This window comes from Camarhynchus parvulus, chromosome 13, assembly GCF_901933205.1.
Source record: "Camarhynchus parvulus chromosome 13, STF_HiC, whole genome shotgun sequence".
In the NCBI taxonomy this organism is placed as follows: Eukaryota; Metazoa; Chordata; class Aves; order Passeriformes; family Thraupidae; genus Camarhynchus; species Camarhynchus parvulus.
The window spans coordinates 17100696-17379970 of NC_044583.1; the positions used below are offsets into that span (position 1 = coordinate 17100696).

The following is a 279275-nucleotide window of genomic DNA, read 5'->3' on the forward strand; positions in this document are numbered from 1 at the left end:
CAGATGGAAAAATCTCTTCAAAAACATGGGAAAGGAGTGAAAAATGAGGGCCATTTGGGTGAGCAGTAGGGTGTTGAGACGGGGGAGGAGGAATCTGAGGGCTGACCCAGAATTCCAAAGAATGACTTTGCAATGAGCTGTCTCTGATGGGCCTTTACCTCCCTGATCCTAATCACAGCTTCCTTCCTGCCACGGAACAGCAAGAGAAAGTTTGGCAGATTCTCCAGGTTCCAATGGAAAGTGTGGGTTACAGAAAATGTTAAAGAACTTGGAAATACTTCAAAGAAATTGATGAAAATCTGTTCTGCTGAAAAATTCTCTAAATCACTTCTACATTATTTGCCTGCAAGAGGAACAGTTTACATTTCAGGCATTTGGAAATTTCTTATGGTACAATCCAGCAAGAAACAGTGGAAAAAAATCTCAGTTAGAGCCTCTTTGGGAGCTCCCTTCATTCCTGGAAGGAGCATTTTGCATTGCCCATGCAAGGCAGCCCTGCAGCTGGAGATGCATCCCCCCCTGGGCAGCACTGAGTCACAATTGACATTGCAATTATGAACACTTTGTGTCCCTGAATGTATTTCATATATAAAATACAAATTTCACATATGGACATATTTCATTTATGAATATATTTAATTTATTAATATATTTCATTGATGGCAACACCACACCCTGAGGGAGCAGCACTGAGGGCAGACACAAGGATGAGATGCAGACCATGGTAATTATTCTGAATGTTCTCCAGATCTGCAGTTGCTTCTATTCTAGACATCCTCTAGAGGCAACCATGAAATGAAACCTTTACTCCAACATGTATTCCAAAAAGTCTTCGTGGCTCCACAGAGATAAAACTGTCTGAGCTCTTTTGGAGATTTACTGCCGTGATGTGCTCACTTAATTTGTGATGGAAAGAGCCTGTTGGTGTTACCATTACTCATTACTTCAGCGTCTCCTACACTTTCATTTGTCCTCCTGCAACTCTGTAGAGTTTGCTCAGGCTATAAATAAAGGTCTCTGGGGATGCTGGATATTGCACTCTGAACAAAAATCTCAGTGACTCATTCTCATACATATTTTCTGCCATTATCTTCATCACAGGCAAATGTTCCCCTCACTCCAGAGGGCTGGGAGGAGGGAGCTGGGACGGGATTCTTGGCAGATGTAGGTCAGGAAGCTCTTGCCTCAGATGCCCTTGAAGGTGAGGTCTTTTTTACCCAACTGCTGGAGCAGTTTCTGTTTGCAACCAAACATCCTTAAAGCTCAGAGCTGTTGGGCGGTTCCTGCCCAAAAAGGGCAAGTTTCTAGCCAGGAGAGTGGTGCCAGAGTGACTGACAAGTGCAGTGACTTCATCTGGCATCACTGACTTGGGAGCAGGCACTGCCTGCCAGGGTTGCTGCTCCTGAAGGAAATGTGTGGGGCTGGAGTCACCAGTGTGACTCCTAATTACAGCAAATACCAATTAATGGCCTTGGCATGGATGAGTCTGTGCAAGCACTGCCTGGTGGGGACACAAATTACCCAAAGAACCCCTCCCATCTCAGCTCTTCCACAGATTATTCCTAAAGGACAGCCTCCTGCTTGTTTGAAAAGATGCATTTTATAGAATTAAAAAACACAGGGATCAGAGATCATCGGCAATATGTAAAACCAGGAGGGTGCTGCTGATGCCTCAGCTCTTACACACTGCAGAGCACATCCATGGGTGCTTTCATCTTTCCCAGAGCCTTTACAGACTGCAGTGCACATCCATGGGTGCCTCCAGCTTTCCCAGAGCCTTTACAGACTGCAGAGCACATCCATGGGTGCCTCCGGCTTTACCAGAGGCTCCCAGGGATTGTCCCTGAGTGCTCCTGGCAGATCCATGCACAGCTGCTCCTCTCAGCTATTTCTCTGTCATTTTCCTGCACACAGTTACTCATCATTAACTCCTTGCACCCCAGATGAGGAAGATGATGGGATTTCCTCCAGGACTGGTGTCCTTGGCTGGGCTTGGATCATGCACTGCCCAGTGCAGGTGGGGAGCAGCTCCTGGAATGATTCTGCAAATCATTCTCCCTGGAAAGGAATCCATTAATCCTGATGGATCAGAGCTGCTGCCTTCAGCTCACTTCTATTTCTGACTCATGGCGACTTCTGACACTTTCAGGAATATCTTTAAAGTGTCAAAAAAAGGTGAATTCCAACAAAATGCTCCTCAGTTCTCTCAGTTAGGCAAAGGCCTGGAGCAGCTGCAGCACTGCTGGGCTTTGTTCTTGGAAAACACTTCCAGAGAGGACAGGAAACCTTTTCAGGAGTGGCCCTGCCCTGGTGTGCCTGGATCCAGCCCCGTGGTGAAGGTGGGAAATGCCAAATGCAGGGCAGTGTTTGGGAGCCCTGCGAGCTGCTCCTGCCCCAGGCAGCCCCTGCAGCTCAGGGGCTCCTCAGCCCAGCCCGGGAGCTGCTCCCAGCCTCCCGAATTCCAGAGCCCAAATGAGCTCCCAGAGCAGGCAAATCATCCCAGCCAGACCTGCAAAGGTGCTCTGCGTTTTCTAACCCCAGGATTTCCCTGGATGAGCCCCTGTGGTCCCAGACCCTCTCCTGCTCCCACCTGGAGCAGCAGCAGCCTCATCAGCTCAGGAATTTGGGGAGCAGCTGGATCTGTTCAGTTCCACCAAATAAACATTCCCATTGTTCCCCTGCTGCCCTCCACCATCACACAATGCACAATGCACTTTGCTTCCATACCTACTGCACATTTAATCGGAATTAAATAGAATTAGGTCTTTCCCAGTTGCTTAAAGTGTTGATATAATTATTCCAAATCTTGACAGGAAAAAGAGAGAAACAGATGTTTTCTCTCACCTAATTTTCCTCTGGAGAAATAAAGACTGCTTATAGATTTTTATGGCTTCTCACAAGAACAAAATATGGGAAAATAACAGATTCATGAATATTTAACATTAATTCAAAGAAGAGTGCAGTGTTCATTTAACAGAAAATACAAGCCAAACTCTAATTCTTTTCTTCAAAGCTCTCACAGTTCCACCTGTAGTTTGTGTTCTGGCTACTGAGAGTTCAATTGATGCACTGGTAACACTGAAAAATACATTTAAACTTTGAATTTAAAAGGAAAGATTCCTTGATTTGTCTCTTGCACTCATCTCTAAAAGATGGAGTAGCACACACTTCTTTAATTTGCTCTGAGGAGTGTGAAACCACTAATGCATAATTTAAAGTGTGATGAGGTGTTTGTGCATTCCAACTCTGCTGTGAAAGAGGAGAAGCAGCAGCACTTCAACCCCTGGCTCACAGGCTGAGTGTTAATAATGAGAAAAGGGAATATTTTGGTTCACTCCTTAACAGGAGGGTCCAGATTCCCTTAGAAGAAAAGGCACTAAAGAGACATTTTCTCTCAGCAAGTTCCAGTCTTTGGGATTGTGCAAAATTCCCTCTCCAGTTGGATGTACAGCTTTAAGGACTGGCACATTTGAAGATCTGACAGAAGTCACTGTCCTGGTTCTTTTTGCTTTATTTTCCCAAAAGTTCTTCCTTTCATTCCCTTCCTGTAGAGCAAAGAGCTCCTCTTTGTCCTTTGCTTCCTTATTATCCTGATGTTTTCAACCCTGCACCAAAAGCAGTTTTCTGACCATTTACAATCCTTCTCCAAGGAATTCTGCCCTTTAGCATTATTATTTTTGCTGCAATGAGTTCAGCAAAGGAATGACTGGGTAATTATTGAGCTAGGGAGGAGGAATACAAATTTCCAGCTCCTCAGGGAAGCAGCAAGACAGGGAGCTTAGACTTCCTTCTGCTCAGAGATTCCCATATCTTAACAAAACTAGATGTCAAAAGTGCTTCAAGGTTAGAAAAGCTGCTTAATTCCAATAAAGATAGCCTGAAATAGATCTAAATACAGATTTATTAAAAGGAACAGATAAATTAGATGATAGATTGGCATCAACTTCACTGAACTAAGATCTTGGTCCATATTTTAAGGCCTGTATTATTGCAAATATAAAAGTCATTCCCTGCCTCTCCTAGGCATTTTCATCAAGGCAAAGCATCAGAATGGGGTTGTACATCAGCCTGGAAGATGAATTTCAGTGTTAGCAGCAGTGATGCCCAGCCACTCACTGGCTATAAGACATTTATGCTGCACTTGCAAGTTCTAAATATCATAAAGCTGAAATTAAATAGTGTGCACACCATGATCAGAGCTCAGTGACGTGGAGAGAGGTGGAAAATAAGTTTATGTTGGTTTTTTTTTTTAAGGAAATATTGATCTTTCACACAAATGTCCAACGTGGAAAATGAAAGTTGAAATTTAAAAGTCCCAGGACTTTGGGCACCAAATTGCTGTGACCTCTTACAGGCAGAATAAACCATCAGGGTATTTAAAAACAAAGGGAGGGCTGTCATTGGTACAGAAATAATCCTGGTGCACAGATCAGGAGGAGTTTCCAGAAGTTTCTGAAGTCCCGTGGTGCTTAAAGATGAAGGTGAAAACTCTCAGGACAGCAAAATTCCCACTCAGCCCAGATATCTTTGAAAAATCCCTTTCCCAGCCACATTTCTGTTATGTTACAAATATTCCTCTGGGCTGGGTACCTCATTCTCAGAGTGAAGATATTACTGAGAAGGAGGCACAGAAATGAGATTAATTACTTGTGACAGCATGAGGAGCTTTATCCAGCCTGAATTCACCTCCAAGTTTATTTCCTGAGGTGGGGAGATTTATAGCACTGTGGTCACCTCAGCCACTTTATCAGGGCTTGTTTGATGAGCCACAAACACCTCTGAGCTGCTCCTAATCCTGCTCAGCCCTTGGCACCACGTTGGTTTATGCCAGTGAGTAGCAGGAGCTTTGTGCTGTGTTTAAAATGGTTTTCTTTTGCCAGCATTTAATTCCTGCCCTTTTAATCTCAGGTTAAGTATTTTCAAGGAAGTTTAACTTATTTAATGTAAATAAATATACCCAGCCTTTTTACAAAAAGATTGGGCAATCTGTATTAATTAGAATTTCTCAGATCTGGAAACCTCAAGTTTATTCCATTATAATTCTATCCCAAAAGAGGCAAGTTCTGAAACAGCTGAAATGTGGAACAAAGGAAAGGATCCTTCCAGGAGAGCCTGGTGTCCTCTTCAGCCTCTCCACCAGAATTCAGTTGTTTCCCCTCTCCTGGTTCCTTTAAATTCCCTGAAATTTGGGTTAAAACTCTGACAGATTGCAGAGTCAGAGAGTTCCCTGGTTTGGATCCTCTCCAGGTGGGATCAGGCAGGAATTCTCTTTCCTCAGAGCCGTTGGGCAGAGCTTTGGGAGGGATTTGCACTTCCTTTGGCCATTGGCACAGCCAGGAGAGCACAGGACAGGCAGGACCTGCCCTGCTCCCGCTCCTCCCTCTCTCCTCCAGGCAGGGACTCACTCTTCCCAAACTGATTTTCCCACCCGCCCAAATGCACAGTCCCTTGCTGGCACCACCCTCACAAAGCCTCTGAGATAAGGCCTCCATCCATAACTGGGAAATTACTGATAAATGTGGAGTCTCCAGCACAGTTCTGACAGAAATGCACAGTGAGAAAAAACATGGTTCAGTGTGGGCAATGGGCCTGCAAAACCTAGGTCTGTGAGGGGATTTAAGAGCCACTGACAGCGTGAAAATAATTGTATTTTAGTTAATTCTACCCAAAAAATGCTCTCAAAGTCCTATTTACATTAAAATGACAAGCACTGAGTAACTACAGAAAAAAAGATTATTCCAAATTGCAAGTGTGTGCAATCCTGTTTTGGCAAGTTCCAGCTAATAACCTTGGCTGTAAATACAAACCTCAGAGATATTTCCCTTACTCTGAAAATAAACCCAGAAGGCTCTAAATATCACCATTGGACAACTGCAAATTAGCATTTTAAATGCATTTTTTTCTCTTCTCATCATGGAAATTCCCTTTCCTGGGTTTCAGGGTTTGTGTGTGACAAGGAAATGTGTTCCTTGTTAATCACAAAAGGTGAGGAAACCATAATCCAGTGTATTTCCAATGTCTGGGGGAAGTTTTTATAATTCTGGCTGAGACAAAGACGTTTTCCATGAAGGACAAAGTTCTGCCCCTCAGAAAGAATGGAAATGAGGGAAATATATTCTGTGGATGACACTGTGTGATTTTTTGTGATTTCCAGAAGACTTGAGGAAGGAACTTGTACCAACTCTGCAAAGGTACAGCACCAACCTTATCCGCTGTAATTAATAAAGCAGGCAATAATTAAGTGCAGCTCTGTAGCTAACACTGACATTTCTATCAAAAGCAGACAAATTTCATCTTTTTAGCAATCTAGTTTTAAGGACCTCCCTACAGAGAAGCTCTGTTTTGAACACAGTCTAGAGCCGAACATTCACACGTTCTCAGAGCTGCAGACACAATTCCTCATCACAGGAATCCAAACACCCAGCCACAATCACACCAAAAACCTTCCCCAAGCCCAGCTCCTCGCTGCACTCCTTGGGGATGCTCTGGTGTCAGAGAAAGGGGCAGAGGGATGGGAAGGCTCCAGAGGGATTGTGTAACACTGCATGCAGATATTCCCATTTAACTCCTGGGCCAGCTCACCCCCCGTGCCCAGGAGCAGTGCTGCCAAAGGGCTCTGGGGGTGGCTCTGCTGTGCCTCAGAGTCAGATCCAAATGCCAGCACGTGTTTTAACATTTGCAAATGAGGGAAAGGAGCACAGCCCCTCACAAAGCTGAGCCACACTAAAGGGCTCCTCTTTCAATGGAGGAGTCATTGAAAAACGACTCTGGGAGCTTTATTGAAGTATAATTGACTAGGATCTTTGGGTTATTAAATTCACTTTTTCATTGAACACTGTGATTCATCTGGATGAAAAGAGCTCTGCCATGGATCCTGTCTGCACTTCTCTGAGCAGGTGTCTTTGACTGGCTCCAAGTGCCACTTCAAAGCTGTGGCAGGAAAATTCCCCTTTTCTCACAGTGCCTATTCCGTCCCTCACCCCCAGGCAGGTAAAGAGTTAATGCTGGTGTCTGAGTTTCAATACATTTGATTCTCTTACAGCACCTGCTGCTGAAGATCTCGGAGCAATCGGTGAGCATTCACCAGCTCAGGCTCATCATCATCCAGGGTTTGTTTTTGCATGCCTGGTGAGCAGGGCTGTGAGAACACACCTGGCTACTCTGGGGGCTGTGGGAGATGAGCCACAGCTTTGTCTTTCTCTGCCCCTGGAATGGGATTTTTCCTTCTATTCTTTCCTCCAGAGGGCACAGAAAGCAGCACCAGGAAGGGAAGTAGGGTGGTCCCAGTGCTGAGCAAATGTTTTAGTCCAGCCATGAGCAGCCAGGAGCGTTCCCTTCCCTCTGCCCTCTCCTCTGCTGGGGGCACTGTGTCCTGGAACCAGCTGATCTTGGAATGGCTGCTGAAAGGCTGCTGAAAGATCTGGTTCCTTGGGACTACAAAGTCTGGTTGGAGTGTGCCCAAAGCCAGGCCGCAGTTTCAGGGCACTCTGTCCCCCTTGGCAGGCTGGGCATGTCCCACACTCACAGCTGAGAACCAGAGCAGGGCAGTTCAACCCTCACAGAGCTTTTCTTATCCAGCCTCTCACATTCTGCACTGATCACATCTTCTCACGTGCCAAAGGCTGTAACAGGGTTATGTCTGACCTACAGATCTAATCAAACCATTTTACATGGGTGCAGCTCAGCCCCAGCAGAGGGAGGCTGCAGTGGCTCCGTGCCCTCTGTGCCACCAGGACTGCACTGGCTGGTACCAGGGCAGAGCTGTGGCCCCAGGACAGAGCCCCAGCCTGAGGAATTCACAGACAAGGCACAGAAGCACGGTCAGAAATCCCAGACAGAGCTGAGTGGAGCCCAGAGGAGCTGGAAGTGTGAAGGATGGATGCCCCAAGTCCAGCTGCTGCCTGCCTCTTCAGCACTGAGAGCTCTGCTTGGATCGGGCAGGGCAGAAATCTGAGGTGAAGCTCATAAATCCAGTGTTTGCTCCTCTCCCCTCCAGTGACTCCATGGCCTTATCCTGTCATTCTTGTGAGCGTTTCAAGGGGAAGTTTCTGAACAGCAAAGGTTTGCCACAGCCCTGCTGCTGGGAAGGGCCACACCAACATCTGCCATGCACTCCCTGACCAAAATTCCACTTCTGTTTACAAGGTTTGTCCTCAAAACCAGCAGTCAGCTGCAACTCTCAGCCATAGCTGCCTTATTAAATATGAAGTTTTTATTTTAAACACAGTACACTTTGTAACAGGAAAATCAATATAGAGTAACCCAGAGTACAGCAGACAACAGCTGGGGGACGTAATCTGATGGCAGAAAGTTGAGAACAGGATTTTGGCAGTTTTATATTCAGCAAATCTCTCACTTGTTGTTTTTCATGGCACTGAGTTCTAAAGATCTGAGATTTCTCCCCGAAGCGTCACAAGATGAAGAAACCAAGAAACCACTTTCGACATTAAAGGCTATTATCTACAGAATAAATCATTACTTATATTTTGCTTTATAGGCTACTGTAAGAGGATGACTCTTCCCAGAGCTACGATGAGTTAACAACATCACTGACCTCAGAGCCCTGAGCAGAGACTCAGGGAGATACTTCAGCATCAGAGGACTAAAGGTAAATTATTTCCTAAAGCAAATCCTTGTCTCTGCCTTCCCCTGGGCTGTGGGTGGGGTGCTCAGCTCTGCTCAGGGCTGGGGTTCACAATAAACTCTGCCTGGAAATGTTACAGAGGTGCAAAAGAGGAGATGAAGCCACAGAGGTGCCCTGTACAGGAGTACAGAACAGCATCAAGATTTTACTGATCTGTTACAATTTATTTTAGTCAGATTCTTAATTAGAAACAAACTTTATGCTGTCATTGAATATTGAATAGCAATACAGAATAATGAATAGTACAAATAAACCAGGGATTTTTGGAACCAAGCTACTTGTCCTTAGGAGATGATTAGCTCTCTAAAATGATATGTGACTCACAAAATAAACTCCAATGTATTTCCTTAATGGGCAAAAGGGTAACAGATCGTTTTGTCCTGAAACTGCTTTTTTCACCACGTCCCACCGAGGAAATCCTTTCTCAGATAATGCAGCTGGTTCTTTACAGGTTTGCACCGCAGGGTCCTGTGGCCAACGAGTTAAAAGATCGTGATGCTCCCCCGGTGCTGCCCGGCCAGCATTGCCGTCTAGTGCTGTCCCCTCCCTGCTGTCCCCACTGCTGTCCCCTCACTCACTGCTGTCCCCGCTGCTGTATTGCCACTGCTGTCCCCTCAGTGTCCCCGCACGGCCGCCGCAGGCTCCCCGCACTGACAGGGCACTGTCACAGACAGTCCCTGCACTGCCACCGCACAGTCACCAACAGCCACTGGCAGTCACCGCACTGTCCCCGCACTGTCACAGCCCAGCCACCGACAGTCACCGCACCGCCACCGCAGGGTCACTGCACTGGCCCCGGGGCACGGCGCGCTGCGCACGGCCTGCACCTCTGGGGCCATCATCTGTCCTCCCTGTCTCTCTGTCCCTCTGTCCCCCTGTCCTTCTGTCTCTCTGTCCCCCGGTCCCTCCGTCTCTCTGTCCCTCTGTCCCTCTGTCCCTCTGTCCCTCCGCCTCCGGCGCGGCCGCTCCGGGGCCAGCGCAGAGCCCGCCCCGTGTCAGGCACGGCAGTAGCGCAGCTCCCGCGGCTCCGGGCAAGATTGCTGCTCTGCTGCCTCTCTGCTGCTGCTCTGCTGCTGCTGCTGCTCTCCTGCTGCTCTGCTGCTGCTCTGCTGCTGCCCTGCTGCTCTACCGCTGGCAGCGGCCCCGCCGGGCAGCGCCGGAGCGCGGAGCAGCCCGTGCGGAGGCTCCGCTGCCCCGCTGCCGGAAGCCGAGCGGTGCCTGCGCTGCCCGGAGAGCCCCGAGCGGTGACTGCGCTGCCCCGGGTGCCCGGAGAGCCCCGAGCGGTGCCTGCGCTGCCCGGAGAGCCCCGAGCGGTGCCTGCGCTGCCCGGAGCAGCCCCGAGCGGTGACTGCGCTGCCCCGGGTGCCCGGGGAGGGCTGCAGCTCCCCAGGACCATGAATTGCCCTGCTCGCACTGCCCGCGGCTCTGCAGCCACTTCGCGGGTCCAGAGATGACTTTGAGCTGACTCGCCGGGGACGCGACCCCAGCTTGCTATGGAGGATGAATTTTAAGATGAATACCTATCTTGGCGATACATCCAATTCATCAATACCGGGATATTTCAAAGGCTCTGCACTAAATTATGGCAATTTTTCTGCAAACAACTCCAACGAGACAGGAACCGACCTGGATTCACCTGCCCTGGCCACCAGCAGGGCGATCATTGTGGGGCTGATCCTCGGTGCCTTTATTCTCTTTGCTATCATAGGTAATATCCTGGTAATTCTCTCCGTGGCTTGCAACAGACATTTAAGAATCCCTACGAACTATTTCATCATTAACCTGGCCATAGCAGACCTGCTGTTGAGTTTCACTGTCCTGCCGTTCTCTGCCACGCTGGAAGTGCTTGGCTACTGGGTTTTGGGGAGGATATTCTGTGACATCTGGGCGGCAGTGGATGTGCTGTGCTGCACAGCCTCTATTCTGAGCCTGTGTGCCATTTCCATCGACAGATACATCGGGGTCCGGTACTCCCTGCAGTACCCCACGCTGGTCACCAGGAGAAGGGCGATTTTAGCTCTCCTGGCTGTCTGGGTCCTGTCCATGGTGATTTCCATCGGGCCCCTGCTGGGCTGGAAGGAGCCGGCCCCGCAGGACGACAGGGAGTGCCGGATCACCGAGGAGCCCTTCTATGCCCTCTTCTCCTCCCTGGGCTCCTTTTACATCCCTCTAATCGTCATCCTCGTCATGTACTGCCGGGTCTACATCGTGGCCAAGAGGACTACGAGGAACCTGGAAGCTGGTGTGATGAAGGAGATGTCCAACTCCAAGGAGCTGACCTTACGGATTCACTACAAGCACGTTCATGAGGACGCCTTGAACAACACCAAGTCCAAGAGTCACAACCCCAGGAACTCCTTAGCTTTCAAACTTTTAAAGTTCTCCAGAGAAAAGAAGGCAGCCAAGACGTTGGGAATTGTGGTTGGCATGTTTATCCTGTGCTGGCTCCCCTTCTTCATTGTCCTGCCACTGGGTGAGCTGGGGATGCGAGGGCAGGGGTTGGGGTGGGTTGGCTGGATCCCACAGAAATATCTTGGAAAGGAATCAGATGGATGAGAAAGAGATTCTGTTGGGAGAGCTGCAGTGAGCAGATGAAAGGAAGGGAATGAAAGGAAGGGAACTCCCGATGTGCAAAGAGTCAGGCTGGAACTTTGGGAAATGTGCACAAAGCTGCTCACCCGCAGTCCTCAGGGCCCGTGTCACCCCAGGGGACAATCTCTCAAGGGTTCATATCTTAAATCCCCCTTTGTTGAATTGATTTAGGTGTCAGAAACATCACCAGAATGCTTTACTCCAAATCCTAGATGAGACCAAAGAGCTGCAGCCCTGCAATGTTGGGGGTTCAGGTCAGGTTTGCCCCAGGCTTGGGATATAACACAGTTGGATTTTGGCATTTTAAGGTGCCCCCACTGGAAATGAACTCAGTTAATTTTGAGCGGCAAAACTCCCCTGAGTTTTGGGAAGCCAAAAGTTCTAGTTATGAGTTCAAACATTACTGATCAAATCCCAAAAGCAAAGGAGAGCCCACAGATCCCAAGGAAGGTGCTCGTTGGTGTCACCAGTTCTCATTTTGGACACTGCCATGGGAGCTTTTGGCAGCCACTTTGTTCACTTTCAGCTTTAAAATACTCTTCAAGCATTGGCATAGCCTTAACACATTGCTCAGCGTGCCCAAAGCTGTGAAATGTTCTTGTATTGTTTTTAATATTAGCACAACGTCTGAAGGGGAGTATCTCAAAATATTCAATTACTGAGCTCTCAGAAATATCTGTCCAAAATTCATTTCTCTGAGACAATCTGGCAGCCTAATTATGGAAAGAGGTGGATAGAGAAAGGGGAGAAAAAGCCTTTATTAATGTTCTGCATTTGTGTTTACTTAGTTACCCAACCAAAACATTTCTGATTGAGTAGTAAGCGAATATTTATAGAGATTGTTGTAGAAAACTAAACAGAGTTCAGCAGCCTGGTCCTGGTGGAGTATTATAAAACTATAATCTCTGTGTATCATTAAGAATCTTTACTGCTTCAACTACTGCAGGGCAACCTTGTCATTTCTAGCTTATTATACTGAATTTTAAAATCTTTATGACTCAAAACTTGCATAAAGGTCATGTTAAGGATGTGAAAAATTTCCAGAAGGAAAACCGCGAGTGAAGTTCTCTTTGGCTACTGAAGTTTAAGTCCTTGTGCTGGCTCTTAGAGGAAGTTTATAACATTAAACAAGCAAAAATACCCAGCTGTGGATAGAAATGTATTTCACCATATGTAGCAGTATGAGATTAGTAGCAGTAGGTCATGATCTCCTGATAAAGCAGATGCCCTCCTTGATTTTGAATTACTGAAGGAAAAAAAGCAGCTGAGGACACAGCAGCTCGTGTGGGTGGGTGGCAGGAGCCAGGACTGACACCTTCACCCAGCCCAGCAAAAACACAGACACAGGGCAGGAGCAAAGGGAGCCATCAAGCAGCTCCCAGCTATTGACACTCAATAACTCAACTGTCAGCTTTCCCTTTGAGGAGTTACTTCAAATCTCCTGGGCTCCATGGGAGGTTTAGTGAGAGGCTGTTAAACCACCTGAGGGAGAATTGATTGCTTGCCAGGACACGATTTTATCTCCTGTGTAAACTGTGCCAAGGCAGCAGTGGGGGACAGGCTGGAGCCTCCAGCACAGCACCAGGGCTGGCACAGGGGCTGGGGGACAAAGTCAGAGCTGGGGGACAAAGCCAGAGCTGGGGAACAAACCCAGTGCTGGGGGACAAACCCAAAATTGGGGACAAAGCCAGAGCTGGGGGAGAAACCCAAAATTGGTGCAAACCAGTGCTGGGGAGCCCAGCCCAGCCCAGGGCTGTGACCCCAACACCCCCAGTGAAGGGCCATTGGCACCCCAGAGCCAAGGGCAGGAAGAGCTGCAGGAGTGAACCCTTGGCAGTGCCGTAAAACTGCTGGAATCCCATTTCTGTCAGGAACCCTCTGTCAGGGAAAGGGGAGCAGAGGGGGTGCACAGCACCCCACACAGGATCCAAATGCATTTCCACACACCAAGGGTGTTTTTCCCTTGGTTTTGCTGCCTAGGAATAGACTGGGTTTATCTCTTGTCCCTGGTTTTTCTTTTTAAATTTATGATGCAGCAGTGTCCAACCCCTGTATTTTTATCTCTATGTATCAGTGCAGAGCCAGTTGAGGATGTCAGGCATGATTCAAGCATTGCTCACTAGGACAGGTGGGAAAAGTCAGTTTCCTGATATGCACAGTGCAGCTGCTCTCAACTGCAGCAGAGGGGAAGGAATTCCTGAGTGAGCTGCACTCTTCATAGCAGGAATCTCTTGCTTTGTGTCCTGAAGGCACAAAATTCAGTGAAATGCTATTAAAAACCCTTTAGAGAGCACCCAGTGGTATGGAATCAATTCCTGGGACAGGCCAACTGTGGAATCCAAAAGGTACTGATGTTTTCCAAGCTCCCCACTGGTCCCTGGGCTGTCCAGCTGAGACAGTTCCCCTTCCTGCCAGGACAGGCTTCTCCCTCAGCTTCTCCTTCTCACAGCTCCTGTTTGCCCCAGTGACCCAAATCACAGCCTCACATCTGCATCCTTGCTGTTTCTGTTTCTGTTTCTCTGCTCCCTGTTCCCCCCAGTAACTCCATAACTCTGCAGGAGGATGTTGGCAAAGCAGCTCTGGATTTCTGTGGATCCAAGCACAAAACATCTGCCAAGCTGGTAAATGTTATTTCTGCAGCACTACAGCCCCAGGTCTGAACAAATCTACTTAGATCTAGCAGAGTTTCCTTGGTATTGTTAGCAATTTCTTGAGTTTCCCAGGCAAAATTATTCTTCTTCCAGTCTGGCATTTCAATTTATTCCACAGCTCCCCATTTGATATTCCAGCCCAGAGTTACTCCATCAGGTGGCAGCTGTGCCTGGGAGCAGCTGTGGTGCTGAAAGCAGGCAGATTGCTTGGGAAAATGAAAAGAAATTATATCAATGCTTCCAAAGCATTTTTCAAGCAAAAATCCCAAGGAAATCTCTGAATCCAGTGTGGATTGGAATTGCAGCCTTGACAGCACAGGCACTGGGCAGCATTAAATTCTCAGCACTGAGTTACCCCCAGTCAGGTCTGGGGCACTGAGCTGTGCTGCCTTCAGCACCTGGGGATGCAGAACTGGGGTCAGAGAGAGCTGTGTGAGAAATTTGGGTTATTCCTGTATTGGATATTCTTTGCAGACACCAGTGGAGCTGCAGAACATCCTGGCTGCACATTTATAAAAGCCCCCTGCCTGTGCAGTCACCCTGCCACTCAAAATTGTTTGTGATTCACCATAAAAAATAAACTAAAGACATTTGTGTCTTTGAGACAACTTCTTGGGCCATAAATTCAGTGACTCAGCTTCGAGGAGTAAATATCTTGTTTTTTTAAAATAAATGTTTCTTTTCATCCCTTTCATACAAATTCTTCCTCAGGCAGCAGGACTACATTAAATATTCATTGCTGATAAATGATGAGTAAAAGAGATTCTTTTTATTTAAAGGCTAGAGCCCTGCAGAACTAAGGTAACACTCATTAAAACTCCCTCCTTTAAACAATGGAGGGACCAATTTTATGTCAATGCCTTTGTTTAAAACATGAATCCAAAATGATGGATTGCATAAGGAGAGGTTTAGTGTCACTCCTGTAAATTGAGATATCAGAGCAGACTTCCCAGTCTTCTCCCAGACATTCCCAGAGGGAAAACTCACCAGGCCCTTAACCAGGGCACTTCCCCAGCCTGCTGCATCATCCCAGTGGAGATCAGAGCAGGATCCACTGCCCAGTTGAGAGCCTGCTCCCGCAGATCCTGCAAAGAAAAATAAAACTCTTGGAACTGAACTGACACAGGAGAGGTCCCAAGAGCCCCAGGATGAAGATACACCTGGTGGGACTGTCACTGTGGATCAGGCTCTTGGAATCTCTCTGTAAGTAATAAAAAAGAACATAAAATGTTCTGCACATTGAAGGTCAGCCAACACGAAATTATTCCTGAAATAAAATGCTGTTTAAGTACAGAATGTAGATTTATGTTATGTCAGGCCAACCTCTGAAATAGCAAATTAGGCTCCTTGGTTTCCATGGGAAACCCTTCCAGGCTTTAGGCCTGGTGCTGGCAGTGCCACTGGGCTCTGTCTCTGCAGGGCTTTAGGCCTGGCTTATCCTCACCCCATTTGCCTCCTCTGACCCTCCCTGAGCAGTCCAGCTCTCCTCCAATCGATGACCTCGAGTTAATAGTTAGAGAATTCAGATAAATTCATGAGATGTGGCAATCTGGCAGGTCAGTCCTGGTGCAAAGTTCAGGAATTGGACAATCAAACATCTGAGGGCATTCACTGAGCAGCACAGAGTGTTTTGGCACGTGGGGAGCAGCAGATTACTTTGGGATGATTTCTTTTCCTACCGAAACAGCCTCCCTTAAGCCTTGGTTTAAGCCTTGGCTTTGTGAAGGGGATCAGTTACCAGTCACTCACAGACGTCTGGGGTTTAGGACAAAGTTGTTATCAAAGGGGGGGAAACTGCACAAATTCCTGGGTAATTCCTCTGTAGGCTTTGGGTTTGTTTGTCAGAGGAACAAAGGGAAATCCTACAGTGGTCAGTGTCACAGAAACAAATATGCAGAGCAATGCAGAAAAAACCACAGAGAAATCACCCAGGGCTGACTTCAGCCCCAGGGATGGCAGCAGCTCCTGGGCCAGGAGGGCAGAGAGATCCAAGGAAAAAAATGTCAGGATGGATGCAGTGAGAGGAAATCAAGGCAGGAGGGAAGGGAGTCTCAGAGGAAATGTTGCTTTTAGCAAGGCAGTTGGATGTGAAGGGTTTGCAAACTCTTGAGGAGCTGCTCAGGCTGGAGAAGCAGCACTGAGGAAAGGGACACAAATCCAGGTGGTCCTGAAGCACCTGAGGCCAGAGCTCAGGGTCCCAGGTGCTTCAGGTGGGATACTGCCAGGACCAAAGAGCCAGGAGGTTTTCCACATCTTTACTAAAACAATCCTGCATGACTCACTGCAAGGTTTGGAGCTGTTTTGTTGGGCTTCCAGGTGAGCCCCAGGAACTGGAAAGCAAGAACCACCCATCTCTGAGGGACCAGAGACAAAACCTGTGCTGGAGATTCATCCAGCACCTCTGTAACAGTGCTCAGCTCCTTGCTGGAGCTACTTCCTGCCAGCCATGGCCAGGACAGATTGGCTCAGCTGTCAGGCAGAACCAAGGGGGAGAGAGAACACCAGAGCATGTTCAGTCATTGCAGATATTTAAGTGCAATACATGAAATGTCAGCAGACTCAGATTAGCTTTTTGAGACTCCCTCAATCAGCTAATCCCTTGCAAAACAAGGATAATCTTGGCTCCTGAGCTGTCCAGCCAGGAGCTGCTGGAGTCTGTAACTCTTCTGGACTCACTAATAACAACAATAATGCTGTGTTTGTGTCCCTGTGCACTGCCAGCTTTAGAGACTGAACAAGATTCTGACCAAAACTGATCTTGGTTTTTCCTATTTGTCTGAGGGCAGCACAGTTTAAACACAGGTGAGTTCTCTCAGTGGTGTAAGCCACAAAGCTGGGCTGGGCTGAGAAGGGGTGCCCAGGGCAGTAATTCTGTGTTTAAATCCAAGGCACTGTCCCTTCAGAAATCAAATGTAGCCGCTGTGCCTTGCAACTGCTTGTAATGCAGGGAGGTGGAGCAGCTCTGGGGTTCAGGAAAACATCTCATGCCTATCTGTACTCCTTGAAGCCCTGGTTTTATTTTGGCCACTCCAGATAAGTTTCTATTTTCAGAGCCTTTCAAAAGCTCTCAAATTTGAGTCATTGTGAATGAAGTTCATGCTGTCCTCACTGCAGTGATTTGCTATGAGGCATCTGCCACAGGTTGTCAGTCCTAGGACATAAATTCCTCACAACCCGGACACTTTGGAGCTCTCAGCAACCTGGGATGGTGGAAGGTGTCCCCCTTTAAGGGGGACCTTTAAGGTCCCTTTAAACCAAATCATTCCATGATTCTAGGATATTCATGAGGCATCACTACTCTGAGAATGACAGCTGCCAGACTTTGAGCCCCATCAGATTTGTATGCTACCCATTGTTACTTATAATTCATCCAGTTTCCCTTTCATTTTCCTTATTGAATTTGATTCTGCTTATTTTGGATAAGCAGATAAGCTCTCTGTGTTTCCCAAGATAATTTTTCACTGTTTTCCAGCTGTTTTCCCTGTTATCCTAGTCCTCTTCTCCGGCAGCCACCCAGCTTGACCAATCCTTAGTTTTATTACCATCCTCTCCACTTCATCATCTACTGTTTGTAAACATCTACTGTTTGGGTTTTTTTTTTCCTATATTAAATAAGTCCAGGGGAATGTAAACAAACACTGGATGCTGGAAGAGAAGAAATCAGGAGCTTTAGAAATCCAATTAGCTCTAAAACCTTGGCACGCTGGCTTGGCTGAGCCCGTGGTGTGAAGGGCTGCAGGAAGCTTAAACAAAAGGCAGCCACATCCTTTCAGCACATTCTAAACTCACAACAGCTCTCTCAGGGCAGATTATTGCTCCTGCAGGGAGGACTGTGCTGCCTGTGCACACAGGGGAGGTAACTCAGCCATCAGCAGCTTCCAGGAGCTGTGGCCCCTGCAGGAACCACGGGGGAACACGGAGGTTCCCAGCCTGGAAAGTCTCGTGCTGGTCACAGCTCAGATCTGATCAATCACTTTTCCCAGGGAAAGCTCCACCATAAAGCAGATTCCGTGCACAGCAAGGCTCATTGCTGCACAAGCTGACTCCTGGGGGACAGATGGAGATGGGGGTTGATGTTGAGGAAGTTTCCTGTGTTCGCTGTCTCAGGACTCAGCTGTCACCATTTGGTGTTTTGCAATGCTTTCCCTCACCAAAGCAGTTTTTAAAACCTTGGAAATTTCTCTTGAAAAGCTCAGATTTAACTCCAGTCAGAATGGCTCCAATCTGCACAAAAATGGAATCTCTGAAAGAAGATTGGCCCTTGGATTCCCTTCCAAGGGTACCTTTACCCAATCCCTAATCACCAATTCTCCCTTTCTACTTTATGGTGTGCAAACAAGGAGGTTTGGAAACACTTCATTTTCAACCTGTTATCAGTAGAGAGAAGGAGTTTCATGTCTTGTGGCTCTTTGATCTTCAGACAATGACAAAGGCATGCAGGATCTCCAGTTTCCCAGCTGGCGTATCCAGTGGCACACAGCAAAGCCCTTACATGACTCTGTTGCACCATTGCATTGCAATAAATCCAGATGTTGTATTTGTTCCAGGAAACTGGAAAGGAGCTCTACACACACTCCCCCCTAGGTGTGTTTTCATCTCAGCAAAACTGGATTTAGAAGATTTTGAAATGCAATTCCTTTGTAAGGCACAGGAAACAGGACCTGACAGCCCCAAATTCATCCCTAGTGACTTGTCCTTAAATCCAGGGAATCCACAGTACTCCTCCCCAGTTATTATCTAATCTAAGTAGCAAATTCTGAGCAGAACTGATCATTCTATGAGTAATTTATTATACTTAATTAATATCAAACCCACAATGCATTAAAAATGAATGTTTAATTAAAACCTCCTTCAGTGAAGAGTTTTCCTTAATTAAGGGTGCAACAATTAAGCCATTCCAGAAAATTTTGCTGCTGCCCACCCTGATATTTTAAGGACTTTTCCTAGGTCCCCTAAAGTCTTATGAGCCTTTTCAGAGGGTTTCAAGGACTTCCCTGACTCCAGTGGACTCTGAATTTCAACGTCTCAGCGGTGCTCTGCCTCCATATTCTGCAGAAATGTGAGCAGAATTAATATGGCAAATTGTTTCCCACAGCGTTCCCTAATTTCATTGAGGAGACTTGACTGACTTTCTCTGTAATAAAACATTCATTATAAAGAGCCAGTCAGAGCCTAAATGAAATTAGTTCTTTCTAAATAAAATACTTCTTAATTCCTTTTTATGATACTGGCTCAGTGTATCTCCAAGCTCAACAGCTCCATCAAGCCTGGGGACTGTGGGCAAAAAACTGATCCCTCCAAACAGATCCAGCTGATTTTCTGAAATGTTTCCTGTTCTCCACTCGTGCTTTGCAAAATCTTGTTGGTGTCAGTGGTGCAGTGGGAGGGAGATTGTGGTGCTGTGATTAATGAATCACAAGGTTAGTGCCAAGAAATAAAAGTGAGCAGAAAATGCACATTCCTTGGAGTGAGGCTGTTAAACACCAGGAGAGCAATCACTTGGAGCAGGGAAATCCCTCTGGCCACCCCACAGGGAATAAATCACTGAGGAGACAACCACGTGCAAATTTTCCAGGCATTTTAAAGAGCAATTTACATCAGCACAGGGCAATATTTAATCTCCTTATCAGGCTGCAGTGGGGAAGTGATTGGAGATTAGAGCAGGAAATATCAGTCTGGTGTTCAGGTGTGTCCAGCAGGCTTTGCTTTAGCATTTTATCAAGGCGTCAAAACAGCCCACACTTGTTTGCTCCTGACAGGTTAATGCAGCTAAATAAAAGGTATTGTAGTTAATTAAAATAAATAAACAAAATTTACAACCAGCATTTAGCTACAGTAATAGAAAGGTTTTGAAACTGAGAAATTCAGGAATAAGTGTTTGTGTGATATAGATGAAAGAGGCACGGCTCATTTATCTGCATTGGTTCCCAGTTTTCATCTCTAGACTTTCCCTCATTTCATCTGGCCTGTAAAATTCCTTATTCAGTTATTTGTTTATTTATTTATTTATTTTATTTATAGCATTTTCTCTGTCAACGTTTAATCTGACTAAAAATATTCAAATTTGGTAGAAGAATGTCTTACAGATTTTCAGCTGTTACAGTATCAGAGAAAGGCAGACCTTTCAATCCACCTCTGTGGATTCCAATTTACACCCGAGAAAAAACAGAGACTTGTGGCCACTTCATAAGGTTTGCTGGACTTTAAGAGCTAAAAATAATTTCTATTTTAAAGGAATTCCAGAAAACAATTTAAGAAATTTATCAGTGTGAGCTCCAAAAAGTTCCTTGTACATTATTGTATTTTGTAGTTGTTTTGGAAAGCCACAGAGCTTCTCTTTTTCCTAAACTGAGGGGAAATATCAGCAATTATCACTTACAAAATAAACCCTGCAAAGGTTTTGCAGCTGAGCATGGGGAAGATTCAGCAGCATCCTCCTCATCTTGGCTGCAGTTATAAACTTGTATCAGCTTTTCGTAACGCTTTAGAAGAATGTAATAACTCATTCCATGGAATCCCAGGAATTGTCACTGGATCCTTCACCTGAGACACCCAGGAGACAGTTTTGGGAGCTGCAGTGATTTGGTGCATGCTGGAAAGTTTTCAAATGCATTTCATGGTTTCTCTGCTGTTTGACACGCTGTGCTCTGTAATTCCTGCAGCATCCATCAGGATGGAGGCAGCACCTGCAGGACCTGCAGGATCTGCAGCAGCTGCACAGAAAAGGTTCTGGCCAAATCCTACAGAACACTGCCAGCAGCTCGGCCCTGAGGGACAGGGGCTCACCCTGCAGGAGTCCTGTAAAACCCTGAAGTGCAGAGTCCTGAGGAAATCCCTTTAAACTCTCCATTTAACCCTGAGTTCCTCAGCTCCAGGGCAGAGCCAGCCCTGGCACCATTCCCAAACTCTGCCAGGATAAAATCTGGGATTCTGGCTGCACAGGACCCTCTGTGCAGGGTGTGCAGCCCAGCCCTGGCCCCACACACGCTGTGCTGGCTGTGCTGGCACCCCAGAGCTGTTACCCAGGAGCAGAGGAAGTGCTCTTGCATAGTTTTGAGGCCCCAGGCACGACCTCTGCATTGCTGTGAGATGGGAACAGTGCCCAGAATCACATCCCTCCCCTCCTGACAGCCACCACTGACTCAGCTGCTTTCACAGCCCAGCTAATCCGAAACCACTCCAGAGGGAAAGGTTCCTTCCCAGCCAGGCTGGGCTGTCAGCTTCCATTTGAAAGGCTCTGCAAACCCAACTCCAGCTCCTGACAGAGGAATTCTCTCCTGGATCCCCACTCCTTGGTCACTTGGGGCAGACACAGAGCTTTTTTCCCAGAGGGATAACAGATCCAGCTCTGTTTGCCATGAAAACCTCATCCATTCTTTTCTCCAGCCCCATTTGCTAAATTTAGCTGATCAATCACCACTGAAAGTACAGGAAGTGGATTCCCCAGTGTGAGCTTTTCATTTGGGCAGCCTCGACAGGGAAATTGTTTGGTTGTGAAGGGAAGGGGAAGTGTTCACAGAATGACCTCTTGGTTTGGGTTACACCATTTTTATGAATGTCTGAGATGTGGGAAGTTCCCCAATTAACTTCAGGTTTCGGGAGGTTTGTACTCTCACAGTTATCTGGATAAATGGAGGGGCATTCAGGAGCTGCCAGAGGATGTATTAGAAGTTTTAAGGGTGTCTGGAAATGCTCTTTTCGAGGGGCCTGGGAACACTTTTCTTTAAAAATGACCTTTGAAAGCTCTTTGAAGAAGGCACTGACTTATTGCTTGCATGCCTCGTGCAGCAGCCTGGGTGAGGGAGGTTTGATCTGTCCCTGGGATCAGATGTTCCTGCAGCAGGTGTGGGCCTATAAACACAAGGACCGCCTCTTATTTTTTACCCTTTATCAGTGATGTGCTCCTTTAGCTTTCAGATGGGAAACATTTCCTTATCAGCTTTAAAAATAACATTTTAGTACCAGAAGACCAACACTGAAAGCAACATGCATAAAAGAGTTTTAAAGCACAGATTGTAACAATGATCTGATGAACACATTCCCTTCCTAAAGGCAGACCAACCCCTTATCTCAGATATTCTCTGCTTGTTTCCCCTGGACAGGATCCCTGTTTTCGGCTCTGAAGCCCCCTGAAACGATCTTCAAGGTGATTTTTTGGCTTGGCTACTTCAACAGCTGCTTGAATCCCATCATCTACCCCTGCTCCAGCAAGGAGTTCAAGAGGGCTTTCATCCAGATCCTGAGGTGCCGGTGCCACCGGCGCAAGCAGCTGGGCTGGTGGCCCTACAGCTACCGAACGTGGAACCGCTGCTCCCTGGAGCACGGAGCCCGCAGGGACTCCCTGGAGGACAGCGGCAGCTTCCTGAGCGGCAGCCAGAGGACTTTATCCTCGGCATCGCCCAGCCCCGGCTACGTGAGCAGGATCAGCCAGCCGCAGCTGGAGCTGTGCACGCTGCCCCAGTGCAGGAACTGCAGCGCCCTGCTCAGCCCGGCCCGGGAGAGCGGCGGGCAGCAGGGCCACTGCCAGTTCTTCACCTTCCAGCTGCTGCCCGAGCGCAACGGGCACGGCCCTGGCTCCGGGCACGAGCCCCCGGGCACGCCCTGAGCGGGCACTGCCCGCGGGGAACCGGCGGCTCCGGGCGCTCCAGACACTGCCCTGCCCCACGCCTGGACCCTGCTGGTTCTCAGGGGAGGGACAAGGGGACAGGGGGGACAGGAGGGACAGGAGGCTTCGTGCCACAGCAGTGCCCAGCAGCAGGGACTGCCCAGATCCCCGGCAATTCCCAGAGAAACTACTGAGGGCAGGGAGGGTGCCATGCCCAGAGAGGGGCACAAGGGACTCCTCAGGTGGCCTGGAAGAGCTGAACAGGCAAAGACAGCTGTGTGGAGAGAGGGTGAAATGGGGTGGGCCAGGGTGGGATGGATGATGGATGGATGGATGGATGGATGGATGGATGGATGGATGGATGGATGGATGGATGGATGGATGGATGGATGGATGGATGGATGGATGGATGGATGGATGGATGGATGGATGGATGGATGGATGGATGGATGGATGGATGGATGGATGGATGGATGGATGGATGATGGATGGATGGATGATGGATGGATGGATGGATGGATGGATGGATGGATGGATGGATGGATGGATGGATGGATGATGGATGATGGATGATGGATGGATGGATGGATGGATGGATGGATGGATGGATGGATGGATGGATGATGGATGGATGGATGGATGGATGGATGGATGGATGGATGGATGGATGGATGGATGATGGATGATGGATGGATGGATGGATGGATGATGGATGGATGGATGGATGGATGGATGGATGGATGGATGGATGGATGGATGGATGGATGGATGGATGGATGGATGGATGGATGGATGGATGGATGGATGGATGGATGATGGATGGATGGATGATGGATGGATGATGGATGGATGGATGGATGGATGGATGGATGGATGGATGATGGATGGATGGATGGATGGATGGATGGATGGATGGATGGATGGATGGATGGATGGATGATGGATGATGGATGGATGGATGATGGATGGATGGATGGATGGATGGATGGATGGATGGATGGATGGATGGATGGATGGATGGATGGAGCAATGAGGAATGCACTGAGATAATTCCTCTCCATGTTGTCCCTGGCTCTGTCCATAATTCCCAATTGTCCCATACATTGCTGTACACTTGCACTTTACAGATGGAAAACAATGATTAAAGTAATTTCTCAACAATTGAAACACTTGCTCCTGTTACTGTAGGGCTGGAATTCAGCCACAATCGCTCATCAGGATTCTCACTACAAAATAAAACACTCATGGCCACTAAATTTGCCACTGTGGCTTCCCTCATCACCAACACACGTAACTCTTCCATCAGGAATTAATTACAGGAGTTCCTTCATCAGGATCTCTTTGACAGTTTGAAAATTGGGAAAAAACTCCACATGGATCTGAAGGAGGGACTACAAAGATTTCAGAGGACAAAGTCTGATACGCCATCTTAAAACATGAAACTTCAGCAAGGCCACCTGACTTGTCCAGATGAAATCTATTCTGAATATCTTCATTTTTCCCACTGGAAATCTTTTACAACCTCCACCAGGAGAAGCCAGCCCAAACGATGTTGTACAAATCACCCTCTTCCTTATGTTAGTCCTTCTTTTGATGCAATGTTTTCTTTTAAAGGAAAAACTATTTGGGCCAGGGCACAATCATAAGGCCTTGTGGGACAAGCCCATTTTTTATTACAGCCAAACTGAGTTTGCCAAGCAGAACATGCAGTGGCAGTGGCACATGGTGGTATCATTTTTATGCTCGTTCACAGACTGTCTGATGAACCCACTCTGTGGGCAAACAGATTGCCTCTCTAAATTAATTGCTGCCATTTAGCACCCAAGGTGTTCATAAAACACTGAATTTCCCCAGGTTAAGCTGCTGAGGAGGGGCTGCTCCAGAGCCACTCAGTGGAGAGGCACAGCTGGAATGGCTCAGGAGCTTTGTCACAGCCCAGCTGTACAGAAATTAAACCCATTAGGCTTCGGTGCACTCAGCTCTCAATGTGCTGCTCATTTGTGAGAAGAGTTATGCTAAAATCAATCCAGCTGAATGAGGCTGGAGCTGGAGAGCATCCTGCATGCTTTGCTCTTTGGAAATGCAGCTTCCCATTATCTTTACAAATGTGATGGGGAGAGGAGGGAGAGGACATTGGTATTACAAAGTACAGTTCCAGTCTGGAAAATGTCAAAATAGCAACTTTCAATTCAGCAGCTGAGCTCTGTGCTCTCAGTCTGTGTGCTTGACTTTCACCTCAGACAAATGAGCAGAAAATTGCCCAGCACAGGAGATAATCACAGCAGTTATGGGATGGAATTGCGGGTGTGCTCACATGCAGCGTTCCTCATCCCACACACTGAGCAGCTCATCCCCAGGGAACACAGGGATTCTGGCTGCATTCATTCCACAGGGGCTGCTCACCTTCTCCCAGCTCCTCCCTGGCTCCCACATTCCAGAGGGCAGGACATGGAGCCCGGGGCTGGTGCACCCCACAAACAGCACCTGCACCTGGGGAGGCAGAGAGAAACGCCTCAGAATGGGGACACACGTCACCCTGGGTTTATGAAATGTTTGCACCCACTGTGATTTTATGGGGGCTGCAAGGCTGCAGTTCCACCAGCAGATTTAAGGATCCCAGGACAAGAGGTTTGTCTGCTTGGGTGTGAATTAAACTGAGAGATAAACCAGGTTTGTCTGCTTGGGTTGGAACTAAACTGAGGGGAGAAACCCAGTGTCCCTGGGGAGAAAACAGGGCTGTGATGCCATTTTATGTCACTGTGACAGGGACAGCTCCCCCTGCACCCCTCTGCTCTCCTGCCTGGGTTAAAGCAGAAAATTACATCACATTTTTACTCAGGTCTAATCTATGACCTGGCTTTTTCCCAGAATAGCCAAAATTCCAGTGCCACATAAGTGGAAAGAGACAGGGAAAGAAAATCTGGGGCTGTTACTGGGAATTTCTTACAACAAAACACATTGGCTTGAGCTGTGAGGAACATGCTCCCTGCCTAGCAATTCCCATAGTCTTTATAGCACTCCAGCCAAGACACAGAGAAAAAGAGAATGGATATTCCAAATTAATAAGAATCCATCACTGTTTCTCTTATAAGTCAGCCTAAAAAGCGGATGTAGTAAAACTTTAATTTATAGCTATGATTAAAAGCCTTTAATTGCCTATTTCACAATTTCCTTTCAAAATGTTCTTTGGGAAGCACAACCATTTGATTCCACTGAGACTTGTGTGCAAATGTTTAATTCTGGTGAAGAACCTGAACTTTCTGTGACCTCCAGAAAATGGAAATTATTTTTCCTTTCCTTGATTTGTCCAGCTTTGGTTTCTTCACTGTCAAGATCAAAAAAAAAGCTGTCCAGAGGAGTAAATTCAACATGTGGCCGGGAGCCTGGGGTAGCTGTGCAATATTTGTCCCTCTCCGGAGGGGCTCCGAGTCCAGCCCAGCCCTGCTGGACCCGGGGGAGCTCCTGGCACCGAGCGGGCCGGTCTGACCCGGGCGGAGCGGGGACCCGGCTTGGACAATCCAACATCGCCACCTGCGGGATGCTGTGCTGGGAGAGGCACAAATCCCCGATCCCTGCAGTCCCGGGGTTTTACACGGCTTTAATCCAGCCTTTCCAACGGGACGGCTTCCCCTTGGGGCACGGGGGCAGCTGGGTATCCCGCGTTCAGTAATTATAAATAATTATAATTATAATAAATAATGAAAAGGTATTTTCCAAATTCTGGGTTTTATCAACTCGAATTGTCACCTGGCTCGTGTGGAATCTTCTGCTGTAGGCAGTGGTATGTAGGAATTTCTATAATATATAATTCCCATAACATATAATATGAGAAGGTATAATATTATAATATATATTTATAAATATATTATTATAATTATATAATTAAATAATTAATATATCATTATAATTATATATTATAATATATAAAATTAGAAGGTGTTTCCTGATTGCTGGGGTTTATCAATTCGAATTGTCACCTGGCTCGTGTGGAATCTTCTGCTGTGGGCAGCAGTATGTAGGAATTTCTATAATATATATTTTCTATAATATATAATAATGAAAAGGTATTTTCCAGATTGCTGGGGTTTATCAACTCGAATTATCACCTGGCTCGTGTTGAATCTTCTGCTATGGGCAGCAGAATTTAGGAATTTCTAAAGAGCCACTCAAATGCAAAACCTCCTGAATATGTGGCTAGTTTTACCCAAGGGTGTTGTTCCATCCCCTGGCACAGTTCAAGCCTCCTTTTGGGCTCGCATTTGGAATACCTTTAACACTTTAATGTTGTATGAAACCAGAATGGGGTGTGAGGCTGAGCAAGAGGAGCATCATCCCAAAGTTCCTGGGGAAAACCCCAATGTTCCTGAGCTGTACAAACATGAAATATTCATGGGGAAGAGCAGGCCCTGGGGATCTGGTGGGGTTGGACACGGCCAAGAGCTGGGGCTGCACCTGGATCAGGGCAGTTCCTGGGATCAGTCCAGGCTGGGGATGCCAGGTGGACAGTGAGGTGGGGGGGGAGAGCTGGACATGGAAAATGAACCCCTGGGCTGATCCCCGGTGGGCAGCAGGAAGGGCTGGGATTGTGTCCCTCTGCCTCAGGTGAGACCCCACCTGCAGAGCTGCCCCAGCACAGCGAGGAGCTGCTGGAGCCGGGCCGGCATGAGCAGGGCAGGAGCAGCTCTGCTGGGGGGAAAGGCTGGGACACCTGGGATCGGTCACCTGGACAGGAGAAACCCTGGGGTGAGGTCACTGCGGCCTCCCAGGGCCTGAGGGAGCCAACAAGAAACACGGAGAGAGACGATTCACCCCAGGGCGGTCCTGGGGAGAAAGAGGCCACGGGCAGGATGAGGCACCTGCCCTCACGTGCCCACACCTGCACTCACTTGCCCTCACTTGCCCTCATCTAGTGTCACCTGCCTTCCTCTGCCCGCCCTCACCTGCCCTCACCTGCCCTCATCTAGTGTCACCTGCCTTCCTCTGCCCGCCCTCACCTGCCCTCACCTAATCTCATCTAGTCTCACCTGCCCGCACCTGCCCTCACCTGCCCGCACCTAGTCTCACCTGCCTTCCTCTTCCCTCACCTGCCTTCCTCTTCCCTCATCTGCCTTCCTCTGCCCTCCCTCACCTGCCCTCACCTGTTCTCACCTGCGCTCCCTGATGTCACAGCAGAGAACTACAGTCCCCGGCATGCCCCGCGCGCGCCCCTCGCCCATTGGCTGTCGCTGCCGGAAGCGGTTCCCTCGTGCCGGGGGCGTGGCGGAAGCCGGAAGCCGGAAGTGCGGCTGGCGCAGGTGAGTGCGGGCCCGGGGCTCGGGGTCCGGTCCGGGGGGACCCGGCGGGGCCGGGGGCGATGGCCCCGCTCTGCACCGTCCCCTCCGCTCCGGGAGCGCGGGGCGGGCGCTGCGAGCCGGGCACGGTGCCCAGGGGGTCGTGGTGGGGCTGGAGGGGCCGCGCTGGACCAGCCATGCCGAGGCCGGGGTGCGGGGCCGGGCCCGCGGGGCTGTGCCGGGCTGGCCCCGGGATCCGAGCTCGGCAGTTCCCGCAGTGCCCCGGCCCCGTGTCCCTTCACGGGACATGGAATCCGGAGAAGTTGCCCTCGCCCCGAGAGATCTGAGTTTCCCTTAGGGATGTCAAGAGCACTTTAAAGATTTGCAAATGTGGATAAGATAAATTAAATTTTTAACTTCATGTAGATGTGTATAAATATGCAAGGGGAGGGGGCAGAGCAGGGCCAGGCTGTGCTCCAGGCCCAGCAGTGCCCAGCAGAGCCACGGGCAGGGGCTGAGCCCAGCAATTCCCTGCCCAGGAGGCAGAACCGACCTGGGCAGTGCCAGCCCTGAGCAGAGCCCAGAGAGGGGCTGGAGGGTGTTCCAGAGCCACACGGACACCCCCCTGTGCCCTGTGTTTGGGAATGCAGGGGGTGGCCCCAGTGACCCCCTGTGGTCCCCTCCAGCCTCACCCCCCTGGGTGCTGGGGTTTGTTTGCTAATGAGCCTGTTAATGATGATTATTGAGTGTCACTCCTTTCTCATTGCCACAACCCCTCCCAGGAGCCCAGCATGGAAGAATTTAAAGCTGCAAGCCCACTTGAGGAGTCACTGAATCACCTGAAGCTGTCGGATCAGAAGGCTCCAGAGACTGCCCCCAGAGATGGCCAGCACCCCCAGAGCCTGGGCAGGGGCTGTGCCCCCTCCCCAGGCCAGGATCCCACAGAGGAGTGTTTCCATGACTGTCACGACTCCTTTGGGGCCAAGGGAGCTGTGCTGGATGATGAAGGGAACATTCAGGATGACGGGAGTAGCTCCAGGAAGCAGACAGAGCTAGAGGAAGAATACTTGTTAGAACTAGAGAAAGATATGCCAGAGGAGGAGAAACAGGTAATGCAGAGCACAGTGCTGGTGTGAAATATCTGTGTGCAGGTATGAAATATCTGTGTGCAGTGATCTGTGTGCAGGTGTGAAATGATCTGTATGCAGTGATGTGCGTGCAGTGATCTCTGTACAGGTGTGCAATGATCTGTGTGCAATGACCTGTGTGCAGTCAGTGTTTGGAGTGTTCTGACACAGAGGCACCTTCAAAGCCCTCTAGTGTCTGCTTTGACTGTTCTAAATTCCCTCTTTTAGGTAACAAATGTTTGTGCCTTTCCTGGCTGCTCTCACTCCTCCCGCTCCAGGGCAGGTTTTGTGTGCCTGAGCAGTGGCTGGGGTGGCTGTGACTCAGAAATCAGTAATTTCAGCAACAAAACTCTTCCTGTTGCTGCTGTCACTGTCTGTGCATCCCTGGTTTCCCCTGAGTGCCTGCAAGGTGCCTCTCCAAAACTCAGCAGATTTCAGGATGGTTTTCCTGAAAGGTTGGTTATGGGAATCCAGAGAGCAGGGGTTCCATTGGAGTAGTTCCCTGGGGGTTATTGGGGCTTTAATCAAACAAATCCACATTCAATCTGTGAGTTTGCTTTCACTGCTGTCACATTGGACAACCTCATCCTGCAGCAGGGAACAGACAAATGCAGTTTCTCATCTGTAAAACCAATCTTTGTGTAAATATCGAAGTTCCTTGAGGGGGAAAAGCAATACTGGGGAAGGACAACACGGGGTAGAGTCTCCTTGGAGTAGGATTGAGACTGAAAGTGCTTCTGGTCTGTGCTGGAGCTGGTGGGAATCCCTTTGGATCTCAGTTTGGGCTCTGAATGGGCAGAGTGATGCTGCCAGTTGTAATTCAGCAGTGAAGAATGGGGGGTGGCAGTGTCAGGAGGTGTTCTGGGGCATCCTTGGAGGATTTTAGTGCAAGTCCTTGCCCAGAGCCAGGGACATCTCTGGCACAGCCCCTCGGGTCCCTGTGCTGCTCTTTAACTATCCTGGAAACTTTTGTCCTGTGTTTAATTAGAATTTCCTTTATTGCAGAGCCCTCAGCATCCTGGAGTCCCTGTGGGAAGTCAGGGTCTTGTTGTTGCTGCTGTGGGAAGGAGTTTGTTTGATTTGTTTGATTTGGTTTTTACCCAAATCAGGGCAATCTCCAAATGCATTTCTCAGGTGCTGAGCAGAGGGCAAAAATCCTTCCTTGACCTCCTCAGACACAAAAATCATTTCATTGCCCTTGGGTTTTTTCCAGTGTGAGTGAGCAGTCCCTTTTTTCTCCTTGTGTTTATTCCTGTCCACTGAGGAGCGCTGTCATCATGAGTCACACTGGGGCTGCAGCACCTGCCTGGCACTTGAGAGCTTCACAGAAAAACTGCTGAAAACTGGGGGGAAATTGTTCTGGAACTGAACTCTGAAAAGAGCAGCAAGCGTGGCAATTGGCTGTGTTAATTTTCCTGCTGTTCCTGGTTTGGGTGTATTTTTAGATAATCATCTCATTTTGCACATGGATCTTTGCCTGCTGTCAAATGACCAAAATAATTGGGAATGTTGAATCTTGGCACTCAGCTTTGTGCAACTCCACTGAAAGGGGCTAAGGGAGTGCAAAACAACAACTGCTTCAAACTGGGAAGGTTTCCTCAGAGAAAGGCTGGAGGCAGCTGCAGCTCTCATCTTTCTGCAGGTTTATTTCCAGTGGTGTTGAGCAACTCTGCCTTTCAGGGTGGTTTGTGATTTCAGCTACCCAAACTGAGGGATTCTGTCTCTCACCAGCACCACAAGTACTGCATCAGCAGCTTTTTATGTTCCTCTGAGAGATTTCTGCATCTTGCAGGTTTTCAGATGTAGGTTTTTTTTCTCTAGCAAAGTATTGCTGGTACCTGGTACAAGCAGAGCTGCAGAACTGTGAATGCAGAGCAGAATCAGGAGCTCAGACAGTTGTGACAGCCACTGGAGTGGCCCCTTCCACGATCTCCCCCTGGACAGGTCACGCCTCAATTGCTGCTCCAACTCTGCTCCTTGTACTTGTTACTGATGGCCATGAATTTATTTTCCAAAGTGAAACATTCTGTATATTCTGATTATAAAAGATTCTGTTAAATCCTGCAGCTTTTAAGGAAAAGTCCTGCAGCCCCAGTCTGAAAACAGTGCTGTACATTCATTTACTCAGAACTTTTTTAAACCTTTAAAGCCTCCTTCCAATGACTCAAAAGGTTGGGTTTTTTTGAGAAGGGCAATGTGATTTTTTATTTATTTTTTATTGCAGCTGCAGCAAATGAGACAGAAATAGTCAGAAGTGGTTTTTGGCCGCTGAGGTGGGGAGCAGCCTCTCAGCAGTGCTGGGTCATTGTGAGCACTCAGGGGGAGAGCAGCTCTGAGGGCAGTGCCTCACAGGGAAGTCAAACTGGATTTTTAAATGCAGGGCAGTTCTGGTTGAAGCAGACATCAAACAGCAGCCTGGTGCTGGCACCTGGGGAGATGGATTTGATTTGGCTGCTTGTCTAAAGCACAAAACTTCCCAGGAGCTGGTGCTGCAGCACCAGCCATAAACTGTGGGCTCAGGACACAAGGAGAGCTGCGTGTGAGCCCTGCTCCAGCCAAGTTTGTGGAGTTGCACCTCCTCAGGTTGGGGTTTTTGTTCCAAACCCCACTGCTGTGTTCAGCAGCTGGAATAAACAGGCTCTGTGGAGTGGTGTCCAGTAAAGGGCTGTAGGAAAAACCTCTGATTTATTCTGGAGATGTAAAGGCAGATCCAGGGCCTGGCTCTGGGTGTTTCAGATTTCAGCAGCTCGGAGGAAAACACTCACCTATGCAGAGGCTGCTGCAGAGCTCAGAGGGAAGGAGCAGGGAGGGATTGTGTGTTTTCTCTAATTACATTTCAAGAGCCCCACACACAGGGAGATTTCTGATGTTAAGCAGCAGGATTCCTTCCAGGGAGACAGCAGGGATACCCTGAGAAATTTTCTGTGGACAGAGAAGCAAAATAAGAACTTGCAGGGATATTAAGACACAAACCTGTAAGAAGTTCTCAAAACCAGAGCCTGGTTCCTTGCCTGGGCTTGCACCTCTGAGCTTTTTAAGGATTGAAATTCACCTTTGCAGGTTTGGTTGTTGTTTCACAAGGCTGCTGCTGCTGCCTCAGCAGGGGCACTGAGCAGCAAATTGCTTTTGATGCATTCCAAGCAGATTTTTCTGGCTGCTTGTCAGTGACAGTGATGGCTTTGACGTGGGGCTGCTCTGCAGAATGAGTCTGAGGACGCCCAGCAGCTGTTGCAGGGTCAGTGTTAGCCCTGCTCTGAGGGCCACCCTTCCATGAGGAGTTCATCCAGTGCAGGCCTCCCAGTCCCTCAGCTCCTCCATCGTGGCAGATGCTCTCCTGTCCTGTGGCAAGGACTTCAGCACCTGGCCTCTAATTTTGGATTTGGAAGCCTGTGTTCTGTGAGACACTCAGTAAATACCCCATATGCCTCCTGAGCAGTTCCTTCTCTGGCCTCTCCATGTGCCCAGGACCTGCAGCTGGCTGGATCACAATTCCTGTTCTGGCAGCAGAAATGGGTCAGCAACACAAGAGGAGATTCTTGAGGAGTGTCTTGTGAGCAGCTCTGTAAGAATGTGGTAGAACTGAATTTAAGAAATAGGATTTTTGAGTGATGCCTGAGATTCTTGCTGGTTTAAACAGTAAAATTTCCTTTTTTTAACCCCCCTGTTTCCTGCAGGCTCTAGGATATGTTAGAGAACATTGGCTTAGTGAAGACATTTCCTTTAAGCTGCCCCCTCCTCACCCTTCCTTTCCTCCCTGGGCCTTTAGGTTGATCCCATTGTTTCCATAAGGGGAAGCTTCTGTATAGAATAAAACATCCTGTCACATGTTCTGAGTTAAAGCCTGGAGAAGAACATTTGAGCAGTAAATCAGTATCTGCTGGAGTCATTAATTGCAAGAGCTGCTGACAAGAATTTGAATAAAAGCTGGAATTAGAATATCCCTGTGTGATTTATAATTCTTTGAGTTTTAAACAAACAAAATTCTTCTGCTGAGTGGCAATTTAATAGGAAGAGGGAAAATTCTCCCTTCATGTCCCTTTGAGTGCTGCTGTCTGATCTGAGTCCTGTGTTCAGTTGTGCATTTCTGTGGCAGGGAGTGCTGCTGTCACATCCAGGCCTTTCCCCTGGTGCTGATGGGTTTGTGCCTGTCCCTGCCCGAGGCTGTTCCTCTGCACACCAGGGATCAGTGGCACTCTTGTCACCCAGCAAGGGCCACACTTAGGCTGGGCTTAACTGGGGCTGGCAGGGAGAGCTGTGACCTCCTTCCCTGGTCTGGCACTGCTGCTTCCAATTCCATGGAATTTGGTGATTTGGTAGAAGAAGGGGTAAAGTTCTTTTCCATGGAGTCCCAGGGAGCAGGGCCAGGCCAGGTCCATCCCTGCCAGTGCCCTGGCAGCTCCCAAGTGCAGCTTTGGGGCTTTGGGGGTGACTCCAACCTGAAACTGAGATCCAAGGCCTGGGATGCAGGATAGAGCAGTAGCTTCCCAAAACTGCAGGGGGAAGCAGACAGCTGCTAATGAGTGACTGAGCAGTGGGACTGGCAGCTGAAAAATGCTTTCCTGATCTGTTTAAAATTCCAGTTCCTGTGCCCCCTCTGAACTGCAGGAATTTGGATGTCCCTGGTTTGGGTGACCTTCCCAAGGGACTGAGGGGCAGGCTCACTGGAAGTAGAACCTCTCTAGAACTGGAGCCAGGAACAGTTCCCAGCAAAGGGAAATCAAGGGATCAGTCCCAGCAGAGGAACAGCCAGAGGAAATGTTATGGGCAGTGTCACAAACTGAGGCTCCCACTGGCTGCTTGGGGATTTCACTTCCAGCACTTTCTGTTGCATTGCTCATTTCCCAAGGAAACAGGGAATTTGTAGGTTGCTGTCTTCTCTAATAATGCTGTTATTATTATAAAAATTACATTTAATATCCAAATAAAATTTATTTATAATTATACAGTTATAAATAAATTCTATAAAATTCTATTTTATATCATGTTTTTCTTGTTAACCCTGAGTGTTTTGGCAGAGCAGCTGAGGTGCAGGGGCTGTGTGGGATTTAGGTTTGTACTTTATTGTCACAAGGCCAGGCTGTCCCTTGTCATGACTTGAGATCATCTCCACCAGCCCTGGCTTTGCCAGGCAGGTTTGGGTTAAATACTGTTTTTTTCTGAGTAGGGGATTGGAATTCAGTACCCAAATTTAAGCATTTCTAATCAGATCCTGTAAGAATCATCACCAGTTGCATTCAGTTATTTCTTCTGAACTTCAAAAAATATTTAAACCACATCACAGTCAGTGCCTGCCATGCAATTTGTCATCTTTGCATTACTAAAATTCACAAAAACCCCAAACCTTCAGGTTTTGCTGCCACTGAAGAGCAAATGCTTCACTGGGGAGCTGTGACTGCCTGCAGGGCTGTGTGTGAGCAGCCCTGGGGCAGGAGCAGGCCAGGATGGCTTTTCCTGGGATTCTGGGATTCAGGCTGACCTCATTCCCTGCCAGGGAGGGAGGGAGGCAGCTCCGGGGTGCTTGGGGGGACACTGTGGGGACACTGTGCACATCCCTCAGGACTGATCCATCCCAGAGCTGCTGGCAATCCCCAGGGCAGGGCTGGAGTGCTTTGGGGTTTTCCCTGGATCCCAACAGCTTCTCCTCGCTGTAGCTGAAATGGAAATCCTGAGAGTTGTTCAGTGCTAGGAATTTCTGTTCCAGGAGTGTCTGGATGAGGAATAAATAATGCATTTATTTCACACCCAGCCTGCTTTGTAGGGCAGTGCCTTTAGCACTGAGGGGCTCATCCATTTTTCATGCTCTCACATTTTGTGGAAAAGCCAGAGGAATTGGCTTTGAGATGTTGCTTCTTGGTCAGTGATACCTGAAATGCAAATCCATCGATGTGCAGGAGGTTCCCTACAGACTTCTCCTTTTTAAAAATACTTTGGCCACTCAATTTGGAAGTGAAACCCATAAACCAGGGATTTGTTGAAAATGTTGGTCAGGCTCTCACAGAAATGCAGGTTTTGAACCATTGCTGCTTTGCAGGGAGCTGAATAAATTACAAAATCATACACAGAGCTCTTAAAAGTGCTGCTTTGTTGCTTTGTTGTTTTTCCTTTTACTCCTTTTTTAGTATAAAGCTTATTCTGAAGCTTTCTTGCTGCAAATCACTTTTTATATTAGCATTTAATGTATAATTAGGGTAAAATTTAAAATTATTTGGATAAAATGAAACAAAATATTGATAATACAGGTGAAACTTTTCATCCAGCATCCCTTGATTCCAGGGATTCTGCCTCAGGACTGCTGTGAGCAGGCTGTAGTTGTGTTGATAATAAAAATCCTTTCATTCTTGTGGAGCTGTAACTGAACCCTGTGCAGCAGAGAGTGCTCGTGGCACTGAAAGGCCACTTCTAAATAGGTCATGAGCAATGAAGTCAGTGGGGTTTGTGTTTCAGGCAGCCCTTCCCCTCACCGAGGGCATCTGTGGAGATCTTTCCAGCAGGATCCTCATCTCAGGCCTGCCCTGTGCTCACATGGGGCTGCTTTGTTCAGCGCCATGAGAGCTTGGGATCATTGTCACCCTTTGTGCCCTGCAGAATATTTAAAATGCCTTTTTGTGGGGTCCAGGCAGGAATTTCTGTCTGCTGCCTGGAAAACTGAGGTGTAGCAGTTCCACATTGCCTGTGCTGAGCAGCAGAGTTCTGCATTACACAGAGATCTGGGATTTTCATGCAGCCTGAAATGTGGAATTTGTATGTTCATGTTTAGAAAGCACCAAGTGTGTCCCTTGGGGTGTTGTGGAAGGGTTTGGGAGTTTGTCAGCCCTCCCTGAGCAAAGGCATTTCCTGAACAACTGGGCATGGTTTGTGTGCCCTGTGTTTTTGGGGTTTCTTTCAGATGTGAGCAGTGATTGCTATTGGAGAAGCTATTTAATGGGCAGTAGGAACAAATGTGATGCTCTGAGCATGTATCAAAGGGGTCAGGTGAGATTCTGCTGGGCCATGGCTCATGTCCTTCCACTGAGGCTGATCTGTTCTCAAGGTGTGCCAATGGTCAGGGGAATCAATCCCCAAAGCCACAAAAGCAGGAGGGAGAACCTGGGATTTTGAGCTGTTTGTCAGCTCCTTGGCATAGCTGGGAGCTGCTGCAGTGCTCCACACTCTGTACTATATTTAGCTGTTTCCAAGGAGATGTTCTGTGTGATATTGATAATTGCATTAATCCTTGATTCACACAATCTGCAGGAAAGGAAACTGCTCCTTTTCCTACTGTTGGCTTTTTAATTGCTCAGTGATCTGTCATTTACAGACACCTCCATTGAAGTCCTTTGTGTGCTGGGAGAAAATCCAGTGCTCCAAGGATGGGGTTTGTAGCAGTCCTGAGCTCTGTGGGGTTCCCTGCCCTTGCCTGCTTTGTTTCAGGGCTGTCTGCAGTGGCAGGGATGGCTCGGGGACATCCTGGGGTTTCTGTGTCACAGCCTGGGAGCCTGAGCCTGGCCTCCCCTTGTGCCAGGATGTTCATGGTTGAGAACACAGCTCTGCTCACACGTGCAGTTCCCACTGCACAAAGAACCTGCTTCTGGGGGTTCTCTTACTCCCCATAAGAAATCTTTCAGGGCAGAAATCTTTCTCAGCCTGGACCTTTTCCTTGTGCACCTCTGAAAATAACCAGAATTGCTGAGGTGGAATTATTTCAAGCAAAACTTGTGAGACTTTACATTTAAAATATATTCTGCACAGTTGACCTGCAGTGAGTGAATTAAATGGAGTTGGAAAGGAGAAGCAAACAGCCAGTAAAAGCTGATGTGTTGGTTTAGAGCATGGAATTCTCCATGGATGCTCTCCCTGCATCCTGGTGGCTGTGGAGTGGAGCTTTTTAATTGCCTTGCTGTTACACTCCAGTGTTCCATGAATACAGAAAGTATTTCATGTCACAGGGTCTACAAGCAGATCTTGGCAGAGTTAAAACTCTTCAAGTTCTGTTTTATTCTGTTCCCTTCCATACTTTATTTGGAACTACAGCTGACCTAGTTGCTCATTTCAGTGAAATACTCTGAGACATTGTCTTTCCTTTTGTAGAAAAGAAGAAAGGAGAGCACGGGGCTGAAGGAGAAAGGAAATGAGCACTTCAAGAAAGGAGGTGGGTTGGTCATCTCTGAACACACTGTGGGTGTTAGATATCCCACGTTAGTACTGAGCCATCGTGGGGGTGCTGCAGGAAGCCCTGAGGAGGACCTCACACTGTCCTTGCTGAATTTTATCACCTCTTGCATTTTTCATCCAGCTCTAGAGAAGAGACAGAGCTATCAGAGCTCCTTTGGAGTTGTTTAAATCCAAAGGTTTGGATACTAAAGCAGGATTCCCACAAAAACCATGGATTTTGGACTGCTTTCCAAGAGCCAGGGTTTCTTTCACTCATCAAAAAAGGCTTCTCTGGGGCTCTGAGTTGGGCTGATGGTTGTGCTTAGAACTGATGCAAGATCTGGGGCTCTGTAGCTGTCTTGTACCTTTATACATTGATTTTAGTGAACAAACAGAAGGGGGGAAATGGTTTTGACACCTGCTTTTGATTGAACCTGCTGTGGGTGGAGGATTCCCAGAGAAAGCAGGAATTGCAGGCTCCTGCCTCCCTCAGCCAGCAGGACACAGGCAGGGAATCTGTGTGCCCTGGGGAGCAGGCAGAGGCTGGAGATGCCTCATGGAGTCCTAAGGGAACACAGCTCTGGAATGACTGAACACAGCTCAGGATGATTCCCAGCTCTGGAGGGCATCAGAGAGGGCAGGAGGGAAGTGCTCAGCCCAGGAGAGCCACAGGCCTGGAGTGTTGCTGGGTTCTCACCCCTGGCCTCTCCTTGATCTTTCAGTCAGGTGAAGATGATGTGGCCATACAAGCTCCCTGCAGCTGCTCTGAGCAGTGCAGTGGCAGCTTTCAGCACTTCAGCCAAAGGGATTCCACCTCTGCTCAAAGAGGAAACAATGTCAGGGATGAGAATTACATCCACTCCTGCTGCACTTGTTGCATTCAGCTCAGTATATTCCTGCTTTTATTAGCAAAATTAAGTAAATCCTAAAATAATCAATTGTATTTATGTACTTAGTAATGCTTTTGAGAGCAGCTACTGATTCTGGTGTCACATCAGCAGATACTGAGAACTGTTTCCAAAGGAGCCTCAGCCATGGGTTCAGTGGTTTGAAATGAATGGTTTGGTTTGGGTTTTGTTGCTCTGCAGACTATGGAGAGGCAGAAGACTCCTACACCAAGGCCCTGCAGATCTGCCCAGCCTGCTTCCAGAAGGACAGGGCTGTTCTGTTCTCAAACAGAGCTGCTGCAAAAATGAAACAGGTCAGTGCTGGTTTCATTCTGTGTCACACTGGACTGAGTGTGGCACAAATGCAATTGTGACGTGACCAGGGCCCTCCAGGACCATCCCCACCTTGTCCCCAGCCCAGAGCACTGAGTGCCACCTCCAGGGCTGGGGACATGAAGAAATGTGACTTCAATCTAACAAAACTGTTTTGTGTTCTAGGACAAGACAGAGGCTGCCCTGAGTGACTGCACCAAAGGTACTTTTTCCTCTCTGTGCTGTCCTTGTGCCAGATTTTTGTACATACATTGTGTCATTTAGTGCCTTTACTGCAGAGCTGTAATTTTGGGCATAAGGGTCTTTAAAGAACTGAACAGAAAGCACCTGATTTGTATTACTTATTTTGTAAAATGTCTGTCAAACCTTTCCTAATCTGCAGTAATTTACTTTCTATTCTCTTGTACCATAAGGCTCCAGTTTGTACTTGTTTTTAAGAGGACAGTCTTTTATGTGGAAACTGTTTCCCACACCTGTGATTTCAAACCCACTTCCACCTGCTATACCCCCCAAATCCTGGTTTAATCCCAGGTTCCAAAGAACTCTGAGGCTTTACAGAGTTAACAGCATTATCAAATCCGTTTCCTGCACAGCTTTTGCTTTGTCACCAGGGCTTATGTTCCCCTGTTCCTGCCCTGCACAGTTCTGTCTCTGCACCTTCTGGTGGAATCAGTTCAGCTGTGCTTTGCTTTGTATTGCTTCCACCCACTCACCCACCCTCGAGTGTTTGTTAAACTCCCTGTGACAGCTGGGGAAAAAATCCAAATTACCAATCAGAGAACTAATCCAGTGGCTGTGTGCCAGCCCTGCCTGCACAGAAATGGGAGCTGTGCTTGCTGAAAGGGCTCCTGGAGGTACCAAATCCTCCCTGGCCTCTCTCACTGGGGCTTTGCCTGGTTTTGGAGCTGCTGCTTTCTGAAAAACACCTTGAATTTTGCAGTGGCTCAGAGGAAATCAATGTGCTTTGAGCAGGGAGACTTCAGCTGCCAGGGCCTGACACTCCCCAGGGACTGGAGCACAGCAGAGAAATTCAGTCACCTGCAGCTTGCTGACTGTGCCATTGCCTTTGTCCTTGCCAGAAGATAAACTGGAATATTTACCTGGATAATTTGAGATTTAATTGTCCTCAGAACCATTTTAATGAGCTGGGAATTATAAAATGGACAGAGCTCTTTCTGTGATGAAAAATCTTTCACATTCCCTGTTTCTCTGGTGAAATCTTTCACATTCCCTGTTTCTGTGGTGGAAAATGGATGAAGGAATTCTTGAGGAATTACCATGTGGAGGTGACTGCTGAATTTAGCATTCAGTCTGAACTGTACTGCAGAGAGCCCTGGCTGCCAAGGGAGTGAGGGGAGGGAGAGCTGAGATTCAGTCAGGATGCTCCTCTGCCAGCTCTCAGGGCTGAAATCACTGTTTGTGCATTCCCAACACAACCTGAACTGTTTGATAATAAATTCAGAAGAGCTCCAGAAATTCTCCTGGAGTTTGTCTCCACTTGAACTGAGATAAGCGTGGCAGGGCTGATTTTCCCTGCTGTGTGTGTCTGGAGGGATGTTTAACTTTAGCTGCAATCTAATAATAGCCACTTGCTAAACACACAAAAACCGAAATATCTTGCAGGTCCTTAAAGTTTCTGTAGCATCACTTAGAATCCCTGCATGGATAGGATTGCACATTTAAAGCTTTGTGATCATAAATCACTTCCATCTGTGAGGGGTTGTGGACATTAAATGAAATATGATCATGAGACTGTCCCAGGCAGCTGCTTCTGAATTCCAGCTTAGCTTTAGGCTGTGCCTCTGCTTGATCCTGAGTTACATTCTAAGGACAACTTACAAATCTAATACACACTTGAGAATTCACTTGAGGGCTGGAGAAATGTTTCAAGTACAATCCTGGGCTTTGCTTTTGTTTTGCAGCTGTGGAATTAGACCCTCACTATGTCAGAGCTTTGCTGAGGAGAGCAGAACTCTATGAAAAAACAGAAAAATTAGATGAAGCTCTGGAAGATTATAAGGCAGTCCTAGAAAAAGACCCCTCAGTTCATCAAGCCAGAGAAGCTTGCATGGTAAGCTTAAGCCTTTCAGTGAACTTTGGCCTAACTTTATTTATCGTTATTTTGGTTCAGCTTCACGCCAGTGAACCTGCAATGGATTCTGCTTCAGAAGGAAAAAGAAACTCACATGCATCACCTGCAGATTTGTCTCTAAACCCACGCTGAATATGTTGTTACAAAAATCTTCTTGAAAGGCTTACTTGTTTTAAGTCTCCATTTGGGAAAATAAATCATTAGCAGTGATTGTGCCCCCCTTTTCCCCACACTGTGGTGTTGTAAGTGACAGATTAGGAACAGCTTTTATGGCATATTAGGCAAGAAACCTTGCCTGGAATGATTTCCTGGGGGACTGGATCAGTTGCACTGATGGCAGAAAATATTCTGCTTAACTGTGTGAGTGCTGTTGGTGGTGAGGGGTGACCCCATAAAACAGCTGAGCTCCCATAATAAAGGACCTGGAGCTGGGCTGGGGCTTCCCCTGGGCCAGGAGCAGCTCCCCAGGGAATGGGCACAGCCCAGAGCTCCAGCAGGGTTTGGACACTGCTCCAGGGATGCTCAGGCTGGGGTTGTTGGGTCTGTGCAGGGCCAGGAGCTGGGCTGGATGATCCTGGCAGTCTCTCCCCACTGAGGATAACCCAGGATTCTGAGTCAGAGCCTCAAGGCTGGCAGGTTCTGTTCCTTGGAGCCCTGCAGAGCCAGGATTTCCTCCCAGTGGCTGTGCCCTGATGCTCCCACAGCAGAGCCCTCATCCAGCCCCAGAAGGGAATCCCCAGCAGTGCTGCTGCTGCTTCAGACCCAGTTCAGAATTTATTTAGTGTTTATTCCTGATTTCTGTGCCTGGACAGTGCAGAGGGAGGGGTTCACCCCCTCCTGCTCCCTGAGCTCCCTTGGCCAGGCAGAGCCTTTGGCTGCAGAGCCCTTTGGACAAAATGCCCTAATTCCCCTGCCCTGGCATTTGGTCTGTTCTGCCTTCAGCTGGTCCTTGTTAGATTTGAGGGAAGAAGCAAACTATTGAGAGTGAAGTTTAAAACTCCCTTCTTTAAAACCTGTTAATGAAATCCTGACAGCTATAATTTTACACTTTTCAAATATTCATTATAAATCTCTAAATCTCATAATGAAACCCCCCCCAAGTTTCAGCTGTTGACTCCACATACCTGGTTACATCTCTAACCTGGAGGAGGCTGAGAAGCTTTGCTCTGTTGTCAGGTAAAAGTGTCTCTGCTTTGCAGGAATATCACAGGATCTTTTCCCCCTCACTGGCAATGAAAATGATGCCTCAAGAAAATCTGCAAATGGGCTTCATTCACAGTTAGAGCAAATCTTCCTCCTCCCTGCCCACAGGAATGATCTCACACGGCTCTAGGGAATGTCATGACCCTGTTAAATGACAGATTAAAATATGAAATGCACAATAGTTCTTTGATTCCGGATTTGGTACCTGCTCCAATACTCGAGCACTGTTTGTATTTCAGGAGTGTAGAGCTGGGGTTCTGATTTCAATCCTCAGTTATTTTTGACTTTTTCAATGCCAGACTAAGCAGTCTGGAATTACCATGTTTGTGCTCAAATCACCCCTATTGCTGCTTTCCCAGAAAGTTTCATTATATGGAAGCAGTGGTTAGGTTTGGGTTTTCACAGGTGTGTAACTGATGGGAGAATTTCAGCCTCCACACAGTTCTTGAGGGATTTTAGGGCAGATGAAGAGATTTCCCAGAAGCAGCTGTAGTTTGGGATAAGTATCACAGACACCAGATAAAAATGGGTGTCCATAAGGGCATTCCTGGAGTGGGAGGTGCTGAGGCTCTGCATTAGCAGTGTTCTGGAACTGCACACCAGGATTTGTGTCTGTCACTGCTGATGTCCAAAATGGGAGCATTAGTGAAAGCAGGGATCTGATTCCAGTTTTTCTCTCTCTTCACAGAGATTACCACAGCAAATTGAGGAGAGGAATGAAAAATTAAAGAAAGAAATGTTGGGTGAGTAGTATGTACTTCCATAAAAACCTTCATAATCTACTAGGAAAAAATGCATGAATAGAATCTCTTGTATAAAATTTAAAGGAGGTAAATCGGAAAGGAAATATCTGTTCAATGTTAAACAAAACTCCTGATTTCTTTGTAGTTCTCAATTGCTTGGTTTCACCTTCAATAAATTGGAGACAAGGAATTCTCCCATGCAGAAAAGGCCATTAGTTCCATTTAAAGAAAGAAAACTTACAACCTTCTAAAACAATTTCATATTGGTGTATGTAAGAGCTGGGGAAGGTGGTTTGACACAGCCCAACTGCTCAGCCCTTTCTCCCTGCAAATAAACCCTCAAAGCAAACATTCCCATGAAAGGGATAAACCAGGGCTTTCACTAAACCTGTGCCTAAAGGAACTCCCCCAGCTGGAATAACTGGGCATGTTTGATCTGGGGGCTGAAGAAATAAATGTGATTCTTTCTGCAGCACTTCCAGCCCAGAGACCTCCAAGTGTTCATGTTTGCCTTGATTTATTCAGCATTTCATTGCTGTTTGGTTGGAGGCTGAATTGGACCTAGCCAGGGTTAGCACCAGGAGTGGAATTACCATTCCTATGGCAGTGTTTGGCTGCTCTGCAGAAAATCAGGTTAAACAAACTCAGCCTGTCTTTCACACTGATTCTTGGTATATTTGGGAAGAAGAGACTGTTTCAGCTTATGCTGATGTTTTTCTGTAATTTCTTTTCTGCAGCCTCTGATTTGCTCTGGCTTTGTTCTGCTGTGACCCAGCAGAGTGTCAGTGAGGCTTTGCAGAGCTTTACAGGATCAGAGCCTGCTTCCCCCATTGTGCTGAGAACAAGCCCCAAATAAAGCAGGTTAAGGGTGGTGGGGCTATAAATAAATGACAAATGCAGAAAATCTCCGGAAGGATCAGGCCCATGGGTAGGACATGGGGTGGGTTTCAGCACAAAGTAATATGAAAATAATTCCTGATCTTTGCTGAACTCTAAAGGGCCTCACTAATCACAAGGGATTTGACTGGAACAGTAAATCCAGCCCCTGCACTGCTGCTTTTTCCCTGGGTGTCAGACTAGGTGGGATCTCTGTTAACAGTGTTAATATTTTAAAAGTGGCAGTTGAGATTTCAAAACAGGGCTGGGCTTTTGAGAACCACTTCAGAGTGTTTCTCTTGGGATTCTGGAGAGAGAAATCCCTTCTCAGTGATGTCACACAAGTAGTTCAAGGAGCTGGAGAGCCAGGCTGAGAGCAGGGTAGGACAACACAGAACCTGTGTTCATCCCCAGCCTCCTGTGTGGCAGGGTTGTCACACTGTTAAGTGACAATGATGGTGGCAGTGGTGGCTGTGGCTGTCACACAAACTGAGGGGTTTCTACAAAACATTCTCCTGAAATGATGTCAGGAATGTGGGCAGCTCCTTCTCCTGAGTGTTCCAAGGTTCCCTGTGTGCTGTTGTTAGGGGAGGCAATGGGGATGCCATGGAGCAAGGAAACACTTCCAAGGTTTGCAAAGTGCTGCAGCTCTGTCTGAAGTCAGGAAAGCCTGGAGTGGGGTTGGATGGGAGTTCTGGAAGGTGTGGGAGAAGAGAAACTGGATGGAATGTGGTGGTTCCGAGATTCCTTTGGATTGTTTTGTTGCCCAGTGAATTTGTTTGAAGCTGTTCCCACTTTCCCACCCTTTCTGGTGGCATTTCCCACTGCCAGGATGGAGCTGGCTTGTGGCACTGTGGCTGGAGCTGGGTCACTGGGCTTGGGCAGTGCCAGGGGGACATTCCTGCCTTCCCAGGGGGCAGCTCAGGTGCCTGGGTTGAATTCCAGACTTTTGGGCTCCAGCACAGCAAGTCTGAGGCATCCTGATAGTTCCAGGCCAGGCCTGCTGCAGGAGCACTGACTCCAAACTGAAATTAGGAAGAGTGTCCGAGTTTGTGCTTTGGCTCCTTTGGATCTTGAGCTGATCCTCAGGCAGTGAATTGGCCTCTCCTGGTTTTGCTGAGCTTTTATTCTTTCAACTCAAGCAAGGCCTGGGTTGCCCAACCATCTCCCACTGTCATGGAACTGGATCTGTGTACAAACAAAGCCAGATAAATGGAGTGCATCCTCCTCCTTCCCAAGTGTGTTTCCTGTTTCCCAGGGCTGCAGCTCATTTCTATCAGAGGCTGAACCCCCTGTGCAGTGCTTGTGTGTAAATAACCCAGAGCACACATTCCTGGCTGGATTTTCCTTCTGGCCCACGTGACTGCTGAGGTTGATGTCACCAGAAGAATCCTGGTTTGTGGCCAGGCCAAGCCCACTGGTGCTGTGTGTCCCAGGGATCTCCCTTCTGCAAGGCTGGCATTTGTATTTCAGTTCTTGCCATGTTTGATCAGTTCCTTGCCACTGAAGTTTGCTCAGGATGAAGGGAGCCCTGAGCTCACATCAGAGAGCTGGACTTGGGGCAGGAGATGTGAAATCCAAGAGGCTTTTCCTTCTTCTGAGCATCCTCTGCCCCAGTGACTGAGGGTGTGAACAGTGACCATTCTCTGGGGTGTTTAGTGTTTCTCTCCTTAAAGCCAACGATTTGCAGTCTTGTTTAGAGACTTTTATAATTATTGTGGTATCTGGGACCACTCCTTTGGGGGGAGAGGGTGTGAGGAAAAGGGAGCTTTGGAATGGATTTAGCAGTCTGGGGGCCAGAGCTCCTCACCTGGGCCTTCCTGCCCAAAAGAGATTTTTCCAGCTATCTGAGATCAGCAAAGACATTTATCAGACTTTGTGCCTAAAGAGTTATGGGGTTTGTTTGGGGTTTTTTTCTATTGACAGTTATGTTGTGTTTGCAGCTGAGCTGCTAAAGCCCAACCCTGCACAAGGTGATTTTAAGTAGTTAAATCAGAGCCAAATTACAGTTACAGTTCAGTCCTCATTTACCATTTAGGGAAGGAAGAAGGATTTGCCCTTGCTCTTTTAATTGCTTAAAAATGTTGGTAATAGAAGGAGTTACACAGAGAAGAGACCTCATCAGGAAATTTGTCTTTTCTCCAAAAGAATTCTTTACACAAGCAAGATGGAGCTTTTCAACTTCCAAACCTCACATTAACACCAGCAACTAAGCCAGAATTATTGCCAGAAAGACTGAATAGCAATTAATTTTGGCTGTTACATCTTAATGTAAATTGTGAGTAATCTTTTCCTGCATCTGCCTCTTTCAATAGGGTGTTGAATTGCAGTTTAGGTGAGTAATGAATCACAGACTTCTGAGCCCTAAATTGATTTTTACAGTTCTGTTTTCTTGTTAACCTCTGAATATTTGCTTTGGTGAAAAACCTGAATGTGCTGGAGTTGCAGGTGGAAAATAAACAGGGTGTGTTGGAAAGAAAAAGAGCAAAATGTGTGAGAATAAGGGCAGAGGGAGGAGAGGGTGACCCTGCTTGGGGACAGGGAGTGGTGGAGGCTGGGCAGCCTCTGCAGCTGAGTCCCAGCTCCACGTGGTGCCTTTTCCTTCCTCCCAGCACAGGCTGTGAGGGAGCTTTTCTTTAGCAGGGGGTTGCAGTTCACTACAGCCCTTAATTTAGGGCTGAAAGGAGCTGTGGGAGGAGGAGACAGAGTTCCCCTACAATGCTGGCTCTGTGTGTGCCAGGACAGCAGCAGCAGCTCCGGGCTGGAGTGCCCGGAAAAGCCAAGGCTTTCTTCTGCCTCATTAACAATTAATTCAGTGTGGCTGCCCCAGAGCCTGCCTGGGGAGGGACAGAGCAGGAAGGTGAGCTGGGATGTGCTGCTGGAATTATCACAAATCCCAAATCCTTGCTGTGCTGGGGAGCTGCTCCAGCTACAGGGTGGGTCCTGAGGCAGTCAGGGGGTGTTTATGGGTTTGGAAAAGAGCATCCAGCTCCCTGCAATTGGAAAAAACCTCTCCAGTGTCCTGCCAGGCATGCACTGCTCTCCTGCCCAGCTGCAGGGCTGGGGGGCTCCAGCCATGCCAGATTCTGCAGGATTCTCCACTGAGACTGCTCACCCCAGACCTGAAGCTCAGCCTTGGGCAAATGTTTGTCCAGAAGTACAAAAAAACCTCTTCATGTCGCTCAGACAGATGCTACCAAAATGCTTTTCTAGCTGAAATGCTTTCAGGGTGCTGTGTAAAGGGATGAATGTCATAGTTAATTTATCTTTAAAAAAAATGATCTTAAAAAAAAATAATAATAAGACGTACAAAGAAGTTAATCCTACCTTAGCTGCTGCTGGACTGACTTTGGCCACATCCCTGAACCACCTCATCTGTGAATTTCCATTAAAAAATCAAGTTGAAGGAAACTTGTGTCTCCCCACCCATTTGCTTTGGTGGGCTCAGGGGTAAGGTTGTCTTTTTCCAGATACTGGGAAGAAATCCTTCCCTGTGAGGGTGTAAGGCCCTGGCACAGGTGTCCACAGCAGCTGGGGCTGCCCATGGATCCCTGGCAGTGCCCAAGGCCAGGTTGGACACTGGGGCTGGGAGCACCTGGGACAGTGGAAGGTGTCCCTGCCATGGCAGGGGTGGAATAGATGATTTTTAAGGTCCCTTCCAGTCCAAATTCCAGGATTTCACTTGCCCCAGAGGCCCAGGTGAGGTGAGCACAGTGCCAGGGGGTTCTCAGGACTCCAAGCCCCTCCAGGCAGGAATAGCTGTGGCATTCCCAGGTGTTGTTCCAGGCCCTTGGCTGCTGCAGCTGCTCAGTGGATTTTCCATGGCAGCAATTTCTGTTGTCACACTCAGCTCCCAGCAAAACAAAACCCATTCCCTGAGGATCAGTGCAGGTGGGAGCTTTTGGAAAACGGAGTTTGCCTGGGGAGGCAAACCTTGAGAAGGCTTCAACTTGTCCAAACTTCCGCTTTTCCTTTGGGAAATCTACAGTTCTACATTGAAACCAGGAGGAAAAGAATGTTTTTCTTTGAAAACTGGCAATCTTCTTCCCTTGTGTTGTCATGCCAGGGGTTTGTGTTCAGCCAGCAGTGAAGTTGTTACCTCTGCTTCCTGTTTCACTTTATCTATTCTGTAATTTCTATATAGGACTTTTTTAAAAGATGTCCTTTTGTTGTCCTTCCCCTCTTACAGCTGTACCAAGATCCATTTTTCAGAGTCAGGAATCATGTGTGATCCTTATACTGACAGGACTTTATTAACTCTCATACTCTGTGAATATTTAACAGTGATTTTTAATTCCTGCTAAGAGCCTAAATATTAAGAAAATGCAGAGATTTCCTCAACATTTACCTGTGCTGGATAAATCAGCAGGGCTGGGCTGTAGCTGGGTGTAATTCCACGGGATTTTCCTCTGCTCAGCTCTCACTGTGTTCTCTTGGAATGTCACTGCAGGCAAACTGAAGGATCTGGGCAATTTGGTGCTGCGTCCCTTTGGCCTGTCAACAGAGAACTTCCAGATCAAACAGGATTCATCAACTGGCTCCTACTCCATCAACTTTGTTCAAAACCCCAACAACAACAGATAACATGGATTCAGTGTGGCTCTGCACATCCCGTGCCAGGATCCAGCAAACCAACACCCTCCACCCCCAGGGCAAGAGGAGACTCAGCAAACTCATTTCCCAGCTTGTGAAATTATTTGCAATGTGGATGTAAAGCAACTCATTCAACTTCTCATAGTGATAACTGTGTCCAGTGTGTGATTTATTCTTTTTTTAATTTATTTTTTCCCCTTCCCTTGCGGTGTTTGGCTTTTCCAAGAGGCAGTTCCTTGGTTTGGCCCACTCAGTGCTGGCAGCAGCAGCTCAGGGGAATCCAAAGGCTGGGACAGAGGCTGGTGGTGTCCTGGGGATGGGGAGATCCAGCAGCAGCACTGCCCCACCCTCAGCTGGGTGGGACTGGCCCCTGGACACAGCTCTGCCCTGGAATCATGGATCTTCCAATAAAGGCTTGGTGCTTCTGCTCTTGGGCTTGTGAGGTTCTTGCCTGGGCTGAGCCCTCCCCAAGGAGGGTTTGGTGTTGAAGGTCCCACAAGTAACACCTGGCAGGACACTCACAGGAAGCACTGGGGTTTTTGGCCCTGCTCGCAGCAGTGTTGTCATTTAACTTCATGCCACCCTTCCAGCAGTTTGTTTACTGAGTATTCATTTTTCTGAAGGCAGCAATGACATTTTGTGCCTCCCTCTCCATCTGCACACCTTGTAAAGGTACCTCCAAATGAAATGGGCTTGTCTGAGGTCCATTCATGTTGCAGGGATGCACAGGAGTTGATTGCAGAAGGTCTCCACAGTAACTGGACCTTGAGGACTTGGAATTGTTTCTAGAATGAGATGACCTCTGAGGTCCCTTCCAGCCCAAACCAGGCCATGATATAAATATAAACAGTACAAATATAAATATATGTATATATATTTATATGTTCTGTTGTGGTGGTTCATTCAGGTTTTGGAGAAGGTGCCTTTTGTAATTGCTGCTTTCCTGGGGTTTTACAGTGCTGAGGTGCTTACATTGGAGGCAGATTCTGCAGTTGTCTCCATGCAGATTTCAGTGCATGATTTAATTAAATAATTAGCAATGGCTGCCTTGGCTATTGGGTGTCATCTCCAATTCATTTCTGGAAGTCTCTGTGTGTCTGAAACTCAGGAGCTGCAGCCTTTCACTGAAAAGGAAAAGCCTTTCCAGGCACAGCAGGTTTGGTGCTTTAATGTCATTTTTGTCTCTGCAGCTGTGCAGAGTTGTTTTGATTGTTAAACTCTGTCTTGCTGCATTTTTGGTTTAGTTTTAGTTTAGAGCTGGGCCTGGGGTTGGATCAGCTGTGAAATCTCTCCTGCCTGAGCTGAGCTCTGCGGGGAAGGCTCAGTGGCTTGGGATTAGTAGAAATGTTAATAATCTTCCCTAAAACCTGGAGCAGTGCAGAGCAAAGGTGCCCAGGCTGCTGCAGGGAGCCCTGGGCAGGGCTGGGCTGGGTTCAGGGGCAGGCCCCAGCACCAGCTGAGCATCCCATTGCACCCCTGGCATGGACAAAACTGGAGCCACTTTGGAACTACCTTGGATGCTTTAAATTTTAAATTTATTTATAATTCTTTAACATTTCCTTGCTCAGACCAGTGGGTTTCTGTCCCTGCCCACACTGTGTGCGGTGTCACTCACCCGTGGCTGGCTCTTGTGCCCAGTTACCAGTGGCCTTTTCCAACGTGCTGCTTCAGGGACAGGATTTCTGTTCCTTCCACTCTGTTCCTCCTTCACCCCTTTGAAAGCCTGGGGAGCTGCAAATATTCATTCTCAGCTGGAGACTGGGGAATTTCTGGGAAATAGAAGCACAACAAAGCTTTTGAATTTCCTACCTGCTGTGCAAACACATCATCAAATCATTGTGCAACTCCCCTGCAGGATGCCTGATGTGCACCTGGAGTTTCCAATGCAGGGAAGGGCAAAGGAAGCAGGGCTGCAGCTGATTAGTGTTTGTAATTTAATTGGATTGTGTGAAAGTCACTGCGAGTTGGGCATGCTGGTACTGAGAACTCAAACCTCCAGGTCATCCCTGCCTCCTCAGGGCCACTCTCCAGCTGGACCAGAAACCTCTGGCAGGTGTTATCTGCCAGCACAGCAAGTTCTCCTCCAGGCAAAATTCCAATTAATTGTCTGAAAAGTCCTTTTGCATTGTCCAAATCCTGAACAAGTGCATCTGTCTTGCTTTTGATTTTAAGTGGTTTTTTTTATGTCTAAACTAGTCCTCACAGCTGCCACCAGTAAAATAACTGGTGCCTCCTCCTGGTGCCACTGGCCACAACTCAGGGAGTGCCAGGGAGTTTTGAGTCACACTTGTTGGATTTACAACCTCTACTAGGAAAAAACTGTTTTATGAAACACAATCTTTTAAATATAAGTGCTCCTAAACCAATCAGTTCCTTGCTGAAGTGTTCCACCAGTTACTCACCCTCCTGGTAACCAGCATGTGCCTCCTTTCCAGCTGGAGTTGTCCATCCTCAGCTCCTGCCTTTGTTCTTCCTTCCTTTGCCTGCCAAACACAAAACCTTTCAGTAGCTGGCCTTTCTCCTGAGGTGTTTGCACAGAAATAAAGGCAGTGTTGGTCTTGTCCATGAGCTGGGTTAGTCTCTCCCTACAAAGAACTTTATCCAGGATTTCCATAACATTTGTGGCTCAGACCTTCCAATATTTGACACCAGAACTGACAGTGGGATTTGTCTCTGCTTTATACAGAGGTTCTCACTCACTTCTCTGTTTATCCCCTCAGAGACTTTAATCCTTTTGGCTGCAGATGGGCTGAGGTTTAGAATCACAGATTGCCAGGATGGTTTGGGCTGGAAGGGACATTGAAGCTCATCCAGTCCCACTCCCTGCCATGGGCAGAGACACCTCCTAGAGACCAGGGACACCTTCCACAGGCCAGGGACACCTTCCAGAGACCAGGGACACCTTCCAGAAGCCAGGGACACCTTCCAGAGACCAGTTTGTTCCAAGCCCCATCGAACCTGGCCTCATTCCAGATCCTGCTCATGCGTCCCAAGTTCTGACCCTCAGAGGAGCTGAGCACCTGCAGTTCCCTCCGTCCCACCAAAGATTTGGAGCATTTAACATCTCTTAAAAGATAAAAAAAGCACGTCCCCAGTTCACATCTTCAGCTCTGTCTCCCAGCCCCAAGGGGGGCAGCCACACTCCAGGGCAGGGTCCAGGCACAGCCAATCCCTCCTGCCCAGCAGGATCCAAAATCTCCCCCAGCTCATCCCTTGGGACATTCAGGGTTTGACAAAGCACTGAGCTTTGAAGCCCAGTCCTTCCCTCCTTGATTAGCACAAAACTTCCTGGGATCTACCTGCCCCTGATTAGCACAGTCCCAGCCTGGGAGAGAGGAGAAGCTACTGGTCACCAGCTCCTAGGCTTTAATTAGCTGTGTTATTCCCAAGGGATTACTGCTGCAGCCAAGAACCAATTACACCCCAGCACCTCCCTCCAACAGGGCAAAGATGCACTGGGGCACATTTAATGTGCAGCATTCATACGTTGCTCATTCACAAGCTTTCCCTGTTTGGATGAATCCCAACATTTTCTTGCTCAGCAACTTTTTCCCACCCCGGGCAGGGCTGTGACCGCTGGGGGGGCTCTGGGCAGCGCCTGGCACAGGAATTGTGGCACTAAGCCAGAGGCATCACTGCCTACCCTGACAAAGATTAAAACCTCTAAATCAACTGAAAATTAAACCCCTTTTTTCCTGATTCTGCATGTTCAGTGGGAATCTCCCAACTGGAAACCATCTGCAGCTGCAGCCTGGAGTCCCCAGAACTGCATATTTCTCCCCCATTGTTTCTCAAGGAGACAATTCACAAATCCTGCATTCCCTAAATGGATGCAGCAGGATTAGGTTTGCTTTTCCCGGCCTGGCTGGGCCCAGTGCCCTGCTCCTGCTTCCCAGGACTCCCTGCCTGCTGTCCATGGGCTCTGGGCAGTGTCTGGGCGGGCGTGGGGCTCCAGGAGGAGCCATGCCTGATCTGGGATAAGCACACACTGGCCAGGGGAGCTTTGTTCCTGTCTCTGGGCAGTGAAGGGCAGCACCCCCTCCCTGCAGACACTCCAGGGAACAGGGATGGCAGGAAGAGGGGGAAATGCTGGTATCTCATCTGGGCGGTGGCTGCTGGCAGAGCTCAGCAGTGTATTCCTGAGTGGTGCTGGCGAGTGCCCAGCAGGTCCCTGGGGAGGCAGCAGGGCCAGGCCTTTTCTAATTGCATTCCTCCTATTTCCATGAGCTCCTTTGGCTGTGACCCTCCATCCTGGGGAGCTTCTCTGTCTGAGGGAGAATTGCAGTATTTGGAATTTAGGGAAAGGAGGAAGCTGGGAGCTCACAGATTCCCTGCCCATGGCTCCAGCCCTGAGCTGCCCTTGAAGCATCAGCTCTCACTGTGTCCCAACACATTTGTGTCCCTGCTCCCAGCTGGAATGCAGCTGAGGCCTTGGAGCCTGGAGCCAGCAGCAGGTTTTCCAAGGCAAGATGCAGCTGATGGCTCCTGACAGGATCCTGCAGTGTTAATGCAGAGAGTGTGAAGTCCAACCCCCCCAGTTCTGCTCTCACAGCTCATGCCCAATGCTGCCTTTTTCAAAGCAACCACAGCCAAATGAGTGAATCACAGATGCCTCATCCCCATCCATCTGAGCAGTGTCAGTATTCCTGGGGTCTTATCCTTAGCATGGCCCAGTATCCATCCCTGAACACTCTGCAGCCCCCAGCCCCTTCCCATGACAGCTCAGAGCCTTCAGTGTTTGGATGAACCCTCCAGCAGGAGCAGCCTCACTTAATATTTAATGACCGAGACAACCACAGGCAGAAATTCCAGTCCCCAAGCTCTTAAGATGTGGAGCTCAGCTGAAAATCTGGATTTCAAAATCAGAACTACCCCTCCTGGGCTTGGAATATTTACCCCAAATCCAGAACGTGCCAAAAACCTCTGCAGGGGTGCCCAGTCTGCACGGAGCACCCACGGCTTGTGCTGCAAACCCAGCAAGGAAGGCAAAACAAAGAGCACAGAGACACTCAAGGGAAAAGCAGGAGCAGAACCATAAAAGCCGGATATGGAATGTGAATAAACCCTGCAGTACGACCCAGCAAACAACAGCAGCCTTTTCCTGGCTCCCTGCTCTGCCTGCAGAACACAACAGAGAGAACAAATCCCAAAACAACTGGAGCAGGGACAGGGGAGGAGGACACAAAGCCACAGCGGTGAGGGGGAGTTGGTGCCAGGCCTGGGTTCTGCCCGAGGGGCTCGGCGCTGGTGCTGCTTCCCCTGGAGCAGAAGGATGAGCCCTGACCCAAGGGCCCAGGCTCAGCACCCAGCACACCTCCCTGCTGGAATCCTCCCCGCCTGGGCCATTCCCAGCTTCCCACAAAGCCCTCGAGCACAGGAGGGCCTCTCCATGCAAACCTGACACTCTCCGTGAGGCAGATGAGGCAGGGACCCTGAGGGAATCGGGAGCCCTGAGGGAATCAGGAGCCCTGAGGGAACCAGGAGCCCCTCAAGCCCAGCCGGGCCTCACCGAAAGGCTCCCAAATACAGAGTGTGACAGTGTGAGTTCCCAGTGCCACTGTCACCGAGCCACCACTCCCTTCAGCAGTGGCCCTGTTGGTCTCACCCTGCAAGATCTAAACTCTGACCCCTCACACTTTGGACGGGAATCTCTCCAAAGCCCTTGTGCCAGAGCTGCATTTTCACCCGCATTAAGCGTCGCCCTTTTGATGCCCGAGGGCAGCAGCAAACGCCATTAGAGGGGCCTTGTGTGGGCTTTGTGTGGGCCGCGGGTCACCTTTATCCCTTTGCCAGCCACTGGAGTGAGGATTAATCCACAGAGTAATTGCAGAGCTCTGAAATCTGCCCGGCCAACCTCTCTCGTGGCTCCGTCCCCACAGCGCTGCTGCCAACTCGGTGTCACAAAGGAGAAGCCATTAGCGAGCAATTGCACTTCAGCAGGATTTCCCCGCCTAATGAGGATCGCCGGCTCGGGAGGAACTGCTGCAAGGCTGAGGGAATAATGAGAGAAAGGGGATGGGAGTTCCTGTAATCCCGACAGAATGAGGAACAACCATTAAGGAAAAGAAGACCATCTGCTGGAGCTGTGCTCGGCCACAGCCAGATGTGGGTGTTTTCACAGAGCTCCCAAAGCACCCCAGGCTGAGCCAACAGCAGCACTTCACAATAGAATCGATTTTGGGAAAAAATCCTCATTATCCACAGCAGGTCATTGCAACAACCCCTTCCCAGCAGGGTTAGTACCTCTGGGTACCCACCAGCTCCTGGCATCCTCTGTGCCATAAAAACACCCTATGCCATAAAACCACCAATGTTCCTGGAAATCAGAACTTCCTAGAAATCAAGGTAACTCAAGCAGTTTATTTTTTGTTTAGCCCAGGAGCTCAACTCAACTTAGGGAATCTTTCTTTACAGTACCAAAATGCAAGTGAAAAAACCTGTGTAAATGCTGCCTTCTATTTGATTGGCTAGTGCAGTTCCAGAGTCTGCCACTCCATAGAATCATGGAACCATGAAGGTTGAAAAAGAACCTTTCAGATCATTGAGTCCAAGCACCAAGCCAACACCACCGGGTATTTTGGAAAAATACTTGGTGGCATGGCTCTCCTTTGAGCAGTGGGATGGAGCCCTGGAACAGAAATTACCTCTCCAGGACCACCCGATCCCTGCTCCAGGGCAAGGAAAAACAGCTGAGGACAAGGCAACTCCTCCCTGGATGGAGAAATCCCCCTGTACACTTACCTGTGAGGGCAAGCCTTGTCTGAAACTCTGAGAACTCCATAAAAACCAGCCCAAGGACTGCATGTGCCAGGGCAGGAGCCCCTTCCCACAGCATCGCCTCCTCCTCCTGGGACTGCGGCAGAGCCACCAGGGTTGCCTTGGATCTGTCTCTACCACACCATCTTTTCTTACTAGTTACAATTTTTCCTACTGCTTTGGAAAGCATCCACCTGGCTGAGCACGGCTTGGGATCTTCCAGCCACTGTGGTGAAAGGTGAGGTTAGGTAGAGACTTGTCCACGTGATGGAATTCCAGCAGTGGACCAGCAAGCTGAGTTTAATCTTTGTTTAATCCAGAAAAAACACTTCTGACATAAATCAAAGGCTTTGGGGTCAAGGACTAATAAAGCAAGAAAGTTAAAGACATCAAAACATAATTTCCCTTTAAAAGAGCACTGAAAAAAATCAAGGCTTTATTTGAATAAATGTTACACAACATTCTTTATCATTTTTACTTCTCAGCAAACCTTAAAGGGTGAATCAGATTTTCCTCATTCAAGTCTACAAAATGAAAGAGGCATAGTGACCATTCAATATACAGACAAGAAGGTAGCACGGAGCAAAGCTTAAATATTAAGCAACTAAAGCAAAAAAGTGAAAAGCAATACATTACTGTCACTCTCTGTCATTAGAATATCCCTGACAATTTCATTTCCAAATGAAAATGTGGTTTCCAACGCAATGCTGGGAAAAGCAAGGCAGACATGAGCTCCCTTGGATGCTATTTGCTCTATACCCATATTCTCCAGTGCACACCTGCATCCCTTGGGTTAACCCCTCCTGGTTCAGCTGCTGTGCTCAGGGAGGGAGGGGAGGAGAGCCCTGGGGATCCGGGGGCACAGCCAGGCACTACCGGCTTCCAAAACAACAGCAGGCACTCCTCAATGCCATGTGCAACAACCCTGCCACCACAGTCCCGGGCCTTTTTCCTGAGCAGAAACTGGTTTGTGCCATGTGGTTTGGTGGCTTTTCTGTTTGGTTTTCGGGGGGGTGGGGGACAATGTACCTGGTTAGGCCAAGCCCCCATCCATTGTCAATCCAAGCGGAGGTGAAAGGCTGGCACAGAGCCGGCACCAAGGCACCCCTTTCCTCATTCACATGTCTCAAGCTTTCAGTTCTAGTCACATCCCAGACCCTAAGCAGGACCAGACTGCTGGGCCTCTTCCACTGGTGAAAAGGAAAAGCACTGTAGAACAAATATTCATCCAAATTTAAAAAAAAAATTGTACTTCATGGTGAAATAGTTATGGCAAATGGTGCAATTTGAACGCACTGCACGGCATTGTACAGCCTGTTTTTAAAAAGTAGGTAGTGAATATTCAATTTCTGTATTTATAAATAAAGAATTTAGCTCTGAAAAGCAGACACTGAAGCAGCACAAAGCACGAGCTGCCACACACTCAGTGTGTGAATCCCTGATGGGCCTGGCTGGGCTTTGGGGGCCTGTCCCAGCCTGTCACTTCCCCCTCTCCGATTGTTTAACAAGTATAAACCTGTTGCCAATGACAGAGTTGTCCTAACTTCAAATTTTATGTGGTTCATTCAGGCTCCAGACACGAAGAAATTGTCTTTGTGCTGACCCAGAGGCCCCTTGGAAAAGAGTCTCTGGTTTTAAACAATCCAGACAAAGACATTCTATTTTCTCCAATTGAATCAGGATATCAGTAAGGAGGAAAAGAGTTTCCTACAAGTCCTGTCATCTCTATAGAAACAGAAATTTGACTTTTAGTAGATTATGTGCACATTTTCATATCTTCAAAACAAATATTTATTTTCCCAGGTTACACAACAAATTCCCTGCTAAGAACTTTAAAGAAATGGTTCTGCCGAGACAGTGTGCACACAATGGAAATAATTAGTGACAAATAAATTAATATTTAATAACTCAAGATTTCAGCAGCGTGTCCAGCATTCCCAAGCTCCACTGAAGTCAGTCTTACCCAAGACCTTTCTGGGAGGGGAATAAAATGGATAAAACCCAGTGGGTTTCTTTTTTTTGATTTACAGCTTTTCAAAGAAGTCAACCCAACTCAGATCAACAACCATCAGAAACTCTAATAAAACCTTTGCTCTCTACTAGTTATCTATCTGAAAAATATTCATGTCAAAAGGAAAAAATAAGCCATGATTTGAAATAGAAATGCCATCCTATTGAATCACTCTCCATCCATGATTCCCATCCTGTTATAGGATTATAATAAAAATGCTGCTCTCTGCCTTGTAGCCCCTCTCAAGGTTATTTCACAACCCTCAATTCCCTAAGTGTTAAAATAGCATAAATAAAATGCAACCATATTCACACAGAAGGAGCTTTCCCATAAAACAGAGATCCATGGAGTTTGTGGTCACTGTCCTTTCCATCACCTCTATGGGAAATGTTGGTCTCAATAGCAGGACTGTTCATATTTCACAATACAACTGGGTTTGGACATGCTTTGATCACAGATCACAGCTCTGCTAACACCTGCACTAAATACTAACTAAGCCTCAGAGAATGGAAAATTGCAATGCTAAAGTCAAGAATTAAAAGAAAAGTTCAAAAGTTACAGTCAACTTCCCAGGCAAATTGGCTCCGTCACTGGCACCTCTCTAAACATACAAACGTGACTGTCACATTACAAAAACCCCAGTTTATCTGCAGTGAGTCTTCATCCTAATATTTCAAGTGGTTCCTTGCATGTAAGTGTCATAGAGTCTTTCGTCATTTCATGCGTCATTTATTGCAAAAAAGTTTTATAAAATATTTCCTAACATCTTTTGAAATTTTAAGGAAAATGTACATTAGGTACAGATGCCCTAACGGAGCAAGGGGGAGCTTTAACATCTTTTACCCCTTTCCCCTTCAAAAAAATGTTTACTACTTGGTGAAGATTTCAGAGGAAAAATAGGACAAGTCAGTCTCAGATTTCTCTCAGTCCTGATGAGCTGGTGCTCTTCGTGGCAGTGTAGTGAGGTTCCATAAAAACAGCGGGTCATTAGTGTCTCTGAGCTGAAAAGGGGAGAGAAAGGGAACATGGTTAAATGTCTTCCAGTACATATTGCAAAGTAGGTAAAGCAAAAGCTGAGGTGGCCAGGAAAGTTACTGGCTCACCTGCTTTGTGCATCGTGTGCAGAAGACAAAAAATAGATTGACATTATCACAAGACAGACACAAGTGAGCAAACTCCTCCAGGGCTGGCGTTTGAGGAGGAGCCACAGAACTAATCAGTTACATCTCACCCCATTTCAGCATCCAGAGAGAATTCCAATTGTAAAGACATTTAAAGACAGCTCAGGAAGCAGGGAGATTAATTCACAAAATCTATACATTGATGGCAGTTCCCAACACAAAGCTCAATCTGACCCTGCAGAGCCCTTCCACACAGGAGCCGAGTGCCTGAGGGAGCAGGAACTGTAAACCTGCTAATGGTGTTTCCTTCCCATGGCTGCCTGTGCTTGACCATTTACTCCAGAGAACAGGAGTAAATAATGATAAAGCAGACAGGAACAGCCCAAGTACTGAGCCCTGGATGAACCAACACCAGTCAGCCACCAGCTCTTACTGGGAGGAGGGAGAGACCCTGGCACAGAGTGTCCAGAGCAGCTGTGGCTGCCCCAAGGCCAGGCTGGACAGAGCTTGGGGCAGCCTGGGACAGTGGGAGGTGTCCCTGCCATGGCAGGGGTGCCACTGGATGAGCTTTAAGGTCCCTCCCAACCCAAACCAGTCTGGGATTCGGGGATTCTATGGAGATTGTGCTCCTCAGATACAGTGGCTGAAAACCTGATCACTTGGGTCAGCTCAGTGTCTGTGCCACTGAATTCCCTGAGTGCAGCCCATTGTCTGTTTATCACCCATTCCATGGGTCACTCACTCCAGGTGGGATCTGTGGTTTGTGGGACAGTGACAGCTCAGCCTGGCTGAGGGCACGGCTCCCCCAGGATGTCCAGTGAGCTCACAGGCTGGACTCTGCTTTGGAGCAGCTCCATTCAAGTGCTGGAGGCACAATCACACAGAATCCCAGGATCACAGAGATCCCACATTGGAAAAGCCCTCCCAGCCATGGAGTCCCAGCTGTGCCTGATCCCCACCTTGTCCCCAGCCCAAAGCACCGAGTGCCACCTCCAGCCCTTCCTTGGGCATTCCAGGGATGGGGATCCAACCCTCCCGGGGCAGTTCCAGTGCCTGAGCCCCCTTTCCATGGGGAAATTCCTGCTGTGCCCACCCTGAGCCTGCCCTGGCCCAGCCTGAGGCCGTTCCCTCTGCTCCTGTCCCTGTTCCCTGGGAGCACAGCCCGACCCCCCCGGCTGTGCCCTCCTGGCAGGAGCTGTGCAGAGCCACAAGGGCCCCCTGAGCCTCCTTTGCTCCAGGCTGAGCCCCTTCCCAGCTCCCTCAGCCTCTCCTGGGGCTCCAGCCCCTTCCCTATGGAGCCATCCTAAGGCCTGCCCCAGAACAAGGTACAGATGTGTGTCAGGACAGGCTCAGGCCCTTCCTGCCTGTCCCACTGAACCCAGCTCACACAGCCCTTTCCTGGCAGCCAGCACTGCCGTGGGGATTCTGATTCTTCAATGTGAACATTTTCTCAACCCCTTTGTTCACTGCTGTCCAAAGAGAAGCACTGCCTTTGAAACTCCTGGCTTTTATCTCCAAAGGAAAAGAGAAGGACACCAGGCAGCCATGGAGGTGGAAAAAAGGCACCCCAGAAGGACAAGGGAAGCAAAAATAGCAGCACATCCCATCAGGGATTAAACCTCAAGGCCAGGAGCCCAAATTTAAATAGTTACAGTAACATTTATGCACCTTCCTGGGGAATAATGCTGTGTCTGTGTAAAACTATGGAACAGAAAGCACAAAACTCCTATTTTCCTGCTACAGATTCCATTTGTAGCCAGTGGAGAAGAGGGAAACCAGGCTGCTCTTCCAGATGATGAACTACCAAAAGCAAGAACTGTTTCCTTCCTTTAGAGCCTCCAGCAGCAGGACCTCAGCCACCAGGAAAACAAAGAGCAGCAACACATTCTTCCCTTTGTGTGCCTAATTCCCTGAAATACATGACACAGTATCAAGAATTCCTAAAACATGGTCCAACCCATTTTTTTCCATATAAATGTACCAGAAGAGATTATTCCTAAATCCTTCAACACTTGAAATACCTCAAGACTTTTTTTTTTAATAAACTAAACTTCTAACTAAACTGACTACAATACTTATTAAAATAATTTTTGTGGCTTTAGTTTCTTTTCACCAGGACTACTAACTACCCAAACTGGCACCACATACTTTAAAATCCTGAAGTACTGCAGAGGTGCAATTAAACCCCAGCATCTTCTAAAGCCAAACAAAGATCCTACACATTACTAAATAAAAAATGATGCTAAATTAGCATTTAAGCAAATATTTGCTTGTAATTGTATCTGCTTATTTTACTGACAAAGCAAAATCCCTTCTCCCCCTTTGTGCACCTGTTAAAGGATGGCAAGGACAATTCTGCCACCTGAATTTGCTGTGGCTCTGTTACAGAATCTCAGTGCTGGGAACAAGCACTTGCCTCCCAAAGCACAGATTCCCAGCACATGCCTGGCACATAGGAGAATATTCCTTATTCATATTGCATCTTTGACATCCAAAACATCTGTAAACAAACATGAAAACTGACCTAAATTTGTTTTCTTCCAAAAGAACAACCTGATTTCAAGTTGCTGTTCCATAAATGGCATCAGCCAAGCAGGAGGCTGCACCCCAAGGCCCCGGCAGAAGGGCAGTGCAGCTTTCCTCAGCTCAAACCTGGGTTACTCCAAGTGTGATTCCTGCAGGATGTGACCAGGACACAGAGGACAGTCCTCTGTTACAGACATGCTTTTACAAATATTCTGATTTTCCAAAATCAGCCTTGCTAATGCCAAAGTGACAGGACAGATCTATCACCTGCCCTCTCCCACTCCAGGCTGCACTGAGCCCACCTCAGCCTGATCCATTGGTTTCAGTCACTGCCATTACCCACACAGCACCCAGGGTTTCACTGTCACAAATGCAATCAATACTCCAGTGCTTGATTCCAACTCAGTTTAAGTGTTATTTCCTGTCCCAGCTGCAACTCAGCAGAGCCCAGCTGCCCCTGTGCCTCTGTCCCATCCCACAGGGATTCACACACCTGGAACAGCCTCGGTTCCCACAGCCCTCCCTTCCTCCTCTGCACTGAGGAACGGAATCACTGGCACAGAAATGCAATTACAGCTGCTCAGAATGTGCCTGGTCCTGGTTTGGGAAATAACTTGTCAAACACAGCCCAAAGAAACCCCACAGATCCATTTCTTCACACTGAAGGAACAAAGCTTGGATTCAAACTTGCTCCAGGGGACCCCGATTTGTTCCCTGAGCCAGTTCCTACCTGCAGGCTGCTGCTAAGTTCTGCCCTCAGGCCATGGGCAGGCAGGAAGAGGAGATCAGACACCACATCCCACTGCACAAGCACATGAGTCACCTTTCCCAGATTATTCCACCTTTTTTTTTCCTTTTGCTCCCATGTGTGTCCCTCTTGGATGTGCAAGGTGGCTCAGGTTTTCTGAAGCCCTGATCTGTCAGCACCACCCGCTTCCCAGCTCCTGCTGTTCCCAGCTCCTGCCAGCAGCACCAACTGTATTTTCCTGAGGAAAACAGAGCCAAGTTCTCCTCAGTGGCTGGTGCCTGGCACTAAGGTGCTGCTTCAGGGAATGATCCCAAACTGCCTCATCTGGGAGCAACAGCAAAGCTGTGCAGGGAAAAAGCAGGATGGCAAACCAGTCACCAACTGCCTGGCACCACAGCCCTGCCTGGCAACTGCTGCTCTGCCTTGTGTTCACACAAGGGCACTCGTGTCATTGTTAAATTTAAGAGAAAAAAAAAATCATTAATTAATTTAAGCGACAGTCTGGATTGTATCCACACCCCAGGTAACACAGAAGAGTGAAATGTATGAGTAAATCATAGGGAATCATAAGCTGCTATTAGAATCCAACACTCAAACCCCAATAATCAGAGGTATTTCTGACCTGGGAGGAATTGCTGCTGCTTGGTACAACCCATCCAAATGACCACAAACAGTTCTTAGCACAGAGGCCAGAGGTAGCTGGGGTCAGACAAACCAGACTGAAAATGCCAGGAGGGTGAGCAGGGAAGGGAAGGGAAGGGAAGGGAAGGGAAGGGAAGGGAAGGGAAGGGAAGGGAAGGGAAGGGAAGGGAAGGGAAGGGAAGGGAAGGGAAGGGAAGGGAAGGGAAGGGAAGGGAAGGGAAGGGAAGGGAAGGGAAGGGAAGGGAAGGGAAGGGAAGGGAAGGGAAGGGAAGGGAAGGGAAAAGCCACAGTGCAGGGGGATGTTATTCACCTGAACAACCCCACTGAACACTCTGCCAGGGTGACCCGTGGGAGGGAACTGTTAAACCAAAACCCAGAGTGTCCCAGAGAGCAGCTGGGGGTTAAATGTTGGCTGGGAACTGCCATGGTCACTGCAAGGCCAGGATCACACACAGGCTCCTTCCAGCAGGGATCAAGGAGAATTTGACACTGGATATCTCAAATCTGACCTGATGGATCTTCAGGCAGCTACACAAGTTTTCAGTGTTAAATGTGGGTGATTCCTGATCACTCCACGGTCAGAAGCTTTGTCAGTTATGGAGAAATTCCCTTTTTAAACAGCCCTAGTCATTATACCTAATGGATTATGTCACCACACACTGCCAGCCATCCCTTTAGGCTCGAGCTCCCTGCACTCCCCTCCCAGCTCATCTTCAGCTCCAGATCAGTGAGGGACCCCCTGCTCTGTCTGAATTTGCTGTTCCTGCAGGCATTAATTGGAACACAATTATAAAGCCAAGGGTGGACTGAAATAGCCTTTCCCTGATTATCAGTCTGCTCCTTTCACAGCTCCTCAGCCCAGAAAGCTGCTCTGTTTTCTCACTGGAGTCCACAGAATAGGCAGGACAGATGATGATGCTGAGAATGGGCTACTGACATTTATTTTTTAAAATTCACGTTCCTGTTCTACTCTTGACAGTTTTAGCAGACGTGAAAGAAAATATCAGGACTTGAGAAGTAAATCAAACCAGACCTAAGGGCTAGCAATGCACAAAGCAACTCTTACCCTTCCCCACTTGTGCTACTCTTAATCCTAGTCACAGTTAGAAACTATGTTTAAAAAACCCAAAGGTATTTTACTCCATCAGCCTTGCACAGACCTTAACCACCCCAGGAGCCCCACCCCAGGGTGGTTCTGTAGGCTCCAAACTGAACACAGCAGCGTCTGAAAGAGAAACCAAATCATCAGAGATGATTATCTCACTGAAGTGTTGACACAAAGTTCCAACTCTAATTAGAACAGCAACAAATATCTGTTCAATTTCCTGCATGACTCCACTTCAGACACACACAAGCATTTCCTGTTGCTTCCAGCTCTGCTCCTGAAGCCTCACACCTTCAAATACCTCTGGGGAAAGAGCTCTGAGCTGTGCAGTAACTGCTCTCTCTCCCAAGGCATTTTACCTGAAGATTTTCAGAGGAACAGAACACCTGAAACTCATCATGTGCCATTCCCCCCTAACCTGCCAGGCCATAAATACCCAACAGCCACACAGAGGCACTTCATTAACTAAAATCATTTGCCATTTATCCCACTAAACTGATGGGGAAATAGCAGTCACGCTCCGTGCTGCTGCTGGCTTTCTGATGGATTTAGGTTGGAAAAGACCTCCAAGTTCACCAAGTCCATTCTGTGCCAGATCCCCACCCTGTCCCCAGCCCAGAGCACTGAGTGCCACCTCCAGGAATTCCCTGGGCACCTCCAGGGATGGGCACTCCAAACCTCCCTGGCCAGTTCCAATCCCAACCGCCCTTCAGGAAGAAACTGTTCCTGCCCCCCCTGAGCCTCCCTGGGCCAGCCTGAGCCCGTTTGTACCCCCGGGGTGTTCCAGGTGGGAGCAATGGATAAACCATGGACAGGCCATGGAAAGTGCCAGCCCTGGGGCTGTGCTGGGAGCACAGGCACACAAAGTGGGGTTACAGCTCAGCTAAACCAGCCCTAAGCCTCGGCCCAGCCTCCAAGGCTCCTCTCACCCTGTGCCTGCCTGAACCAGGCTCTGCCCCTGGAAGCTGCTGCATCCACAGGAGCAGCTCCTTTGGGGTTAAACGAGAAGCAGGGATGAGTATGAAGAGGAGATTTTCAACTTACTGCAACGTGATGGTGTAAAAAATTCATTTAACAAAACAAATTACCTTTTTGAGCCCTGTTCAGTCTGCAGCCATACAGAACATTCACTACGAAACTGAGGATAGACTTAAAACTCATCTGCTACAAATCAAAACTGACTTAAATGCATTCTATAAACAGTTCTTTTGAACATAAAACCGCCTAAAGAAAGCCCTCCCACAACTGCTGCTCCCCAGTGAACACCTGAGCAAACTCTGCCTATGCAAGCCACAGTGCTATTCTAATTTTATATAAATTAAGAGAACAAAGCTTCCAGGTCTTCTAAAGCAAAAATAACAATGTCAATATTGATTTTGCCACTACTTGGCTTACAACAACTAACTTAAAGCCAGTTCACTTGAGCTTCTAAACCTCAAGGAAGTGGTGTAGACATCTGACCCACCTCACATGGGTTCCTGACTCCAAAAAGCAGTTTGCTTTAATAACAAAATACAGCTTATTTACTTAAAGAAACTGTTTCTGTTTGCAGGAGAGAATACAGAGAAGTGAAACAGATTTTTTTTCCCAATTTTTTTTCTTTTACAAAATCTATTGTGTGTTTGTCACATTCAAAAAGCATTGACCACTGGGGCTTTTTGGGAACTGTTAGAATGCCAAGGTAAAGCTGGTATATTTGGAAGCTTAATTAGCAATTAATGACTGTCATCTTGAGGAAAATTTAAACAGCCATGGGTTTGACACCTTAGACTTCCAATAGTTCTGTGGGCATGACAGAATAATTAAAAAGGTAAAAAGAAACTGAATGCTTTGGCAAGACCAGACAGTATCATGAACATATGAAATTAAATCTTAAAATAAAAATATTTTCAGGGTTCAATGATTAAATCCTTGCCCCTTTTTCATGTCTGTTTAATTTCAGTCTGAGCTTAAATTTTTACATCTGCCACGATTGCCTGCGTGGGCAATCCTGGAAAAACCAGGATGAAAACTGCTTTGGGATGAGCACCAGGCGACTCTTCACAAGGCACTGCAAGGCTGAAGCAGGAATGGGTTGGAGGACACAGGAATTCACATGGTCAGGTAAGGACCAAAACTCACAGAAAAAAAAAAAAAGTCAAGTGCATTGCATGAGAATGCCCCAATAGTGAGCAAAAACCATGCAAGAAAAGCTGGAACAGCAGTGGAGAGCAGCTATGACTGCTCTGAGATGGAAACTGAAACATTCCCCACTGTACAAGTGACATTTTCCACAGGCTCTACTCAAATATATGGCCCAAAAGCTAATTTAGGGAGAAATTAAATCAACTTTCCAGAAAGCCCTCTACAGAGCTGGTTCTGAAACAAAAGGGACAGATAATTAATCACCTCCAAATTAAGATTGAAGTATACCAATATTATTTACATCAAGCACTTCATCTTTAAGAATGCATGAAAAAGGACAATTTACTTTTTAAGGGTGTCCTCTAAATCCGGCATACAGATAAAATACTCTGACATCCTGGATTTGTTTCAAAGCTTTTTGAGAAACACACACAAATAATTCAGATTTAGTCAATTTTATTTACAGTTTGTTTTTTTACATTTCAGAGCATTACACAATTACATATCTCATTTTTCTGACCTGCAAACAGATACCTTAAACGGAAATAGTTTAAAAAAAAAAAAGAAAAAAAAAAGAAAAAAAAAGTTAGATACATCCAAAATGCAACAATTACACATCTGACAATTCACAAAGTGTAATTTACTAGGACGTATCCTAAGAATTTAGGAACAACCAGTCAGGAGAAAATCTGACCAATTTCAGCAATTGATTATTTACACATTCAAAACAAAGCCTCTCTTAAGCTAAACCTCCAGGCAAATGGCCTGAAAGATTTCTTCGGGAAGAAAGACCAGAATGATTCACACCTATGCAGCATTAACAGCCCTTGATCCCAAACACTGAGGCCTCCTCAGCTTTGTCTTAGAGCTACAGGCATCCCTCGACTTCTCCGACCCTGAAGTGATTTAGTTGTGCCCCCATGTGCATAGAAAGGTTGAGTGTTTAAGTGGTCACTACGATAAAACCCCATTTAATCTGGTCTTTAAGTCACTAAAATTCTTCTTCCTTCCAACCTGGAGCACATCTCCAATGCCATTAAAAACCGGCCCGGAGAGGGGAGCTTGAGCCCACCGGGCCTGGCCAGACTAAATTCATTAGAGACTGGTTAAAAATAATCTTTAAAGACCATTTAGACAAGGCTTACATTTCTACACTTCCCTGATGGGCCACCTAATAAAACAAAAAAGTCACAGCTACTACTTTCATCCCTCGTGTCAACCCTTGGCCACACAGAACTAGTTATATACTGGGTAGAAACTACTAAAAAATTCCCTGCAAATCAGCTGCCTTCCAGCTGAGGCTATGGCTCCTATGCATTGGGTGGTTTGGTTTGTTTTTTGTTTTTTTCTTTCTCTTTAAAAAAAAATCTCACTTGAAAAATACCTCAGTCCTCACGTGCAGGCTAATTTTGATTGCATGTTCAATTGGTTTGAACCGTCAGGAACCGCTCCGCACGGCACGAGCCTCGTGTGAAAGGAGCAGTCAGTCAACCGAGTGCAACTTCTGCCTCTGCCACCTCCTTTGGGGGCAGTTCTCTCTAACCTGGCTAGGGTTTGGTGGAGCCTCCAGGTTTCTTGCCTACCTTACTCTCCACGTTCACGTCTCAAACTGCGTCAGCAGGGCCCGCACCTCGGGCGTGAGCTGCTTGGCAGCCTTGGCTGCCTCAGTGACGGCCTTGCGGTACAGACCCTTTCTCTTCTTATTAAAGCGCACCTGGAAGCTTTCTAAAAAGGGGGAGAGCTGTGCAAGAGCCAGGAAGGACGTGGTGGTGGAGCCGAACCACGAGATGCGAGCCTCCTGGCGCACCAGCAGCCCGCTATCCTTGCGGCTCACCGTTATGGTAAGGATACGGGCCGGCCACCAGGGGAAGCCATAAATCTTGGCCCAAACAATGTCCCCTACACATACGGTCCTGCCATCTGGTGTGACACATTTAGAGACGTTTTTGGAAAAGACTTCTGTTTTCAAGGAATTACTGAGCTTTTTCTCTTCCTTCGAAGAGGAGGAGGAGGAGGAAGAGGAGGAGGAGGAGGAAGGTGCATGCATGCTGCCTGGAGGAAAATCAAAGCTTTCAGTAGAGCTACACTCAGAGTTGGTGGATTTCAAATCATCTGTGCTATCACTACTACAAACTGATGCACTGGAAGAGTCAGATTTCTTTTGATTAAGGGTCATGTAAACCGTTATATTGCTTTTGCTGCCTCTCTTGCCCAGTGTCTGCTGTTCATCCTGATCAACAGTTACATGCACTTCACTCGTGTCCTGAACCTCACTGCTGGCCTCTTCGGGGCCTTCTGAGGGGCTCTGGGTTTCTGAAGGGGCCTCACCTGCTGAGCGGGTGGAGGAGCAGCGAGACTGGGGCTTAGTTGCCATCTTGCCGCTCCGAATTTTCTCAAGTCCTGTCTTGAGGGAAGAGTCATTCTCTTCGTTGCGGTACCGCTGGGGCTTTAGGCGCAACCGGGGCGGGAGGGACCCTGAGCTGGTGTTCTGAAGACGCCGCGTGAAGTGGACCTTTGAATGTGCATTTTTGGAAGAGGAGGTTGCACTCTGCTTCTTTTGTGCCTTTTCTTTGGCCATTTTCAAGACTTCCCGAGCTTTTGCATGATCCATGTTTTTGCTCTGGAGAACTTTTTTTGTGTTTAACTGCGCTTTTGAAGTATTTGCTTGTGCGGAAACTTTAACTACTCTGCTTCTGCTGTGGGCAATATTTGAAACCTTGACCACAGCGTTCCTTTTCTGGCTTTCGTTTTGGCTTTTTCCATCCACCTTATGGTCAGTCTTAAGTTTTTTATTCACAGTAGTCACGCTCTCGTTTCTTCGCTTTTTACTGTCCTCGTATTTGGAAGAGTCACTTGCATTGCCACCTTTCTTGATCTCCTTTTTCTCTGCCACCACGCTGTTTTTGCACTTGTCACACAGCACCTGCCGGGGCCGTAGCTTGATGGCGTTCATGATGGAAGTGGGTTCCTCCCTGTACATTTTCCGCTTGGGCCGCTTGATTTTCCGGGGTGGAGGCTGAGGTATTGACTGGTTGTAGGTGTCCCTGATAAACAAAGGAGGAGGGTATGGAGCTCCCTCGTGAAAGAGGGGAGGTGGTTTAGAAGTCCAAAGGCTTTTAGCTATGCTGGGCTCTGAGGGCTGCGTGAGGGAGGAGTCATCAGGGACCGCGGCGTCGGCCTCGCACTTCACCTGCGCCTCCTCTTGGAATGGTTTGCTTTGGAGCTGCATGGCTTCAGGTTTGTCCTTGTACTCCCTTTTAGGAAATATGGTCACAGGGATTCCATGGGGGCCAAACCTTCAAGAGAGAGGGAAAAAAATTTCAGTGTTTGGAGGGAATTTTTACGGCATTTATCACAAAGCATTTGAAAACTTGTCTGCATTAGGTAGCCAGCATTTGAAAACCATGAACCCCAGAGAAATTAAAGCTTCACATCCAGCCTTATGGGAAGCTTTGAAAATGCAAGACACCGAAACGAAGTTAGTGGAGAACCAGAAATACACAACTTCACTTATTATCAGTTTTTCTTGTATCAACAAGACGTCCAGAAAATGTAACAAAAATATCCCCAAGACAGCAGCAAGAGAATTAACTTTATACTTCTGGAAAATGCTTATAAACATCCAAACTCCCAATCTACCCAAGCTCATTTTCCATACTAAGTCAGCTTTATCAAAAGGCATCTTCAGGAACTTTTCTTCCATTTTGAGCACAGCAGAAAAGGAAGAACAGTCCAGATTGAACAGAGACAAATCTGGGCGGCAGTGAACAGGGAGTGCCTCCATCCACAAAAGCTCAGCACCTGATGCTTTACAGCCCAAAACTCCCCAGCCCAGCCTGAATTTCTCCCAGCAAAACTCCCCTTATTTCAACTCAGTACAAACTGATCCTCACTGTTCCATGAGCAAACAAGATTTTAATCCTTTCACTCCTTTTCTCCAGACTGGAATTGCTCTAGGTGAGGACAAGGAAGCAACTCCCCAACATCTGTCCTCAGGTCTGTGTTGCACTGTGGCTGCTCAACAGCAGCATCCCCTCAGCTGATTAAACTGAACTTTATTTACTTTTATTTGTATAAGTGCCTACATGTTGCCTTTATTTCCTCAAAGTTGGATTTGAAAATATGTTAGAAGGTTCTTTACAGTGTCCCCAACAAAAGCCACCCCTTGTTTGTCCTTTTGCTTATCACAAGCTTCTTTCTACATCTAAAGTTGTAATTGAAGCAAACGACCCACCCAAGATTAAATTATCCACCCAGTCTGCATTTCAGCAGCTCATACAGACATTTTTCCAGCCTATGGTCTGGCATTAAACCACAAGGGACTTGCTCACAACGAAGTTTTACATTCCCTAAAGTCCCACAAGTCCATCAAGGGTAAAGAAGTTGCTTTTCCACAAATACTTTTCCCTCCACAAAGGATTGTAAGCAAGTCACTCAATTCCAAGTAGGGCTTTAAAAGAAACTATCAGCTGACAGTAATTAAATTAGCAATATTTTCAGTGTTACTGGCATCAAGACCTTCAGCTTCTAAAAGAAAATAAGATCCAGATCCTATCATTCACCACCTGATAAAGATTAAGAGGATTTGGTAAAAAGTTAATCTATGCTAAGAGCTGAAAACAAGACAGGGCAAGATCTCTGCTGTGCAAATTCCATTCCCAAAGAGCACAGCAGCAGAACTAGACAGGGGTGGGACATCAAACCCCACACAGACAAACATCCCTTACCCTGCTCTCAGTGCCTCAGGAACTGCATTTCCAGCCCTGCCAGGCCATTCCCTGAGCCAAGCCCTTCTCCCAGAGGGCATTTATGGGACTCTGTCAGGAAATCAGCATAATCAGCTGTCACTAGGAAGAGCTGGATGAAGAGGACTGCAAGGGTTTCCAGAAGGATCCCATTCAAGTATTTCATCTCTCTTTTCCCAGGTTTTCATTTCATTGCCTCCCCAGCAAAGTGTGCACAGTCTGCACTCCAAAGGCACAAAGGAGCTGATGGAAAGCTCAGCACATGCCTGACACCAGGAAATCAAAGATTCATTCTGCACCTTCCACTCTCCCCCCCTTCAAGCAGAAAACACAGGCCAGGACTAAGACCAGGAAGCCACAAAGGGTAATTTTTATCCAAGATGCCAACCTGCTTTAGAAGGACACAAAACCAATCCAGAGCGAAGCCCTGAAGACAGACAATCCCTCACCAAAGGTGCTGCTTAAAAAATGAACCAGACTCTCCCACCCCTGTCCACCTACCAATGAAAGAACATTCATGGATATTGTGCCAGTTCTGTACAGCACTACTCCTGTAAATGAGGTGTTAATACAGAAGATACAATTAGTCAGGACCACCTGCAGGACAAAATATATTTGGTAAGCCAAGGGAATGATAATTATTTCCAACAGCTCAGTGTATTGTGTCTTCTCTTGGCCTCACCCAACTGCAGACTGTATCTATAAACAGCTTTTGATTATCTCTGTTTTCTCCCTGGCTAACCAAGTCCTCCAGCAACTCGGAAGAATGATACGAAAACAAAGAAGAGAAAACAATGGCAGAAGAACTTGCAAATGAAACAGTAAAGGTTACAGGAAAGAATAAAGACAAAGAACAAGGTAAGAAAAGAGGGATTTATTTTTCCTAAGAGAAGCAGCAGAATGAAAATGTGAGCTTAAACCTCTTCAGGACAAGGCATGACACAGCATCTAATTAGTTCTGCAGCAAGCACAAGTGTTTATTGCGTGTACCAGAACTTCCAGGCCTATCTTCACACATCTGGCTGATGGACCTTGAAGAGAAATACTTCTCATACACCCACAGTAGTTTTTGTCACACCAGCTGCAAGGCTGAACTAGTTAGTTGTGTTAGTAGTTAGACAGAAAAGCTGCAAAAGCATTTGGTTCATCTGCCACAGAGATGAAGGAGGACCAAAAGGCATCTATAGAAAACAAAATTTAAAAACTCCAAGGCACACAGCTCAGTTGTATCATGACATTTACTGATCCCAGTCAGTCATGGCTGGCACTAGATCAGCCCTGAGCAGAATTTCTGTTCCCCACAGTGAAACTCCCAACAGGCTCCTTTGGTCACATGTTCCATGTTTAAGTTCTATAAGGAATTGCCTTGTCTTTATTCCAACAACAAAATAATTTTTTCAATATATTGATCCTAAATATCACCTTACCCCACAAGATTTCAGGAACAGGCTTTTCTGGATGAAAGTAGAGATATACTGCAATGGCTGTTTGCTTAAAATAAAAATTCCCTGGTGCCCAAGTTGCAGCTGCTCCCTGCCCAGCCCACTCCTGACTCTGTAACACTCCTACCTCAGACATCACAGCCCAAGGAATGGCACCATTCACTGACAGGGATCTAAAGGGAAGTGTTAGAAAACCAACCTCAGGAATAGGTATTGCACCCTCAATCCCAGGCAGTGCTGGGAAGCTGAGCCCTGCTGCTCCCTCCCATGGAAATCAGAGCCAGCTCTCCATGGTGCCAGCTCCTCCTGCAAAGGTGTCCCAGCTCTGACTTGCCTTGAGAATGCACCTCTAAGACAGGATGGGTGTGATGTTGTACAAAACTCATTTCTCAGAGGTTTTTCAAGTAACCAGGGCAATCAGCAGGATCTGATGGCACCTCTGCTGTAGATGCACTGCAAAATGTACATTTTCACTGGAGACAGAAATAGCAACAGGACCTGTACTGAACTGAGAGCCTGATCAATTCTGGCACTGCAATGATATTTACACTGAGAGAAGCTTTCAATTGACCAGGGTGTGCAGAGACAGAAACAGGGTAAAAACAGGGAGGCTTCATTTCCAGTTTGCCAGCTGCAAGTTAATTAATAGGCAGCCATGGCATCCAAAAGCCAGTTTGGGTACGAAACCCAAAACTCTGTCATTTAAAGCCAGAGAGTTTTATATTACAGACATATAAACTTAAGTACTTAAGTAAAAAAAGTAAACGCACTTTTTTCAAACCTAAATCCTGCAGCAGAATTACCACAATGAATGCATATTACTGTTCAATTTACATGCAAAACAGAACAGTTGAAGATCATTTTTTCAGAAATAACCATGAGAGATACAGAACAAATCCCATTTTAACTCATTACTGTTTGTACATAAACAACACTCCCTGGGGGAAAGTGTTTTACTTTAGTACCTAAAGTTTGAAGTTCTCATCTTTAGCCTCCAATGTCTGACTTCTCTACTAAAAGGGAGAGAAATTAAAAGTCCCTTGCTCTGCCAAAGAAGTGAAGCCACTGAGCAGGCTCAGAACTATTTCCCATTTGCCTCTGGACACACTGAACTGACATCAGCAAAGCACAGAAACTTGTGTTCAAGTGTTCAGTCTGTGGTAAAGGACTGATCAAAACCCATCTTCACCACCAGGGCACTGCAGAAATCTCCTGTTACATTTTCTGCTCTTGTACCCAAGATCAACCTTGGTGTTCTGCAAAAGCCAGGACAAGCAACAGCTGAAGGCATTTCTATTGCATGGATGGAAGTTCCAGCAGTATAATAATATGCTGAAAGAACTATGGATATGTATTTCATGCATCTAAACTGAGGCTTTAAATTATAACATTCCATGTAATACACAGTTAGATCATAGCTATTTGAACACAAAGTTTTGCAGAACTCCTCAAAATAACCGGCATTGAAAACGCAGATTATGCAACAACCTATTTTTAATGAAGGATTTACTTGGTGTGATAAAGCACAAGATGGAATATATTGCTTTAAGTGCAGGCACCTTCCTGTAAAAAGCATTGCCAGAAGCCAAACAACCAGCTCCATGGTTTATTCACCTCCTGAGCAATGTACACCAGGCTAAATAACCTAGAAAATGCACATTTCACTGAGAGCTCTGAACCCATGGCAAGGGACTGCAGTGTGAGTGACTCTCTGGAACAGCACAGCATGAAGAAAAGACAGGATGCTCTGAGTTTAGGCTTTCCATTAATAATTACCATTACCATCATTTTACTGGCATCTATAAAGGTGAAGCCCTGTTTAAACTGCAATATCTTTTAATTTTTACATCTGTTACCATTATTAGCTGTCAGTTGCATTTGAAGCAGACACTTTGCTGATACACTTGCTGTGATCTATTTTGAAGGATTATACCTTGAATATACTCTTCAGGAACATCCATATGCCAGACCAGGACATATGGAAGAGAATGATACCATTAAATAATGGATGAACTGAAGTGTCGAGATGGCCAAGATCCATCAGTCCCATAACAGAAAATAAAATGAATGCAGACTGAAAATTTCATCCCTGCCCTGCCTCAACACCTTGAACCAAGCCAAGCAACCCTGAGAAAGGCAGGACAGGCCATGCTACTGGAACACAGAGAATTCCACAAGGAAGGACAGGTCAGCCATCATCCAACACAGAACAGCTGGAGACACAGATTCCCTCAGGAAAGGAGAGCTTGAGGCCCAATCTAGATCCCAGTTCTAACCCTACCCTCTAAATGAGGCTGCACTTGACACCTTCAATAAAACCTCTCCCAGGCACAAGCTAAAGACACCTGAATTACCCTCTGAACAGCACTCTCATCACACCTGAGCTTCCCACGTTCTTGGGACAATAAATACAAATGTCAAAGAAGTGCTGGGGCTGCTCCTTAAATGCCAGAATTTCACCAAGCTCCTCTGGGCCCCTGAGAAATCAAGGAGGGCAGGGGACAAGGTGTGGGGACCTTGGGAACTGAGTGCAAGTTTTAAAATAAAATAAACCAAAACACACAACCCTGAGGCACAGACATTTCTTTACTGATAACAATGTGCATCACAGAGCAACAGGCATCCTACAGACCCCAGTCCTTCCTAGACAAGGATGAGCACCTGCAGTCCCTGGTTACTAAATCAAAGAGCAGGGAGAAATGTACCACTTTCTTCAAGTGAGGCTTCTGCTGCTTCCTTCTCACATCATTCCCTTGCAGTAGAAGCTGAATGAACAAACTGGGAAAAGCACAGGATTCGAGAGTCAGTGCTGTACCTGAAAACTGCTTCTGGGATTGCAAGAATTGCAAATTGCCTATAAAAGTTTATTTTCATCATACAGCTCATGCACACCTTGGTACAGGAAGTTCTTCTTTATCTTCCATAACCAAAGCCCAATAAAGAGATAATTTCAAACATATGTCTACAAGGAACACACTCACATCTTCTGGATATCTAACCAAGGCTCTTAGGCCACAAAACAACTTTTTGCTCTCTCTCTCTCTCTGTTGTTCAAGAACTATTATGAACACACACAAGTCAGAAGGGAACTGGTGTAGAGAAGAAGACAAGACACATGTCCTTCACATCTGCAGCATTAGAAGGACAATTTCAGTTAAATGATAAAGCAATAAAAAGGCCAAGTCTTGACAGTTGGCAAGACAACAGAACATAAATTTAATCTCCCCTCCTACCCTAATCTTTAGAGAGGTAAAAAAAATACACACAGAAATAATTATCCTTCCTCCAGAAGATCAGACTAAAACCACAACTTCTTAATCCTGTATTTTAAGATTTACAAATGCTACACATTTCAGGTATTTCCCTCCCACCAACTTCCTCCAGGTGCAGAGCAGGATTTACCCTGAGCCAGCAGGTGGGATGGACATCTCCTGTCCCCTGAGCAAACAGGGAGTGAGCAATGCCAGGTACAGCAGCTCACAGAGACTTTAAACCCCACAGAACCAGGATGGGCTGGGAGGGACCTTAAATCCCACCCAGTGCCACCCCTGCCATGGCAGGGACACGTCCCACTGTCCCAGGCTGCTCCAGCCTGGCCTTGGGCACTGCCAGGGATCCAGGGGCAGCCCCAGCTGCTCTGGGCACCTGTGCCAGGGCCTGCCCACCCTGCCAGGGAACAATTCCTCATTCCCAATTCCCATCCAGCCCTGCCCGCTGGCACTGGGAACCATTCCCCTTGTGCTGCCACTCCAGTTCCTGATGCAGTTCCCTCTCCAGCCTCCCTGCAGCCCCTCCAGACTCTGGAACGTGCTGTGAGGTCTCCACAGAACCTTCTCCTCTCCAGAATGAGCATTCCCAGCTCTGCCAGCCCATCTCCATGGGGAGGATGCTCCTTGCAGCCCCTTCAGCAGCTTGGAGCCTCCTCTGGGTCTCTCCAGCAGCTCCAGCTCCTTGCAGTGCTGGGCCCAGGGCTGGGCAGCTCTGCAGGTGGGGTCTCACCTGAGCAGGGGAGGATCCCCCCTTTCCTGCTGCCCAGGTTATGGGATCAGCCCTGGACATGTTGAGTTTTTCCCCAACCATTTCTGCTCCATTCCCCGTCTCTCTCCATCAGACACATCCACCCAGGAACCCCCAGCAGAGCCTCGTCCTGGCAGCAGGAAAGCACTTAAAAGGTAATGGCAGCAGCACTAATGAAGTTTAACAGTAGGAACACATCCCTGATTTGTGCAATGAGCCTGCAGAGTAAGCAAAGTGGGGACATGCTCCTCTCCAGATGAGGATTTACTGCACAACAAACAGACCTGGCACTCAGGACATGTGGGTTCCTGCTCTCTGCTGGTTTGCAGAACTCTCTGGGCAGCAGGAATAGGAGATGGCCATGGGGGTAGGCAGGGAAATGCCCCCTTACCCCCAATAAATGCAGGAATAAAGACCACTCAACACCCAGGGGCTTGTGTACAAACTCCTAAAGGGACATCCCATTTACAGGGGGTGGGAGAAGGAACCAGCCCCCCTCACACAAATATCACTGACTGCACATCAAAGTCAAGGCATCATCTCAACAATGGAAAAATAAATAAACAGCCAAAAACCCCTTTAAAATCACAATAAATGGAGATATTTTTGCTTTTCTTTCATTGTGGAGTTCAAGTAATTCAGAACATGACTTGAAAAGACAAAAAAGAACACAGTGAACAGGTTTTTACAACAGTCACTTAAACATACTCTTCTTAGTACTGTATGGAAGTAGCACCTTCACTGCTCTGGAGGGTGCAGAGGGGAAAGAGAAATTAAGATCTAAACAGGAATAGGAATTTTTTCCCTCTGATCATGCAGTGAACACAGCATAAGCATGTGCACTGAACACAGCCACTTTTGGAAGCTACTGAATGAGTAAATTCTAATACAAATTGTCACTTTTACTTAGTAAGAACTGTCAGTCTTAAAATATTGATCCCTTTGGCATTAGGAAAATTGAGATTACTCCCATGCATTTGAATGAGACAGATTTCAGCAACCACTCATCTCCCATGCTGGAAATCCCAGTGTTGTCATGTAAATGCATGGAATTTAGGTGGTTCTCATTTAACCCTGCCCTTCTTTTTTCTTTTTGGTCCAGTGGAAAAACTTAGGACAAGAATTCCAGGGCCTGCCACAGACACAAAAGGAAGTTCATGAAAAATATTCGTGTACTGCAAGTCCAGGTGCTGCTACACCAAACAAAAATAAACAGATATAAAGAAAAGCTGACACCTAGACAATACCACCTGTTAGTCACCACAGAAGTAATAAAATGGAATTGTTGGACATACAGGCAACACTTTTTTTAATAATGCTTCGACTTCTTAGAGGTAGGAATTTCTTGGACTATTTCTAGAGCTTGTTTCCCACTGCATTTCCTCTCTGAGACATCTGATAAGAGACTCCTGTTATCTACCAACGTTTTGCTGTCACCAGCCCAATATTACAGTATATACAATATACAATATTATGTCTCAAAACTCAGTTCTTCTTGTCCAGGCCCTCTGCAGAGCTTGGCCTTGAGAATTTAAACCTCCCCTCCTGGACTGCCATGTAAAAGCACCTCTGGAGGAAAAAAAGGCTCCACTGGCAAGAGAAGCTGGGAGGGCCAGCCCCAGCCTCCCTGCACGGCTTCTGCACAGCTCCCAGGGCAAAGCTTTGCCCCGGGAGCTGCCCCTGCACCCAGGCAGGCTGGAGATGCTCCCACCGAGGCACAGCAGCAGCAGCAGCCAGCCTGCAAAGCGACTTGTGCTGCAAAGGGCTGCAGATCTGCTGCCTGCCAGAGGCTCCCCAGTGCACCAGAGCCTGGCAAACGGGGATGTTTGTGGGCAGGGTGTGTTCAGGAGGACAGGATCCCTTTCAGGAGAAAAGGAGAAGCTGGTATTTTCCTGCACTCTTTGCCACCCTCCTGCCCAGGGCAACCACGGCATTCTGCTGGGACAACTTCAAACCTACAAAAGAGTTCGTGTCAGCCAGGATTACACCTCATTTGTGTCACCTCCTGCCCGGATCTGAGATGCTGTTTCAGCCCACAAGTGGCTGGAGTTTTGCTCAGCACTTCACACCTCATCAAGTGACAGACTGAAATCGTCACTCCATGACATTATCCAAAACTTGGGGGTCAGACAAGGCCTTTTGAGTCAAACCCCAACCACGCACTGAGGCCCAAGCCAAGAGTGCCACAACCTCCCTTTTAGGGAGCACTAACAATATTAATATTCCAGAAAGTTGCTGAACAGCTACTAACAACATAAAAGGAGTGATAAAAGACATATGTCCACACACAGCTTAAATCTGGGGAGGAAAAGTGCTGCATATTTTACATACCGATTATTTTAAATAATAACCTTGTTACATTTCACTTTTCTCTCATGAACTTGCAGAGTCCTTACATGTCTAGAAAAAAACCCACTAAGACGAAGAAGAATTTTCACCTGCTGATAGAGGCTAAATTGTTTGTAAGATACCATGATTTCTGGTCTCCCGAGAGCATCTCACTACTGAAAGGCAGTGAAAAACAGCAAACCCCAAACCCTGCTGTCTGATAAGTTATTCAGAGACACAAAAAAATCCTCCAGTCCACAAGGATATTTAAGAACCATGAAACTTCACCCCGTCCACTGGGTACAAGGAGCAATCAGTACTAATTAACAACTGCAGCAGCCTAGCTGGAAAACCATTATTCTGGAAAATAGTATGTACTGAAAAAGAAGGTTACCTAGGCAATGTAAGCCCGAACGAGCAGGGCAATCAGAGCTCTGGTTCTGTACAAAGAGGGCAACAAACGCCAGGCTCAGTGCTCGGGTGCTGCTCCCGGCACGCAGGGATGCTCCGGAGCCCCGGCCAAGCCCCAAGGCTGTGCCCATGTGCTCGCCCCTCGCCTGGCGCTCCCGTTTGCCCATTCCCCGGGCGGGATGGGCCCTGCCCACCCCCGGGTGAGGGGTCGAGGAGGAGGAAGAGGTGGAAGAGGAGGAAGAGGATGCCCGGGAGCTGCGGCCCCGCTCCCCGGGGAGGACGCGGGGGCAGGAGCTGCTCGGCCCAGGGCAGAGGAGGCTGAGGAGGGCTGGGATGAGATGGGGAGCGATGGGATTGGGATGGGGAGCTATGGCATTGGGATGGAAGGGAAGGTGCAGATCCCACGAGGCTCCCGGCGGGGCCGCCCCCATCCCGCCCCCGGCGGCTCCAGGAGCGCTCCCGGGCTCGGCGCTGGGTGGGGGCTCGGGCTCGGCTCCCCCCGAGCTCTCACCTTTTCGAGAGGTCCATGAGGACCCCGGAAAAAAGCTTCTCTCCCAGCCGGAACGAGACCACCAGGGCGTCCTCGATGATGTGGTCCAGGGTGACCCGCACCTCGGAGCCGGGCAGCAGCGCCGGCACCTCCGCCTCCCCTCCGCCCGGGGCCGCGGGCACCGCCGGCTCGGGCTCCACCGCGGCGGCGGCGGCAGCATCCGGCTCCTCCTCCTCCGGCCGGGGCGGCTCCTCCCCGGGCCCCGCGGAGCCCCCGGCAGCCGGCGGGCAGGGCTGCGGCGGCTCCCGGGCCGGCTCGGGCGGCGGGCAGGGCTGCGGCGGCTCCGAGCAGCCCGGGCTGGGCGCTGCGCGGGGGCTCGGCCCGCGGCGATTCCACTCCCGGGCTGCGCGGCGGCGGCGGCTCCTCCGTCCTTCCCGCGTCCGGCTCGCGAGTCCCGCCGGGGCTCCGGGCGCGCTGCACCGGCGGCGGCTCCTCGGCCTTGCCGCCGTCGGCCTCCTCGCCATCCGGCACCGCCGACTCCACGGCCTCGCTGACGGCCGGTAGAGGGTCCGCGCCGGCCTCGCTGCCCGGGATCGGCTCCATCTCGGGCTCGGCCTCGCCGGCCCCGCCGTCCCCCGGCACCGCAGCAGTCGCCGCCGCCTCCGCAGCCATGGCCGCCATTTTCTCCGCCGCCTCCCTCCAGCAGCGGGAGCGACGGCCACGGCCCGCGGGGAGGGAGAGCCCGCCCCCCGCGCCCGCAGGTGGCGTCCTATTGGCGGATGAGCCGCAATGCTGCGCTTCTATTGGATGGGGCACATGTCCATCCAGCCCCGCGGGAACTTCTCGTTGGCCAGCGGGGGCTTCATTCAGTGCAGAGCCGGGAAGGGGAAGAGGGGGCGTGGTTTAACGCTTTATAGGCCACCGGGGAGGGGAGGGGTGGGGCTGCTGGGGCTGCTCCCCTCTCTGATTGGTGGAGGGAGGCGTCGCTCCCCAGGGAGGCCGGTGATTGGCGGCGCCAAGTGTCTGTCGCGGGGCCGGGAGCGCGTGGGGGAAGATGGCGAGGGCGGAGGGCGGAGGGCGCCCATGGGGGACGGGTTCCCCCTTGGAGGGGTCGCGTCGCTCCTCAGCGTGGTCAGGTCACCTCCCGGGGGATCGCCCTGGAGCGGCTCCCCCGCGGGGCACAGCCCGGTGCTCCTGCGTTGTGCAGTGCAGGCAGGGGAGCAGCTGGTCCCGTGCTGGGGAGCACTGAGGGGGTGACCCTGGGGAGATGGGAGGTCACAGAACATGCTGGGCTGGAAGGGACTCACAGGATGATCCAGTGCAGCACCTGTCCCTGCGCAGACACCCCAACAACTCCACCCTGGGATCCCTGGAGCGCTGTCCAAGCCCTCCTGGAGCTCTGGCAGCCTCGGGGCTGTACCCATTCCCTGGGGAGCCTGGGCAATGCCAGCACCCTTGGGGGAATCAGAACCTTGCCCAAAATCCGGCCTGAACTCCCCTGGCACAGCTCCGGGCCTTCCCTGGCTCCGGTCCCTGGTCACCACAGATCAATGTGTGACCCTCCTGCTGCCCTCACCTGATGCGGGCCAGGCAGAGGGACTGGTGCCTTTTGTGAGGTAAATGGGCATTTTAAAGCGTTAAGCACCATGAATTAGGCACATCAGCTGGAAATGTCTCGGAAGGGGAGAAAAGGAGTGAATGATTTCCTCCCAGTGCAGCGGCTGCCCCGAGCCCGGCCAGCCCCAAACCCCGGGCAGCGCTCCGGTTCTGCCCTCAGGGCATTCGCACACACCCGGGATTCTGCCCTCAGGACATTGACACACACCCGGGATTCTGCCCTCAGGACATTCAGACACACAGACACAGTTTGCTAAAGCCGGACTCCAGACACCTTCAGGCACCGAGGGAGCCCAGCAGGGTCCCGGCCTTGGCCACAGAGCAGAGGGGTTTATTTTGTGATGGTGTTTCCATTCTGTGTGCTCAGGACGCTCAGTCCCTGTTCCCTTCCCTGTGGTTGCTGAGCAGAGAACGGGCCCGTAAATCCTAAGCCTACAAGAAATTCCCAGCGAACACAGAAAGAGACTAAAACTACTCAGCCCTGGAGCTGATGGGATGCTCCGATCCAACAGCTCAGCCCAGCAGGCTCTTTGTTATGTTAAACTCGGGTTAATGTAAAGAATGGGCATAAAATGGATGATTTCTTCTTGCAAGTCTTCTGCTGGAGCGCACCTTTTCAGCAGGTGTTGCTTGTGGAAGACATTCAAATGCAAATTGTTGTGTTTTCGATCCCCTGGAGTGCCCAGCAATTCCTGTGCTCCATAGGGAACAGAGTGGGTGTATGGCTTGTTCTCTGCTTCACTGCAGTAACAGCAGATTATGTGCTTGACCCTACTGAGGGACCAAATAAAACATAAACGGCTCCTTTGAATGTTGAAAGGTGCTGTGTGTGCTTTTAAAAAGAGGTAAATAAGGACATTTATAGCCCAGAATAATGCTCCGCAGAAATACCGTACCATAGGTAACTCTAAAATTCAACCTCACCAACATGGGCACGTGGATGCAGGATGGAACTTGTGAATTTAACAAAAAAAAAAACCCTCACTATATACTTTTCCATCCCAAATATCTTTGATCACCATTTAATTTCTATTTATTTCAAATCTAACCTGTAATACCCTTAAGACAGGATTTGCCTTACAGAGACTGGTCTGCAGAGTTGTTGCATAGTTGGAGTCTTTTTCTCTATCCTAGAACCTTTAGAAACTGCCAAAATAAAACTAATTAAGTTAATGAAACAGATTGCACTACCACACTCTCTGTAAATTAAAACAAGTCTCTATGTGTTCAGCAAGTGGCAGGAAGGACAGAAATGGAGAGAAGAAACTATAAATTACAGAGGGGAACGGAGACAATCGGACTGAATAAAACAATTGAAATGAAGGCAGGAAGAATGGCGAGCTCCATAAAGATGTGTTGGGCAGCTGAGGAAGATGAGTTTAGGTGGGGAGAGTGAGGGGATGTGGAGAAGAAGCAGATCCAGCTGGAGTTTGTGCACAGCACCCACAGAAATTGAATTGTTTGTGTGGGACACGAGGAACCTCTAAACTCAGCGTTAGCGAAATTGATTTGTTGTGTCATGAAACTCCACTCTGGAGGTGTGAGCAGTCCCAGCAGGTTTGAGTACTTCAGGTAATAACTAATGGGGTGTGGAATTTTTAGGTGCTGGACAGTGGGAGCATCACTCTGGGCACCCAGTTCCCTGGAAGCGCAGTGCCATGAAGGAGCTTTAAGGAGCAATCCTCACCAATGGACAGGGTTCCAGTGCAGCCAAAGCCCTGAGTGCAGCTCCTCTGAGCTCCCTTGGAGCCAGGCTGTGTCAGCAGGCTCCACAGGGAGCCTCTTCCAGTGGCTGGAATTCGTGGTGCTGCTGGAATCCCAGGGGCTGGAGAAGTCCAGGCTGCCTGTGCTGTCCCTGCTGCAGCTGATCCCTCTCAGAGTGGCACACAGGGCTCTGGAGGAGCGCGTGCATTTACAGGCACAGTTTGTCTTGGTGGGACAGCAGATCCCTGTCCCGGTACCTGCACTGGGGTGGAGGAACTTTAGAGAGGAGGTTCTCAGTCTGCAGTTCCAGCAGTCCCACTGAGGCTTTGGGACTCCCCACGTTCCAGGATGAGGTTTTTAGCCTCACTGCAACCTTTGCAGGCTCTGCTGCAGGAGCACAGAGCTCTGCTGCCCTGCTCAATCCCAGCTGCAGTCACGGTGGCTTCCTGAGCCTGCCACAGTGACAGCAGCTTCCTGTGACCCTGGGCAGGGCCACCAAGCCTCCCCAAGTCAGGTTTAGTGTTCACAGCTTGGCACAGCGCTAATAAATCCGCCAGTCAGCATTTTCAAGGCATGATTGCTGGTGGGGAATGTTCAAGGCTTTCTAAGCTAAAAAGTGTAACCAGTGAAAACCACTGTATGAGAGCAATGCAGAGGGATAGAGGCAAATAAACTGAACATAAATCTGGGCCTTGGTTGTGTGCTGCAAACTCACTGCTCCTCTAACAGATTGGGAAAGTAATGCTCTTACAACAATTGTTAATTATATTTAAGCTGGATTGAGATTTGTTAGTGAATTATTACAGAAAGTTAGTTTGGGGTGAGAAAATCATCAGTCCCTCCTGTAACGTTGGTAACTGATTTCTGGCCCTATGAACACAGAGCTCATTTTGTTGGGTTTAGGGATGAGCATTAAAGGATTTGGGAAACCTCACTGTGCCCCAGAATTCTGCCTTGCAATCTGAAAAGTCAATTATGTGCTGCATTTCTTGTGAACAAGAGATGAAGTCAATGAGTGGGGCTTAATCTAATGTCCATATGGAGAATTGATTGAAAGAGATTTCCAGAGTTGGGATTGCTTTAAAAAGATGGTAATTGTGAGCCCTTGGGGTGAAGGACTGGCACTGTCTCACTGCTGAGATCTCACTTGGTAGTTGTAAGGAAATGGAGTCTGAAGGTACTTCCTGTCGTATCTCTGCTCTGACTGGCTCCTGCCTTCCTCTGCAGCCTGTGCAGCTGCAGGTGCTGCTGGCAGCCACACTGTATCTCCATGGATTTCTCCATTCAGAGAAAATGGACATCATCACTGGAGCCAGGACAGATGGGGAGGCCAAACTCAGCTGTGGGCAAGGCAGCTTGGTAATTAATAGGGAATTTCTCAGTAAAGAGAAATTACAGAAGTCTCTTTAGCCATAAATATGTCAGAGCAACTTTTTTGTTCCTTGTGGTGTTTGTGAGGTTATTCTACATCTGCAGCCAAGCCCTGTTCACATCAAGAGTGCCCAACTGGTGAGGTGGGAGCTTCCCTCACCTGTGGTCCCTGGAGATGAATCCTGTTTCAAATAGGAAGAGCAGGAAGGGTAAAACACCTTAATTAGAGGAGTGGGAATCCTACACAGGCTGTTCTCATCAGGGTTGGTTGCTGACAGAGCTCAAGGGGACAGGACAATTGAGGAAATGGAATTGACTGGGAATCATTTAGATCCTTTGTACATCCGAGCTGGAGGAGCAGCTGCCAACTGCCTGTGTCACTGTGTCCTTCTCTTTGGCACCTACATGGAGCCTCAGCTCTGCTGGCTGTGAAAAATGACAATAACATTTCATCCACACGAGAGTGATGTGGTTTAATTATAGTGAAGGTTTAAAAACAACTTGAGGATGAAGTGCTGTGTAAGTGCTGAATGTTAGCCTTGACAATGACACAGGGATCAGAAAATTGGTCTTTCAGATGCATCAAGTTATTCCATAAATTACAAACTCATTTCTCTCCTTAAATGAAGAGTTACTGAGGCATCCAGCTTTCTTGCTAATTGTTTGACTTCAACAATTGGATGGATTTCAGTAAATTGACTGGTTGAGACAAATGTGTTTTTCAGCTCGACATTGTGTGACATACAACAATTGGAAATGGGCTGGCTGCAGACCAGAGCCCAGCACTGCAGGTGGTCCCCAAAGAGAACAAATTTGTGGTGGGATTTCCTAGGGAGATTTCAAAAGGGCCTGTAACAGGCTGTCCCTCCTGAAGGCAGCTTGCCTTCATGGTTTACCTGAGTAAAACCAAGCAACTCTTGTCTCACACCTTGTCTGCATCTCCATGTCACTCAGAACTCGTAGGGGTTGTACCTGGATCTTGCTGGGAGCTCAGTCTGTGATGGAGGCACTGCAGAGCCGGGGGTTCCACATTCCCCTGGTCCCTCTGCCTCTCTTGTGGTACTTTTGCAGCTGTTTCAAAGGCAGGAGTGGGGCACAAATGACAATGCAGTCAAGTTTTTAAAGTTGTGCTTAAAAAGCAAAAGTATTGAAAGCTGAGCTTTGCATGCAGGTTGTCTTTCAGTCAAAACCCAAAGAAACCAACCCAAAAAATAAGTCCCAGCTCTTCCTGAGGTCTGCAGCTCTCCTGGGAGGGGTGGGAGCAAAAAAGTGCTGTCATCACAGGCAGGTATTTTCAGCTTTCTGGTTTTGATAGAAAATGGACTGCATGTCCCTGTCTGCTTTGTGTATTTTTGCATTATGGGTAAAAATAATGAAGGGACCCCGGCGATGAATAAAAATGGCAAGTTTGTTATTACTTTAAAATATCACAGGGGTTGAGGGAGAATATGTAAGGAAATTATCTCCCAGATTGGCCTCAGTCAGTTTTTTGTCTTGTCTTACAAACCTTAGTTCTTGTCATTGTCTCATCTTCTGGTTTCTTGTGGACTTGGAACCTCTTGTGCCAAGTGTATTTCAAGCAAGAGATGTATCCCTGTATTTTATGGATATCTGGTGGCATCTTCTCTTACCCTTTCCTAATCCAATTCCAAGTAGGATCAATTTATGGAGTGCCCAGGCTCAGCCTGAATTCCTGTCAGAGCTCACCTGCAAATCCCAGCATGGTCCTTTGCAAGTCACTTCCTTTGGTAAAACCAGGTCAGTTTTTAATTTCTCCTCCCAGATAATCTTGTACATTCTGACTCTGAGCATCACCATTTACAAGGGGCTTGCACATCAAGAGAAAGAATTCTTCACACCAAGAGCTTGCTCTGCTGCCTTTCCAGGATTGTCAATGGTTGGGAATTGTGTTAGCCTCATTCAGAGACTCTCTTTAACTCAGGCCAGGGAAAAAACATCCCATCACCTCCAGAACAAAACAGGCTCTGATACTGGAATCAATGGAGCACCGGGATTTGTGGTGGCAGGGTGGATGATTGGCAGCTGCTCCACAAAGCCACAGCAGAGATGATTGACATGAGAGATTTGATAAGGACACGTGGTGATCTGTGCAAAAAGACAGTAAATGTTGCTTGTCCAAGAGTTTGGGGGAGTGTAGAGCTGGAGTGATGCAATCAGAATGGGAACTCTAAAAAATCCTTTTCCTGGGTCCTGTCACAGACAAGCTCACAAAGTGACAAATGCCAGGAGTGGGAACATCTCTGTCAGGGGTCATTCAGCTGTGACTCTTGCACATTTGTCTGTGAGCAGCTCCAAAGGCAGAAGATGAATGCAATTAGAACCCATCTTGATGATTTGCAGAGCATTGTTTGTGCTTTTCACTGCATTCCCTGGGACCAGGGGCTGGATCTTGCCTTTGACCTTCTTTCCAGAGCTGGCCCAGTGAGACTCTCCCAACTCACCCTTCAACAAATAATGAAAAGAAAAATGCAAGCCTTCAACAGCTGTGTCACCACCCTCTGAGGAAATGTGTTGGTGTAGCCAATATTTCTCTAACTGCCCTAATCTAATCCTCCATGTGGGGCTTATCACAGAGCAGGGCCCAAGCTGCAGTGCCCAGGATGTGCTGCTGGAGCTGGATAATACTTTATTCTTAACAGTTGTGTCCCCACTGCTGCTGAAACCACCGTGCTGAGCAGCACAAACTCTGCTGGCAAAAGACACCTTTGCCAGCTTACATCTATTTCTGTTCACTGGAACAACTGGTTGGAAGTGTGTGGTTGTTTCTCTTGGGTGTAGGCAAGGTTAGGCTTCCAAAACATCGAGAAATGCTCTAAAAAATGCATTTTCCAGGCACAGTTCATACTAGTTTAGAAAATACAGAAGTGAAACCACAACAGAGGTACTTGATGCTGAAAGGGAAGCACCCAGTAATGGCTGCTCTGCTGCAAGATTGTAAGATTGTAGGCTTCCTCTGTTTATGCTCAGCCTAACTTCTGGAATAAAAAGGGATGGAAAAATATAAGGGAAATAAATGAGCTGTACCCATGTCATTGTATTTGTTCTGAGGAAAAGATTGGAAATTACAGCCACTGTTTGCAAGCAATCTGCCCTTCACCCAGGGTTCATCCCTTGTGTTTGGAGATCTGGATAATCCACAGCAGAGCCCCTGGCACGGGGCATTGCTCTGCTGGCACCTGGGGTTTACTGAGAGCTCCTTCTCCACCTCTGGTGCCTCAGTCTGGGACATGTCTGGGGTGCTCTGCTTGTTCTGCTTTGGCAAAAATGTTCTGAAATCTGGAATTTCATGCTGCACCCTTCAAGGGACACAATTCTGTAGGAACTTCCCTTGGTGAATCACACAATGCAAGGTGAGGGTCTGGGTCCCAAAAGAATTACCAGGATCGAATCAAGTTATCCCTAATGAGAATGGAGAAGTCTCAGTCAGGATTCTGCATAAAAGCAGCCACACATCCCCAGTGCAGGAAGGAGCAGAGGAGGAAGGAGAAAACCTCTTGTCCTCTCTGAGATGAAGAAGGAAAGATGTGAAAATCAGTGCTGCTTAAAATTTGGTAAATAGAATATAATCAGTCCTCACAAAGCATCCTCTGTGCTCATCTGTGCTTGCAGGCACAGAGCAGACTTGGCAACTGTCTCCTGCGTGAAATGGGAAAGGTTTAAATGCTTGTGTAAGCTCTTCAAACAAAACAGCTCTTTGCAGTTAAACACTGTTCTCTAGGACATTGTATCTGGGAAATGTGGAACAGTTTCTCTGCCTGTTCACCGTGGGTTCCTAGCCGTGTGTGAGTGGGGTTTGGAAATCTTTTTCTCTGTGGTACAGGGAATCTTTTGTCATTGCAAAGGGTTTTCCTCTAGGGGATAAATTTAATATAAAAGGGATTCCTGATACTCATGCTATTTTTCCCTCAGAATGAAATCAAATTGGCTGGGGGATGAAGGCTTGGACCAGTGACAGAGCAGATGAATCCTCTTCTGCCTGCAGACTGGAGGCAGGAATACTTTGTCACATCAGTAGTTACAATTTGACTTTAGTTTTGCTTTTTCTCCACCAATCTCAATTTGGTTTGAATTTCTGAAGTCACCCAGGGTGAGTCAGATGTGGTCAGGCCAGAGGAAGCTCTTGAATCATTCCCAAATGAGGGAAAACATGAGTCAGTTCCGAGGGCTCAGCACTTTGGGATACAAAGCTCTGCAGATCTTTGCAGGTCCAGGGGGAGAGAGGGAGCCCAGGCTGGAGGTGCTGGATTGCAGGGCTCTGGTGGCTGCAGGACTGAGAGCTGTGGATGTGTTTTCCACGGGGAGGACACAATTCCTGGCACTCAGGAGCATTTCTGGCTCTGGTGGCTGCAGGACTGAGAGATGTGGATGTGTTTTCCACGGGGAGGACACAATTCCTGGCACTCAGGAGCATTCCTGCTGCAGCAGCCTGGGTGCACAGATTGCAATTAATGCCAGTGCTTCCCCCAGAGTCCTGGGCAAATGTGGGCTCCTGGCAGGGCACAGGAACAGTCACTGCCCAGCACCAAGGGAAAAGCTCTCCTGCAGGACTTCATCCTCCACAGTGACACAGCAAAAGTTCTGTTTAAGTGTGCTTGGGGTTTGGATGCTGGTGCTTCCTGTCCATCAGCACAGGCAAAACACATTGCAGAGCCCAGAGGAGCTGCTACAGTGCAGAGCTCTGGGGGTGGGGCTACAAAACCAGGTGAAAAATCCTCTGATAAAGGCAGGACCTCAGTGATAATTTTAATTTACAGCCAGGAATGTGCCAAGGCAAATCCCTTTCTTTGAGCTGCTCTCTCCTGATTCGTGGCCCATTGCTGCTGCCTCATTACCCCCCTGGCCTCTGGTGGGGCAGTAAATCTAGAGGCCTAATGGTGCTCAGGGCCCTTGGAGGACAGCCCTGCCTTTTCAAATATTCATTTCTATGCGGATCAGGGATGTCCCAGTCTGGCTGTAATCAGGGGAAGAGGGAAGGAGACAAATAATCACTGAACATGACTGTTTGGGGAGCAATTCCTGTCAAAAAAACAATCAGCAGCAGAGGTGGATGCGAGCTGGCCCTGCAGCCCCAAGCACAAGGAGTGATGGGGGCCTATTTGATCCCATAAACTCTGATTTGCTTCCTCCCTCACCCCCAGCCAGCTGCTTCCCTCGGCTGGGCTGAAATGCCAGTTGTTCTCTGGGAGCAGAGAGTGCCAGGCTGGGGGAGCTGCCCCTCCTTGTGCAGACCCTGCTGCAGGAGCACCAGCCCTGCCCTGCAGGGACAGGGACAGGGCACAGCACCCTGCACGGCACCTCAGCCCCGGGGCTGTTCTTGTTTCTCCAGCTGAGGCAGGGATTGCAGGGCTGGAGCAGCAGCACAGCTCTCCTCCAGCTCAGAGCTTGGGTTACTCCAGGTGGAACAGACCCCTGGGCTATGAAATCAGTTTGCAGCAAGTTTGCAGCCCCTGGGATTTGAGCTGATCCCAGACTGATGTCACCCAGCTTAAGGGGCAGTCAGCAGGAGTCATGGTGCCACTAATCCTGATTTAAATGGGATTTAGAGCAGGCCTTGGGTTCCACATCTCCAGAGTGATTCCTTGTGCCATCCAGACCTCATCAAAGTGTCCTGGGGAAAATGATTTTAACCCAGCTGCTGTGGTGAGCTGTGCACAGGGACCTGGGGCTCAGGGTGACAGAGCTGTGAGCTCCCAGAACATCCCCCTGTGCTCAGTCCTGGGCTCTATTCAGAGGCACAGCTCCGGGCTGGGTTTTTATTTATATTATCAGGATAACAGCACCAGCAAGGGTGTGTCCATCCCTTCACCCTCAGTGGGTAAACTCTACATTTATCCTTGAGGAGGGATATTTAAACATTCATATGATAATGAAGAAAAGAACTCAACCATAAAAAAAAATATAGAAAACTCATATTTGGCCCTGTGTGAAAAAGTAATCCAGAGGCCACAGAACTGCAGGGCTGGCTCAGCCAGGCAGTGTCACAGAGAGCTCTTTCTCTTTAATTTTTTATTTGGATCCTCTCTGTATGTAGGTCACAATGACTTAAAAGAGCAGGCACTGACCAGACAAAACCAAACCTCTCAGAACAAAGCCATTGTTGCAGGAGGAGGAATTTTTTCTCAGACAAGCCCCTAAATCAGCACTGAAGGATTGCAGCATTCCCTGGGATTCCCACTCCCAGCACGGGCAGAGCTGCAGCCCCGTGTGCTCTGCTGGGGAGGGCTGGAGCTGCTCCCTGGGCTGACCCATGGATCCATCCTGGCTGGGCACCCCTGCCTCAGGAGCAGGGAGGGATGGGCAGCCTCTCCCTGCAGCTCCCACCCCTGTGAGCATCACTCCAGGTCTAACACCACTGCAGGGATAACACCACTGCACCTCCTTCTTGCAGGGACACCCAGCCCAGACACCTTCCCTGAGCTGCTCCCCAGCTTTGGGGAGGGAAAACAGATCCTGGCTTTGGCCCTGGCTCAGCCTTGTGCCAGCACAGAACAGCAGGGAGTACCAATAACCTGCAAGGTTTCTTAGTGAGCCCTGGCTTGCAAACATTGCTGGGTGGCAACAGTGCAGATAAAAATCAAAAAAAAACCCCAGATATAAACAGGCCCTGAGTACAGATCACAGGGAGAAAAGCTCTGTAGGAGTGCAGATTAAAACACAACAGATTCCCTTCAGCTTCAAAATCCATATTATGCCCCAAAACTTTGCATCAGGGGGGTGGAAATGGAGGATTTTCAGGGTCCTTCCAACCCAGTCTGTGATCCTGAGACCCTGAATTTTGTAAATGTGGCAAAACCCCCAGTTCTGATGCAGGGAGAGCTGAGGTATTTTGGTTTCTTTACCTGTCCTGCCTTTTAGGACAGAGCTGCAGCTTGGCCTGGAATTCCCAGGGCAGGGCTCAGCAGCAGGGAGCTGGCACTGGATGGTGCTGTGGCCCAGCACAGGTGAGCTCACCTGGCTGCCAGACAAATCCTGCTGCTCCTGGAACCACCAGGGGAGCCACAGGGACAGCCAAGATCCTGCTTTACTCCTGGGTTTAAATTCTTTTTGAAAGCAGATTTTGCAAGAGCGTTTTGTGCCCGAGGAAACAGAATTTTGGAAAGCTGGCTCCTCCTCAGTCACTGAGCTTTTGAGCACCCTGAGAGTGACCTGTGCGTGTTACCAGTCTGAGCCACTGGAAAAGGCAGGTTTAGGTTAAAAATCAAGTTTTAAGAAACAAACCAATTTCCAGATCACAGAATGCTCTGAGAAAGGGACCCACAAGGATCATCAAGTCCAACTCTTAAGCCCATACAGGGACTGAACCCACAAACCTGGTGTTCTCAGCACCCTGCTCTGATCAACTGAACCAATCTGGCACTTTTTAGGGACTTTCTGGCCCCTGATGCTTTCCCATTGTTTAGGAGGGAAACAGCTGTTGTTTGGTACTGTGGAGTAAAGAAACTCTTAAACAAAAGTTCAGATTTTGAAGTGTTTTCCAGATTTTTCTTCCAGTTCTGGAAGGAATCTTTAAGAGAAATGTGGCTTATTCCAGGGTTTGAGAAAATCACAGCTGTTACCAACCCAGCCTCATTTTCCCACTTTTCCATCAATGTTGTTTGATTAATAAGAGCCAGCTTAGTGCTGAGCAACTCAGGAATAAATCAAACTGTAGAAGAGGGACACCAGATGTAATAAAAGCAGCTCCTGGAACAAGGAGATGCAAAGATCTGCTTGGTGTGGAGGTGGGGAAGGACTAGCATGTGAGATGTGTGTATTTTCTCTGCCACAGAAGTATATTTTCTTCTCCTGATAAATGTATCCAAGGCAATATAAACAATTTCAAAGAACTGAAAGTATGCAGTGAGATGTTGCTGTGGATCACACACATCAAAGCAGAGCTGAGGCCCAGAAGAGGCTTTCTGTGCAAAGAAAACTGGCTTTTCTTGTATTTCAAGGAAAGAAATCCTTCTCTGCTTCTCAGACTCTTTCTGTCTCTGCACACTTGTCTTGGATCAACATTTTCAGTGGGGCACTTACTAAAAACTGCACTGGCATAAGAAAAATTCACTCAAATATTGGTTTCTCCTGTGTGCCTTTGATTATTTCAGATCAAATCCCTCTTTGGTTGGTTCTGGGGTGGTTTCTCCCCAGGTGCAGGCAGGTGCTGCTCCACCTGAGCCCTCTCCCAGGTGAGCTGCAGGGGAAGGGAGAGCAGGAAAGGCTTCAGAGGGTGACACAGAGAGGAGGGGACTTGGGAACACCAAAAGGTCAACTGCAAACCAGATGTGGCCTCAGAGAAAGAAAAGGGCAGTGTTTGAATTGAATGTTCCCTTTGACAGAGCTTGGGGAAGCAGAGCTGAGGGAATGCTCTGGAACAGCAGGATTTCTCTGGGTGGGAAGCCACAGCCTGGGAGGAAATCCCAATTAGATTCCCGGGAGGATAATCTCCATTTGGAGCTGTGTTATCTGATGTGTCAGCAAGGACAAGCACACAGATATTATCAAGTAATAATACCTAAGGACACAGATATTATCAAGTAATAATTCCTTTACAACCCAGCCCATGAGCTGTGCAGATAAAGGGGGTGGGTGGCTTTGGGGTTTGCTCAGAAAAGTCCAGAAGAGTTGCAATGACTCCTGTCTTCAGGGCTGTCAGTTATTCACCTTATTAGAACTTTGTATATTTCTATGTAAGAAATCCATAGAGAGAGGAGCTTTAACTCTGATTTTTGACCAGCAGACTCTGCAGATAAAGCTGAATTATATCTTCCTTTTTAGCAACCTTTGAACTATTGTCTATATTAGTCTAAAACCATTGGAGTTCAAAATATTCCAGAGTGGCTCTTAATCCAAGGATGATACTTCAAAGGAATCTGAGCAGTTTTGTGGGAGCCAAATTGAGAGCAGCCAAAATTAGTCTTCCTGTGCCTCTTCAGGTACACAAATCCAAACTGGCTTAACAAAATTCAAGTCTTCTGTTGTAGATGTTAAAAATCAAGGTAGCTTCCCATTTCTGCTGTCCATCCCATTTAACTGGGTATCAGTGAATTTAACCACTGGTAACATTTACTAGAGGATAACTCATTAAAGGGAAGAATCCTGGAGAAAGGAGGGAATTGAATTCCCAAGAAGTTGTGGTACCAGGTACATTTTCCCCAGGTTTAGTTTTCTATCTCTATAATTCCCAGCCCAGACCCCAGCAGTGCCCCTGAGGCTCCACCTGGAGATCAGGAACACCAGAGGGATCCAAGCCCTTCCTACAGGGGCTCTGCCAGCCTGGATGAATCCTTTGGTTGTCTTGTTTTTCTGGAAATTTCTTTTCTGGAGGTCCAGACACACTGAAGGCTCTCCTGATGGAGTGTTGTCACACAAAATAATTGGATTTTCTTTTAGGGAGTCCCCAGAACTACGGGATTTTTGGGAGATCTGTGCCTTCCTGCCCTGCAGGTGTTCCTGTCTCTGCATGTCTGTGAGCTGCAGTTTTTCCTGGTTTTGTCAGGCAGGCCCACGTCCCCTCTGGAGCAGGGACAGGCTCTGGGCTGTGTCACCTGTGGAGCTGGGCAGGTGCATTTCTGTGCATCTTTGAGCTCTGCCCTAGCTGTGCAATATTTCAGCCCCACTCTGGTGATGAATTCTCAGCTCTTTAGGGCTGGAGAGCGGCAACACCTCGGACCAGACTAAACGGGCACTTAACGAGGCCGAGTGTAACAGGGCTCCCCTGGAATTACCCAGCACATTAAGGCCAAATGAGCTCATCCTGAATTCATTAGCAATGATTACTCTGAGTGCCAGAGGAATTAATAATCATTAGCATTTCCTAAGGAGGGCTGCCGGATCTGGGGCTCCACAGGTTTCCCCAGGCAGCTGCATTCGAGGGAGTCATTAACTGCAGCTCCGTGGGCACTGCAGAGCTCCCTCTGATATCTTCAATCCGCACTCCCAGTTCGGTTGCAATCCAGCTCTAAAAGCACTTCAAAGCCCGGCACTGCCTGGCTCAGTCACTGCTGGAATTACCTCCCTTATTCTCGTTTTGTCTCCGAGTGAATCTCCCTGGCCTTCTGCAGCTCTTCTGAAAGCTTCATAAACCTGGGAGGCTGCTGGGAGCCACCCAAGGGCAAGGGGACTCCACAGACAAAAGGAATGCAAAAACGCTGTGTTATTATTTTGTGCAAGCAAATTCTCAAAGTAAAGATATCCAAGGCTTTGATTTGGCTCCTTAAAGCGCCCTCTGTTCCCAGCAGCATTTGAAGACTCGGCTGTTTTGCATATCAGAGGCAGCTGACTTGGAGGCACAGGGAACTCACTGCTCACTTTGGATGACCTTTTCCTTTGGGGATGAGCTTCCACGAGAGTTTTACTTCTCTGACAACTTACTCCTCCAAATACCACACACTTGCAATTTACATCATCCTGGTACATTCAAGTACAGCAATGAGCTTTTCTGCATAGCTGCTCCTTGTAAGCAGCAGGATCAAATCATGGCATTATGGAATCTCCTGTCCAGGTCTATATGGAGCTGTCAGCATTTTTGTATCTCATCATGGAACAATATAATATGGTATCAATATAATCATGGTATCAATATAATCTGATCTTTATGGACAGGGAGCATAAAAGCTCAAGTACCGTTCATATAATCTGATTATCTCCTTCCTTTTACACAGGACTGGGCTGCTTTCCTTATCCAGTTTAGTCTCTGTCCCAAGGTCCCTGTGGCATTACTCTGCCAGTGGAATTGTCCCCTGCAAGTTTTATGTGAGCAGGAGAGTTTATGGCTTGAGTTCATGGACCTCCTTGCCAAGGCTGGGCAGGTCCCTCTGGAGCAGAGCAGGGGGGACTGGGGCTCCCATGGCTGTGCCACCCCTGCCCTGCTCCCTGTGCCAGTGCTGCTCTGCTCTTACAGCCGGGGCCTCAGCACTGGGGTCCAGATGGGAAGTTTCCTTTCGTTGGGTTCAACAACCTTGGGATTAAGCTGAAGGAGTTTTAATTAACAAACTAAGCATCAAATACGTTTTCAGGATAGTCAGAGTCACTTTGCAGCCACTTTTAAACCAAAAGTGCAAAGGAAACCCTGGTGGTGACACAAGTTTCCCCAGGTCTTTCTCTGCAGAGCTGAGAACCGCTGCATGGTCCATTTATATTTTACTTTTATTCCATCCTGAATCCAAAACCAGTGAAATCTTTAAAGTAAAAATGCATATTTTGTTTCAATCTGCACTAAAGGAAAGCTGAGCCTTTGGCCTTGACTCCTGCTGATCTCCAGGTTATTGGCAAGGATGCACAATTGCCTGATGACCTTGATTGTCGCACAGGTCGATGGCATTGCTGTGACTCAGGGGCCATAAAGCTTCACTTCCAAGGGGTGTGGGCCAGGTGGGCTGAGAGCTGGGGCTGCTCTATAAAGCCAGGGCTCAGCCCAGCTGCTCCATCCAGCTCCATCCAGCTGCTGTTCTGCTCCCCAGGCTCATCGCAAGGCAACCATGGCATTCTCAGGCAAATACGAGTTCGAGGGCGACGAGAACTACGATGCCTTTGTGCAGCAGATTGGTGAGTCTGGCTGGGGTTTGTGCAGGCGATTGGTGAGTCTGGCTGGGGTTTGTGCAGAGATTGGTGAGTCTGGCTGGGGTTTGTGCAGAGGATTGGTGAGTCTGGCTGGGGTTTGTGCAGAGGATTGGTGAGTCTGGCTGGGGTTTGTGCAGAGATTGGTGAGTCTGGCTGGGGTCAGGCGTGGGGCATAGATTGGATAGAATACTGGGGAAAGGCTGGGAGAGCTGAGATTGTTCAGCCTGGAGAGGAGAAACTTCAGGGTGACCCAGCTGTGGCCTCCCAGTGCCTGAAGGGGCTACAGGAAGGATGGCTAGAGACTGTACAAGGAATGGAGTGACAGGACAAGGGGGAATGGATTCAAATTTGCAGAGTGTAGGTTTAGATGGGATATTAGGAAGAAATTCTTCCTGGTGAGGGTGTGAGGCCCTGGCACAGGATGCCCAGAGAAGCTCTGGCTGCCCCTGGATCCCTGGCAGTGTCCAAGGCCAGACTGGGTGGGGCTTGGAGCAACGTGGGACAGTGGAAGGTGTCCTTGCCCCTGGAAGGGGGGTGGATGATCTTTAAGTTCCCTCCCAACCCAAACTGTCCAAAGATTCCATGTGCCTCTAGTTAAAGAGCAAGAGCAAATATACAAATAGGTATGTGCAGCTAAATAGCAAAGGCCCAAGGTCCCACAGATGAAACTCCAAGCACTGCATGCATAGGTTAAGGAGAAGGGAATATTTTATGTACTTTGTACATTTTTCCTGTGTATTGTTTCTTAAGGAAAAGAATGCAAGATTTGTTTTAGCAAACGTATTAATGTACCAATATCCTTCTTTGCATCAGTAATTTCAACTCCGAGCTTTGATATTGTAAAAAAATTTAAAATAAGAAATGAACAACAAATCAGATGCTCTGAGAACAAACACACCACTACCATCCTTCAGTTCAAATTCAGCTTCGATTTGACAAACTCTGTGTTTTTGTTGTTTAAGGTCTCCCCAGTGACAAGGCCGAAATGGGAAGGAACTGCAAGATTGTGACAGAGGTGGTGCAGAATGGGAATGACTTCACATGGACACAGCACTTCCCGGGAGGCCGCACCACCACCAACACCTTCACCGTGGGCAAGGAGGCAGACATGGAGACCATGGGAGGGAGGAAGTTCAAGGTAAGTTCATGGAGCTCCTCAGCTCCCCAGCCACAGGTGGATTTGGATTTAGGGTGAAAAGCAAACCTGTGTCAGGCCTAGTGAAGGTGTCCCTGCCCATAGCAGGGGGTGGGACATGAGGGGCTCTAAGGCCCTTTCCAACCCAGACCACCCTGGGGCTCCCTGAGTCCATCATCACTGATTCCTGGGCTGCCTGCCAGGACTGTTTTCAGAGCTGTTAATGAGTGATGTGCAGATCTGGAACCTGCAGGAACTGGGAGATGAACAAGTGTCTGTTTAACCTGAGAACATTCAAGAACTAAAGCCCAGGGATTTCAGCCCTGTACAGCACACAATCTCTGTCTCATAAACTTCTAGCACCAGGTGTGCAGGTATTTGCAGAATCTGGCAACAGAAATTCCAACCCCAGCAACATGAGCCCTTTCTCTCTCACAGGCAACTGTCAAAATGGAAGATGGGAAACTTGTAGCTGATTTCCCCAACTACCGCCACACTTCAGAGATCTGTGGGGGGAAGCTGGTGGAGGTGAGTGCTCAAAGATCCAGGGTAGTTCATAAAAACAAAGAGAATCCCCAAAATTCGAAATTTAGGAAAAAATCTTAAGTGAAGGACAGGCTCTGAGCCATCGCCCCATCCCCAGGGCTGTTCCCCTGGGACTCTGGGGCTCTGATTACACTGTTCAACCAAAGTTTTGGGTTGTTCTTTGTTCCAGATTTCTACTTCTTCTGGTGTAGTCTACAAAAGGACCAGCAAAAAGATTGCCTAAGGCAGCAAGGCCAGTCTCTTCCAGTGCACTGAAAGCCAACAATAAAATAAATAAAATAAATAAAATAAAGTTCTGTCTTCGTCTCTTTCTTGGTTTTACAAACATCATGTTAATGCTGACTCCATTCTTAAGTATCTGACAGGGGTGGAACCAGATGAGATTTAAGGTCCTTCCCAACCAAACCCTTCTGTGACTCTGATTCTCTGCTCTGAGGGACACCAGTGGTGCTCAGAGCACCACTTTGTGCCCTGAGAGGAGCCCTGAGCCTTAAAAACAAGACCTTTTAATCACTTCCTGTGCAGACCAGATGCCTTTGCTGTTAGAGCTGCCTTGATGGGGCTGGGAGGGACTTTTACAGCTCCAGCTGGCAAATTCCTGACTCTTTTTGGCTGGCAAAGCCCAATTCCATTAACAAGGACTGTGCTGGGGTGCGGGGGAGGAAGCCCAGTGACACAATCTCCAGCATCAGTGGCTCTTCCCAGCTCAGCTTTAGGGAATGACTGTTGGTTTCCATGCTTTATTATAACAATGCAATAACCAAAGCATTCTGCACCAGTATTTGAGTTACATGTCCATGGCATGTTGGAATGAATAATCATGGAATACATAATGGATGGCTTTGGGATGGAGACATTCATGAGGCTGCTGAAAGCCTGGTACCCTGTGGGTTTGACGGCATCAAGGAAAAGTCTCAATAGCCCATACAGGGTACAATCAGCTGATAATCCCATAGGCAAATGGGGAATCATCTGATAATCCCAGGCATGTCCCACGTAAGGCCCCACTTGGTTGGACTGAGGCCCATTTCCTATTTTTTCCCCATAGTTTCTCCTCCTACACTTCATTGAGATAATCTTGGTCAGGATAAATCAAGAATCCAGTAAATAAGCTGTCAGTCCAGTAGGGATCATAAAAGAGCCCATTTTGCTCTGAGTAAAAGATTTGCAGCCACACCTCATCCTCCTGCTTCAGTGCCAGGATGGTGGATCCAGAGGCCACGTCGTGGTTCCCGGTGTTGGCATCGAAAGTCTTGATCCGGTACTGCCCGTTGTGCACCAGGCCAATGGCCAGGTGCTTGTTGGCCAAAGTGATGTCGTAGGTGAAGTAGTAAATCCCTGGGATGCTGCAGATGAACTTGCCACTGGAAGCATTGTAGTGTCCTCCCTCGTTCATCAGGATCCTGTCGAACTTGATGGGCAGCCTCTCCCTGGGGTAGCTGGTGGACACGGCCACCGAGAAGGCAGACCTGGCCCTGCTGGCCCCGCAGCTGCAGGGCCCGGGCAGCCCGGCCTCGCCCTGGCTCCCTTTGGGCCCTTTCTTCCCCGGGGCCCCGTTTTTCCCGGGACTGCCCTTTAAACCCTTGGGCCCGCGGGGCCCTGCCTTGCCAATGGCTCCTGCTTTCCCCTTCGGGCCTGGCTTGCCAGGGTTTCCTGTTCTGCCCTGGGGACCTGGAAGACAAATGATCTTATCAGGTTTTCTTATCACTCTTGAGGGAAAGAGCTGATACAGTGGGTGGAAAGGGGTTAGAGCATTGCAGCAGAGATTTCATTTAGGAGGAAGCCATTGCTGGTGTGAGAATCCCAGTGAAATCCCACCGGGGCTGGACATCTGTCTGGACTGACCAGCCAGGGTAGGCAGGGAGCTGGTGTGGTAACAGTGGAATTCTGTCCTTTTTAAGGACCAAAAGGCTGATTCCATTATCTAGCTCACTTGAGAAAAAGAAGGAATTATAGAACAAGCTTTAAATGTTTGGGTTTTATAGAGTGAGGCAGGTTTGTGAAGCTTTCAGAGCCTCAGTTTGAGCAGGTGAATACTTTTGATCTCACGTCTTTCCTTTTTCTTAGTTTTTTTTTTTTTTTTTTTTACACTTAGCATGAGACTATAAAAACAAGGTAAAAGTAAATCTAGATGTTGCAAAAAGCCCAGCCCAGCCCAGCTGGGGGATGAACCAGCAAACACGGGGGGCAGGGGCTGCCTTGAGATGGGAAGGGAGTTGGGCTGGCAGTGATTCTGGCTCGGTGGTATCTGATTTGAGCAAAACCGTGAGGATTTATGCAGTGCCTCTTGACCTGCTGTTAGCAAGAGCAGATCGAAACGCGGCTGTGGCTGGAAATCTGCTCTCCAGATTGCCGGTTTGGGGAGGGAGGAGGGAGGCAGCCGCAGGCTGGGCTCGCTGGCGTTGCTGAGGCAGGAGTGCTCTCTAGTGTGGCAGAGGGAAATCTCCGCTGTGCGCAGCTCCTGCTGCCTCTGACTCCGGCACAGCCCCGCCTCGGCTCTGTTTGCTCTGCTCTAGGTCCGGCATGGCCAGCGCCTGTCCCGTTACAGCGCTCAGGGCAGCCGATGCTGCCTTTTCTCTCGTGGCTCTGGTTTTCCTGGGAGCAGGAACCCGAGACCAGCCCCTTGGCTGCTCTAGAGAGCCCTGAGCAGCGCAGGGCCAACCTCACCGTGCCACCAAATGAATCCAACACAAACTGCAGCTGTGAGGACATGGTGAGAGTCTGGAGCCCCTCGGACAAGCGGGATCGTTCGGAGCGCGGACAGTGGGAATTCCTGGCGGAGTTTCCCATGAGGTGGAGTTGTGAAGGGGCTGTTGCCCCACAGCTTGCACCCTTCCATTGTCACGTTGAGCGCCTCTCTCTTACCTTCATCGCCGTGCTCGCCCTTGTCCCCGTCCTGGCCGTCCCTGCCGTCCTTGCCCGGGAAGCCCATCCTGCCCACGGTGCCGGGAGTGCCGGGCACGCCCGGGGGCCCGGGGGGCCCGGGGGGCCCGGGCAGGCTGCAGGCCAGCTGGGCACCCTCCTGCAGCTCCCGCTTGGCAAAGCCCCCCAGGATGTGGTTTGCCACGCAGGGCACGGTCCAGAGGAGCAGCACAGCGGAGATCATGGCACAGCCTGTGGGGAGCAGACGGGATCAGGGAGCAGCCTGAGGGCACCGATGGCATGGGTGGTGTAGAAACTTGCAGGAAAATGGGAGATTATTTGCCTTGTCCTGGCAGGGTGGGGGAGCTGTTTGCTTTGGTGTGATGCGATTCCAAGGACTTGGCTCACGGAGTTTTCTAGGTCAGACCAATATTTTTATCAAACTTACTCCTCTCCAATTCTGTGGCTGTGGCCATCCCTCATTTCGTTTTGCTCCCTGAGCCTCTTTTCCCCCAAAACACCAGCAGCAATGGCAGAAGGGGGCAGAAAGCAGCTGCTTGGGAGCAGGGGAGTGGAAGAAGGAGAAGGGGCTTGGTGTGAACATCCCCAGCATGACCTGGCCGTGGTTGGGTCACTGGGGTTTCTTCAAAGCACAAAGCCCATCATGTGATGAGGGCAGGACTCAGAAGAGAGGCTGGGCAGGCTTTGGGCCAGGCCTTAGTGCCTTCTGCCTGTCAGATGAGCTGAGCCTCATCCCCTTCCCCACTGCAGCTCAGCTTTAGCAGCTCCCCAGTACTGTTACGTGCAAACGCTGCACTGGAAATAAGATGCTTAAAGCACTGGCTAAATTCCATGCTGGCCTTAGCTCTTATGCTGCTCTCAGCTCCTGAGGGGTGGAAATGCATATTTAGATGCTCCAAATCCAGCCAGCTGATCCTACATATTTATGCTCAGTGGGAGCCCCCAGATCTGTGATATTATAATTAAGAACATGCAGAAGAGAGGGAAATGCAAACCAGATCCAGAGCTGGATTTGGCTTCTTAAGCCCTTTGGTTCTTCAGCTCTGATTTGCTGCTGGTTTGTTTAATGGACTTACGAGATGGAAAACACCACCCAGTGTTCATGTGGAAAGTTGAATGAAGGCTTCTGAGTTCATGGGAAGGCAAACAAATGCCTGTGGAGTGGGAGATCACAAGGCAAGCTGCATCCCTGCTTCCCAGGAATCCCTCCAAAGAGGCAGAACAGTGAGAGGTGTCTGGAGGTAGATGTGACTCACAAGCTGTGGCAGGGAAAAATGTCATTGAGGAGCATAACCTGGAGAAAAGCTGGGAATGCCTCATGTGGAGAAGGAAGGTGTGAGAAGGAGCAGAGGGTGGGACAGCAGCTCCTCCTGTGACAGTTTCTTACCATAATCACTTCTGATATCTTGAGACAAACCAGCTCATTGATCTGATGGGATAAAAAGTGGTAAACAAAATTCCCAGAGGTCAGGAGGTCTGTGGGACCAGTACTTGGATAAGTGGGGAGAATCCACGTTGGGGCTGTGCTCTGGCACAGCTCCAGAGCTGGTGCTAATTAACAGCTCCACAAGAACACTTCATCCCATATCCCAGCAATGTGTGTGGGATGCAAAGCACCACCACATCCACAAGAACATCTATAAATAACTTCTTCAAGAAATCTTTTTGAAAGAGAACAAACCTCATGCTGTTCCACCTTAAAAGGAAAATTGTTCCTCGATGTAGAAGGTCCGATGAGCTCCAAAAAGCAAACTGGAAGCAGATCAGCATCTCCCCTCTCCGTGGCGTGGGCAGCCAGCCCAGCACAGGAGGCTGTGCAGCAGCAGGGCTGATTTTCCAATGGCATTTTAACCAATGGCTTTGTCACCAGGGTTAGAGACCTTTGGGCCGTGACCAATGCCTGTTGTGCATTAAAGAAGTGTTTCTGTAAGAAAAGATCCTGCCTGGAAGAGTCAGAATCAGCTGTACTTTCTGCTGCTTCCAGGGCAGCTGGGCTGAAATCCCAGAGGAAAATCCCCGAGGGTTTCCAGATGCAGGGTTTGGTGGCACGTGCAGTGATGATGATTTTCGGGCCAGTGAAGCCACCCTGTGCCATGTGGTGGTGGGAATAGGAAACTGAGGGAATTGCTGCTTGGAGGGAGGCAGGAGCAGGATGAGGGGACCCAGCAGTGAGTGAACACCGCAACTTTCTTCTCTATTTCCTTTCAGTATTCGAGACTTTCTCAAATAAAACATCCATCTTTCTGCTTCACAATTTCCTAGTGTATCTCAAGGTGTTTTAATTAATCTTCAAGATAATCATTATCCCCATGAGCCCAGTTCTCAGCTCTGGAGGTTGCCCTGCAGCGTCCCTGGGGCGGAAGCAAAAGGAGCCCTTGGGTGTGAGGCTGATTTCGGTGAAATCAGGTGTGACAGCAGTGACAGAACACCGGAAATGGGTAGATTTAACTGATAGGAGCCAGGCAAGCACTTACACCCACAGGAGTTTGACATGTTCCCTGCTGCTGCACAAAGCAAAGGAGGGAAAGCAGAGGATGCACCTTCTGTCCTTGGCTGCAGGCACCAAGAATTCCTGTGCCAAACCTTCCCTAGCCTGGAGCACAAACACCAGGAATTCCTGTGCCAAACCCTTCCTAACCCGAGCTCAAACCCTCTCGGCAGCTGCCCAGTGCAGGACAGGCTGAAGGAAGTGGGAGCTCCCAGCAAAAGCTGAGGAATGTTTCCCTCATGGTGTTATTTCTTTAACTGGCAACTGTTGCCTTTATGGATTCCTGTGCAGGCTTTGGAAACCCGAGTGCTCAGTGACTTAGACCTTATTTGGGAAGTTTTCAAAGTTAAGGTTAAGAGGAGGGAGAGGCAGAGGAAGGAAAAGTGGATCTACTCACCAGCCTGATCTCCTCAGTGAGATCCTGACAGGCGCTGGCAGCCCCCAGGGCTTCAGGCAGATGTTTTGCTGCAGATCCACAGCCCGGTCCTGCCACAGCAGGTCCTGGGAGGGCTGTGCAGGATTGACTTTGGTCCTTTTTATTCCTGTTTTACTCCTTCTCGTGCGTAGTCTGAGCTCCCTGCAGCAGCTCCTCTTTGGCTCCACGTTGCCAAAGGCATATTTTTATTATTGTGTAATGGATCTGTGCCTCTTCCTCGGTCACGTGGAACGGGAAGGGATTTTTATGCACATGTGGCTGGAAAGCTCTTGATGCTCAGGGAGCTTTTCCCTTTCTCCCTCTCCCTCACAGTCCTGCAGGAGAGGCTCAGGGGCTGCCTGGATCCTTTCTGATTGATGCTGCCCCTCTCTGCTGTAGTTGCTGCCCTCACAAGCAGGGAATGGGTAACACTGATCCAACTGGGGAACAACTTTCACACTTTATCCTGGAGCATTAAAGGGAAGAAAATCTTGTCCTAGCGGGGGAAACTCACTTGAATCACTCCAGGCTTGAATTTAAGGACACAACCATGAAGCAGCAGCTCTGCAAATGCAAATTTGTACCTTGGCACTTCTTCAGGCTGAGGTGCACTACAAAATACAACGTTGTCTTAAGGATGGCAGGGCAAGAATGCTTCTGTCTTGGGAAAGGATTGGGATTTTGTTTTAAGCTTGGAAAGTAATTACAACCCCCCAACAATTGCTTCAGGTAAGGCAGGAACAGCAGGAGCAGCAGCTGAGGCTGGAGCAGGATGCTCTGGGATGCTGCCAGGGCTGGTATTGACCAGACTCATCTTTGGTTGTGGGTTCCTGCTCTGGCCCCAGCAGGATCCCTCATGGGCGTGGGACAGGCGTGTGCCTGCTGGCAGGGCTCCAAACCCTGCCCTGCAGCCAGTAAATCCTTTCTGTTCAGTGCAGAACATCAGCTGATCGGGAGAATGCTGGAATTGTCATTCCTTGCTCTGCCCAGATTCATCCTTCTCAGAGCTGTCATGGTTTATTTTTAAGCTTTCCCCTGTGCTTGCTTTTGGCACATGGTGGGAACAGATCTAACATAAAGATGAAGTCTGTAGACAGTTGGCTTTGTGAGCTGGGCCAATTTAGATGCTCCTGGGAGGGCTGGGAACATTTGGCTGAGGAAGCACAGGGCTGTTTTCGTGCTGTGCTGACAGTCCCACAGAGCCCCTGCAGAGCCAGTGCCGGGCCCCAGCTCCCTGGCGCTGAACAACTTCCAGGGGAACAGCCCTTCCCAAACCCGTGCAGTCTTCAGCTTTGCATTTCCCTGGGAAAAGGGCTGCTCTAGAAAAGCAGGCTCACCTCTGGCACTGGGGTGAGCACAGCTGGGACAGACCCAGACACTGCTCCAAGGGCTGCTCTGGAAATTGGTCAGATAGAAATCCTCACTTTTTGCCTGTTTCTATGAATTTGTAAGAGCCCAGATCTTGTGCTGGGCCCCTCTGGCTGGGTGTGAGCCAAAAGGCTCAAGGCATTGCATGTGAAATAGGAAACCAGGTGAAAACTTCCCTGGGCTTTGCTGCTGTGCCAGTGGGATGGGCCTGGGAAGCCACAGTGGTTTCCTCAGATGGTGTGGAAAAGGAACAGCTCCTCTGCTGACCCTGCTCCTACCCCACAGCACCTGTGCTTTGGGATGGGTGTGACATGGGCCAGGGACGAGAGGATGCTGGGACACACAGCAATCCTGCCAGGCAGCTCCAGGCAGGAGCAGGAGATTCACAGTTCAGGGTGGTTTTGTGCCCAGGTCTGCAGCATGGGGAAGGCAGTGAGAGCCTGACCTAGCTCAGCATTGTGGGGAGAAACTGCTGGGAAGGGAAGCTCCTTCTGGGCAGATGGAAAATCTGTCTGTGCTGCACAGCCAGGCCAGGCTCCACCAGGGTCCCAGACAGCTCTGCTGAGAACACTTGGCAGCACAATTTGTTAAATAAACAAACTGCACAGAGAATCAGAGCAGCCTGAGACTCGTGCTCAGTGCTTTTTGTGTCAGTGAGACACTGCAGGGGACATTCAGCAGATCTCATCCCCTCTGTGCTGTGACTGCTGTGGTGTCCCCAGGGAAGGGGGGCTGGCTCAGGGACAGGTGTGGGCTGGGGGTGCAGGCCCTGCTCAGGATGCTCTGCCTGGACTAGGAGGGAGCAACTCAAACAATGCCCTGCTTGAAAAGCTGTCAGTGAGTAGAGAAGGTGTTCATGCTGCTTTTGGGCTGAATGATGCTAAACTCAGCCTGATCCATGGATCCCAAAGTTAAACATCCTGAGAGCCAGGTGAAAATGTGGCAGATGATAAGCTGCCTGATAAAGGAACAAACAAATGATGCTACTGACACCTCACCCAAAGCTGCTGAGCTGGCCCAGACACATCTGCCTGACAGCCCAGGCACACTGTTTAACAGAGGGTTTTCCAACACACGCCTCTTGGAGACTGTGTGGAGATTCCTCCCTGGAGTGGGGACACCCCTCAAGGCCACTCCTCAGGGCTGAGCCAGAGATTTGCCCACCACAGTCATTGGTCTGCATGAATAACACCATTCTCTAACTAATACTTTTTGCTGCCTTTAGTATAATTGCCTCAGTATAACTGCTTTAATATAAATGCTTCAGTTTTGCTTCAAAACTAATGCACTGTACTGTACTATACTAGCAGTTCTGGCTACCCATACTAGGTAGCAAATAATTCTGTTTAAGGCCTTTTTAGTCTTATCACTAGCATGATAAATAATTTATTTCTATATAAATAAATCTGGTTTGCATCCTTAATCCTGCAGGACAAAGTCACCTAAAGGTTCATCCACCCTTTGCTGTTGCTGTGCACGTGCTGTGGGGGAGACGTGGGAGTGCCTAAATGTGGGCAACCATCAGTTCCCAGCCCAGGGCAGGGCTGTGTCCCAGCCTGGAAGGATTTCCCCTTGTTTACCTTCTGAGAACTCACTGGTTTCGTTGTTAGGCACTGACCTTGCAGCCACGACTTTGTAACCAAATAAAATGATTCAGCAAATGCCAGAAGAGCTGAAATTCACACCAAGGCTAGAGGCAGCTTAAAACCCAGCAGTAACTATGGGAGTGTGCCTCACCACGGATCAGTGTCAGAGCTTTGGGGTTTTGGGGAGATACTAATGGGAAGGAAGAAGCATTTTTCCACCCAACAGGCCTCCAGCCTTACTGTGGGATGGTGATTTGAGTAATTTTTATTGCCCTGCATAAAAGCAGCTTGGAAGTCTGTAAGCAGCCTACAGAGAGTGATTGTCCCTCTCCAAAAGCCCCCATAAAAATGAGTCAAAACCCTGTTTAAACTTAAAGGATGCCCTTGAGACCATTAGCTCTGGTTAGGAGCTGCAGCCCTGACCCATTAAGATAAAAATAAATAGAGCTTATTTTGGGAAGATGGAAGTGGGAACCAGCCCAATCACCAGTGAGCCACTGCCAGCACTGAACAGTTGCTGTCTAAAGCTTGGCGTTATTGCTTTTTGTTCCATATACCTTCTACTGATAATTCAAAGTAAATTCAGTAAATTCTGTAATTCAAAGTAAATTCAGAAACCTTTTTGACTCACCACAATCTGCCCCTGCCTTGATACCAAGTAACATAGTTAGACAAGAAAGGATTTCTGAAAACACCTTGTATTTCCCAATCACAAAAAACCTCCAGCCCCCCTGCTCTGGAGTCTGCAGCACCAGACTTGCACCTTAACCACATCCAACAATAATGTAAAATAAACAAGACACCAACAAAATGAGAAACAATTTCCCTACTCCTACTTAAAAGCCACAAGTGAAACCCCATGGTGGAGATCCTGCAAGAAGGACCAGTATAAAAAAAAATCTGAAGAAATAACTCAAATCTGGTGTACAGCAGGTGACCTCAAACCTCACCTCAGGCAGTACACAGGGCAGGTAACACCAGCAGACTCTCCATTGTTCACAATTTTTGATTTGTCAGGGCTTTATTTACTCTCCTGCTTGTAAACAAGAGCTTGTCAGGCAGGAAAATACACCAGGGAAGCTGAAAGAGATAGTAACAAGCTTGGCAAACTCAGCTTTCCACTGCAGCACACCAAGGCAAGAGGGAGAACACCTGATATAGCCCCTAAATTAAGCTACCTGTAAGATGCTCTCAAAGCAGCCTCAAACCTTCTTCCTTAACAAAACCCACAACTTGATACCCAGCGAACAGCTGGGGACTGGGTTCTTCAGCTCAGAGTTGGTAAAACTACTCCACCAGCACATAGAGAGAGGCCAAAGGCTAAAAGAGTAATATTTAGCTTTATATATTCCTGCAAATAAACCAGGATTAATTAGAGCAGGCAGCACTAATGCCTCCCGAGCTCCCTCTGCGGGCTGGCACTCGCTCCCAGCCTGTGATTTCCCATGTGAAAAAGGTTAACTCAGAATTAGTATCTCTTTATAATAAGCTCCCAGGGCCAAGGCTTAGCCCAACTGCACTGAACCTGTGGTTTCAAGGACCAGCTGCAGATCTTTCTCTTTGTTTCCTAATCAGAAGGAAGCCTCCCTCACATTCCACAGCTGCAAACTATATAAGGGATGGGGTTCAGGTACCCTTGTTTTTCCTCGAGTACTTGAGGGGAGGTGATTTTTCATCTGCGGCCCTCAAGAGCATGGAGAGCACTTGGAGGATTTGTGTTTGTTTGTACTGCTGCTTGCCCTGGCTCTCTGCTGGCACGCAGTGCTCGCCCCGTTCCCGAGGCCGGGGGGGCTCTGCGGAGGCCCCTGGGGTTTTGGGCGCTCCTGAGGCTGCTGCCAGCCAGCTCAGCGCGGGGCTGCAGCTGCCCCAAGGTGCGGCACCAGCCCATGCCCTCCTGCCCCCCCTGCTCAAGGTGCTGCACGACCGCGGTCCCCGGGGCTGGCACAACGAGGCGCCGCGGCTGCAGCCGGACTCCAGGGCCCTTCGGTACATGAAGAGGCTGTACAGGATGTCTGCCACCAGGGACGGCATCCCCAAGGCGCAGCGAGGCCGCCTCTATAACACGGTGAGGCTCTTCACCCCGTGCTGGGAATGCGAGCACAGCCCCGCGCACCTGGGCAAAGGTAGGTATGCAGTGCTGGGAAGGGCATGCGGGGTTTCTGTGTGTTCTGTGCCGGCAGCACCAGATTAAAATACCTCCTTTCTTTAGCGCTGCTGCTATTTTAGTCCTGGAGGCTCTTCTCCTAAATCGGGGGAGTTTTTCATAGCCTACTTCTCCTTGAGTTGCATTAGGTACAGACTTTACAGGCTGGGGAATACCACACAAGTGGTATGTACAAGACATGCTGATGTTTCAGGCTGACTCATCTCCTCATGAGTCAGAAAAAGTCACAAGCAGATCTCAGTGAAATAAGAAAAGTGGAAGAACTGTTGAGGCATAATGGGTAGTACATTTCCTTCTACAGCCCACCTTGGCTTTGCTTTTTTCAAAGAGCTACAGCGCAGATAGGAGACTTGTACCAAACTGCCAGAACCCACTGCCAGAGACTCCTCTCCTCGCCCAGTGCATTTGCTAGAAAAGAATCATGACCAATCCCTGAAGGGAAGAGTAGAATTACTCATAAATCATGCTCAGAACTGGGATGGCTGGGCACACCGTAACTTATGGTGCTTCTGTGGCTTTCTTAAATGTGGGCTGATCACAACAACAGCACCTAGAAATTGTTGGCTGTTAATCCTGCTGAGGTGACCTGAGTTCTCCTGACTTGGGTTTTTCACTAGAAAGACAGATAAACACAAGCACTGTGCTGCTGCACAGGAACAGCCCTTTGAGGTGGAGTTCATGGTTTGTATCATCTGGAGTGTTTCGTTCCTGTTACCCCACACCAGCACTAAAGAGACAACAGCTGACTTCCTCCTGTGCTGGTTCTTTTAAAGTAATGAATCCTAATAACTGTTAAAACCAGGGATTTTCTTTGTTTCTTTTAAAATGTCTTAATTTTTAACTCATATGTCCCTGACCAAAGTAGAAATTTCACATAGTAAATGTAAGGGAGGGCATCAAAATTGTTTTCTTATGCTGCTGAATAATTTTTACTTATCCACTACAACAGTATTTATGTCTAGGTGGAAAAATAAGACACACTAACACTACAGGAATCTGTTTCCCTTCCCAGGAGATGCTCACTCGGTGGATTTACTCTTCAGCTTGGATCGTGTTACTTCTCTGGAGCACTTACTCAAGTCTGTCTTGCTCTATTCCTTTGACACATCTGTTCCCATTTCCTCTTCCATTACCTGCATATGCCATTTATCCCTTAAGGAACATGATTTTTCCAGCCAAGTTTGTCCCAGCATTTCCCACTCTTTAGCTTTTAGCCTGCACTTTGACGTTAGGAAACGCAAATGGGTGGAGATGGATGTGACTTCTTTCCTCCAGCCTCTGATTGCTACGAACCGGAGGAACGTGCACATGGCTCTGAACTTCACTTGTCTGATGGGTGACCCAAGAGGGAGCACGAAACTGGGAAACGCTGTGAATGTGACACTGGTTCCCCCTTCCCTTCTGCTCTATCTGAATGACACCAGCGAGCAAGCTTATCACCGGGGGAGCTCAGTGGGGCACGGGAGGAAAAGCAGCAGCCCGCTGGTGGATCCTCCAAGGGGTGACCAAGGCAATCCCCAGGGTAAAAGGGCCTCTCGCCAGCGAAGGAATGAGCATCCCAAAGCGGCCCCAGCCTCCTCACCCCATAACCTGAGCGAGTACCTGAAGCAGTTTGTGTTCCCTCAGCACGAGTGCGAGCTGCACAACTTCCGCCTGAGCTTCAGCCAGCTGCGCTGGGACCGCTGGATCATCGCCCCGCACCGCTACAGCCCGCAGTTCTGCCGGGGGGACTGTCCCCGCGCCCTGGGCCAGCGCTACGGCTCCCCGGTGCACGCCATGGTGCAGACCCTCATCTACGAGCGCCTGGACCCCGCCGTGCCCCGGCCCTCGTGCGTGCCCGCCGCCTACAGCCCGCTCAGCGTGCTGACCATCGAGCCCGACGGCTCCATCGCCTACAAGGAGTACGAGGACATGATCGCCACCAAGTGCACCTGCCGCTAGTGGCACTGCTTGGGCTGGGTTTGCACTCCAAATACAGCTTTTACTTTTGCATCCTCAAGGTGCTGTAGCTACGATCACTGAGCAGCGTTGCTGTAACTCCGGGAGCTGGGATTTAGCACCGAGTTAGCAGAAGGGGGGTTCACATCAGAGCACTGGTTTTTGTACTCACTCAGCCTTTCTAGAACGTGCAATTAAATGTAAATAGTGTCTTTTTATTGGGAGAATTTTGTATTTAAAATGGGGGAAAGGTTTCAACTACTTAATGTCTATTTTTAAGCTGCTTTATTACAGATTTAAAAAAAAGGAGATAAATAAATGGCTGTCACACATACCCTGACATGCAGTGCCTGCTACTCTGCCTCTACAGAAACCTGGTGTGTAGCATCACCAGCAATGACTAGGAAGGGGAGAAAGTCTTTAATGTCAGAATTATTTCTTCAGTTTTTCATTCTCTTCCCCTACCACATTCCAGCTCTTCCAAGCAGGGTGACAAAACCCTTCCTCACAGTTCTATAAAGATTAACAGGTTGTTTTTTGCTTCTGTTGCACTCTTTGGGCTTTCTCAGCTAAAAGAGGAGTAAGAATTTAAGGGCAACTGAGGATAATTTGTGAACACTTAAATCAAGGCACCTGTTTTGGTAACAATTGGCATCAGGTGAGGCTTCCTTTGATTCAAAAATGAGGAGCAGCTGTCCATGGGGTGAGGGCAGAGGGTTGTCCACTGGAGCCACACTGCCACTGGCTTCTGAAGTAGGAAGAATTGTTTAAAAAGCTTAATCCCCCAAAATGGCTTCTAAAAGCCTTAAATGTGTTGATGTAAATGCTGGTCAATGGGTTTAATATGCTGAAATGTGGGGCTGCAGCTTTGTTTCCTCTCACAATGAAACTGTAGGTAACAAGTGCCTCAACTGTAGATGCTTTCACACCAAATTTTTACTGTAATTGATTTATTATGATTTATTTTCTCCTCCTGGACTTGGGGTTCATACACAAACCTCTTGGCTTTAGTGGGGATTTTTCTTGTTTGTTTGTTAATTAAAGGCTGTGGAGCAGCGCTATCTTGCAAAACTTGTTCAGAACATTCTTTAACATTGACTTGCTAATGGATTAATAAATAAATGCTATAACTTTCTGCACTCAGCCACCCAACCAGCCCCTACCTGAGATCCTGAGCTCTTCCAGAGGCTGGGAATTCAGCCTGGCAGGGCAGGGACTGCTGAGTGGTGTCACTCTGATGGTTCACCTGGTCACTGAACCCATGGATGGTGGGGTGTCTGGAGAGCTCCTGGAGCACAAATCTGCCCTAAAATTGAACATCCTGCTCCAGGTTTCAGTCTCTGACTGAAATCAAAGTGGTTGACACCAAAAGCTCAAAACAGAAGCCTGGTGTCACATAAAACCATCCTCGTGCCAGTACTGTGGGCAGCTGGGTCAGTTTGGATTGTATCACTCCTGCTTTTCCCTTCAAACTTTGGGAATTTGGCTTTGCTCACCTGCCAGAAAAGAAAATAAATGGAAATATTTCTGAAACAAATCCTTCTATGGTGAAATGTTTAATATAGTCCAATAATCCCAATATATTCTAATAGTCCATGAATGGGTATCATCTTTAATATAGTACAATAATTCCAATAATAATATAGTAAATGTGTAATATATTGTAATAATACCAATAATGTTGAACCTATCCAATATATTCTAATAATAATTCTAACAATGTTGAAGATGTTTAACATATTCTAACTAATCTAATATAGTGCAATATTAGTTTAAATAACGGCAAATATGTCTAATAGAGCATAATGATCCAAATAAAGTTGAAAATGTCTAATACAGTCCAATAATTCTACTATAATTCAAATCATGGTGAAAATGTCTAATATTCTAACCATTCTCATCTAGTCTAATAATAATTCCAATAATGTTAAATATGCCTAACAATTCTAGTATCTTCTAATAATTTCAATTATGTAGAAGATGATTAATTATATTATAGTAATCCTAACAATTATCCGTCAATGTGGAAGCTGATATAATAATTCTAATATATTCTAATTATAATTGCAATAACGTTGAAGATCTCTAATATATTCTAATAGTAATTTAAGTTTGATATTGAATATATTATATAATTCGAATAATATGGAATAGGTCTAAATAGTCTAATAATTATAGACTCTATTAATAATTCCAGTAATAGTGAAGATATCTTATATAATCTAATAGTAATTTCAGTTATGTGGTAGGTGTCTCATACATTCTAATAATAATTCCAATATTGTTTACGATGCTCATTGTGGGGTGGGATATTTAACCTTTAAAAGCCTTTTCCAGCGCAAACACTTCCATAATTCCACGATTTTCTGCTTCAGACCATTCCGCTGTTCATCGGAACTCCACAATCGCCACACGAAAAGTGGGGGGGTTTCCTCAGACCATTATTTATTTTTCATCGGAGCTCCACAATCGCCATACAAAAGTCATTTTTTTTCTCCATTATTTATTTTTGGCGGTTTTCCGCCTGAGGCACCGCCCCCCCCGCCCCTCACGGCGCAGGTGCCTCGCGCGACTCCCCCCCCTTCCCCTCAGGGCAGGGCCCGTTTATGGCGCACATTATTTATTACAAATCGCCTGTTAAAAACACACTTTAGTGTAACTGTGATTTATCACACGCGGGTTTCACCGCCCCTACCGTTAATTACAAACGGAAAGCGCCGCTCGCGGTGCCCCGGAAGGCCTCGCCGAGGCAGTTCCGGGGCGGGCGGCGGCCATTGCGCTGTGACCGAGGGGACACCGCGGCCATGGGGAAGCACTTCGGGAATCTGGCGCGGGTGCGCCATGTCATCTCCTACAGCCTGTCGCCCTTCGAGCAGCAAGCCTTCCCCAATGTCCTGTCCCACGGCGTCCCCAACGTGGGCCGCCGCTTCGCCTCCCAGGTGTTGAAGGTGGTGCCCCGTGAGTACAGGGGGGGATTCCCTCTTTTTTGTACCTCCTTCGTAGTGTAAACTTGGGGAGGGGGAAGCACTGGGGCAGGGTGGGGGTTGTGGGATGTTGTTGTGTCGCTGGAGGTAGGTGCTGTGCACGGTGCAGTGTCTCCTCACTGCGGTGTCCCCATAGTGTGAATATTCCATTCTCGCAGTGTCCCCGTGTGGTGAAATCCCCTTCTCCCACTGTCCCCGTGTTGTGAAATCCCCTTATTCCAGTGTCCCCTCCCTGCAGTGTCCTTTTTAGGTGTCCAGTCACTGCATCGTATGCCACTTTATTGTGAATGCCCCCTTACTGCAGTGTCCCCTCGCTGCATTATTCCCTTAGAGCAGTGTTCCCTCGTCCCACTGTCCCTTTATGGAGAGTGTCCCTTTCTAGCAGTGTCCCCTCATTGTGGTGTCCCCTGACCGAGCCTGTCCTCTGTCCCTGGCAGCCCTGGCCCTCGGTTACCTGATTTATTCCTGGGGGACGCAGGAGTTCGAGCGGCTCAAGAGGAAGAACCCGGCTGACTACGAGTGCGACCAGTGACCAGGAGCAGTGCCCAGTGACCAGGAGCAGTGCCCAGTGACCAGGAGCAGTGCCCACGTGGCTCCGGAGCTCCCCGGGACCTGCTGTGCTTGTTCCCACGGCCGGAGGGGATTAACAGGGAGATAAGCCTTGGCTAATAAACTGTAACTTTGCCCCATGACTCTGTGTGAAATCCGTGTCTTGAGCTGTTTGAGGTGAGGAGCATCAAATCCCTTGTCTGGTTCTCTCTGTACAGGCAGATAATCAGGCTGAAGTTCCATGTGCTCGGATGTTTTATCTTAGAGCACTTCCAGCCTTTGTAATTCTTGTTTCTTTGAAATATTTCTCAGTATAAAGTGCAACGAGGGCTGGTTTGAAATTGTTCCTTGTCCCCTTTATTTTTCCCATCACTGGCCACTGCTTTTCCTCCAGCCTTGAGATCTGTGAAAAACAAACACTCCCTGGTTTGGTGTTGATTAAAGCTGGATGGGCTGGCTGGTTTGGGATTTGGGATGGACCCTGACCTCTGGCTGGAGGCTCACTCTTCATGGGAGCCCTGGGCAGAAGATGAAGGGGAACAGGTACAGGCTGCACCAGGAGAGGTTTCATGTCTGTGTAACAAAGGAATTTTTTCCAGTGAGAACAATCTGTCCCTGGAACAGCCTGGCGGTTTCAGGAGGTGACTGGACGGGGTGCCAGGTAACCTCCTCTGGGCTCCCTTCCCACAGATCCTGCACCAGCTGATCTGCCAAGGTCCCTTCCAACCTGGGCTGTTCTCTGATCCTATGATTCTAATTACCTAGTTATGCTAATGTTAATTGGGTAATTAACTACACTCTGATATCTGATCAGTGGTAAGAGGCTGCATCAGAACCTTCTTGAAAACTGCCAGTAGAAGCAAGACTGTTTAATGCCTGAAGATGATTAAAAATCAGCTGCTGGTAATAAAGTTGACACAGGTGACAAAATTCACCCCATGTCTCTTGAGTGTAGAAACACCTTCACTGTTGGAAGCTCAGAACACCTGGCTGGTCCCTTTATCCTAATTTTTGCCTCGCAGTGTTCCAGTGACTGCCTCCAGCTCCCACCCCATGCAGAGCAACACGTTGAGTGTTCCTGCTGTGCTATTCCTGGAGCTGTCCTGGGGGTTTATCTTATCTGCAGGGCAGGAATGACGTTTCCCTGTGTGCTCAGGGCTGGGCTGTCAGGAAGACAATGATGCTCTCACTTCAGGAAGCTGGGGTGATGCAATTTTTGTAGCTCAGTGCTGGAGTATTTTGGGGACCAGAGCACGTGAGACCCAGCTCAGCCTCTTTGCCCCAAGCACAGCCTGAGGTTGGCATAAGTAGCAATAAAATCAATCAGCCAGTGCTCCCAAGTTGTCCCAAAAATACTCTGTGCTTAACTGCATTTTGGGTCACTGGTATTTTCCAGGCAGCTTAGGCAAGTGGGGAGCAACAAACTGGCTGCTGTGGCTGTGAGCTAGCAGAGATGTATAGAGGCAGATTTATCCCAGAAGAGACCTCAAAGCCCATCCAGTGCCACCCCTGCCGTGGGCAGGGACACCTTCCACTGTCCCCGGCTGCTCCAAGCCCTGTCCAGCCTGGCCTTGGACACTTGCAGGGATCCAGAGGCAGCCACAGCTGCTCAGGGAAATGTGTGTCAGGACCTCACAGGGAACAATTCCCAATATCCCATCTAACCCTGGCAGTCTGAAGCCATTCCCCCACGTCTGTCACTGTGTGCCTGTATAAAATCCCTCTCCCTGAGCCATTTCATTCAGAACGTGTGTCCTGCTCACAGTGCCCCCAAGAGCCGCAGAGCTGGGTGGCCTCAGTGACAGCCCCGTGCAGCTGTGCCTCAGCAGCTCTGTCACCCTGTGCTGTCCTAGCACCGCCCGGGGCTCTCACGAGGTCCCTGCTCCTGCTCACAGACAGCTGAACCGTGCCTGGCCCAGGGGCCAGACCAACGCAAACAAAGGGACAGAGGGGCAGCGGCACCGCGGCCACGCGCCGGCCACGGCAGGGTCAGCACAGAGGGACAGGGTCAGCACCGAGCTGCTCCACAGCACCCTGCTGCTACCCTGCCCAGCCCTCCCCTGCCCCTGCCCCATCCCGACCCTGCCCTGCCATCCTGCAACCGTGCCCACCCATCCTAATCCTGCCCTGCCAACCTCCACCTCGGATGCAGGCCCCATTCCCAGCTGGGATGGCTCCTGCCAGCCCTGTGGCAGTGGGAATTCAACCCATGGGCATTTCAGAATCCGAACAAGGGGCTTGAGAAGTTTTCACTCATTTATTTCTGTTCTCCTTTGGGCAATTATTAGAAGAGCAACATTTTGTGTTTCTTTTCTCACATCTCTGCTGTGGGGTCTTACTGGCCTGTGGGAACTGAGGGCATGGAAAGGACCAGCTCAGTTATACCCTTTTTTTCTCCCAATTTCTTGCACAGAGGAGTTTGCTGCCTGACAGGGACAGTCTGATGCTATTAGTGACCCAGAGGGACAGACAACAATTCTGATTTATCATCACAAAGTACCAGCTTTCCCCAGCCAGAAACGCTGAGGGACAATGACTTACAGAGGGCTCTGCTGCTCTTCCAAACCTTGTGCTTCATGGAAGTTGTCAGGGCTCCTGCTGCTTGTCCTCCTTTGTGTTCTGCACTAGTTCCTGATGGAAACAGCAGAAATTAGAACTCAGTTACATGAAAAGGAAGGCCTCCATGGGAAAAACAACTGAGAAGTTCCCACCCAAATATAAAATAAACTTTTTAAGTTCAGCTACTTGTCTGCCATGGTTTACTGTCGCATTTCCTTCCCTTAAGATCCAAGAAGGTGAAATAATGAAAATTTTGATTCCTCCTCCCAGAAAAGCAAAACCAGTAGGGCAGAGGAAGGCGTGTAAGAACCATCCCATGATGGGAATGATTGAATAGTGTTGTGCACTGTGCTGGGAAGGTTTTTCTTTTCATCCAGGGAAATTTGGGCTAAGGGGTAATCATCTGACATCGCAGCATTATCTTAATCTAAGTCAGTTGCTCTCCACGCTGGCACTTGTGCCTTCATATTAAGCAATCAGAGAAATAGAGCCTGTGACATCCAGATCTGTATTTGCAATTTAGCTAAAACAGTTCATTAGACACTTATTACTTTATAAAAGTATTTACTTGAATTCAAACAGTGTGTTCCAAAACCTGCACACAGTGACACAGGTTTCTATATCACTCTGCAATCTCAGATGTCTTGACCTGACAGAGGTGGGTGCCAGCAGAACCACAGTGTGGTTTGGGTTGGAAAGGCCCTTAAAGCTCTTGCAGTTCCCCCCACCTTCACTAGCCCAGGTTGCTCCAAGCCCCATCCAACGAGATCCACAAGATCCCACAGGTGAGGAGCCACAAGACACTGGGACAGGCACAAGTGTGTAGGCAGAGGGGAGAGGAGATGAGAGGCACCAGCTGCGCTCACACCTTTCTCTGCTGCTGCAATCTCACCCCACAATGGAAAAACTGAATGTTCCTCTCAATGACAATGAGCCCCTCCACCCCCAATGGAGATGGTGGCACTTCTGGAAGCCTGATGGTGAGTGACACAGCTGGGGCAGAGATGGCTCATCCATGAAACCACAGGCTGCACATGGAGTCCTCAGCTCCAGACAAGCCCTGAGCAGCCTCTTCCATTACTTACCTAGAGATTATTATCTTTGACACTTTGGGATTCCTGGGGGAAGAGCTCTTTGAGTTATCACACATTTTCCCAAACCCAGCTGGAAAGTGTTACATCTGCTTTTTGGGCACTGTGTGCCTGGAAATAAAGGTTAAGCAACTTCCTTATGGTTCTTTCATGTACCAAGAGTGAGAAACAAACCAAAAGCACAATTCTCTGCTCCAAATCAGCTTGGTAAGACAACCCTTACCCCTGGTTGGCTAACTCAGAGCTACAGAAGTTAAATTAGGCTTTTGATCTTGACCACAATAATTTGGGCCAGCCCCCCTTTTGCTTACAAATAGACCATGGAGTTCTGGTAACATCTTAGGAGGGCTTTAAAAAAAGGAACAGCTGGCACAAGGGGTCAGCACAACTGACCAGACAAAGTACAAGTGGGAGGGGAGTAAATCATTAGCTCGAGTCAGGCCTTGAACCAGATCACTGCAGCAGATGTAGACTTAGCAATTCTCTCTTGCTCCAAAGCGAACTTTGCTCCTGTAATATCTGGCAGCTGATGCAAAGATAAGAGAATGAAGTCTATAAAAATGTAGCTGACAGTCTGGGAAGTCCCTACTGGAGCTCTTTGTGCCTCCTCTGCCCACAGCTGCTCCAAGTGACAGCTCCCGCTGGGAAGATGCACTGGTGGAAAGTGATGGCAGCCCTTCTGCTCTGCTCACTGCTGCTCAGCCAGGTAAACTGAGACCATACTGAAATAAACTATGTAAAGGGATAATTCAAAGGACAGGCAGTCCATAAAAGCTGTTATGATTTGGATGGACAACTGGCAGGAGTTAAGACGTGACAGCAAGGCTTTTTACAGGATTCAGCATCATAAAAATGTAGTTACTGCCTAGTGAGTACTGGGCTACTCTGAGCCATAGCTCAGCCAGTGATTCTGCCTTCACTCCCAAGAAGATGAAAACCATCACTGATTTGGGTAGATACTTCTTTGGGGTTGGGCTGCAAGCTGTGCTTTACCCAGAGGGTGGTTCAATCTGCAAATCAGAGCGATTTCAAGTTAAGCTTCACTTAGAATGAGGACTGTTGACCTCAGCAGCAGAACAGGGAGCTCTGCAGCTGCCACGTGTGCTGACAGTCACCCTGCCCTGTTTCAGAGCCACGGCGTGTCCCTGTCCCCGAGGCAGCCCCAGGCCCAGCCCCCGGCAGCGCCCGGCAGCGGCGGATGACGCCCTTCTGGAGAGGGGTGTCCCTGAGACCCATCGGGGCCTCGTGCAGGGACAACAGCGAGTGCCTCACCATGCTCTGCAGGTAAGCACGCTCAGCACACTGCTGTGGGCAGGAACTCCCACCTGGGCTCCTCCAAACGGGATCCAGAGGTCGCTCTGTGCATAAAAAAAGATACCAGGAATAGGGATGGGGTAACAGCCTCAGACTCTTTAGTAAGCAGAACAAACAGAGCAGAGTCCAGGCCTCCCGAGTGCCAGCCCCAGTCCTTTCACTGCAACCCCAAATAACTCGGCTGGGCAAAGAGAACAAAGGGCTCCAGACAGCTTTTGGGCAATTTATAGACATTCCCATTAATCCTTCCTTCTAAAGCATGTACTAATGAAAAGTGAAAAGCTTGTATTGATATCTTACTCTAAATTAATCACTTTAAGGTGATTATATTTAAGCTCATAGTTTAAAAAGCAACTACAATATCAAAAGCTATTTAATTCTCATTAGGCATGAGCAAATTGTCCAACTACATATAAATTGATTAGTTAAAATTATTACTTAATTACTTACTGAAAGGTGATTTTCTATGGCACCTGTTGTACACATACACCAGCACTCAGAGACAAGATAGAAAATAATCATTTTCTACTATATGTAAACAGCACTAATAGATAAGTAGATCCTATTATTAATATTATATACTATATATAATATAGTACATATAATAAATAATAATATAGATATAATATACTATATGTATATCCTATTATTAATGAATATTATTATAAATAAGCTTATTTTATATTATAAACTATCAGGATAAGTAAGTAAAAAGGACAGGGTGGGTGGGCTGCTATGCTATGTTTGCGATTCTGATGGAAAGCAAAGACCAAAAAATGAATCAAGACTGAGTAGTTGAGGGGAATACAGAGTGCCTGAACCCAGCACTGCTGGCACAGGGACACAAAGATGCACCTGGGACCCCTGGCAGAGCCTGGCAGGGCAGCCCCAGCCCTCAGTGCCTCACGATGTCTTTTTTTCCCCCAGGAAAAACCGCTGCCTCCTCTCCACGGCCTCAGCGTGAGCTGGCACCAAGCACAGCCTGCACTGTTACTGCTGACCATGCTCCACACACTTGGGATGTATTTATTGACTGCTCAGGAGCTGCAAGGGCCTCAAGCAAGCAGAGTATTTAATATTTCTGTCACATGCGCTGATGAAAGGACTTCAAGGAGCTCAAGAGCATCTCCTCCCCAGCCACGCCTCTGGAGGCCTCTGGCCAAGCTCAATAAAAGGACTCTGCATCTCCTGCTCGTTTGGTTTTTTTGTAATGTTTCCTATTATTTATTTGAAGGTGTGAATTAAAATATATATTCAGCAAAGCAGCTTGGTTTTCCTTGTATCTTGAGCAAAGTGAACGGTGAGCACAGAACTAGGGCTCAGTTCCAGCCAGACTTTGGACATTTATCCTTCCCCCTGGCAGGAGCTAAAGTAGATCAGACCCCATCCCCTCCCAACCTGGCTCTTATCAGCCCTCTGATAAAGCCCTGTTGGAAAGAGGGAGCCAAACTGATAATACTGATAGCAATTCCAATATCCTAAATATATCCAGCAATAAGTGGAATGAGAACTATTTACTTTTAATTACTTCTAATCAAATTTACTTAAATACATGTCCTAGACTGACTTTTGCCACTGACCTTCTCTCCTGTCTTAAAATGAATTGATCAAAATGCTGTTTTGATGTGTTGGATGTCGACTTGGAGGCTGAAAGACAAAAAAAAATATCAGCAAGTCTGGACATACACACTGGATGCTACTTTTCTTTTGTTTCACTGAGCAATAGGATCAACGAAAGAAAAATCTGCCTAAAAATGCACTTCCAGGGAGGAGAAGGCCCCATAAAACAGATACAAGCACAGGGGGTTGGAAGTTTAATACAGAAAATCTATTTGATATTTATTAAACTTAGTTTCTCCAGTTACAGTTTTGCATTGTACAAAGCATTTTAATGACACAGTAGTTAAAAAGATCTTTACAAATTGAAATGTGATACCCTTTTCTCCAAATATTTTAATTGCCATAAATTTGTTTAAAAATACACATTAAACGCATGTTTCAGACACTAAACTTTCTATAATCTCAATACCACAAAATACATAGAATATACTATACAGATGTGGAAAAAATCTAGTTAGTATATAATACTTTGCTCACCATTAACAGCTTTATTACGTGAAATGCACATACTGACTTAGAAATCCTAATTTTGAGCCCCAAAGTACCCTTTGAAATTTCAAATGTATTGCAACAAATAAAATCACAGTTTGTTTCTATTTTTTCCGGTTTTGGTTGAAGACAGATGCCCAAATCTTTTGATAGAAAACAAAATGTAACACATGGACTTGTCATGTACAAAGCATAAAACAGAGACATCCCATTTAGTTACTAATAGTACCTTTCTGTAGGATTAATCAGGGCTTCATTTATAAGTGACAGGTTAAAAGTTACCTCCCCTCCCCAGCCCTCCCCCAAAAGAAAAACCCCTTCTTCACCAAATAATAATTTCAAATAAGATAAAGGATTTTTAATAAATATATAAGCACTTTATCCTCCATATACAAAATTTTTTAAAACAATTTAAAAGGGGGACCAGATACAAATGTCAGGAACTGTGCTTGGAAAGTCATGCCTGGTCCTTGGAGTAGAGTTTGGGATGTGGAATGCCAAGGCAGCGCCAGGAGCCGGTGCTGGGACAGGGCTGGGGACTGGGGCAGGCTGCCCCAGAAGGGGCACACAGCCATCCATGGGGGATTCAGCTCCCACGTGGAGGGGAACCATGGCCACACCAAGCCCAGCTCACACAGCCATCCATGCCCACGAAGGGAACGGCCACACAGCCCACTCCACGCCATCCATGGGGGATTCAGCTCCCACGTGGAGGGGAACCATGGCCACACCAAGCCCAGCTCACACAGCCATCCATGGGGGATTCAGCTCCCACGTGGAGTGGAAGCAGGGGAGGCACAGCCACACCAAGCCCAGCTCCCTGCCACGGCAGCTGGAGCTGCTCCAGAGCAGCCAGGGCTGAGCCTGATCTGCCTGGGGGAGCCCAGCCCGGGAGCCCTTCCCTCCCCAGGGGCACCACAGCCCCAAAGCTCGGACACAGCAGGATCCCACTGCCCCTTCCTGCCCCTCCTGGAACAGCTCTGGACCTGGGTGAGTTGGTGAGCAAAGCTCTGGCTCCTCTCCGTCCTACAGGATGCCCAGCACTGACCTCACTGCTCGGGAACTGGGGTTTTCCAGAACACTGACACAGCACAGGGAGAAATTTCAACCCTGACCCAAGGATTTGTCGTGAAGGTAAGAATTTGGAAGTTGTTTACTCCCCAATGGGTAATTCAAACTTGACTTGCTCAGGCCCTTGTGGATCTGCCTCAATGGAAACACTGCAGTGACAGCAAAGATCTGTTCAGAAAATGACATTAAATACAGCAAAGGTAGTTTCTCTCTCTCTCCAGCAGTTTGCCTTTTGGGCAAACTCCATAATTCTCTGCCTACGGCTTTATTTTACTTGCCCCAGGCAAGTGCTACATCATTCCCATAAATTCTGACTCTCTGTGTGTTGGGGCCATTCATAAATACATTTCAGGGCATTTTTTGTTACCACAGCAATCAAGCCTCAGCAATCTAAAGGAATATACATTGCACTCCTGGATAATATGCAATATTTATCACCAATAAGATGGTGACTCAGCACTCAATAAATAATATATCAATATAGTCAGTTGCACCATAATCTAAAAACAAGTATAACATATACTTTGGACAGACTGAGTCATATATATATACATATATATTAAAAGACACATACAATACAAATTGCATACTGCCATCGAAGCCAAGGAGAGCCATCCATCCGCTCTGCTTTATGGCTGAGATTCAAATCAAAACAAAACTCTTGGGCTGGTTTACTCTGGGGTCCTGAAGATTTGTTTGGAATTATAAATGGTTTGCACCTTTATCACCTGGAACTTGCAAGTCTGAGAGCAAAGTCAAACAGCACAGATAGCTGAGCAAGCCTAGTCTGATTGAGCCATTTTTAAGATTCACCAACTGGGGTCATGATCAGCAAGGGAATTAAAATTACAGCACTGATATGTATTGATCCATATTCCCTGTCCAGGGAATCATTTGGGAAGCCAGGATTGGGGAGTCCCTCCTTAGTCACTCCTGTGACCTGCACTCCCCCTGTAGTCCTGGGAGCTGCCCAGGACAGGGACAGAGCCCTCCTGCTTTGGCAGAGGGATGGAAGCCTAGGACTTAATTGCTTTTTTTTTTTTTTTGGCTATAAAATCTGATCAAGTACAGAACTTTCCTCTTGGAAACAAGGGTCAATCCCAAATTAAGATATGCTTTTGGAATTGTAAGGTTTGAACTGATCTGTTTGCACCAGCCCCAGCCGCACAAGGCATTTCCTATCCATCCCCAAGCCCCTGCAGATCCCCTGCACGGACACAACGCCTGGGACAGCACTCCAGAGGATAGGCCACCATGGAGCTCACCCTTCAGCTGGGACACCTCCAACCAGCTCAGGTCCACATTTTGACATGATGCTAGAAAAGCCTTCTGGTTGTTTGGAGCCAATTTCTAAGATCCACTGCTCTAGGGATAAGCAATGCGTTTTCAAGGGGCCGATTTCGTGTGACACCAAAAGGTATTTGTGGGACTCTAGTTAAGGAAAAAAAATTCCCCGAGATGCCACCATTCCTGCTGACAGCAATGGTGACTGTGCACAAAGGAGCAAGCCAAGAACAGCCACGCTGGCTAGTGCAGCACTACACACAAACCCACCCACGAATGCAACTTCTACCAAGGGATTTCTCAGCGTCAGAGGTGTGCGAGGCACTTCAGAGGAGGAAAGGAAACACAGCTGACAGTGTCCCATGCCCACGGCGGGGAGTTTGAGGGTACAGAGTTCTGTCTCCAACAGCAAAGACTAACAGAAAGGTGACCTTGCACAGTGATTCCATAAAAAGGATGCTCCGACAGACCTGAAGAGTCGAGTCAGGGAGAGCCCCAGGTCTGTCCCCCGTTTGTCAATCCGGACGTAGCAAAGCTTTTCTGGAAGTACAAAACACGCTGGGACGCAAAGGAAGCTCTATGAAGATGCAGCTACCTTGTAGTAGGTTACTAATTTGCAAAACTTCTAAACTCTTAAAGCCCATAGGACATACTGCAGTACTAAGGAGCGTAGAATTCTATTCCTTCTCTCGAGGTTGCCGTGATTTTGGCACTTAACTACACCTACACAAAAAATTTAGTGCAATAATTTTCCTGAACATGCACGTTCATATCTGGTACAGAATAAAGGGTTCAATGGGAGAGAAAACAAAGCAGCATTCCACAATCTCACCCCAAAGGATTCAGAGTTGGACTCTGGGGAAGGAGACCACCACGATGAGTCAGTTTGTGTGACAGACACCGGGACTTTGAAAAAGGAAATGGAATTTTACCCAAGTACTGCAGAAGACCACTGCATACAGTATACCTGGTCCTGCTGTAAAACATCTTGTAAACAGTTCATAAAATCTTCATCTAAAAGTAAGGCATAAGGCACACCAGACATGTTGGGGGCACTAAGCAATACTGAAAGCAGTAGCATTTGAAACCTTTAACTCAGACAAGCACCTCACATGGAAAGGTACTTTGGTTTGCACTCGGAGAGGGGCCACCTGCAGCTCCACCACCCCTCTGTGGCACCCAGCAGCCCCCTCGGGAGTGGACGTTACGTGACACGAACGGGACCTTCATTAGCACGGGGTAAAGCCAAGTTTGCCATCCATCCTGCACAGAACAGTGCTTCCTGCAGGAGCAGCTCTGCTCCCACCCCACGGTGGCTGCTGCACTGCCAGCCTGTAGTGTCCATCACCCAGCAGACCCTAAGAGGACAAAATGGACCTAGAGTTCTACTAAAGATTCCTGGTTTCTCAGTCAATGGAAAAGATGCAAATGACCGTTCTGGTAGGAACTGAGCTACTCTTGGGTTTGGAACCAGAAAGTTCCCCGATTTCGTAACTGTCAAAAAGTGACAAGCATGGAAACAAAAGGTATTTGAAATGAAGAGATGCAAAAAAGCACGAGATTGTCCTTTTCCAAAGCCTTTCCTGTTTGCATCGCACCCATCAAACTGAAGGTCATTCCTACACCATTGCCTGGACGTTACATTAAATGCAAATTACTGTAATGTTTTGTGATTGTTATAGTGTTAATTGATGGCTTGAAGCTGCCTTGGAAACAATCCAAGGCAGATCCAGCTAAATATTTTTCCATATAAATTTCTTTATAATTCATTTAAATGAAGTATCTCAATACGTAGAAGAATATCTGGAACTTTTCTATTTAGTACAAATTCTGCAATAATAAATCTGTAGTTGTCATTTATTAGTCGACTCATAGGCATTAGGCATGAGAAGTATGGTGTCCCTACTCGTTAGAACCTATCAACCCTAGTTCCTTTTACAGGCTCTACCACCACAAGACATTACAGAGTAACAAAGCTCACAAAGTACTTAAATAAAGTGTCTAGGTTTAATTTCTAAGTACTCAAAAGGGGAAATTTAGGGAAGAAGAAATAGCTAAAACCAGCCCCAAAGGGGGCTTTTCAAAATTAAAATTAAAAAAATTAAAATAAATAGGATTTAAACTGACTATTCATGTATTGTGACCGGAATCCCAATGATCTATCCATGACAGATCAGCAAAACTACAACTTTTACGTAGCAAATTTTCAAATATTTAAATAACTTAAACCGGGAATACTGGAGAAGTCCTGTGAACCAGCTGATTTGGGGTTAAACACAAAACACAAATGAGGATGGGAGACATGGGAAAGCATTCCTTGCTCTTAGTGTCAACTAAGCAATGTGTTATGGCAGTCTTCCTTATTGACATGACACAGTGTTGTGGAGAGGAATCAGAGGCAGCTGAAGAGGGGCTGGGCCAGGCTGGGCTCCTCACTTGGCGTCCAGGCGCAGCCAGTGCAGGCCCTGCCGCGTGTAACGCACCAGCTCCGTCATGATGCTCGTGTTAAACACCAGGGGCCCCATCACCTTGTCCAGTTCTGCAAAGAACTCTGCAACAGCACAAACACACGTTAAAGGAGCACGCTTGGTAACCACACCCAACCCCAGGTCCCAGCAGCCATCGCTGGGGTGGAAAGGGAATGAGGAGAGGTGGGGGAGTGGGGAGTCAAGGAGAAAGGTCACTCCTAATCTGTGTCTTTGCTCTTCTGCACAAGACTGCTTGGAAACAACTAAACCATTGCCAAACTTCTTGGTTTTCCCCTAAAACTTATATTTCACTAGTTGAAAATAATTAAACTACTGCCAAACTTCCCTAAGAAGTCTTTACTAAAGAATTTCAGAAAGGGAAATGCATCAAGTTCCTCTTCCTACACTGAACATTTCACAGGAAACACAACAAAGATTTTTATGTCACAACTCCAACACCACCTTGACAACCACAACACCCAGCCTGGGGTTTCCCTGCACCCCAAGGTGTCACTTTCCCCCTGATTTTGCAGAGGTTCAGCACCCAGGGTACCATCAACAGAATCCCAAAGCCTGGGAGCGTTCCAGCCCCTTCTGGAGGTTTCCATCCCCCCGAGGCAGCCCTTACCTTTCTGTTCTCTCGAGAGCTGTTCTGCTTGTTCCCAGATTTCAGTGGCATAGAGGAAGTTGGAGGTGACCTGGACGTAGCTGGCAGCCATCTGATGGATGCGCTGTGGGATTGTCACCGAGGACCCGCTCCCTGAAGGGTTGGCTGCCCCGGAAGAGTAATTTCCTGAATTCCCTGGAGACAGCTTTGGAGAGACTGGAGATGGCATCCCAACAGGTTTGCTGCTCACCCACAGGGCAAGATGGAATTGGAAAGGCAGAAATGCACCAGCTTTAGACACACCATGCTCTGAGATGTCCCCTAAGATCCCTCTGCCCACACTCAGGGTGTGGGATGGGAAAACACTCCCTTTACACACCAAAAATCAGTATTTGCTCTACAACAAATGGAAATCTCGAGCTGGGAACTGCTGAGGATCCTCCAATAATTATTTATAGCTTACAAAACCTAATTACCAAACCTCAGCATCTCAGAATTCAATAAAATCTTAAATTCATTGCTTAAATGAACCTTAAAAAAAAAACTACAGCTACCTGGTAACTCCACTGCCAGAATATTGCATTGTATAACATTATTGCAGATAACACAATGGAAATCCAAAGTGCCTCCACCCTTAAACTCATGGAATAATTTATCAAAGGTTCATTATTGGGTTTAAAAGTGCAGAAGTAATTGCTAAACTATGGAACAGAGAATCAATCCTGCAAGTGCTGGTAACCTCTGGCCTTGAAGCACTAACAAAGCTCCTGTTTGGGGGAAGCAGCATTACATTAAACACCAAAACTCCCTGGGATAAATGGTTTGTGGGTTAGTGGCACACTGCTCCTTTTTAGCCTGACAAACCCTGCAGAGCTGCAGCACCTCCCTCCACCACGATAATTACACAAAAATTGGATCAAAATCCACACACTTCAAATAACCATCCCAAAAGCTGCTCCCTGAGCCCCCTGGCACACAGGAAATGGAGAAAACATCCTTTAAGTTGAGAAATAGAAGTAACAGCTTTTACCACTCACCTTCCCATACCAGGTGATGGTGCTTGAGAATTATTGTAGCAATTCTGTGTGGGGAAAAAGACACATTTCACCTGATTTGTGCTTATACTTTCACTAGTTACATTTTATCTGCTTGTTTAATTGGTTCTTTTTATGCAAGTTTTTTTTCATAGTTGTACTTTGAAGTAATGTTCTCAATAATATCATAGTAAAGTGTAATTTAGGGAAATATCCTTTTTTACTGATAGCCAAGACACAAATTAAGGGGTTATTTTAGCAAAACAAACAAGTATTAGTCTATTGCCCCTTCTGGGAACATTTCAGTTTTTTTCAGCCCTTTAACAGAAAGAATCTGTTATCACTGGCAGTGAACAATTAAAGATATCCCAAATCTGAGAGATTGGGTATGTGATGAGCCTGTTTCCTCTCAGCACTGAGAGCTGGAAGCTTCAGAATCAGCTGCACAGAAATTTAGAGAAATTCATGGGTAATTTCCCTAAACCCAGCCAACATCCCACTGCAACCTTCTCCTTGAAGCCTACTACATGTATTAAAGAAGATCAAATTAACAGAGCTGTCACGCCAGGACCAGCAGGGTCATGGTTATTAAAGCTCTGCCCAGCTTTAATACACCTTCAAGTCCAGTTCTAAACAGGTGTTCACATGCAGCAGTCTGAAATTGGATTTGGGAACTTGAAGTGACGTAGAGCTTCCACACCATTAGGTTTTAATGTTCAGAAAATACAGATGCAATTACCTTCAGATGTTCAGTCAGGGTTTTGGAGTATTTCAATGCACTTTCCTTTTTCAGTTTGAAAAGCCTCAGGTACAGCAGAGCTTGGCACCGAAGGCTGCCCAAAGACAGGACAAATCAGTCACAGTTAAAGTCAGGTTTATCTCAACTCAATGAATTTCAAAAATCTAATAGCTGTGGTCTTGATGTTCTCTCTGCCAACTCAGCTCTCAAGTTGTAACTCAACCAGAAAATCCACAACCACCTTGAAATCCTGAAGGGAATTCAGAACTGGAACAGCTCCATGTGCCTCGAGCTGGAACTGAACTCTCAGTGCTGCTGCTGGGCTTGGGAGGCACCACCCAGTCCAGGCAAGGGCTTCATTTACTGCTGCCTGTGCCAGGACACCCTGAGTCCCTGCCAGGGCCTGCCCTCTGCTCTGCCCTGAACCTCTGGTCCTCCACACCTTCTGCAGCCTCTCCCTCAGCCTCAGGGCTCCTGCCAGCCCCCAGAGCCAGTCCAAGAGTGATTTAGCCCTGGCTCAGAGCTCAGGAGGCACCTCCTGCTCTCACCCTGCAATGAGGCAAAGCCTTGGCCCTTGCTGGCAGCATCCCCCACTTACAGCCATCAGGCACAGATGAATGTTTGTGTACAGCCAAGTGGAAATCTCCTGTGTTTGGCTCAGAAACACCCAAGAGCTCAGTGCAAACCAGCATTTTGTGTAGGTAACAGATATGAAATGCAGGAGGGCACTGCAGAAGTCCCAGCACACTCACCAAAGCACTGCCAGCCTTTTGTCCGCAGCCGTGGCATCCGGGGCCAAGTAATTCTTCAGTTTCATAGTGTACCTGCAAAGAAAGGCAGCAAATCAGCCCCAGAACAAAACCCACCTTCAGTTAGCATTCACAAAACACTCATGTTCTCAAGAATTTTCCAGTTTCAGCTGTCCCCACTGCTTTAGGAACATCTCTCAGCCCCAAATAAAGCATTGACTCAACAGTAACCAGAATAATTCTGCTCCTTGTAGGTCACTCATTGTAGAGGGACTTGAAGCCTCAGCAGAAGTCACCTCCCCGTTCCTGGAAATGCTTTAAACCCCAGCAACTGGAAGGTACTGGTCACTGCTCCAGTGTTACTGGGAATGACAACAGATCTCAAAAACTGGGGGCAAAACCTCTGCACACCTCAGAGCTCAGACTCCCTGAGCTCCCTCCACCCACCTGCCCCTGCAGGAGCCCTGCAAAGCTTACTTGATTAATTCCACAGTTTCTGAATACATAGGGAACGGGGACTTGGATTCCTGAGCATTTTTCTCCAATGCATTCCCACACTCAATGAAGGACACGACAGCATCCAGGTAGTACACGGCCTTCTCGAACCTGTCCGACTGCAGAGGGAGGGAGAACACTCAGCACCAGAGCAGCCAGTGCCAGGGAGTGCCAGCCCAGGGGCAGGAGCGTGGCACAGGCTGCAAACCAGACCCAGGATCAGGGCACACACTGGGGGGGCACTGCTGATGCACTCACCAAAGCATCTGCATTGTGTTTCAGCTTCTTTGCTTCCTGCAAATAGTGATCAGCTGAGTAAGTCCTGCAAGAGAGAGCATGGACTGAGGCACTGGAGCCACCCATTGACACCGCCTTTTGTAACTGCAGCTCCTTGATGCTGCCACACTTCAGGGCTTTTTCTGCTCTAACTCAAGCTACAGTACACTAAAACTGTTTAAAGGAATCTGTCAAATTAGTTAACTACAATGATAAAATTGCTAAAAGTAGTTTCAAGTTAATTCTGTGGTTTCAGGTAATTCCAACAGTATTTCAACCAAGTTCTTAAGCAGAAAGTTATTTTACATTTGGTGCAAACATAATTTCATCTGTAAAGTGAATTTTAAGAAGTGCTTTCAGAGCAAGCTGACACCAGAATTGGCCCAAATGAAACCTCAAGTCTGCACAAGATGGTGAAATACTTGTTTCACTTTCTTTTCAAGGTATTTCCTTTGACAAGGAGCTTGTGTGTAACATCTTCTGTGGAGCAAAATGCCAGCTCTGCTCCAGGGGAGCTGCCTGTGCTTGAGATCCAGAGCCCCAGAGGGAAAGGGAATTTTCTGTCCTTACCTATCATCAAAAACAAGCTTTGCTCTCCTCGACTTCACACTTTCTGTGGCCTGAGCAGAGGCAGGAGGGCAGCTGGAGGAATTGTTCAGGATCTTTTCCTGGAAAGGAAATCCATGCCATGATTACAAGAAAAGCATTTGTTGTATAAATTCCCCCATGGCTTCCCCACTCCCTCCAGGAAGGACAGGCTGCAGGAGCTCTGGGAATAACTGAGCTCCCAGGATGCTCCCACAGGGCTGGGCTGGGCTCCTGCTGCAGGGGGGAGGCTGCAGCCAAGGCTTTCCAGATACACCAGGGGCAGGAAATCCCTCCCTCCATCTCACCTGTCACTGTTTCTAAATCCTGCTTTTCTACTCTAACAGAGATGAGGAGGATTTGGAGGATTTCTATCAACAATACTCTCTCTGAATGCCTTTGCCTTGAAAAACTCACACAGGAGTAGTTACTCCTTTGAGGAAGACATGAGTAAGCACACCTGAGTATAAAACAACAAACATATCACAAATTAACAGCTGGCTGGGGGACATTTACATTTTTTTAATTCCATCACATCTATCTTCCCAACCTAAATCTCTTACAGACCATTTTCTGCACCATCTCCATAACCATGTTTTCTCCGCTCCAGCCACAGAGAGCTCTGTGAATTGCTGAGCTGGAGTTGAAATAAATCTTTCTACAATGTCATAAAATGAGAGAAAGAGCTTCCCATCCCAGCAGTGAGCATGGACTGAGCTCCTGCTGTCCTCTGAAACCAGGACAAGCTCTGTGACTGCTCTGAGGAGACCAGAGCAGCCTCACAGTTCCATTTCCAGCTTTAGTGATGTTCTCATTAACCATCTAAACAATGAACAGGCAGCACCAGTCACCAGGGGTGACTAAACCCATTCCTCTACTAATACAGGAGTCTGGCAGGATAAGCATTTGTATTCCATGATCTCTCCAAGGTGTCTTCTCATTTATGGCCTTCCAAGGCACTGGAGCTCTATGACAGGAAACAATGCACATCCCAAACTAATGATGTTTTAAACTTAACTGGAAATGGTTGTTTAGATCAAACTAAACAAAATCCAGGAGGCAGGGTCAGAACCAGCCCCTTACCTTGGCTTCCTTGGCACTGCTGGACCCCTTCCCCTCTGTCTTCTTTTGCTTGGAGGAGGAGCTGCTCTTGCTGCCACTGCTGCTCTCCTTGCCCGGGTTGCTGCTGGATTTTAGGGATGAGGACTGACTGACTGTTCTCTTCCTGGAGCTGTGCTCCTGCTTGGAATCCTTCTGCAGAGCTGGGGCAGCAGGGGAGGGCAGCAAATCCTTCTCTTTAACAGCACTTGGCTTTGAAGACCTGGAAAAGAGGAACAAATTCAGGGGTTGGGTTTCTTCCTTAACAAACAAAACCAAAACAAACAAAAACAACCCCAAAAAACAACACACAGAAGTCTGATTTTTAAATCTCTAACTAAACACCTTTTTCCCCCAAGATTTTTACAGCTTTAGAGAAAAGCAGAATAATCCTCTCAGTGAGCAGCTTTCTCCAAAGCCAGATTGAACTTGTTTTCACCATTTTATTTGTTCTGACCTGAAAGCACAGGCAAAGCCAGACAAGCTCTAACCATAAAACCCCACCCCTGCACCAGTTCTGTCCAAAAACCATCCCAAACCCTCCCAAATTTCAGCAGTGGGAGCCAGTGCCAGCGCCAGGCTGTCTGTGCACACCAGCCAGCCAACAGCTCCAGGGAAAGATGCTCCAGATAAAGCTCTGGAACCCAGGGAATGGGAAACTTCCCCAGCACAGCCTTTCAGGACACTCTCACTTGGCTGCTGGCTATTCCTGCCCTCCCACCATTAATATTTTTACACATTATTTCTGGAAAAATCATATTTCATGTAATTAAATGTCCTTTAGAGAACTGCACTGGCAGTCAGGCAAACAACAGAAAAAATCAAATATCAGGTAAAAATCAAACTATCCATTCATTCTACAGCTGTTTCCTAACAAACAGTAAGACACTGTTTAATTCAGAAAGGGCAAACAAAAGCTGTAGCATCCAAACTGCTGCAGCTTCTCACACCTCTGTAATTTGGCAATTGCTCACTGGACAGGAATATTTTCCATGACACAATTATACCAGTTTTCATTCCCTGAACTGAAACAGAAGTTTCAAAATGCAGTGGAAAAAAAACTTAATCTCTCCTGTGGATCAATACTGACCAAGAAATCAACCAAATAAAGGCATAACAGGTGTTGGAAAAAGCATGAGGAATCCAGAAATAACATATGAAACAATGGGACTGATCTGCTCATTCTGTACTACCTTGCTTTGGTATCACTCACACTTTTCTTGCACTAACAAACCAAGGAGATGGGAGGTAAATCCATGGATCCAAAGCTCAATGCCATCAACTTCCCAAAGAAAGCCAGTTCAGGAGTTTATTCCCATTTAAAACTTACTAAACAGAGAATTACCAGATGGGGTTAATTTAAAAACACAGATTTTGATTTCTAGACCAAACCCAAGCCCCACTGTGTATCAGAGAAAACCAGGAAGGAAATATTCCCTTCACAGAAGGGGTCACCCATTTTGTTATGGAGCACAATTGTCCTTGGCCAATGTTTTTGGGGATGGAAATTAATTTCCACCAATTGCTTGTAGAAGCTCTGAAGTAAATTTGTTTGAAGGGCAAGAAAAAATGACATTTTACCAATTATTTGAGGTAAACTTGGGGTGGGAGAGAGGAGAAGGGGGGAAGATGAGCACCATTCTCTCCAGAGGCACCCTGACCCTCAGAGCAGGAAGAGCAGATACTCACTCCCTGCTGCTGGAATTCTTGTGTCCTGAGGGAGCTTTTTCTTCCAGTTTCGTTTTCTTGCTTTCACTGGCTCTGTTTTCATCCTCGTTCTGAGCAAAGCAAATGAGAAAAACATCCAGCAAAGATCCACATTTACACATCACTGGGAGTGGAGTATTTCACACAGAGACAGCACTGAGCAGGTGTTTCACAGTTAATACAGACCCCCAAACCATGGCCCATCCTCAACCTTACAAATCCTTACCAGACCCTGACATTGGAACAGAATGAAAATCCCAGTCTGGCTGCTACATTAAAAACTGATAAAAGCAGCAACAGCCAAGCTGTTCATTTCAACACAGATAAATTACAATCTTGAAATCTCAGGAAAATCTGCCAAAGGCTTTGGCAAGACCAGGAGACAGATTTGATGCTGTGGGGTCTAAAGAGGTGTCTGAGGAATTTCAGGAACGGGTAAAAATCGAATCAGTCTATTAAAGTCAGCTCAGAGATGCTGAAGATTAGGTATTGATATCAATTTAAACCTCAGGTCACAGGGACTTGAAGGTAAATTTCTAAGATGTCTTCACTGAGCACTGGAGGGATCAATCCAGTGAGTAAGAGGGAAAATGGGGCCTCACAGAATAAATCATCTGGTAACAAACCCCAGTTTTGTTACTGATGCTGCAACCTGACAATTGTGATCAAGGAAACCCAGGAAATGTAGAAAATCAAGTGGTGGCACTTGGGTTTGGAGCACAAACTTAAACTCAGGGTGGGGAAAGGGGTTCTGTCCTTGCCTCACCCAGGTTCCCATCCTCTCAGGAAGCAGCAGAGCAACCTGAGGCTTCACAACATTAAACCACCACTGGTTCCTGGGATAAAGCCTGAATTTAACTGGTCTCACCAAAGCTTTGTGGTTTGGATATGAGAGCACAGATCTTTAATACTGTAATTCCAAATGTGTGCTTAAAGGCAAAACTGGCCAAAGAGAGAGAAGTCAAGGAATTCAGACCCACTGGAACATGTGAGTGCATTCCCAGGAACATCAGGAGCTATACAGCAGCACCTGCAAAAGTGATTGCTCACTGCAGTGGGCAGAGTTATTCCCTTTTTACAAAAGCAGATCATTTCTCATGCCAGAGAAAGCAGGAATCTCAGTTAGGAGCAGAACAGGATAAATCTGTTTGCAGTTACATGTCAGGGCTCCTGCAGGACACTGACTTCAGCCAGGGATCCAGTTTACTTTGGTTGCTCAGTAGGAAACTGGTGTAATTGGGATGATCCATCTCCTTGAGTGACTCTGGGACTGATCTGCCACAATCCTGGGACTGCAGATGTCAACAATGCCTCCAACCCCTGTCAGATCCCTTGGACATGGTAAAATGGAGTGGTCAGAGGGACATCCAGAGCAGCACAGGGATTTCTGAATCCCTTCCCCAGGGCCTCATAGCCCTACACTCCTGGAAACCAGACTCCCTGGATCACTGAGCCCAGCTGACAGCCCCAGCTTTGCCCTTTATCCAGGGTCCCTGTGCTGAGCTTTCAAAAAGCAGTTTAAAATTACACCAGCATTGACTTCTCACATTCCCCCCTCCAAGAGTATCCCTTCTGTTCAGTTCCCCCACTGACTGCTGCCATTTTACTGCCCCCCAGCCATCCTTGCCTCTTACTTCTAGCTGAAAAGATGAAATCCTTTTGGGAAATATTCAGTATTCTTATGGAGACATGACCCTGCTCCCAGTAAAGCAGCACCTGAGATGTTTGCTGCTGCTGCCATGGCCCAGGCCCAGTCCTGCCCCATCCCCTATCCTGGCAATGGGCATTTCCATGGCTCAGGGAGCTGAGCCAGATGAAAACTGACTTTTGGGGTTTTTCCCCAGGTGGATTTCCCATTGGACCAGCTGCCTGAGCTGGCCTGCAGAGCACCAGGGCTGGTTCCAGGGAGGCAGAGAGGGCTGGACACAGAGCTCAGAGGCACAGATTTGTGATCTCCCTGAGCTCTGGCTACAGGGCTGACACTCCCACAGGTGTTTCTGCAAGAAAATCCCAACAGTCTCCTGTACCAGCACAGGGATGATCCAGGGGTTCTACCCATGGCAGCACAGCCACTCCTGCCCAGCTCAGGGCCTGCCCTGAACTGCCACCTGCACTCTGCGCTGCCCAAGGGCTCAGGGGACAGGGAGCTGTCCTCACCTGTTTGTGTTTCCTCTTGCCTTTGGTGGAGCCCTTGTCTGAGGGCAGTTTCTGGCCCTCCCGGCCGTGTTTCTCCGGGGCGCTCTTCTTCTCCGCCTTGGCTCCCTCGGGGTCCTTGTAAGACTTCCCTGGTATCCTGGATAAGAGGCTCAGGTCAATCTTCACAATGAGTGGGTACCTTTCATCAGGATCACTCAGCGGGGACAGAAGCTCTTTCTCTTCCATAGGAGAGAACATTCTTTGCCGGAAAAAGCTGTCATCCTCCTCCATGGAAGATTTAACAGGAGTCCTATTGCTCTCAGAGTATTTGGGTGTTTGTGAGGAAGGAGGCAGACTCTCATTTTCATCTGAATCAGAGGATGAGGTATCTGTTTCGATGAATTCCCTGGATTTCTGGGCAGATTTGCTCGAAGCCTTGTATTTCTTTTTCTCTGTTGTAGGTCGAGGGGAAGACTTGGGCTCCTTCTTTATATTGGGTTTCCTGGAGCCTTTGGTGGCTGCCTTGTGCCTGTTTGAAGGGATGTTTGTTGCCATGTCTACTGGGGTTTCGCTTTCTATTTTAAGACCTCCTCTGGGCTCTTCCACAGATGTCTTTTCTGCTTTCTTGGGCTGTTTTTTCCCTACAGTCCTCCTCTGAGTCGAGCTGTCGCTCTGGGCAGGTGATTTCTGCCTCCCACGACTGCTCTCCGAGCCCTTCTGGGTGGGTTTGGAATCTCTCCCTGGTGTAGAAGAAATGGAGTCCTTGGATCCACCTTGATCAGTGTACCCACTCCCTGTACCCTGATCCCGTCCCTCTTTCTTGTAGCCTTGGGAAGAAGGGATATTGCTGTCCACGGAAGAAGCTGGTGACACTTTATGGGAATTTACTTTGTTCAACCAGTTATCCAGCTGCCACTTGTTTGTGGGCGGTGGCTCTGGCTAAAAACAAAGTAAAAAACAGAGTTAGATAAAATATTTCTCATTTCTTCCATCTTTTCCACGTGGCAGCTGCATGATGCTGCACACCAAAGCACGAGGGACACCCAAAATCTGATAAATGAATGAAATGATAAATAAATTAAATACAGGCCCAAATAACACAATTTTTCCATTTGTCCACTACCAACAGGCAATATTTGATGCCATGGTTTTTTAGGGTTCTGATACCATATCTAATTCTGCTTTTCAACAGACAACTGGTGGTAAAAACCACTTCAAATCTAACATCAAATGTGGGCTTATCTAGAGAACTGTCACATGCAGCACAGGAACTGTAGCAGAACAGCCCAGGCTGCCAGCAAGCCCATGGTGGTGTTTTGTCTCTAACAGTGAGAATTTACTGAACTTTAGTGCTGTTGAATGCAGGATTGGAGGCAGCTGCTGCAGGCCAGCCCCTGGCTGTCCTACCTCGGGGGATGCACTCTGGGAGGGCTCGTTGGCCTCGCTGTCACTGGAGCTGCTCTCGCTCTCTGAGTCGGAGCCCGAGCTGCTCTCGGAGCCGCTGTGGCTGCTCGAGTCATCCCTGGAGTTATCTGCCCCTTCACTGTTGTGCTGGGAAGGCTCAGAATTACTGCAACACAAAGGAGGGAAAGCAAGCATTACCCGAGGCACAGGTACATCCTTCCAACCCTTTCATTAGAAGTAGCAAAATGTAACATTTTCATCAACGTTCAGGAGAAAATTCAGCCTAAGTGAACACAGTTCAGCCTTTGGGTGTTGCCCTTCCCAAAGCAGTCAGTCTCATTTGCAGGAAATATTTAATATTATATTTATTACTATTTAATCACTGATTAAATGCTCATCACTTTTGCTTTAGTGCAAGCCAAAGGACAAAGATGAATTTTGGAAACAAGACCAAGCCAGGAATGCTGACTGGCTGAACTTCCCCACAGTGCTGCCCGTGCTGCAATCCCCCAGGAATTCAATTCCTACCTTCCAGGTGTGCTCCTTGGCACGGTCTTATCGCAGTCCTGCAATTAAAAAAAAAGGCATGAAGCTTCTAGAAGCTATTTTAGGCTTGTATATACAACTAAGTTGCAAAACATTGGTTTAGAGCCTTTAATTTAAAAAAAATTCATTATTTGCAGTAGTTTAAATTTATCTGCATTTTCCTTATACAGAAAGAGAAGCAGTGTTATTTTCTCCAAGTTTTCAGCACAAATCTCTATATTCTGACTCCATTTGTAAGAGTTCCCATTTCTACCACTAATTAATATCATGTTTCCACCTTTTTGAATCAGATGATTCAGCATTTCACAATGATTTTCCTGAGATGCCCAGGGTAAGTGAAGTTCACCAACTCCAAGTTTTCCACTTGAAGAAAATCAAGTACCAAACTGAGAAGAAACCTCAGACCAGTGGGGGTTCCTGGGCAGCACAGACACATTTTATTTTTATTTAGCATGTTAAGTACCAGTCTGGCAGAAGCTGCACAAAGTTAATCCTGGAAAGAGTAAAAAAGAGACTTTTTGATAAATATAAAGGTGCAGCTGTACTCCCAGGGACTCCTTGTCACCCCAAACATGCCAGGGCACCAATGCACCCAGATGTTCACACCATGAGCTCTGTAGCTGGGATGGCAGAACACAAAGGGGTTTATCTTTAATTAAGGAGCCATGATATAAGTTTTAAAGTGCACTATTGTAATTTGATGTTCAGAGAAGGTCCATGTGAAATCAGTTAATAAGAATTTCTAGATAAAAGCAAACTGTTTCCACAAAACACCACATTTCAATTTGTTTGCACAAAACTTTCCCAAGACTACATTTAGGAATGCCTGAGGTTTGTCCAAAAACATTCCAGGAGATTTCAGTTCCACAGCTCTCCTGCTAATCTGCCCAGGCTGCTGCTGGGCCTCTGCTCCCTGCCCAGGGCTGCCCTGGATGAGTGCAGTGGTTTTTGGGAAGCCCTCTGAGGAACTTACCTGCTCTCCATCGCTGTCTTCACTACTGCTGAGTTTTAAGTCATCTTTCAACATACTAAGGGAAAAGGGAGAAAGTGAGACAAGTTTTTCCAAGTACTTTAATTACTTCCAAAGCATTCTGCTAGATTTCAACATGGCACTGTTTATCCTGCAGAGGCTGCGTGGGTGAGAGCCACCAGACAGCACTCACACATTTCAGGGTTAAGAATGGAGAGTTGAGTCATTCTCAGAGAAGAATGAGGATTCAGGTACTCTGGCTCCTGAGTCCATTCTGTTAAACTTAGAAAGGAAATCTGACACAATTTACTGGTGTGGGAGGAGGTAACTTGTGTTATGTGCAACTTACACACAATGGGCAAGAATTGTGTTTGAGATGGAGGAAAGCAAGCCAGCCCCAGTGGCTGCTTCCTGTCCCATGGCAGCACTGCAACTGTCCTGAGCCATCATTAATTACTGTAGCCAAAGCCATAATTACTGCTGGTAGTCACACACACACAGCTTCACACACTGAGAATGCAAGAGCACAATGAAAACACACAGCAGGGCCTTTGTGATTAGTGGAAACATTGATTATAAAAAGAAAACATCTTACTCTGTCTGGTTTGATTCACATCTGTGGAGGGAAAATGAGAAAGAATTAAAAGTCTGACTCTCCTGAGTTTCCCAGTGAGCTGCTCTGCTAATCTGAACAACAATATAACCTCTAGGAGCTCACTCCAGAACTACTGCTCATTGCTACCACTTTACAAATGATGCATTTATCTCCTTTTCAAGGGTTTTCTTTACCAGATCATAATCACTTAAAAATATATATATTTTAAAGTTGTTTTGTCACAGTAAATATTTATTTTTATGGGTAGATTTATTTGGAAACCATCTTTTAACTGCATATCACTGATTTTTAAGTCTGAGAAAGGTGGACTACAGTATGCAGAACATTACAGTTGCCTCTGAGTTTTTCTGTGTTGTTGAGTCTGTGTTCAAAACATTTGTCAGGACTTAAAGGGAGAGCAGAACAAACCTCACAAGATCCCAGACCCAGTTTTCTGTCTCCTCCAATCCTGAATTTGTGCAACCTCCAGCTGCCAGCTCTGTTAGTCCCATCCCATGCTGATGCCCCTTCTGATTCCCAAGCCAATTCCAAGGTCCAGACTCCTGCTCCGCTCCTGGCGGCTGACAGGAAAGCAAAGGAGCAGAAAGGCAGCTCAGGGTATTTTTTACTCACTCCAGTGAGCAATATTTGGTTTACTGTCCCAAAAAACCTTTCCCTGCCAGCCAAGGAGAAGGATGCTGGAGTGTCACTCACATTCTACCACACACCTTTTCCTCAATCTCTTAAAACACAACTTTTGTTTGTGAAATGTTTTCTCAGCAGGCACTTACGATTTGGATTGATGACCATTGGAGGTTTTGGATGAGGGATTGTATCGTTCTAGGAGAAGAAAACAAGAAAAGCACAGCTGAAAACTCAGGCACAGCAGAAGAAGCCTCCCCAAAGCTGTCACAAGGATGGACAAAGCAAGGCCATGTGAGGGGACAGGAGGGAGCAGGACCAGAGGACAGCAGGTACCACCTCCCCCAGGCTGAGGGAGGAAGGATGCAGAGGCAAAACACCAAATACAGCAAATTATTTAACCAAGAAAATAATTTAAATAATTTAAATCATTGCTGTGTGAACCAATACACAATAATTCGTTATTAATGGTGTGGAAAACTGTTCTGCTCTTAGCAAGATGAAATTCTTGCCTTGCACAGGCAGGATCTGGGACACAGATCCATCTGCTGAGCTCTGACTGCTCCAGCATCCCCACACAGCTTCTGATGGATGAGAACCCCCACACCCCAAAATCCAACTCACACCCTAATTCTGACAGCAGGAATACACCCTGATCAATTCCCTTCCGTTTTCTTTCATTCTGGTAAATAACTGGGTGCAGCTCAACAAAAACAAGAACAGAGCTGTTAAAAGCTCTCCAGAAAATCCAAGCAGGCACAGGAAACTGGCCCTGTGTTTAATTAACCTTGGCTCCTCTTTTCCACACCTAAAGAGCAGCTGCTCCCATAACGTGAGCCTATGGTTTAGCATCATGGAATTAAGCTTGAATTTGTTTCCTTAATTCCCCACTGTATCAGGTGTTCAGATTAAGCTGCTTGTGAATATCTAAGAATAAACCATTCTTCTTTTACTATTTAAGCTGTTTAATCACTTCAAGAGGGAGTGGAAGGACTTTTGGAAGGTAACAGCACTAATTTAATTCAATTTTACCTGATATTTACTGAGTTTCATGTTCATTTCAGTACTATTCAAAATAATGACAGTTTAAAGAAATAAAAGCTATTTTTTTCCAAAGTCCAAAAGTGCAAGAAAGTAAAGGATAATAGCATGATGTAAGTTCTTGACCAGTTCTCTCTCTTGACTTTACAATGTCAAAGTAACATGGTGAAACTGCCATGTGCTTTTTCTACTGAAATAAAAGCAAAAGCACTCTTCAGGTTTCTAGTATGTCCCTAAGCTGGGAGTTGGGTTTTTTAAGGTATTTTGGTTTAGTACTCAGCTATTTTCAAATCAACCATACAGGAATTTTGTACAGAATTGGACCAAATAAAATCTATCTATCTTCTTCCTCAAACACACCACCCTTCCACTCAGTGATAACCTCCAGGATCTGAACAAGAAACGCAAAAGAAAATCAAGCAACTGTTTAACAGCTTAAAACTTGAGAAAGAAGAGAAAATCTGAAGTCAGCCTCCATCCTGTGAGCAGTCTGGAAAACCTCATTTCCTAAAAGCCCAGACATCTTGGGAGATGCTGAGAGCAGAAAGACAACAAAAACATTCAACACATTCCAGGAAGTTTCATGTACTCACTCTGTTCTCCAGTGCCAAAACTGGACTGCTGAGACTCCTGGGGGAATAAAAGATCACAGGTGGGTTTTTTTCAGTGGGAATTCAAGGCACTAAAAACCAGGCTGTAGGGAAGGTATTATTTCTACCTAATGGATGACACGATCTCTGGAAAAGGGGGGAAAAAACCAACAAGCAAAAAAAAGGGATTCTTTCTCTGGCCCCTGGGGTACCCCAGGTGAGACCCTCACACTCCTCTTCCTCAGCCACTTCCTACTGTTCCCAAGGGCACATCAGGGCTGAACCTCCCAAATCCCTGGGTGACTTCCCTAAATCCCCTCCTCCTGTGTGTTTAGAATGGAGAGGAACTGTTCAGGATGTTTGTTTATGCTCCTGACACACACACAAACTCTGCTGCTGTTTGAAGCGCTTTCCTTCCAACCCTTTCCTCCTCTTTTTCCTTCTCCAGGCACACACAGCAATTGGAAGAAAAACTCTCAACAAAAAATAATCCTCAGCCACAAAGGAGCCTTAGGGACAAGGTGAGGTTTCAAATGGGACCAGCTCTGCACACTCTGCCCAAAGGAAGCCCAGCCTGGGTGGGCAGCACAGCATTCCAGCCCAGAACAGCCAGCTCTGGTAGAAAAGCCAATGAAATGGTATTTTAGAGTCACAGGGTGGGCTGGAAGGGACCTCAAAGCCCACCCAGTGCCAGCCCTGCCATGGCAGGGACACCTCCCACTGTCCCAGGTGCTCCAGCCTGGCCTTGGGCACTGCCAGGGATCCAGGAGCAGCCCCAGCTGTACCAGGGCCTGCCCACCCTGCCAGGGCACAATTCCTAATTCCCAATATCCTATAACACCAGCCAGGAAAGAGCAAACCTTGCAGATTTCAGCACTTTTATCATCCTCAGTATTCCCATTTCAGCAAGTCCAGTTCTGACACAGCAGATGATGAACTTCACTGAAATCCCAAAGCCTTGTTTTAACAAATACACAGAGGCTACTGAGCCACTGCAAACTCCCTTCCAGGCTCGAGTGCCTTTTTAAAACAGGACCTTCCTGACCTCATTTCAAAATGAGGACAACTGACAGCCCCAGAAAAATAAATGGAGTCCAATATTTGCAATTTCTAGTTGTATACACACATTTTACTTACATGCTCTGGCAATGGCAAACCAGAACTACAATTCAACAATGAATTCCATTTTTCCTGGTCCACCTGTGACCTGGTTTTCCCTTACACCAAGCCAGCGCCAGGCAGTGGTTCCAGAGGCAATTTGCAGAATGAAGTTTTTAAACACACAAAAGCTTTACACAGCAAAGCACCCTTGAGATGTTTTCAATTTCCCTCAGCTTTGTATTTCAAAAAGGGAACAATGCATTGAACAAGAACTTTGTGGATGGAGAACTTCCTAAGGAGCTTTCCTTAGGAGGTATTTCTAATACCTCTGATCTTTACTAACTGAAAACAATAAATTAAGAAAGAATTCAAGAGCAAAGTGAAGATGGAGAGAAGCCTTGTGAACAGCCACACTCCCTTCAAAATAAATAAATTCCTTATCATTTGCACAGGTAGGAGGAGGCAGGTGGGAATCCCTGGTTTCCTTTTGCCACTGGCAGCTCAGCCAAGCCAACAAACTGAGTGAGAAAAGAAATAAAGACTTCAAACTCTACATTTCCAAAGCCACAGCACTGGGAGAGCACAGGATGGGGAACTGGCATCCCTTGCAGCAGCACATGGATTGGGAATTGTGCAGAGCACACCTGCCTAATTCCCCACTTGAGTCAACTTCCTATTTCAGAGGCACAGCACTGGCTCTCAGCTAAGTGCACTTTAATGAGGTGTTATGGCTCAATGTGCAACTTTTTCCAACTCCCTTGCCATGTACTGGATACATATTTCTTTAAGAAACTCAGAGACTAAAAAAAAAAAGCTCTACTTTCAACTCCCAGGTTATTGAGAGCAGCAGCTTCTAAAGGTCTGCTTCAGAAAGAAATTGCAACCAACTGAAAGGAAGGGAATCCTTTAAAGCAAAGTAGAATAGACTGAGGTTACACAGGGAAGACTCTGGAGCAGGAAACAAAAACTCTGACAAAACCACCTGGAGAGAGGAATTCTCCAGCTGGACAGAAGGCAGCAGGGCTGGGGGGGGACATTCCCAGGTGACACCCGAAACCTCAGGTCACATCTCCTTTCTGCTTCCCAGGAGCAGCGTGTGTGTCCCAGCAGGGAAGGGATGGCAGGAGGCTCCTGCTGGCCCCAGCTCTGCAGAGGGACAGGCACAGCCAAGGCTTCCCTCCCAGCCAGCAGCTGGGCTGCTCAATGCATTTCAGAAACACTGCCAGCATTGCTGGAGTGCCTGACCGTGAGCCCACGGATAAAATGATAGAGTGTTAGGTCACAGGATAACATTTTTTATCAAGACACAGCAATCTGCATTTTTCCATAGCATCCATAAAACTTTCCCTGACCTATTTTCATGGAGTTTTCTCTTCTGATCCAAGACTTCCTGGGAACTATTAGATATATTTATAGTAATCAGAGAGGCCCCAGTCAGGAGGTTGGGTTCCTTCGAGTTACTCACTCCCTACACACAGGGAAAGTGATCCCATCCCAAGAGTCTGACAAATAAAATCAAGTGGTCCACCAAGGGCAGCTTCATTTAATGTGAGCAGGAAGAACACACCAGGCTCTGCCCACAGGGGCAATGCTGAGAAACACTTCAGCAATAAATGGAGCACAGTATTAAAGAGAAGGAGCTTTCCTCCAACAGAACTGCTTGATTAAAGCAAACCACTGCTGTGTTTTGTTTGGTGGATTCTGCTCTGGGCCCAGACTGCACAGGCCCATGGCTCACTAACTCCCTGGAATTCTGCAGAGCTGCTGCTGCCAAGAATGACAGAGGGGAGAAGGCAGAGGAAATTATAGGCTTTGGATGCAGAGAGAGAATTTGACAGAGTTCCACGGCTAAGATGTGCAGCCACAAAATAAAAAAGCTGGCAAAAAGTCAAAAAGACTCAGAGCAGCCATAAATGGAATTTTTTGCAAACTGGGTGAAGAGACACAATCCAGGTTGAGAGGTTGAAAAAGCTCCTTTTTGTTCAGGCATTGCCAGAGCTGTGCAGTGTTACATGGCCTCTGGGTCACAGCCACAGGGATTTCTGCACACCTTCCTCTTCCCAAACCCAGTCAAATGCCAGGGAAACTAAAACCAAGCAGCCCCACAGCCAAGGGTGCTCAAAATGCAAAGGGAAAATATCTCCCCAAAGGTTCAGGAATGAGTACTCAAAGCAGAGGAATAAGGACCTTTGTTGATGAGGAAAGGTGTGGAATTTCCTTGTAAGAAAAGGTATGAATTATTTCCAGGCTGACAGTTTTACATAGCACACAAATAAACCCTGACTGAAAGTAATATTTGCAAGATTAATATTGATCTAATGCTAGCAAAACAGAAAACAGGATTTATTTCTAGGTATGCCTTCCAAAGTAAAGCTGAGAACTGAATGGTAAATTCTGCATTTTTTTGATACTGAAGCAAAATGCAGTGACCAGGGACAGATCACACAGAGGTGGTGACAGCAGGACTGCCCCTGCTCTGGGATGAGAACCTGAACCTGGACCAGTCTGGGGGAGGTTTGTGGATGTGCCCTTCCAACAGGGACTGGAACCTTTGGCAGAAGGAAGGTCATGTCAAAGCATTCACATAAAAGGATGGCATCAGAGAGATGACAGTAGAAACTTCAGTGAGAAACTCTTCTCAAAATTATTCCCTCAGATGTTCTGTTTTGGGGAGCAATTTGGATCAAACAGGAAATTAAGAGCAATTAAGTGGTGTCTAGAACAGCAGCTGGTCAGAGAGAGCATGGTCTGAATTATTACATAGGTAACTTTTAAAAGACAAACAGGGCAATTTCTTCACTCTGAAGCTCTGCCAAGTTAGGGGTGGAGCACCCCAATTCAGCCCAGAGAAATGTTGAGTCTGGAGAAAAATCACGTTGTGGAGTTGAATCTTTTACTGGTAATCAGCAGCCCCAGGAACCAGAGCATGGATTCCTGGGTGAGTCAGCTCCCCATGCTGGCTTTACCCACAGCTGCCTCCCCTGGGCTTCCAGGATCCTGCAGAGCTGCTCTTCCGGGCAAACAATTCCCAGTGCCCTGAGTGTGCCCTGGAACCCTGGAGCTGCCAGGCCCAGCCCAGGGGAGGCAGCAGCAGAATTCCTTCCTCAGAGGTGTCAGCCCCAGCAGCTCCCCTGGACACGTGCCCTGTGCTCTCAGCAGCAGCAGCAGAGGTGGATTTCTCTCTGGAATTAACTGCTTAAACCCTTCAGCACTTCTTAAGAACACAGGAGGTTGGGAAGAGGATCTTTTGGAACAACTGATTACTTCAGCAAAACATGTGATTCTTAAACTGACTTAATTTTTTGTAATTGAAAATGCAAAAAAAATCTTACAGAACTATTAGTGGACTTCAAACTAAGAGGAAAACTCCGTTTATGCAGAAAAGGCCATTTAAGCTTCTCAGCATTTACCATTCAGCCTCTGTTTTGCTACATGGAGGGAAACTCACTTGGTTCTACACAAAATGGTGCAGAGCACTTTCCTTTTAGGGAGAGGGCTCAAAGGCATTTCCAAGCTTCCAAAGTTTGAATTTATCCAACAAAAATTAAAAAGGTGAGTTGTATCACAGATAACTTTGCAGATTGTCTGTGCAAAGCAGAGGAAAACCAAGGACATTTTTCATAAAGCCACTGCTGACAGATGAGGTGAAGATAAATAAAGAGGCACAAAGCACTGAAACAAACCCAGATTATACAGAACTGAATGCAGGAGTTCCAAAATCCTGATCTTTAACTGGAGTTACTTTTTCAACAGCACCCACTGTTGGATTCAGCACTGACCTTGGTTGGAAAGGGGAATTTGGAGGGTTCAGTTTTGCAGGGGGTGTGGATGGCAGTCAGTGGAGGAGGCCAGGAGTGGGTCATCTCCTGAAACACAACAAAAGTCAAAGTTATTAACAAAATAAATCAGGTTTCAACTTGCAATCTGGATTCTCTCAATTTTCAGTTCATTGTTCACCCTTCACTAAGCTTTATATTCAAATCTTAATTTCCCAAATGTGCAACAAAGATTTTGCATGTAAACCTGAATGTTAAATTGCTACCCAGGAGAAGAGAGAGTTATGACATAATAACAAGCAGCAAGGCATAAATCAATCAACTGGGCTGGCCTGAAGATAAACTGCAGTGCAAGTCAGAGTGTGACCCTTTCAGAGTGTGTGGGAAGAAGAATCCTAGGAAAGGGAAGCCTGTAGAATTTGAGGAAAAGGGGGAAATCAAGTGCCTGCAGCTGGGAAGTGCCTCCTATGCTCTCAGGGCATCCCCAAGGCCCTGGAAGACTGAAGGTCACAGGAAATAATAAGCCATGGAAATGCTCCAGAGGGACCTGATGATCCTTTTGTGAGAGCAGACACAGGACAGGGTATCACAGGAGGGGTAAAAGGACTTGGGAAAATAACCCAGGTAAGAGAGAGGGAAAGTGCTGCCATGGGGCAGCAAAGCATTTACTATAACCTAAAATATCAGGATTAAGAACTGTAATTTGGTGGAAGAAATGTAGTTCTGGATATCAGGGAGGAGGAATGCAGTGAGGATCTCCAGGGGATGATGTGCACACCACAACACCCAGGGCCAGCTCAGCTCCCAGCTTGGCCCAGTCCCCCTGTGCTAGAGGAGAACCAGCAGAGCCCTCCTGTGCCAACCTGCACCTGGACAGGCTCTGGCACTGCAGAGTCCTTCCCCCTCCTTGGGAATGGCTGCACTTTCAACAAAGTAGGGAACAAGAACACCAAGAACTTACTTTGAGGATTTCATCCACGCAGCTCACCTCACCAGAGGCTGATGCCTACAAATCAAAACTCAAAATTAACATCTCCCAAATTTTCCAGGGACTAGAAACAGTTAAAAACAAACTTCAATCCTTTTTGTGACTCATGTGGACTCTACATAGACACAAACAGCCCTTGCTAACTCTTTTCATCAATTTTACCATCAGATAGATCCATGTTTTTATGGCATGAGTCATAGTTATGAAAAGCAAACACATGACATCCACAAAACTGTGATAATAATCTCTCACTTTTCACTTGACAGTTAAAGTGATCACAGGCAGGCAGGGATATTAAAAACTTGTAGAGAGGGGAAACAGAATCACAGCTTTCAGTCATTTCCTGGAAGCAGCCCCAGGATAATATCTGAATTCAAGTGCAGGACCGTGAATGCACAGGAATGACAAACTGCATTCCCAAGTAAAACACTCATCACACAGAGATCCCAGAAACAGCAATAATTACCAAACTATGAATCCTCTGCATCCCTGGCTGCCACAAGCAGAAAGAAGCAAAGCTACTTAAGGATTCACTGCATCAGCATTGATGTGGCAAGTGTTCATAAATACTGTAATTTCTGATTTCCTTACCTGTGTGCTGGATCTTACTTTGCTATCCGTTGCAATCCCAGGAACAAGAGCTTTTCTCTGGCTACCATGATTCCAGCAGTTGGACAGGAGATGAAATGAGACTTTATTACTAGCAAAGGCACTCTCCTTGTAAGTGAGCTGGAGTCAGAGTCTGTGTCCTAATGGTTTGGGAATTACCAAACTCCTCCAAGTTGTTAACCCAATAGTATTTTATATCCAGCACAACTGATAAAAGTTCTGCACCCTGTTCAATGTGGTGTGAAGGTATAATAATTACATCTAGTAATTGCTACTCACTTCAAAAGAAAATCTGATACAGGCATATTGTATCAACAACTCTAAGTCAATTCAGCTCCCAGGAACAACAATGTATTTACCCAGCTTGTCAAAATATTTGTGGATATCCTACAATTTCCCTAACTCCTGACTAGAGAAATACTCCATGAAAATTGGCCTCTGGGGGTTAAGTAAGCCTTTCTGAGTGTCTCAGCCTTTATTTAATAAAAATCCCAGTATCTACACTGAAGAAGCAGAAGACAAAACCAATTACTTTTGCATGCTCCCCACTGAAAATACAGCTTAGGTGAAAGTGCTTTGAGTAACAAAAACACGGTGTTTACTAAAAACTCCATTTGGGTTAGGCAAATTGGGACTTTGGAGATGCTGGAAAATCCCAGCCCAGGTGGATTTACATTTAAGAAGGCAGGACAGAGCCAGCAACTTACATCCAGTGGCTGAGAGGGAATTTTCAGCTTGGTCAGGTGCGCCTTGCTGCTGGGTTTCAGCTCATTGACGCCGCCGCCGTGGCTCTGGCTGCTGTAGTGTTCCGAGGGAAGCTTTGGCTCCATGGACTCCTGCCCGTCCATCGGCCTGACGTAGGCAGTGGGTTTCTGTAACATCGAGCTGGACTTGGACATCAGCGAGGGGGGGAAGGACTGGGTCGAGTGCTGCCCGCTGGCGAACGAGGGCACGCGTGAGGGAGAGTCCCAGCTGGGCTCGGGGTCTCGGGGTGATTTGGAGCGCTGGTGCTCCTTGCCGTGGTGCTCGCTGCCGTGGGCTCTGGAGTGCCCGGGGGCCAGCGAGGCCACGGCCGGCGGCTTCCCGGGGCTGCCGGAGCGGCCCTTGGAGTGCTCGGAGCCGTGCTGGCCCTTCTTGCGGCCGCTGCTGCCGTAGGAGTCGCGCTCGTGCCGGGCCCCCGCGGCCGCGCCGCCCCCCGAGCGCTGCCCGTGGCCCCCCAGCCCCTGGGAGCGCTTCTGGGACTGCGCCGAGGTGCTGGGGGCCGGCCCCACCGGGGTCCATTTGCTGCTCTGGTGGGAGCCCGCGCCGTGCCGCTGCTCCCCGAAGAAGCCGGGCACGGGTTTGTCATCGGGCGCCGCGGGCACCGAGGGCTTGGGGATGGCCACGATCTTCTGCAGCGGCCGCTCCCCGATGAGATCTGTCATCTCATCATAGTTCCCCAGCATGCTCTGGATGCGGCTTCGACAGCTTGTCCTCTTTGCTGGTCTGGGACAACAAGCCACAAAATCGGGATTTAGAACCAATCACACGAAGTTAAATGGTCTGATAACTACAGCATTCAACCTGAATTTCAGCTAGAATACACATCTTTGCCAGTTTCCAATTCTGAATTTTAGCTCTTAAAACAGCAACTTCACTCCCCAAAACATATTAAAAATATCTAACAATACATATTTAACTCCCTAAAACATACTAAAAATTCAGCAGCAGGGACAGCTGAAGCAGCAATAATCAACTAATGCACTGCTGAGCTGGATGCCAGTTCCAAATCTGCAGATGCCCCCTGTCACCTTACAGACTGTAACTTCTCTAATACAGAATGCATCAGTCCTAAAAGGTTTTAATTAGCAGTAAAATAAAATCAACTTAGCCTCACCCCCGTAAGTAATTTTTATTTGGTGTTTATATTGGCACAATGTTTGTTGCACCCAGTTAAAAGGGTTCTTTGTTCTATAACCATCTTGTTTTCCAAATCTGGGATCCTGGATAATTCCCCCATGCACCCCAACCAGCTCCAGTTAACTTCACACATGTGGAATTTGGTTATCAAGCACAGGAACAAAAAAACCATTAGATATTTCTCAACTTTCCTCCTGCAGGAAGAGAGTTTTCAGTCATGTTTTACTTCTTGCAAACCAGCTGAAATTGCAGCAAGGGAAGGGTTTGCTTTCAAAGTGAGTTTTGAACTACGTAATTAACCTATTAAATAATATTTTATTAGTTATTCCAGAATTAGGTTATTTTTTCCAGTACTGTTCAGCAAAGCAACCTGGAAGGAAACCCAGCACAGGCTGAAAGCTGTGCAGGACCACAAACTGAATCAACTCCTTTAAAACAAACTAAAATATCAGATACAAACTACTGGAGCACTAGCTAGAGCTGATAATTCATGTCAAACATATTCATATCAAACATTCCAGCATTTTGAATTAACCTCCTATTTAAACATTCTCTTTGTGAACTTATCCAAGTCTGGATTATGTTGATGAAAGGTTAGAAAGTTTAGCAACAGTCTAAAGCACCCCAAAAATGGCAATTTGGCAGCACACAATGGACAGTTTAATTGTTTTGAGTCACTGTATAGAAGGTGAAGGAAGGAAGGAAAAAATTTTGATGGTTTTATTTTCCTTTTTCTCACTCCCTATAAAGGCTCCTCCCCCTCCCAAGCATTATAAATCTGCCAGTAGAGCTGTGACTGCCCAGCTTTATTTTCAAGCCCTGCTTAAACACTTGGTTGCCCTACGAGCTTTCAAGAACAGAGATAAAAATAAAACATGAATTTGCTGATGATTTCTGTTGTAAACCCTGCATTTTTCTGAGGTGCAGGAACTCACCACTTTGTAGGGTTCAGCAAAGAGAGGGGAGTTGGGTGGGAAGGCTTCGTCACCCTGCTGAATTTCTTGATTTCGCCTTTCCCTTTCTTTCATACGCAGCACATTCCGGTCTTCACGGTTCATGTTGCTACGAGCAAAAAGAGCAGTGCTGATCACACAGGGAAGCAGGAGGGATGTGAGGGCCCAGGGGAGGGATGAGAGCGCCCAAAGGAGGGATCTAAGTGTCCCCAAGCAGCCTCTGGCCCTGTTTGGCCATGGAATGATCTCTGTTAGGAACCCACTGAGGGCCACAGTTCCTCAGAACTGTCCAATTTCAGCCCCCTCCAGAGGGCTGTAACCCCCCCAGCCCACAGCTGGCTTCTAACAGGGAAACTTTATGCAGCAATAAAAAAAATTAAATCAAAAAAACCCATCAGGTCCTCAGGCAAGCAGCTATTTCAAACCACTTCACCCGCTCGAATCATCTCGGCTCCAGCCCACGCCAAACATCTCCCATTCATTTCTAAAATACCTTTTCTCCCCCACATCCCCCAGATGTTCTGCCATCCCCCCACGAAGCAGTGCTTGACTTCTCCTGTAGATTAGGGTTATTTTTGGTGCTGACATACCTTTTTTTGGCACCATTCTTCAACATATTCTAACCTCAAGCTTTGATGTGGTTTCCAGGTCTCTCTCCCTCCCCGATCCCCAAAAGGCATTTCAACTCAAAGCAGTAATTTCAGGGAAGTTCTGGCAATAATGCACCTTTTGCCTTGGACCATATCCTCCTACTGCAAAAATGCAGATTAAGAACCTGCCAATCCCCCTTCTTAACAAACTTTCCTCTGCAGTCAGAAATACATCAAATTCTTGCAAAACACACACAAAAGTTGGAAAAGATTCCCCCTGAGCTTGACACAGCATTGGGACATAAAGGAGTAAACAAAATGAGATGATAAAAAAGGTGCCACTAACTCCTTTAACATCAAACCCCAGGATGGTTTGGGCTGGGAGGGACCTCAAAGCCCACCCAGAGCCACCCCTGCCATGGCAGGGACACCTCCCACTGCCCAGGTGCTCCCAGCCCTGCCCAGCCTGGCCCTGGGCACTGCCAGGGATCCAGGGCACCCACAACGTGTGCTAAACTCTGCACCAAGAGATTTAGAAATGTTCTTTCCTGATCGGCACAAAGTAGAGTTGGTGCATCCAGGAAAGACACTGACGTTCCACCACATAATTTGCAGTCTAAAATGAAAATGCTGGCTGCTTAGAAAATCATTATTTCATGTCTTTAGACAGCTGATTATTAAAAATAATAAATGACTTGCTAGAGCATGACTCTGAAAGCTGTGCAAGCCCAGCTATTGCATTCTCAACAAGAAAATTTCAACCCATCAGTTTTTAAAACATGAATCTTCTCACCTCAGTGACCTTTTTGCCTCTTACATTTCTTCCCCATTTGGCTTCACTCTGCCTACTGCTCTGAAATCTCAGAGGCTGCCCAGAGCAGCCCAAACCCAGGGTGTAAGTTGAGATCTTTGATGCCTTCTAAGGCACCAGGTTTGTTGTATCTCCCTGCCTGGCAAACAAGGTCCAAGCACTGGCAAAACCCATCGCTGTGCTGATACCAAAGCCATGAATACAACTTACATTTTATGTAAAATCAATTTTTTCTCCAGTTCTCCTGCAACCTGCTGAACTCATGTAACCACAGGTGGCCACCAGGGCTGAGAGAGGGCCCTGGCACTGGAATGTGGCCAGCAAACTCCTGGGATCATTCTGGCATTCATGACAAACTTGTTTTAGAAGTTTGAGGCTTGAAAAGCACAGTTGAGACTGCAATCCAATTTGTCACATATGTAGGATTTCAACACAGATAAATATCAGATTTAATTACAGACACTGATCAGTTAAAGCCAACTGGAACAGTCTGAGTCCATGACATTTACTATTAAAAGCAAATTTTGAGGCAGGGAATAGGATCTGGTTCTGGATGGTTCATCCTCACTAATACACTAAGATCAGGAATTACATACAGCTATATATCCAGAATATTATAATCTTAACAAAGAATTTTACATCTGTTTTTCAAATAGAGGGTTAAATACTTATAAAGACCTTCACTATTTTTTACAGAGATAAGCATCACCTTTTAAAATTGCATCAACATTTCCTGTAACTCTTAGAGCTGAAGAAAAACCATAATTTGCATCAACATTGTCACACAAAAGGAACATTACAAGAAAGATTCACTGGAGATTGGAGTGGTGCAAACCCAGAGCTGATCTGGCTGTACCTGCCCAGGTCAATGTAAAATTAGTCATCAGAAAGACACCAGTTAATGACACTTTTAACCACTCCTCCCCAGCCCTTGTAACACAGTAAATGATAAACACCCTCATGGGGAGTCACCTTGACTCTGTGGGGATTTAGTTTAGCTTTCTTTAACTCTTTTACATTTTTTATTAGAGCAAATAGTTTGACTGTGATACAAGTTAGACTTGTTGGTATCTAATCATCCAATCTCCACACAGAGCTATTTTAAGTGCCTATAATGTGTACAAGGCCATTAAAATCACACCAGCATGAAATGTGTAAATAGAGGAAGTTCGTGGGGCTTCCTTAGCTCTGTACTTCAGACAACTTCCCACCCCAACCCAATCCTCCACAGCACCAGAAGGGAAATGTTCCCATGCTCAGGGCAAGCAAGGAGAGGTACTTTGAAAGGCAGATGGCCAAGGCCTGGCTGCTGATCAGCACTGCTGGCATTTAACTCCAGCAGGTAGGAAACTGCAGGAGTTCAGTTTTCAGACCATTTGAAGTTGTAACAAACCTTTAATATCCACTAAAATGCACTGTTCCCACCACTCCTGCCCCATCCTCTGGGAACAAGGACAGCACCTCTGCTCCTCCCTGCACAGGCCTGGAACATGGAGAACTTGCTGCCTTGTACCTCGTGCTACCAAGATAATCCTGCTAAAATTCCCCTTTTCCCAGGTGGCCTGAGCCAAAGAGTGAAGGAGGAGCAGAGCCAGAGCAATGTCCCTGCAGCAAGGGCCAAAGTCACCTTAGTTGCCATATCTGGGAAAAGAGAAGTTCAAAAATTTTTTTAAAAATCAGAGAAGAGGCCTAAAGCACAGTAGAGTATTTCCATTTTTAGGAAGTTGGACTCCACATGGTTTGAGTCACTCCTCCTGCAGTGTCCCACTGTACTTTGAACAGTCCCTGTGTCTGAGATTTCCCTGCACAACCAACCCTTCAGATCTCACGCCTCTGCTCCAGCTCAACAGGAAGAGCTGAAAGCCAGCAGGAAATGCAGCAGGGAATTCACAGAAACTCCTGGCCCAGCCTCCCCTGTGTGTATTCCTGAAGCACCATTCCAGGCTGCTCCAGGCACACCAAGCACATCAACACCAGCACCACCACATCCCCCAGACCAGACACAGCTTTCCTTTCTCCTTCCAACCTCTTCCTAAATCCCACCTGGTATTTCTGCTCATCCCTAATCCAACAAGGGCATGCCTTTGGTTTGAGAGATCATCCCCTTGGGTGTGTAACCTGTGGGACGAAATGCCAGTGTTGGTGCTGCGTTCTCCTCCCACTCCCTCAGCTCCGGGCAGGGGGCACATCCCAGCTCTGGGGCTTTTGGAGACTCCAGACTAAAGACAAACCCCAACCAGCACACCCACACTGCCTGAGTTCTCCTGGCAAAGCTGTTAAAAGAGAGAGGACCTTGGCCAAACCCTTCTCACCCCCTGAACCACATCAGGCACCCAAGCCCTCGCTCCAGCTCAGCACCAGCAGCATCTCCTCATCTTCCCAGGCTCTGTGAGGCAAAACCATCAAAGGGCAGGCTGGCCCAGGACCCCTGCACAGGCAGCCCATGCACAGGGATCCGACCCCAAACACCCCAGCAGCCAGCAGGGCACCTTCAAAGCCTGCTGCAACACCTCCACTTCCTTCTAGACATCCTCAGCTAACTCCAGGGCTTCTTCAATCTCAATGGGTTTGTGAGCAAGAGGAATCAAACAGTTAATTGGTTAATTGGCTGCCATGAAAGCCCAATTTTGGCTAGCAAGGATAAGCAGGCTGAGAGGGAACGTGCAGGATCCCAGCTCTGTGTGGGGCACACCCAGCTGCGGGGGCACACCCAGCTCCCATGATTTCATCCTTTTTTCTTAAAAGGAAGGGGAAAAAGAGCTGGAGAGCCTGCCTGTACCAAGGAATGATATTTTCAGGAGGCATTTAAGAATACCTGAAGCTGCCTTAATGCTGCATCCAAAGATGCCTGTTGATTATTTTAAATATTCTTTTTACCACGGGCAAGGGGCATCTCAGGAGCTGGCACAGGACACTTCTCCCAGGCTGTGCATCAAGCAGGGCATCACCACAAATCCTGCCCTGAAATCATGTGCATGAGCCTAAAATGCTACTCTGTCAGCTTTTAATAAAACACACTCCCAGAGGAGCTGTTTAAAAAGGAGATATTGAAAAATAACTGTCCTGCAATAACAAAATTAACACAAAAACACTGACACACAAAGAGGAACATGCCCTGGTGTCACCAAGAGCTACTTGCAGAAGTGTACATATAATCTTAACTTCCATATTCTATGTGATGGTGAAGAAGAAAAACACTGAAAAAAATATAACATTTCCCACTAAAACAATACAGCTTTGCCCAAAAAAGCACAAACAGGATGATTCTCCAGGACAGGTTTAGAAGATAACTGTCATGGTGCAAATACAGAAGCAGCAGAGTCACCTTCAGAGTTTTATAACTGAAACAAGGAACATAATTAAAAATAAGAGTTTACACAGAATTCAAGTAGTTTTTGAATGTGTCCAGACAGAGAAAAACCCCAGCTTCTCAAAAGCATGAAGTTTTCTGTTTCTGTCCCTCACCTTCTGCCACAGAGGCTCCATGCCAAGGGAGGGAATTTGGTTTGGGATGGCTCCTGGAGCACTTGGGACCCGCTCTGCCAAAGGAAAGGCTGGGATAGAACCAGGATTCCAAAATTCCATCCCAGGAACTCGGAATCACAGGGAGAGGCTGCACAGGTGAACACAGGAAACCCTGAGCCACCATCCTACTCAGCTATTTTGATGAGAATGAACTTCTCCACAGCTCCAGCTCCCTCTTTCCAAGGTTTCATTTGAGCTCTTGGGAATCCAATTCAAATACAATTGTACTGGTAATATGACACAAATATAAATCAGATTCACCACTAACTGAAACATAAACGTTTCTTATTTCTACAATACAAACACAAATGCTTCTATCCCACCCCTCACATCAGGAGTTCCTACTGCACATTCACCAGGGAGAACACAAAGTGCCCCAAGAGCTGTCTGGGAACACCTTTGTAGGTACTGCGGGTGGGAGAGCTTTAAATAAAAATAATAAAAAAGTGAGTTGGCCTAGGTCTGGTTAATGTTTGACAAGAACTCCCAGGGAGGGCAGAGCCAGCAGTTTGCTGCAGGCACTTCTCCTTCCCACTCAGCTCTGGAGCACCCAGAAATCCCCAGCAAGCAGGATGCGCCTGGGCTTGTGCTGCTCCCCAGACAAAGCAGCACAAATCCTTCACCACCGTTAGCTGAGAGAATTCCAGAGCACTTCTGTGGGAGCACTGCCTTCATTCCAACGTCTCAGACAAGTGATGGTGCAAGTAATTACATCCTGCTTCTGAGTTTTAGCTGCCAGACTCCCCTTCACCCCTCAAATATCAGGTTACCTGAGGATCAGTCAGCATCTTCCACCTGAGAAGCCAACACACAGCGATGGTGGATAAAAGAATTACAGTGATCATTTGTAACTGAACACTAACCACTGGAAAAGGACTTGGGGATCCTTTAGAAAGAGGCTCTGTAAGTGTAATATTTCATTTAACAAGTCCAGATGAGAACTGGGTGCATCATTCATCATACATCAGATTCAGCGCACAGAAGCAAGGGAGAAATGGAGTTTGGGTTGGAAGAGACTTTAAAAATCATCCAGTTCCACACCTCCTGCCAAGGTGAGGTAAAAGAACTAAGGTGAAAGTGAACTCCCAGCAACTGGATTTTAGAAGCCAAGTCAAGGAGGACATTTCTAAATTCAGCACTTGCAGTGCAGCTCATTTAAAACCATTTTTAAGCCCATTTTAAAATCATACTACTAAAACAACTTAAAATTGTTTATATCCGAGAATTTGCAAGACTGGTTTGATGTAATTCACTCAAGGGACCTTAAAAATGCACAACCACACATCTTAAATGTCTGATTTTTGTGCAGAAGTACTACCCAGGAGGGAACACGTCTGGTCCCCCCTCCCTGATGAACACAGAAATGAATTCCCAACTCTTTCCTTCACAGGGAGCTGCCCAAAGGACACCAGTCCCTCCTTTCTGTCCTGTCTCTTCAGGAAGGGGAGAGGAACAGGAAAGGGCAGCAAGTGAGAGCACAGAGCCCTGCTGCCTCCTCCTCTCTGCGTGGCAGGGAGCAGAGGGAGGGTCACTCCTCCAGCCACTGTCCCTCTGTCCCTCTGTCCCCAGGCTCCATCCTGGGAGACAGCCCAGATCCCACAGTGCCACCCCTGACTCAGAGCAAAGGGACTGACACCACAAAGCCACTAAAATTGTCATTTTCTGCACCTAGGCCAGGCCAGGTCAGGATTCCAGGTCAGAAAAGGCACAGGAGCCTCAATGAACCCCTGCCACAAGGACCAGCCCCAGCCAGGAGAGGGAAGTGAAGCTGCTGCTGCTCAGCAAAGCTGAATTTCAACTTTGTCCTCCCAAGGCTCTGCATTTCTATTTGCTTCATCCTGCAATATCTGCTCTGAGGAACAGGGGGCTTTCTTAACCAGGCAGTGAAATTCCTTACCCTGAGATGCCTCAGCTGAGATCACCTCACCAGCAGTGCACACTGACCTCCAGCTCAGCCATCCACCAGGAGCACTCTTTCCTTTCTCAGTTAAATCTCTTCCCAGCCAACTTCAGCCCAGTTCCACCTCCCACTCAACCAAGGACATCCTTCCCATCTTTTCCACTCTCCATCACTGGGAGAGTCTTTAATTCCCCCAGTGCAAAGATGGACCATCAAAAATTCAACATTTTTACATGCAATCCTTTCATGTCCACACAGGCTAACCAAAGCATATTCTAACACAGTTTCCCAACAAATTTCTGCCCTTTAATTGGGCAGAAACTTAATAACCCAATTCCTGTGCCTACATGTTCATCTGCTTAAACTTTGAAGCCAAGACAATTGGCATTTAGATTTTATTAAGCAATAGTTATTCAGACATCTAACATTAATCTGGCTATTATCATTCTGACTTCCTCCCAATAATTTACTTCCATAAAAGACATCATTACATTTGAGTACTACGAACTCTGTGGCAGTAGGATTAAGAAAGTATTCACTTGACAGAAATTCTCAGATAAATCTGCTCTGTGTAAGATTTGAAACAGCAGACAAGGCTTTAATGAGGTGCCATCTAAACCAGGAGTGAAAAGGCAAAAGGCAAAATCACACTCAAGGTTCACATCCTTCTCCCACCTCAACTACAGAAAAAGAAAGCAGAGAAGTTTATCAGAGCCTTTACCCTGGTTTAACTGTCACTTCCTCCAGCCCTGGTGTAAGATCATGTCTGCACTGTCTCACAAGACATTCATCTTGGACTTCCCATCGTGACCAAGGTTCCCCCACTGTGCTGCATCCCCCACTCAGGGTCTGAGATAATAATTCTGTAATGTGCTTGTGAGGGATGGAGGGAGAGCAGGAGGATGCTGGGGAGCAGGGCAACCAGAATTAAAAACTGCATTGTTCAATGACTTAACTGTCCCCAGAACCATGGGAAACCAGTTGGGGTGAGCCACAGAACAAGTGAGAGGCCTACAGGGAAATCTGTGTCCAGGCTGTTCCCAGCACAAGTGCAGGGGAAGCCCCAAAACCACCGGGGTGGATCCAGGGCAGCAGCAATGGATTTTCTACATTACCACCAATTCATTATTACCAGTACCTTTTCAAAAGTGGTGGCTGGAACTCTCACAGGGCAGTGCTCCCCACTGGCACCTGCAGCAGTTCTAGGATTGCTTTACAGATTTCACTAAATCCCCAATTCTGAGTACACAGAAGTGAGAACACAAGTTTTCCCTCCCAGTTTTCAGCCCTAACTCGTATTCAAAGGGCTTACCAAACTCAGCATCATTTCCTACTTGTCTAAAATCTGCTGTCAGAACATGACAGCTTTGAGACCTGGGGTGTTTCCTGGTACCTCCAAACTTTCTTTTTAAATTTCAACATGCTGAAGATGAGAGCACAGAGTAGTTAAAACTCTGGAAAAACCCAGGGAAGAGGAGCATTTAAGATTTGCAGGAAAAGCAAAAAAATTTGGAAGCGAGAGGAAGGGCCCAGAACTATCCAGAGAGGGAAGCTGAAATGCAGCAGGAAAGCCACAGCTTTGATGTGCTGTGCTTCCAAACAAACACTGCTCAAAACCTTGGAAAGTTTTCCCTTTTCATCCTGCCTACTAAATGCCACCTGTACTTTATAATCCCCCTGAGCAAATTCAGAAAAACATTCACATTTCTGCCCCCACTGAGTAACAGGACATTTAGTGAGGTGTCTTTTACCTCAGGAAAACAGTTGATAAATGTTAATTTAGCTGCACAAACTCTTTTAATATAAATGACATCATATTTTCTCAAAATAACAATGTTTGGTTTTTTTTCCCCCAAGTTCTTACAACTTTTTGCACTTTTCTGGATGTGGCCGTAAACCAAAAGACAATAAAGTACAAAACACAGAATTCTACCAAGACATTTCACTTCCAGCCAGGGAGACTCGGTGAGTTTTGCCACCAGAAAAAGAAATTCAGCATTTTGTGGCACGAAGTTAAAGACAAACACAAGGACATTGCAAAAGCTGAGTCAAAATTCAGTTGGGTTTCAAAACCCTTCATGCAAGAGGCTACTTTACACCGAGCTGGGTCAGAGCTGGAGCCTGGAAATGTCTCTGGAAGAGCCAAAACTGCCTCAAGTGCCACAGAAATTCCATGGTGGGAACTGCAGCAGCTCAGCAGGCACCGGGCACTGACGGGCACCCCAGCCAGGGGCTCAATTAATGGAATTCTCCTAAGCACAAGTTCAAATTAATTTTTTTTTAAGGTATGATTCACTATTCATAGTGAGAGTCACACATAATAATTTTTAAAAATTGAATAATGCATTGAAATAAATTGCATAGCAAGGAATCAGCCCATTAGAGCAGCTAATGAGATCCAAATCTCCTACTCTAAAATAGCAATGAAGATTAAACCACACCCATTTCTGACCATCTTGAGCTTCAAGTCTGTCAGCAAATCATGACTGGATGGATTTAAACATTCCTCTGAATAAATAAGAAAAAACAAACAAAAACATTTCTAAATGCCAGTTCAGCATGGACCTTGCTTCACTTGGCCAGGAAATAATGCAACTTTTTCCACTAAAAAAAAAGAGAAAGCTGAAGAAAAAAAAACCTGAAGAAAAAACCTGAAGAAAGTATTTTTTAGGAGGCTATTAGTGATTAACAAATTTAAACTGAAGACTACTTGTTAAAAGTCTCCTATTAAAACATATTTCTGGTAATTATTGGCTAAGAATGTGTCACAGTGCAAAGTCCTTACTTGTGTTTTTTGCTCATTAAATATAATTAGTGGAGCTCTTTCAGCACGAGCAATTGCTCCAGGAAAAACCTTTTCACCCTTTATCTTTTAAGGGCTGCTTTACACCAAACACCACGTTCCACCATGGCAAATCAATGCTATAATATGATGCTAATTTATCCTATCAGCATTAGAAGGCTAAATTACATCTAAATTAATTAATTTAAAAATAAATTCATTAACTAGAAACCCCAAACTTCACCAGGCAATTTAAACCAATATTCCATGTGGCCACAGGGCTTTTCACCCACAGCCAGGGGGATTCCAGCAGCTCCACACCAGTGAGAGTCAGAGGGGAACTGGAAGGCTCAATGGGAAATGTCAAACAAACACAGCACCTCACTCCAAAATATAAAAACCTCCTCAAAGCACACAAACAAACTCTCAGGAAGTTCTGTTCCATAGAGGACAACTCAGAACATTAAAAAAAAACACAGGAAAAATATCAGTACATGAATCCATTTAACCTCCTCTTGGCCAATCTTTGTGCTTCAAGGCCTCTCGAAGTTACAAAAATACAATAATATTAGGAGATTTTTGTAAAATTCAACATTTTTCACTCAGTAATTTCCATTAGGTTTATTTTATTTATGCCAAAGCACAGGACAACTTTGTGAAGTTACAACATATTCCCTTAAGTTCTTCAACCTGTTTCCCATATTCAATTCTCTGAAATTTCCATGCTAATATTTTCAAATCTGGATTTTGACCAAAGAATTTAAAAATATCTTTAAATAAGGAAATGCTTATGTTAATTGTAAAGTAATTGGAAAGTTACATTGGCAGATCTCTCAGATTATTTTTTTTTTCCACAGAAACTCTGGCTATTCCTCTGCCCACGAAACGCACGACATCACACAAATCAAATTCCCATTTTGATGTAGCTTTTTTTGGTTTGCTGTTCCCCTTCCCTGTGGGAAAAACAGAATTATAGAATTGTTTAGGCTGGAAAAGCCCTCCAAGATCCTCGAGTCCAACATTCCCACTGCCCCAAGTCCCCAAAGTGCCACCTGCACATTTAAAGCCAGGCAGGGATGGGGCTCCAGCCCTGCCCTGGGCAGCCTGGGGGAGGCAGGACAGCCCTTTCCATGGAGGAATTTTCCCAATTTCCAGCCTCAAGCTCCCCTGGCACAGCTTGAGGCTGTTTTCCCCTGTCCTGTGCCTTTGGGATTTCCTGAACACTTCCTCCTCCCCGAGTTCCTCTGCAGCCCAGGCACACAAAGGGAACTGGGGACTCTGATCTCTTCATCCTCCTCGCTTTAATGATTTGTGCACATCAAAGCCTGATTAAAACCATTTAAGCACTTCCATCACTGAAATCTCTTTAACGTCTTTTGGAAATTAAATTAAATGCAGAAACAAAAAAATCTCCATGTGAATGCACAAAGCTGGACAATTATGGTCAGGTTTGAGCTTTTATAGTCAAGCCAGCAGGAGTGGGGAAATACATGGGAGTTCACGGTTTTGGAAGCCTAATTTATATAAAAATACAACAGACAACCAATATAAATATCCAATACTCACTTTAAATCAGACACCTTCAACAGGATCACACCAAGGAAAGTGAACATTAGAAATTTCAAAGGAAAATAAAGTGAAAAACTGAATGACTCTTCAATGGCATGAAATTTCCACAGGAACCAACTGTTGAGGGAAATATCTACTCTGGAACAATTTACCTCTGTGAAATCTTAGAATCCCAGCTAAGGACAAGTGGAAACAGTTTCCTCTGTCTCAGGAGTTAACCTGTCACTGATCACAAACACTGTTTTCCCAGTGTCTGGTTCTGCAAATTAAACATCCTTTATTTCTCTTCTTAAGCTGGAAAATGTCTGTCTTTAAAGTGATGTGTGACAGTGAGGCACCAAGGCCTGCCCCCACTTCCAGGAGATGACAAAGTGACACCAAAACCTGGCTGCCCTCCCATTTTACCACCAAAGGTTAGAGAGCTGGAAAAGCTCGAAGGTTTGGGACCTTTTGTGACACTGCCAGCCCTCACGAAGCTGCAGGAGGAGCACAACCATCCCAGGGCTCATTTCTGCCCCTCCACGAGGAACCCACTGAGCTGAAAGGCTGAGGGGAGTGTCCAGCCCAAAGGACAAACAGCCTCAAGCTGCTCTGGAAACTGCAAACAATGTGGGAACATCAATCCTTCAGAAAGAAGCACCCTGAAGAGAAGCACAGCATTGTCCTGCCTCTGGTCTCCTACCTCTCCATGCTCCCAGTGCAGTACTGGGAACAGTCAGAAACTGCTATGGGGTGCAGGGGAGCACACCTATCCACAGGGAGAGACATGGAACAGTAAAACAGCCTCTCCTGGAAACCATGATCACTACAGGACTGCACATTAGTAAAAGTACACTCTATTTGCTTCATTATAAAACATGAAAGCAGCACGTTCAAGTAATTTATCAATAAATGTGACATGAATAAAAACTAAGATGAACTGTAAAAAAAAAAAAGAAAAGGCAGTAAAAGGGGGCTCTGAGCTGCTGAGCTGCCTCATGAGGTGTTGTTTTCCATAAAAAGATGAGCAGGAGGATTTCTCTTAATGAGCTGTTAACAGAAGAAAATTAGTTCAAGACTTCAGGGCAAGAACTTCCTTATTCCAGGTTTGTACAGTTTGGAGTACAAGGAGATTTTTCTTCCTGCTGGTACCTGGTGCTACTGGCAGCTCATAACCCGGATTTTACATTCATCAGCAGGAATTAATGAACACAGTAAGAACAAGAGACAAGACAACCCAAGGAAAACTTCAAGCACCAGGGAGAAAAGACAGAGTGAGGGAAAAGGGGGTTTGAAACACAGAGCTGAAGAACAACTCGGGAAGCAGCAAAGGTCTGAGAGCCTGGGGAGGTGGCAGACCCTAAAGGACACACGAGTGCACGAGGCCAACAGCTCCAGCTGCAGGGAACAGGGAATTCTGGCTGGGCCAGCCCCAGGCGCTGTGCCACCCCGAGCTCTGAGCACCAGCTCTGCTCCACATGGCAAGGGCTCATTCAGCTGGCACCCAGCGCAAGCAGCTCAAGGAGAATGAAGTGGATTCCTGCAGGACAGAGGCACAGGGAGAGCAGCACAGCTGCAGCACTCGGGGCTGGCTGTGCTCAGAGCTCCTCGGTGACAGGAAGGAGCAGGGGCTGTGCTGGATTTCCCAAGCAGTGACAGCAGCCCTGTCATTTCACAAGCTGCAGAGCATCTCCTTAGTCATTAGTGACTGCAGAGAAGGAGTCACTACTCTCATCCTGCCACAGAAGAGTAACTGCCACACAAGTTCTTTCATCTTGACTTTTGCAATTCTATGAACTTGATTGCTTATTTTCTTAGTTTAACACAGTTAGTAAGATATTTTACATACATCTAACCCTGCTCTAACTAAATGCAATCTGTTAAAGTTTCTTGACTCGTTTCCAGACACTCCCTCTACATCCCACAGCCCCTCCATCTCCCCACAGCTCGGGGTGCTCTGTTCCCCCAGTTCAGAGAAGGTGACACCAACCTCAGTTTGGTTTTCATACATACTCTGAGGTAGACACTGAAGGTGAAGGAGGACAGGGGGTCTTGGTTGGAAGGGACCTCAAAGCCCACCCAGCCCACCCCTGCCATGGCAGGGACACCTCCCACTGTCCCAGGCTGCTCCCAGCTCCAATGTCCAGCCTGGCCTGGGACACTGCCAGGGATCCAGGGGCAGCCCCAGCGGCTCTGGGCACCCTGTGCCAGGGCCTGCCGCCCTCACAGGGAAGGATTCCTTCTGTGTATCTAATTTAAACTGAAGTTTAGGTATCTAGTCACAAATGTAGTCATTTCTGAGCCTCTGCTGAAGATAACTGTGACATAGTAGCGAGAGAAAGGAAACAGGTCTGCAGAACAAACCACAGGTGAGTAACAAACTGAAATTATGTGGCCAAGAACAATTATTGCCACAGAAAAGAAACCTCAGTCACCAAAAACTCCAGACTATTCCTACCTCCTCACAGAGGGGGACTCCAAACACAACACTGAACTCCTACTGCTCCCAGCACAGCACACACATTGCTGTGGCCTCTTGGAAGCTGCTCAAGCTCTCTCCACGTGCCCAAATCTGCCCAAATCTGCCCATGGCAGAGGTGCTGCTTTCCGGGCTCAGCTCTCAAGACAACTCTCAGTATTTCCTCCCTCAACACTGCACATTTCTGATGATCTGGAGCAGAGGGTAAGAGCAGTGATGATGACATGACCCCTAAACTGAGAGGATGAGCAGGAAGGGACAGGAGGGAGGCACCAGAGCAGTCACGAGCAGCTTTGGCCCCTGTCCCAAGCACTGGAAATGCAGTGAGGGACACGATGACAGCAGCTCCACCATCACCTGGTGACAGAGCCCCTGCTGCCAGGCAGGAGGTGCCAAGGGCTGTCTCAGTCAGTAAGGTCACTGTGTATGCCCTTAGTCACATCCGACAGGAGCACCCACGCTGGAAACCACCGCGGCAGCACCCGCCCGCCAGCAGCCACAGGAGCAACTGGTGGCAAATGCCACCCTGTCACGGGCCAGCTGCCACCTCAGGACACATTTCTGCTGCAGCTTTTCATCTACCAGGCCCCCAAGGAGCAAACTCCATGGTTTGTGCAGACAGAAATGTGGCATCTTCTCATTAAGAACTGGGTCGTAACTGTGCAAAAGCATCTGCACATTCCAGCTTCCTAAAAAAACACCCTGGAAATCCAAGCCATATTTCACTGGGTTTTATCGTGCTTTATCAAGTCCAGGTCACTAGAACTGGTAAGAATGCTAAACACATAAATATGAGTTATTTTTCTGGGTTGCTGTGTGGCTTCTCATACAAAAACTGACCCAGGGGCTCAGTCTCCCTCACTCAATGTTTGAGACGAGGAGAAAAGCCATAAAACAAGAACTGCAGAGATGTTTAGAGGAAATGTCAGGGACCTGAGATAGCTTTTGAGACCAGAATTGAAATCCACTCTTTTCCTTCATTGCTGTTAAACTGTACTGGAGTCCTGAGAGCACTTTTGGGTGCCACAATATAAAAAAGATTTTTAAAAGACAGCATCCAAAGAAGGCACACAGGGATGGGGAAGGGTGTGGGAGGAACACAAAGGAGCTGCTGAGGGCACTGGGATTGTGCTGCTGGAGAAGAGGAGCCTGAGGTCAGAGCTCAGTGGGGGCTACAGCTCCAATCTCTGCTCCTGGGACAGGGACAGGAGCCAGGGAAGGGCTGGGGCAGGGTCAGGGTTGATTTTAGGGAAAAGTTCTTCCCCAGAGGGTGCTGGGCACTGCCCAGGCTCCCCAGGGAATGGGACACTGCTCCAAGGATGCCCAGGGTGGGATTTGGGGGCTGTGCAGGGCCAGGGCTGGGCTGGATGATCCCGTGGGTCCCTCCCAGCTCAGGATATTCCAGAGTTGTCTCACTGCTGAACACAGGAGCTTCTGCTCTCACACACAGCTGCAAACACCCCGTGCAGGAGGCAGCAAATGCCAAAAATCAACACTGACACATTAATAAAGACAAGATATTAATAATGCCAAAAGATAAATTTTCCCTTTTGCTTCCGACCAGCAAGACCTGCCCCAGTCCCAGTCCAGCCACTGAGTAACTCCAGTGTGACACTGGGACTGTCCCACACCTCCAGGCTGGCAGTTTAATCACGTTTTCCTCATTAGAGGAGCCATGAAAGGACCAATCAGGTGCACAACCACTCCTGCAAAGCACTTCACCAGACCCTGTTTTGCAATAACCCCCCAGGCTGCAAATCCCCATCTGCCAGGGACCTGAGAGAAGAATTCAGTAGTTTTAAAGGAATGCCAGGAACTAGAAACACACCTGAGAGATCAGCAGCTGGAAGGGAGCCCAGGTGACAAACAAACACACAGGGCTGAGCAGAAGCAGCTCAGGGACACAGAGGAAGGGCCTGATCAGTCCCACAGGGGCACTGGCTGCAAGCAGGGGGATGTTTAAAACCACCAGTATTGCTGAGGAAATGATCACACAAGGCTGTGATGAGGTGAGAGATGAGCTGGGGGCACAGCAGGCCCCACCTGCCCCTTTCAGGCTCCTTTTCCATCGTGCAGCGCCTGCCCGGGCTGTGAGCGGGGTTTGGGCACAAGCACTCAGCCCTGCCCCAAAATGCAGTGAAACACTTGCTGGTGTCCAGAACAGAGCCACAGACACAGCGCTGAACGCACCGGTACCGGGCCACAACCTCAACACCTGCCCGCTTTGTTCTGTTCATCTGAACAGGGAAAAAGGGAAAAACCCAGCGCGGAGTGCAGGACCGCTGAGCGAGGGCTCCTTCACCAAGTCCGGTGGAACCCCACCGGGAGGAGGCTTTACATAACAGCCCCCCGGCCCCGGGCCGAGCCCGAGCCCCGGCCCTGCCTGCCCTGCCCGGGGCCGGTTCCATCAGCGGGCCCCGAGCCCTGAACCCGTGCGGAGAGCAAAGGGGAAGGAACAAAGCCCTGACGTCAATTACCGGAACAGGATTAAATCCATCACCGGGGCGGGCAGCGCAGCGGCGCCGCCGGCACCGAGCCCAGCCCGGGTCCGGTGCCGGGAATGCCCCGGCCGGACCCCGGGAGGGACCCCCGCCCTCCGCTCGGTGTCACCGCGGGGCGCGACCGGCCAAACCCGCGCTCCCCGGCGAGAGATGCGCCCGCAGCGGCCGATCCCGCCCCGGGGCCCGGCGGTTCCGCCGCGGGGGGCGGCCGGGGTGTCCCGGAGTGCCCGGCCCGGGGGCGGCGCGGCCCCGGCGCTGCCCCCGCTGCCGGCGGGAGGCCCGGCCCGGCCGCGCTCACCTGCGCTGGCCGCTCCGCTAGGCCCGGACCATCTCCTGGCTGCCGCCACCGGCGAACGATGAGGCCCGAGGAGCCGCCGGCGAGTCACGGAGCGCCGGGGGGCGCGGGGCGGGCCCGGCCCGGGTGCGGGGGGCGGCTCACAAGCGGGCGGGCGCTCCGTAGGGGTCCCGGCGGTCCATGGTGGGCCGGCGCCGGGCTGGCGGCTCGCAGGGCGCGGGCAGGACCGCGGCTCGGCCGGGGCTGCGCTGGGCCCGGTCCCGGTGCCGATCCCGATCCCGGCCCGGTCCCGCCTGGCGCTTCCCGGCGGCCCCGCGCGCCGCCGCCGCCCCGATCACGTGACGCTCGGGGAAACCACGTGACCCCGGCAGAGAGCGCGCGTAGGGGGCGTGGCGAGGGCCCGGCCCCGCCTCCCGCGCGCGGCGGCGGGAGAGTCACGTGGGGCAGCGCGCGAGGAGCGTCCCGCGGCCGTGGCGCCCCCTGGCGGCGGCGAGCGGGACCCGGCGGGATGCTGGGCGGGAATTCCTGGCCGTGAGGGTGGGCAGGCCCTGGCACAGGTGCCCACAGCAGCTGGGGCTGCCCCGGGATCCCCGGCAGTGCCCAACGCCAGGCCGGACACGGGCTGGGAGCACCTGGGCAAGGTGGCATTGGGTGGTGACACTTTGAGATCTCTTCCAACCCAAACCAGCCTGGGACTCTGGGATGCTCTGCTCCTGTGGCACCAAGGGCGCAGCACACACGGCTGGTGAACAAAGGCTGAGGCGGGAGCCATGGTCCCAGGGGCTGCTAAAGGCCCAGCTCACACAAACAGAATTTCACAGGGCAAATCCCTTCGCTGGAGAAGCTCCTGTCTATTAAGGACCCCTCCCTAAAAAAATAAACCGGTGCAGTACCCCACAGGGACTGTGCAGTGCACTTCCACCCCAGGCTGTTTCTGGCTGGGTTAACACAGCCCTGCACTCAGAAGTGGGGCTGCCTCCCCCTGCTCCTGCTCCCCTCTGTTTCTCCTTGAGAGGTGAGGGCTTTTCCCGAGGCTGCATCAGCTGCTCCTGCACGATGAGCAGTGGCAGCTTCGCTCGGAGGGGAGGGATTGAACAGGGCAGTCCCTGGAAGCACTCCTGGCTCACAGGGCTCTTGTAAAACTCATCTGCCAGCAGAGCAGAAGTGAGGCACAGGCAGATGTAGGAGGGCAAGGCACCGGCCAGGCTGGGGGTTACTCTGTAAAATAACTACACCTAGAGACAAAGTAACCAGAAAAGGCAAAAAGGAAAAAAACCCCAACTAATATAAACATTGTATTTGAAACTAAACTTTTTTTTTTTTAATCTTGATACAGAAGGACTTCTGGCTGGAGAGCTTCCTGGGGTGCAATCCTGCCCCTCTGTGAGGGAATGCCAGGGCAACTCCAGCTGAAACCTGCACAAAAACACCACAAATATTTTAGATATTTGCAGTAAGCCTCAACTTAGCAACTAGTGTTTAATAATTGATTCACTTTCCCATTAAATGGCACACTCACTCCACAAGACTTGAACACCTTTCTGGTAGTTTTATTTACAGCCTGCAGCGTGTTCTGTAAAACAAAGGAGTGTCACAGACAGACACACAACATGGGGATTTTAAAACATTTAAATAAGTACAGTTTATTCCAAAGTCTACACACTACTCTTTCCATAAAAATATAAAAAATAGTTTAGTTACTGTATTTAATCTAAACCAAGATACTTGAGAATGCTTCCACAAGTGATGCCCCCTCCCCAAAAGGGCACTCCAACAACAAGAAATTCAGGAGACTGCATCACCAAATAAAATACTACCAGCAACTGCTTCAATCCACCAGAAAACCAAACAATTCCCACTCTGCATCCAGCAATCCCTGTTCTGCAGCATGTTTGGATCTGCTTTTGTTGGGTTTGTGGGGTTTGCACTCACTTGCTTCTCCAGAGCCAGTCCCACATTCAAAGCATGACTGGATTCCTGCAGAGTGCCAGCACAGCTTGGCAATCCTGTATTTCACACATTCCTGGGAAACACATCCAGAGGGGAGCACTTCCCTTTGAGACCTTTACTTCCCTTCTTTACTGAGCATCCAGTGAGAACAGTGCCCAGTTCTGTCTGTCACAATTTCTCTGGTTTTGCTGCCCCTATTACAGATGGGAATATTCTGATGGAGTTCTGCAGGACACCCGCTCTAGCCCTTGTCTCTGGGGTACACTGAATTTACAAAAAAAAGGCACAAAGATGAAACTCCTAAAGCAGCAGCAGCCCTGATTCACTGAGCTGCTGCTCTCCAACACCAACCCTGTGTCTTACAAACACCTCCAACACAGCAGCCAGGGACACAGGGCAGGGCCCAGAGCCTGTGGGCAGGACAAGCACAACACTGAGCAGGGACAAATCAACACAGCTCAGCTGGGTGCTGCAGTTAAGACTGGACCTGGAAGCATCAGGAAAAGCCACTGGAACACAAGCTCAGCAGCACAGAGCCCTCTGTCACCAGAGAGATGGGAGGCTCTGTGTGGGACACGTTGTGCATTCAGGTTCAACAATGCCACAGCTCCACAGCAGCACTGAAAAACTTCTGCTTTTAACAGTTTAGAGGATTTTTCTCAATGGAAGTGAAGCTGTCATTAACAGAGGAACAGCACATGATGCACAGCATAATCTGCAACAAAAAAAAAAAAAGCTTTTGCTTTCCAGCATGTAAACATCCAGGTTCAGCTGCTACTGGACTTTAGCTCTTATAAACAAATCTGATGATAGAATTTTTTTTTTTGGGAGCTAAAAAAGTAAAATCTTCCATAAAAGGATAAACCACAAAAATACTCTCTCAGTAAGTCTCACGTGCCATTTAATACCTTCCATGTCCTATGAACAACTAGGCAGAACACTTAGAAATGGGAGCAGTAGAAATGTTGACCATTGAGTGTCTGGCAGCCACGTGCTCCAGCCCCTGGGAGGGCAGTGTCACTCACTCCACACCAGTCCTGCTCCTCCCCAGCTATTTCTTCTTCTTCTTCTTTGGGGGCTCATCCTCAGAGCTGCTGTCTGTGCTGCTGCTGCTGCTGCTGCTGCTGGAGGAGCTGGAATCTGACTCGAAGTCAGAGGAGGAGGAAGAGCTGCTGGAGGAGGGGGAGGAGGAGGAGGAGTTGCTGTCCTCACTGTCACTGTCTGAGGAGGAGGAGGATGAGGAGGAAGAGGAGTCCTCGCTGTCGGAGGAGGAGTCACTGGCTGAGCTGTCGCTGCTGCTGCTGCTGGAACTGGTCACACTCTTGGACCTGAGGGAGAACAAAGAGCTGACCAGAGCCCTGCCAGAGCCCATCACACACAGAGCGCTCCCTCTGCTCTGTTGCAATAATCCAAAGATCAATTACTTGCCTTGAAAATTTCCACACCTCACCATCGAAATTTCCAGGCCTCACCACCTCAGATGAATGAAATTTCCACCTCAGATGAATCCCTGTGCCCTCCCCTCCCTTCTCCACTCCTGGACAAGTGGATTTGGGTCATTTGAGCAATGGCAGGTGGCCCCAGGACATGACATAACCCAGCAGGACAGCAGAGAGGGGCAAGGAGGGAAAGCTGGCCAGGATCTCATTCCTAGCCTTGAGCAGGGGCTTTGCTGGCCTGACTGCCCTGAACTGGCCAAGCCCTGGGGAAAATGAGCCAGGCTCAGTCCCTGCCTCACCACTGCAACAGGGAAATTCTGCCACTGCAAGAGCCAGGGGAGGTTTCAGCAGAGATTTCACCAAGGTCACAGCTGTTCCCAGCAAAAACTTCTTAGATTACTCCTGGCAAAAGAACCCAAAGTACCTGCCACTACAGGATGCTTGTGTTTTCCAGGTGGAGGAGAAGGGTGGAAACAATCCAAGGTTAAGACAGAATAATGAACACAGCAGAGGATTTCTGCATGCTCTGCACTTTTCATGTTCAGCCCTTCCTGGGGCCATTGTTCTCAAGACCAATGTCTCTGATTTAGGGGGGTGATAGGAATTCCAAGAAAGTACAATTCAATTTTCCCAGAGATCTTATCCTGAAGACACTGATTCACCTCCCTTCCCACCAAAGTCAATCAAAGAGCATCCAAAAATGTAAATTATGACAATGCAGAATCTTGTTCCCATTAGAAAATTAATGCAGTATTTTTTATCAGAGGGTTTGGTTCAGTGTAACAGCTCAGGAAGTGCCTGTGTTAAGGTTACTGAAGAGTGTGAGGGGTTTTCATCATATCAGCCCTGTCAGCTGACAAACGTGGGTGTGGATTAAGCCACAAAGCACTGAAGTTTTTGTAATACATCTGTAATCTGCTGTCTCTGTGTGCAGACACAACGACTGTTCATTACTGATAAATCCATGAGGGCTGCTTAAATACTGACTTCTCTGGGGGAAAAAAAACCAGCACAACACCTCTGGGAAAGCACAGAACTTTTAAAGTAGGCACCATTCATCCTCCTCAGGACAAGTTTCCAAGAGTTCACCTCTGGTTCTGTGAGCGCCAAGTGCTGTTGGAGCCCAGGCTGGCACCCCCAGGCTGGCCCTGCTCTGCTCTGACACCCCAGGGCTTTCCAGTGCCACTGACACCCAAAAGCCACAATTGTGGGCACAGCCACAGCTGGGCCTGAGGAGAGCAGGGAATGAGCAGGGAATTCAGGCATTCTGGGTGGGACACTGAGGCCAAGGAGCACCTGGAAGGTGGCTCTGTCACCTGAGGTCACAGGGCTCTGCAGCAGCTGCTCTGCCTCAGCCTGTTTTTCTGGTTCGGCCTGAGCTCCCTTATTAGTGTTTATATCAAAACAAACATACTGTGTGGAAAAGGTTTCTGCTCCTCCTGCCAGAACCCAAACTTTTACAGACTTATTTTAAATGTGGAACTTATAAATAAGCTGGATTCTCCACATTTAACTCTTCCCATGTTATAATAAAAATCTAAATAGCAAACTGACTGGAAAGGAATTTCTATTGACAGATTATTCTGGGCTTGCATAGAAGCAGGAGAATAATTCAAATTTACAAGAGTTTTAAAATTTCAAGGAAAAAGTGCCCAAACCACCCCCTTCCCCATGAACCCTTTTGCTCTGTCCATTTTTGCACTGGTTTGGAGCTCAAATACTCTGTAAATAATTATACCAGCAAAGGCTGCAGTGTCTGAGGAACTGAGGCAGGAAGAGGCCTGAGCTGCCCAGCTCAAAACCAGTAAATTCATGATCTCACCAGTCCTGAGTAACTCCAGCAATAAATTGGCACTTCTGGGAAAGCAGCCCTTGCTAGAACCCACTGAGACAGCCCATTCCAATAAACCACATTCCACAGGACAGCCTGGAATAAAGAACACTTTAAAGATCTGCTCTGCCTTATTTACTGCCTGCTACACACAGCAAAGGCCTGGCCTTCAAACACCTCCTGAAAACTGGGTAAGATCAGACTGGGACACAGGAGTGACACAGGAGCATCACTGAAGAGATGCTGGGCTGCTACTGCAAGGCATTCCCTGGTGTGAAACTCCCAGCACCCTTCCAGCAGTGCTACAGCCACAGCTCTGCCTGCTCCTCCTCTCCATTTGCTAAGAAAGCAAATTCCCCAGTAAACATCAATGCAAGGTGAAGTAGAAACAATGTCAAAAGAGTTCCTGGCTCCAACCAGGATGTGGAGAGGGCCAGGCTCATTTCCTGGATTTTGCTTTAGTTTGGGATCCAGGGGGTTTTGTTTGGTTTTGGGGTTGGGCTTTTTAAGATGTTTTATTTCATCCTCTAGACAAAGCTTGAGAGAGAGAGAGGACTGGCAGGAGAAGGGAATGAAAAGAGCAGAAGCAATGAGAGACCAGAATTCCTGAGCCAGTCTTGTTTCAGAGACTCCTGATGGACTCTGAGGCAGAAATAGGAAGACTTTTACTCCTACAGCAAGATCATGCAGGGGGAGGAAAACCAGCAGGGAGAAAAACAGAGAATAAAATGTTGAGAGATTTTGGACAGGGAGGAGTAGAAATTCTCCAGATGCCTGTCACACAAAAGCTGTAACAGCCTTAAAGCAGAACAACCAAAACTTATTTACAAAGCTACTTTTGCCACCCTCCTCCCAAAGTGCTGCTGGAGCAGCCAGGGCAGGGCCCTGTCCCCACCAGTGCAGGCACCAGTCCCCACCAACCCCCACATACCTTTTTTTCTTGGTCTTCTTTTCTGCAGCACTTTCTCCAGCACTAATTAAGGGGGGGAAAATAATAGCTTTGATTAATGGAATAGGAAAATTAAATAAATAGCAGCACTCTGAGGCTGAGTTTAATATTCAAAGGGCACTGGGCAGCTCAGTCCTGTCCAAAACACAGCAAAATCCATCTATGAGCCAGGGGAGGAAACCCCAGCAATTTACCCCTGATTTTCTGTGCTATTCATGCTCTGCTCTCCCTTTTGTATCATTTTGTAAGGACAGCAGCAGCTGGGATGTGAAAGGCACAGGAGGAAAGGATACAAAGAAGTTGTGTGTAACTATATGTAGCAATAAGTGAATTGATTGAAATCAAGGGTAAAAGCTTCACTTAGCCTTTCACATTTCTTTCAAATGCAAAAAGAAACAGAAAAGTGCATTTATATTGATGCTTTCCAGCTGTGTGTCTGTCAGATTCCCAAGTGTTCATCCCCTCATAGTTTTAGTGGTGCCAAAGAAGAAAGTTCTTTGTGTGCCACCAGAAAAATGAGATTTCTCCAACTTTTTATTTTCACACACAAGGTATGAAAACATTCTCAGCACACAAGAGTTCTCCAGACTCCCCACACTCTCCTGGGCAAGGGGAAGATTCTCTGATATTCAGATTCCAACCCCTCCCATCCATATTTACATTCCTAAGGCCTCAGACCCTCTGCAGGTAACCAGGGGGGTCCCAGGTAGGAGTGACTGTGAGGACAGAATTGAAGCCCACAGCACCTTTGAGGAGACAGGACCTAGCTCAGGGAGTGCCCTCCTCTCGTGTGTGAGGTGAGGGTTACTCAAGAGTTACTCCAGGAGCTTCTACTGTGCTCAAGCCAGACCTGCTCTGACACTCCCTCCATAAACTGAGCCCGAAACCCAGCTCAGGGCTGAGCCCCAAGAGTCCCAGGAACGAGCATTCCCTCAGCTCCCTGCCCTGCTCTAGGCTGGCAGGCACTGGGGGGTCACTGACACCTCCGAGGGGCCAACACCAGACAAGCACAGGGAGCCTGGAACAACTGGGAAAGGAGTTCATGCTGGAAAAGCCTGGATGAGGCTGTCAGAGGTAAATATTGACCTTTTCAGGCTGGGTTTGCCTTCTGGTTAATGATTCCTGCGTGGCTCTTTAACGGTGGTGACACAGGCTGGCCAAAGCAGACCTGTGGGGGACCCAACTTCTCCAAAGGCAAGGAGAACCTCACTGAGTGCCACAAAAAGCATGAGTGTGACCCAGAAGTTGTTTCTCCACGAAGAAAAAGCTTCATCCTTGGAAGTGCAGCCCTGGCAGCTGAGGCACAGGATCCTCTGGCACAGCTGAGGAGCTCATGATGACACCAGCCCTGGGAATGCTGGGCCAGGTTTAACTGCAGATTAAGCACTGCTCCCACCTGGGGATAGCTCAGGTTTCCTTTCTCAAGAGGATTTTTCCCAGCACCTGCCCCTCACTGGAAGAGCCCCAAACCTCCTTTTAGGCCAGACTGGCCAGTCCTGTAACTCTCACACAAGGTGATTCCACACTCAGGTTCAAGCCCAAGGACAGGACAAGGAACTGCACCCTCAATTCACCATCCTGCAGTGGTAACCTGCAGAATCCACCAGAACAGGGGCAGAAAAGCAACAAGGAAATAATCTGAGCTTTAAACTCAAACTTAGCCTAAAGATCTTGAGCCTCTGAAGAGACTCTGCCTCCAAATGGAGCCAAGAGTCAGAGTCCAAGCACTGCTGATCTATCTCCAACACTGGTGACTCTAATTACTCCACAATTACTCACTGGATGAGAATTAATTTCAAAATCAATCACTTTACATCACTCTCCTGCCAAGCTAATGAGTCTCCAGTGCAGGCAGGGATGGAGCCCTGTGCCTCAGAAGTGCTGCTGGGCTGGAGCAGCTGAGGAGCCCAGGGAGCCCTGCCTGCCTGAGCTGCCACCCTGCCTGTGCCAGCAGCAGGGACAAAGCTGGGAATGGGGCAGTGCCTGAGGACACCTGGCCAAAGCCTCAGCAATTCCTGGGGCAAGGAGTGCCACTGGGAGTGACCCTGTCTGTCCCTCTGCAGCTCCCAAAGCCAAACTGCAGTGGCAGAAAGGACCCTGACACATGGAATTCCATGGACAACTGAGGTGCTGCATCACTTCAGCTTGTTAAAACAATTATTAACCTGGGGAGAAACACTGAAATGTATTCCCAGGCCAAAGGGGAAAGGAAATCAGGTGCCACAGGCAGAGCTCTGTTTAGGTTTCTCTGCTCCTTCCACTTTTGGGCTGTCACCAGAGGAAATAATTGTGCAATTCAGTGAGCTGTTTTCACTTCAGGCTTGGTTAAAGCTGATAACCCAACTCTCCCTCACCTTCCTGAGCCCTGCAGCTCCCAGGGAGCAGAAGGAGCAGCTGGGCCACGTTCAACTGCAGCTCTGAGCAGCAGATCCAGACACAGGGCGAGAATTGCTGCTTTGCTAGAAATAAACCGACAGCTTTCACTGCCTGGACAGCACAGAAACATGAAATCAAACAAGCAAGGAATTCAGGAAACTGCTGCATTACCAAAAAGTCTCCAATTGATTTAACTTTGGCTCAGTGCATGGCTTTTGTTTCAGACAGGCCAAAACAGTTTTAAATTTTTAAATGTATTTCAGATGAGCAGGTGTTGATGAAATGAAAATGTTGATTTCAATTCTCTGAGTGTACATAATTCACCTAACACACAAATCAGCTCCAACATTAAATCAAGCACACATTCCACAGTCTGGAGGAAAAGATCACAGAAAATGCTCTGGGACAACATCTTTTATTTCAATCACAAACCAGACATTTCATCCTGCCAGTCTTACCTCTGCTGCAGCAGGAGTTGCTTTTCTTTCTCCTTAAGGATTTTGGCCAGCTGAGCTGTCCTTGAAGGCCTGTGCAGGTATTTTCTCTTCCCTTTACATTCATATGTCCAGTGGCCAAACTCTAAACACTTCTGACACCTCACATGCTGCTTGTTGGCCTCCCTAGAAAAATGCAGAATTGCTTAAGTAACTCATTCCAGGTCTGCTCTACCCAGTGAAAAAAACATTTAGTTTTTTATCATGCAGCTTTAATCGAGCTATGGTTAAACCAGATGTTCACAGGTGCTTCAGGTTTTCTTTTGAATCAGGACATGGGCAGTAGCACCAAGCAGACACAGAATTCAGGCAGACAGAACTTCATTAATTAAAACACTTGCACATGGGAACAATCACACTGCTCACTTTGCTGCTATCCAACAGCTGCAGAGAAATCACTGAAATTCTGGTTTAGAACAAAGAGCAGCAGCTTCACTTCCAGTTCCTCAAATGTAACACCCAAGTTCCAAACTGCCCAACTCTCACCCAGAGCCCAGGAAATCCAAATAAGCTCCACCAGGAGCTGGTAAAGCCTGGCACAAGGTTTATCTTTGGGACAATCAGATTCCTGCTCATTCCTGCTCCCTGGCTGCCTGTCCCCAAACGCCTGCAGCAGCAGCAGGGACATTTCACACTCCATTCCAGGTCTCACCCTGCTAAAATCCCATGGGCATGTTCAGGGAGAGATCAGGGAAGGGAAAACCCTCCTGTTTCCATGCTGGAGCTCTTAAGCTGCTCTTCTGAAGCTCTGCAAAGCCATTTTGCCTCCTGTCCCAGCTGCTCTCCTCCTTTACAAAGAAGGGAACTCACCCAGCCCAGGAGCTGCCCAAGGTCACAGCCAAAATTAGTCCTGAGCTCAGGGCTGTGCCACTGCAGCTCCCTGCCCCTGCTGTCCCTTCCTGCCACCTTCAGCTTTTGTTCCAAGCACCAAAACATGAACTTTTCCAGGCCAGCCCATCTAAACTCTCTGAAATTGCACCCTGGCTGATTTAGGAAACTCCCAGTCTCATGTGTGAGGATGAAGCAAGAGACCAGCAGGGAGCATTCTCCTCTTCCAGCCAGGCTGGGAATTGCTTCTCCCTCAGCTTCAGCCACCACTCTCTGTGCCAGCTCCTGCAGGGAACCTTGTGCTGAACATTCATCCCTTTCTCAATGCAGAGCACTTGGCTTCATCCTCAGGCCTTAGAAACACTCAGCTAAAGCAGCACAAAAATCTGATTAAACTCTCACCCACAGAGCACAACGACCCTGGCCTTGGGCAGGAGCCAGAAGAGCTGGGAATGAGCAGAAAAGGCTTTGCCTTTGCCTCCTGGCCACAGCAGCTACAAACAGCAGAGTGATGGCTCCCCCTCCTCCTCCTCACTCAAACCCAAACCCGTGTTTGTCAAACAAAAAAGCTGAAAAACCAACGCCAGCACCCCACGAGAGTGGGACACACATGTGCTGCACAAAAAAGCAAAAGTGTGGTTTCCTCGTTCCAGGGCTCTGCAGTCAGATCCCCTCGGTGCTGAGGGAATTCCCGATTGCAACATCCCCATCCGAGCAAGAGTCGCTCGCTTGGCTTTTCTCTGCCTTTCTGACAGCTCCGCAAACTCCCCACAACAACGTGAACCTGAAGGTTCCTGTTTCACGTTTGAACTGCTGCGTCTGCGATGAATAGCAGGGAATGACCCCGGGAGCTCCTCCCGAGCCTCTGGAGCTCCTCCCGAGCCCCGGGAGCTCCTCCCGAGCCCCGCTCCCAAAGCTCCCCACGGCAGAGCCCAAGGCCAACAACTCCCTCAGCCTCTGCACCGCCGCTCCCGCGGGACGCCCTGAGCAGAAAGGACACACTGCGACCCTCGAGTCCAAGCCCCGGCCGTGCACCGACACCCGAGGCCGCCACCGTTTCGCCTCAGCCGTGTTTTGGGGCGGTTTCCCCTCAGCCGAGCTGCGCCCCCTCCCGAGACACAGCGCAGCGGCGCGGAGGCGCAGAGCGGCGCGGAGGCGCAGAGCGCCGGGAAAACGCCGGGCGCCGCGGCCGCAGCAGCGCCCGCCGCTCCTCAGCCCGAGCCCGCCCCGCGCGGCCCCCTCGATCGTACTCACGCCTGTCTGCGGGCAATCAGCCGGTGCATGGGCGTCGCCATCTTAACGGCCGGGCCGGAAGTGAGGCTGCCGCGGGGAACGGCGGGACGAGTGGTGGCCGCGGGGCATGCCGGGACATGCGGCCCTGTGGGCAGGGCGCGACCGCCATAGAGAGAGAGTCCTCCGGGGTAAGAGCGAATGAGACCTCCAGGGTCATAGAGAGCGAGACTTCCTGGGTCATAGAGAATGAATCCTCCGGCGGCCAGAGCGGCAGCGCCCGCCGGCCTGCACTCTCTATCGCCCCTGCCGCTCCTGCCGTGTCATTGCAGCGCCCGGCCCGGTCCTTTTCGTGTCCCTGTCCCTGTTAAATAGAAATATTTATAAATATATTAAATATAAATAATATATTTATAAGTATATTAAATATATTAAATATAAATATTTATAGGTATATTAAATATAAATAATATTTATTTCCGTGCAAATTCCCAATCTAAGGGAGCTGGTGGAAAGGGCTCCTGGGTAACGCTGGTAGCACAGGGAGGTGGGGTTTTGGAGAGCTGGGTTGTCTGTGCTGTGATTTATCTGTGTCAGAGCCTGGGGCAGGCTGCCGCAGATCCCTCCGCGTGGGGGATCACAAAGCCCTCTCCTATTTGAATATCCCAGAATAGCCCGGTGAGCCTTGGGTCGGGTGACGTTGAGGGCTATTTCCAGCAGCCCCAGGAAGTGCCTGTGACAGACAGCAGCCAGGGGTTATTTTCAGGCCACATTCATGGTCGTGTTTGGCAGGTGTTAATGAATTCTGAGACTGAACTGGAATGGCAATCAACTGTAAACTGAGGCTGGGGCTGCTGGGAGGACACTGGGACACACCGTGCTGGTGGATTCCAGAGAAATCACAGATCTGCTTCTTCTGCAGGTCACAGGAAAGGAGGGTGTTGGGTGTGCCAGGCCAGGATTTATCATGAGTAAGTGTTGAGCAGGTCTGGGGTCAGGAATGCCCACAGCCCAGAGTGAGCCCAGCCCTGAGTGAAGCCCAGGGTGGATGCTCTGAGGAGCAGAGTGTGGCCTGGCAGGACTGGCTGCTGGGGCTCCTCTCCCCCAGCTCCCTCCCGTGCCCAGGGCAGCAGCCCTGGCTCATGTGCCAGCCCAGGGTCACTCCGGGGCGCTCTGATCCCCTCTGACACCGGGCTCTGCTCTCTGGCTCCCTCTGGAAAAGCCAAGTAAAAATCCTAAAAGGCAGCTGGGCTCCCGGGGCTGTGGCTGCACCATATTCCCCACTCGGGGCAGCAGCCAGGGCTGTTCCTTGGCACCTCGTGCTAAGCTCAGGTGATGCCTGAGAGGCTGCCTGGAGCAGAGGCTGGGCAGAGCTACAGGAATAAATTTGGAATTTATTAAAAGTCCGGCTGTGGCTCCACCCCAGATGGATCCTGGCCACGAGTTCTCACACTTTCATAAGTTTGGGCCCATTTCCATCCTGGGGTTCAGTGTCCAGTTCCAGCTCCAGGGGATGCAGTCCCACCCTCCCAGGTTGCTCCCCTCCATTCCCTGCTGTTTGCACTTTTGGGGCTGAAGCTGCAGCGGTGTCCTTGGTTGTGGGGCAGGAAAAGGATTGTTCTGTGGGGCTGAGCTGTGAGCAGAACTTGCTGACACTTTCTATGGAGTTCAGAGTTATATACCAATGCAGAGTCTGGAAAATATGAAGGCTAAAACTGAAGGCATCACAAGGACGCCCGAGGTCAAACACTTCATTAATATTCTGTCATTAGCACAGTGATGCAATTCCTGAGGCAATTCCCAGCCCCCCCGCAGCTGCCAGAGCGGAATGGCTGAGGCAGGCAATGGCTCTGGGGCAGAAGTCCCTCCTGCCTGCACCAGTGAGTGTCTGCGGGTGTGTGTTCTGTGTCACTGACACAAGCAGCAGCCGTGTAAATACAGCACCGGGGCCTTGGTAATGCACTGTTGGTGACACACTGCACTGCCACACAGTTTTTGGCGTGTTTCATCATGGAATTAAAAGTATTCCTAAACATTCAGTTTCACGAAACTCACAGACGTAAGTATCAAGGTTAGGGGTTAGGTTTGCGTTAGGATGAATCCACCAATCCCTGAAATTCAGGAATAATCCGAACATGAATTCCAGAACGGTTTGTGTTTTAAGGACCCTAAAGCTCACCTCATTCCAGCCCCGCCATGGGCAGGGACTCCTTCTGCTCTCTCAGGTGCCCCAAATCCTGCCCAGCCTGGCCTTGGACGTTTCCAGTGATGTCTGAATCGCAAATGAAAAATTCTAAGGAGGCGTTGAAGTCCTTTTTTGCAAAAACTGTGTTTCCAGAGACTGTACTTGTATAATCATTACATCTCATGGTGTGTGCGCTGTTCCCATCCACCACATCTGCCACCCTCAGGTCCTTACACCCCCGGGCAAGCAAAAAGTTTCACTAAACAACTCTTCTGTGGCACCGACCGCTTCGGACTGAGGGCAACAACTCAGCGACCTTTGCAGTGCTGCCAAGTTGTACCTTTATGGCCTTTTTCTGCCATTCCTGACGCAAGGAAAGAACTTTGGCAAAGGAGAAGGCGCCGAGCGCACTCAGAGCCCGCCCAGAGCGCCCGCCCTCAGCCCCGCCGCGCGCCCCGCCCTCTCGCGAGATCTCGGCCGTCCTCAGCGCCGGCGCGGCCGCGGCCCGACGGGATCTTTCGAGAATTGCCGGTACCGCGCTCCCCCCTCAGCGCCGCCGCCATGTCCGTGGTGGGCATCGACCTGGGCTTCCAGAGCTGCTACGTGGCTGTGGCCCGCGCCGGCGGCATCGAGACTGTCGCCAACGAGTACAGCGACCGCTGCACGCCGTGAGTGAGCCCGGGAGCCACGCTGAGGCCGCGGCAAGGCGCCCGCGGGGCCCGGCGTGGCGGGGCCGGGGAGGGAGGGAAGTGGCGGGGCCGGGAGGAGCGGAGGTATAAAGTGCTTGTGGAGATGCGGTGAAAGCGCGGCAGGCACGGAGGGGGCTTCGGGAGCCCCGCTCAGCTGCCTTTCGTAGAATCACAGAATCATAGGATGCTAAGGGGGTGGAAGGGACCTTAAAGCCCATACAGTTCTACCCCTCTGCCATGGGCAGGGACCCCTTCCACCATCCTAGGTTGCCCCAAACCCCGTCCAGCCTGACCTCGAATACTTCTAGGGATGGGGCAGCCACAGTTTTTGTGGGCAATCTGTGCCAGTGCCTCCTGATCCTCATAGGGAAGAATTTCTGCCCTGCATCTAATTTAAATTTCCCTTCTTTCAGTCTGAAGCCGTTCCCCCTTGTGCTGTCAGTCCGGTTCCTGATACAGAGTCCCTCTTCGGCTTCCTTGTAGCCCCCTGAGACGCTGCAAGACGCTCCGAGGTGTCCGCACAAGCTTCTCATTGCCAGGCTGAGCAGCCCCAGCTGCCCCAGCCTTTCGGTGCAGTGCGGCCGGTTTGTCCCCCCCGAGGCGGGGCTCTGCCCTTGGGATTAGAAGGACGGGGGCTGTGAGTGTAGAGAAAAGCATCCCTGGCTGCTGGAAGTGCCAGACCTTAATTCCCTGTGTGTTCGTACGCCGTGTTCTGGGAGCACGGCTGTCATTCCCCTGCGGTCCCAGCACAGAAGGACCAGGGAGGGCTGAGCTGGGCTGGGCTGGTGCCGGGCTTGGTGTGAGCCATGGCTTGTCCTGGGATTAGAGTTTGGAAAGCTGCTCAGCAGCTTACAGTGCCAGGACAAGGGGAATGGCTTCAAAACTGACACAGAGGAGGTCTGGATTGCATATTGGGAAGAAATTTTGCCTTGTGAGGATGGGGAGGCTCTGGCACAGGGTGCCCAGAGAAGCTGGGTCTGCCCCTGGATCCCTGGCAGTGCCCAAGGCCAGGTTGCATGAAGCTTGGCATAGTGGGGGATGTCTCTGCCCATGGCAGGGGGCCTGGATGAGCTTTAAGGTCCCTCCCAATCCATGATTCCATGGTACAATGTGGTCAGTATATTCTAGCCCTAAAACTGTTTCTGGAGTTCCCCTCTGTTGCAGTGTGGCTTTATTTGAGCAGATCCTGAAGTGGCTGTCTTGATGAGACAGCTGCATCATCCTCGATGTTTGGGCTGTTTTAGATCCCTCGCATCACCTCAAGAAAGCCCAGAGTGACCTTGCTTCTCATTAGACCATGCATCACTGTTTGCTTGCTCCTGTCTCTAAGCAGTGAATAAATGGAGAAGGAAATTTTGAATTCAGCATGTGTGCCCAAGTATCTAAAGATCTCTTAAGTGTTCTCAATAACGTGGAAATTTAAAGGTTAGATGTACTGGGAAAATACTGTATGTAGAGAGGATCGGAGCTGGGTTCTAATAGCTGTAGGTATTTGGCCCTCAGGGAGTTGAAGTTCTGCTGATAAATACATCTGTATATTTGAGATGTGAGCACAAATCTCTCTTGTTGAAGGAGGTGTGCTAAATAAAATATCTGACATGGTGCATCTCTTGGGAAATAATTCAGTTATGGGAGCCTGAAGTGAAATTGGAAAATATGAGCAAAATGCAAATGAGAGGGTTTTAGCAGGGCTTAATCTCCAGGTAGTGTTCTGAGGGAATGCAGAAAAGCATTCTGCAAGCAGACCCTTCTATTAAAAGAACTACTGCATGGTTTTTAAGTGACTTGGAATCAGAAGCCTGGTTCAAAAAGTCAGTGCTGAGCAGTTGTTACAGTGGGGAAGTCATGCAAGGTGTAGTGACAGGTTTCCTCAGGCACTGGCTCATGGTCAGGGTTAAACACTGTGTTTTTGTGTGTGTTATTGAAATAATTTGTATTATTACAGTAAACCCCACTGAGTGCATTGGGCTGAGTTCAGTGGCACAGATGACACTCCCACAGAATCTGCCTTCAGCTCTCGTACTTGGATTCTTCTGGAGTGCTGTAAAATTTGAACTTGTACATTCCAAAGCTGTGCAAAATGTGTTTGTCTTTGGACATGGAAAAGTGGTAGAGAGAAAGGTAGTGGAAACTGAGAGGAAAAAATAAGATAGTTTAATTATTTCTGTAGGAATGAAGGGCCTTGAGTTAAATGAAATCATTGCAATTGACGTTCTGGAGCTGGTGCTGATTATCAGTGCAGGAGACATGAACTGTCAGGGGACAGGGGAAGTGGCAGTGGGTGGGAGGGTGAGGAGGTGCCTCCAGGTATGTGAAGCAGAGATTTTAACTTTCTGAAGTTGTTTCATTAGACCTCTGATGACCTTCACTGTGAATATTTTTACTTAAACTGCACTGGTTAGTTTTTCAGCTCCGAGAAATTGTGTAATAGTGTAATTTGTATTTCATGAGTTTACTGGTTCTTGTGAACTGATTGGGGAATGAGACTGGTTGAAAATTCTTCCTTCTCTCCCTCCTTCTTCCTAGTTTCACTCACTTCTGTGCTGGGTCCCTGCCAGGGCTCTCATCTAAATTTGTGCGTTTGTGTTAGTGAGGGGATCTTGATTTGTAAATTCAGCAGTGAAGTAGCTGGATTTTTTTTTTCCAAGAGAAGGGCACAATTCATGTCTTAATTCCTTTCAGGAGACCAGAGTAAATGAATAACCAGCTCCCTGCTCTGGGCTCATTAGGTTTTTACCTCCTGTTCCATTGGTGTGGGCCTGAGGGTCTGCAGAGCACAAACTTAGTTGTTTTTTTGTTTGTTTTTTTTTTTTACTAATGTCACGAATAGTTGTTTCAAACAGCTGCAGATTTATTCAGAAATGTTAATTCTGTTGCAGCACATACTTTAGGGTAGGCCTTGTGGCATTTGTGAAGTTGTTTATAAATTGGAAGGAGATACAAACCCATTGCAATTGTGTCACTCCAGCCTTCGGGTTGGTTTTGGTTAGTTTCTGCTTGGAACACCCAGTTCCAAACCTCAGGCTGAGCTGGAATGTTTTCTGTAGCAGCCCTGTGGCATCACCCTGCTGTAAAGCAGATTCTTAACCTGCTGCATGGAGAGCAGCTTAATTAGACTTAGTTGGCATGTTGTGTGAGCAGTAAAGAACTGCTTACCTAATGGCAGGGCTCCCCCCACCAAGTTTACCTCAGTGGTATGAACAACTTGGATTAGAGGGTTGGATTTTGTTTTGTTAGGGCTCCTACAGTTTGTTAAATATGTAAATCAAGAGGCTTAATCAGCTGAGGAATTTCTCCTAAAAAGAGAATTTCTCTATTCAGAACTGCAGGCTGTCACAAAGCAGGGGGGAATAAAAGATAATTTCTCTTTCTGTGTCCCATGTTGTTTCAGTGGGCACAGATGAAACTCTGAAAGACCAATCTTTCTCTGCAGGTAGTTTCTTTTTGCCCTTGAAGGGTTTGCCTTAAACCTGGAAAGCTTAGTTAGCATCTGCTACAGACATGTAGGAATGATTTCTGTAACACCTGATTTACCTCGTGTTTGTGTGCTGAACAGTCGAATGTTTCCTGTGTTATAGCTACCAGCTTATCCCTGAGTGCATCACACACACGGGCAGTTACTGAGGTAAGGCTCTGCCCAGTCAGTGCTCAGGCGGGAAGCTTAGAGGAGCATGGGTGAGTCTGGGTTAGGCTGTGCTGCAGGGAGGGCTCTTGCTGGTTTAAATGCAGTTATAGTGCCTGTTTTCCCAGAATCCACAGAACCTTCCATGCACAGATTGCAGCGAGTGACCAACGGTTTTAATGGACCAAATCATATTAATTACAGTGACCTTCCAGACAGTATCAGTATTTTTACCCAGAAGATGTGCAGTTGATGTGCAGCTGTAGAGTCACTGACTGAGCTCACTCTTCCTTGCAGAGCCTGTATATCCTTCGGGCCCAAGAATCGCTCCATTGGTGCTGCAGCTAAGAGCCAGGTGAGTGTGGGGTTTGGGTAGAACACTTCAGAGCACCACTGTGGGGTTTGTCACTGCAGATAACAGATGTCCCTGAGCTGCTGTGCCTCTCTAACCAGTGAACAGCTGAGCTGCTCTCAGCTGTTCACCATGGGCTGCTGCTTTGTCATCTGGCAGGGAAATCTCAGGGTTGATCCTTGCACATAATGAAGCGTACAAGATAAAGCTGTGCCTCTTAAGAAATTCTCATAACTACTAATTTTTTTCTCAAGTTGTGAACCTAAATTCACAAGTGGTGCTTCACCCTGCCCTAGTTTGTTCCAGTCCCTGTGCTTTATGATGGCTTTTAATTACGTGACTCTATTCTATAGAATTCCATTAAGTGCATGGTTTTGGCAGAAAGGAAGCATATTTGAGTGTAAATAGATAGAGCTTTCTTGACCCTTTGTGGCTGAATTGCAACCTAAATATCTCTCTTGGGTGTTCTTGCCCATAGTCTTGAGTTTCTGTTGCTGTCGGCAGGTAAATGTAATTTAAGGATTGGGAAGAAGTTAAGGAGATTTGTCCTACTCATGATATTTGGGTCTTGCTGTATCAGATTTTATGTTGCTGTGTACGTAACCCCTATAAAAGATGATTTATTTTTTTCAAGTCTTCTACAGGAAGTGACTAGTCAAACAGTTGTTTTTTCTTAGCCTAAAAAGCCTAGAAATGTTTGAAGATTTTTTACCTAAAATACAAAAATCCCTGGACACAGCCATGTTATTCAAGAACAGCACAACTATACTAAACCAAACACAGCTGTTTTTTCTGGAATTGAGTCTGCTTAGCTTAACGAAATCCATTGGTGCAGAGCCCTGTAGAGATGTGTGTGTCCTGCACAGACTAAACTTAGAGACATCCAGCCCAAGTTACTTAGGAAGTAGAACCTGCCTGAGCCCAGATCCCAGGTAATGCTCTGTGGAACAGTGCCTGTCTGCTCTCTCAGTGCCTGTGGTTTTCAGTGCCTGCCTCGCTCTGGTGTCAGTGACAGAATTCCCTTCACTTGTGCCATGTGAAGCCAGCTGGGATGGGCTTTCACTTCTCTGTGCTGATCTCTGCTGGTAATGAAAGTCAGTCTATCTTTTGTCAGTTAAGTCAAGGTGACAGCATCATTTTAGGGGACCTCCTAAAGTTTCATGAGCAGGTCCTTGTGAGAGGTCTTTTGTGAGAATATCTGTATGTTGAGTGTCATGTGCATGTGATGAACCTGAGCTGGAGTTTACATCCATGTGCTTGTTGTGTTTGGGCAATCACTGATTGTAGAAAGGTAGAGGGTAGAGAACAGGTAAGTGGGAAAGAGATTTTGCTGACAGTTCTAAAGAGTTTCCTACATGTGCACTATGAAATTTGAGTGTGGTTGTAATCAATATTTTATAGACTTGGCTCAGTTTTTAGTGTACATTTTATTTTCCATCTCAAATTGCTGTAGGTTCCCTGAGCAACCAGAGGGAAGTTGCCTCCCAGCACCTGCCCAGATGCTGTTAAGATACAAATGACAAAAATACTCTGGTGGGAGAAGCATGAGAACAAAAGTCTGTCTTCTGTTTGAAATTCAGATGTTCCCCTGCCACGTTGTATTAAAGATTTCTTTTCCTCTAGGTTATTTCAAATGCAAAGAATACAGTACAAAGTTTTAAAAGATTTCATGGTCGTGCATTCTCAGATCCCTTTGTTCAAGCTGAAAAAGCAAGCCTTGCCTATGAACTTGTCCAGCTGCCAACAGGCTCAACTGGCATCAGGGTAAGTCTGGCATGTTTGAGGAGCCAGAGGAGGAAACTGATAAAGTTTCCTTTTATTTCTCTGTTTTGAATCTGCTCACTGTGGTTTGTGTTCTCTTTTGAATGGAAAGCCTTAATAGGGAAGGGAATAAAAGGCTGATAATGGGGATGGTGCATGGGTTCCACTGCAGTGTAATGAGTGTGCACAATTTTTATTTGAAGGCCATGTATATGGAAGAAGAAAGAAACTTTACAATTGAGCAGGTGACAGGAATGCTTCTGACCAAATTAAAGGAGACTGCTGAGAATGCGCTTAAGAAGCCCGTGGTTGACTGTGTTGTTTCTGTAAGTATGGAATCCAGCAAAACACACAGAACTTAGTTACTGTGTGAAGTGAGATGGCTGCAGCATTAAATTAAATCTGATTCAATTGGCCAGTAAACTTGAATGTCCAGGTATCTTTCTTTTCTGTTGAAACTGAATCTTACACCTCTTGGAAATTAGACTTACATTATTAATGGTCTTAAAATGCTGCTGATTAGCAGCATAAATAATATTTGATTCCTATTTTCTGATTATGTGCTCCAGAAATGAGTGGCTTATCATATGGAATAGAAAAAAAAACTTTGTCTTTATGTATTTTTTTCTTCTGTTGCAACTGGAATGAGCACTGCATTTGGAGAAGGCCTGTGCTCCATGAGCTCACTGTCCTGTCCATCCTTGTAACTGTTTCCTGAAGGTGGCTCCTGGAAATGTTAATAATGTTAATATTGGCTCTCTGACCTCCTTGCAGGTTCCTTGTTTCTACACAGATGCAGAAAGGAGATCTGTGATGGATGCTACTCAGATTGCTGGTCTCAACTGTCTGAGACTAATCAATGAAACAACTGCAGGTAATTCTTCCTGTCCCTCACTCAGTGTTGCAGTTTTACTACATGAAAAGGCTTTTATTCTGCCAGTGAGCCTTGCTTTCTGGAATTACAGCTGGTTGTATACACTTGGAATAGATGAGTTGATCAGAAAGTTTCTTAAATTTGAGTCTGTTTTTTATTGCTTTACAAAGACATAACAATATTTGGTAAATATCTGTGTCAATGCAGCTGAGGGAGGGGTGATAGTGTTTAATGTTTGTCTGTGTTTCTTTAGCATTGAGAATTCTGTTTATTCAATGTCTGTAGCTTGAGGAGCACAATGAAATGCTAATGTTGATTCCTGATTACCACTTATTTCTTGATAATTACAAACCTCTGTGTCCTAACTATACTTTTATTTCTGTAGTTGCACTTGCATATGGGATCTATAAGCCAGACCTGCCTGCCTTGGAAGAAAAGCCACGGAACGTTGTTTTTGTGGACATGGGGCATTCTGCATATCAAGTTTCTGTTTGTGCATTCAACAAAGGCAAACTGAAAGTAAACAAGCTGTTACACATCCATTTTGATTATCTGTATAACATTCATCAGCACACCCATGGACTGTGGCAGGCAAGCCTGCCTGGCTTCACAGAGGGGCGTCCACACAGCTCAATTCTTGTTCTTAAAATTGCACTTTGTCTGGAGCAAAAAGTAGGGTAGGGAACTAGAGAGCTTTTGAGCAGTGTGTGGAGGAAGCAAACATGCCTTAATCAGCAGACTCTGGCAAAGAATAAAAAACCTGGATTAAATGGTTTATTCAGAAATTATCATATCTGACTGTGCTGCTTTCAGAAAAATACTCTAGTTCAGTCATGAGATCTGGTGTTGAAGCAGGAATTCCTGCAGTGGTGTAAGTGACAGACATTGTTTCTGAACCCTCACTGTGGTGCTTATGTACAATGAAGAAACATTGCTGATTGCTTTAAGCTGCCAGTGGACGCTCAGCAGATGACAGTGTATTTGTGAGTGTACACTGCCAAAGCATTGCTGTTTTGCAGCAAACACTAACGTTTCTTACTGGCATTTTATTATTATTGTTAATTATTACAATCTGGACTTCACAGTTACAATACCTTTCTCATTATTGGCCGGAGAAACAGATGCAGAATTTAAAGCATGAGGTAGTGAAATGCAGAGAAATGTTCTGACAACATTCATTTTCTCAAAATTTTATTTATGTGAGGAAATGTAACCTTTGTGTTTCTCTTGGATTTGTTTTTTAAACTTGGAAGCCATGGCAGTGTGGAAAGGATGCTTTGGTGCCCAGAGTGCAGGGCTGTTAGCCAGTGTAGAGACAAAGCCATCTGAAGGGGTATTGAGGGTAATGATTTCTGTTCCTAAAAAAATAAATTCCTGGTGTGTTAACAGAGCAGAATGAGCTGAGGTGGGTGGACTACAGGTGTTCTTTGCAGATAATTCCTTCATCAAAAAGGAGCACCTGTTTTAAGAGTTAATATAATTTATTTTCTTCCTGTTTTATTTTTAGCTTTGGATAAGCATGTTCCACCCTTAGGAGGCATCAAATATTAAACTGGGATATGACTCAAACTGACAGTGGCTAAGCAGAATTTGGAACAGAGATCTGCTCCCAGCACAACCTGTGGAACAGATTGTGTTGCTAAGTCCTGCCCAATCTCCCTAAATTCCTTTTAAAGCAATTGTCACCTCATTCCAGGAAGGCTGATTTCTTTGACTTAGAGTTGAACTATATTTGAAACAAAACACTGCTTTGATGTGAACTGCTCATTGCTTTCATTGGGTAATGGCACACTGTACTGGTACTGAAGGGTTCCCTTCCTTTAAGGTTCTTGCTACAGCATTCGATACAACCCTTGGAGGCAGGAAGTTTGATGAGGTGTTGGTGGAATACTTTTGTGAGGAGTTTGGGAAGAAATATAAACTGGACATCAAGTCCAAGATCCGAGCACTGCTGAGGCTGTACCAGGAGTGTGAGAGGCTGAAGAAGCTGATGAGTGCCAATGCCTCTGACTTGCCCATGAACATAGAGTGCTTCATGAATGACATAGATGTGTCTGGAACCATGAACAGGTAACTCTGTCTGCTCTACAATGGGACACTTCAGAGTGCCCTTCAGGCAGTTAAAAACTTGGTATGAAGTGTCAACTCGTAGGGCTGAAGGGAGGTTAGAAATCAAAGAACAACATGTGCAGGAATGCTGCTGGAAATTAAAGTGTTTAGAGCCTGGTCAGTGGCCTTGAGTTAGGAGGGAGGGCTGGGAATGTTGAAAGGATGCCAGGGTTACTGGAACCAGGTTTTGTCTGGGAGAGCATAATAAAGTATAAAGCTAGGACTGGGGCAGAGAAAACCCTGCAATACACAGTGAAAGTGGCATTCCTTCAGTTTGGGCATCCTGTTTGCAATGTTGCTTATGGTGTGCTGGAGCTTTGTTTATGGATTCTTCCAACAGAAGCAAATTTTTAGAGATGTGTGAAGGACTCCTGGCAAGAGTGGAGCCGCCCCTTCGCAGCGTGCTGGAGCAAGCCAGTAAGTGGGGCTGTGTGGGGGGCTGCTCTGCATGCAGACAGGAGCCAGCCTTGGACACAAGGGTTTACCACAAACAACAGTTTTGTGCTTAGGAGTTGCAAGATGAAAAAACTTTCTCATTCAAGCTAAGAGCTGAAATTTTCACTGCTTAGAAACTTAGCCTAAAGTTGGTCAATGAAAACTTCTGGTTTGTGATGTCGGTGTATTAATGTGAAAGAACATTTCATCTATTATCTGACTCCTTTCTAGGGTTGAAGAAGGAGGATATTTATGCAGTAGAGATAGTTGGTGGTACCACAAGAATTCCTGCTGTCAAAGATAAGATCAGTAAATTTTTTGGCAAAGAAGTCAGTACGACCCTGAATGCAGATGAGGCTGTGGCACGAGGCTGTGCACTGCAGGTAAAAAGTGCTGTTTGCTCTTGCTGTGAGAATATTAAGCAGCATCAATAGCTACTTGCTGAATGAAATGCTTGTTCACCTAAAGTCTGAACATCTGTAATGTGGCTTTTGTGCTCTTGCAGTGTGCAATTTTGTCCCCGGCTTTCAAAGTGAGAGAGTTTTCTATCACTGATTTGATACCGTACCCCATCTCTTTGCGATGGAATTCACCAGCAGGGGAAGACCTGAGGTACAACCAGTACAATCTTCTTGCATGTTACAGCTTAAAATTACTGGTGATGGTTAGAGTAAATAACAAATGTAGGTAAATGCCCTTAGAACAGGGTATTTCCAGGGTTAAGTGCCTATTTAACACTTCCAGTTTTGATACTTCTGAAGTTAATGATGGCAGAAAACAAAATCAAGGTTGAGTGGCAGTTTGGTACTTCCTGCATGGCTGTTGTGTTACTTAACACAGGAAAGATCAGGACAGTCTTGTCACTTCTTAAGGAAGCTTTTTCCCTAAGAGCATCTAGAAATGTATTGTTACCTTAACCTGCTGTGTTGTCACACTGAACACAGGCTGTGTTTTCTCTTGCAGTGACTGTGAGGTCTTCCCCAAGAACCACCCTGCTCCCTTTTCCAAGGTCCTCACTTTCTACAGGAAGGAGCCCTTCACTCTGGAGGCCTACTACAGTTCCCCCAAGGAGCTGCCTTACCCAGACCCTGCTATAGGTTAGCACCATTTTGTACTTAAAATATTTTCTGTGTTTCAAGCCTTTTCTGTCTAATTATGTAGTCTGGACATGCAGCCTACTGCAAATGCTCTCAGGACAACATTTCAAACGAATTTTCAGTAAAATAGGTGGAGTAGCATAAAGTTTATGGGCAAAAAGAGCATCCTAATATTGGAGCAAACGTGGAAGAGCCACACTGAGAGTTGTGCAGTCTTTTGCTCTGATAAAAGTAACACCAGGTTTGACATAAAGAATTCCCAATAGCTGTGCCCCAGCATTGCTGAGTAAAAAATCTGGGTTGTCCAACTTGAGTAGGTTTTAACATTCCCTGAGCACATTGCAGTGAGCTGTGTCAGCAGCAGTTGGGGTTTGCTTTGCATTCAGAACTGAGGTCAATCAAAAGTGTTTGGTTTTTTTCTCTCTCTTTAGCTCACTTCTTGGTTCAGAAGGTCACTCCTCAAACAGATGGATCCAGTTCCAAAGTGAAAGTCAAAGTCAGAATAAATATCCATGGCATTTTCAGTGTTTCAAGTGCATCTCTGGTGGAGGTTCATAAATCTGATGAGAATGAGGAGCCAATGGAGACGGATCAGCACGCGAAGGAGGAAGAGGTAACAGACTCACTGCTCCCAGCTGCTCAGAATGCCCAGGAAGCACAGCTGGCCAGGGGCTCAGGCCTGTGTAAGGATTTACTAGACATGCCCACAGCTGAAATCTGAGACTGAGTACTCGTTGTAGTATGTTACACCAGTGACAGATCTCTTGAAACCAGGACTTGAGGTGTAGATCAAATTCTTAATGATGGAGCTGTGGCTTGCTTGAGCAAAGACTGGGAGCTCATAATTTATTCCTGCAGTTTTCATTCTGTTTGTTTTGCCTAAAGAGCATTAGAGGTGTTAAGGGATCAGCCTAGGAACTGAAGCAATGATCTGTGTTTGTTTGATGTGTGAAACTGGATCTCTCTGAATTTCAGAAGATGCAAGTAGACGAGGAGCAGCAAAAGGCTGAAGAGCAGCAGCAAACCCAGCCTGAAAATAAGGCAGAGTCTGAAGAAATGGAGGTAAGAGGAGCATTTGAGACTTTATTTTCATGAGATTTGTGAGGAGTGTGAGCACATCTGCTGGCTTTGTCATAGTTCTGGAAGCTGAACTTTTTTTTCAGTGCACTGGTGATCTATTGTGATTAGAGCTTTAGAAAGGACACAAATGGCATTGATAACTGCAGACCTGTCAGGTGACCTGGTACTGGTAAAATGGGGGAACTCTCCTGTTCAGGGAAGAAAATAATCATCTAGTTTTCAATAACTTGAATACTAGAACAGGTTTCTGCCATGAGCACCATCCCCTATGAATGTAGAGTGCCCAGAAAAGGTCAGTTTATTAATTGTCTGCATTAATTGTCTCAGGCTTCAGCAGCTGAGGTGTCAGAATGGCAGGGAGTGCTTGGTTCTCCTGTTGAGGTGCTAACTCAGTTTTTCTGATGTAAATCTTGACTGCTCCCTTTGAATTGAGTGTTGATGTTGTTTTTACTGTGAATGTAATTCTATTTTAATGCAGACTTGTCAGGCTGACTCAAAGGACAAGAAAGTGGATCAGCCACCTCAGGCCAAGAAGGCCAAAGTGAAGACGACCACAGTGGACCTTCCCATTGAGAACCAGCTGGTGTGGCAGATAGGGAAGGACATGCTCAACTTGTTCATTGAGAACGAGGTAAACTCTTCCTGCCCAAGCTAAAAATGTCGCCTGTTGGTCTCCAGAAATACTGTTTTTCATTAAAATGGTTAAGGAATGTCAAGGAAAGGATTAAAACGAATAAAACAAGCAGTTAGAAGTCTGAGGTGAGCAACAGTGCCCCGTGGAGGCAGAATACATTCATTGCTCCTGGCCAGGGGAACTGTCACTCTCAAAAGGCTGTTCTGCAGAAAACCTCCACTATCACCTGCAGGTACAGGGTGGAGGTTCCTCAGCTGGAGGAGGATTGTCCTGTGCGGTATTGGACATCACACCAAAACTGAAATCAGTGTTCAGTCATGTGCTGTGTTCTATAAATCACAGTTTTGCAAAATCTTGATCTGGTTTGAGCCTTTGCTAACAAGGTGTGCTGGAAATAAATGTTAAATGAGCTTTTTAGCCAATTGATTTGACACTTTGTTCACAGGGTAAGATGATAATGCAGGATAAGCTGGAGAAGGAGAGGAATGATGCCAAGAATGCAGTGGAGGAGTACGTGTATGAAATGAGAGACAAACTCTGTGGTGTTTATGAGAAATTTGTCAGTGAGGATGTGAGTATTGTTGCTCAACTGTCCTGATACATTGTGGTACAATCAGCAGTTGGATTTAGTAACTCTTGACCTCTATCACATATAAGTCACATATTCAAACTTTAAATTGAAGAAATAATTGTAACCTTTCTGGCTCTGATGATAATCTACTATATGTGGGCACCTGTATCTGAACTAGTTGCCTAAAAATCTCTTGGCATTATTAGTCAGCTTTCCCTGTTGTACTGAAGGAGCTTGGTGGGTAATGGATTTAACTCTGCTTCTAGGGATGAGTCTTTGAGCACCTGGCTGCATCTCCATTGACTGCAATGGAGCTTTGCCAGCCAGGTGTCTGCAGAGCCCAAACTAGGACATGCCAGGTGACATTTATGGTACCTTTGCAAAAGAAAAGTTTCCCTCTGTTCTCAGGCTTGCTCATGTAGTGACAATGAAAGCGTGCGGGGGACAAAAAATCCTTTGATGTGACAGTATTTGATCTGAAATGTGGCTGTCACACATGGCTCTTCCGTGGGCCTGGAATCCACCACAAAGCTCTACAGAAGAATATTTTATTTCTTATTTTTCACTAAAATAGGATAAAGAGTTCCAGACAGAGTTCTTTATATTCTAAAAATACAAGCCTTCCAGAAAGGTTCCAGGTACCATTTAATGCCATTTGTCACCTAATAAATGATGTCACCTGCCTGTTTTGTGTGCGTGTCTGCAGGATCGCAATAGCTTCACACTGAAGCTAGAAGATACAGAAAATTGGCTTTATGAAGATGGTGAAGACCAGCCCAAACAAATATACATTGATAAATTGGCAGAACTGAAGGTGAGTGGTTTTTACATTCCCATGGGAATTTACCAAAGCTGGAGAACTTTGTTCCAGCCAGGAGCTGTGTGGCGGTCTGCTGATTCTGAGATAACAACAGCCTGCTGTGCATTGTGTGTGGGGAGTAGGTCTCCAACAGACCTGTAACAACAGGGCTGAGGGAGGCTCAGTCTTTGCTGTCAGTTGAGGGAAGAGTCAGAGTTCCAAGGAGTTCAGGAAAGTTGATGTATCCTGTCAAACCTTGAGGGTCCCTCAGTGATGCTCCATGAGTTTTGATACCTGTTGTGCTTTGTTTCAGACTCTGGGTCAGCCTATTCAGGCAAGATTCCAAGAATCAGAGGAAAGACCAAAAGCATTTGAGGACTTGGGGAAGCAAATCCAGCAGTACATGAAAGCTGTTCATGCATTCAAAGCAAAGGTATTTTCACAGTTAATTTCTGAAAAATGCAAGCAAATTGTACAAACATTTTCTGAATTTTAGGTAACCTGCTTCAGAAAAAAATCTGGTGCAAGCTCCCAGTGAGCTTATGAGTTCTTGATGTTTAATAGATTTTCAGAAGTGGATTTTGGGCCTTGCACATCTTGGTCCCTTTTTAATCAGGTGTTGATTTCCTCATGGAGGCAAAATGCCAGCAGCAGGAGATCTTCAGTCTCTGGTTACCGAGCTGTGGGTGATCAGTTCTGTTGTTTTGTTAACCACAACAGCTCTTTGCTAAATGGTCTTTTAGTATTTTGAAGCTAAGTTTTGAGGAAATCAGAATGCAGTTTGTGCTCAAACACTGACACAGCTGCTCCTGTGTGGGTGTTGCAGGATGAACTGTATGAACATCTTGATGAAGCAGACGTGGCAAAGGTGGAGAAGAGCACCAATGAAGCCATGGAGTGGATGAACAACAACCTCAACCTTCAGAACAAGAGGAGTCTTACTTTGGACCCAGTTATAAAAGCAAAAGAAATACAGTCTAAAGCAAAAGTAAGTTTTTTTCTACATAACTCACCGTATTTCCATGAGTTCTTGTGTTTATTACTCTCAGAAAACTCTGAGGTGAGAAATCGCAAAAGTACCAGGGAACATCAGCCCTTAACTGGAGTATTCCCAACAGTGGTTTCAAAAGTTAAAAGTTCAACTGTGGGAGATAAAACAATTTCTAAGGATGTGTTATTTCTGTGTTCTCTAGGAATTGGCAAGTATTTGTAACCCCATAGTGAACAAACCCAAACCCAAGGTGGAGCTGCCGAAGGAGGAGCAGAAGCCGACGGAACCCAACGGACCATTGGATGGGCAGGGGGACGCCGGGAGCGGGACCCAGCCCCCCGAGCAGGGCTCTGCCCCCACAGCCACCGAGAAGAAGCTTCCAGAAATGGACATTGACTGAATTTCAGCACTTGTTTATATTATTGCAAACTACAATAAAGCTTTAAGTTGTCAACTTTGTACGTTCTGAATACAAACTGAAGCAAGTGAATCCCACAGCACTCTTGGTAACTCTTGGAGACGTTTGGGCAGGGCAGCAGGTCAGAACACGGAGGTGGCGAAGGACTCGCTCAGCTCAGCAGTGTTTGCCTTTATTGATTGTATTTAGAAGTTTTGGTAGTCTAACTAGACCTCTAAGAACAGCCATAAGCTGCTTCTCCATTTTTAATGTCCAGGCTGACTCAGTTCTCCCTTGAAGGAGGGAGACAGCAACATCTGAAGTCTGATGTGCACCCTGCTCTTCCCTTTCCCTGTGGATTGCAGCACTGGCACTCCAGGGAGGGCAGGGGAGAGCCAAGGCAGAGTCTTCCATTGCTCTTGGTTTAGTGTGAATGCCTGCTCTGGACTCACTCTGATTTGCACTGGAACAGTTGATGGTTACAGGAGGTTTGCAGAGCAGGGGGTGGCTCATCAGCACCTTTATTCCTTAGCCCAGACTGCAGATCAGACTCAGAATGTGCTCCTGGACAGGGGAGTGGGTTTCTCACAAACTCCCCAGCTAATTAGGCCCTGTAAACTCCTTGTCTTTAGTTAAATTAGCTGCTTGTAGAAAGAGTGAATACTTGTATTTCAGCTGCCTATGCTGATAGTTGATTCTGACTTGTTCCTAACTTTTTCTGGCAGGGGTCTGCTTGCTTCCACGAGGCCTTCATTTGGAATGCTTGGTTTTTTGTTTTGGTTTCTTTTTTTCCAGGAAAACCAAGAACTGATGGATATGTTGGTTTGTTTTGTTTTGTTTTGTTTTTTTTCTATGAGCTTTATACAATGAATTGCTTCTAGTACTGATTGTCATTAAATTTGCAAAAATTAATTTGTATGTGTTAAAATCCAAAGCTGAAAAACACCCATTCAGTTATTGCAAGAAATAAATGCACTGGATTCTACTGGATCACCTGCTGCAGCTGTTGATTGCAATGCAGAGGGGCCGGGGTGGAGGGAAGGGCTGTGTCCCTGGTTCTTGGGGTGTGCGAGGAGCTCTGCCGGGCTGCTCCGGGGCTCTGCGGCTTCCCACGGGGTGTGGGTGGGTGCGGTGGTTTAAGCTCCCTGTAATGAATCACAACCATGGAATGCCCCGCGTTAGAAGGGACCCACCGGGCCCAGTGAGTCCAGCTCCTGCTCCTGCACAGCGCTCCCACCGTGCCCGTCCCGGGGGAGCCCGTCCAGTGCCCCAGCCCCGCTGCTGGAGGCGCCGCTCGGTGCCCGCTCGGTCGCTGCCGGGGCCGGGGCGGGGCGGCAGGCGGGGCCCGGAGCGGCACCGAGCACCCGGGCTGGGCTGGGCCGGCCGGGCCCTCCCGGCCGCCGGGGGAGCTGCGGGGCCGGGCCGGCGCCTCCTCCGCCCGCCGGCGCTTCCCGTCCCTTCTCGTCCCTTCCCGTGCCTTCCCCTTCCCGTCCCTCCCGGCCGCCGCTCCGCGAGGGACAGGGCCGGCCCCCCTCGCTGTCCCCGGCCCGCGGCTGCCCCGGTGAGGAGCGGGTGAGGAGCGGGTGAGGCGGGGCCGGGCCGGGCCGGGCCGGCCGGGCTGGGCTGTCCCCCGAGGCCGGGCCGTGCCGGGCCGGGCTGTCCCCCGAGGCCGGGCCGTGCCGGGCCGAGCTGTCCCCCCGGGGCCGGGCCGGCCGGGCGCAGCGGTGGCAGCGGCCGGAGCCGCGGGGAGCTGGGCCTGGAGCGCGGGGTCGGGCCCGCAGCTCGGTCGGTGCTGCTGCTGCGGCTGGAAATGAGCCCCGAGCCCTGGGCGAGCCGTCGGGCCCGGGGCACCGGGGGGACTCTCACCCCGAGCCCGTGCTGACGGTGGTGCTGCTGTCTGTCCGCAGCAGCCCCAGGCCGGGTGTTCCCCTCAGCATCGCCCTGCCCCTGCCTTGAGCCAGGAGAAGCGTCCGGCCCTGGAGGGATGCTCGGGGAGCGGCTCCTCGGCCCGGCCTCCGCGCTGCTCTGACTCGAAAGGTAACTCAGCAAAGAAAGCCTCAATCTGGCTTTATTTCCCCAAATGTGGAGCTGAAATGCTCCACGAGTGCATTTACAAGATGCCTGTGCGGGATTTGAACCTTTTTCTGATATTTTCAATCACAAATGGGGCTGTTTCCCTGTTTGCGTTAGAGCACAGGACAAGAGCTACTGTTACTAATTCATTTCTCCTGTGTTTTTTGGGGGGGTCTGTTTGTTTCAACCTGTAAAATACATTAATTATATTGCACATTGTTTTAGATAGTTTTTTTCTAAAGCTTAGTTGTGTTTTTCTAAAGTTTACTATGCTATAAAATAGCTGCCTCAAATTGATAATTAGAATTGGATGCATTAACTTGGTTGATGTTGCAGAGTGGTGGCAACTCTACAGAAAAGTTAAATGTCTTCAGAGGACAAGGAGGCTCAGGAGGACGAGCTGCTGGCTCTGGCCAGCATCTATGATGAGGATGAGTTTAAGAGAGCAGAGTCTGCCCAAGGAGGAGAAACAAGAATTTGTCTGGAGTTGCCTCAAGACTTTAAAATTTTTGTGAGGGGTGAGTTGAGATGTTTTGTGTTATCCCAAGGGAGGCTTTACCAAGCTCAGGTGGTTGCTGGGGAGTGACCTGAGGGAGCAGTGATGGGACAAAGCCGTGGTTCACCCTCTGCTGTGCTTGTTGGGGATTGTATTTGAGCAGTTTAATCCTCAAACACAGAACATCCTCAGTAAACTCTAAAATCACAGATGAGTAATAGCACTTCTTCAGAATAATTAAGTTCATTTATTGGGTTTTTACTCCCCCGAGGATTTGTTTCCAGGCTCCTGGTTTGTGCAGAATCTGACATTTCACAGTGCTGCTGTTTAACTGCTTTAATCACAGACCTCCAACCCTTGACATTTTACTACACTGTGAGTTTTGTTAGTTAGGGTGGAACAAATAGTTTTAACCCCAGAAATCCATCAAATTAACAGACATTGGGTGCTGTCAGAAACAGCAACAGTTGGTTTGTTTTCATTTTTCTGTTATTTCTCCTGTGCCTCGGTGGCTCTGGCTCAGGCAGTTCCACAGAGAGCCTCCAGGGCAGTGGCTTCGAGTACTCCGTGTGCTTCCTGCCTCCCCTCGTGCTGAATTTCGAGCTCCCACCTGACTACCCATCGACCTCCCCGCCCGTGTTCACCCTCAGTGGGAAATGGCTCTCCCAGGCCCAGGTTTGCAGGGTTTTTTTACATTTTGACTGCTGAGTAAGTTAACAATTAACAGCCAAGCAAAGTAAAAAAACAATGACGTTGCTCCTCAGTTGGCTCTTCTTTTGTCTCTTGCTGGTTTTTATTTGATTACTATTCTGAGGAGGGAAAACTTGCATCTGTGAGAACTACTTGATTCAGCATAAAAACTGCTGAGTCTGAAATCAGTGTTTGCACTAAGGACTGTGTGAGGGAGGAGCCCAGTGAGGAGTTACAAACTTCCTGAAATCGGGAATTCTTTGTTCTTTCCCAGCTCAGCGCCCTTTGCAAGCACTTGGACAATGTGTGGGAAGAGAACCGAGGCTGCGTGGTGCTGTTTGCCTGGATGCAGTTTCTGAAGGAGGAAACACTGAATTACCTGAATATTTCATCGCCATATGAGCTGAAAATGTGCCCTCAGGGGAAGGGGCAGGGCCGGACAGCAGCGGGGCCCCTCGAGGCTGGGACGGACTCTGGGGGTGCTACAGGCTCTGCCACAGCTGAGGAGGAAATCGTGGATGCCAGGGCTGTGCAGGATGTGGAGTCCTTGTCCAGTCTGATCAGGGAGATCTTGGACTTCGACCAGGCCCAGAGGAGGAAGTGCTTTAACAGTAAGATGTACTCGTGCAGCATCTGCTTCTGTGAGAAGCTGGGCAGTGAGTGCATGCACTTCCCCGAGTGCAGCCACGTGTACTGCAAGGCCTGCCTGAAGGACTACTTTGAGATCCAGATCAGGGATGGGCAGGTGCACTGCCTCAACTGCCCCGAGCCCAAGTGTTCTTCTGTCGCCACTCCAGGCCAGGTAATTCCCATGCACAGGGGCTGGGAGCTCTGGAACCCAACCTGAGTTCAGGGCCTGGCTCTGCATGCTGGGCATTGGCAGTCACAGAGTCATTTGGGTCAGAAAAGACCTCCAAGTTCAACCTTTGATCCAGTCCCACCATGCCACTAAACCGTGTCATGAAGTGCCACATCCTTGGGCACCTCCAGGATGGGCACTCCAAACCTCCCTGGGTAGCCCCTGCCAAGGCCTTAGCGCCCTTTCCATGGGGAAATTCCTGCTGATGTCCACCCTGAGCCTCCCCTGGCTCAGCCTGAGGCTGTTCTCTCTCCTCCTGTCCCTGTTCCCTGGGAGCAGATCCTTGACCCCCGTGACCTGTTGGAGAATCCAAAGTGGATTCCTCCCAGCTGTTGGTACCTTGTCGCTGACTTGCTGTTTGTGGCTGCAGCAGGCTCAGAATTACGGATGCAAGGAATCAGGGAATCCCAGACTGGAGGGGACCTTAAAGCCCATGCAGTGCCATGGCAGGGACACCTCCCACTGTCCCAGGCTGCTCCCAGCCTTGGCCTTGGGCACTGCCAGGGATCCAGGGGCAGCCCCAGCTGCTGTGGGCACGCTGTGCCAGGGCCTGGGTGTGTATGGGTGAGGATTTGTTGGTGCATGGGCTGTGTTGGCAGGTGAAGGAGCTGGTTGGGGAGGAGCTGTTTGCCCGCTACGACCGCCTGCTGCTGCAGTCCAGCCTGGACCTGATGGCTGACGTGGTTTATTGCCCCCGGCCTGGCTGCCAGACCCCCGTGATGCAGGAGCCTGGCTGCACCATGGGCATCTGCTCCTGCTGCAACTACGCCTTCTGCACCCTCTGCAAGATGACCTACCACGGCGTGTCCCCCTGCAAGGTCACTGCAGGTCAGTCACCTCCCCCTGGCCTCCACGGTCACACCCACACACAGCTAAATTTGGGTGGGAAAGTCCAGAGCTGGGCAAGGGAGCTCCTCACCCTGGCATTTCTGAAAGGTGCATTCATTTGGAGGAGGGCACTTGCTGGCAATTAAATATTCCTTTGGTGAGACTCCTCAGCTCAGGAGCTCCCTACACTGCTGGTTGTCAGATGCTGAGAGGCTGTCCTTTATATTTTCACTACTTTGTATTGCCAGAGTTAATACTGGAATCAAGTGGAGGCTTCTCTCTCTGGCCTTAAAATCCTGTGACAGAATTTCATTAAATATGGAGTCAGAAAAAATCTTTCCATTTTCAGTTTATTTTACATTGTTCTAATTCCATCAACAGATCTCTTTTATAATAAAACAGTGTAAAACTGCTGAATGTTGGGGCAGAGTGGTTTTAATATTATCATCTTATGTATTTTAATAGTTTTCTTGCTTTTTAATTCATGACATTATTGTTCTTTGAGAATCTTTGTGCTGCAATTACCTGGACTTGTAAATCTAATATCTTACAAAAGCTGTCTGGTTTGGTTTGATTTTGCCCCCCAGAGAAATTAATGGATTTGAGGAATGAATATTTAGAAGCAGATGAGACAACTAAAAGATTTTTGGAACAACGTTATGGCAAGAGAGTGATTCAGAAAGCCCTGGAGGAGATGGAGAGTAAGGAATGGCTGGAGAAGAACTCCAAGTCTTGTCCTTGCTGTGGGACCCACATTGAGGTGAGTGAGGAGGGAAAGGCTGGGAATCATGGAGCAGAAAATAACCCACAAGGAGGCAGTTCTGGGTGTGTTGGAGCCTCTAGGGAGAGGAAATCCCTAGGAAATCCTAAGAGAACTTTCCGTTTCCGTGTGGCATGGAAAAGGAGGTGGGGTGATATTTATGGATCCCAAGGAGTGGAGTACAAACAGTGACTGGTGGTCAGGCTCCCACACTGAACAGATCCAGGCTGACTCTGGATCTGCATGAATCCTTTTGTTTTCCTGGTGTTTCAGGCTATCTCTTGTTCACACTAGAGCTGGAAATCAATCCAGCTTCAGAAAAATACTTACTTCTGGTATTTTTAGTATAACAACCAATTTGCAGTGCTGGGATCCCAGCTCCCAGTGAAAATGTCAGAGTGTGGTGGAGCAGGGGGGATGTGCTCAGACTGCTGTGCTTCTGGGGGCTGTTGGCAGAGAGGGACTGAGGCCTGCCACAGTGGGGCTCTGTTACCACCATTTCTTGGTTTTTCCCCCAGAAACTGGATGGCTGTAACAAGATGACCTGCACAGGGTGCATGCAGTATTTCTGCTGGCTCTGCATGGGCTCCCTGTCCCGGGCCAACCCGTACCGGCACTTCAACGACCCCTCCTCGCCCTGCTTCAACAGGTCAGTGCTCAGGGGCCCTCCACTGCTGGACACCCATTTGCTGCTTCTCCTTACAGCCTCTCCCATTTCTTACCTGAAATGTTTAAGGCACGGTTTCTCCTCTCAAATATTTAAGAACTTTGGTTTTAAAATTCTAGAGGAGTCTTCTGAGCCTATTCCTGATTTTTTTTTTGGTCAAGTCATGACCTTACCATTTCTGTGCTGAGTTTCCCTGAGTGTTTCCCTGGCAATGCTCAGGAGCAGCTCGAGGACTTGGGGAAGAGCTGCTCTAAGGAGCCACAGATTTGCCTGACATTCCCTTGGGGAAGAGCCAAGGGACACAGGTGCTGCTGTGGGACAGGTGACAGGCAGGTCACAGCAGGGGGACAATGGCAGCTTCTCTTGCCCCTTCCACAGGGCATGGATGGTGGTTTGTGACATTTAAAAAACCAAGGGAACTTGCTGTACTGTTGTTGCATTTAGGGTGATACTTTTTTAACATATTTGACTTTTTTATGTGCTGGTATCACTTACTTTCTGTCTTGCAGATTGTTTCAAGCCATGCACATCGACAATGGGGAGTTCTGGGAAGGAGATGATGATCAGTAGCTTCCTCCAGCATCAAAAGGTGAACAAACCAGAGACAGATGCTTTTTGTGTGTCCTTTGTTTGCTTTTCACTTCCATTGTGTGACAGAAGAGTGGTAACTGCACTGCAGGACACTCACACCTCAGAACCTGTTGCCAAAACCAAAGGAGACCTTGTCCCCATCCTGGGATCAGGATCATCATGGAATGCCCAAACAAACATGTCCACTATTGAAGTCAGAAATTGGAAAACCATTGGAAAAATATGTACCAAGAAGTGCCCCTTTTCTAAAAGCCAACAGACAAAACTGAAGCCTCAAATGCTGGAAGTATTTTGGGGGTTTCTTTTAGGGAGACTGACCCTTGGATCTTGAATATTGTGGGGTTTGGGGTGGTTTGGTGGAGCTGTAGTGCTCTCTCTGGGGCTGCTTGGACTGGGGGAGTTTTCTGAACAATACAGAAAATTTCTTCTGTATTGAGCAACAAAGTTTGTTGCTTTTATGAATTTCCTGATGTGCTTCTCTGGAAAGCAGCTCCTGGCTCTGTCACTGGTACTTTCTAATGACATTAAAGCTGATTATCCCCAACCCTTCTCGTTGGCTGCTGTGTCTGAGCCTTTGCATCCCTGAGAGCTTTGGCAGAAAATGATCAACTGCCATTTCCAGGGGGTTCTGTGAGGTTGGTGACTCCCTGTGTTGCTGTTGGATTCCCTCACGTTGCCTGTCCTTGTTTTGGCAGGGATGAGTGCCAAGGCAGTGAGCTGAGGATGTGGCCAGTGAGAGGGTGAAAAGTATCAGGAAGAGATGACCTTGGATTCTTCAAGATACTGACAATTACATTGTGTTCTTAGTTGATGAAGTAATTTATTTTTATTAACTCTTCATATAAGAAATTTGATGGTTGATACTTTTGCTTCTGGACTAGATTCTTTATTTCCACTGGTTTTGCACTTCAAATTATTGCAGAGCCAAATTGTTTCCTCTAAAATCTCAGCAAGTGGTTTTGAGAGTATGAAGGTGATTACTGGAGGCAAACACTGATTTTTTTACAAGTTTTTCCACTTGCAGAGCAGTCTAAAAGTTTATTTGGAAACTAAAGCTGCATGTGCCGTGTTCAAGAGCAGCAGGGCCTGGATGGAAAGCTCTGGAGCTGAGACTCCTCAGGAACTGTGTGTGATCACAGCTCACTCAGTTCTGACTGAGAGTTAATAAATTTATCCTGGGATATGTGGTCAAAGTGAGTGGTGCTGCAGTTCCCCGTGCAGAGGAGGAATCTGCACTGTTGGAACTAGCACAGAGATTAAAAAGATGGAAGGAAGAGCAATTCTCACCTCAGCTGAATCTCCAGGTCAGTGTGTAGGAAAAGTGTACATTGTGTATGGTTTGAGTTGTTTTCCTGCACCTTTCACATGCACTAAATTCACTTTAAGATGGTAAACACAGTGTCCCTGTTTGTCTTCCTTGTGGCATGGATTTGGCAGCACAGGTGTGCCCAGGTGCTCCTGGGGGTGGGACAGCCCGGAGCTCCCACCTGGAGCTGGCAGGGATGTGTTCTGCTCATGGGATTTAATGCATGCACAGTGCTCTCCCACCCCTAGGGCCCTGCTTTTCCCTCTGAGGAAAACCTGCCAGCAAACACTGGGCAAGGAAGGGGGGAGCAGCAGGAGCTCTTCCCACCAAACTGCCTCCAGGACAGCTTTGCTACCATCAGCACACTGAGACTGAGCACCAGACACAGTCAAATATCACCATTTAAAAAATTAAAGACATTTAGTGAAGAAAGCTACATTACAGATCAACTTACAAAACTTCTGTATAAAGAAAATAAATGTTGCCCAGTTTTCTTGCCCCTCGTGTGAGAGCACTGGACAGAAATCCCAGGAGTCACATTTCAGAATTGGTGGGGTCTTGGCTGTTGTCCACTTGTGTGAGGTGTCTGTAATTAAACAGAGGCTGAAGCCAGTGGGAACAGAGTGCTTCCTTTGGGGCTGGTTTGGCTTTTCCTCAGAGAAATGAAAAATTCTAGAGAAGAGAGAGCACCAGGCATAGCAAATCATACCTGGGCCTGACACAGTGACATCCTCAGGTGCCTGAGCTGCACCATGGCCCCATGTGGGGGATGCAGCTGGAGCCTCTTCTGCTGAGGGGTCTCAAGTCCAACATGTGGCTCAAAGCAGGGCTCAGCCAGGGCTTTATCCAGTCAGGTCTTGGCAACCTCCCAAGGAGAGAGCCTGTGGGGATCCTGTCCCACTGCTTGGCTGTTCCCACAGTGGGGTTTTATCCTCTCCAGCGTGAGCATCGTGTCTCCACTCCCACCCCACTGTCCTTATCTTCTTCCCCCAGCTCCATCTTCTTGCTGCCCTCTCCTGGCTGTGGGTGCTACTCTGAGCTTTCCCTTCTCCAGCTGGACAATCCTCTTTTCCAGGATTCTAATGTAAGAGTGTTTCATGGAGGAGGAAGGAATAACAGGAGATACTTGTCCTAATTGCAAGGAATACACCCCAGAATTATCACCCACTTGTTTCTGAAACACTGTACTTTCATTTATCCTCACATTTCAGTTGTGTAGCCTTCAGTCTGTGATTACAGCCAGTTCACACATCAAACAATTCATTCTTCATTACTTCAGAGAATGAGTTGGTGGCAGAAGTTTGTGGAACACAGAACACTGGATCCCATCCTCCTTTGGTTAATTAAGGCAAGTGTTTGGCATCTGTCTCTTTAATGGAGAGAATTCCTATGATCATACTGCTAATTTAAGAACAAATATGAGATCAGTTTCTGCAGCAATTCCCTTTTGTCCCAGCTGTTTTCAGCAGCTGGTTCAGCACTGCCCCAGCACATTAATCACTGTATGGCTTCTTGGACTGGCTCCTCTCTGCTCCCATCTCCTTCATGCTGTACAAGGGCTCCACGAGCTTGTTGTGAACCATCATTAAACCTAATGGAGAGAGTCAAAAGGCAATTTAAGCAGACATAATAAAGGAAAGTTCTCCTTCACTGGATGCTAATGCAATTAGACATTACTGTTGTCCTTGTGCCTTTGCTCCCACACCAAGCATTAAGCATTTACCTTCACACATACTACTGTGATATATTTAAGGAATATACTCCTTTGGGAGTTACTTATACAGCAACACCTCTACAAAGCATGGCTTGTGCTCCTAAAAATGCAACAGAGCAGCTGCCTGGCCTGGTCAAACATTCACCTTTGAAGTATTTCACTGTTTTGACTTTGAGCTCCAGCGTGGCGTCCTCGTCGCAGACGAACACGGTGTTGGGGTGCTGCTGGAAGGCCGACACCGTCCACATGTGGTTGACACCGTCCTCGATGGCTTTGTACAGAGCAAAGGCTTTGTGGGCTCCCGTGATCAGGATCATCACCTGCACCCCCAGACAGAGAGGGGCAGTCAGGGAGAGCCCAACCACACCGTGCCAAGCTGAGAATGGGGACACCCCTGCCACCCTCCCCACAGCCACTTCTCTGTGCTGCTGCTGCTCTGGCTGCTCCAGCTCTCAATGAAATCACAGCCTGGTGGGTCACTGCAATGATCCTTTGGGCACCTGTACACTGAGATTTCACAAGTGCAGATCAAGAATAGACTCCAGTAAAAGTGGTCCCACACAGTTTTCATGACCTGCTGGTGTGACATCAAGTCTCCAGTTACTCTCCAGATGAGATTCCTAACCAAAGACTCCCTCCCAAACCTTCCTGGCTTCCTGGGGGGAACAGCTGCTGCAGGGTTACACAAACACAAGTGCCAGCAGAGATGGAGCAAGAGCCTCTCCGTGGTGTTGCAGGATGCCAGAGGACAGGAGGATCAGGCATTCTGTGTCAGGAATATCCTACACCAGAGGACACGTGGCTGCTCCATAACAGGATAACCTTTGGCTGCTCCAGAGGAACTGCAGGAAGCCGCTTCTTATTTCCTCACCTCTCTGGCATCCATGACAGTGCCTACTCCAACTGTCAAAGCCATGGTGGGCACTTTGGAGAGGTCACCATCAAAGAACCTGGCATTGGCCAGGATGGTGTCCATGGCCAAGGTCTTCACTCGTGTCCTGGACACCAAACTGGATCCCGGCTCGTTGAAGGCGATGTGACCGTCGGGGCCGATGCCTGGACAGGGACAGTGACAGCACAGGGTCAGCTGTGGCAGCAGAGCCAGCAGCTCTCCCAGGCAGTGCTCCCAGGAACACAGAGCTGAGAAAAACCCCTGCAGTTCCTGTGCTCCAGCTCAGATTTGTGTCTGCTAGGAACAACCAAGCAATGCCCTGATTGCACTGGGACAACGACAGACAAAGGAGGTGGCAGAACCTTGTGGCAAACGGATGAGAAGAGCTTGTGTGGGAAAAGCTACTCCCAGCAGTTTCCTGTTGCCACTGACAATTGATAAATACCTCACATTTGTACAGTTGTAGCCCTTCCCATTTCTCCTGCTAACACTTCCTGAACAATTCACTGACTGCACTAAAGACCTAAAGCTGGGAGTGGTAGGTGGGGAGACAAGGCTGCCAGGACACTGCAGTGCCCAGGGCCATGGGCTGTGGGGTGGATTTCACTGCAAATGCACTGAAAGTGAACAATCCCGGCAATAAATGAGAGCTGGGGAGGACAGGCACAGCTTTGGGACGGGGTTTAGAGGCTGCTGCTCTCAGGTTCTCACCTCCAACAAAGAGCTCGATGCCTCCAGCTGCTTTGATTTTCTCCTCAAATGCATCACACTCTGCCTGGAGATCAGGGGCATTTCCGTCCAAGATGTGGACGTTTTCTGGTGAGATGTCAATGTGCTTGAAGAAGTTATTCCACATGAAGGAATGGTAACTTTCTGGGTGATCCCTCGGGAGGCCTGGTAACAGAACACACAGGACTGAGGCCAACTGGAACAGCATCACCCATAACAAAGCACTTCCACAGCCCTGCAGTGCCTTGGTGACAGAGCACTGCTCTCTCTGTCCTTTGTCACACCCTCAGCTTTCAGAGTTATTTTTATTTCCCTAAATACCAGAATTAAAATCAGCTCCCGTAAGACACATGCCCATATTAATATACAACATGTTCAAAAAGCAGGTCTGTGATGTGCCTCATCTGTCAGTACCTTCTCAGCCCTTTTCCCATTTCATATTAGTAAGAATTATTAAAAAACTGTGCAGAAGCCTGGGAAATAATAATTATTGTATAATTATTGCATATTTACCCTCCTTGAATGCTGTAAACCCACACGGGACTGCTTATTCCCTAATGCTGCTTGACTGGGATCATTCACAGAAAAAAAACCCTCTTGACCAGGATAAAATTATCATTAGCAAATATTTAGCTTGTATGTTTTTCACCTTTGGATCTATTTCTTCTGAGGAGACTGTTTCACCATGACTTCAGCAATGGCAGTCCTTTGCTATCTCAGCAGGAGATACCTGAGGCCATTCAGGGGACACACTGGTCTTTGCAAGGGACCTTTATGACCCCCGAGCAAAGGTGGAAGGTAAAGCTGCACGCTGACCCTGCAGTGATAAGCTGTTCTTGCCTGCTCAGTGCCTGAGCGCAGCTAACACACAGCAGTGTCTGTAACAGTGTGTGTGCAATACTGGGCAACACCAGCATCCAGTTTTGTCCATACGTTTCCAAATCTATTGACAAATTTCAAATTTCTTCCAGAGGTTTTCAAATTGTCCCCCTCTGCTAATTCCCTGGAGGTGTCTAAGGAAAGACTGTACGTGGCACTCAGAGCCATGGTTCAGCTGACACCGTGGTGTGGGGTCACAGGCTGGACCCGATGATCTCAGAGCTCTTTTCCATCCTAACTGGTGCTGTAACTCTGAAATGCTGATGCAGTAACTCTGTGAGATGCTGATGCTGTAACTGTGGAGTGTTGGCGCTGTAACTCTGTGAATGTTGCCCCTCTTACCTGCACAGGTGGATTTCGGGCACTGCCGGGCTCTGCCGGGGTAAGGGCCCAGCAGCTCCCGGGCAGGGACAAAGGCGACAGGACAGGTGGCTGTGGCACTCACCCACGTACTCGTCCATGTTGAAGGTCTTCACGTACTTGAAGGAGAGGTCCCCGTTGCGGTAATACTCCACCAGCTTGCTGTAGCAGCCCAGGGGGGTGCTGCCTGCGGGGAGCGGCCACCTCAGCCGGGGCAGGGCCCGCGCTCGGCCCCGGCCCGGCCGCCCCCCGGCACCCACCTGTGGGCAGCCCCAGCGTGAAGAAGCGCCCGGGGCCGGGCCCGAACTGCACGATGCGGTTGCGGATGTACTTGGCCGCCCACTCGCTGGCCTGCGAGTAATTCTCCAGGATGATCAGCTTCATGGTGGGGCCGCCCGGGACCGCCGCTGCCTTCGCCGGGGATCGCCTCTGCCCGCGGTCGGCGCCGCCTGCGCGGATCAGCCCTGCCCGCAGCCTCCGCTTCCTGCCGGCTCGCCCTGCCCGGGATCACTTCCGCGGAGGGCGGGGAGCGCCGGGCCCGGCCCCGCGGGAGGAACCGGACAGGGCCGGGCTGAAGGCGCCGGGAGCGCGGCGCTGCGGCTGCCGAGCGCTGCTCGGTGAATGTCACTGCCCTGCAAACGCGCCTGTCGTCCAGGCAAAGCTGCGGGAAGCAATGCTTCCTCCAGATACGTTAAAACTGCCGTAAATATCTCGGTGTGGTTCTGCTGGAATGTCACCATCACAGCAGGGATTCACACGACTCTGTCCTTCAGCTTTTCAGCCCTAGAACAAAGCTCCCAGCCTTGTCCCACCAAAACGAGGTGTTCTCACGCTGGAACTGTTCTGTAGGGACTCACTTTGGGGCAGGTTGGGGTCGTTCTGGGGGATGGAGAGACCATGATCTGTCTGTCCTTGCTCCTGGCACAGACGTATCCCCAAAACACCTTCCTGCTGTTGCTCCAGAGTTCAAGCTCTTATGAAAATGCACCTGACCTCTCCTTGCACAGGCTTGGTTCATTGCTGGGATACCAAGCTCTTACTTCAAAGTTAGACCGATATTCAATTTCATCAGAAGGAAGAATGAGTTACAAATTGCTTTGCTGGGATCCCGCCCATGCAGTTACTTTTCATTTTAATAATTTAAATGACTTGGCTAGAACCAGTGCTCCCGGTATTGTCTCATGCTGGAGAGCCCTTGGGTTGCCCGTGGTGATGATGGGTGTGGCAGGCTGTGGGCATACACGGCAAGAGTTTTAGGCCACAGAGATTAAATAAATTCCACGGCCGTGTGTTTCCATAGCAGTGTCAGCCCACGGGCAGGTCTCTCGGTGGCCGGTGTTGGGTGAGGAGCTGGCAGCAGCGGCATTCCCGGCTCTCCTGCACGGCAGGGCAGGGCAGCCTGGCCTCTGGCTCGGTGGGACACAGCTCTTCGCTTGTGCCATCGGGGCCATTTCGGTGCGACAGAGCCATGGGTTCCCCGGGCACTGGCAGGAATCACGGCAGCGGAGGGTTCAGAGGCACAGGACCGAGGTGCCGGGCTAACCGGGGGCTGTGAGGGGACGGGGACCCGGCTGAGGTCTGGACCCTTCCCATCCTGGAGCTGCTTCAGTCCTTATCCAGGATGCTGCCGGCACGAAGGACACCTGGTGAGCGCACACCTGCCCTGCACACACACCTGGGAGCTCCCACATCACCCCTGTTGTGGCACAACTGCGGCTTCTGGTGTGCAAAGCCAAAACTGCTGCAGGGCTGGGCACGGAGAGAGCTCCGGCACCGCCGCTCCCCACAGAGCCCTCAGCGGCTCGCTCGGTTACCCTGGAAACGCGGCCAGAGCTCGGAAATTTCGGAAAAGCAAATTCTGGAGGCACAGCCCGCATAGGAATTGATGGCAGGGACACCACGGACTTCCCTCACCACGGCGGTGAGCTCTGGGGCACAGCCGGGGTGACCTGCAGGTTGTGAGCTTTGTCTGCCCTCAGAGCGGCCTTGGACAGCATCACCTCATCCCCTGCTCCACCTCACCTGCCCCGGCTCTCCCGGGACGAGGGGAGAGCTGCTGCCTTTGGTGCTGGCCTTGCAGCTCCCCAGCTGCTCACACAGCGCCCTTGTGGGGATGGGATCGGTGAAATCCGAGTGTTGGAGGGCTCTGACTGCTCAGGTGTGGCTTTCACCTCCCCTGCCAGTAGCTTGGGCACCTGCAGTGCACGAAGATGCAGGAGGAGCCGACAGCTCCCCGTAAAAACCAAACATGTTTTGGTGAAAGCAAAAGCTGCAGCGGAGCCAGGCAGGTGCCCCCGCGCTGCCCACACCCAGCACATCCTGTGCATCCACAGCTCCATCCACCCCGGGCTGCTCCGGGGCTGGGCTATGCGTGTGACTCGCATGCTGGGTATTTTTAGGTATGATAATTTCTGCCCGTTATTGTTCCTGCATTTACAGCGAGCTGTTCCCATGCTGAAGAACTTCCTGGTGTCTGATTTTCCTTCCTTGCAAAAGCAGCAGATGGAAGGAAACAAACATTTCTCTTCAGGAGAAGCTGAAGTTTAATGGGGGAGCTCTTAGAAACCCAGCATTTTCTTTTGCCCCGTCTTGAAGGGATCAGAGTCAGCAGAGCTCAGAGACCAGGGCTTTTGCTATTGGGAACTGCTTGGGAGCACTGGGATTCTTTTCCTGAAACAGCAACAATTAAAAAATTATCTCCATGAAGAATCCTCTCTCCAAATCCTGTAATTAAAGAGTCTTTTTAATATCCACCATCAGTCACCTCTTCCTGCTCCAGCATGTTCCGTTTACCTTCTGACCCCAATTTATAAGAAAAGGAGAAATAATAGATCTGGAGGGGAGCTGCTCTTTCCTGCAAGCCCCACTCACATCTTAGCTCTCCCAGCAGCACCCAAATGCTAATTAGGATACTTTTGGGGTCACAACAAGCCTATGGGTAGGGCAATGCATGAACAGGCAGCTCTGGAGAGCACCCCTGCCAGTCCCTTCCCATTTTGCAGGTGATGTTGCCATGACAAAGCTGTCAGGACCTCACTCCTCACCAGGTTCAAATCTGCCAGCCTAAGCAGTAAGGGATTTATTCTGGATAGCAAGGTTAAATTAACCATTGGTTAATTGTGATTTCTCCAGTAGGATGAAGAAACAACAGAGCAACAAAGGGCATTGGTGAAATCAGTGAGCTGGGGCCCCTGAAGTCAGGCTAGGCTGAGCTGGCTGCGCTGTGTGGAGGCAATTTGGAGCTCAGCTCTGCTTGCCCTGTGCACCATCCTGCACAACTCACTGCATCCCTCCATATCTGCCCCTCGGTTCTGCTGCTGGGTTTCAGAGGAAGAGAACTCCCATTGGGAAATTCTTCCAATTCAATGGCACTGTTGTTTTCATTCCTCCTCCTCACAATACTTGTGGCTTATGGGGCCATAATTTTCCACACCAGTGGACAAGGCACTGCTCCCACCCGGCTGTGGGACGTGTGGCTGTGCTCGCTGGGGCTCTCCTCATTCCAGCAGACCCCGTGTGACTGAGTGGCTTTTGTTGTTGTGACAAACACCAAAATTGCAGCTGCCTGCGTGTCCAGAGCCCCATGGGGAGCTCACACCTGCAGAACCTGCTGCTCCCAAGGCTGTGGGGCAGCTGCCCTGGGCAGGGGATGTCGCAGAGCCACGGAATGGTTTGGGTGGGAAGGGACCTTAGGATTGTCCAGTTTCACCCTGCTATGAGCATTCCACCATCCCAGGTGGCTCCAAGCCTGATCGAAGCCGGCCTTAGATGCTTCCAGGATGGGCCAGCCACAGTTTGGCTTTTTTGGGCAAAAAGATCAAAGATGATTCAAATACAAGATGATCCCAAGCACAAAAAGTCTTTGTGGCCAAGTGGTATTTTGGGGAGGAGTATCTGTTAGACAGCATTTATTAATCCCTAACAAATCTCTCCAGCTTAATTATATAATTCTAATTCAGGATGTTATTCCACAGTGGGAAATGACATCTATGGATATTCAAACCCTGTGATTCCAATTCTTGCACATGGAGTGTCTCTGCCTCCAGGGACACAGGAGTACTTTTGAATTGATGACAAAGTGTTTCTGTCATGTGGACATTTTGAGTTTTTTAAAATTGGGTAATTTAGCACTAAAAGGTTAGAAGAAAGATCTAGCTCTAATGTTCTGCTCAGTTCTTACTAGTTTAGCTTACACACCCTGCTTTTGAGGTTGATTATTTAGCTTTTAGTGTTCAATATTTATTACAAAGTGCAGATTAAAAGTGTTCTATTTATTGCTTAGTTGTACACAATAATTAAAGGAACACATGTACAGCTCCAAGATTTCAGAGGACTCACTCCACTACTTGTCATACTTTCAATTGCTTTCAAATACTTTCACAGCACATCCCGTACGGACGTCACTAAAATCAATGACTTCAAGCTTCAAGTGTCTCTTGGGAGAAAAGACATTTTGTACTGGGGAAAAAGACAAAAAACACAGAGGCATGAAGTGATTTGCCTCAAACCACTTGGGAAATGAAAGCAGAACCAGTCATGTGCTGTAACCACAGCATCATCTTTCTACTGAGCTTCCCCACCTTAGAAAATAAAAATAAATACAGGGAGAGAAGCTGGAAGGAATTGCCCTTACCCCTCCGGAGTCAGTCATGCTCAGACTAGATGGACTAATTAGCCTGTGATTTGCCTCCACTGGCCCCAAAATGGCTTTGACACAAATGGTTTCACCATTTCTCTAGGATACGTTCCAGCATCTTCTCTGAGGACATGCACAGGTTGCATCTTATTTTAATCTCCGTGTTGTCCAAGTCAATCACTGTGCAGCTAATTACCACTGCTGCTACAGCCTTACTTAGGGGTGTAATCCCACCTCAGCAGCGAGTAAATCCATGCATGTCATCAGGACAGCTCCTCACTGCAGGGAAATTCTCAGTGCAAATCGAGAGTCTTGTGGAAAGGTGAAACCAGAGTCTGTCAGTGCCTGCAGCTCTTGTTCCAGCTCCTTCAAAGGCATCTGTGTTGCAAGAACCCTGCCTCGTCCTTGTGTCTCCAGCATTTCTCAGGAGTCACTCTTTGAGGTTATTCATCGCTAAAATCCTTCACGGTTCCCGCCTCTCCTTCAGCATGAGAACTGGGATGTTCATTCATCTCACTAAGACATCGATGAACTCCCTACCCCTCAAAGGCAAAACACAGGGAGAAAAGCATCCAGCCTGATTATGGTAGGGAATAATGAGCACTGAGGCCTGTATTTATGACTGAGTGTGCAGTTCAAAACCATGTCCTCGGGCTTCAATGCTTGCAACTCTCTGAATTTGCAGTTTGGAATCCCAGCGGGGCTGATTCAGCCTTCCTCATCCTAAAGCTGATATATTTAAATCTCATCCACCTTAGGGATTGATGTGGGTAATTTTCTGCAAGCCTGACTAGAGCTGAACCGCGCATGTAGAAAACAAATGTTACACAAGCTGAGAAGTGTTTTGGCCAATGTAACACAGAAGAACTCAGAATAAACCAACTTCTCTCACTGCGTGGTTTCCTACACGTGCTCCTTTTGGAAGGAAGGAGCTCAACACCATCTGCTCCCTGTGAATATGAAAGAGCTGATGGCCAACACCTCGTGTTTGGTGCAGCTGTCCTATTCCCTGCCCGCATGGTGGGACAGGGATGGCTGGGGTGTGACCCAAGCTTGGTCAGTGTGGCTCACATAGGGCTGGTTCCTCAATGCTGGCTCTGGTGTGTCCCTGCTGAGGCAGCATGCCTTTACATCAATTTCCTGACTTCCTAGGTTTCACTAACACATCCTATGGCAGCTTCCACTCTGAAAATTATACTTGAGTTCCACAATGTACATATATGATGTGCATGGAGTTTGCGGGGTCACTCCTGCAGCTGCGGCGGTGCTGGGGTCATGCTGCTGGCTCCCGGCATTCCTGCAGGCAGCGGCACACCGGGTCCCCACACACAGCTGGGCTGGCTCCAGGCTGGCTCAGGTCACCCTCCAGCCCCAGTGGAGCTGCCCTGGTTGGGAACCAGCCCAGCAGAGAAGGATCTGGGGGTGCTGCTTGACAGCAGCTGAACAGGAACCAGTGTGTGCCCAGGAGGGCAAGAGGCCAATGGCACCTGGGCTGTCTCAGCAATAGTGTGGCCAGCAGGAGCAGGGCAGGGACTGTCTCCTGTGCTGGCACTGCTGAGGTGACACCGTGAGTGCTGTGTCCAGTTCTGGGCCTCTCATGGTGAGAGAGACATTGAGGGGCTGGAGCGTGCCCAGGGAAGGGAATGGAGCTGGTAAAGGGGCTGGAGAATTTCTGAAGGAGCTGGAGAGGGCTCAGCCTGGAGCAAAGGAGGCCCAGGGGGCCCTTGTGGCTCTGCACAGCTCCTGCCAGGAGGGCACAGCCGAGGGGGGTCGGGCTGTGCTCCAGGAACAGGGACAGGAGCAGAGGGAACGGCCTCAGGCTGGGCCGGGGCAGGCTCAGGGTGGGCACAGCAGGAATTTCCCCATGGAAAGGGTGCTCAGGCACTGGAACTGCCCCGGGAGGGTTGGATCCCCATCCCTGGAGTGCCCAAGGAAGGGCTGGAGGTGGCACTCGGTGTTCTGGGCTGGGGACAGGGTGGGGATCAGGCACAGCCTGGACTCGCTGCTGTTGCGGGTCTCTCCCAGACTCGGTGTTTCTGTGGCTCCGCGGCCGTTCCAGGAGCGATGCTCGCGGCTCGGGGCGGCTCCGGCGGCGGGCGGGGCGGGAGGCGGCGCGGCCGAGCGTGACGGGGAGGGCGGGAGCGAGCGGAGCCCGCAGCGAGCAGCGACCGGGCCGCCGCCGCCTCCGCCTGCGCAGCGCCCGCACCGACCCCGCAGCGCCATGGCGGCCGCGGCCGCCGAGCCCAGCACCGGCCGCTACCAGCAGGTGAGGGGCGGCGGGGCCGGGCCGGGCGGCTCCCGGGGCGGCGGGGCCGGGAGCGGGGCCTGTGCTGGCGGCAGCGCCCGGGGCGGAGGCCGCGGGTCCCCGGGGGGTCAGGCTGGGCTCGGCCGCGGAGCCGCTCCCCGCCGGCCGGGGGCTGGGTGTGCCCGCGGCCGGTGTTTGCCCAGTCCCGGGGCCGGTGTTTGCTCTGTCCTGGGGCCGGGTGTTTGCCCAGTCCCGGGGCCGGGTGTGTCCGGGGCCGGTGTTTGCCCAGTCCCGGGGCGACCTTGGCGCAGGGCGCTGACCCCGCCGCTCATTTTCCCCCACGGCAGCGACCCCCCCGCCAGGGAACGGTCTCGTTCCCCAGCGTCCCGAGGTCACCGTTAGTTTTCTTCCATCTTTTACGTGTGGACTCCCTCTAGGCCAGGGGCTGGCCTTAAAGAGCTCCCTGGGGAATTCGGGTCGTTCTTCTCTTCCTGCCTCCCGTTTGTCCGCAGTAGCGGCCCCACGGAAAGGGCCGGGTGTCGGCTGGGCCCCTCGGCGTGACCCAGTTCTGGCAGGCGCCTTTCCGACATCAGACATGGAGAATTCTTTACTCAGAATAATGGAGAAATCCCTCAAAACAGCAGACAGCTCGCTCCTGCTGAACCGAGGCTCTCCCAAGGAATCGCTGTGTTGTGACTTTTCCTGGGTAGCATTCCCGGCGTGGGTAGGCTCCTGCTCGGCAGAGTTCGAGATACACCCTCCCATGGGATGGAGTACTTGTCTCGTCTGACAGCTGCAGGTCTCCGTGCTTTTACATACTGGAAATGGAGAAGTTAAGCAAAACTTGGGCTTTTTTTATTTTGTTCAGCGCTAAACTGATGTGCTCTCTTACAATGACAAATCTCTTTGTGTTGTTCTGGGACTTGCTAGGGACCGATAACCAGGTCTCTGCACTAATCGCCTTTCCTGGCAGAGCCCTGCTGGTGGTGTTGACCCCAACAAGTGTCTTCACAAATGCCTTTTACCAAGGGATGTGCAGAGTGTCCCATCACCCAGAGCAGTGGGGATGGGTGCCACAATCCTGAAGGACCCACTGCCTGCTGTGGCGTTACCTGGACGATGCGCACACTCCTGGTTTCCCAAGAGGGGTGTGTAAAGCTGTGGTTTGCCTGCTCAGTGCTGTGTCTGCTCACACCTCGGGCAGAGCCAGGCCAGACTCATCTCGGAGCCCTGCAGAGATTAGGGAGCCTGGCTGTGCCAGAGGATTTGCACTGCTAAAGACAAGCACATAATGGAGGCCTGTGGAGACACTGGTTTAACTGGAGTGAGAGGCAGATTCTCACATGTAAATGTATTTACTTTTGTGCAACTGTTTAGCAATTGCTTCTCTTTCCTTGCCCTCTGCCAGAACCCAGGTGTTGTGAAGTGTGCTGTCACTGAACTGGCTCCTAATGCTTGTGTTGCTTCAAAACCCTGCAAGCTGTGGAGATGCAGTTGGGATTTAGATAGAGAGGATGAGAGAGTGGGAGAGTCTCTGTAGCATTGAATGTGTCAATTTCCCCCCCATATTTTGAAACTTATTGTGTGTGGGAATGTACAATAATGAATGTACCATGTGCCAAGGAAGAGAGACTGCTACTGAAGTGATCGCTGCAAGGGCTAGAGTGAATACAGGTCCCAGTCAGTGGAGGTAGTCTGGGGAAATTCACAACAAGCTCATTTAATCCTTTAAATTATTGGATTATGAGTCAGTGGAGGAATTTTCAAAGCTTGATCTTTTGGTTATGGGGTAATGCATTAATGGGGCTGGTTTTGCAGGTAGGTGGTTCCTGTCCTGGTAAATGTGGATTGACTGTCCAAGTGTGCCAGGGACGTGTAACCCTCACTCTGGGATGAGTTCCTAATGTATTCATGTGTATGTAGGAGCAGCACTGAGGTATGGGCACTGTGGAACCTATACAATATTTGTAGGATTCCTCAAGTGTCTGTATTTTCAGGAAAAAAAAGGTGAGGGTTAGTGGCCGTGATCTTAGCACAACAGAACTCGATACCCCAGTTTGAGACCGTGTGTTTCCTCTCCTCTCCCAGCCCTTCCTCAGCCTTGCAGGTGGGATGTGGGAAGGTGGGGATGTGGGCTGTGCTCCATCAGCAGCCTCTTTCTTCCCTGCAGACTCCCAGCCCGTGTCGGCTCACCATCGCGGGCAGTGTGCAAGGGGCGTGCGCTGATTGATTTTCCAAAGCCAACTTCCTAGCCCATGGCTTTGTTCAGGCATGAGACCTGATAAATCTGATAAAAAGTACCCTTTGGGTACTTTGGGCAATGTGAGTCTGAGCTCAGTACTGAGGAGGTGCAGCTCCATTTAAGATCAAACTGAAGCTCTGGAGAAGGGATTTCAGCCTCCCCAGCCCTTCATGGGGAGCAGGGCTGGGACAGGCTGAGACTGCTGGATTTGGATCCTCCTCTGCAGGCCAGGTGCTGGGGCTGTGCTTGTGGAGGTGGGAATGGAGAGGTTTGGGAAGAAGGAGAGAGAGCTGCAGCCCGCCCTGGTGCTGTTATTCCGGGCACTGCTGTGTCCCCAAAAAGGGACACTGAGAGGCTGTTGTCATTTCAATCTGCCTTTGAGAAAGTTATACAGGGATGTTGTTGGGATTAGTGGGCTTAAAGCCTTCCCAGCATAACCCTGGATTGAGAGTTCAGTTGGCAGAACTGTATTTCATCCTTGGAATAGAAATTACCCTCCATTCTGGAAAAAATAGCCCAGCTTTAACAGGTTTATTTACACTCTGTGTTTTCCAGGCATGCTTTGCACTTGGAGCATTCGAAAATACATGTGAGGTGTATGAGTAATGTAAACCCACCTAGGAAATGGTGGGAGTGTTAAATAATGAAGATGTATTCCTTTTTAAGTGCTGTGTCTTCCTGTTCCACTTGTTGAAGGTTTACATGGATCATGAATCATTCCATGAAGGGAGGTGTCAATGGGAAAAATAAGGAAGAAAGATTTTTCCATTTGTTTGTTTTTTGTTCTTTGAAAACTGCAGAAGAAATACATTGCTGGAAATAGAATGGGAATAGAGTTTAAATCCCTGAAGGACTACAATGCTTCTTTAATATCTGGGGAGGCTGGAGTGGAACAGGGAGGCAGATATCAGTTGCTGCCTTGTGTGTAACTTGAGCTTGTGTTTAATTTTGCAGCTGAAATGGGCACACAACTTGAAACTAAAAAATGAGAACAATCCACATCTTTTCATGTCAGCAGTTAGAATCAGAAATGTCAGTGACTGTTTCCTCAGTGAGGTCCTTGCAGTGTGCAAGACGTGCTGGCTAAAGATAAGAATGCTAAGAAAAGTTGCAGGGTTGGTTGTTTGCATATTTATTTATTTTATTTTATTTTATTTGTAAGCAGAATAGGAGATGCCATTGACATAAAGTAAAATTAGAAAAATTGCAGAGTAAAATAATTCGTGCAGCCTCTGCTCCAAGGTTGGGCTGAAGCTGCACCGTGTCCAGCCTCGGACTAAAATCTGATTATTTTCCTCTGAAACATCCACCTCTGTAGGCAGCAATACGTGTCAGGTAACTTTGCAAGGGTTTAGTGATTCTGTGCGCAAAAGTTTTTATGGAATTTAAATACATTCTGTCCCTAAAAATCAAAGGATGTGGGAAAGGCAGGGAAACAGCAGCAGTCCAGTGTCATCTCACAGCTTGTGTAGCAGGAGAAAATAGCTTTGCATGCAAACTTTTAAATACAATATTATCTCAAGCATCAGGATGGTGTGGAGCTCTGAGTTGGGCTTTTTTAGTAACTTTTCTCTCGTGACTAAAATCCAATGGGGCTCAGTAACCCCATTGGGAAGCAGCTGTAGGAGCAGCCCCTGAGGGCTTTGGGTTGTTCAGTGCTCCCGGGAGATGGGCAACCTTTTTCTGTGGGTTTGGCATCACGACTTAGAAGTAACCATACAGAATGCAAGGATCAAAAGTTCTCTATGTGTGTGAATTCTGATCCTTTGGTATGGGGACGAGTGAGCAAAATTCAGTATCAAGGGCTGTCCTATCATTCTGTTCCTGCCTGTTGTGAAATATCCAAATTTGATCTGTGGTGGCACAATGGGATTTTTTTCCGTGGAGGATGCTTAACCTTCTTCATATGACCATTCAGAAAACGTGATATTTTAAAATGTTTAGAAGTCTTACTGAAATACTCTAATGTCCAGAAAAATATTAATCTGATTCTAAATATTACGAGAAGGCCTTATGCTTTAAGTGTGGGAAATTTAATTACAGCTATCCAAGATTAAAACCTAATTTTTCCATATGAAGACCTTGATCTCTCAAGTCTAAGGCCAGTGTGTGGTACAGGTTTGTGCTGGCCCAAGTGCTTGTTTCCAGTCTGTCCAGACCAGTCTAACTCCCTGTTTGAACAGAAATGAGGGAATTAGACCAGCTTGTTTCCCAGGAGTGAGGAGCGTTCCTGTGGTGTCAGGCCCTTGGCTGCAGTGAGTCAGAGGACAACACCACAGGTTGTATTTTATGGACATAAAATAGGTTTTGATTTGTGTTTTTGCCTTTTGGTGGCTCAGGGGTCGTTGCCATCACCCCCCTGAGCTGGATGCTGCTGCTGGCTCCTGCCCTGTGTGTGCTCTCTGGGTGCCAGGGAGCTCCAGGGGCCTTTGGGCAGTGGGGCACAGTTCTCAGTCCTTGTTGAAAGGGAGGAGTATCTCAGAATCTCAAAGTCACTGTTTGGAAAAATCGAGTCCCAGCTGTGCCCCATCCCCACCTTGTTCCCAGCCCAGAGCACTGGGTGCCACCTCCAGGTGCCACCTCCAGGGCTGGGCACTCCACACCCACTTGGGCAGCCCCTGCCAAGGCCTGAGCACCCTTTCCATGGGGAAATTCTGGGCTTGGCACAGGCAGGGAGGTCACTCCTGGGGCTGGGCTCTGCTCAGGGCTGGAGCGAGGCTCAGGCAGGAGCATCAGCATCTCCCCAGGGAGGGCTGGCTTGGCACAGGTGCCAGATGTGCCACCTGAGAGGTGCCCAGCACACCTGTGCCACTGCAGGGGCTGGGCCAGGCACTCGGGGCTGTCCCTGCTCCGGGGAAATGGGCTGGGAGAGCCTACAGGAGAAAACAGTTATTTGCTCATCAGGGAGAGGGCTGAAGGGAGTGGGTTGGCTTGTCTGGTAGCTTATCATTATTCCTGCTGATTAATAAGCTGATGTTAAGTTGCAGAAATTTGCAACAACACTGAGCAAAAGGCAGGATTTTAAATCAGGGTGTGTTTAATTAAGTAAAGCAAAAGTCAGTAAAAATAACTCTCCTTTTCAGAGTTGGCAGTGACTTCAATTTACTTCCAAAAGGCTGAAGATATGTAATGATATGTGATCTATTGCTAAGGCCAAGCTTGTAGTAATGCTGGTTAGTGTAGTGATGCTCATTTGGTGTAAAGAATATTTACATGCAGCCTCAGAACTTGGCAAAGGGGAGTTAAAAAATAAAGATTCAAAACTATGTGAGCAGCCCATATGCTGAGTTTAGGAAATTTGGAAGAATTAACCAATATATTTTTTGGAAATGCTTTCTTCAAAGTTTACGTGGAAATATTTCCAAACAGCGTGAGAGATTTCAACTTTTATGTTGCTGTGCTGTGTATTTACATGGGACAGGTCTCAGGGCAAGTGGCAACCAGAGGTGATGTCCTGCTCAGTGCCAGGCTTCTGATGATGGGGTTTTTTGGAAAATAATTGTCCCTGGGTGTTCTGTCAGTTAACTTTTTGTTGGTTTAGCAGTCTGGTGAAAAAATCCCAGCCAAGCTGTTGTTTCAATAACTGCATGCATGGCTGTAAAGACTGTCTTATTTCTTTATGCCACTAATACAAGAACCTTGCCTGAAAAGCTAAAATCCATCAGTGAATCTAGGAAAGAATTATCCCACGACCTCAGCAGAGCAGACTGAAGTCAGACACTGGTTTTAAGCAGGCTCTCTGGGTTCTGAGGCCTCGGGGGAATTCTCTGGGAGTCCATACCTGGAGCTGTGCAGGGCAGGTGGGAGCCGGGGCCAGGCCAGGGCAGCGAGGCCTGATGAGTCATTCTTCCTGTCACATGAACCCTCCCTGCTCTGCTAATAGGCACTTAGTTGAATTTTAGATGCCTGGAATCATTAAAAAGGCTGGAAGGCATTTGTGTACCTTGTCCATTAGAAGAAAAATACGTTTTCTATAACTGTAACCTCCTACAGCCTCGAGCTCAACTTCAGAAAGTAGCTGCATTTTTTGTGTCATTATCCATTGCCTGAATTGGGATGTTTGAAGGCAGCGGTGAATTCAGCTGCTTTCTCCCACATGACATTGGTGGAAGAACATGTATTTCTTTTTACTATTGAAAGAAGAACCAGTGGTAGGAGTTAATATTCCACTCAATATCTGTGTCCTCTTTTGTTTCATTTCTTCCAGTGTTGTCACATGTGGTGCTTTCCTCCCCCCTCCCTGGTGACTGTGCTCTCAGGCTGTACCTGCCTTCTCTCTTACAGGCATGAGGGGTTGAATTTCTGCCACCCCCTCACCTGGAGAGCAGGTAACAAAGGGCAGGTGGAATCCAGGGTGTCCCAGCTGTGACAGAGCCTTTCCTCCTGTTAATATACCAGGTCATGCACAGGCAGAGGGAGAAAAGAAGTGCTGATTTTTCATATTTTCGTGGGTAGACTGACAATAAGCGTGGTGGAGCATTTTCTGAGAATTCATAAACTACAGAGCTGGGGGAATCATGGAATCACAGAATGGTTTGTGTTGGGATGACCTTAAAGATCATATTTTTAATATTTTTTTACCCCTGCCATGTCCAGGGATCCAGGGGCAGCCTCTCTGGGCAGAGGTTGAATGAAGCAGTTTGGCTCTGTGTTTTCCTGTCCCTTCCATGGCCCCTCATGTTCTGTGCAGGGTGGTTTGGAATTTCTGCATGCTCTCTTTTTATAAAAATTAAAGCATATTCTAATAGGCAGTTGCTTCTCAAGTTAGTTTGCATTTACTTCTCATGCTGAGCACCATGGAGTTTATAAAATTTTTGTTTCTTGGAAAGGCTTTGGGAAGAAGGTGCCTCTCTGTGTTGGGAGTTGCTGCAGCTCCTCCTGTCCCTGCTCAGTGCCCTGGGGCTCAGTAAAACTCAGGTGAGGCAGGTCCTGCCACCTCCACCCCCAGGGCCTCACACCCTGGGATTGTTTGCTGTGCCTCACCTCTGGCCAGGGAGCAGCCCTGGGCTGTGTGCTGCTGACAGCTGTGCTGGGAGCTGCTCCCTGGAACAAGGATTAAATTTTCATCCGGATCACTGATTCCTCCTTCTTCAAGGAAATGGTTCAGCGTTGTCATGTGAGGACTGCTTATCCACAAAGCTTGGGGCTGACCCAAGCACCCTTTTCTTCTTCCCCACCTCTTCTGTTTAGAAAATGTTCCTGGGGAGCAGAGTGAGCTTCAGCTGATGTGGAACTGGAGTGCAGGACTGTGGTGCTCTGCTGTTCTGCTGCACCTGGACTGGCAGACAGTGCTCCTGATTTTGTTCTGGTGCTTTCCAGTGTAATTTCCTCCCTTTTCCCCCTCTCAGCTGACCCCTTAGACCTGCCAGCAGAACCACTTATTGTCATCTGCTAAGCACAGTCAAGGCTTTCACAGAGGGTGTGGATGTAGTGTGATCTGGAGCAGGATATAGGTTATAGACTTCCACTGGCCCAGAGCAGCTCTGGCTGCCCCTGGATCCCTGGCAGTGTCCAAGGCCAGGTTGGACACTGGGGCTGGGAGCAGTCTGGGATCATGGAAGGTGTTCCTGCTCATGGCAGGGGGTAGAATGCAATGGGCTTTAAGGGATGGCCAACCCAAACCATTCTGTGATCTGTGATGTTAAGCAGCAAAAGGAATAAAACTCCAAAGCACAGAACACTTGGATATCCAAGATCTGTGTTTAGAAGCGGGAGCTGATTTATTTTCCCCTGATACAAATAAGATAAGAACATCCCCCTACGCCCCCACCCCTGTGTTAAATGCTCAAGGAGAATGGCAGCATGTCTCTCCAAAGAAAAGAAAGCAAAATATCCCAGATAGCTTCAGGAGCAAATGTGTGGGGTTGCAGGAGGGAGAGCTGGAGGAGACATTGTTTAGTGGTGATTTCAAACGAGGGCAATGCCTCCTGCTCAGCCCAGTGCTTCAGTCTGGAGGTGCTTGTTTGAGGTGAGTTATTCTGCAGCAAACCTCAGTGCTTTTGCTGCTGAGGTGATGAGAAATGGAAGGAAGGGAAACATGAGATGGCAGCTGTAACCTCATTTCTGGCCTGGTGCTGCAGCTTCCCTGATCAAAGCTGCCACGGCACACCTGCCTCGTGCGGGTGATGCTGGAGCTGTGATAGCTCCTGGTTATTTATACAGAGCCTGTGGGAAGCACAGTGCACAAAATAAACCAGCTCCTTTTCAGTCATGCAGTGTGAAAGGTTGAAGGGAAATGGCAACATTTGTACTTTTGTGCATCATTATGTAATGTATCCATGGAAAAAACCCTTCCTTAGCAAAGCCACAGGCAGCAATGGAGCCTTTTGTTGGGTATCTCACTGTATTTCTTTGACTAAAACAGATGCAACTGCAGCTTCTAAGCAATGTGAGCTGAGGAAGCGCCAGGGAAATGGAAAGGTACTGGAAAGCTGTGTGCTGTGCTTTGCTGGAATCCAGGTGTGTGAGGAGAGGATTTAAAAACAACATAAAAACTGAGATGGAAGATTGATCATTTCAAGCGGGAACGCTTCGGAGGGAGGCTGAGCAGCTGCAGGGTGTCCCGTGATGCTTCCAGAAGAGTCTGTTGTGTGCAGTTAAAGCTGCAGGGGTGGTATCAGAGCACTGAGAACCCCCTGAGCCCTGGTGTGTGGTTCTGTTCAGCTGCAGAATGAAGAGGAGCCGGGTGAGGCTGTGCCGGTGGTGAACGACGCCCCTCCGCCCTACAGCAGCATTTCTGCAGAGAACACAGGTACTGTCACCTGGGGACAGGGCTGGCATTGCTCTGCTGCCACTGACTGCTCTCCTCATCCACAGCTGGCTCTGCAGCACCTTCCTGAGCTGCAAGGGTCAGGATTGATCCACACAGCCTGTCGGTACTTGTGGTTTAGGAGATGCAATTTGGCTGTGCTCGTCTGATGTCATCCCATCAAGGGGTGTTCAAGTTACAGTTCACAGTGTTCTCAGTAAATTGGAGACAGTTAAAAATCAAAGTGCTGGGAGGGTTTGTGGTTCCCCTCTCATTATCTGGCATTTGGATGATGCTGTGCCCCTTCCTTAAAGGATTTGTTACTTTAAAGGTTTTAAAGAATTCTCTTTTCCTGCACTTTCCAATAACTAAGCACTTGGTCGTAAGGATGGGACTTTGACTCATCCTCCTGTCCTGTCACTAATAACTTTAATAACCACTTGGATCTGGAAACGTGACTATTTCTGAGTATCCAAGTCAGCAGAGGCACAGCATGTGTTGTTGTTTTAAGCCGAAGTACAGCCAGACATGTTCAGTGAGTGTTCTCTGGGTTCCTGGCTATCAGAGAAGGTGCTCCTGTGCTTTTCCCTCTCTGCTTTGGGATGGCAGGAGGCTGGGCTGGGTGGGAGGGTGGGGAATGGGGCTCATTGGAAGTCACTGGAGCACTGCTGGTTCCCAGCAGGGTGTTCCTGAGGAAGTGCTGAGTTCTCTCTGTGTTTTGTGCAGCTTACTTTGACTACAAGGATGAGTCAGGGTTCCCGAAGCCGCCGTCCTACAACGTGGCCACCACTCTGCCCAGCTACGACGAGGCCGAGAGGAGCAAGGCTGAGGCCACCATTCCCTTGGTTCCTGGCAGGGTGAGTGTCCCTGCCTGTCCCTGTCCTGCTGGCTGCCAGTTCAGCTTTAACTCCTGCCCATTGTGTGTCATGACTCTTAAAATTTGTGGTTTTGAAGCTTTCTGGGGTGGTGATATTCCACACTTCTGAGAGTCCTGTGGCAATTTTTTTTCTCATTTTCCTCTGAGCACTGTGATGATGTCAGACATCTCAGTAATGCCAGCATGTGCTAGCCAGATTAGCTTGGCAAGCTGACAGAGGGACTATGCTGTATCCCTGTGCACTGACACTGGGGTTTTTGTTGCGTATTTTTCATTTTTAAAAAAGATTTAGGATTAATTCTTCAGCTGTCTGGCATATCTACCCTTGATACTCCTGCTGCTTACTTAGTTGACTTTTCTGGAGGTCAGTGTAGCTGATACAAGGACGATAAAAGCATTCTGTCAGAAATATTTCTTTTTGGTTTTTTCAACATTATCTCTTGTTCAGCCATTCTTTCCACCCCTGCTAGCATTAGAAGTCCCCTGCTCATTACAGTTCTTCACAGAAGCCAAATTCCTTGCTGAGATGATAATTTTTTGATGAGTTGAAGAATTCTTCACAATGAGAACAAGAACATGCTGGATCTTGACTATGTTAAAAATAAAGATACATTTCCTATTATATAGATAACATTTCATGCCCTGCACCATTTCAGGATGAGAAACAGGAATTTTCTCGTGCCTGCATTTGTAGCCTTTTGATATTTAGGATTCCAGCCCTTTTTTTGAAGAGTCACACCCAGAAGTGGGGTTGCTGTATGGACTGGACTGACCTAAATCCCCCATGTGCTGCCTCCCTCTGCATTGCAGGATGATGACTTTGTGACACGGGATGACTTTGATGACACTGACCAGCTGAGGATAGGAAATGATGGCATTTTCATGCTGACTTTCTTCAGTAAGTACCTCATGGAATGAACTTTTTTTCCAAGCAGTGACCCAGAGTACTTTGGGTCACATTTATGTTTATGTAACACCAGGAAAAACCTGAGTGCAAGGAGTTTATGGTTTTTTGCCTTGGTATATAAAGGTGTCTTGACCTGCTGCTTTTCTCTTGCTTTCTCAGTGGCATTCCTCTTCAACTGGATTGGATTTTTCCTGTCTTTCTGTCTGACTACTTCAGCTGCAGGACGATATGGGGCCATTTCTGGCTTTGGTCTGTCTCTTATTAAGTGGATCCTTATTGTCAGGGTGAGTTGTGTGGTGCAAAACCATGTACACAGACACTGATACTCTTTTTCCCCAGCAGGTTTTTATCTCATACTGAAGTTAGTGATAAATTTAGGGGATTTTTAAAATAATGAAAAAATTTTTGAGCTACTTACTCACTAAAAGCAGCTCAATTGTATCCTGTTTATATGCTGAATTACAGCTGTAGTAAAATAAAAGAAAGATTGCACACCCAGATATGCTTTGGGGATGCTCCATCCCTGGAAGTGTCCAAGTTTAAGCTGGACAGGGATTCCTGGGATAGTGGAAGGTGTCCCTGTCTGTGGCAAAAGAGTGGAGCTGTAGGATCCTTTCCAGCCCAGCCCCTGTGGGATTCTGGGGTTCATTCTGTGTGTCTGACAGAGGCACTGGCCTGATCAGAGTGTGGTTTGTGCTGAGCAGCAGCAAGGCTCTGATCCTGGGAAAACATGAACCCAGGCAAAGCCAGCCCTGCCCTCAGCCTCTGCAGCCTCTGTGCCCTGGCTCTCCTCTGGAAAGAAGGAAATTCTCTAAAATGCTGGATAGCTGATGAGGAGAGGGAAACAGGGCCGTGGGAGGAGCAGCACTGGGAGAAGGCCGTGGGTGCCCTCTGGTGCAGCCTCCCTGCGGCACAGGAGCAGGAGCAGGAGCGGCTGCCATCCTGCTCCAGGATTTTTAGCTCTTAGATTTTTCTGAGGGATTGGGAGAGAAAATATTTCCATCAGGAAATCTTTATTTGGAGCCTGTGAAATGATGGCATTCCAGGCTGAAAGTTGAATTTCAAGCAAGGCAGCTCATTGGCTGTAAGTAGAAGTAGGGAGCATTCATGTCAGAGCTGTCACTTCCTACCCTGTCTTTTGGGGCTGGGAATTCTAATTTGTAAATGCAGCATCTTTTCACTTTTCTGACAGTTTTTGTGGTCATCTTGGTTCAGAGGTGTTAAGGACTGTTTGCTCGATTAAGAGGTGTGACAGAAGGAGATGACATTATCTGTGGATTTGATTTAAACATCAGTAACAAGTTTATCTTTTGTTAAGTTTTTAAGTTTGAATAGAACAAACCCAGAGGAATTGTAATGTATTTATACTGAAACTGTGAACCTCAGTGCTCTCATAGTGTTGGTGCCTTTCATTTAATAGCGGTAATTTTCCCAATTGGGAATCTTGTCAGTGGATTCCACAGATGTGGGATTTCTTTTCCAGATGTTACACCGTCCAACCTGACAGTGTAATGAATGTGCTGCACTGCTGCAAGCCTGCTCTCCCCTTTCAGAACCTGCAGCTGTGCTTTATAAGCATCCAGGACACAATTTAAAACAGGAATATTTGCCCAGCAGTGTCCTTGTGCCCCACTGATTGGCAGAATTCATAGCTGGGTGTTGAATCTGTCCCATTCCCCTTGTTGGAGCTGGTGCAGAAAAACTATAAATAACAGTTTGTGGAGGTAACTCATTGCTGCAGCTGGTGAAATGCAGCATCCCATGAGATCTCTTGTGTGCAGCCCTGATCTGGTTGCTGCTAAAATTGGTGGGGATAGACTTTGGTTCACAAACTTCCATGTGCTCTAAACTGTACGTTTTTTTTGCTGTTTTTCAGTTCTCCACCTATTTTCCTGGTTACTTCGATGGCCAGTACTGGCTTTGGTGGGTCTTCCTTGTACTAGGTGAGTGGCTGTGGGGGGAAAGATGCTTAAAAACTGTAAAGTCAGGTAGGATTTTGGGAGCATTCCTGGCTGTTGAATATGTGTGGGTGGATGTCCAGATGAAATGTGACCCTCATACTCCTCTGAGTGAGCACATTCAGGTTTTAAAGGCACATGTAAACACTGTCCTGCCAGTTCTTGGTGGCAGCATCCTGACATCATTGAGAAGTTAAGAAGAGGATAATGCTTGTAACTGATGTTGTGTCTGCTCTTGCATCTTAAATGGAGGGGTGCATTGTTCCCTTCCTCATCTTATTTTCTTTTTCCTGCTGTGGGAGTGACTGGATCTTGTTTCGAGTCAAAAGTTTTGTGATTGCCCAAGGAAAGTTTGTTTTTGAAGTTACCTGAAATGGAAAGATGAGGTGTTATTGCTACCAAAAATAATTACTGTGTGTGATCAGCTGCTGTGCATCCCAGTGATGAGGACCTCTGCAGTGGTGGCAGGGAGTTCAGCTGGTCCCTCTCCTTGAAGAAGCAACACCTGTGTTAACTGGACAAATGTGTCTCTCCCCTGCAGGTTTTCTGCTGTTTCTCAGAGGATTTATTAATTATGCAAAGGTTAGGAAGATGCCAGATACGTTTTCCACTCTTCCAAGAACCAGAGTTCTCTTTATTTACTAAAGGTAAATTTTCTACTTTCCTGAATTTGTTATGCTTTGATTTTAACTCTATTTAGTGACTTTTCTAGGCTACACTTTCCATTGATTGAATATTTTTAGAACTCAAGGAAGCAGGGAACAGTTGTTTCTTGGTACACCCTACCCAGCTCCTGAATCTGCAGAGCCCAGACTGACCTGATGGGAGGCAGAGGAACACTGGACATTTGTCCCCGAGTTTTTGCTGTGAGGAATTGGATATTCCTTTGATTCCCTGACTAGATACTGTGAGAACAAAACCCCTGTCCCTTGGTACTGCTGAGTGTTTGGCAAATGTGTCTTTGAGAATAAATCACATGCCTGAAACACGTGGTGTGTCCCAACCCCGAGGAGAGGTCACAAAATGTTGTTAGAGGGGCGTGCCAGTGCCTTTGGCTTTTGTCCCAGAACGAGCAATTTGTCTGAATTCTGCTGTTTGAAATTGCTGCCAGGCTCCTGAAGAAATGACACCCTTGCACACCTTTGCTCTCCTCAGACCCTCCCACTCACCTGAGCTGTCCTCCCTGAGCATCCTGCAAAAGCCTGAGTGCCTGGGAGTGTTTTGCTTCAGTGCTGAACCTCAGGCTGGCTGCCTTAATGGGGCTTTAAAGGAGGAGGCTTAAGTAGCTGAAGCCTTGTAGCATAATTTCCTGCTCACAGCAGATAATGGCCTGGCATTAACTGTCCCTCCCCGAGGGGAAGGAAATCCTGGAATAGGTTGCTTCCCAGCTGGGGAATGCAACACGATGCTCCCTTTAGAAATATCATAATAACACTCCATTTCCCCAGAGAGGCAATTGCAGCTGGGACACTCAAAGAAACCAAACCAGCCCCAGCTTTAAATTGGGGGTCATTAAATTGTTGAGATTTGAAAACCGAGCCTTGGGTTTCCAAATGCACTTCCCTTTTATTAGAAACTGCAAATTGCCCACGATTCTGCTTCATTTCCAGGCTGTGAGGGGAACCTGCAGCACAGAACAGCCTTTGTGCAGTGCTTTCCTCTGGTGATAGTGTGTAAAAATAGTTCAGCCAATTTCTTTACGTGTTTTAGTTCTGTTTAACAAAGTTCTGGTTTGTGACCTCCTCCAGGATCTGTAATGTCCTCCCAGATTCCTGCTGAGTCACCAGAGGCTTGATTCCCCCCAGTTTATAGTCACAATGTGAGCATTGAAAGTCAGCTTTATCTCTGTATTTTGTGTGACTGAACAATTAAAAAAAATCTGCTCCTTTACCAAAACTTTATTTTTTATTCCCTAAAGGAGCTCTGTGGTTTCTTTTTGCATAGACTTTTCCTGTGTTTGAAATTTGAAATTACATTTTTAGAGACCTGGCTTCACTCCTTGCTTGTGGAGGTGTAGAGTGTTTAAATTCTTATTTATGTGTCATTTTAGAGCATTTTCAAAAAGCACTTTCAGATATGCTGAGATAAATGTCCAGAATAATTCATAAATATTTCAACTGTGATACTTCCCCTGAAAGTAAATCTTTAATCCTGAATTCTGAGTGAAGAAACCACAAAAGGCTTGGATTTTTAGTGTATTATTGTCCTTAGCTGAGATTTCCTCTTCAGGGCATGATGCAAAGGGCACAGTGAGGGATTGTTGTTATTTCAGAGCAGGGATAATTTTTAGAAAATTAGGAGGGGAATAATGAGTGCAAACCAGAAAATGAAACCTAGTGAAATGAATCTGGTGAAAAGCTGGAGTTTACTATTCCAGCTGTGTGGGCAGTAATGGACACAGTCATGGTGTTATCCTGTAAAATACACGCAGATTCCTGAGCATTTTGCTGGAGTCACATCATTGCGTGCTGAGACACTTCATAAGCCCTTAGACATCCTGTGCTGTGTGAACAACATCCTCCTGTTATCCAAAATAACCCTCTGACTGCAGCTTCGGTGTTCAATATCCTTCTCCAACAGATGTTTTCTGGCAAATGTCTTCCTGCATTAGTGAAATCCCCCCCAAGAAGCAGCAGGACACCTGCAGGAAGTGAATCAAGGCTCTGGAGCAGAAGAAAAAATAATCACCTGCTTTAAAATAAATAAATAAAAGTACTGTTGGAAAAAGAAAAAAAAAAGGAGAAGCATTTCTTTTGATTTGTTTTTAGGTGTAAAATTTTAATAATTAACGCAGAATTCTGTAATTGTTGACTCATTAGTGGCTAATGTTTGAAGCAGCTCTTGCAGTGCGTCTGTGGTGTGCTGATGGAGCCCTTCAGCCAGAGTTTGTGGTGTTTGGGCAGCAGGAGCCGTCCCGGGGCCAGCAGGGACCAGGCTTGCTTTAGTTCCTCTCCAGCCTGGGAGCTGCCCGGGCTCTGCCTGTGTTGGGCAGAGTGCGACACTGTGCTGGACTGTGTGACACCCTGTGCTGTGCAGTGTGTGACACTGTCCTGGACTGTGTGTGACACCCTGTCCTGTGCAGTGTGTGTGCTCTGTGTTCTGTACAGCCCATGGAACTCCATGTCCTGTACAGTCCCCATGTGTCACATCCTGTACAGCCTGTGTGCATCGTGTCCTGTACAACCCATGGAACTCCATGTCCTGTCCATCCTGTGTGCTCCACGTACATCATGTCCTGTCCATCCCTGTACTCCATGTACATCATGTCCTGTCCATCCCTGTACTCCATGTCCTGTCCTGTCCATCTCCTGTTTCATGTACATCATGTCCTGTCCATCCCTGTACTCCATGTCCTGTCCTGTCCATCCCTGTACTCCATGTACACCATGTCCTGTCCATCCCCATATTCCATCCGCTGTCCATCCCTGTCCCCCATGTCTTTTCCATCCCTGTCCCCCATGTCCTGCCTGGCAGCCCAGGGGTGACTCCAGAGCTGAGGCTGCTCGTGCAGTCCCCCAGCACCCAGGGGCCTGTGGAGGATAAGGGGTCACTGCAGTCCAGACTCGGAGGTGTCATTGGGAATTTAGAGTTGGCACAAGTATTAACTTTTAACAGTCTTTATTCTCGGTGTTGTAGTATCCTTTCCTTTCGCACCACCAACTTTTGGGGCTCTCCAGGGGTTTTCACGGAACAAGTCTGTAGTGTAAAACTAAAAGATCATGTTGCAACTTTGTATAAAAACCATCTTGCAAAACAAAGGCCTTTTTTTTTTCTTTGGCTTGGGACTTTTGAGACAATTCCTAACATACCTGTAATTCTTGCTTTTATAATTTGTGTTAGCAGAGACTCTGATGCGTTGGAAATGTAGATTTAATGTGCACTCCTGTGCTTTCTGCCAAGTGGTCATTCACTTTGGAGTTTTACTATGTTCAACCTGTAAATACAGCAGAACGTCAATAAATGTCACTTCTGTAGCAATTGTTGCTGTAGGACAATGTTTAATTGAGTTTTGATGTGTTATTGCACCTGGTTATCCATGACAAACACCGATTATCTGGGGGCATTCCATCTCCTTCCATGGAAGGTGTAACACAAATCTCCAAGGTGTCCATGTCTTTTGTAACCAAGCCTGTCAGGAAATGGTGATTCCATTTTGGGGAATTTGTTGGATTTTTTGGTAGTTATGTGACTTATTGGCCCATGAAACTGGTTTTGGTTCACAGATGAACATCTCAAATGTACAGTCCCCACAAACAAGCAGTTGGGGCTGACAGAGATGGATAGAGGTTCCAGAGAGTCCTCTTTAAACAGGAATAAGTGAACACAGAATTAGGAATTTTATCCTACAAGGCAAAATCTGCAGCATTGGGGAACTCTGAATCACATTTGCCCAAACTTGGTTGATTAGCCTCATGTTTGCTCTCCTGGTATCTGGGCCTTATTTGGGCTTGACTGTCCAGAGAACTGGAATATTTGGCATTCCTGTTGCTCCTCCTGTGGTGCCTGAAGCTGCAGACACCTCCAGCTCTGTGTTCCTGCACAGCCAGGGGCTCTGGGAGGGATGGGTGGGTGCTGGGGTCTGGAGGAGCCATGCTGTGTTTGGTGTGGCTTCACAGGCTCCAGTACTTGTGTTGGGTCTGGGACAGCCCAGCCACTTCACACCACCAGAGTGGCAGGGCTGTGGTCACCTGCAGTGACCAGGCAAATACCTCTGGCCTTTCCTGACAGCCAGGCTGGGGGGGAAGCTGGGGTGCTGTGGAGGGCAGACACAACTCTGGAGCTGCTGTGCCGTGGTGGGGAGAGAGCTCAGGCCCCCCAGGACTACTGACGTGGCCAGGGAGTGATAGGATGGGGGGAATGGCTTCCCCCTGCCACAGGGCAGGGCTGGATGGGACCTTGGGAAGGAATTCCTGGCTGTGAGGGTGGGCAGGCCCTGGCACAGGGGGCTCAGAGAAGCTGTGGCTTCACTGGCAGTGTCCAAGGTCAGGTTGGACACAGGGAACAGCTCAAAGGGCCAGAAAATGTAACGGGCAGAGCTCATCCCAGGGCTGCTATGGCTCCGTGTGCCCAACCCGTGCCTGCAGGGCCTGAGGAAATTCCTTTTTGCATGAAGTTTTCATAGCACCTACTCTTGTTCTCACTGCCTTGTGCTCAAAAGATGGCACGGCTTCCATGGGAGAGGAGAAGAAACCAAAGTGTTTGAAAATCCACACAATACTCCAAACCTGGTAGCAGCTGGCTTAAAGAACTACTTAAAACCTCTACACAGAACATTTACAAGAGCTGTTTTAGGACTGATACCTGTTACTCATCGCATAAAACACTTCACAGTGTGGTACTGGTGGGGTTGTTGTGTTCCCCCCAGGTCCTGGGAATGCCCAAATCCACTCACTGCTCCAGTTGGTTGCTCAGCTGGGCTGTCACCCCATCCCACTTCTGCTCAGGGCCCGATGCTGCTTAGAAGGAGAATTTCCTCTTGGCTTTTTTTTTCTCTAAGATTTTTGGGTAAAATGGACAAAAACCAGGCAGGGAAGGAAATTATCAGAGCACAGGGATTAAGTCACTGTTGAAAGTAAAAAATCAACCACAAGATATATCCTAGAAAGTAATTATAAATCATAGGACTTATATGGACACAAACCCTATTTTACTAAGCCTAAACTGTGTTAATAAAGCCTCATATCAATGAATATAACAATAAAGCAAAAGGCAGGGATCTGTGCCAGGCTCTGGAGCATCAGAAAAGTCTGTACTGAGTGCCATGGTGCCAGGGGATGTAACATGGTCCATGTGCCAGGACCAAGTGGAGCGAAAAACAAGAGCACTCTGGACTTGCTTTTAAAAAAACTCAACTTAATAGAAGCTCTGCCAAGTAAGAAATTGGTGTTTCCAAAATATCCTTCACCCCTCAGTGAGCTCTAATGGGGCTCTGAGCTGTAACCTTGGATGTTTTTCACTGGAGCTCCTGGGATCCCCCCTGGAGCATCCTTGGGACACTGGGGGTGGCGTGAGGGGCAGTGGGAGTCACCTGGAGTGGTGTCACCTGGAGTGGTGTCACCTCTGGGTCTGGAGGCAGCATGAGGGGCTTGGTGGGCCTGAATGCCCCGTGCCACAGTCGCACAGCACAGGGACAAAGTAGGTGGCAGCTCAGAGGAACCATGGGAAGAAAAGCCCATCTTCCACCAGATTCTGTGTTTGGTTTTGTTGTTGCTTTAACCAAAGTGGCTGGAGCGCTGTAATTAAAGGCTCAGTGGCTCTAATTGAAGTAGGTTTAAACTCGAGGTCAAAATCCCTTCTGGCACTTCCTCTGCCTAATAACCATCAACAGAAATCAAACAAATCCAAGCGGCTCCAGCCCCTAATCTGCGACCAGCAAAGGTCGTGCTGCTGATAAGGGAACTCAGACGTGGAAAGGCAGCCCCGTGGCCCCACAGTGCTGGGGGACAGTGGGGACAGTGCCATGGCCACGGGTGGGTGCTGGGGGCTGCCTGATGCTGGGCAAGCCCCGGGCCAGGGATGTTGGGTTGTGCCTGGTGCTGTGGGACACAGCAAGGACGGGACATCGTGGTGCCAGTGCAGCCCACAGGGCAGGAGCTCAGCATCAGGATTTCAGCGCAATGCCCATTTTCTGTGGGCAGACGGAGGCACCGAGGCTGTGCCGGGGTTGCAGGGGGACATTTTACGAGGCACTGCTGATTCCCGGGGTGTTGTGCCCCCCCGGCCACCCACGGCTGCCGCTTCCTGCCCCCGCCGAAGGTCACTGCCCTCGCCACTTTAACTGCTTTGCTAATTATGCCCTGAGCTGGACCTTTAAAGTGATCTGGGAGGAGAAAAGGAAAAAAAAAAGAATAAAGGAAAGCAAAGGGGTTGCAGATGTGCAGGGGCCAGGCTCGGCAGGGCCGGGAAGGTGGGGCCGTCCCCTGCCCATCCTCACCGCGACCCCTCCGGGAGCCTCTGCCTGCGGATCGTGTCCCTTGAGTGGGTTTGGGGTTTTTGTTCCTGCTCCTCTCTCTGCCGGGCCCCGCACATCCCGGTTAAAGGGGTCTGAGGGTGTTTCGGTGCCCTGGGTTTCATCTGGAGGGTTTGTCCCGTGCCAAGGCAGCCCCTGGGCTGCGGCTGGGTGGGAGCCAGGGCTGCCCCGAGGCTGCTGGGATGGGGTGGGATGGGATGGGATGGGATGGCATGGGATGGCATGGGATGGCATGGGGACACAGCTCCTGTGAGCACCATCCTGTCCCTGCCAGCCCATCCTGCTGCAGGCGTCACCGCACCAAGGAGCCGAGGCCACCCCTCCTGCTGCCTCCTCCAGGGAGGCTCCGGTGCCGAGGGGACCCCGCGGTGGCGCTGGGGCTCTTGGGCAGCGCTGCCACGGCTGATGGCACTCCTGCCACCGGCTCTGCACTGCCAACAGGAGCACGGAGCAGCCAAAAAATCATGGATTCCCAGAATGATTTGGACTGGGAGGGACCTTAAAGCTCCTTTCATTCCACGCCCTGCCACAGGACACCTTCCACTGTCCCAGGTGCTCCAAGCCCGTCCAGCCTGGCCGTGGGCACTGCCAGGGATGGGGAGAAGGGAGCAGCTGCAGCCCCTCCAGCGAGCCCTCGGTGCTCCAGGGCAGCTGCAACGAGTTTGCAATCACTGCCCATTCCTCCCTCGCGCACCTGTGAGTGGGTGGTGGTGCCTAAAAGCCCCAGCCCTGGGCAGGTGTTTCTCATTCTGGGGCTCCTGTGCCTGCAGCAGGTCATGGGAGCTTTCTCTGGGGGAAAACCTCTCTCTCCTGCACCCCAGCCCTGCTCTGGGACCCCAAATGTGCTGAAAGCTGTGCCAGCACCATCCTTTGCCATGGAATGTGCTCCTGGGTTGTGTGAGGACTTGCCTGAGCTGCTGCTTCATTTCCCAGCTCACCGAGGTAAGTGAGGGTGGCACAAAGTCCTGCTGGCATGGAGCACTGGGGTGTGTCCCTTTGGGTGGTGAAGCTCTTGATGGAGCTGGACAGGTCCCTTCTCAGAGTGACCCTTGGCTTCAGGGTTAGCCCTGGGCTGGCCACAGAGGGACCACGGAGCCTGGAAGGGTAAATTCTCTTCCAGTTCCTTGAGGAGAGAGATGGGGGCTGGATCTTGCACTGATTGAGTAAAGTTGAGATTGGGAAGCAAAAATCCTGGTGCTGTTTCTTGGTGCCAGGGTGGCTTGGTGGGTGGGCAGGGAGGGGTGGGCAGGGGTAACCCAGCCCTGAAGGGGCTGCCCTGTCCCAAAGGCCCCACAGGGGCGGCTGCTCAGGCTGGGCAGGTGTCTGAATTTTAAATGTCTCCTAGGGAGTGGTTTTTTGTGGCATAGGATGCAGAATTCTCTGCTGGGACCTCTGGATGGGTCCCTTGCTCTTGATTCCTGCATTGTGTGGGTGTTTGTGTCAGTGTCTTTTGTTGGTTTTAGTCTGTTTGGAGCAAAATACCTCCTAAATTCATGGAGGAATTTTACAGCCCTTTCAATCTGTGTCTCCGAGGACATAAAGTGGCCCCAAAACACTCAGGATAAACCTGGGGCTGGGATGTGGGGACAGGTGTGAGGGTGCCAGAGCCCCTTGTCCTTGGCGCTGCTGGTTTGTGGCAGGCTTTGACCCGACCCAGATCCATCACCCCAAAGCTCCCAGCTGGAAATGGAGAGGAAGAAGCACTTCACAGGCCTGAACTTCCTGAAGCTGCTGGGAATGACTCATCCATACGTTGGCAGAGCCTGAGCCAGCTGCCAGCAGGAGTTAGCAGGCAGGGCTGTGCAGGGAGGAGGAGGAGGCAGGGAAAGGCTCTTCCTGCTGCTTTTCCTCTGGGCCAGCTCCTCCTTGGTCCAGTGTGTGCCCTCTGCGCTGGGACAGGGCTCAGACCCCAGCAGGAGATTTGCAAAGAAAGAACCAAGGGGTTTTTCAGCCCAGCTCACCTAAAGCAGCTGAGGAAGCTCCGAGGTGCCAAGGGGTACAATTAAGGGAGCTGCTGGGTTTTTGGAGATGTAATGCTTCTGTAAAGCAACTGCTCTGGTTATGTCCCTGCTAATTGAAGTAAATTGCTTTCTGCCATCAAATTGGGAAGTTCCCCTTCCGATCCTAATGTGAGTTTAGAACATGATTTCCAGTCTTTAGTCTGCTTTTAGTGTTCTCCCTTTAATTAGTTCCCTGGATCCAGCTGATTCCTGCCAGCCTGCAGAGGTGGCATTTGGAGGACTCTGCTTCCTTCGGAGCCAAAAGGAGCAGGAGGGATTTCTTTGCTGTGTGTTGCTTTCCCTCACCCCCAGCCTGTGTTCCTGGGGCATGGCTGAGGCAGAGTTGGATAATTTTGAGGCTGGCTTCATCCAGGCAGTGGCCAGTGCTCCCAGTGTGGGTTGCTGCATCCCCACGGCCACAGGCTCAGCAGGAGGAGAAATAGATTTAATCTGGTCCTGCAGTAAATTACTATTCTAGATTAGAAATGAAGACCATGAAGTGGGCATGAGTCACTCTATTTGCTGTGGTCACAGTTTTTCCTCTCATTAATCTTCTGTCCTGTTCTCACTCTGTGTTCTGCATGGGAGGGAAGATGGAGAATGGGAATGTCAGGGCTGTCCATGGCTCCTTGGACCTTGCAAAACTGCCGGGATTTCTTATTTATTTTAATTCTTTCCATTCTGTGGAGTATCTCAGTGTTGTCCCAGGAGTTTTGCAATAGCTGTGTTGAAAACCAAGGCTGTGTCTGCAAGTAAGCATAGAGCACTTTAATTTAACCAGTGCAAAGCCGTGTTTTGTATTATGCAGAATTCCAGCCTGGTTTGGGATGGAAGGGACCTTAAACTTCATCCCATTCCACCCTCTGCCATGGCAGGGACGCTTTCCACTGTCCCAGGCTGCTCCAAGCCCTATCCAGCCTGGCCTTGGGCACTGTCACAGCTCCTCTGGGCACCCTGTGCCAGGCCCTGGCACCCTCCCAGGGAACAATTCCTTCCTAACACCCAGCCTAAATCTGCATTCTTTCCTCTCAGCTCGAGACCATTCCCCTTTTTCCTGTCATTATTAAAACCGATTTCTTTTGGTTAAGTTTAAATTGATTTCTAACTGGCATAAAACTTAAGGGGAAAAAAAAATCACAACTGAAATAGCAAACAGCTGAAATAATGCTTTGGGAGGCAGGTGAGCTCTTGGTCCTCGTTAGGAGTAGGTGGTGTGAGTTGAGGAGTTTGGCTTGGTCCTGTTTCAAAGTCTAAAGCCAAATCCATCCTGGGACAAGCCCACTGCAGGCATTGGTGCTGATCAGGCTCATCCCAGGTTTTCACTTTCGCTTGTGGGATGAGCAGATTTGGGCCGCCTGTGGTGGCTTGAATTCCTGTCTCTGAGGCCAAGAGTCAGCAGAGAGGAGCCAGTTGTACTCTGGGCTGCAGCTCTGTGCTGTGATGACATGATCAAAACATTAAGGATCCTGCTTCTTGGGGAAATGCAGGAATCCAAAACATCTGGGCAGTTTGTTTGTGTGTGTGTTGCCTTCCTTCGTGCCTTTGTTCATCCTTTCCAATTACTGCTGCTAAGTATAAACTTAAAACAGAGACGAGGCTGAGCTTGTGGGGAACATATGGACAAATGGAAAATAAACAGCATGAGGAATTCCTGGCTAATGAGCTCTTGGATGATAAGATACTCCAAAAAAAAAAAAAAAAGCAGCAAAAGAGGTCTGAGCTTTGCTTCTGTTGTAGCATGAGAAGAAAATTTCCCTAATGATGCCCAGCATCACTTTGATGCTGCACTGCAGCATCTCCTTTGTGGGCTGCTGGGGCACAAGGGTCTGTGTCCACTCTGGTCCACCCTTGGGCTTCAGTCCAGCTGTGCTGGGCTCACACATGGGTTTGGGCCATGGTCTGCAGCCCCCAGCTCTGTGAGGGGATGGAGTCACTGCCTCTCCCTGCATCTGCCCCCACAGCTGGCCCTGTGCTGCCTCTCCATGCCCAGCTCCTGTGTTCCCCTCCTCAGCCTCCCTCATTACACGTGTCATTAATTGCTCCAGCTGAACAACAGCAACGGGCTCCTTCCTCCTCGAGTTCAAGGTTTGTGTCTTGTTCTTCCTGGCAGAAGAAGAGATGCTTCCCTTGCTCTTGAGGCCAGAGTTGCCCCGCCAGCTTTGCAGTTTGGTCATGGCTGGGTGGCTGTGGGATGGTTTTTGGTGCCAGGGTTTGGGATTAGCAATTGCGCTCTCTGTAAGTCAGGACAAAGCCATGGAACCACTCAGGTTGGAAACCTCTGAGATCATCAAGTCCAACCATTCCCCCAGCATTGCCAAGGCCACCACTGGCCATGTCCCCAGGTGCCACATGCACATGGATTTTGAACACTTCAGGTGTTCATCCCTGCTTAGCTTTGGCACCTGGATCTGACCCTCGGTGCTGCTGAAACTCCCTTGATGTTCTCGAGGGGGAGATGGGACGGGAGGACTGAGGCAGCAGGGATCAGGGCAGGGTGGGACAGCACATGAGAAGGGCAAATCCACTGCAAATGGAAGTGAACAAAATAAAAAAGAAATACAAATTCCTGGAAGTGTAGAAAAGTAGGTTGGATGCATAGGAAATAGGAACAGAAGTGTTTCTGCCTGGACAGGGTCCTGTCAGACTGTACTGGCTCTGCTGGGTGCTGGCTGGGGGTGTTTATGTTTTGAGCTGCTTGTGTGATCCCCAATAGACACATTCAGGACAAGCAGCAGTGGAGTGTTTCCTTCCAGAGGCCAGGAATGCAGATGGAAATGCCTCTATCACATCCATCTCTCTGGCCAAAATGCTATTGAAGCATCAAACCACATGCACCCAAATGAGGTGGCAGGTTTCAGTTCAACTTGGAAACAATTAGTTAAAAATTAAAGAAGCAAACACATTGTTTGTTACTGGTTTGTGCCCTTTTTAAAATTTCTTTTTCCAGGGGAAACTGGGATTCTTTAATTGGCTCAGCTGGAGCAAAAACCCCAGATCAAACAGCGAGTGAGCTGGAACAACAAAGGAATGTCCTGGTATTTCTTTTTCCAAGTTTAGAAATGGAAGTCAGGGCAGCCTTGGGATTTGTGGAAATTCCTCCGTGCATTGTTGGGAGGTAGAGGAAGTGGTTTCGAGCTGAGCTCCGGGGCCGTGCCTGGCGGAGCGGGGCCGGCTTCCACTCGCCCGCCTCCCGCTGTCCCGGCTCGGCTGCTCCTCGCAGCCGGAGGATGCTCAAACATCCACCCCTGGCCACTGCAGGCACCTGGGGGCTCCCTGTGCCTCTGCCCCGGGCCCTGCCATGGCAGCCAGCCCAGCAAAATACATGGAAACATTTTTCCATTCCTGCTGGTCTTTCTTTCTTGCAGCTGCTTGGCACAATTGGAGTTGGAAAAGGTTCTTTTCAGTCCACTATCAGCTTCTGGAAGAGGCGTTCCTGTTTCTGTACAAAGCTGTTCATGTATAGATCATGATTTTAAGTTTTGATACCCCTTCCCCACAGCCACTGGGGCCACTTGATGACAAAAATCTTTCAAGACCCACGGGCAGACATCAATGTATTGGGAGGAGAGTGCTCCTGGTTTAAAGCGTGTGCTGCTTGTGCTCCTCTTACAGTAGAGATGTTTTGTTGGTGGTTTTTGGTAGTTTTCGGGTTTTTCTTGTTATCTGGCCAGCACAGCCATGCAGCTGGAGGGGAGAGCCGGTTCCCCAGCCGGAGGCAGGACATGCATGGGATGGGAGGCAGGGCATGGATGGGATGGGATGGGAGGCAGGGCATGGATGGGATGGGATGGGGAGGCAGGACACGCATGGGATGCGGCGGCCCCGGGGGAAGACGTTCCCTGTCGGGCAGGAAGTGAGAGCCCCATCGGCTGCTGCCAAGGAAAACCTCCCCAGGATGCCCGAGCCCGGAGGCTTTTCTCTGCTCTCCCCCACGGCACAGGGGTTGTTCTGCAGCCAGGGCTGGCCCCAGGGACCGGGCTGCTGCTGTGGGAGCTCCCCAGTGCCTCCTGCTGCTGCCAGCTGCTGGGTGATGCTGCCAAAAATGCCCTCAGTGGGGCAGGACACCGGGCTGTGGGGCAGGGATGGACCTCAGGGTGCTGTGGGATGTGCAAGGCCATAGTGGGGATCCATTTAATTTCCAAGGTCCTGCTGTGGTGGTTTCAAATTCAGGGATAGACTCTGGATGTGCAGAGCCAGCTGGGGCTGAAGCTGCAGCATCTGGCAGATGCCCACATGGAGCAGCCCTGGCCAGTGCCCCAATGTCCTCCCATATATATATATATATATATATATATATATATATATTCCCCTTTTACATATATATTTTTTCCATATGTGGTTGATTTTCTTTTTATTCTGATGTTTTAATGCAGTTTATTTCTTCAGTCACTGAAGTGCTTTGGATGTTAATAGGAAACAGTATCACATTTTTGTGTGCTTTGGGTTATTTGTCTCGGCTTTTATTAGGCTTGTCTTGCAAGTCATCAGGCAAAAATGTAAAGGAAGAAATATGTGTGTGTGTGTGTTTGTACTGGGGACCAAACCCAAGAGCCACCAGTACCCGATGCAGGGGATTGTTCTTTGTTTTCCAGGGAATGGGGCGCCGGTATGAGGAAGCCCTGGGGGCGGTGCGTGGTACCTATTGTTTTGTTCATGGTCCCTGTCAGCGCTGCCTTCCCAGCCCTGCCACACGGGCTGGAGGTTCTGCCGTGGGGCTGAGCAGACGCTGAGGGACAGCAGCACATCCCGCAGCAGGGTTTTTCCACTGGGTTTTACAGGAATCTGGGACTCTGGATGAGTGTCCATGGCCGCAGCACTGCCCAGTCTGGTGCTGGGGCTGCCTCTGCACTCACAGGTACCCGCTGGGGAACTTGGCAGTGCACACAGGAGTGAAAGAGACTTCCTGAGAGTTGTTCCCTTTGTCAGTAATGATTGGTTCAATCTGAACAGAAAATGCAGCTCCAGGCCCTCCTCTCACAGAGGCACTGTCCTCTCTTTGGGTGCATCTTGGTGCCCAGGAGATGCTCTGCTCCTTCTGCAGCCATTTGCTGTGGTGCAGAATAGCTGTAAACCCCTGTTTTGGTTCCATTCTCTCTCTTTTGTAGTTCAGAATCCGTTTTTGTTGGTGTTTTTAGCCGTGCTGGCAGCAGGGTCCCTGCCTGTCCCCCAGCCCAGGGCTGCTCTGGCAGGGAGATGTTATTGGTGCTGAAGGGGCTGCTGAGATGTGTCCTGTAGTCAGTGCAAACATCAAATCATAACACTCCCCGTTGGCATTTCAGGGTTTTTAATTCCCTTGTTCCTTCCAAAGGGTGTAATTTTGGGGGCAGCCTTTTTGTTGTAGTGTATTCATTACTATAATAATTTCATTTCCAGTGCTTGTGGTGCAGAAGCCAGGGAATGCAGAGGGAGCAGGAGCAGCGTTTGCTGAGCTGACAGATGGGATCATGTGCACTGAGCAGAAATGGCAGCAGAGGTGTTGCTGAGCACCTCAGACTCAGGGAATGGCTCCAGGCTGAGGAAGCTCCTGCTCTGCTCTGTCCTTCCATTAATGCTTGAGAAACCACTCAACCAAGCAGTGGCTGGTGGTGTTCCCTCAGGAAAAGGGCAAGGAAGGAGCTTTGACAGTAAAGGACAAGATTTCATCTCCCTGGAGCTTTAGGCAATGTTTGTCACATAAAGGTGCTGGGTAGGGTTCTGAGCTGCCTTTCCAAGGGCTGGCTGTTGGGATTTAGTATCAAACACCATTTTAGAGCACAGAATCCCAGGCTGCTTTGTGTTGAACAGACCTTAAGGATGATCCAGTGGCACCCCTGCCATGGCAGGGACACCTCCCACTGTCCCAGGCTGCTCCAAGCCCTGTCCAGCCTGGCCTTGGGCACTCTCAGGGATGAGGCAGCCCCAGCTTCTCTGGGCCCCCTGTGCCAGGGCCTCCCCACCCTCCCAGGGAAGGAGTTTTATTTATTATCCTGCAATCCTGTTTGTGTTTTTGTCTCCACGTGTGAAGTTGGTACTGCAATCCCTGCATGTGCCCACGTGTAGCCAGTGCTTTACTTGGAGCCTGCATGAGCTGTTCAGGGCTGGCCCTGCTTGGACTGAGCTTGGGTGGCTTCTCTTGAAGCCATCTGAGATCCTGTTGTGTGAGGTTTTCACATAAAAATCCCTCAAAACTCGCTGTTCCTGGCTCCAGTTTGTGCATTCCAGTTCTAGCTGGGCTGAGCATCCTTCCCTCGGGGTGCTGCAGGGTTTGCACAGGCTCTGCCTCACCAGGGCTGATGGCCTTTCCTCCTGGGAGCACCTGGGTGCCTGAGGGTGGGACTGGCCCTGCTGCAAGCCTCCAGCAGCCTGGAGGGAAGCCTTGGCTCTGCAGTGATCACAGCTCAGGGTTCCTGCAGAATCACAGGATGAGGCTGGGAGGCACCTAAAGCTCACCCAGTGCTACCCTGTGCCATGGACTGGGACATCTTCCTCTGGATGCTGTGGGGGTGGTGAAGGTGTGATGCAGTGGTTGGTGTCCCAGTGTCCTGGCATGGTGGGGCAGCCTTGGGTGCAGCAGAACAGACAGGCCGGGGGAGCTTTAAAACACCGAGATGGAAAGGAATTAGGTTTGAGAGAGAAAACTTTCATTTGCTGAAGGATGAAACGAAGGACGATGGGGAGAAGTTGTTTGTTAGTAATGAAGAATGAGCTTTTACAAAGACCTCATGTCCAAAGCTCTTTAACTTTTCCTGGCATTTCCCATCCATTCCATTGTTAAGCCCTTCGCCGTCGGAAAACAGTGCCGGGCCAGGGCGCTCGATGATCTCATCCCCAAGGCTTCTGCCCTCGCCTCTGTTTACCCATCCCACAGCATTTGCTCCTCAGATTTGGCTTCCTACTTTGAAGAAAAAAAAATAAGAAAAAGGGAAAAAAAAAATCTTTCATTTGTGCAGTGTCTGTCCCCGCCCCCGGCGCTGGGCTCCGAGGAAAATAGCACCTCGGTGGTTTTCAAGGAGAGGATGGACCACAGTGCATTCCCACAATTTATAAGAGGAGACAGGAAGGCCTCAGTGACTCATAAACACTAACAGATTCTGTGTATGAGCTTCTCTTTGTTGTTTGTTATCCTTAATTTCATGGTTTTCCTTCTTTTGAGCGTGTTTGTGTATTTTAGACGATGCCATCATTTTGTCAGGACACTTTGTGTGTGGTTCCCACACAGGAGCAATGTTGTCTGCCTGATGGCTGGGCTCACAAAAATAAGACAGCAGCCAGTGGAAATGCTTGAGGGTTCTGTTTGGTGCCTCATCCTGACATGGGGACCCTGGGACAGCGGGGCTGGGCAGGAGGGACCCTGCCCTCTGTGTCACCTGGTGCTCTGCATGGAAAAGGGTCAGGTCAGGACCTCCTGTATGGGGGCAGCTCCAAGGGCTGTGCTCAAAGCTCCCCAGTCCAATGACCCTAAATCCATCACTCAAGTGGCACTGGGAGGGTCAGGCTGGCATGGCCAGTGTGACCTGGGCAGGGAATTGCCCTTTTGAGCATGGCTGTGCCCCATCCTGGCTCTTAGTGCTCCCAGCCATGACTCTCTGAAGGTTGGGTACATCTCTGTGTGCAGGATGTTCCAGCAGTTTTTCCTGGTTTAGTTAAAAACAATCATTTCAGAAGGCTGGGATGAGTTTCCTTGAGCAAGGAGGTCTTTAGTTCTTTGTGTGGACGTTGGCTTCATCTTGCCTTTGTTTTCCCCTTGCCATCCCACCAAAACCTCCCCTCTTGCTGTGGCAGAGCGCATGAGTTGGCACCCACTCCTTGCCTCAGAGTTGGAGATGGGTAAAACCTGCTGGGAAGCCAGCATGTTGTTGGGCACCTAGAAACCCCTTCAGACAGGCAGCTGATTCATTTAAGGTATTTTTAATTAGTCATGGAATGGTTTGGGTTGGAAGGGACCTTCAAGATGATCCATTTCCAACACCCCTGCCATGGACAGGGACACCTTCCTCTGGACCAGGTTGCTCCAAGCCTTGTCCAACCTGGGCTTTCAGTTCAGTTAAGCCGTGTAACCATCAGCTGTGGGGATGGCTGAGCAGTGGTGGCTGGGAGTGCCAGGAGCTGCCCTGCACAGGGATCTCCAAGCCCTCTTCCTACTCCTCTCTGGATCTGGGGGCAGTACCAGTGCAGCTGTTCAAATATGCTCAAAAATTCAGAAACACAAGTAAGCACTAAACTTTCCCAAGGTGGCTGAGTAATCGTGTTTGCTTTAGCATTTTAGTCCCCCAATTACCCAAGCCAAGGATATTGCCTCTTTAAACAGAGTTCAAAAAGCCCAAGAATTTTTTATAAATAGCTCACATCCTCTTGATAACAACCCGGCTGCTATTTATTGCCCACTTCCCCTCAGACAGACAGGTCAGAGCACTGAAAATCGCACTTCCCATGAAATCCAGAGGAACTGGGCTTTTCAGGTTCCTACAATTGTTTGTCATTCTGGATTTCCTTTGCAGTTTACAGCGTTCAGCCAGGCTCACCCTGCAAAGGAGGGATCATTAGGATTTATTGCTGCCTCCCTGGAGCCCCAAAACCCATTTTCTGCTCCTGTCTTTGGGACCAGCAGGAAATTTCTTTGCTTCTCAGCAACATGGGGTCCTTCCAAGACATTTTTTTTCAACTCCACATTTCACTGAATCCTCTCTGGTCTTATTTTGCACTCCCACCTTCCCGTTCAGTCCAAAGATGTGTGGCTAGAGCTGAAAGCAGGTGGGAGCTGCTTCCTGATGCTTCCTTGCCTCTGTGGAGGGGGAGCTGCAGGCACAGGGGCACCCGTGGCTGCAGAGAATCCTCAGGAGCTGGGATTTGTCTGTCCATAACTCATGCTGACCCAATTGCACTGGCCATGCACCAGTCCTGTGCTTCAGTCACTGAAATCACGGAATGGTTTGGGTTGAGAGGACTTTACAGACCATCTAGTTCTAGCCCCCAGTACAGCTGGAGGTTTCTTAGCTGTGGATAGACACCCGTGTAAAGAAGAAAATAAATTTAGTTGTATTCCTAAGGATAATTTACAGGAATATCAGGAGAGTTGGTTTGTGCCAGCCTTGAAGCTGTTTGTCATGGGGCTGCTGCTGAGGAAAACAGAGCTGTAACCCCTCATCCTCAGACATGAAAGATGATGAAACTTGGCTTTGGTGGGACTCTAAATGTGTTAGACCATAGACCCTGTATGCTGGAAGTGGAGGATCTGTGCTGATGGCTCACCCTCTCCCTGAAAAGCAATTAAATACTGTCACAGTGAGGATGTAATTTTAATTAATTCATTCTTTAGCATCTCTTTGGACAGGGTGACTTCCCTGAAGGGACAGCATGAACCCTTTCCTTGCCAGCTCAGAGCAGGGCATTTCTGGGTGCAGGGTTTTAGGGTTTTGCTGCTCCACACGTGGCTGGAGGCTCCAGTGCCATACCTGGAGCAAAGGGATGTGGTGCAGAATTGTCCCAGTTTTGTGCTCTGAGAATATTGTGCTTCTGATTAGAAGAACCTGGTTATATAATGGCATCATAATCACAAACATACCTGGCTCTGAGCAGAACGGGGCTGGATGATTTATTCATAAGAGTTTCTTCATGCAGAAACTTCTATTTATTCGCTGTTGTAAGGGCAGGAAAATGCCAATGGAAGCTGCAGTGGTATGGTGCCAATGGGAAGTACGTGGTTCAGTCTTCCCTCTCTTTAGGAATACTGAAGAGTAACTGGTTTTGGGTTTTTATGGAGAAATTCCTGTGCCTTTGTGCTTGGAAGCAGAAGCCTTGCTTAGGTTTGCAGAACCCAGCTGGTCTGGGAAGGGAGCAGGAGGTGCTGAGGGGCTGCTTGCCCTGCCCAGTGCCTCTGCTGGTGGAGGCTGGCGTGGCAAGAGCCTGCCAGAGTGATCAGAAACCTTAAACTGGAAATCCTGACTGGCTCTTGGTTTAACAGGCTGTGGTGGGGTTGAACTCTGGTCCTGACCCCTCATCCAGCCCAGACTGCTGCTGGGGTCTGCTGAGCCCACGTGAAATAAATGCAGCTGTTTACACCAGGGAGACACAAAGGTTTGTCATTTGGTTCCTATTTATTTATTTTTATAAACACCTTTTGAGTATCTCCTCCAGTCGCACCTTTGGCTGATGTTTATCAGCTTGCTGGTTGTTTTTTGACATTTACTTTCTGCAGCAGCAGAAGCCTTGTTGTGTCCTAGTTGGTCATCCAGGGCTGGCTGTCCAGGGCTGTGATGGGCTCTGGTGGTCTGGGCATGGTCAGAAACTTCTGTGAAGCCTCTTTACCCCTCTTGTGCCTCAAAACCTGGTATCCAGCTTGGACCCTGAGGTCTGTTCGGGGTGGCTCTGTCCCAAAGCCTGTGGAGGCTGTGTGGGTACAAGAGGAGGCTGAGACCCTGCTGAAAGGCTTTGCCTTGACCCCTGGTGGCAATTCTTCCTTGCCCTGGAAAGGGAAGTTTGCCCAGTGTGGGAACCCCCTCTGAGGACACCCCTGAAGTTTTATGGTGCTCAGCAGGGGCCAGAGTGGGAGCCCAGGGATTCAGTGCTCCCACGGGAGGTTATTATGGGGAGGAAGTAAAACAAAGTGCAAAGGCAATTTATCTCTGTCCTGGCCATTTGTCTGCCACTCACAACAGGGCCAAACTTCATCCCTGGGTGCTGTGTGCTGGTGAGGAGCCCTGTGAGGAGCCAGCTCTGTGTCTGGCCAGGAATGGGGCTCAGCCTCCATCATCCCATTCACACACCGCTAATCCCAGTGAGAGAAATTATTTATTTCTGGGAAATGGTGCTGTGGGAGGTGGTGCCCGTGTGGGAGCAGCAGCTCTTTGCTGTGCTCACCCAGATTTAGAGAGTTGGAGCTCTGCAATGACCCAGTGGCGGTGGTGGAAGCCAGGTGGACCCGCCACAACGCTGAGCTGGCCGCTGGGCTTTCACTGGGAGTGTGCAATCCCAGGAAATGTGCTCACTTCAGTGAGTCCCACGGTGTGCGTGGCTGACCCATGAGAGGTTTCTGTCTTCACCACTTCAGTTTCATTTCTGTGGCGCCGACCCCACAGCCGGCAAAGCGACTGATGGTTGTACTGATGGTTGTACTGATGGTTGTACCGATGGCTGTGTTGGTGTGCTGTGTCTCACAAAGTTGGGTTCCTTCTTTTCCATGTTTCTTCCCCTCCCCAGGGCTGTGGCAGTGTTTCTGTGGCTTTGCCCATTCTGTACTCCGGTCCCCTGAGCCGCTATCGCGGCAAGGCTTGGCCGTTGCCTTCTGCAGATCACATCAGGTTCCACCCATGCTGGAATAAATCACCTGAGGCTACGTTTTCTTCATGCAGAAAAGCCAATTCTTTACTCACAGGACTAATTTCTTACAGTTTTCACAGACCTCATGCAACACCAACTGCTAATAGTTTTCTTACTGCTTCAGTTATCGGTCAGAAGGTGATTTGTGTGCTCATACTCAGATTCAGGTGTTTACATTCTTCCTTTGTGGATTCTCCTGGGACAAGATCTATTGTTTATACAGGTGCCCCTATTTTTCCCCCCAAGGAATAGGTTGTTGTGTTCACAAACTTCTCATACTCAAGATTGTTTCATATGGGAACTTGCAAGTTGTCTGCAATTAGAAGAAGTGACAGACTAGCAGAGCAAGGCCTGATTTCATAAGGCCTTTTCTTTTATGACATATTTTACCTGTCTGCAACACTTAGACCTTTGGGAAAATCTCATTGTGTTTATTAAGTATATATTTTAGAAAAACAGTCTTAAAAGGAATTAAAAATTAGGTTTTTGTCTCATTTTGTAGAATCTCAGAATGGTTTGGGTTGAAAGGGACCAAGGGATGCAACCTGCTCAATCTGGTCACTCATTTCATAATTTCTGTAAGTTTCAGCCCATTCTCTCAGAATTAATACATTGATTTAGGGTATTTTTAGGGTGCTTTGGTGCTTTGATTTTCTAGAAATTCCCCTTCAGGTCTGATATCCAAGAGCTGGCCTTGCTCTGGGGCCTGGGAAGTCTGTTGTACTCTTAGCTCTGTGCATCTCTTCACCATTCCACAGCCTGAGCTTGTGGAATTGGAGTTGGTTTCCTTTGAGAGCCAATAACTGAAAACGATGTTAAAAAGGATCAAAAAAAAGCTGATAATTCTGATAGATTTAAAAAATATTGCTTTAACATCTACTGCTCAAATCAAGCAGAGTGCTCTGGTTCGCTTCCAGCAGAGAGACATGAGTGTCGTGTTGGTATTTTTAAAGCTTTATGTGCAAGACATCAGTTGGTGTTGCCAAACTCTGATTTAAATTTATACATCCTGGCTCAGCCTGTTTGTTAAAAAAAAAGAAAAAGAAAAACCTCCCCCAGCATAACAAATTCAGTATCTTTTCTTTATTGCAAATTTTCTGGCATCCGATGTCGTGACCTGCACAGTGTAGTTATTGTCTCTTTATCTGATCCATTGACTAATTCAACATTATTGTTTCAATAATATTATTTCAGGCCAGGTAACACACTCGGGTTACCTCTGTGATGACACAAAACATGGCACAGCTTCCAGTGAGTCACAGCTCCACAGTGTGTGCAAATAAATAACAGGAATGGTGAAAAATAACCCGGATCCTGTATTTTTAGCAGTCCAGTGTGATGCTGGGGGCAGGAAGGGTGCTGGGTGCTGGTGGGTGGGAGCCCCAGGGTGTGGCTCAGGGGCTGTGCAGGGACACAGGGAGTTGGTCCTTGGCAGCTTCTTGTCCTTTTCTGAGGAGGTGGGAGACTTCTGGCTGCCCCCATGTCTGGGGGGGACATTGGGGTGGAGGAGGCTCTGTGCCCACCATGGCCCTGGTGGGGCTGTTCTGGTGTGGAAAGGAGAAGCAGGAGGGCTGGAAGTGGGTCTGGAGTGCTGAGGGAGGCTCTGTGTGGTGAGTTGGCACAACCCCTGTGTGGTGGGGCTGCTGATTTTGTGCTTGGTTCTCTTTAGTGTGGATCCCCCGGTCTCGCTGAGGGCTCAGCCCTGTGGAAGGAGCAGCCTGACTGCCAGGCTGGTGTATTTTAGGGGTGCAGGGAAGGAGGGGATTGCTCCTAAAGTTCACAGAGCAGGGCACTCCTCCCTGAGGTGCTGGCCCTTCCCCCTGCAGGGGATTTGAGGGTAATGAATTGGTGAGCCCCTGTGTGCCAGGCTGTGGGGCAGAGCAACCCCAGCATCACCCTGAGTTCCTTGGCAGGGCTGGAGAGCATCAAATAACCAATTCTGGGCTACTCTCTGCTTGTATTTTTAGAATAATTGCTATAAACATTCTTGGGATTTTTTTAAAAAGAACCACAACAACCATTTATATATTTAACAATATATATTTATATATATATATATAATTTCTAGATCAGTACATTCATCAGTACTTGTTTTTCTTCACAAACAGAAGAACTCTTACAATAGTAGACTTTCTAAAATAAATACTATTAAAATAGAGCTTCAAAATAAATATTCTATACAAAGAAAAACCTTCTGTGGTAACTTTTCAGGGTGTACATGTGAGGGGGTGGTAACAGGAGATGGGGGAAGTATTTCTCAGGTGTCTGAGCGTGGGAGGGGAAGGGAATACCCAGTGCTGGGAAGGGTGAGGGCTCGTCAGGGTGGCAAAGCCAGTGCCCAGGGAGCACCAAATCTGGGATCTGCTCCTGGCACCTGGTGGGCACAGGGCTGTGGTGACAGGGTGTGACAGGGTGACTGGGGATGTGGTGTGGCATTGCCAGCACCCTCAGGTCCCCCCTTCTGGCTGTCTGGGCTGTTGTGTGAGGGCAGGGGCAAACCCTGCCATGAACCTGCTGCAGCAACTAGCAGAGCTGCAGCAATTAGCAGTGCAGGTGCCCTGCCATCCTCCTGCTCCTCCAAAGCATGGCACCTGTGCCAGGGACAGCTGCCCTGACCTGCCCTCCTGCCTCTGTGAGTGCCCCACCTCAGCGCCATGGCTGCAGAGGTTAGTGCTCGTTAGCAGCTGTCCCTCATTAGCAGGGGGCTCTGCCCTGGGAGGATGGCAGAGCTGTGGGGCTGTGACATGGTGGTGCCCATGGTACATCTCTGGGGTGGCAGGAGACCCAAGTACCTTCACAGGGAGAGGGGGATGGAGCTGCTGGGATGGGGAGGAGAGGGAATATGGATTTTATAGACAGGAACTGCTCCCTCTGGCAGAGCCCTGGCTCAGGCCAAGCCCTGCCCTGCCCCAGCTCCAGACAGGGCTCAGCACCTTCCTGCCTTGCCTTGGGCTGGGAGGGCTGGGGCAGAGTCCAGGGGCCGTGCTGGGAGCCAGGGGAGGAGGGAGGGTCACTCTGCTACACTGACCACTGCTCTAACACGTCCACGAGGCTTGGCAGGCTCCAGCACGGCTTACAGGGCTGAGATATCAAAACAAACCAACAGAGAAATAGTTTACAGCTATGTACAGTGAGAGGGAACCCCGCTGGGAGGGCTGGGGGTATGTACATGAGTGTAGATTGGCACAGTGGCCACCATTCCAGAGGTGCCTTTGCTCACAAGGACCGTGCAGCCAAGCCATGGGCTCTGCCAGTGAGGGTTCTCAGCACAGATTCCCCAGGGACAGAGGGTCAGAAAGGCAAAGCAGCCGTGGGTGGAGGCCATTTGGACACGTGTGGTCCCAACAGAGGAGGGCAGCAGGTAAATACCTCTCCTGCTGGCCTTTTCTAGCTTGTTTGTATCTCCGGAAAATGATTTCTCTTATTAAATACAATATCTTATACATTCAACCAACAGTTCAGCTAGTTTGGGGTTGGTTTCCTTTTATCTTTTCCCCTCCAATTTGTGCAAGATAATAAATACAGCTCTGGATCCCCACCTGCTTCCTGGTGCCCACATACAGTTAGCATGAGGCTACCCTATAGGACCAGGTATCTGGTAACAGACATTTCATCCTTTTTTCTGTGATTCAGCATGTACAAGCTAGCAAATGTCATAAATAGAAAAGTTGGTTGGTTTTCTTTTTTTTAACTCCCCCATTCAATAAATATCTATGATTCCATTGAGCTAAACCCCAAGCCATCCAGCTGAGCTGAATTCTGCAACCCAAAGACACCAAAGTCCCACCAGGGTGCTCCTGCCAGCCCCTACCCAGGCCAAGGGGATTCCTGGAAATGCTACATGAGCTCTGCCTATTGCTTGTCTAATTAGAGATGACATTTCACTGTCACTGCTGTGCATTTACTGAGGAAATCTCCTCTAATTAAAAACACCAAGAGAGACTAGGTCAGTTTTCTGCATGCAACAAGTACCTACCTACTCATTAGAGTGTTGCATGTTTGGACCAAGATTCTTGTTTAGCACCTTGTAGCTGTCAAGAGAGAGGGGTCACAGCATCCTTGGGGCAGGCGGAACAGCCCCAGGATGAGGCAGGGACAGAGCCAATATTTGTGTGCTGAAAACCATGGGCCTGCTCGTTAACTGCGCTCTCTTCCTTCCCCGGCTTTCCCTGGTGTGTGTTAACACTAAAATAAACACTAAAAGCATTCTTTACATTTAAAAAGACACTTTTGTACAGAAGAGGCAAAAGTCAAACAGCAGCAATAGGGGTGGGGGAATGTGCTGTACTTCAAGCAAATGCCATTCGCCCCCAAGACAAAAACAAATCTTAATATCTAAAGAGCAAGGAAGAGCTTGTTCCAGGAGGGGAGGTACTGGATTGAGATCCCTAGAAAAATACATCTATGTGCATCGTACACTTAGGTTTGTGGGACTTCTTACCAGAGCTTAAGAGGTTTAGAGGAGCAAACCCTGTCTGTCTTCGCTTTGTGGCTGGAGTTGCATCCCCTTTGCTCTGCACCAGGAGTGAGCTGGGCCTGGGGGAAACGGGATCAGCCCCTTCTTCCTGCACAGGGGCTGCTCTGCTGAGGGAAAACTCATATTCCATTGAGTGAAACCTGATGCCATGGATCAGCTTACAGGCAGGAGGACCCGGTGTTGATACAACTGCCTGAACACATCCTGCTGCAGTTCCTCCCGGGAGGAGCAGCCCTGCTACCATCTTGCTTTAGAAAGAGGGTCCAGACCAGTGGGGCCGGGTGGGATACGCCCAAAGGGCAGAAGATCCATCAACAAATGAAATGTAGCTTCACTTCTGGTCCAAAAATCTTTGAGGGACGCAGAAAGCTTTTGAGAGACACGTACTTTGTGTGCAACCAGCCCTTGGAGTGGTGTCTAGGAGGGAAGGAGGGTGGAGGGAGTTCCCCCATCACCTTCAACAGGCTGCTGGGAGCAAGCTGGGGTTTGGAAGGAGACAGGAAGCAAGTAGCCCGCCCTGAATCTGAATTCAAAGCAGCTTTTTGCAGCTGGGAATGGGGATTGGCTGCGAGGCGGTGCCTGCCAAGCGAGCAGTTAATGGTTCCTGTGGTGTGCAGGCCTGGTGAGCAGCCGTCCCTCCAAGCTGGGAGTTTTTCAGCAGCTGTACTTCATGATGTACATGGGTTTGCAGCCTTCACTCTGCATTATTAACATTCCTTCTTTGGCCCCATCTATTTAAACTGCGACCAGTTCCAAAAACCCTGAATAACCCAAAGTGCTTCAGTTTGTGGAAATAGTTGCTTCTGCTTTCTCCGAAGGCAAGAGGCCGACGCTCTCCTCAGAACACAGGTTATTAAAAAGAGCCAACACCACCCTGCTCCATGCAGCATCCTCCCAACTCCACCATTAAAAGGGCTTTTCTGCCCCTTTGCTCTCGGGCAATGCCTTGCAAATGACACTGTTTGTGTTTTTGCATCTGCACCCGGGCCGGCTCACTCGGTCGTAGCATCGCTGGGACAGCTTGACGCAGCCGGTGGCCGGCAGGTAGCAGAGCAGGCAGGGCAGCACCAGGGACAGGGCGCTCATGAAGGACCAGCGGGCGCAGCAGTTGGACTGGGAGCAGGAGCAGGGCTGGTCAGCGCACGTGCCCTCGTCGTCCTCGTTGGTGCAGTGGTAGAAGATGCCCTTGACCAGGCACATGCAGGTGGAGTAGTTGACCAGGTTCTGCGCCGAGCACAGACACTCCTGGTTGCACACCCAGCACGAGGGCAGAGTCCGGGGCAGGGCACACTCCTTGCACTTGCATTTCCCACAGGCCTCGCACAGCAGGAAGTGCTTGTCCAGCTCCTGGGACACGGGGCCCTTCAGGTCCAGGGGTTTGCAGTTGATCACCTTGGGCTGGATGCGGACGGCGCGGGGGGACGATTGCTCCGCCACGGGCACCGGGGCCATGTGGTCCAGCAGCCTTTGGTCTGAGGACGTGCTGCTGCTGCTGCTGATGGAGCTGGGGCGCCCACTGAAGGAGATCCAGGGGTGGGTGACATCCTGCTCGCAGCGCTGCGGGTGCTGGCTGGCCGAGCCCAGCTCCTGGGGGGCTCGGGGACGCTTCTGGGCGGGCGGCTGGGAGGCGCCGGGGTTGTCGGTGTAGTCGTTCTCCAGGTGGGTGCTCTTCATCTGGTCGATGGGCAGGATGGTCAGAGGGTGCTGCAGCCGCCCGTAGGGGATCCGGCTGTCCAGCAAGGGCTGCACCATCACAGAGTTGGGAACAACGGTGATGTTGTGAGGGATCCGGGGCTCCATTGAGAAATCAGTTTGACTGCTGGGGGAGAATCTGCGCTTAAGTGTCCTGGGAGAAGGGAAGGAGAAAGAAAAGGGATGGGGGAGAGAGAGAGAGAGAGTGCATTGTTATTGTGGTATCCTGCAATCCCAGCCCAAAAGGGCTCCTTGCTGAGGCTGGTTGTTGTGCTGAAGGTCTTGTAAGGTAAACTTGTGTTCAAGGGAGGCAGAGCACTCAGGTACAAAGTGCCTCCCTCCTCCTTTCCTACCGTGTCCCTCTCCCTGACCTTGGCCATCTATAGCTCTTCCAGCCCTGGGAGGGCTGCAGGCTCCTAAGGAGCCCACTCATGGTTCTACTGAGGCAAGGCACATCTTGGGGCTACTGGTGTACATTCACATGTGGTTTTGTCAGCACATTTGCTGAAATGATTTCTCTAAACTTTGGAGGTTTTCCCCAGTTGACCCCGATTCCTAAAAAACCTGATGCAGGATTGTGGCTTGTGGAAGCACTGGCCTGCTACAAAGGTGCTTTTGAGTATGGGGCTGAGCACCTGTCCTTGCTAACCAAGGATCTGCCTATGTGAGGATGGATTGATTCTGGTGAGGAAGTGTCCCCTCTCCATCAGGAGCTGCTGGTTCCAGAGGCTCCTTTATCCCTCCCAGGGGAGGTGGAAGTGCTGGCTCAGCGCCTTGTCTGGTGGGAATCCAGGGTGGGAGCCAAGGGTGCAGCTCCCAGGAGAGCAGCCACACGGCTCAGGCTGGATCCATCACCTCACACAGGTAATGAGACACTCGTGCAGCCCGCTAAGTGCGCTAATATTCAGCTGAAGTGCTGTTTACCAGCCGCTCTGGCTGAGCCCTCGGTGCCGCAGTTTCTAATTTCATTGAAAGAGTGCAATTTATCCTGGAGTCAATCCAAAGATTCAGCAGTGGCGTAGGACAAGAAACCACAGGAAGTAACTAAACTTAAATCAAAGAACGGAAACGACTCAGTTCAAATTTAGAAAGTGCACATTGTTTTCTAGTAGATGTGCCATTTCCTCACGGGGTGACCTTTATTCATAAATAATATAATGCTGGAGATCAGTTGAAAGAAGGGGTGAGTAAAGCTTTGGTCACAGGAGGGGAAAAGCTGCTGGTATCAAGAAAAAGGAAGTAGTGAACAGCTTAAGGCATTGCCAGTTGTTTGTGTTCAACAAATAAATTAACCTTCTCCAACAGCGTGAAAGATTTGGACTTGGCAGCGCTGGTTTAACAGCTGGGCTTGATGATCCTAAAGGTCTTTTCCAACCTAAATGATTCTGTGATTCTATGACTTTTAATATCACAGCAGTGGGAAAAAGGAAAAAGCTGCATCCAGCTACAACCAAATAATGCACGAGAAGTGTGTGTGTGTGTCAATGTGTGTGCAGTTCTGCGAGAGCACATCTCCCCTAAAACAAACACAACACCACAAAAATCGGAGCAAGAACTGATTCCGCATCCTTGGGAGAAGAAAGGGAAGCCCATTTTTACCCCCTGACAAATGCCACCAGAGTCCACTCTTGCCTTTGTAAATCGTTGCTTTGATGGATCACTTGGCATTTGGGGCTGGAGCAGGGCCAGTTCTCCCGGGATCAGCCGGAGTGTGGGCAGGGCGGCACATGCTGGTCCGGGCCCCCTCTGTGCCCTGCACCACACCAGCAGGAAGAAATGCTTTATTAGCAGTAATGATCTTTATTGTCATGCAGCCCTGATGCTGCTGCTCTTCCCCAGTTAAAATTCTCTGCTGGGTCTTAGCCATTCATTTGGGTTTTTTTAATTTCATTATTCATAGCTCATTGACATCCTGACTGGAGGAACAAGAGGGTTTATAAAGCATCTCTTCCTAGTTACTGTATGTAAAAAACAAAGAGAAGCAATGATTCTGACAACTATGGTGCATGCAGAGGGAAAAGAACTTGATTTTCTTTTGTGCATCAGAATCCAGTGTCATGATATAAAAAGTATTTGCTGCAAGTCAGAGTTTAGCAAAATCATCAGTTCTGTGTTGGCTGTGTTACATTTGCAGGGAGACTTTGATTCCACTGGGTTTTTTTGTTGTTTTTTTTTTTTTTTTTAAGGAGAGAGATGCAGCTGTTTTGGTTGCCAAGAGTAAGTGCAGCAGAGCTGATCTTAGATGGAAGGTAGCTGGAGGAAATGGTGGCAGTGCTGCAGGGTGTTCCAGCCTGTCTGCTCCTCCTCACCCTGCCTTCGTGGCCTCTCCAGGGCTCTCTGCCCACTCCCACTTGGTACCAGCTCTCAGGAATCTGCTCTGTTCACCAGATTTCCACTGGATCCATGGAGAACCGTTTGTTTTCAGGTGCCCTGTGTGGCAGCAGAGCTCAGGCTGGGCAGTGAGCCCTGCTCAGCACCAGCCCTGGTGCTGCCCGTCCCCAGGGTGGCACCGAGGGCGTTCTGCATCACTGGTGGCAGTGTGGGAGTCCCTGGAGGTGCCACTCAGGCTTTGCATTAACTCTGCAGTGCCCAGTCTGCCGTGGGCCAGAGCCAGTGATGCCATCACACAGAAGTGGTGTCACCAGATGAATTTGGGGAAGGATTAGAGCCAGGCCACTCCTCAAACACCCCCGGGCACAGACGGAGTCTCAGGCAGGCAGATGTTCAAGATGGCTTATCTGAGATAATGCTAATCAAGACTTCAGTTAATTACCATGGAAAGGAAGAGGGACCCTGGACTAAACACCACATGTCAGGAGAGTTAAGGATAGAAGTTTTTCATCCTCTTTTTTCACTGTAGTACAGTTTCAAATTGTCTTTTTAATAGACAAACTATTTCTGCAGGACAAGGGAAGCCTGACATGGGGAACTCAGAGATATCTGGGCACAGGATCTACTTGGATAAAACCTGTGGAGGGAAAACAGCCAAACAAGACCCAGCTATTCCCAGACCCCTGCTCTGGCCACAATGTCTCTCTGGCTCAATCAAAATCACCTTTAAACCACCACAGATGTGCACCCTGGCAGGTTTTGGTGCTTGGACACGTGGTCCTTCACTTTCTGCCCTGTCCTCTCTCTCCTGAGCAGAGGGTTTCTGCAGTTAACTGCTCTTAGCAGACCAATGTTTCTGATATTTATGGAATTTTCCAAGGACCATGACTCCATTTGTGCTGCTGCTGGCCTTGTCACCAGAAGTTCCAGCAGTGCAGTGACATTGCTGGTGACAGATCCAGGTCAAACCCCTCGAGTGCTGAAGGGGAGCGAGCTGGGTGCTGCTCACCCTGCCAGGAGGCTCCTCTGCCCCGGGCTCTGCCCCAGGACAGCCATGGCTCCATGGTGAGTCTGTGTGCTCTGGGCACCTTTCCCTCTGCTGTCTGTGTGTCCCAGGACAGGGCAGGTTGCAGGGAAGGGCCCTGGGCAGCTGTGCAGGCTCACAGTGCTCCACCTCTCCTGGCAGAGAGCAACCCAGCCCTGGGGTTGGGGATTTCTGCTGGGGCAGAAGGAAATCCTAAGCCAGACTGCTCCTGTGGAGTGTCACAGGCTGGGGTGTGCCTGCCTGGACACCTGGTGGGGCCTTGTGACCTCCCTGGAGGATCCTCCAAGACGCCACAACTGGACCTCTTCTGGTTGATGTGCACCCAGAGGCAGCATTTCCTTCACCTCCCCCCAGAACCCAGCACACACATGGGGTGTTTGCTCACACAGACAACACTGCCTTCAGCAGCAACACTGGTACCTTATAAACTGAATTTATAAAGCTTATCCCAGTGAGATCACAAATCAAAAATTCATGTTTGGGGTAACCTGGCAGAACTTTAGATCCTGACACAGGACAAGAGCTGAGGGGTGCAACCTTAGGGGTCTTTGCTGTCCACTGCACTAATCCTGATTGTAAACTGCATTTCAATTGAGGAAAAAAAGCCATACAGGACACAAAATTAATTAATTTTTGATCACAGGTAATTACAGATGTATTACAGCATTAACACAGGCACAAATTCACTGTACAGATAATTTTCTTAAAGTAGACAACAGGAAGAAAAATTCTTGACTGTCTTCTTATACAGGGAGCTTTTCATTCTTTAGAGGAAAACAATGAGGTTCTTTTCAAGGCAGCAAACTCCCATGTAGAAAAAAAATTTCTCTTCCCCCATGACTGTACAGTCACTCACCACATACAATTTTCAAGTCAAAATATACTTCCTTCCCAGGGAGTAAAATTGGACTCCAAAGTCAAGTTCATACATGTGTTGCAGTGTTTGTTCCATCTCTTCATCAAGATACAGCCAATTTAAAATTACTGTTGTACTGGGTAATTGCAAGTCCTAAAGTTGTAGGAAACCAACTGTTATTGTAAAGTGTTTTGGTATTATTTCAGACTCAAAAGTTTTGTAGGGTTTTGAAATCAGATGAAATTAAAACAAAAGGCATTTTATGTTTCAGTAGGATTTTGGATTTGCCTACATCATTTTGTCCTTGTAGGCAATTCCATGAGAAAGCAAACCCTCAGGAAAACTCATTCTTATTAATGTCCTCAGAACAGTTTGGAAAGAATAAGGTTCTGATATCTTTATTTTCAGAGTGGAGTTGGACAACAATATCTTCCAGTAACTGAAAAACAAAATGGATCTTGTCTTAAAAATCCAGTGAGCACAGAAATATCTAATGTTCATAACTAGCTGAGTCACCCACTGGTCAGTAATTTTAATAAGCTCTTTCTCTCATGTTTAACAATATTCTAGATGTTTGTGGTGATAAAAGAATAACGAGAGTAAGGGACTTAAGTCCAGAGGAGGGTCCCATGTGGAAGCAATCTGGGCAACCCAGGACTGCCACATCCCCAGGGCAGCCAGCAGGAGAATGGGAAAAGCTTCCCTGAGCTCCTCCTCTGCAGCCAGCATCAGGTACAAGGTCTCAGTTTTGGCCAATCCTTTTTGGACACAAGAAATGTCTAAAGGGAATTCAAATGTCACAGAAAACCAAAAAGCCCCAAATGTGCTGCTTGGGTGTGTTTGCTGAGAGACCCCAGGGTGGGCAGGGAAGTGATGCAGCCACCAAACCCCTTCTGTCCTTGTCAGCTTTGTGCTCCAGATCAGGGGCCACTTATCTCTCTCTGATTAATTACACCTTAATTACACCTCATGAGCAGCCTGTCCCTTCTGTTGTGTCTGACAGCACTGGTGGAGCCTCAGCAAACCAAGGTTTCTCCTGGGGTTGCTGGCACTGGATTGTCCCCTCCATGTCCTGTGACATCTCTGGTGGCTCCTTTCTGGAGCCTGGCCTGTGCCCTGAGCACCAGGGACTGCTGAACCTGCCAGGGGCTGGTGGCCACCTCCAGGACCATTACATATATTCTATATCTTATAAATGAAAATGGTTATAGTGGTGCCGGGGGCATGGAGAGCACTGTGCACAAAAAGCCACCTTCTTATATTGGAATTGGTAGGGTTAGAAAAGACTTTTAGGATCATCAAGTCCAACTGTAAACAGAATAAAGCCAATTTGATGCTTCAACATGAATTTTCAATCACAGGTTTTCAAGAATTTCCCAACTGCTGAAGCCTCACAAGCTTCTGTGAAGAAGGGATGGAGAAATTGCCATGGACTGATGGAAGGCTGAGCCTTGCACTGGGACAGGGTAAGAGCTGAGCTGCTCATTTGGGGATCTGCTTTGGGTCAGACCAGACAACTCTGAATCCTGGTACCTGCAGAGGGATCACACCTGCTCTGGGGCACTGATACTAGACCTGGGATAGATTAAATTATAGGAAGAAATTGGGTGGGCAGGCCCTGGCACAGGGTGCCCACAGCAGCTGGGGCTGCCCCTGGATCCCAGGCAGTGCCCAAGGCCAGGCTGGACACTGGGGCTGGGAGCACCTGGGACAGTGGGAGGTGTCCCTGCCATGGCAGGGGTGGCACTGGGTGGGCTTTAGGGTCCCTTCCATCCCAAACCATTCTGTGACTCCATTACCAATGCAAAAGTTGAATTAGTCTCTGGCAGAGCTGTGACAGTCACTCATTGACACAGAGGCAGCAATAGTTGCAGTAAATGCACTGCAGAAATTGGTTTATTTTCTTTGCTGTCTGGGACACACAAATTTCTGAAAATACAGTGCAAAAGGAAGAAAACAAGAAAAGCATAGAATGTTTAGTCTCAATACAGGAAATGATCATAATTGAAAGCAATACACTGGAAGCAGTGTCATGCCAGGGGTGGGCAGGAACATTTCCAGGCCTGTGCAAGGCAGCAGAGCTCAGAATCGATGGCAACCAGTGCCAAATCTGACCTGTCACCACCAGTCTGTCTCCTCCGGTGGTGTGGTTAAAAAGCAGTTTTTGGTTAAAAAGCTCCTCTGGAAGTGTTGGGCAGAGCTGCACCTGAGCATTGCGCAGGGCAGGGTCCCCCCAAGTGATCAATAAAGGATTTGCTCCCCAAGGCCCAGCAGAGGAGGAGCTGGAGGCAAGGGAACAGATTCTGCCCCTGCCCTTGTTTGGCATTAAGGACATGCTCCTGTCCAGGCCTGCCAGGGGTGACAAGGGACACTCTGCTCCTGGTGCAAGCCAAAGGGTTCAATTAAAGCTTTTAATGAGGAAGACTACTCTCAGAGGTAGTTAAAGGAGACCTTGCAGCAAGCACATGTTTTTAATGTGGGATTAAGAATAATTCATAAGGTTAGAGTTCATTAAGGCTGAGTTCGGCTGGCTGGATTTTGAGTCGAGCTGTAAATGCTTCAAAAAAAGGAAAAAAAAGGCTTTCCCCCCCTAAAGTGTGTATTAATATTAACAAAATATTGACATTCATTCTTTTTTTCCCCTCCTTAGCAGCCTTATCTAGCTAAGGCCAGCTAGAGTCTTCTCTACAAGCAATAAGGCAGGAAAAAAATTAGAAAGTTTATTAGGGAAACCTGCCATTTTTAAAACGAGACACTAAATTCTTGCCAGAGTGTGGAAATTCAGGAGCTGGGAAATGAGACCTGTAGACTTCCAAGAAGCTGTCTCTGTCCAGCTAAAGTCTGTTCCTATGGTGCGAGTGAATAAAGCACATTTTGGCCCACTAGCATTCAGATCTCTGGGGACTTGGATTTCTCAGTCAAAGCCTTTTACTGGACAAAAACATTTATTTTAAGATCAGAAAACTAAGCTCAGATATGATCTATTAAGCTAATGGTACTAAATGGTAACCTTATTGGAAGGATTGTAGATTTTCTTGAGGAAATTGCATTGAAAAAGGATAAAAAAAAACAACACTTGTGCAACTGTTTGCCTGTAAAAACACAGTTTTTACTACTGGGCTGAAGCTGGGAGGTTATATAGCAATGTGATGAATGAATTTTTTTCTTTCACATTTAATTTTATGAAAACTGTCAGAACTGGTAATTAATTATTGCTGTAGTGTTGTAAGGGATGTGAATTTTATTTCACCGAAGTCTGAGAACAGAATTTTTTTTTTGGGGGGTGGGTAGGAATTGCTTTTTGAGATGTTGCATTTCCCAGTGTGGTTTGGGAATTAGTCATGATTCCAGGAAAACAGCTTTTGTTTTGCTGTTTCAGGAGGAGAACAAATAATTTCTCCCCTGCACATCCCTCATGGAGAATTTCAAAAGGACTGCAGTATTCAGAAATGGTCCTTTTAATTTTATCATCCCAATATAGAGTCCCTTCCAGCAAGGGAAAACACAGCAGCCCATGGAAAAGGGCACATTTATCAATGAGACATCCCCAGTGGGGTTCCAATAACTGAGAACAACCCCTCCTCCTGCTATCATTCATTTTTATATGGACAAGGGGGAAGCCAGTCATCAGGATCATTGTGATTCCGTGCACAAATTGGAGCTTTATTCTTTAACCCAAAATAAAGGCAGAGAGGGGAAGCTGTAATATTGGGAAAGCCGAGTTCCTCTTCACCTAATTAAACTGCAATTTCTTGCCATGCTGTCCCCTTGGCACGGCATGGAGGAAAGGCAGCAGCTGGAGAAGTTGTAAAGAATCTAGAACGTGCCTTTTCCACTCTGGATAATGCAGGGATGCTTTTCCTTTTCTCTTTCGTTCTCTCCTTCACCCTTTAAAGAAAAACTTGGGGCTACAAAAGACTGAAATGAAGCAATCAGACCCCTGGTAACTGGAGGTGAAAGAGGGAAGCCTTTCCCCCCGTGATATTCCTTTGCACTGACATTTCCAAGGTCTGTATTCCCAGTCCTGCTTTCCTCTAAGACCCTTGTGCCTTTTATTTGCCCCTTTCTGCTTTTTCCATTCCCCTCCTGATAATGAATTTTCAGAACATGTCGTCTCCAGGCTTGTCTTTCTCCTGTGACGCCAGGACTGGTACCAGAAAATAAAATCCTGGCTTATCTTTGCTACGCAGTTGGTAGAAAGGAGCAGCCAGCACGGGTTTTTCCTCCATACATAAAATATTTCATGTATTGGATGAAGTTATTCCAGGTACACATTTTTATTACTCATCTAGCCTTTAAAATACAGCATCCATCCAGATTTAAAACAAGTGTACAGCAAGACAGGGAAGAACAGTGATGAAAGAAGACACTGAGGCCAAAAAATGAAAAAAAAGCTCGTATGAAATAAAATGCTGAAGAGCAAAGGTCATGCAGGAAAGGTCTGACACATGAGTGGCTGATTTCTGAAGTGTCCTATTATGGAGACAGCTAAAAACTACTTGACACTCACAAGACAGGGCTTTGGAAAAGAGAGGAAATGCGGATAATCCATTCCACAGCAAGAAAGATCCAATTCTGACTTGTCAGCCCAGGTGACCATGTATTTATGCTCCTTTTCGGGGAAGGAAGGAGGGGTGAAGGAGAAGACATCCCATCAGCAGAAAAAAAAGCCACTTATTCTGCTGTAAAAGCCTGCAAACAAACCCGACCCAAGTGCGCTGAAACCTGCCTGCCATATATGTACAGCAAATGCAGATGTTGATGGGAGAACGCAGAAAAGAGGTATAAATCAGAGACGCAGGGACACAAATGGAAATTCTGCAAGAAACAGGATATTTCTCCAGAATGCCAAGTCTCCTCTAGGCTGGGAAGCACCAGGCAGCTCTCCACTGTACATAATTATAGCTAATCACTGTTAGAAAAGTCATCGCCAGAAATATGCTCCTGATCAGCGATCTGTAAGGAGCAGCCCAACACATCTAGAACGAGCGCAGGATTTTCCCTCGGGGAGCAGGCTTGGCTTTTTCTACTTAAAACATTTTAACAATTGCTCGCAAGCACCGATCTCGTACTTACTTTAAATAATTCAGCTAGGACCATCTCTCCATAGGCGAGTTAATCCCAAAAGCGAGGCGGACGAGGGGGCCGGACCTGGGAGAAGGCTGGCAGGAGCGGCAGGAGCTGCGGGCAGGGACCTGCGAGCACGGCGCTGTCAGCGGCGGCCGCGGCGCTGCACCCGCCCGCCTGCCTGGGAAAATGGCTATTTTATGAATGGGAGGGTAGCGGCCGCGAGTGCGCATGCGCTGCCGCCCGACTCTATGAATGGGTGGGCACCGCAGCTGCAGCGCGCATGCTCCACTGCCTTTTATGAATGGGGGCTGGAGGGGAGCGCGGATGCGGCTCCCGGGGTTTTTTTCCCCTTTTTTTTTATGAATGAAGGGCAGCGGCAGCTGCGCATGCACCGCGCCCCCCGCCCGGGGCTGGAGGTAACGGCGGGGGTGGGGGGCACCCGAGGCCGGGGGGGCAGCGCCGAGCCCCCTCCCCCGCGGGCCCGATCCCGGGGAGCAGCCGGGAGGGCGCCCCCAGCCCCTCGGGCATCCCCGGCCGCCGCCCCGGGCGGCCGCACCCCGCCGGGAGCGGGGCGAGGGGCGGCAGCGCGGGCAGCGCCTCTCGCCGGGAGCGGGGGGGGACAGGGGCACGTTCGGCTGGAGGTTCTGGCGATCCCCGATTTTGGGGTGTGCGACCACGAGTGAAACGATGGGAACGGTTCTCCGTTAGCGCTCGGCTTCGTTTCCCGGTGCTGAGAGCTGCGGCTCGTTCCCTTCACCGCAGCATCGTCACACACCCGTGTCCGTCCCCTGTGCCTGGCGCCTGTGGCAGCACCTGGGTGAAAACGCGAGCACAACCCCCCCCCCCCGGAGTGATGTATGCGCAACCTGTGGGTTTATTTCATGGCTTTCTCTCCTGAGGAGCAGAGGAGGTGGGGTAGAGCCGCAGGTTCCCCACACCCACCCAGCGCCAGCAGCTGCTCCCGTTTCATGGACGTGAGGCCACGGATGCGCTGCTCTCAGCTCCGCAGCCCTGCCCGCGTTCAGTGTTTTGGGGAGCCTCTCCCAGCTCCGCAGCTCTGCCCCTGTTCAGATTTTTGGGGAGCCTCTCCCAGCTCCGCAGCCAGGTCCTGGGACTTCCCACCCATCCTCAGCCCAGCGCTGCCGCTCCGTGCCGGGGAGAGCCCTGCCCGTCCCTCCGCGCTCCGGTTCCGCTCGCCACACGCAGGGTCTCCGCTGCAGCTGCCGCGGAAGCGGCCGCAGGTGGGGCCTCGGGCCGTGCGGTCCCCCAGGAGCCTCCCAGACAGGTTGCTTTCCTGAAAATGCATTAATGATGTATTTTAATATCTGCGAGGAGTCATCTGCAGAGCACAAAGCAAGGCCCTGCTCATTTCCTGCCGTGTTTATGCCTTGTATATTTCAAAGCTTGCACAACACTGAATAAAACCCCGTTGTTTATTTATTTAGTGCTAATACAAACAATGTATGTTACCGCAGATACAAAACCAGGGAGATTTCTTTCTCCGGGAAGGATTTCTCCCTCCGAGAGCTGTGCTCTGAGCCTGCTCATTTCCTTAGGTGTGTTTGTCTCCGAGGGCAGACACATTTCGGAGTGGGAGCCGTATTGTGGGTCATGGGCAAATGCAATTTAACAAGGAAAGGACAGAAGATGGAGACTCCCTAAAGAATAGCTTTTCCAGAAGGTTGCATAAAATCTTACTGGCCTTCAAATCTATCAGCTGGGTGCTTTTGAAAATAAATAGGAGATGGTTGGTAAAAGTGTTGCTTTGTTACTGGTTGTGTTCTTTGCAGTGAAGTACTGCTGGAAGGAGAGGCAGGCAGAGAAATTCGGTGTCTATGATTTTGGAAATTGGCAAATGAAGAGATAATGGAAGAAAATGTGGTTTTAAAAAGCTTGTATAGAAGTAAAGATGAAAAAAACATCATCGTGCTGTATTTCGTGCTGGTAACCAGCCCAAAGCTGAGACTCAAATTCCTGAGCACAAAAAATCCCTGATCCCATCGTTCTACAACACTGGCATAGGATAAATTCTGCACCTTGATTTGAGTGCTGCCAGTGTTCTGTAACGTCGCAGCAGTGGGAGAGTCAAGCGCCTCTGAATTCAAGGCTTTTATCTGTGAATGCCGAGTTCTGTGTTCCGGGGCCGCGGGCACAATGCCCGGGGGAAGTCCTTTGTTCCAGCGCGGAGCATCTCCCTGCGAGCCCCGGCCCCTGCAGAGCTGCTCTGTGCTGCCCGAGCCTGCAATCCCACAGCAGCCCCAGGCACTGCCCTGCCAGCCCCTGCCCTCCTGGAACCCCCCAGCAATAAAACTGAAAGAGGAAACAAAAATTATTATCCAGGTGTGAAGGAGTGAGGAGGAAATGGCTGTGTGGCTCTCGGGAGAGAAAAGGGGGAATATTGCTGGTAGGGCTGGGGATTGATGAAACCTTTTCAGGCAGAGAATTATGAGATTGTAAATCTTGGAGCTAATTCACCTCTTCCTCAAGACGTCCTGAAAACATGATTTGACTAATTCTCCCCCATGGACAAAGGTGTTTCTTGCTGGATCTTAGCCTGGTTGCTATGCTCAGGCACTCAAGGCTTGGGTTTGGAATTGTGTGTGGGTTTGGAATTGTGCGTGAATTCCTCCAAGCTGCTGTTCCCGTTGGTACCAGCGGGCTCTGCTCTGGCTCTGGATCAGGATCCAGAGGCAAAAGCCCAGGGTGAGGGTGGTGGATGCTCTGCACTCTGGAGATTCCTGGCTCCTCTGGATCCCTCTGCAAACAGGGGAAGATGGAGATGCCTGTGTGCTGTGCTGGGCTGAGCAGGGGAGGGATGGTGATGCTCAGTCTGCTCCCCAGATCTCCTCATGCTGCTGTGCAGAGCAGTTTGTGCCTGTGGGGAGGAGGCTCCTTGTCGGGAGGGCTCTGGGGCTGCTGCAGTGCCAGGGAGAGGAGCATTGTGTTATCCTTGTGGGATTCTGGAAGCTGAGGCTTTAAGGGAAATACCACTTATCCCAGGACATGTAATGAGTTTATCCACGTTGGCAGCGCTGCTGATACTGAATTCTGCGCTCCTTCCTCGTGCAGGAAATTAATTGCTCGCTCATTTCATGCCCGTTTAAACCCTGAAATGGCTGCAGATTTTTGATCCTGATTTCTTCTCTGGGATGAGTTGTGATGCTGCCACACTTGCTTTGCCTCTGAAGTTCTTTAGTTTGGTTCTGGTACATCCTGGGAGCAGCCTGGCAGAGCTGGGTGTGTGTGAGTGCTGGCAGTCAGCAGTGCTGGGCTCCCCTTGGAGCAGCTCGCTCTGGAACGTGGTTCTCCAGCCCTGCTCTGCTGTGTGGGCTGGCAGAGCTCCAGGCAGGGCGTGTGTGTCTTGGCCCAAAGCTGGCGGTTTAAGGAAATGCATGGCTCCTAATCTGCCATCAGAAAAAAGCAAATATGCAGGCAATTTAGGAAAGTGAAAGTGCAACCCCCTGGGGAACGCGGAGCTCGGGCTTCAGAGGCGTTCTGAGCGCGGAGCCGTGTTCTGCCTTCAATCCTGGCCCACTTGGCATCCTGCTATCTTTGAGCTGGATCAAGAGCAGATGTGTAGACTTTATCTGCTGAGGTTTTCGTGCTCCTGCAAATCCTTTCTGGCTGGGTCGGGGCCTTGCAGTAACAGGGCTGAGGAAGGAGCTCCCTCCCTGTCTCAGCTGATCCTGCCTGTGGAATTTGCTGATTTGCTGGCAGTGGGTGCAGGTTGTTGTGGAGGGGGTGGTTTGTAACCTTGGCCTGGCCTCTCAGAACCAAAGGATGCCCACATGGGTGGTTTTGCCATCTCTTGGTGATAGAAGGAGAAAAACCTTTTCCTTCTCATTATTTACTTCACCATTGCTGTGCATGTTATAAATATGGAAACTTTAGATTAAATTTTTCTATTAAAAATGAAAACGGATAATTTCAGATCTTATCACATCTTAGAAATAATTGATAAAACCTGGAAAACTGAATGTTTCTCTTTTAATCCACTGGCACAATGTGCCCCTTGCATGGAAATGCATTGCTCCAGAATCCCATGTTCCTGGTTTGTTTGGTGCTTGTGATGCCTCCAGCCACAGGCAGAGTAGGAAGGATGAGTCCTGCTGGTAAGTACTGGTGGATTGTGCCAGATATTTGTCATGCATAAGTCAGAGCAATTGTTTGGATGTTGCTATAGGAATTCTCCTCCCCTGGTGCATTGCAACCAGCAGTTACTGAGCTGCTCTGTCATGGAGACGAGTGCGAGGGGCTGGTGTGGAATCACACAAATGTTGGGAAAACATTGGGATCGTGGGCTCTTGGGCACAGCCTGCAATGGGAACGAGGTGCCAAACAGAAAGCAGGTGCCACAGAAGAGGTGCCAGCCAGGAGCCAGCAGTGCCTGCTCAGCTCTGGAGGTGCTGGGTGCTGCTCTCCCAGGGTGAGATTGGCAGAACCTGGGGCTGATGGAGCCTGGGGCTCCCTGGGAGACACCACCTCCCTCCAGAGCTTCCCTCTGGATCACAGCCTCTGTGGGAAGTGAGAGGAGCCTGGGGCTGTAACCAGGATGGATGGCTGGGTGTCACTGCCTGGGTTCTGTGTGGCTGGGAGGCAGTGCTGGGCTCACCCGTGCAGGGACACTCGGGAAGTGTCCCCAGCTTTATCTAGCTGCCTTGAGGTGCCCTGGCACGCAGCAGGAGCCTCTCCTGGCAGCCAGGCCCCTGGCACGGGCAGCACGTCCCCTCCTGTTATGAAATCACCGCATAAACTCTGCAAACTGCCCTGGGGCTGACTAAGAATCCTTATCTGTGCTCCCAGTGAAGCTCTCACCCTCCTGCGGCACAGATGAAAGGTCTGGGCTTCCTCCTCTCTTATCAGGCACCTGTTGTTGTATCCAGACATTACTCACATCCTTGGAGTCACATCTTGGTTTGCATAATTAACACCAACTGCTTTGTTTCCTTCCTTCCCTTGCAGTTCTGTGCCCTTACCTGGCTGTGGAGCCTTCGGGGTTATTTTGGGTTTAACACAAGCAATGGAAATTTGGGAGCAGCAGCTCGGGGAAGATGAGAAGATTTTAGTCAGGTAGAAGGGATGATCTTCAGTCTTGAACTGGTGCTGCAGCCATGGCCTGTGGTGGGGAATTCTCTAGCAATTCCTTAGGAGTGGTATAAAAAAACCTGAAGCAAACCTAAACAGAAATTTGTGCAGCAAATTTGGACTCAGAAAATGGCAAAGCACAGAATCCTGGAATGGTTTGGGTTGAGAGGAACCTTAAAGCTCATCCAGTCCCACCCCCTGCCATGGCAGGGACACCTTCCACTGTCCCAGGCTGCTCCAAGCCCTGTCCAACCTGGGGTTGGGGTTTTTTAATGGTTTGGGTGTTATACTTGTTTATTTCTTGCAATTATATCTTTTGCTCTTGCTTTTCGGCGTTTTGCTGCTTTGAAGATGTTTTCTGGCTAATGTTTGCTGTGTGCTGGCTGTGCCATCATCTCACAAGCTGAACTCAGTACATCAGAGCAATTTGCCATTCACTGGCATGCAAAATTCCACTGAGATAAATGCGAATTCTGAAGCTGGGACCTGACCAGGGTTGGGATTTTGGGCTGGCTGCTCTGTAGGCCTGGGCTTTGCACAGGTAGAGCTCCTCAGGCAGAGGGAGAGCAGCTCCAGCCTGGTTGTGATGGATGAGCAGGGCTCTGGGGCTGCTGGGATCCCTCCTGCTGCCCACTGGCAGAGCAGCATTGCTCCTTATCAGGCACAGACTCAGTCTGAGATTTGGGTTTTCCCATCACGGGCTCCAGCTCTGACACTGGACCTGCTGCTCAGTCTTCTTGGAAGGGCTGTGGGTTCTTTTCCAACCTGCAGACTCAGCCACTTGATTGTATTTCAGGGAGGGAAATATTTCACCTGTTTTTGATTGACTCGATCATCTCAAGGACCATAAATTGTGAATATGTCCCTGTTTTTTTCTGGATATTTATTTACGGTTCAGGTCAATAGTCTCCAGAAACACAATTCTGCTTACAAACTGAATTCCTGGGCTGCATTCCCAGGCGTTCCCATGTGACTCGAGCATTTTTAGCAGCTAAGTGAAAAAATGCAAACATATTTGCAGGCCAGGGGAAGCGTTGCTCTCCGCATTCTCTCCGAGAGCCTGGGAGCTCTCCCCAGGTGCCCTGGATGTGACAAGGCAGAGGTCCCTGTGGAGCATCCCTGTCTGGGGACCTGCCAGGGCAGCACAGGGACTTGGGCCATCTGCAGCTCAAGAGTGCAAATGGAATGGCCCCTGTGTCCCCTGGCCCATGCCCCGGGTCCCCTGGCAGGGCACAGCCCCTCTCTGCCTGTCTGCAACAGCTGGGAATTGTCTTTCCTGTGGGATTGTGGGCTCAGGAGAGGTGGATTTCTGGTTTTTAAATGCCAGGGAAGGCAGCACCTGCTGGCTCAGGGCTCTCAGCAGCCATCACTTCACCTGTGAGTAGGAAATGAATTTTCACAGGGAGGAAATGGTGTTCCCTGGCCAATAAAGCAACATTGTGGAAAAGTGCTGACCTTAAACGTCATGCTGACCATGCAGCAGTGCCTCACAGGTCATCTGGTGTCTGTGCTGCTATAGCAGGTCAGGCTGAGCCCGAAAAATGCAGTATTGGGATTGTTCTCACTTCTGCAGTCAGTGGCAGAGCTACAAACCATTGACAGCAGCCTGGAGAAATGCTGCAGCCATGCCTGAAACCCTCACTAGTACCCAGCTACATTTTGGTCAGAAAACCCTCAAATTCCTTCTGAAAAAGCCACATAACTTTTCACTGCATAGTGTAATTAATGAACAGCAAAGCAAACACTTAAATATCACCTGATCTTTTGCATATATACTGAAGTGACCAAAAGCAGACAGCAAATCCATCTTTATTTTGGCAGGAATACGGTCTGTATCTTCCACCTGAGGCAGACAGGGATACTGACGAGTAACAGCCATGCTGTATTAATGTATCAGCATAAAAGCTCAAAGAAATTACTGTCATATTCTTGTTTTTCCTTCTTCTTTAGAACTGAGCTTTCCCCAAAACCAAATTACATCAAAACAATCTCAGAGGTCTCTTCAATTAAATAACCTGTAGTCAGCTTCCCAACATTTTTTGTGTCCAATTAGTTTTGATTTGCTGGGGAAGATGTTGGGGCTGTTTCTTTAAAGACAGCTGAAGTCCTGCAATGCCAGTGGACAAATCCCCAGAGCTGAGGGAGGTTTGGTCACCAAGGCACCACCAGTGTCTTTTTCCTCTTGCATTTCTGGCCTGAAATGTATGAAACTTGGAGCAAAAAGACACATGTTTAATCCCAGTGCAGCTGCTACAGTAGTTAAAGGTATTCCTGCGGAGTAATTTCTGTTCTTTCTGAGGTTTAGGTTTAAAGTGCAAGGACTCCACTGAGCAGATGCTGTGGGCTGCAGTGCCAGGGGCAGTGCTGGTGGGAAACAATTGCCTTGGGATTTTATACTATAAAATCACTCTGGATTGTAGCTCTCTGCTGGCTCCCCACGATGGGGGATGATTAATTAACTGCATATTTTACCCAGAGCTCCTCTGGGCCCTGTGACATTGATCTGGTTTGTGTGGCTCCTGTCTCCAGCCCCACGCCGTCATTTTTAACTGGCTTTGGTTTTTGGGGGATCTGTAACACACATCACAATGGAAATGCTGAAATCTGGCATTTCATTCATGATTTATAACTGCTGAAATAAATTGCAAGTGAAAATACTCCTCCAAGTTGAAGTCCCTTCAGGAAAGTGCCATTCCTTGAGGAGCTGGTGTGAGTTTGTTCCAGGCTGAGGTTTGGGGTGGATGTTCCAGGGGGGTGATGGTGGCTGTGGGGGCCCTGCTGGAGCTTGTGGGGGGCTTGCCCCTCACCCCAGCTGCACGTGGGCGAGGGGGGTCTGACTCTCCCTGCAAAATCAGCCCTGATAACCCTGGTTTTCCATCCCTCGTGTTTACTCCTCCACAGGGTACAGCAGCAGAACAAGCTCAACCCAACCCTTCCCTCTTTGAAGTATCACTGGGTATTACAGAGTCACATAATTGTATATAATTACCACATTCTAACACTTAAATATTTTCCTGACTAATTTCCTCCTGTCCCTGCTTTGAAAATACCCAGATTATATCCATTAAAAATTTACAGACTGGAAAATATGCGATTTGAAAGGAAATTTTTTTTTGCACTTAAACCCCACTTTTCTTTGTGGCCTTAACCTGTTGCCTCTGACAGAATTACTGGGGTTTAGTGTTCTGTTGTGGTTTAGTTTTTTCTTTAAAAGCCCCCCAGCCCACAGCCCCCTCGTGCTGTACATCAGGATGTTATGACAGCTCTGCTGGGCCAAGTCCAGCAGTCAATGCTCTGTCAAAATACCCATCATTTCCTGTAGTTTTGCCTAATTAATGGTGCAGTAATGTGGAAACTTAGAACAGCACCAGAAGGAAAAGTAAATGTTAAATGATTTGCCTTTAATGGATCTCAGAAGCTTTTCTTTTTTTTTTTTTTTTTTTTTTTTTTTCTTTTTTTCTTTTTTTTCTTTGTTCCTCACGAGCTCTTTTTTGGGCACCTTCCTCCTCTCTGCTGTTCCTGGCTCCTTTCAGAGTTTTCTTCCTTCCTGTGAGTGGGGGATTTATCAGTGTCAGGCCTGGCAGCACAAGGGACACTCACAGCACCTGGGAGGGGATGCATTTCCTCAGCACCCTAATTAGCCCTGGCTGCTGATGAACAAAAGCAGATAGTATTTGAAATTAATGTGACTCATTCCAGTTCAGCTGATAGCACCCTTTTGTTCCTGTCCCTCCTTAGCTTTCTGATCTTTGAACAGGGCCCAGAGAGTTTGGGTAAAGCATCTCCAGAGCCCCTGCTCCTGGCAGGGTGGGGAGGGGAAGTGAGGCTGAGTGCTTGGAGCAGGTGGAAGGGTGGGCATGGAATGACAGGGCAAGGGAATTCCCACTGCCAGAGGGCAGGGATGGATGGGATACATGGAAAAAATCCCTCCCTGTGGGGGTGGGCAGGCCCTGGCACAGGTGCCCAGAGCAGCTGGGGCTGCCCCTGCATCCCTGGCAGTGCCCAAGGCCAGGCTGGGCATTGGGGCTGGGAGCACCTGGGGCAGTGGGAGGTGTCCCTGCCATGGCAGGGGTGGGGATGGATGAGATTTCAGGTCCCTTCGAGCCCAAACCAGTCTGGGATTCCCTTCCACTTATCTTAAAATGGGCAGTAAGCAAACCACAGCCAAGGAGCAGGACCTCACTGATTAAGGAAAGCTCTGTGCAGCCCAGGGGGTTCCTCACCTGGGCACCTGCAGAGCCACACTGGGGCCAGGAGAGCCTCCCCAGCCCAGGGTGAGGGCACCAGCTGTGCCAGGACCTGTGAGGACGCCAGGCTGGGCTGGCTGATCCTGTTTTATGGTGTTTTGGTTCGCTGAAAAATATTTTGTTGTGAGAAACTCCAGATGGATGTGAATGTTCTCAGGGGTGGAGGGAACAAGTGGAAGGAGAAAGTTAGTCATCGTCCTGGCAGGCAAGAGCCAGCGAGGACAGGCACTGGATGATGCACAGGGCAAAAATAGCCCAAGTTCCAAATGGGATGGGATGTGACGGCCGAGTTCCTCCAGGGGAAAACACTCCCGAGGCCCTGGGCACGTCTGGCTGGGTCTTGGTGCAAAGCACAGCAGGGGCTGTGATCATCTGTGGGACAAATGGAAAATGCTCGGGAAATGGAAAACTAGGGAGGAGAAGCTGGTGTGAATTATTGGTCCAGAATTTTGGGAATTTTGAGATTTATATTTCAGTCCAGTCTAAAACCTCAGTTTTTCAGTTCTTAAAGTCCTCTGTCCGTCTGTTGGATGGGAACCTCCCAAGACCATCAAGTTTTGTCCAGTATCCCTTGAAAGGGTTAATGTTAGAAGGGAAAAGCTATTTGTACTAATTTTGACCTGTTTATCCTTTGGTTTTGTGAATTTCTTTTCATTAAATCATGTGTTGAAAGAGACTTGAGATTCAACCTCAAAACTTGTCTCAGTTATCGAACTAATTAGAACCAGAATGAAGAAAGTTTGGAAATGACCCTGAATTTTCATAATCAAATCAAATCTTGGACCCCAGAATTGTCAGGAATGTTAAATTCTCATAGTTGGTCTGCAAATTGATATCCCTGACAGGAGCTTGGCAGCCAAAGGGGCAGGGAACCCTCAAAATTTTTGTCCTATCTCAACAAGTCCAGTGATAGGAGGAGTGAAATTAAGTGGATTTGTCCTACTTGTCTGACCCTGGGGGTGCTTTAGGCAGGAGGCCCTGGTCCAGCTCTGTGGGCTCTTCTGAAGGGCTCTGAGGTTGGAAGCTCCAAAGGGGAAGGTTTTGCTGTCTTCAGAAATTTTAGGGAGATTTGTAGAGCAAGGGAACAGCAGGTTGAATGGAACTCCCACCTTTGTCCACTTTTCCTGTATTCCCCATCCCAGGCACTTTACTGCTCCAGCCACAGTTTTTTCTTAAAAACATTCCTCAGAGCCTGTCATGTGTCCCTTTGCTGTCCCAGGCTCTCTTATCAAGCCTGGAGTAGCTTTAGCACCTTTGACAAGTCAGTTTTGCTTTGTCCAGCAGGAAAGCAGTGAGATTATTTAAGGACAGCCCTAAGGAGGGACTGCACACTCTGCCCATCCTGTGGTGTGTCTCTGTTGGTGCTGGGGTGTCTTTCCTTGCTCCTGTTCCATTGTCCTGGTGCTTTTCAGCAGGAATGGTTTGATGCCAGAGCTGCAGGATCCCCAAGGTGCCCCTGCTCTGTTGGATATTTGTGATCGAGGCGTTCCGGACGTGGCTTCTCCCTCTCTGAGGTTTTTGTGCCTCAGGGGTTGGGCCGACTGCTCTAATGGAACAGTGTGTATCTCCAGTGGAAGTGTTTTTGTTTTCAAAGGCAAGCAGCACATTGTGGACACATGGAAGTGTGTGGCTTTCAAAAAACCAAGCACTATTTCTGGATGCTTGAAGAGCCGGCGTCGGCCAGTTTGGGGTATTTTTAGCAGCAGAGACCGGACCATTTGATATGGAGGGATTAAGGTTTGGTGATCTGGAGGCTGGAGATTTCAGTTTCAGGTGTTGTCGTTTGTTCCTTGGCAATGGAAAAGCCCTGGGCTATTAAACTCCTGTCTCTCCAGCCCTGGCACAGCAAGTTAAAGCATGGAGAAATGAGGATCTGATGCCACTCAGACAGGCTCAAGCTATTGCATGGCAAGCTGACCCTAAGCTTGATCTTAGCCCAAAACAAAGGCTAGTCCTTATCTTTGGCCCTGTCAGTCACTTGTGAGCTATGAAAGGGGACTGTTGAGGATGGAAATCTGTCTAATAAAACGTACTTTCATTAGAATAAAGCAATATTATTAAGATAACTCATGCTATTATGACTTTAAAGAGAATGTGTGCCAGCAGTTTCTTCATCTGCTTCTCTTTGGAGGACCAGCTCACCCTCCTAATTATTGTGTTCCTGTTCTTAGGCATGTGAGTAGTGAGAGCATGACAATAGCCTGGGATTTAATGTATGCACAGGTTAAATGAATCCATAATTTCCAGGAGAGCAGTGAATGAGTATCAGAAGCTGAGGAGAGAATTTCCTCCGTGCTGCTCACTCTGCTTCAGGAGGACGTGTTGGTCCTGGGCACAGCGCCGTGTGTGACAATGGGATCCCTGTACAAACAGTGCTGGCTCCTCCGCACAAAAAAAATGCAGCAAGGAATTTTTAGCACGTTGTCATGCAGCACTCTCTGTTTCCTGGCTTCCACATTCAAGCTGTGTAATAATATTTATATACAAATGCTGACTGTGATTTTCCACCCCGGAAAAAGGAGATGTCATTTAAAAGTGCCGTGTGTGATGTAAAGCAGAGATTTGACTCGCGGCCTCGCATATGGTGTGGGCGTGGATTTTAATTGTTTGAAAAGAGATCATTTCAAAAAATATAACAGTCTTGCTACAAAAGCACATTCTCCTGGAGTAAAGGGGTCATTTTGCTCCTTAGAAGTTGCTTTTGTAAGGAAGCAGAGGGTCCTGCTCTTGCCTTTCCTCGTTCCTACCTTTGGAAACATCCTGGAGAGCAGAAGTCTCTCACTGTGGGGCTGAAGCAGCTCTCAGACCATGCTCGGGGTGGGATCCAGGGCCAGGAGAGCTGCAGTTGTGGCTGAATGTGCACATGGAATCTGGTTTTCCCCTGGAGATCCACGCTGTTCCATGTCCCTGGAACCAACACCCGTGTCCTGGTTTTCCTGAGTCAATGATCACACTCAGTCTCTTAAGCTTTACTGGAGCTGGGATTTATAAACAGTTCCAAGACAAAATCCCTGCTTTTTGGCTCCAGCCAAGGAAACTGTTCTGATATCTTGCCAGTTGCCAGCACATTTCTAATCCTGGTGTCCTGGGGCCTTGGTTTTCATGTTGAAATCTCTGCTCCTACCAGGCTCTTGGTGGACTGAACACACAGAAAATAACAACTGCTGGGCTGGGATGTGTTTGCTCATCTTCTGATCCACACTTGACCAAAGAAGGTTGGATCATGGCTTTGTTTTATCCTGCTACAGTGACAGAATCCAGATGTAAGGATCCTAAATCTTGAGTGTTCCTGGTTTTCTCCTTCATAAACCCTTTGAAGCCAGGGTTGTCACTCTGGCTGTGCAGCTCCTGGTCTGGCAGGGTCCTGCACCTCTGTGGCTCTGCAATCATGGGGCCATTGGGCTACAGGTGTACCTGTGCCCAGCTGCATTTCTAGAGAATCTCAACAACAAACCAGAGGGGTCCAGAGAAAAATAAGGTGTGGAATAAACAATAGGTGGCATAAAACTCCAGCATGTCATGAGAGACTGTCACAGCAAAGGTGCTGCAGCTGAAGTTTGGTTGGCAGTAGTTGTATTACATTTTTGCAGGTTGCTTGATCCTGATTACTTTTGAATGGCATGTCTGGAAGAGAAAATACAAATATTTTCATGTGCTAAGTTCAACAGAGATTAAGGGAAGCAATCCTCTGGATCCACATCCCAGAAATGCTCCTCAGGAGAGTCAGGGCAGCTTGTTGGTGTCGGGTTGGGTTGTGCTGCCAGCAGGGTCTGACACAGCAAAGCCAGGCCTGCCCAGGGCTTTGCCCAGGATGAGAGCTCCTTGGTGGCTCTGTTCCATGGATGCTGTTCCTGTGGGGATCCCATTCCAGGAGCTGTGTTCCTGCAGTGGTGTCTGTGCAGTGCCCAGGCGTGGGCAGCAGGGCAATAACCTCGTGTCAAACACTCTGCAGCTGGTTTGGAGTTTGTTGTGGTGCCTGCCAGCACTGCCTTCTGGCTCTTGCTGGGGCTCCCCTGTTTTCCCCAGCTGAGTTACTGGGGAGCTGCACAGAGCTTTCTCCAGGTGCCCCCATGAGGAGATTTATTCACTCCCAGTTGGACTGAGCTTTATCTCGAGGTGGGAGTTTTGGGCTGCAGCAGCTGCCAGGGAGGGGATCCTGGCTTTGCACAGGCAGAGTGACGCAGCTTTAAACCCCTGGGCTGGAAAGGACGGTGAGAGCCAGCACTTCCTCCCCTAAAGCATTGAAAAGCAGTTTTAAATCGGATTAGGATTTAACAATCACTTCATGGTTTACTCACTGCAGGGAGGATCAAAGCCCAGGGAGGACTCTTCAGCTGTTTGCTTTTCCTTTATGTAGAATCTTCACCATGGCTGCCCTTAAACCCCCACTAAATACAATAAAACAACTCCCTTCTCAGAAAAGCAAATGACTTAACCACAGCCTAAAATAAGGTGTTCATTATCTGGTGACACTTTTTTTCCTCTATTTGCTATTTTACTAAGCTCCCATTCTGAGGCAGTGCAGGGAGCAGGTCTGCATTCCCAGCTCCAGCTGGACTGATCCTGGGAGATCCCAAAACTGGAATATGGATTTACCTTGCTGTGCTGTGTCACCACAGTGCCTGGGCAAAAAAAGGTTCAGCATTTACTCCATGGAGTAAAGGTGTGGTGTCTCAGGGGAGCAGGGACTGCTGCAGGGCTGCACAGATGCTGTAGGGAATTTTCCTTGCAATTTGGTGGAAATGGTTTTAAAATCCAAGAGGTCTGTGTGCATTTTCCTGCTCAAGTTGACCAGAGGTTCATCCTGCTGGGAGAGGCTTAGAGACCTAAGCAGCTAGGTTTAAAAAAATAGTATTAATGGGAGAGGGGAAAATAATTTTGTGGCTGGAACAGAGCACATGTCTGTCCCTCTGGCTTCTTCCTATTGTTGTAATACAGATTTGTCTGAAAGTGTCACAGCTGTACAAGTGGCACTTGGGGACTTTGTTTAGGCGTGTTTAATGGTTGGACTCGGTCTGGGAGGCCTTTCCCAACCTAAAGGGTTCCTGATCCTGGGGCAGCTCAGAGAGCTGCACCCTGGGGTGCTGAGCCAGGGATGTCCATGATTTACCCGGAGGCCAACGCCTCTTTTCTCCTCCCCATGTAGTGTGGTTTAGCTCAGAAAGGGAACTAAATGCAGAATGAGGATTAAACTGTGTAAGCCTGATGGATGTTTTGTAGGTGATGCTTTGCAGAAAATCATTACTTTGAAATGTTGGAATAGAAAAGAACATTTTTCAGGCTTTTCAGACATAACATGTTTTGGAGAAGAAGCTTGGAACAGATGTACCCATAGTTTATTCCATTTATCATATTAAAAATAAAGAAAAGACAATTTCAGCTCATTTACTGCTTTATTAGTTCAAACAAACAGCTTTTCTAATCAATGTGTATGGCAAGCACAATGCTTTCATAATTGGCAGTGGTGGCTCCAAAATGAATGGTTCTTTCCTTGTTTGTGGTCTGTAACAAGTCACAGTTAATACATTGGTCTAATCCAGCCTTATCTCATGTTCATTTCTGCACAGGAAAAGTTATAACCTTATTTTTAAATTTTAAAACATTTGAGGGTTGGTTTTCCCCCCATCCTTTTGAGAAAGTGCAGTTGGAAATGAGGAGAGCTGCACAGGGAGCAGTCCCAAGGAGAATGGCTCAGCTGTGTCTAGGGGAGTCTTTTGCTCTTATTTATCTGGAGGTATTTATTGATTTTACCTTCCTTTGCAAAAATACTGATTTAATTTATGAGGTGATAGAAGAGGCTGGGAGAATAATTTTACTTATAAGAGAGCAGAATTGTCCAACTAATTGCCCAGGAAAAAGAGAAAAGATCTGCTGATCTACCCCTGCAGATGTTTCTCATCTGGAATACAGACCAATTCCAGACATTTATTTTTTTGATTACTGTTTATTTTGATGCTTTATTACATGGTCATTGCCAGGAAGGAAATGGCGCTCAGAAATCCAGCAAGATGTTTTTTCTACTTTGGTACTATTTATTCAGTAACAATTTGGGGTTTAACCCCTTTCTCCCCCTTTTCTTTCTCTGATTGTGAGCCCTCACTTCCATCCTTCACTGGGAACAACAAAACTCCCTGGTCCTGGGCTGAGCCCTGTCCCTGGCTGGTTTTAAACTCCCTGAAATTTCATAGAGACATTAATGCTCATTTCCAGACTGTAACTAATAAGAACCTGTTGGCTTTTTTTGCCACCTAGTGCTTCTGTCCCTGCATTACTGTGGAGGGCTGTGTGTGTGAGGAGTGAGGAGCCCTGTGGTGCTGCAGCTCCTCGGCCAAACGCCCTCCTGGTTTGTGAGGGGAGTTTCCTTGCGCCAGTGGAACAAACTCCAGCCTTCCCTGGTTTGCTCAAGAGCCACCAAAGGCTGTGGAAAACCTTCTGTGTGCTGAGTGGGAGAAAACAGGGAGCACCTCCTGCTTCTGCTCTGACTTTAAACCTGGTGATCTTCCTCCTGGCACATGCTGGGCTTGCTGATGCTTTGTGAGTTTGACAGGATGGGGCACGTTCCCCCTGTGGACAGAGCCTCAGAGCTGATGGCTGGGCAGACAGAGCACCTCTGTCCTCTGGGCTGGCAGCAGTGATGCTCCAACACCCCCAAGCTGTGCTTCCATATGATTAAAAATTGCTGGAAAATTAAATATATGCAAAGCCAGGAATCCCATGACACTTTATTTCTTCAGATTTCTCCTGTAGCTGTTGGAGTGCCAAATCTGCCTCAGGCACTTGCACTTACACCCACAGGTACATGTGATTTGTAACTTAAGGTGATGCTGTGCAGGATAGCTGGAAATGGGCTGGCCCTGGATCCAGACTGGGTGTTTGCAAGAGCCCCAGCTGGGTTTGGGGCTGTGTTCATGCTGAGGGATGTGCAGCCCCCCTTTTCCCTGTGCAGGCTCTGCCTTGAGCAAACCCCAGAGCACAATGGAGCCGTTCTGCTCCAAACGGGAGCAGGAAGGTGGGCGGATTAGGAAATATTTTATATTAGGGGTTTTCTTTCCACTGAGCCATGTCACATTCAAGTGCCACCATTGCTTTATGGCCACGTGCCTGCCCCACTCTGCGAGGAAGAGACCTGCTGCTGTCCATCTGTCCATGTGTCTGTCCATGTGTCTGTCCGTGTGTCCGTGTGTCCGAGGCAGGGCTCTGCTCATGCTTGCAGTCACCAGGGGCAGTGCTTGGCAAGGCTCTGCAGTGCCCATGGCTGTGGGACACAGCAGCACTGACAGGCTCCTGCACTGGGTGATATATTGCCCTTTGCTTCCTGGTGATGGCATCCAGACTTCCCAACCTTTCATAATCCACAAATGGAAAAGTGGCACTTAAAATGAATTTATTCAGGTGGGAGCGCTGTAAAACATGAAAATAAGGCTTTTGACTTGCTGCACCTACACTTGAGTGTCAATGAAAAGCTTTTTATTTGGTTTTAGAGCCAGACTTGCAGAAGTCAATGTGCCTTGTGGTCTGGCCCTGTGTGTTATGGGAGCCAGACTGGAGCAGGGCATGGACAGTGAGGAGGGGATTGGGAGTGAAGCTGCCCAGTGAAAGGCCAGCAAACCTTTGAGCATCATAGAGGGCAGAGTCTGCCTGGGGAAGGCTGAAAATGGTAGGGGAGAG

At 48.3% G+C, this 279275-nt stretch overlaps 15 protein-coding genes and 1 long non-coding RNA gene across 22 annotated transcripts in view; 10 read left to right on the top strand and 6 right to left on the bottom strand.

Annotated features, from left to right (window-relative positions):
- The first annotated feature begins 10144 nt into the window (after window positions 1-10144).
- On the top strand, window positions 10145-24310 carry ADRA1B (adrenoceptor alpha 1B). Its single transcript, XM_030957725.1, has 5 exons — window positions 10145-11117; window positions 21990-22485; window positions 23620-23638; window positions 23812-23846; window positions 24268-24310. The coding sequence occupies exons 1-5, from the start codon at window positions 10145-10147 to the stop codon at window positions 24308-24310; spliced, it is 1566 nt and encodes a 521-aa protein (XP_030813585.1).
- A 3438-nt stretch (window positions 24311-27748) lies between these two features.
- Window positions 27749-48184, top strand: TTC1 (tetratricopeptide repeat domain 1). Its single transcript, XM_030957339.1, has 8 exons — window positions 27749-27786; window positions 28545-28871; window positions 36957-37017; window positions 38108-38220; window positions 38405-38441; window positions 40162-40310; window positions 42223-42277; window positions 47604-48184. The coding sequence occupies exons 2-8, from the start codon at window positions 28554-28556 to the stop codon at window positions 47735-47737; spliced, it is 867 nt and encodes a 288-aa protein (XP_030813199.1). The 5' UTR covers window positions 27749-27786; window positions 28545-28553; the 3' UTR covers window positions 47738-48184.
- Window positions 48185-54902: 6718 nt separating this feature from the next.
- Window positions 54903-78920, bottom strand: PWWP2A (PWWP domain containing 2A). Its single transcript, XM_030957616.1, is given in 4 exon segments — window positions 54903-57514; window positions 66363-68075; window positions 78234-78511; window positions 78513-78920. Coding segments are annotated over 3 exon segments (2358 nt in total). The 5' UTR covers window positions 78894-78920; the 3' UTR covers window positions 54903-57514; window positions 66363-66376.
- Window positions 78921-94384: 15464 nt separating this feature from the next.
- FABP6 (fatty acid binding protein 6) lies at window positions 94385-96370 on the top strand. Its single transcript, XM_030957382.1, has 4 exons — window positions 94385-94451; window positions 95429-95604; window positions 96040-96129; window positions 96317-96370. The coding sequence occupies exons 1-4, from the start codon at window positions 94385-94387 to the stop codon at window positions 96368-96370; spliced, it is 387 nt and encodes a 128-aa protein (XP_030813242.1).
- A 14-nt stretch (window positions 96371-96384) lies between these two features.
- C1QTNF2 (C1q and TNF related 2) lies at window positions 96385-102181 on the bottom strand. 2 transcript variants are annotated; one of them, XM_030957381.1, is made up of 4 exons: window positions 101916-102181; window positions 100712-100930; window positions 99013-99261; window positions 96385-97818 (listed from the first exon to the last, which is right to left on the bottom strand). In XM_030957381.1, exons 3-4 carry the CDS (start codon window positions 99251-99253, stop codon window positions 97205-97207), a joined length of 855 nt encoding a protein of 284 aa, XP_030813241.1. In that variant the 5' UTR covers window positions 99254-99261; window positions 100712-100930; window positions 101916-102181; the 3' UTR covers window positions 96385-97204. The 2 variants fall into 2 exon arrangements, with proteins under 2 accessions (XP_030813241.1, XP_030813240.1); XM_030957380.1 differs by lacking the exon at window positions 100712-100930 and having other exon boundaries at window positions 96387-97818.
- Window positions 102182-106580: 4399 nt separating this feature from the next.
- Window positions 106581-108992, top strand: GDF9 (growth differentiation factor 9). Its single transcript, XM_030957655.1, has 2 exons — window positions 106581-107010; window positions 108064-108992. Exons 1-2 carry the CDS (start codon window positions 106581-106583, stop codon window positions 108990-108992), a joined length of 1359 nt encoding a protein of 452 aa, XP_030813515.1.
- Window positions 108993-111722: 2730 nt separating this feature from the next.
- LOC115908672 (cytochrome b-c1 complex subunit 8) lies at window positions 111723-112665 on the top strand. The gene is made up of 2 exons (XM_030957444.1): window positions 111723-111947; window positions 112411-112665. The coding sequence occupies exons 1-2, from the start codon at window positions 111794-111796 to the stop codon at window positions 112503-112505; spliced, it is 249 nt and encodes an 82-aa protein (XP_030813304.1). The 5' UTR covers window positions 111723-111793; the 3' UTR covers window positions 112506-112665.
- Window positions 112666-116821: 4156 nt separating this feature from the next.
- LEAP2 (liver enriched antimicrobial peptide 2) lies at window positions 116822-118450 on the top strand. Its single transcript, XM_030957726.1, is given in 4 exon segments — window positions 116822-116878; window positions 117303-117338; window positions 117341-117456; window positions 118414-118450. Coding segments are annotated over 4 exon segments (246 nt in total).
- A 1829-nt stretch (window positions 118451-120279) lies between these two features.
- Window positions 120280-165690, bottom strand: AFF4 (AF4/FMR2 family member 4). Its single transcript, XM_030957201.1, is given in 23 exon segments — window positions 120280-124501; window positions 125047-125267; window positions 126063-126106; window positions 126799-126892; window positions 127551-127622; window positions 128025-128161; window positions 128301-128364; window positions 128889-128986; window positions 129987-130224; window positions 131691-131779; window positions 133866-134783; window positions 135252-135414; window positions 135777-135814; window positions 136768-136822; window positions 137360-137380; window positions 138151-138199; window positions 139636-139672; window positions 144513-144599; window positions 145471-145515; window positions 146814-147566; window positions 147568-147591; window positions 148941-149067; window positions 165393-165690. Coding segments are annotated over 22 exon segments (3489 nt in total). The 5' UTR covers window positions 149064-149067; window positions 165393-165690; the 3' UTR covers window positions 120280-124382.
- Window positions 165691-166931: 1241 nt separating this feature from the next.
- Window positions 166932-176663, bottom strand: ZCCHC10 (zinc finger CCHC-type containing 10). Its single transcript, XM_030957313.1, has 4 exons — window positions 176511-176663; window positions 174393-174554; window positions 171541-171582; window positions 166932-168667 (listed from the first exon to the last, which is right to left on the bottom strand). The coding sequence occupies exons 1-4, from the start codon at window positions 176549-176551 to the stop codon at window positions 168391-168393; spliced, it is 522 nt and encodes a 173-aa protein (XP_030813173.1). The 5' UTR covers window positions 176552-176663; the 3' UTR covers window positions 166932-168390.
- Window positions 176664-179156: 2493 nt separating this feature from the next.
- HSPA4 (heat shock protein family A (Hsp70) member 4) lies at window positions 179157-194136 on the top strand. The gene is made up of 19 exons (XM_030957312.1): window positions 179157-179339; window positions 183280-183337; window positions 184958-185098; window positions 185299-185421; window positions 185870-185969; window positions 186355-186488; window positions 187795-188039; window positions 188419-188495; window positions 188745-188896; window positions 189019-189125; window positions 189477-189610; window positions 190042-190223; window positions 190586-190672; window positions 191169-191321; window positions 191770-191895; window positions 192602-192709; window positions 193008-193127; window positions 193521-193682; window positions 193888-194136. Exons 1-19 carry the CDS (start codon window positions 179233-179235, stop codon window positions 194083-194085), a joined length of 2514 nt encoding a protein of 837 aa, XP_030813172.1. The 5' UTR covers window positions 179157-179232; the 3' UTR covers window positions 194086-194136.
- Window positions 194137-195546: 1410 nt separating this feature from the next.
- On the top strand, window positions 195547-203988 carry RNF14 (ring finger protein 14). Of its 6 annotated transcripts, XM_030957570.1 has the most exons (10): window positions 195547-195643; window positions 195990-196119; window positions 196492-196673; window positions 197175-197326; window positions 197616-198143; window positions 198800-199028; window positions 199616-199788; window positions 200307-200437; window positions 200965-201044; window positions 201742-203988. In XM_030957570.1, exons 3-9 carry the CDS (start codon window positions 196520-196522, stop codon window positions 201023-201025), a joined length of 1428 nt encoding a protein of 475 aa, XP_030813430.1. In that variant the 5' UTR covers window positions 195547-195643; window positions 195990-196119; window positions 196492-196519; the 3' UTR covers window positions 201026-201044; window positions 201742-203988. The 6 variants fall into 6 exon arrangements, with proteins under 6 accessions (XP_030813430.1, XP_030813431.1, XP_030813429.1 ...); XM_030957571.1 differs by lacking the exon at window positions 201742-203988 and having other exon boundaries at window positions 195547-195654; window positions 200965-201590; XM_030957569.1 differs by lacking the exon at window positions 201742-203988 and having other exon boundaries at window positions 200965-201590.
- Window positions 202754-207412, bottom strand: GNPDA1 (glucosamine-6-phosphate deaminase 1). The gene is made up of 6 exons (XM_030957575.1): window positions 207187-207412; window positions 207012-207113; window positions 205670-205852; window positions 204938-205122; window positions 204212-204386; window positions 202754-203943 (listed from the first exon to the last, which is right to left on the bottom strand). The coding sequence occupies exons 1-6, from the start codon at window positions 207308-207310 to the stop codon at window positions 203846-203848; spliced, it is 867 nt and encodes a 288-aa protein (XP_030813435.1). The 5' UTR covers window positions 207311-207412; the 3' UTR covers window positions 202754-203845.
- Window positions 207413-213689: 6277 nt separating this feature from the next.
- Window positions 213690-230517, top strand: NDFIP1 (Nedd4 family interacting protein 1). The gene is made up of 8 exons (XM_030957606.1): window positions 213690-213828; window positions 222713-222800; window positions 223524-223654; window positions 224485-224572; window positions 224741-224865; window positions 226458-226524; window positions 227081-227186; window positions 229120-230517. Exons 1-7 carry the CDS (start codon window positions 213784-213786, stop codon window positions 227182-227184), a joined length of 648 nt encoding a protein of 215 aa, XP_030813466.1. The 5' UTR covers window positions 213690-213783; the 3' UTR covers window positions 227185-227186; window positions 229120-230517.
- Window positions 230518-249019: 18502 nt separating this feature from the next.
- SPRY4 (sprouty RTK signaling antagonist 4) lies at window positions 249020-262449 on the bottom strand. The gene is made up of 2 exons (XM_030957368.1): window positions 262282-262449; window positions 249020-253127 (listed from the first exon to the last, which is right to left on the bottom strand). The coding sequence occupies exon 2, from the start codon at window positions 253079-253081 to the stop codon at window positions 252188-252190; it is 894 nt and encodes a 297-aa protein (XP_030813228.1). The 5' UTR covers window positions 253082-253127; window positions 262282-262449; the 3' UTR covers window positions 249020-252187.
- A 126-nt stretch (window positions 262450-262575) lies between these two features.
- The window catches only part of LOC115908883, a 49352-nt gene continuing 32652 nt past the window's right edge, over window positions 262576-279275 (top strand). The window contains exon 1 of the long non-coding RNA XR_004061128.1: window positions 262576-262691. This is a non-coding gene — a long non-coding RNA (uncharacterized LOC115908883). The remainder of the gene's footprint in view (window positions 262692-279275) is intronic.

What these genes read in the sequence shown, in the direction of transcription:
- TTC1 (XM_030957339.1), top strand. Translation starts at nt 28,554, where the DNA reads ATGGAAGAATTTAAAGCTGCAAGCCCACTTGAGGAGTCACTGAATCAC. An exon ending in CCTGAGTGACTGCACCAAAG is followed by an intron (nt 38,442 to 40,161) that starts GTACTTTTTCCT and finishes TTTGTTTTGCAG; the next exon opens with CTGTGGAATTAGACCCTCAC. An exon ending in ATTAAAGAAAGAAATGTTGG is followed by an intron (nt 42,278 to 47,603) that starts GTGAGTAGTATG and finishes ATGTCACTGCAG; the next exon opens with GCAAACTGAAGGATCTGGGC.
- SPRY4 (XM_030957368.1), bottom strand. Translation starts at nt 253,081, where the DNA reads ATGGAGCCCCGGATCCCTCACAACATCACCGTTGTTCCCAACTCTGTG.
- FABP6 (XM_030957382.1), top strand. Translation starts at nt 94,385, where the DNA reads ATGGCATTCTCAGGCAAATACGAGTTCGAGGGCGACGAGAACTACGAT. An exon ending in TGCCTTTGTGCAGCAGATTG is followed by an intron (nt 94,452 to 95,428) that starts GTGAGTCTGGCT and finishes TTGTTGTTTAAG; the next exon opens with GTCTCCCCAGTGACAAGGCC. An exon ending in GTGGGGGGAAGCTGGTGGAG is followed by an intron (nt 96,130 to 96,316) that starts GTGAGTGCTCAA and finishes TCTTTGTTCCAG; the next exon opens with ATTTCTACTTCTTCTGGTGT.
- C1QTNF2 (XM_030957381.1), bottom strand. Translation starts at nt 99,253, where the DNA reads ATGATCTCCGCTGTGCTGCTCCTCTGGACCGTGCCCTGCGTGGCAAAC. An exon ending in GGGCGAGCACGGCGATGAAG is followed by an intron (nt 97,819 to 99,012) that starts GTAAGAGAGAGG and finishes TTTGTCTTCCAG; the next exon opens with GTCCCCAGGGCAGAACAGGA.
- ADRA1B (XM_030957725.1), top strand. Translation starts at nt 10,145, where the DNA reads ATGAATTTTAAGATGAATACCTATCTTGGCGATACATCCAATTCATCA. An exon ending in CTTCATTGTCCTGCCACTGG is followed by an intron (nt 11,118 to 21,989) that starts GTGAGCTGGGGA and finishes TCCCCTGGACAG; the next exon opens with GATCCCTGTTTTCGGCTCTG. An exon ending in GATCTCTTTGACAGTTTGAA is followed by an intron (nt 23,847 to 24,267) that starts AATTGGGAAAAA and finishes GAACCCACTCTG; the next exon opens with TGGGCAAACAGATTGCCTCT.
- RNF14 (XM_030957570.1), top strand. Translation starts at nt 196,520, where the DNA reads ATGTCTTCAGAGGACAAGGAGGCTCAGGAGGACGAGCTGCTGGCTCTG. An exon ending in AATGGCTCTCCCAGGCCCAG is followed by an intron (nt 197,327 to 197,615) that starts GTTTGCAGGGTT and finishes GTTCTTTCCCAG; the next exon opens with CTCAGCGCCCTTTGCAAGCA. An exon ending in TCCTCGCCCTGCTTCAACAG is followed by an intron (nt 200,438 to 200,964) that starts GTCAGTGCTCAG and finishes TCTGTCTTGCAG; the next exon opens with ATTGTTTCAAGCCATGCACA.
- ZCCHC10 (XM_030957313.1), bottom strand. Translation starts at nt 176,551, where the DNA reads ATGGCGACGCCCATGCACCGGCTGATTGCCCGCAGACAGGC. An exon ending in CAACTCCTGCTGCAGCAGAG is followed by an intron (nt 171,583 to 174,392) that starts GTAAGACTGGCA and finishes CCCCTTAATTAG; the next exon opens with TGCTGGAGAAAGTGCTGCAG. An exon ending in AAGAAGACCAAGAAAAAAAG is followed by an intron (nt 168,668 to 171,540) that starts GTATGTGGGGGT and finishes GTTCTCCCTCAG; the next exon opens with GTCCAAGAGTGTGACCAGTT.
- GNPDA1 (XM_030957575.1), bottom strand. Translation starts at nt 207,310, where the DNA reads ATGAAGCTGATCATCCTGGAGAATTACTCGCAGGCCAGCGAGTGGGCG. An exon ending in CACGCTGGGGCTGCCCACAG is followed by an intron (nt 207,114 to 207,186) that starts GTGGGTGCCGGG and finishes CGCTCCCCGCAG; the next exon opens with GCAGCACCCCCCTGGGCTGC. An exon ending in CAACATGGACGAGTACGTGG is followed by an intron (nt 205,853 to 207,011) that starts GTGAGTGCCACA and finishes TTCTGTTACCAG; the next exon opens with GCCTCCCGAGGGATCACCCA.
- GDF9 (XM_030957655.1), top strand. Translation starts at nt 106,581, where the DNA reads ATGGAGAGCACTTGGAGGATTTGTGTTTGTTTGTACTGCTGCTTGCCC. An exon ending in CCCCGCGCACCTGGGCAAAG is followed by an intron (nt 107,011 to 108,063) that starts GTAGGTATGCAG and finishes TTCCCTTCCCAG; the next exon opens with GAGATGCTCACTCGGTGGAT.
- NDFIP1 (XM_030957606.1), top strand. Translation starts at nt 213,784, where the DNA reads ATGGCGGCCGCGGCCGCCGAGCCCAGCACCGGCCGCTACCAGCAG. An exon ending in CATTTCTGCAGAGAACACAG is followed by an intron (nt 222,801 to 223,523) that starts GTACTGTCACCT and finishes TGTTTTGTGCAG; the next exon opens with CTTACTTTGACTACAAGGAT. An exon ending in TTCCCTTGGTTCCTGGCAGG is followed by an intron (nt 223,655 to 224,484) that starts GTGAGTGTCCCT and finishes TCTGCATTGCAG; the next exon opens with GATGATGACTTTGTGACACG.
- HSPA4 (XM_030957312.1), top strand. Translation starts at nt 179,233, where the DNA reads ATGTCCGTGGTGGGCATCGACCTGGGCTTCCAGAGCTGCTACGTGGCT. An exon ending in GTGCTGCAGCTAAGAGCCAG is followed by an intron (nt 183,338 to 184,957) that starts GTGAGTGTGGGG and finishes CTTTTCCTCTAG; the next exon opens with GTTATTTCAAATGCAAAGAA. An exon ending in AATCAATGAAACAACTGCAG is followed by an intron (nt 185,970 to 186,354) that starts GTAATTCTTCCT and finishes TTATTTCTGTAG; the next exon opens with TTGCACTTGCATATGGGATC.
- LOC115908672 (XM_030957444.1), top strand. Translation starts at nt 111,794, where the DNA reads ATGGGGAAGCACTTCGGGAATCTGGCGCGGGTGCGCCATGTCATCTCC. An exon ending in GGTGTTGAAGGTGGTGCCCC is followed by an intron (nt 111,948 to 112,410) that starts GTGAGTACAGGG and finishes TGTCCCTGGCAG; the next exon opens with CCCTGGCCCTCGGTTACCTG.